We start from the raw sequence: 288,358 nt of genomic DNA on the forward strand, positions 1-288,358 counted from the left end.
TCACCGATTTTTAACTTTATTTTAAAGATAACTATAAGTAAAATATTAACAATTTAGCTAGGCTTTTTAAAAGAATATATTTTATTGATTTTTTACAGAGAGGAAGGGAGAGGGATAGAGTGTTAGAAACATCCATCAGCTGCCTCCTGCACACTCCCTACTCATGATGTGCCTGCAACCAAGGTACATGCCCTTGACCAGAATCGAACCTGGGACCCTTCAGTCTGCAGGCCGACGCTCTATCTACTGAGCCAAACCAGTTAGGGCTAGGCTTATTTTTTTAAAGTCATCTTGAGCCTGTCCAGTGTGATTCAGTGGTTGAGTGTCAACCTATGAACCAGCAGATCACAGTTTGATTCCCAGGTCAGGGCATGTGCCTGGGTTGCAGACTTGATCCCCAGGAGGGAGTGTGCAGGAGGCAGCTGATCAATGATTCCCTCTCATCATTGATGTTTCTCTCTCTCTCTCTCTCTCTCTCTCTCTCTCTCCCTTCCTCTCTCTGAAATAAATAAAAACATTTTTAAAGCCATCTTGAACGCTGAGCTACGTCACAGTTTGAATCCCAGGAATGTCATTTCAACAAGCGTCATCCATATCGAATGTCTGCTGTGATCATTCCTGGCACAGAAGGACTTGCACATGCCAGATCCTGCTTGGAGCACGTCATAGACTTCACCTCAACCAGCCCTCACTAGGCGTCACGGGGGAAGTACTATTGCTCTCCGGGCTTGACAGGGGAGGACACTGTCTACGAGCCGGTCTGCTTTTCCCCAGGTCAGAAGTGAACACATAGCAAAGATGGAGTGCTGCGTGGACCTTGGACTCTGGATGCCATGCTCTTCTCCATGGATCCACAGCCCCTTTCCCCATCCCCCTGTTGGGACAGCCTGGAGCTGCCGCAGTGACGAGTCTTGGCCTCTGGCCTTCAAGAGCTCAAACTCTACAGGGCAAAGAGGCACATAACTAAGTAGCTGAGAGATGATGATGAGCAGGAGGAGGGAGAGGAAGGAAAGGTGAAGGGAAGGGAAAGTCACAATGGGGGCGACCAGGCCGGCAGGGGGGGGCCGTGAAGCCTATGCTGTACCATGAAGCCTATGCTGTACCATCAGGCATAACTTCGCAGAGGAGACTACCCGTCCCCATGCCCTTGTCCTTGCAGGTGCAGCTACTCTGCCTTCATGACATTATCTGCAAGACAGGCGACCCCTGGCACCACTTCAAAGCCTGCTGTGAGGAGCAGAGTGGAGCCACACGAGGTATTCAGAGCCTGTGTTAGGATAATTTTGACGAGGGAGGAGTAGGTTATTACAGGGGACTGAAAAGATCAGGAGAGTCTTCTTGGATAGCTTTAGGTTCCAGCTGAGCCTAGAAAGAAGAGTTGTTATTTGAAAAACAAACAAAAAAACAGCTAGAGTCTAGAGATGCAGCCAACAAAGCATTTTTCAAACAGCAGGAGCAACTGGGAAATGAAACAACAAACAGAACACATCCCACTTCAGGGTGTGGTATGTGGGCTGATGGATTAAGACAGAGATGCACAGAGATTCCAAGAGAAGTAGAGAAAATAAACATGGCAACCAAAGTGAGACATAGGTCCTAAGCTGGAAAGGCATCTTTAGATACCTCTGGTCATAGGGATTAACCATTGTTTTTCTGTTACCTAAGTGAAAAGGTATTTCTTGTCTCACAATCCTGTTTTTCTTCCTATTTTAAATTTAAAATTTGAATTCTAAGCCTTTAATACCCCAGTGGCTCCAAACTATATATTTTTGTTTCTCTACCTCTGCCTGGAACACTTATCATGGTAAAAAAAAAAAAATCAAATTCAATTAAGTGCATAACACAAACACAAAATATAATTACTTAAAATCATACTGGTAGGCTGTTATGCTGGATTTTAGGGCATTTGCTATCTGTTTTACAGTTCATGAAACAATTCTTAACAAAATCAATCTCAGCAGGGAGAGATAACCTAAACTGTCATAGGATAATGGTTTCAATTGTTGCATGAATTATTAACTTCATGTAAAACTTTAGAAAAAAAGTTTTTGAGCGCCCCCTTGTGGTAATACATTTTCAGATAGGAACTCAAATCCAAATTCTTTTGTGTTTGAGCGACCCAGGAGAGAAATTTATTTATTTATTTATTTTCAGACCAAAAAGACCGGGGAAGCCCTGAAAAAAATGTTTTCAGAATGTGCAAAAGAGGGCTGTTTATTTGAAGGACATTGAATATCAGAAATATCAGAGTGTACACTGATGGTCCTTGGACAGCATCCTGCTGACAGATGGAGTGTGTGTGTGTGTGTGTTAATGTCTGCTAATTATTAACATTTAAAATATTCTAGTACATGGTGTAAAAATCCAGGTTTCCAGTTTGTCTTTAAATATCAAAAGATCTGGGAGCCCTGATATAATTAGCTAGAACTGAGTAGCTCTCGCTCCAGGACAGTTCTCATTTCACCATATTTCCACTAGACAACTTCACTTACTGTGTTACTCTCTTGGCTGCGTTTGGCTTGTGGGTTCATAATCCCCGTTAAAGCAGGAAGTACATAGCAAAAAGGTTCCAATGTTGAAAGAGCACAAATGTGGGAAAAGGATTCTTCTGGTTCCCAGCTTTGTCCATTCCTGGCTGGGCCACCTTGAGCAAAAACAGTCTGCATCATTAAGCCACTGCATTCTTGCATTCTCATCATTTCTTGTATTTAGCCAATCCTACTTTTTTTTTTCCTTTTAACTAAATAGTGTAAAAATAGAGCATGTAGAGCAGGTATGGATTATTCTCAACACTTTTAAGTGATGTTTATTTCTCTAAAACAAGGGAATTATGATTGAGCTTTCAACTATCTAGTTCATGGTGATTTAAACACCTTTTATGGGTCCCGCCCACTCCCCATGAGGTCTTACGCAATCAAAACCATTCAAAGCAGTGCCCTCTGGTTGACCCTTTCTTATCAGTTACGTTTCTGTTTCCACTCTAGTGTCACCTTCTCAGACAAGCTTCCCTGATTACCTTGCTACAGCAGCCTTCCCAGCCACTCTAGCACATTTAACTCACTTCACCTTTTTTCTTAGTCATTGTCAGTAGCAGAAGTTGCTTGCTTCATTTTTAAACATTTACTCGTGTGTTTACTCAGTGTGTTTTTGTGATGGTTTCTTGTCTGCATCCTCTTTATGGAAAAAGATCTGTGTGTTTAATGCTGGGTACCAGAGCCTAGTACAGTGCCTGACACTAAGTGCCCCACGGATAGTTAGGCACTTCGTAGGGTAGTGCTTCCCACCCTATACTGAAGACTGGTTGGTTCTATATATTCCTACTTGTTATCTCCGGGGAGATTAGACCCAGTCAGAAAATGAATAATGATTATAACAACAAAAATCACATGGCCAATGGGTAACACTTTTAGTAGGGAACATCAGGAACAACACTTGAACTCAAACTTTGGCCCTCACTCCTAGTCCAGTGCTCTTTCCCTCCACCACTCAGCCCCCACAATTATCTAGTCGCCTGCTGAGTTAAGATACGTGGGGGCCTATCTGTGCTATAGGTCCAAATGGCTATTTTCACTGGGTCTTATCTATTGTCCCACTAGGGGCAAACAATCCCCACAGAATCACCTCATTCCACATTCAGTTGCAATCAGTTGAAATTCCAGCCATGACTCCTTTTGCAGCAGGCTGATTTTCATCTGCTGATGAACTATTTCAGGGTCACTTATGCGTTTCTGAATTCCATCTCAAACACATTTATTAACTCTGAGGTCAATAACCCAAACACCTTGCCCTTCAGACCTATCTCTATGTGGCTAATTCTCATCTCAGTGGTGCCCTTAATTACTTCACAGAGTTTATATGATGGTCAAGCAGAAAAATTAATTATACCACGACTGCAAATATTTTGAGCTCCATAAAAACAAGAATGACAACCATGGTTATCGCTGAGCACTAACTACATCCTAGGCACAGTACTATGTTCTATGCAGGCTTTATCTCTTTGAATCCCAAATAGAGAAGCTCTATGGAGTAGGACTCTTATTATCCCTATTTTTAGAGATGAGAAATTTTGAGAGGTTGAACAATTTCCTTAACGTCACATGACATATGTTCATATTTGCCTATTTTAAATGAGGATGAACATTCCCATAAAATGTTTGGTTGACCAACAAACAAAACATCAAGGCATAATCGCTGAATTGTGAGCAACAAAGTGAATAACACTTTGGTGCCTCCAAACCTGCAATATGGAAGCAAAAGATACCTTCTGTAGCTCTAACATTCTCACTAATATTGCAAGCCAGCACTGAGCCCTGAGCCTGGCTGAGCCATTCAGATACGTAAGTATGAACCAATGCCAAGTTAGAATGAGCTAGCTATGTTTATACAGCATCTACCTTCAAAAGTTCCAAAGTTTTGCAAAAATATCAGAGGTCGTATTAACCAATTTTCTTTTTTCGTTGCAAATACTGTATTCCTGTTTTCAGTAGAAACCAGACAGCGCAGAGAATAAAGCTGGGGGGCTCCTTCTTTTGGTGCAATGCTTAGTTGAGTACAGCTTCACCCTCCCCCAAACAACTTCCAGAACCCTGCAAATTCTGATCCAGTGTTTCTACCTACTGCAATGGGCAGGTCACCTAATTTGTGGTTGGTTGTTTGTTGTTGCCTTTTCTATATAAAAGGAGCACAATTATATTCTAGCTCAATGGAAACCATAAAGTTAGGACTTTGCTTTCCCTTTGAAGATCAAGGCATCCAAAATAGCTGCTAATTAATAATTATCCAGCATATTGGTGAATATCTTTTACTATCTGAAGTATTACATAATCTTTAATGACTCTTTCCATTTCTTTCTCATCACTTAACTTAAGCATAATGTGCTAGCTGGTGCAGAATATGTTTGTTTACAAAAGAAATCCAGTTAATAAAATGGACTATAATAATGGGGTCTTATTAAAGAGATGTATCTAGATCCACAGATTATGTCCATGTACAAGTCTGGAAATATTTTCAACAGCTGTCTGGAAATTGAAAGGGTAAAATTTTCTAAAAATGCTTAACTTAAATAAGGTGGGTACTTAGGTACAATGAAAATCAAACTTATTTTTAATTTATAGAAAGTTGGAAATTGTATACCGTAAGCATTTGTTCAAAAAGTACATTGCTCTTAGGAGGTGAAGTCCTTGGGGGACAGTTTGTCATCTCTCATCATCTTCCTTACAAATTAGCTCAAGAATAAGGGAGTGAAATTCTCATTGTAAATTTGGCAACACACATAAACCAATTTCCTAATCTTATTACTGCACAGTACACAAATGATCCACGTAAAAATAAGCACTCGCTTTATTAAATCATCTTCATTATAATCTAATGAGACAATAAAATCAGCATGTCAACAGATAATTTCATTTCTTACATCATAGTAATATTTTCATGCAGATAACAGAAGTTTTTGTTTCACAATGCAACTGCTGTAAGTTAAATTGATTCAATTTAATTAACAAGCATTTATTCAGTGCCTACCTGTGCACAGCACTATACTAGGCATACAAAAGAGATAGAAGATAAGATCCCTGCTCACTGGAAGCTTACAATCTGGATAGGAAAGATCCACACATACAAGAAACAATAAAGAACCATTACAATGCACAGGAAAGTCAATACATTAATAAAATCTGAATTAAAAACACAAGAGTCCAAATGCAGACTATCAAGGGAGTGGTACAGTTGGGAATAAAGACTAGTCTGGATAATTTGACCAGAGGAAGCAAGCCTTGAATTTGGTATGATGGAAGTAATGAACACATGGATTGATAGAGAAACAGGGTGATCATTCTATGGCCAGTAAAAGATAGGAAAGAAGGAGATATTCAAGGACAGGGTAATACAAACCAGCAAGTCAACTGCAGGGAATGGCAGGCAAATTGGCTCACCTCTGGAAAAGGACATGAGTTAGGAGGTGTCATTGAAGTCACACAGGCCGGCTAAGAGCATTCAAAGTCAAGTTAAACTTTAAGTAAATAATAATGCTTAAGCACATCTATAAACTGAAGCTCCACCCCCCTATAAAAGTGTTTGTTTTCCTAACCTTAACAAAAGCAAAGCAAAACTATGCAATATGAGAATCTAAACTCAGGAGATAGGATCATTGGAGGTCAAACGATCAGACTGTGATACAATAGCAATCATTTGTGGTGTCTTTTTTTTTTTTACTCATAAAAGTTGGGTTGTCTAAGACCCATGTACTTCTTCAGCCCTGTGCTGATCTGGTCCCTAATTCACTTAAATATTTCTTCTAAAACAGCCATTTTATTTCATATTAAATCCAGCAGCAAATAAAAAGGCCTTGGGTGTATATCTGTGTGGGTCATGGGTGGGGAGACAGGCAGAAAATAAAAGAGAAAACAGGGGGTTGGTTTCAAACAGTGAGTTAAGGAATGCTTAAAGTGAGTACTTTATGAAGATGTTTCTAAACTTGGAAAAAGAAGCTAAAGTAGCCCTGCTCCCAGGCCAAGAACACTAAGGCAGAAGAAATATACAAAGTGAACTGAGCATAAGGTTTCTAAACTAACCTATATTGCTGAACCACATCCTCCTTTAAATTCAATTTGTTAGAGAAAAAAATGTCAAGGAAATGGGTCAGGGGAGAAAATGGCAGTGCAGGAACAAATCCTTCATTTGGATTAAGGTGGAGATCCTTCTTGTCTCAGGAGGCCTGGTGATGACTTATTGACCAGTCTGACCTTGATAATCCTTCAGGGTTAAAACAGGAGCATAGCAACTCCACAATGCTTGTTCTCTGGGCCTTCACATAAGTCACTGCCCTTAAACAGCAAGGAGAAGAGTACTTCTGGGTCCACAACGTATCTGTGAAAGTTACTGGCCACCAGCAGCTGCAGCTGTTAAAAATAAATAAATTAATTAATAATAAAAGAGAGAGAAGATGAGGAGGAAGCATATAAAGATATTGCTTTCAGTATGCTTAATGATTCTGAATGAGGTATCCTGAAATCCATATTTTCCAAATGTGCTGCACATTGAGGGTTTTTTTTAATTAATCAAAAATTTTTTAAAAATATACTTTTATTGGTTTCAGAGAAGAAGGGAGAGGGAGCGAGAGAGAAACATCAATGATGAAGAGAGAATGATTGGTGGGCTGCTTTCTGCATGCCCCCTACTGGGGATTGAGCCTACAACCCAGGCATGCGCCCTGACCAGGAATCGAACCCTGACCTCCTGGTTCATAGGTTGATGCTCAACCACTGAGCCACACCAGCTGGGCCAGTTTCCTTTTTTAAGGATATTTTTTAAATCTTTATTGTCGAGAGTATTACAGTTGTTCTCCCTTTTTCCCCCCATTTCCTCCCTCCACCCAGTTCCTGCCCCGCCCCAAGCCTTCACCACCCTAATGTCTATGTCCATAGGTAATACATATCTATAATAGTAAAAGTTTAATATGCTAATTAGACCAGACATCCTTCTGGACGTCCTTCTGGACAACCTTTCGGACCAAGCTGCAGTGGGGGCTGAGGCAGAGGCAGGCGGCCACCACGGCAGGGGGGCCTGAACCCCTTGCACGAATTTCGTGCACCGGGCCTCTAGTATACATATAAATTCTTTGGTTAATCTCTCCCCCCTCATACTCCTTTACCTCTGAGATTTGTCAATCTGTTCCATGTTTCCATGCCTCTGGTTCTATTTTATTCATCAGTTTATTTTGTTTATTAGATTCTACATATAAGTGAGATCATGTGATATTTGTCTCTTTCTGATTGGCTTATTTCACTTAACATAATAATCTCCAGGTCCCTCCATGCTGTCTCAAAGGGTAATAAGTTCTTTTTATAGCTGCATAGTATTCCATTGTATAAATGTACCACAGCTTTTTTATCCATTCATCTATTGAGGGACACTTGGGCCATTTCCAGATCTGAACTATTATAAATAATGCTGCTATGAACATAGGGATGCATATATTTTTCTGACTGGTGTTTCAGGTTTCTTAGGATATATTCCTAGATGTGAGATCACAGGGTCAAATGGGAGTTCCATTTTTAATTTTTTGAAGAAACTTCACACTGTTTTCCACAGTGGCTGCACTATGCTTCTCTCTCTATCCCTTCCTCTGTCTCCAAAAAGTTGATAAAAAAAACATCCTCAGGTGAGGATTTAAAAAAATAAATAAATAACATAAATAAATAAAAATGGGCAAAGAACCTGAATAGACATTTTTTTTTATTTTATATATTTTATTGATTTTTTACAGAGAGGAAGGGAGAGAGATAGATAGTTAGAAACATCGATGGGAGAGAAACATCAACCAGCTGCCTCCTGCACATCTCCCACGGGGGATGTGCCCGCAACCCAGGTACATGCCCTTGACCGGAATCGAACCCGGGACCTTTCAGTCCACAGGCCGACGCTCTATCCACTGAGCCAAACCAGTTTTGGCATGAATAGACATTTTTCCAGAGATGCATACAAATGGCCAAGAGGTACATAAAAAGGTGCTCAACATCATTTAATCATCACAGAAATGAAATTAAAGCTGCAATGAGATGTCACTTAATACCTGTTAAAATGTCTGTTACCCAAAAGACAAGAGAAATACTGATGAGGATGCCAAGAAAAGAGAATCCTTTGTGCACTGCTGGTGGGAATGTAAACTGGTGCAGTTACTGTGGAAAACAGTATAGAGATTCCTCAAAAAACTAAAAATAGGACTATCATATGATCCAGAAATCTCACTTCTGGATATATATCCAAAGAAAATGAAATCATTAATCAGTATTCCCACATTTGCTGTTGTATTACTCACAATAGCCAGAGTATGCAAACTACCTAAGTGTCCATCTATGGATGAATGAATTAAAAATGTGGTATATATATACTAATATATATATACATATATATAGTTGAAATACAAATATATAATACAATAATCTATAATAATAAACATGTAATATGCTAATTAGACCAGATATCCTTCTGGACGACCTTCTGGATGAAGCTGGGGCTGTGAGAGAAGCCCGGGTCCCAGATGCTGGAGGGAAGCCGGTGCCAGCAGCCGGGGGAAGGAAGGCCTACTCTCGCATGAATTTCATGCATCGGGCCTCTAGTTAATTAATAAATAATAAATAATTAACTGTTTTGTGTACTGATAACTATAAACTGACTTTTGCCCACCCTGTGTGTGTGTGTGTGTGTGTGTGTATCCCAATGTCCCAATGGAATAGTATTCAGCCTTATAGAAGAAGGCAATTCTGCCATTTGTGACAATACAGATGAAACGAGGGGACATCATGCTAAGTGACATAAGCCAGACAGGGAAAGACAAACACTGCATGGTATCTTCTATATGTGTACTCTACCAACAACAACAAACTTGACCTCAGAGAAAAGGAGAGAAGAATGGTGGTTGTCAGCAGCATGGAGGATGGGGGAAGAGGGAAAGGGTGGTGAAAGGGTATGGATTTTTAGTTATAAGATGAATAAGGTCTGAGGCTGTAATGTACAACATGGTAACTGTATATAATAATACTGTATTGTATAATTGAAATTTTCTAAAAGAACAGAACTTAAGCGTTCTCATCAAAAGAAATCAAAAGGTAAATATGTGAGATGATGGATGTGTTAATTCACTCGAAGGTAAGAATCCTTTCATAATGTATGTGCTCATCAAATCATTACATGCACACTTTAAATGTATTAAAATTTTATTTGTTAATTATACCTCAATAAAGCTGAAAAAATTTAATGCATTTAAGAAAAAAGTGGCTTAGTGACAAAAATAATCAAAGGAAAACATAACTAAGGATACAGCTGCATTCAGTCCTGGCCCAGAAGCTCAGCCAACATGAAAGGAGAACCATGTTGAAAGAACCATAGGAAAATGCAGCTCAGCCCTGATCGCTTTTAAACTTAGGGCACAATGTGGCCTGAAGCCATATAACCACTCTCCTGTCCATCTCTGTGCACCAATACATTTCTCTTTTGTTCTACTTAAACCCATGTAGGAGGTAGGTAGGAGGGAAAAGGGGTTAGGAGGGAAACATTGAAAAAATGTTCATTGACCTTCTTAGGCATCACTTTTCCATGTGGAACACAAAGTAGAGTAATTTTGACAAATAGAAATATGCTTGACTCTAATATTTTAAAAATTAACGAGATTAAAAAGGAAGATTAATGAATCAGAAAAGGCTTTGACAATCAATGGTGGTGAGCTCAGAGGACCCTCATGGGATACTCCCAGTGTGTCTTTCTAGGTCCAAAAATGGTCCACATGGGCAGGAGAGAGTCTGCATGTGTATCTATTTGTATATGACTATATAGTGGGGGTTTTTTTTTTTCAGTCATTTTGCAAGATCACTTTTCTGTCACTACTGCTGAGTTTACATCCTGAATGTTTCTTTCTCCCACTGGGACAACAAGCAAACTCCCAGGAGAAGATGCCTGAGAAGGGCTAGGAGGGCGGACAGCAGGAGTGGGGGATGATTTGCTTAGTAAGGGTAATTATGCCACTCGGCGGCAAAGCCCCCATTTAAAGAAAGAAAAAAAAGATGATACTGTTTGTAGGCATAAAAGAAAATTGCAAACAGAAACACATCTCCAACCTGCTCGAGCCGCTGCCATTTTCTTGTTTCGCAGTTTGTTCTCCAGAGCTTGCTACACAAAGGAAACGGTGGAAGAAAAACATGAAATTTGCGGGTGTTTTCCACTACTTCCATAAAGGCGATGATTCTGTGAAATACATTGTAACCTACCTGTTTCATCTTCTTTTGTAGATCCAGGTTGGCTTGCTTCTGGCCCTTTGCGGTAGCATTCAGATAATAGATGGTCAATCTATATTTTTAAAAAAGATAACATGTACGGCATTTTTTTTCAGTTTCTCAATAGTCCTCTTAAATTTACAGTCAGTCATAGAATGTTGGCACTGGAGTAGACTTTACGGTATTTTCTACTCTAGACCTCTTATTTTGTAGATTAAAGACTGGGTGAGCCCTAGCCATTTTGGCTGAGTGGATAGAGTGTCAGCCTTGGGACTGAAGGGTCATGGGTTCAATTCCAGTCAAGAGCATGTATCTTGGTGTCATCAATGTTTCTCTCTCTCTGTATCTCTCCCTCCCTTCCACTCTCTAAATATCAATGGGAAAATATCTTCGGGCGAGGATTAACAACAACAAAAAAGACTGGGTGCGGCGCAGAGAGGTTAAAGAAACGCACTCAGTTACCCGGGGACTGGGAAGGAGTGGACCTGGGAAGCTGACCCTCAAGTCCTGTTCTCCACAGCCAGGGGCTCTGCTCACTGTGTCTCACTACCTAATGTTAGCCTCTTTTTGGAGATGTATTAACATCAGTTTAAATTATAATTGAAAGTAACATTTTAAATGGACGTCAATGGCCTCCAAGACAATGGACAATCTACTGATGCTTAGGGAATGTGTCAAATAAAAAGGAAACTGACTCTTTGCCTTAAATGCCTTCCTTTGGCTTTTATAACTAAGAATATAATCCTCATAGGCATAGTTAACTAACATGAATTTTTTTTCCTATAGAATGTATTGTTTGCATTTCTCCCTCCTTCAAAAAGAAGATGCGTTATAAAGGAATATTCTTGCCTTTAAAGTGACATTTATGTTTCTAGAAAGAGCAAATTCCAGCCAAACATTGCAGCAAAAATCAATATGCTCATTTTACTTAAAGCAAAACAAATAAACAAAAAGAAAAAATGCAATAAAAAAAAGTAACTGGCATTTCTCTTTGTTGCAAATAACTGGATACTGAACACATTTCCTCTGCTCACCAATGTGCCAGATTATATCCTTTGTGAGCCATCTGGTGCTGGCAACACAATTACTGATATGGTTTAGCTGAGTTTGTTTACCTCTTATGTGAGTGGCAGGAGTTTGAATGAAATTACATACATGAAAGCATTAGGTACAGTATCTGGCATAAAGTAGGTGCTCAACAAGTGTGTGTGTGTGCGCGTGAGTATGTGTGTTGTCTATAATAATAAAAGCATAATATGCAAATACACTGAATGGCCAATAGTGGAACAACCATCCAGACACCCTTCTGGACGACCTTCCAGATGACCTTCTGGATGAAGCCGAAGCTGTGAGGGCCAAGGCAGCCGGGGCTGCAAAGGCCTACTCTTGCATGAATTTTGTGCATCGGGCCTCTAGTAGTAGTATAAAACTTTTCTTAGAATAGTGCCCAGAGTAGGAGGGGAAACTCAGAGACCTCACAGTTCTGGATTTCCCTGTTTATTCTCCACTTTTTTCCCCATCTTGTGATGTACCTTAAATGTGTATTCTTTATAAATCATTTTCTAGTCTCCAAAGGAATAAAATTTCCTGCAGAGAACTAACCTAAACTCTACTCAGTTACCCAAAACCACCTAAGATGATTTAATATGACCCACTGGGGAAATTCAAAATGCTTATAACATTCTCTAATTAAAGGTAATAAAAAGCCAAGCCAATTGTTTGGGCCCCATAAAGTGGAACAAGAGACCTCAGGATTTGAAAAATAAAATCACCACCAAAACTGAAATTTGGCTTTTAAATGAGAACCTGAGAACTGAAATTAACCTTGCAGTCTCTCTATTTGACCTTCTTCTATCCTGCCTGCTTTCCTGTAGACCAGCAGTTCTCAACCTGTGGGTCGCGACCCCTTTGGGGGTCGAATGACCCTTTCACAGGGGTCGCCTAAGACCATCGGAAAACACACATATAATTACATATTGTTTTGTGATTAATCACTATGCTTTAATTATGTTCAATTTGTAACAATGAAATTGGGGGTCACCACAACATGAGAAACTATATTAAAGGGTCGTGGCATTAGGAAGGTTGAGAGCCACTGCTATAGACCTAGTCACTATAGGAGGTGGGCGAATGGTGGCCTCCAGGGCAAATCTGATTCTTGGCCTATGTCGTATGGCTCATGAGCTAAGAATGGTTTTTATAAGAATTTATATAATATCCTCAATTTTACTTCTTGATCCACAAAGCCTAAAATATCTACTCTCCAGCCCTTTAAGGACAAATCTGCTCACCCTGGAAATAGAGTATCCCTGACAAGTGGCTTCCAGTCCTCCTGAACATGCCCATTCATCCTAAACTCAGTGCTTGGTACTTATGAGTGGGGGGACTAAGAGGTGGGAAATAGACATGGGTTTGAATCCACTTATTAGCCATTAGATTTGGGGGAGATCTTCATGTGCTATTGATAATACAATCCGTGATCGATAATAATTCTTGTAAAAATTAAATGAGTTAATATGTGGGTAAGCACCTGTAGCAAAGGCCATTTTAGCTCCTCTTCCACACCCCAAGACAGCTTGTTAAAGACTTAGTTAGTGGCACTGAAACAATATTGCTCCTTTGCTTAAAAATAAATCCATCAACTAGTTAAGAATATAGTCATAAATCTGACATTAAGTTGTGTGTGTGTGTGTGTGTGTGTGTGTGTTTAAATGAGATCTCATTTATACCATCAAAGGGCTTTGACTTTTAAAAGCTGCAGGATACATAACATGTTCTCAGAAGCCGCTCTATTGTGAAAACATGGAGCAGAAAAACTCGCTTCAAGGCCATCTGGGGACACATGCTGCCTCCAGCTTGTCATTTTCCAACACATCTGCCCCAGAGATTTACTATCAGATCCTAAACGCCACCCCATGACCCAGGTTCTAGTGTATAATAGGAATCTGTCCAGTAAGAATAAAAAACTATCTAAGCTATAGTATCTTACTTTCTTAAAAATTAGAATGGGATTTTGCAGAAGTTTCAGGTATCCAACTGAAATGAAACAAGTTGAGCCCAATTTCATTTAACTGAAATATTAGTCTCTAAAAAAATAGTAATCTCTTTTCCTGTTTAGTTATCCCCACAGGCTAGCACCCTCCCTCAAAGAAGGCGTCATGGTGTGAAGGGGTGAATGTTGGATTTACGGTCCAAGTCCTACGATTATTTATTTTGCTCTGGTCTCATCTAGGGAAAATCACTTCCCCCCCTCTAAGTCAGTTTCTTAATTTATACAATTGAAGAACATAGCACCTGCCTTCGTTGATGTGGCCCATGACCATGACCATCACTAAGACGAGGGGAACAAGGTGCCTCAGACCCAGCTCATTTACCTCGAACCATTGGGAGGTGTCTCACTAAGATTTCCTAGTTTTCCTTTTATTGAAACAAATCCAACCCATGTGTCAGCTTTGTTTCCAGTGTCCCTGAGGATGATTTCATTCGTGCCCTCCTTGACTGAGGGCAGTGGCAGTTCCAAACGTTCTATTGAGGAAAGTCTTGGGGAATAACGGTAGCTCTTCCATAGCAAGCATATATTTTTACTTAGAATCTAAGTTTATCTGTGGTGGCCAAGAGTCAGAAGCCAGTGAAAGGAATATGGAAACAAAATCTCCCTCTCAAGTTCTCCTCTAAGTATCACCTCTGACTTTAAAGGGACCGACTGGGTGACCTACCCAAGACCCTCTGGTCCTCTGGTTCTATTACTATGGACACACAGTTACTGATGGCTTCCTAGGTACCAGGACACGGTGATTTTTTTAGACCCCATAAACCCTGATCCCTGAAATATATTCCCAAGGGGAATATTAGCTTAGAGGCTCATCACTTCTGTGTGTTCACAGCCATCTGCTTTATGGAACAAGGGTGGGGGGAGGGCCACTCAATGTGCTGATTAGATCTAGCATTTAGCCTTTATGTTTCCCTTGCTTTTAGCCGTTTATCGATAATTATTTTGGTTACTTGGGAACAAATCTTATAATCCCAGGCAGGCAAAGACAGATGCAGATGGCTGTGTATTATGTCCAAGAGGATCTGAATATGGCTCATCAACGTTAGCCTCTCACGACCATGTGAATCAGCACTGAATCTGGTTAGGCCGTAGCACAACCCTTGGAGAGAGTGAGAGAGCAGAGAAAGCTGAAACTGAAAGGGCGCCAGGAAGCACATGACAAAGGCTCTTTCCATGAGGAGAGAGAGCACTTACACCATAACCAAAACCACAGCAATGACCAGTCCAGGATTAGAAAGCTGTCTCAAGATCTTGGCCATCCAGCTCGGGAAATCATGCTCTAGTGTTTCTCCAATGACTTCGAACATCCTATTTTTGCCACTGGAGACAAAGAAAGAAAAGGAGATAAGTTTATTTAAAACATATGGGAACCATGGTTACAGAAAAAAAGAAGAAAACTAGAAATCTTTCCCAAACACGGCCTAAATACTCTTTAAGGTTAGGAATCTGATGTTTTGCTATAACTCCTGATACTTTGACCTCATATTGTCAACATATGGATAAGATGTGATCAATTTGATCCCAACATAATCACATACTCAAAGCCTGTAGGAAATTCACCACAGAATCAGGAGACAATTTTAAAAGCTGTATGTCTAAGATTTTGATTGAAATGTGTTTTATAAATAGCTTATCAGTCTACCCCCTCAGCCAGCTCTCCTTGTAAAAGAACACTCTCTTTGGGCTGAATAAACAGTGCACTCAGTTTTTTAATTTGCTGTGGAGATGAGCATAAGGAATAGCTTAATGGAGTCAAATCCAAAAATAACCCAATACATCTTTCCATGCAATAGCTTCTATCTCATTTTCCACCAAACCTCCTTCATGAGAGCTATTAATAGGTAACCACACTGAGTGATAAGTCCTTTCTCTCTCTGTATTTCTTCTGGACAGGTCTTAAAAAGTACCAACCCAGTTCCACTGCCAAGCACATAAAATGGGAAGAGAAGGAAAAATGAGCTTTAAAAGCAAAGGTCCTAAATGGGCTGGTTCTCAGCCCATTAAAATGAGACCAAAACCCTATAAACCAGAAAAATGAGAACAGATGTCTGTCTTAACTTAGTACATAAGATTAAAATTATAAAGTAATATCCATATTGCTAACTTATTTTTGATTATGCATATTGATTTTACTATGAAAAGATGTAATTTTCAGAAAAGATCCTAGGTGTTTTTATCACCACGTTTTATGTATCATCAGAATAATGGTTGGTATAACACAATATAATATTTTGGTTTCATTATTTTTTTATCTTTAAAACATTCTCAATTACTAAAAGAACATAACCCACAAGGTGCAGATCAATTTCTTTCTCCTGATCTAATAATATTTTCCAATAACCTAAGAATGACTCCAATCATGTTCTCAGGTGTGGCTGGACTACTGGGGTATAAATTTTGCTTCACAAATTATAGAGCTCCACACTAACTAGAAAAGCCTAAGGTACATAAAGGAGAATGAAGTTTATAGACAAGTTAAGATGATAGCAACTTATTCCACTAAAGTTTATTATCTTTAAATATCTGTATCCCAGCCATAGGGAATACAGCTGCTGTAAAAAGGTAAGCAAGGGGGAGAGAAGATAAGACAATCTACTCTCCCTTCTCCAGCTTGTCCGGCTGTGCTAATGAATGTGGTTAGAATGGGAAGCAGGGATTGGAATTATACAAAATATTCCATACCTACAAAGGTCTTCTTTGCATCCTAGTGTGTCCCAAGTGCAAAGTTATTGGCAACTCTGGGGATTCTCGGATAACTTTTCTAGGTCAGGTCTCTTACCAAGAATAGAGATCTATTAATTTCATACCAACTAGAGAAGCATATATAAATTCTTGGCAATCCCTTTTTCTGACAGGTAAGCCAACATATGTCACTTCAAAATATTCCCAGAAATCTTTCCAGTCTGCTGTGACCATAAAGTCAAGTGAAATGCTAGTGCACTTACTCTATGGTTTTCCCATGAACATAGCTCCATCAGCCCTACATCGGTACAGTTTAAGAGCACACCTGTCTTTCCAGCCAGACTGAAAGCTCTGCAGGATGAAAGTCTATGCCCACATCAATCCCACTTCTGGCTTCGCGTTTAGTGCACAGTTCATTAATTCAAGCTATTAGCTAACACTCTACTGTGTTGTGGACTCAGAAAAATGAAAACATTCCCCCTTCTGGGAGTCAGCTACACTATTAAGAAAAAGAGGCACATAGAATAGTAGGATTGCAAATGAGTGATGTAATAGTAGTGTCACAATACAATATAAACCTAAACATATTGTATGATCTCACTTATTTTTTAAAATCTGCATTAAAAGAAAAACAGAATACAAAATACCAAAGTTGGTATGTCAGGACTTTGTGGGTTATGGATAGTTTTGTATTTTGGGTTGTTGTTTTTTTTTCATGTGAAAATTTTTCTACAATTTCCAGGTTTTTTAGTACAAACACATATAACCTTTGCAGTAAGATGAAAATATATAAATACATAATTGCCATGATGTTAGCAGGGAGGGATATGAGAACTTAGAGAAGTAGAAATTTTTCAAGATTATTAATGAGGGGGCTGGAGGAGAAATATCAAGTGTCAGGAAATATGGTGGAGCAATTAGAAGGTTCTTCTTCATCCGAACACCAAAGAAATAGTTTTTAAATTATTGAACTGTTTAAGGTAAATCCACTTAATAGTCTATTGGAATGATTTTTCTGGGAAATTCACCCTCCCTACCCAGGTCTTGTGAAACCAGAACAAGCTAAACTATCTCATCAAATGGCTTTACAGAATGGATCTTCTTAGGTATTGTAGCCACCATACATGAAAATATACCTGCATCTAGGAGCAACTAGATGGTGTCTCCATTAGCCTACTTCAAATGCATATTTGCCAACTGGCTGCCAGCCCAGGAACCAGGAAGTGTCAGACACACTTTACTCAACAGGCTGGGCAAATCGCCTCAAACTCAGGGTCCCTAAGGATGGTAAGTCATGAGGCTCCTTCATTTTCACCTAATTTCTAAGGCTGAACAACCCTTTTAAACTTTTAAGTCCGAACAAATTTTTCAAAGTATATATTCTTTTTCCCCCAAGTGAGAAAACTGGCAGGAAAAATAGACTCTCTAAATAGGATAGAGATAACCCCTTCCCAATACTCTGTTGAAAATATTTAAATTTTCTTGATCTCAAAATAGTGATATATATTTAGTAATTTTTCCCAAGTTTTCCAATTAGAAAATACTTGTTCAAAATCATATATTATACCTTAAACACAGACTGATTTTTTTTTCATTACAACCATAGTAACTCATGATATAAAGAGAGGCAGAGGAGTTAGAGCTCAAAAATATAAAACTGTTCAGTCACTCTAGGTGTCTAGCTCAATGATATTTTTAATATGAATGTACCTGTATAACCACCACCCTGTTATGTGTTGACAGTGTGGGGTTTCCCTTATAGACAGTTAAGTTCCTTTGATATGCTTTCCTAAGGATCAATTTCCAATTAAAAAGTTAAAAGCACACCTAAAACTTATCCTGAATATTTAGTTGTTGGGTAATTTGCAGTTAACAAATATTTGTATGGCTTACCTCTTGAACTTTGTACTCTGAATTTTATCCAGGATTTATTGAGACCAATCTCTCCTTCAAGACTGCAATTTCATATTTAGTCTCCAGATGTCACTCTCTGCATTATTTATTTCAGCCCGGGGGCGGGGGGGGGGGGGGGGGGCGGCGGGTGACCAGGACTTGTCAACATCAGCTTCCTGAATTGACAGACCTCCAGCTGTTTTTGCCCAATCCACTGGCTTAACATTTTCTTTCTTTCTTTTCCAGTAAAGCAATAATAACTCAAACTATTATTAGAGTGAAATGCCTCCTTTATACTTAAGCAGATGGGCAACAAAGCCTTTGACTTTAATTTAGTAACTTGGGTTTGACGGCATGACAGGGAAATTATATGTGGCCATTATGGCATCACGGTTGACATTCACATGGCTTTTCACATTCATATTTTCTTCACGGAAAAGGAGGAACAGCTCAAATGTATGCTGCCCGGTGACTCAACATGCAGATCTTTGCAGGGGGAGGGGGGACTTGTGGGAGATGCATCCCTTTAAGGGATGAAGTCCGATTTTCCAGATCCTGGGAACTTTGCTGTCTTGATAAGTGTTTAGACAGCAAAGGATGTTAGGAAACTGTAGAAGGTACATTTCCAACTTGGATGAAAGAGCCTTCTTGACTCTTTATTACTACTCAAGTGACTTATCCTTGTTATTTAGGGAGAATGCATGTGAGAAACAGCTTTAATATTTTACTGGCATATAGCATGGATTATAAATTGTAAGACCTTCTTTATGTTATTATCTGACTAGAGGCCCGGTGCATGAGATTCATGCACTGGGGGTGGGGATCCCTCAGCCCAGCCTGCGCCCTCTTGCAGTCTGGGACTCTTCGCTTTTTACTGCCCTCCTGCAGCGGAGGCAGGAAAGGCTCCTGCCACCGCCGCTGCACTTGCCAGCCATGAGCCTGGCTTCTGGCTGAGTGGCACTCCCCCTGTGGGAGTGCACTGACACCAGGGGGCAGCTCCTGCGTTGAGCACCTGTCTCCTGGTGGTCAGTGCACATCATAGCAACCTATTGTTCCATTGTTCCACCGTTCGGTCGATTTGCATATTACACTTTCATTATATAGGATAATGATTCCATGTCATAGGTGGCATGTGGGTAGTCTGCTATATTTATTTATGTTATATTTTATTTTATCAATGTGGTGGTTGACATGAGACATAGCAATAGCTTCAACTGTCTGGATGTGAAGGCCCAGCATCAGGAAAACCTTCACCTATAGACTAGCTCTTTGCTATCTCCTTGTATGGAAATAGCTCAGATTGATTGTCCATATTTTACCCAGGCAGAGCCTGGAGCAGTTAAATCATTTTCCCTTCTATGATTCCCACATGAGAAAATAGATGGAACTTGCCTAAGAATCTCCATGACACAGAATGAGCCAGAATACCCAAAGGATCTCATTGCCACATACCAAAATGCCATCATTTGAAAACAACTAAAATAACTCGTACAATGATTGACCATTCCTATCCTCAAGCCTGAAAGAAAACTATGCCCAAATGGAATTTCAAAGACAAGCACCTGAAGGGGCCACAGTCAAAAGATGGCGGGAGGGAGACGATCATGTAGAGGACAGGCATGGTGGACAGGAAGAGGATGAGCAAGAGCATGCCCAGGTAGAAATTATTCGATCTGGAAGCTTTGAAGACTCTGGCCTCAGGGACGTTGCAACACATCACGGCCCAGCCCTGGAAGTACATGGATGTGTGGAGTCGAAGGATATTGATGCCTGGGAGGCTGGGAGCAAAGAAAGAGCCCATCCTAGAAAGGAAAACAGAACTCGGGTCATTTCAGGTCCTCCCTCCGGAACAAGGCCACACAGCACCTGTTTGTGTCACATCATGCTTACTTGCCGAAGGCAGAAAATGCCACTCTCAACCACACAAGCCCTTTGTATAAATAATGCATTTCCATCTTTTACACACATTTTACCATCTCCCCCATTATTATAGGTACATACTTCCTTCATAGAAACTATATAGATTCCTAATCATATCTACTATTAGTAAGTTTAAATTACAACAGAGTAAGTATATATATGTATGACATTTGTTTTCTTTCTGTCTCCTACTTCTAAAATAAACTTCATTTCCCTTAATACGCATATAATTAATTAACATAGCCAAAAAATGAACTTTTTAATAACTGACTCTTAAAAAGCACTCATTCAACTCAAATAAACTGCACATTTGGATTAAGTACTTTTGTCATGGCTAATAAATTCTCATTTAATGAAAGAGAAATTACTAAATTATGTAGGCAAGGAAATACTAGTGCTGGGAACCTTCTGAGGTTAGCCATGAATGAGAAGATGTAGGTTATTTGACTATGTACACAAAATATAAGCATATCACATGGCCTCTTTGCAAATCAGGTGTGCCTTTCAGTGGTGCTCCATTGTGCTGATCCCCCAGCTTTTCTGGAACCAAGAATGGGGAAAAAAGTGCTTGAGGGTATGTGTGTGTGTGGGGGTATGTGTGTGTGTGTGTGTGTACATCTACACTGAAGAGTTTTATTTGAGCTGATGGGAACGATGTATTTGTGTCTAATATGCTATGTTTTGTTGATATCCCGTAGCAAAGCTTTATGTGTTTTTGAGATGAAACTCAACACATCTCAGTTTAGTTTATCTTTCTACATTTTTAGGTTAGCTTGTCCTGGAAATCACTGCTTTGTATATAAGATATTTTAAAAGTATTTTAAACAAAAACTACTTAGAAAACTTCTCTAAGGTCATTCTTACTTTATGATATCATTGGTTATTGCAACAAAATAAATTTTAATTTTATTTGATGAGAAAATTCATTAGCACCATAAAACCATATTAATAGAAACTAGTTCAAAACCAAAAAGAGGTTTTAGATGTTACTTATTTTAGAAGTTTAAGCAGAGTCCTATTTTTAAAACTGTCCAAACTATAATAAAAACCTGAACATTTCAGGTTAGGATTATCATTTTAATCCATTCAATGTAAATTTGGTATGTTATTTGGGGATTGGAACTGAGTTAGATGAAGAAATTAGTTTCTGCTATAATTGAACTTATGAAACCCAACATGAAACAATTTCATTGAAAAGTGGAATCTTGTCACAATTCATATTGTCTTGCTAGGATTCCACACAACAGATCTGAATGATATTTTAACATCCTGCATTGAATTGACAAGAGACTTTGTAGGAAGTTAAACTAATTTTTTTAAATGATACGGACTTTGGGTGATAATGACATGTCCAGGTAGGTTCATCAGTTGTAACAAATGTACCACTCAGGCGTGGATTCGATAATGGGGGAGGCTGTGCATGTGTAAGGGCAAGGGGGATGTAAGCACTTTGCACTTCCTATTCACTTTTGCTGTGAATCTGAAATGTCTCTAAAGTATAAACTCCATGAATTTTTTAAAAAAGAGAAAATAAACTTTGGAAAAGCATAGTGTATCTTGCTTACAGATTAGCAAGAAAGAACCTAGAACCACAAAAGCATGAACAAGTGAGTGAGTACAGGTCTTCCAAAGCACTAGATAATATTCCCAAATGCTAATATTCATAATATAATGTGGTTTTGGATGATGCTCTAGCCCAGAGATTTTCAACCGGTGTCCTGCAAGAATTTTTAAAACATGCAATACCTGACTAGTTAGTTAAGGCCTCTGACCTCTTTTCCCTTAGATTGTCAAATTAAAAAAAAATATGACAACAGCCAACACAACAATAGCCATCTAGTGTGAACTGATCGAAATATACCATTTTTTGTTGTTAGATTGGCAAAAAATATATATATAACATGTATTTTGGTGTGCTGCAGAATTTTAGTAATATTTATGTGTGCCATGAGATGAAAAAAGGTTGAAAATCACTAATCTAACCCTTCTAAAAGTCAGAGTTGGCTATGTGATTTTTTTTCTGGTCAATAAAATAGGAATAAAACAGATGTGTCTCACCAGTCAGAGAAAGATAAATATCACATGATGTCACTCATTTGTGGAATATAATGAACAACATAAACTGATGAACAAAAACAGATCCAGACACAGAGAAGCATCAATCAGACCATCAAACCTCGGAGGGAAGGTAGGGGAGGGTGGGGGTAAGGGGGAGAGATCAACCAAAGGACTTGTATGCATGCATATAAGCCTAACCAATGGACACAGACACCAGGGACGTGAGGGCATGTGTGGGGGGCAGGGGGCAATGGGGGGGATAAGAAAAAAAGAGAAGAAAAAAAAGAGGTGTCTCACTGCTGGGTGGAAACACTAAGAGCCCTGTGTGTCTTTCGCTCTTTACTACTCCGACCAGCCATTCCAGGTGGGTCCTGATGATGCCTGTGTGGGACTCCAAGAAAGGGTAATTTACAAGAGTGGAGCCCTTGGTCAGCCCACATCAGACTTATAGAGTCTAATTTTTGGGTCTATGTTTCATTGCTGATCAACCTAGTCTATCCTTAGGTACAATTTTGTATATAATTCAAGAACAAGACTTGTCTAAAGTCACATATATTTGCACATATACATGCATCATTTTTTTTAATTTGAATTCTTTATTGTTTAAAAGTATTACATAAGTCTCCTTTTTCCCCCATCGACCTCTCCCCGGCTGCTCCCACCCCCCAGCACATGCCCTCACCTCTCTATTGTCTGTGTCCATTGGTTATGCTCATAAGCATGCATACAAGTCCTTTGGTTGATCTCTTACTCCCTCCCCACCACCACATGCATCATTTGTCTGTATGCATATATATGTACACACTTATTATATGAATGTACATCTATAGATAAATAAATTTAAAATTTTCCAAATGAATATCACATAGGCATTTTGAACAAATGACACAGAGCCATAACCTAGAAAAACAGGTCCTGGCACACTGATATCAGAACCTTAATGCTCATTCTGTCATTGTTCATGACTTAGTGAGCTTGGCTCACTAAGTCCCTTACCCAGACTTGATCCCATCATCTGTCAGGCAGAGATCACAGTAATACCTTAGCCTAATAAAATGCTTTTCTTCCAAGAAGATCAAAGCAGATGAAAGCTTCTTTTATTTAGCTCTTCTTATTACTCCAGTGACATGGTATATGTCAGGCAAATTATTCACGTGTGATCAACTGAGAAAATGAGGTAGTGAAAGATGAAAGATTGGCAGGAGGGTATACCATGAGGCAATGTTGGAGCAATGTCCAAACCCATCTTCTCTCTCACTGTGTGTTCTTTGCTACCTCTACATCCTGCTACAATACAGATAACTTGTGCTTTTGTCACTTTAAAAAATGTGATTACAAAAGCCTATGCTGTCTATTTCAAAAATAATGAGGAATCTCAGACATAAAGGGGGTGGTGTGGGAGGAGATTAACCAAAGAACTTATATGCATATTTGCATAAACCATGGACACAGACAATAGTGCTGTGAATATCTGGGGGGTGAGGCGGGAAGGGGGAAGTCAGTGAGGGGAATAAAGGGGACATCTGTAATACTTTCAATAATAAAGATAAGTTTACAAAATAAATGTGTAATATAAAGATTTACTGATCATTTCAGTCAACTCATAACAAACGAACTTTTACCTATAAATGTTTGACTTTAATAACATCAGAGTAAGTAATGTCCACTCTTTAGAAACTCCTACAGCGGCAATTGAATGTCTCTAGTCACAAACGAAAGAAATTAGATTCAAAATCCCCATGCTCTCTTGATTGTTTCTGTAACAAGTGGTCAAACCCAGTCATCAGATCCTAATGCCTCATGAAATAGATTACCATGAGCGAGTGCCCTTTTGCAAGAGAGCCTGTGAAAGGTAGTCTTCACACTCCACACACCTCCCTCACCAACTTCCTGGGAGTGAGAAAAAGAGAATTTGTACAAAGGGTTGACCTGAAGGTGAGTAACAGTTCTTTTGCTTCTGGAACTCTGGTGTGTGGCTATGTTTGTCTACTCAAAAAGCACGTTCACTATCTAAAGTCCTCCTCAGACTCATCAGAAGCAAGACTTGCTCAACAGCTCAAGGATGAATACATAGAAAGCAAAAGTGCAATGATATTGAAGAGATTTTGATAATGGATCTACCCATGAGAGAACAAGGTTTTTAGATATTTCAGAATGTTAATATGAACAATAGCAATATATAGAAACAGTTGTGAAATTGCAAGTGAAAACAATCAGGCAGCCATTACAACAGCTTTTCTAATAATGAAAAGGAATTTCTAGGCAAATGTGTTGTCTAAATTCTGAAAGAACAAGAAAGAGACATGCAGCACATGTGTGTACAAATGGCATCCCCCGAGCCTGAAGGATTTATGGCACTCTGCAAGAGCCAGGGAGTTTTTTCTGTTTGTTTTGTTTTTTAATATATTTTATTGATTTCTTACAGAGAGGAAGGGAGAGAAATAGAGAGTCAGAAACATCGACCAGCTGCCTCCTGCACACCCCCTACTGGGGATGTGCCTGCAACCAAGGTACATGCCCTTGACCAGAATCAAACCTGGGACCTTTCAGTCTGCAGGCCGACGCTCTATCCACTGAGCCAAACCAGTCAGGGCAAGAGCCAGGGAGTTTTAAAACTGATACAACACAGTGCTTCCTCAGTCCTGCAGTAGCAATGTTGCAGCCCTCAATCAGCCACATTAGGCTTATAGACAACAGAATCCTCTCCAGGAAAGGAAAGATCCAGGACCCACAGAGGCTGTTACCTTGACTCTCTGTTAGTCATACGTTGGACCACCTTGACTTTCCTCTGTGTGGAGAATAAGGATGCATTTCACTCCTTGGACACATAAGCCATAACTTGCGAATTTAACCAAAAAGTACATTTAAAATACACCTGACAATAGAGAACATAATCTTTTCTTTGCAGTGATTGATCTAATGAGGCCCAGGAATTTGACAGGCCCCATGGCAGCACGAATGGGTCTTTGGCTATGGTCTTTATATAACTAAAGTAAAACAATTTTAACATTTGCAGGAGGTCCAGTCTCACAAAGGTTTAATAATTCAGGCCAGCCATGGTTGAAAGATTTGAGTAACATAAGATGCTTGTGCAAAAACTGAACTAGTCATTAGTAGTTGTACGTAGGACAATGGTGTGATCAGTGGCACAATATTATAGTAGACACGTATCAACGGGATAAAGAAGCTCAATTGTAACTGCTTGTGGGTTGGCGTGCTCTTAGTTGAGTGACAGATTTACAAGACACATGGTCCCCAGATGAATTGCATGCTGTGATTCAATTTTTAAACTAAAAAATGGCTTTGACTATATCAATTCATCTTAACCTGTCAAGGTTTTCTGAGAGAATGCTTTCATTTGATAAAAGATATGACAATCCTTTGTACATCAAAAGGAATAATTCTGATGTGCAAATGGCCCTGTGAAACAAGTTCCAAAATAATGATCATATTTTTAACTTGACCTTCCTAAAACATGTGTTTTATCTCTATACATTATTGGATTTGGTAAGATACTATTTTTTTTGTAAGATACTATTGTTAACAGTAGCTATAAGTTGTATTTTAAATGTATCCAATAGTGATGACAAGATAAAATCAGTTTCTCAGAAAGATCTCACAATTTATCCCATTCTTAACATGTAGTAATGTGATCATTAATGTTTCATTGTTAGATCCTAGTGTCACAGGACAGAAAATATAAAACGCTTTCCAATAATCTACCAACTAGAACACAGGTGCTCATTACTTGATGAAAGAGTGCCGGGCAAAACAAAACAGGTAGATGCATTTGAAGACCAAAACTGAAGATTTGAAGAAGAAAAAAGTAAACTATTCACAGCCATCCATTCTACAAACGCAGATGTTGACTTAGATACAGATTGTGATCTCCTTTGACACCGGGCCACAGTGTTTTATGCAATATTGATCTTGGAGGCTTTTCAAAAAGTGGTAGATTACCCAACAGCTGGCCTACCAGATCATGCCTTGGTTGAAGATCAGAGCGAGGACGTTGCCACTGATGTCAAATTCAGTATATGAAGGCTAGAAGAGACACAGACATTCATTGGATTAGTATCTCATGGGGTGAATATTGAAAGGCAAGTGGTTTATGCTTCTACATAGGTATGGCTAAGCTCTCAACTATTTTCTTACAGCAACAATAGCGGAATGATCAATATGACAAATAATTAGCAATAAGTTAAGTAATAAAGCACTCTTTTAACATTGTAAAACTCATTTTAAAATGTTGTCATTCAGTGCTGTGAAAGCATGGTGAGATAGGCTTTCATACACTGTTGGGGAGAGTAAATATTGGAGCAGCCTTTTAGAAAAACAATTTGAGGATACATATTTAAAGCTTTAAACACCTCACTCTCGTTAAGTCTACTTCTCGGAATTTGTCTTGAAGCTATCTTAAGTGTTGAAAAATGTAAACAAGCAGAGATGAAGCCATCGAAATGTCTGATATTGGTTCAGTAACTAAAGTTTATCTATAAGATGACATATATCACAGCTAATTACATCATGTTGGAAGAGTATTTGCATACACAAGAGAAAACTATATTTTAACATTAAATGAAAAATATACAAAATTATACATTCATTATTTTATGAACTCTTTATGAAACTATGTATAAAGAAAAGACTTGGAAGTATTCAACAAAATTAATAGTTATTTCATGTGGGGATGGGTTATAGCTTTTATTTTCTTCAAGTTTTTTATCTTGTAAAATATTTTTCAATAAAAATTTCTTTTACAATAAAATAATTATAAAGAAACACAACAAAAGTTAAAGAAGTTATTGAACTGGATGTCCAGTATTTGTCTCTGGGATGATATCATCCTGCATAGGGCGGCAGGACCACGCAGTGCTTTGTGCAGAGGTGCCACTGATAGGAACTGAGGTAGGTATCTTCCTAGGGTGGCCCATCCAAAGGCTTCCTGGTGACATATTAGGCATTCTATAAGGAAAGCTTCTACCAATGGGATTAGTGCTAATTAGCAAAGGTAATAAAGTTTGCTTCTATTTAATTTTAAAAAATACATATTTATTGATTTCAGAAAGTAAGGGAGAGAGAGATAGAAATATCAATGATGAGAAAAATTATTGATCAGCTACCTCCTATATGCCCCCACATTGGGTATCAAGCCCACAACCCAGGCATGTGCCCTAACTGTGACCTCCTGATTCATAGATTGATGCTCAACCACTGAGCCACGACAGCAGGACTGCTTCTATTTAATTTAAAATAGAGAATAGTCAGGAGGGAGACTGAGGAATGGGTAACAAGAGCAAAAGAGAACAGCAAAAAGAAAGGAAGTGAAAGGACCAAGAGACCATGAGTGTGGTAGGTCCTATCACTGCCCCAGATGTTGACATCTGCACATGTAACTTCAGGCCATATATATCCTTATAATAACTCCCTCCCCAGTACACACACACAAACATACACACATGACCTGAAAGTGTGTCTGTTATTCCCAAACCCAAGAACTCAAACATATATTTGTAAGAAGGTAGATTTGCTAAAGACTTCTTGAATCTAGGTCAACTTCATCACATTCCCAAAGACAGTGGTACTCTCCTAGTCAACTGAAAGATACAAGCAATGTGCCTTGTTAATAGATTCAGGGGATAAACAGCAAATGGCATAATAAGAATGATTAAATAACAAGGTAAAATGATACAGAATGAAACAATAGATAGCCCTATTATACTAGGCAGAACAAAGAAGACCTGGATGATTTCAGCACAAATTCACTCAAGATATTGCAAAATTATATACAGAGTATTTGTTAATTATCTAGATCTATAACATTTATAAGGTGCTACAAAAGAGACTTTGTTGACAGTCTTTGGTATAAAATCAACAATGAAAAAAAAACGTGGCCTTCATGGAGAAAAAAAAATGCTTCCAATCATGAGAAACATCAATTCTGAGTATTTCTCCTTCATTAGGAGAACTTTGCTCTGGATCATATATTCTCCTCTTCTGGAGCCGTGAGAGATCACATAACACATTTGACAAACGCTCAGCTGGGTGGCCTGTGACCTCTGTGAACTTAGTGCAGCTCTGTTCTGTGTCAGTTCCAAAATCAAACCTTCAATGTTGGCCTCTTAGAATAGTGTCATGATTTAGCCCAATAAACCACAGACAGTGAAAAATGCATAATCTTTCAGAACTGCATTCCCTTTATTCTCACAAGCACTCAAACCTCTTAAAGGTCATTTGAGATAAGATATTTTTGTTACCAGGTGACTAGAAAAACTCAAAGGACACACAGAGTACCTGTATGCAGCAAGGACAGCTGGAGGAATGGAAGCTTTGATGCATAAATTGACAAAGGGTATAGAGCAGTCCTACCAACCCAGGTGGCTTGGTGATACAGATACTTGACAGGCATGGAGACCTGAGAGTACGACTCTGCCCAACCATTTCCTAGCTGGGTGAACTGAGCTGGTCACTAACCTCTCCTGGCTTCGGTTTCCTCAAAGATAAATTTATGAAACAAATTAGATTAGGGGTTGGCACACTATGGTCCATGGGCTATATCTGGAGGATGGGGGAAGAGGCTTAAAATTTGAAGCTCCTAATCATGGCTTGGACTTTCCGATGACCAGACCACATCCTGAAGCTTTCCAAGCCCACCAAGACTTACTTCATGAGAACAAAAAATGTTCCTATCACCCAAGAAATTCCAAGGAATTGAGGAGCTCTGTGTCAGGGACCGGGGTCAAAGCTATTCCTAGCACTTTTATTGTTTATGAAATTACAAATATATTAGGAGTTATGTGCCAGGAGCTTGGAATGAAGACCAAAATAAACATTTCTCATTATATCACACCTGCAGAAGCAAAAACGCTATCCAGCCATTTATAGAGAAAGTTTGCTAACTTCTAAACTACATAATTTCTAAAATCCCTTTCTAATTTAAAATATGTAATCGGTTGAACATTAGACCCAATTATTAAAGAATTGCTTTTCTGTAAATACCTTAGAATTTCATTCTGTAGACATTAAGCTCAGAAATTTCCACTCTAAAGATAAAACAAATGCGAGAAGGCACCCCCACACGTACACACACACACACACACACACACACAAACATAAAATTCAACGCTCATTCTTTTACAGGTGGATTTTTTAAACATATAAGATTATATCATAGTTTAAATTTTAAATCAATATTTTAATAACATCAGTGTAAATCAATTTGCAATGTGTTTAATTGCCTCTAAAATCTAAAAAGCTTAAAGGTAAATGAAGCTTGAGAAATAAAAAGGTTTTCTTGATATCTGAGTTAATGAATGTTTCAAATGGGATACGTACAATAAACTCACTAATAAGATTTTTAAGGGTCAGCAACCAAGGAGCCCATTTGGTTTTGGGCTAAGGTCCATAATAGTCAAGGGATTAACAATTACCTTGTTTTATATTGGGATCTTTGTTTGTGATGGGCTAGTCAGTCATCTACACAGAGGGAAGACATATGGTGCTCATTGGACTAAAGAACCTGGGAAAACCCACTCTCTCTGCAAGTTTAGCTACTTGGGGCAGATCATCTACCTCCGAATATTGTGAAGTGCCATTCAGGATCTCAGATAGAATTCTGTTATTGCTATGACCTGCCTGACTTTCTTCACTCAAATCTCATTTCCCATGGTTGGAACCACTCCTTTTAGAACTGCAGGCTGGCCTGCCTGTGTCTCTAAGGCAATGCTTCTCAAGTGTGGTCCCCAGACCAGCAAGCAGCTTTACCTGGGAACTTGAGAGTAAATTCTCAGGCCCAACCCAGATCTCCTGAATCAGAAATCCTATCCTGCCTTTAGGGGATTCTAATGTACCCTCATAGGTGAGAACCACTGATGAGGACAAATCCTAGCCTCATCTACTAGGACAACTCAATGCCTTGAGGTTTGCACTTCAATCCTAGTTGCCTGTAGACAGATACTGTCCAATATTCAAGTGGAACTTCAAATCTAGCCTGTGCTGTCCCTTTTCCAATGTTCTCATCCCTTCATGGGATACTCATGACTTCTTACTGATTCTTTTCATGCCATCTTCCTGGATGGCTAAATAATATCTTCTTATCACCTAGAGAACATCAGTTTATCATCTAATTCTATATCCAAACCTCTTCTGCTAGCTTTATTCTACTGCAAGTGACCTGTCTAAGCCTGGGAGTACCTTAAATTGCAAATGCCATAGATTGGCTCATGAATTAGTCATCATGTGGCAGATTCCCTTAAGTGTCTAAGGTTATGAATTACAGTGAAAACCAACATGATGGAAATCTAGTTGATGGCTTTGAAGTCGATCAGACATGGTTCTAGACTTAGTTCCACCCCTGATCAGCTTAATGTATAATGAAGGTATATTCATATACAGAATATCACACAACCATTTAAAAACTATGTCATAAAAGAAGAGTTAACAGCATAGGAAAATGGTCACTGTTAGGTGAAAAAAGCAGGCAACTAGTCATTAAATATATGTTTTAATAAAAATGTATTTTATACATTTGAATAATATATATATACATTTTAAATATTTATAAAAATCTATAATGAATCTACAGTATTCGTTTATTTACATAAAAATAAATGTTAATACTATGTGATTCAAATAATCCAAATAAGCAATGCCATAGTGGTGAGATTACCTGTGATTTTTATTTTCATATTTAACTCACAGTGGATTTTACGGATTTTCTGTTCTCTGCCTGCACTGCCCATGTTTTCCAGCTGCTGGACAAGGTATAATGTCCCTCACTGAGAATGCTTCCTTCCATCTCAAGCCTTTGAAATTCTGATCATCCTTTAAGACGTGGCTCAAATGCCTCCTCCTCTGTCATGTCTGCATTTCTATTGACCTCTCCCCTCCCCCTCTGGAAGTCCAATCACAGTAGATTTCTCCCATGGCATTTGCATTTTCTGCTAGGTACTGACCATGGAAGCTTGCAAGATTAAAGAGCAGTAAAGAATGTAAGAAACTGGTGAATGAATAAAACTGAAGAGGGCAGTGGTTTTTCAGCTCCAGCCAATTTCCCTGGAGTGGGAATATGAGTCTAAAGTTTCCAGTCCTTCCACTACATTAGCAAAGCAATAAATTCATATTTTTGAAATGTAAATCTTCCAGTTCTAACATGTTAGCTCATTAAAAACAAACAAATCACTCTGTGGACCAAAGGAAAAAACCATCTGTAAGTTGAATCTAGCTTGCAAACCCAAGTGTGCAACCTCTCCTAAGACTTACATCTTTTCTATCTCTGTATCCCTTTATCACCCAGCACCAGAGTTTGCCCATAATGTTTCGCACCTAGTAGGCATTCAATTTGTATAAGTTGTTCACTTGGTGGATCAATGATAATCAAATCCATATCAGAGATCCGTCATCCAACTTCAATGCTTTAAAAATTGTTTTAATGCTGAGCTTCTCTCTGAAGCACTTCCCAAAGGTAACATGGAAGAAAATTCTTTCTCTATGACCTAAGACAGAAACTTGTTTTTTTCTGTACTTCGTACTAATTCAAGAGCACTGTCAGCACTCAATGGATAATAAATCAATCATTTAATTACAGCGTTTATGCATCCAGGTCATGTTGCATTGACTTCATATTTAAAGCAAAATTTTCTAGCACTTAAGAAGAAAGTGCTAAAAAGCACGCATAAGCTAAGCAATAGTCTAACAAAAAAAAGGCAATTTTTATGTCTGCATCAGAAGAGCTGAATCAGGCAAGGAAAACAGAAATGAAACCAAGCCAGCTGAATACCTCATAGCAGGGAACGGGAAAGCAATGCAACAGCATCCTGGATCTATAGCATTACCTCACTATCGTTCACCAAAGAGCATTACCTAACTGCTTTTGGCTCGTCTGAGAGCCACTTTCAGTGAGAGTGATAGAGATGACCTAAGAGAAGGTCATGATTTCAAAGTCAGATAGCCAGGCAGAGAAGCTAGCCCGGAGTTTTAAAGACAGTTCTGAATGTAGGACTTGTCCTGAGACTCGGAGCATGAGACAGGAGGGAGATTCGCAGTAAAGGATATCACTTCACTAGTGAGAAGAGAAACATCATGGGCTCAAAAACATTAAGCCAGAGCTGACTCCATGCCTGGAAGCAAACAGAAATCTGTCAGTAGATGCATGGTGTTGCCTTGATGATGCTAGAATGAGGAGGTTCAACACTGAACCAGCCAGTCAACACCTAATGCTTGCCATGTGAAAGGCATACTAGTAGTTCTAAGGACAGAGGTCAAGGCCTCTGTGTCATAGAGCTTTCATTCTAACAGAGGGAGACACATAATAAGCACTTTTAAAAAGGGAAATGTCACGTAGTTATACGTCACATGAAGAAAATAAAACAGTGTGTTCAGAGTGTCCGGTAGGCTACATTAGAATGGGCGGCCAGAGAAGAGCTCTAAAGAGGTGACATAATCTGAGTCGTTAATGACAAAAAAGAATGAGCCATGCCAAATTCTGGGAATGTGCACCTCTGGAGGGAGGAACAGCTAGTGGCAATGAAAGGACCATCTTATATTGGAGCATAAGAAAGAATCCCAACGTTTGTGGACTTTACAATGAAAGAGCAAAAGTAGTAAGAGGTGAGCTCAGAGAAAAAGAAAAGAAACAGATCATATAAGGAATTAAAGGGCCTAGACAGGGATTTGGAATTCCTTCTAACTAAGCTACTGGAGGATTTTAAGCAAATGAGTACAACCAACCCCCAGGTCATATTTCCCAAGATGACTGTTTCATTTGCAAAAGAGGGACGGTGGGCCACTGGAGTGTCTTAGACCACAGAGTAGTGATATGTGCTTGCTGCTGCCTTCAAACTTTGTGTGGTGATCCGGGGTTGAGCGTAGACAGTGAGCTGGCGATGAAGTCAAAGAAACCTGACTTCCATGCTGTTGTCATGGGAAAGAAAGTCAGCTTGCTGGAATTCAGCTCCACCACTTGCCAGAGCCCTGTCAGCACCCTGGGCCTTCCTCGAAATCTCCTCAAAAGCCCCCTGCTTGTCTCTGCTGAGCTCTTGTTAGATTGTGAGCTTTATGAAGTAAGCACGATAGTCAATAAATCCTTCTATTTCCCAATGTACTGCACAGGGACTAGCCAGGATCCGTGTCTAGGAGTTTATTTAGTAGCATTCCGAGGCATTAATAGAATAAGAGGTTGACACTACCCATCCTGCCCTGTTTCTGGAAATGCCAGCAAGCTTCGTGGGGAGGGAGCTAACTCTGGGTCCAAAACTTACTGAGGTCACCATCCATTGCTTCAGTCATCCTGTGCGAATTGATGAGAATATTGTGAGCCATGATATTCAAGTCTGACCCCTACTCTGAATTAAAACCATACTCATTGGACTTCATTTATAGTAGTTCCCTCCTTATCCACAGTTTTGCTTCCCACAGTTTCAGATATTCATGGTCAACTGCTGTTCAAAAATACTAAATGGAAAATTCCAGAAATGAACAATTTGTATGTTTTAAGTCGCCCGCTATTCTAAATGGTGTGATGAAACCTTGCAACCCCCTGCTCCAGCCTGCTTGGGATGTGAGTCATCACTTTGTCCAGTGCATCCATATGCAGATGCCCCCTGCCTGTTAGTCACTTAGTAGCCATCTCAGTCATCACATCAATTGTCCTGGTATTGCAGTGCTTGTGTTTAAGTAACATTTTTACTTAATAATGGCTCCAAAACACAAGAGTAGTGATGCTGGCAAGTAAGATATGCCAAAAGGAAGCCATAAAGTGCTTCCTTTAAGTAAAAAGGCATGTCTATGTAGGGAAAAATAGTATATATAGGTTCGGTACTATCTGTGGTTTCAGGCATCTACTGGAGGTCTTGGAATGTATTCTCTGCAGATAAAGGGGAACTACTGTATTGACATCTAAAAAGTAGATCCCCCCTGACTGGTTTGGCTCAGTGGATAGAGCATCGACCTGCGGACTGAAGGATCCCAGGTTCAATTCCAGTGAAGGGCACATGCCCGGGGTTACTGGCTTAATCCCCAGTAGGGATCGTGTAGGAGGCAGCTGATCAATAATTCTCTCTCATCATTGATATTTCTATTTCTCTCTCCCTTTCCCTTCCTCTCTGAAATCAATAAAAATATATTTAAAAAATAAAATAAATAATAAAAAGTAGATCCCACCCTCTAAATCCTGAGATATCTTCTTCTTGCATAGTGTGTGTAAACCATGAGCCACAAAAGAATAATCTGATAAGAGAACATGAGTATCATACTTACATATCCATATTCTAAATCCCAGCACCAGCAGTAATTGCAAAATCTTACAAAACATGCCCGGAGAAAGTCCCCAATAAGGATTGTGACATAAGTGGTCAAAACATCAGAAACAGTCAGCCGCACAAATTCCTGTGGAGATATTATCTGCATTACAATTTGCATTTTTGTCTTTAAATGGTCCTAGTGTTGACAGCGAATTTGTCATGTTTCTAAACAGTATGAGCATGAAAACTGCAATTAATGGTAAAGAAACTAGTTAGGCATGTCTAGCAAATGAAGAATGTTTCACTCTTATTTTATTTGTCTAAAAATAATTATTTTCTGTTCCAAAATCACTGTATTAAAAGTCTTATTACTGAGAAACTTTTATAAGCATCACACAATATCCCAAAATAGGAAAATAGTGGCCATGTGGAAGTATAAAATTTAATCTGGCAAACAGCAATATTTATAAATTTTAAAGACAAACTTGGAAAAAGCACCTGCAGCATAGATGATAGAAGATTCATTTTTCTAACACATGAAAACTTTTTCAAATCAGTATGACAATAGATGGGTGATCCAATTAGGAAAAGAATTGGCAAATGTTGCGAACAAGAAATCCTCAGGAGAAAATACACTGTCAATTAAAACATTGGAAAATACTTAAGCCCCACAGTATTATAAATTAAAACAACAATCTGCTTTATTAGAACACCAATAGGTAGTAAACAACTCACTTTGTTTGAAAACAATCCTTCTGTTACGTGCAACTGTAAAAGGGGTATAAAAGGAGAACTTCCCTCAGTGAATGGATGTGAGGCATGCATGAGATAATGTATATGAAATTCACAGCCAGCACATGGTAAGCATTCAATAAATCTTAGCTGTATTTTATTAGTTTAAGCAATAAAAAATTGGGCCACACTTATGGAAGAACTATTGACTCTGCTCTTTTTTAATCCATTAATTGTCATGCACTTCTGTTTGTGATATTACCTGCCCCACCATTGTTTCCCAGCAGGGTCCTCGAGGTACATCTGCAGGGTGCACGTAAAAGGGTGCCCCGGTGCTATTTCCAGTGAGTGTTGCATTGTAGGCCTTGATCATGTTGGCTTCCCACAAGGTAATATTGACCCTTACTAGCTTTTCCTCTTCAATCTAGAAAGCAAGCAACAGCAACAAAAGTGAACATAACACAGATATCAAATGCATGTCTAGCAGTCTTGAGACTGGGAATGTAACAACACGCTGATGGCAATCCAGACACACGATTTACCTTGTTGTTGATCTCATCCAACAAGGCAAGAATAAATACATACAAGTTGCCCAAAAGAAGAGCAAAAATGCGTATCAGTAGCCATTTTAGAGCAATGAGGGGATGGTAGTCTTCCAATTCAGCAAACAAGTCAAACAATGTTGGACAGAACATCCCCAGGAGGGACATGACCATGTTCATCTACAAGGAGACACAAGGGATAAATTGGGTTAATAGTATTTAGAAATTATTATTGCTTTCCTCCAGACTTTTGCAAAGTTCCAGCTAGATACCTTTGATCTTTTATTAGACTGAAGAAGATTATCTCGTGCAGTTTTAAAATTTAATCTTAATAAAAAACATCAAAGTCAATATCAACTTACAGTCTCAAGATTTGGATGTATATGAGCTTGTATATGTGCCAGTAATGACAGTGTTTCCTGGTATAATGAGGGATGCAATTTACATCACTCACTACCCAAAGAACCCGTATTGTTCTGTATGGTAACTGATTCTGATATGATGATACACACTACACAACATATTTCCAAAGGCAATGGAAAATGATCTGCTTGAGAATGAGATCCAAATTAGAAATAATAACTTGACAATCATCAGCATATGAGTTGGTTTAATTAGAATGAATGACTTCCTTGAGATGGGCTCAGGACTAAACATTGAATTCTGGGACAGGCAAACTGTTAGGAGCAAAAGAAGAAGTGCTTTATCAAAAAAAAAACAACAGAGGACAATCAGGGAAACAAAAGAAGAACATATAGTATGATGTTATTGAAGCCACTGAAGCCAAGGCAAGACAGTTTCAAAAGGATGACTGGTTCATGATGCCAAAAGCAAGAGAATGATGAGAGAGAGAGGGGTTGGGGGTCGGGGCAAGTAGGAAATGTGTGGTCCTTCTCTCCTGACTGACTGGCATCCTTACGATTATATTATTTGGCTAAATTAAGTCAAAGGAAAAAAATCCAGAGCAGGTATTACTTTTATGGTGGAGAAAAAGCCTTCCTTAAACTAAAAAAAAAAAAAAAAAAATTTAAAAAAAGGATTTCTGGTAACGTTTCAGATGACATTAGCAACTGTCCTTCCTAAATACCTGGCTCAAACTGCCACCATTAAACATTTCCTATTTCCCCTTGTGGATTCCATATTTTGATTAGAAGTACTAGTCTATATTTAGAAAATAATTGTCAATACGCTTTTTCCATTTTTATTAAGAACATTATATATGCATGACCAACAGGAGCTAAAAATCAGCATAACATAAAATCAGCATGATATCATTTCAGCCTAAAGTAAAAACTTGGCAGATCTTATACAATCTTATATAAGATAAATTTAATTCTGGTTTATCAAATTTATAGTTATGCATAACTCCCCATTATTACCTTTGTTGGCTCCTAGGACTCAGGGATCTCCTAAAATGGGTATTAAACTGGTTCTTACAAAGAGTGACCCTTTTCATGATTGACAAGCAACTACCCATCCTTTACTGTGGTTCATTTATACAAAAATATAGTCAATATGAACCATAGACTAAAGTGGCATAACTGTGCCTATAAATATTATCACAACTATAAGAAAGAATGTTGACAGCAAATTTAGTAAAGGCTTTGAAGTTCATTTGTTTTAAGTAAATGAAATATCTCCACCAAATGACTGTTTCACAGGTTTCCATGAAATGTCTGTGTTTTTATAGTCTCTTAAATGAATGGCCTTCCATCTCCAATGTTACCATTGCTAAATATAGAATGCTTTTGTTTGTTAGTTTTTGTTGTAACTAATACCATTTTCTGTCTCAACATGTTTAAGGAGATTCTCTACTGTGAAGACTTAACCTTTTTGGTCTATGAGGCTCTGCAGAAATTTCAGTGTGGGAAGTCTATACTAAATCTACCCAAACTTTGAAAATGCCTAAGTTCTAAATGGTGCCACATTGCATGCTGGAACATTTTATTAAAGAGAATAGGCCTTAGCAACAATATATGATCAATGATTTCCTAATTTTAAATATCAACCTCTGACCTCCCTTCTCTGACCTGCTGAATGGGCAGATATGCTGGGGGGGAAATGACAATCTTATTTAATGCCTGGCAAAGAGTTAACCTTCCTAATTTGAATAGCATTCAGAGGGGGAGGAAAGAAGGCTAGGAGGAGAAAAGGGAGATAGGGAGTTAGGCTGCTAGTGAAAAAGAGAGAGAAGCCCAGACTTGCCCAAAGTGGGGGAGGCAATCTGAATGTGTCCACGAGATAAACACAGGAACCAAGGCTCTATCATCGCTGCTTCAGAGAATTCTGGCAACAAATGGATCTTTCAGTTACAGATGCAGGATCTACAGAGAAATCAGCGTAAGTTCATGAAAAGAGTGTGGGGCTTGAAACCAAGAATCCTAGGTTTTAACTCACTTTTCTCCATAGTTCTGTGACCATGAACACATCACCTAATCTCCCGAGAGTCCTCATCCTCTTGTAAACTATACTGGTTGGAATACATGTGTGCTAACATCTCTCCCAACTGTAATGTTCCAGAATGTCCCAAAATGAAGGACAGCCAGTAGACAGCTTTGCAAATAAGGCTGGGATAGCGTGGAAAATGTGGGACAGGGTTGGCTAACTCACAGGGCAGATGGAGGAAAGAGGTAGAGAGTGGCCTTATTTAATGTTCTGCCATAGAAGCATAACCCACAAGATCTCAAATGTCAGGTTCTAAGCACATAAAAAGCATGCAGAGACGAACTTCATTTTTTTCCCACCACCCAAGGGTGTCAGGATCTTGCTGCGCAAATTCCTGGGATCTCTTCACAGCCCAAAAGATGAGGTATCCACTCCCGGCAAGTGTTAGAAACACGAAGAAGTTAGCGAGAAACCTCAGGAATCTGATCAAATGGACGTTTTCTTCTACTTGGGCCGCTCTCTCTTCGATTATAGCTTCCTGAAACCAGGAAAAAGAGAAATATCGGAGCTACACAAGTATCATGAACTCAGGAATTAATTTTTCTAACATCAGAATGTAAAATGTGAAAACAAACTAAATCTGGGATTTCACAAACCAGTGAATATTGCCAGTAAGTGAGAACAAGTGAGAGAAAGGAGGAATTCTTACAAACCATCTCTAGCCACTCTAATAGGATAGTCTTCATTCTAAATTCTCTTCCAGTACAGTTTTCTAAAAGCTACAAAATAATACTTCAAAGTCATCTTAAATATTGAGCATTGTTCTGTTATATAAAATATCTGATTCTGATTACTAATGGTCCTCTATTTTAAGCCAATGGCATTATTTTAATACCAAACGTAGAGAAGAGATAGTGCTGTTGTGGGTCATCAGATATTTTCCAGTCATAATCAGAACTCTGCCCAAGTCCCAGTAGGCAGAAATGATGAGTTAATCTTTCTTTTAATTGTCAAGATACTTTGTTAGCTGGAACATATGGAATTGCTCCCATTTTACTCTGACAAATATAAAGAAAAGCCCTAGGCGGTTTGGCTCAGTGGATAGAGCGTCGGCCGGCAGACTGAAGAGTCCCAGGTTCTATTCCGGTCAAGGGCATATGCCTGGGTTGCAGACTTGGTCCCAGTAGTGGGCATGCAGGAAACAGCCAATCAATGAGTTTCTCTCATCATTGATGTTTCTATCTCTCTCTCCCTCTCTCTCCCTCTCTGAAATCAATAAAAAATACATATATTAGAAATACAAAGAAAAGACTCTGGAAGGTGGCCATCTTTACCTTAAAGTTCATTGTGATAGAATTGAATTTGTTATCTGCTGTTTCCGGATTGCCGATCAGGTAGTCCCAGCTGCAGAACACCTTCCAGCTGAAGTTGAAGGTGTTGTCATCACCACCCCCATCGTCACCAATATTTTGGGTCATTCTATAAAAACAGGAAGTTTAATCCAGCAACCAGAATACAAAAAGGGGGGAGAATAAAGGGAATGTTAAAACATCATAAGTACAGGTTAATTAGAGAAGCAATAGCTAAAAGACATATTTTCAAACACTTTTTTTAAATAACCAGAAAATAGAAGTTTATTTTTAAATTTTGTTTTAAGTTTTTACACTGTGCATTTGTCAGGCTTTCAAGATTAAAAGACTTGATGATTTTAAAAATTAAACAGGTTATATAAAAATACATATTTTTATTTGTTTTCCTAAACTGTTTTCTTAGCTCATATACTAGGCTCTTAACCTTTTGTGGGATAAGGCTCTCTTTAGAAATCTGAAGGAAACCATCAGGTCCCTCCCAGGAAAAGAAAATATGGGTAGCTCTGACACTGTTCTACACAACTTCAATGGTTCCCAGACCCCCTGAAGCCTCGAGATGGACGAAGCCAGGTCAGGTCAGGAAATCACTGCATACATTTCAATTCTCCCTAGAATGTCCTCCAAAAAAGTGATTGCACCAAATGCATGACATTTCTCCATTACTCTGCAACTCTTGATTAAAAATCAAGATAGTAGTTGCACATATTCTACTCAGTGATTTAAAAAATATTTTTTTGGCTTGGAAAGTTTAAATGCACTTACTTGCACATTTATTTCAGTAGTTAGAGAACTGTGTTATACATATTCCACTTCCTTTTCCCCCTAATCACTAAAAATAGCAAAACTGAAATTTCATATGATACATATTATAAAATGGTCCTATAAGGCTTTGGTTTTTAAAATATGACAGTGATTATGGAACCCAAAAAGAAAGAAGCAATATGATATAAATGTGACATCATAGGTTGATAGGCATCTCTAAGGTCATCTAAATTCCCCCAATGTCCCCACCCCTTATGAAAGTTTATCTATTTTAAATGGGCTAATGTGTTATGAAAAAATAACCAAATATAATTTGGTTCAAATAGATCTTACAGTCAAATGGCTGTAGGTAGGTCACTGGGTATGTCTAATATTATTTTATCATCTGTAAAATAATTAAACTACTACCTACTTTGTAATGTTTAAGGATTAATAGATAAATATATTCTCTCTTTTCCTAATTTAAAAATATTTATATGCATGTATTAAAGCTGGTTTATGGTATAAATAGGTTTTTAATATATAGAGGATAGTCTATGTGGACAAAATTTTTAACACTATTTGAGGCTTGTATGTGCACATTATTTAGGTATTCAATGCTCTGCTTGTTAGCTTTGTCTATTATGGCCAGTCTCATAAACAGAAAAAGAGGTATATCTAATCTCAATGAACCCTACAACAGGTGAAAGTCTTGGGAACTCCTGTTGGGATAAAACAGACAGCAAGAGCCATCTCAGTAAGGCATGCCTGCCCTGAATGACTCAGTTATTTCCAGTAGTTTGCTGCTCTGGATATGCCAAAATCTTTAGCTCAAAGAACTGTTTTTAATAGGAACAATTAGATATTGAAATTATAGCACCTTTACTTTGTGATACAAAACTTCAAAGAGATGAGGACAACATATGAAGGGGCTAATGGCCTCCATGTTATGCAACTTTACATTATGCTGTATTAATTTGCTTTTAATACATATGTAACTTTTGACTATGAATATTTCTAAGCTTAGTAAGTGGTTAGTAATGTACACTGCCTCAGAAGGAAGGAAGGAAGGAAAGAAGGAAGGAATAAAGGAAATAAGAAAGGAAGGAAGGAAGGAAGGAAGGAAGGAAGGAAGGAAGGAAGGAAGGAACTAAGACTATAGTGATCAACCATCTTGGTTTGCCAGGGACTAAATGGGTTTCCAGGGCACAGGACGTCAGTGCTAAAAGAGGGAGAGTCTTGAGCCAATAAAGTTAGTCACCCTGTCTTAAAACCTCAAAGAATTTTCTTGGATTTCCATGTCATATTATCTTCCAATTTCCCTATTAAATAATTAAAATTAGATATTGGCCACCATTTTATAGATGAGGATGCCTAGACAAACAGTATGGGCAAGATGTTGAAGTCCATCCATAGACTAATTGATTTCAAAACCTAGATTCCTTCTATTTGATTTGAATAATGTAACTCATAAAGCCACCGATGTTTATTCCAATAATATATTCTATTGGGGTGGGGATGAGGGGAGGCAATGATAAATGATTTTGTACAATCACTTATATCTCATTAATTCTCTTTCTACCAAGCCTTGTTCCCAAAGCTAGGAGTGGGTGGGAGGTATGAATTGCTTTGTAACTGTTTTGCAATACATAATAACGAGTTTAAACCACTGGCCAATCAGGTAACAAACAACCAAAGGTCCATGCTAGAGGGAGGGACCAAAACCAGGCTGGTTTCATCAGCATAATATGAATGACTTTAAGAGAGAAAATGTGGATTTTGTGCCCTGCAACTATGCTAAATGGCATCTTTAAGCTAGTTAGGAAAAACTGCCATTTCCTCTAGGCTGGCATTATCCAATATGGTCACCACCAGCAACATGTGGTCACTGAATGCTTGAAATGTGATAATATAAAATACACACAAGACTTCAAAGTCAGTACCAAAAAAATCTTCAATAATAATATTATTTTAATTATATGTTAATGCATTTGCTATATTGAATAAAATATATTATTAAAATTAATTCAATGTTTCTCTTCCCTCCTCTCTCTCAAAAAAATCAATAAAAGTATTTCTAAATTAAATTAATTTACCTGTGTAAATTAATACGGCTCCTAGAAAATTTTAAGTGAGATGTGTGGTTCATCTTGTATTTCTTTGCACAATGCTGTTCTATAATCTTAAAATTCACCAACTAGAAAATTATTGTAATGAATACACAAATCCATTAATGTGCAACCGCATAAACCTATGTGACTGCTCTGTCATTGGGGTTACATTTGATTCTTCAATAATCCAATGGGTTATAATCCTAACAAAATTATCGACAGTTATTAATTATTTGCCACCAGCCAGACATGTTCTCAGTATTAACTCATTTCATGTATTAACTCATTTAGTCCTCATGGCCGTCCTAAGACCAAGGTGTTATTACAACTCTATTAAGAAGGAAACTAGAGAACAGAACATTTGTGTAAGTTGTCAAAGGTCTTTTAGTCCATGGTAGAGCTGGGATTTGCATCCATGCAGACCAGCTGGGGATACACAGCCGCTGCAGAATCACTGAAAAGAGCTGCGTAACTGGACATACACAAACTTCCTTGCCCAGTGACTAAGGACATTGAAGGACCAACTCATAAATGATCCGCATGAGGTCTCTCTAATGTGACTGGCACCCTGACTTTAGTCTTGCCAAATCAAAATGGGGGGGGTGTGCGGGAGGCAGCCGATCAGTGATTCTCTCTCATCATTGATGTTTCTATCTCTCTTTCCCTCTCCCTTCCTCTCTGAAGTCAATATATATATTAAAGTTAAAAAAAATATGGTAAAGATTAGAAATATCTTAGATTTTTGGAATGTAATAATACTGTATTAGGTAGATAGATAACTAATACTAGGTATTTAAGATCTCTGGTTACACTTGGGCAGTAGATAAATATTTTGGATGTGGGGTCTCCACGAAGGCTTTCATCATGTCATGAAGAGGCTTAAAAACTAAGTATGACAGTGTTCTTTGGTGGAACAGTCACTGTGACAGGGACAAGACCCAAAGTGTGTCACAGACTTGGACCCTCAGACAAGGCCCTTCCCTGAAGTGAAGCAAAGGGTCAGTTCTCCCTGTGCAGAGTCAACTAAAAGGGTTGGGCTGAAACGGGTTTGGCTCAGTGGATAGAGCGTCGGCCTGCAGACTGAAAGGTCCTGGGTTCGATTCCAGTCAAGGGCATGTACCTGGGTTGCGGGCACATCCCCAGTAGGAGGTGTGCAGGAGGCAGCTGATCGATGTTTCTCTCTCATCGATGTTTCTGACTCTCTATCTCTCTCCCTTCCTCTCTGTAAAAAATCAATAAAATATATTTTAAAAATAAAAATAAAAAAAAATAAAAGGGTTGGGACATTAATTGAGGTGTCTCTCTTTTTCTCCTAAGCTAGAGCAGAGAACTGGCTGAAGGGCAGGTTGCTCATAGCCCCAAACAACTGTGCTAGGTTTCCGCAGAGTGTTACAAATACGGGGGGGGAGTAGGTTCACAGTTGTGAGTACATGACACACCATGTTTATCCTTGTATTATTATTTATTTATCATTGCATTATTTTCCATACATACAACTGTAAACCTACTTTACCCCCACCCTATGCATTTCAGGCAGAGGAAAAAATTGTTGTTTCATCAGTTCCCTATAAAATTCTTCCTCTTGCTCTAATAAATCCTTTTCTAAGACAAACCATGATGATACTGTTGATCATGATGGTCTCGTGGGGGCCATTTGTTTTTGCCGCGTTATGCAGCTGAAATTTTTTGGATGAGTGATTATACTGGCTTTAAAAAAAGAACAGAGAACAACCGTTTCTGCCTATTGAACTGGTTCTGCAAGTCACAAACCTCTCTACACAAAACGAGGGGTCAGCAGCTGTTTCCCTGTCTTGTTTGCAACATTGATTCACACGTCAAAGTACAAAAAGGCACATTTTAAAAATATGCTTAAACACAGGACGGGTATGCAGTGAGATGACCTAAAGGCCGCAGCCATGTTCAATCCTTTTGTTTGGAGGATATAATAGTCTAAGCATCGGTACTAGAACGACATTTTATCTCATAGACTGCATCCTCTTCAGTGGTTCTCAACCTGTGGGTCGCGAACAATGAAAATACAACCTGCATATCAGATATTTACATTCCGATTCATAACAGTAGCAAAATTACATTTATGTAGTAGCAACGAAAATAATTTTATGGTTGGGGGTCACCACAATATGAGGAACTGTATTAAAGGGTCACGGCATTAGGAAGGTTGAGAACCACTGCAAATGTAAAATAGAAAAAAAATTACATCCATTCTCCAGTTTAATTCCAGAAATCATTGCCTGCTTCCCAAGAGCCCAATGAAACTTACGCTTTAAGGACAACCACAAAGCTGTATCCAATGCAGCTGATCCCCACCAGGAAATAGGAGAGCGGCATCCTGAAATTCATCCATCCAATTGTTCGCTGATTGTCGTAATAGCCATAAAAGAGCACGGAATACTGCGCCAGGCCCTAAAATCCAACAACAAAGCCACTTAGCAGATGCCATGAAGAGAAACTCAAAGGAAAAGAAAGATGGATTTTTAAAAGGAATGACAAAATGACATTAATTTTCAAACTTGGGAGATGTCTCTGACATGAGCCCCATTGTTGTGCTTCAGAGAGTGAATGTTTCAGCTGCCACATTGATTGGCAGTTACTCGGTTTACTTGAAATTCAGGGACTTCTAAATAGACCCAATGTTTAATCAAGTACAGGTTTGCTCAGCTGTGGAGCCATTACCATGAAATGCCCATTGATTAGAACATCAAAACAAAAGGAAAGACACTCACAGATAGATAACAGATTGACAGCTGTCAGAAGGGAGGGGCATTGCAGGGATGGGTGATAAAGATGAAGAGATTTAAGCAACAACAACACAAAACAAAAAAACCTCATGGAGACAGACAACAGCATGCTGATTACCAGAGGGAAGGGGATGGGGGGAGGTAGAAGATGGTAAAGGGGGGATAAATGGTGATGGAAAGAGACTTGACTTGGGGCGGTGAGCACACAATATACTATACACATGATGCATTATAGAAGCATACACCTGAAACCTATATAAGTTTATTAACCAACATCACCCCAATAAATTCAATAAAAAGTTTATGGTGTCATCAGATTTATAATTTTAAGAACTTGCTTGATATTTGGGGGAGGGTGTGAAACATGCTTCCTCCAATTGTGATGGCAGGTTCCACTTCCAGTCTCCTGAGCCACAGTTAGACTGGTTCTCCTACCCCCCAGAGCTGTGTCTTAGCTTGCGTGAGGAACAGGTGAAGTGAGCTGCACAACCTTCTATTCATCAAGACTATTACATCCCATAACCTCCCATAACCAGCATGTTTATCTCTTCCAAAAATTACCCAGTGGGGTTAGAATCACCATTTCCCCAAGTCACCTGAGGGGGACATACACAGAACATGGGCATATTCTGAGGCTGCTTCCTTTATAGTCCTTCCATCTTTCTCTCCTCCTCTTACTCACTGTGCTTTCTCACTCTCTGCATGGAAGCATTGCTTCTGTGTTACTATATATCCACTTCCTGAGCTTCTGCCTGAGTTTATCTCTCAGGCAATAACTTAAAATGACTGTGCTATATAAAGTGAGGGGACAGTAACTTGCCAATGTGGGGCTTCCTCTTGAGGTCAAGTGAGTCACCCTTGAATCTGAAAAAATTAAATTGGCTGGCTTTAACATCATTTATACCAAGCCAGGCACTTTGAAGCCCACTGTTGAAGAAAGGAGGAGAGGAAATGGAGGGGAAGGGGGAAGAGAAGGAGGAAGAAGAGGAAATGTCCTAGATGCTAATTTCCAAGGGAAGAATTAAGAGAAGTAATTTAGAAAATTGCCTTAAAAAAAAGATTATGCCTAGTTCAAATCAGAAGCCACCTGAAATCTGAAAAAGAAAAACAAAAAACTATTGCTCCCAAAATCTGCAGTAAATTTATTTTTTAATACTCTGTGAGAATTAGAAGGGGGGAAAAATTCCAGAAAAATCTCAGAAGAGCTCCTGGACTTAAGTAGGATCAGGATGGGACGGGAGGGGTATAGCTCAAAACCAAAGTGGTTCCCTGCACCATATCTGCCTGTATCTGCATTTTTCAGCTCAAGAAAAGATAACTCCAAACCCCAGAGAAAATGTGAGGCTAAGCAACTAGTAGAAACCCCAAATAGAGAAAGCAAGTGAGCTAATCTCATGTCTAAGATAGGAAAGGATACCAAATAGACCTGAACTGGCCAACTGCCCAAGACCCAGAAATTTCAGGAGAATAATCATCGGGAAGAGTTCCCTGCATTTGGTTCCATGCCATATATATGTTTTTATTGATTTCAGAGAAAGAAAGGGAGAGGGAGAAAGAGATAGAAACATCAATAATGAGAAAGAATCATTAATTAGCTGCCTCCTGCCCCCTCTCCCCCACTGGGGATCAAGCCTACAACCTGGGCATGTGCCCTGACCGGGAATCGAACCATGACCTCCTGTTTGATGAGCCGACGTCAACCAATGAGCCACACCGACTGGGCCATGACATCTTCTTTCACATTCATCTAGGTAAGGTCTCTGCTTCCTCTCAGCTATTTTAAATCCAATGCCCTGTCCAGAACCTTCAAACTGGCCCTCTTGTCCCCAGGGAATAACAGACCCTGGTAAGTACTGGCACTTGGCCCCTTGTATAGTTTAAAGATATCCTGAACTGTTTCATTTTTTCCATAACTATAAGGCATTCATTTTATAATTATTTCCTGCAACTGACTCTTACCTCATTTCCATGCTACAGTCCTGACAACGGTGATAATGGTTGCAGTAATAACATCAATCAATACATTTTGTTGAGCACTTTGCATGTGCTTAAACCCTGACTTCATCTCACAGAATCCTCACAAGAACCCAAGGAAGTCACTACTGTCAGGGGAAATAGTTTCCCTCAACTCTTGATGAGTTCTTCCATGTGCAGAAACCCAGAAATGTAATGCTCCCAGCCTCTCTCCATTGCCTCATGCTAGCCCCAGGGAGGAGAAACCATCTGAGAGAAGGGCATGCAGGAGCAAATGGGCATGATGTGGGCCACTGCTCCTCCTCCTCCTGCGAGAGCACAGGCTGTGCTCTGTCCCTGTAGGGGGAGGCCTGGCCTGGCCTAGACTGGGACGCCAACTTGCCCATAAAAAGATACCACGTTCTTTAATATCTGCTTTAACAAGAATAAAAGCGGCATGTTGACCTCTACCTTTAGCTTATCTGTGGTTAGCACACAACCTGGTTGGATAGGGAGGAATGTTATTTATAACAACACACACACACACACACACACACACACCTCCCTGCCCATCTCAGTAACTTGTCCAAGTTCCCCTAGCTAGTAAGTGACAGAGTGTGAACTTGAACTGGGTCTGTCCAATACAAATCCTATATACTTAACCACTGTGCTATACTCCTTCTCCTGTGCTTTCTTTGCCTACCAGGCCTTGTATCATGCCAGTGCCATACATTCCCAGTTAAACAAAAATACAAGGAAATCCTACCAACTCAGCAGGAACTTTTAACCTATATCCCAGGATTGGTCTCTGGAGGTGCCAGGATCTCTTGGAAAAGACCCCAGTGCTCCTTTTGAAAAGATTTCAGAGGACCTCATCTCTCTGTTCATAAACATTACATCTTTTTCTAATTCATAATGATGCCTCCAAAATAACATGAAAGGAGAAAGGAGCTATCCAGCAAGCAGCTGGTGAGCTTGTTAGGTCAGCACAATAGCCACTGGGGCAGCTGGCTCATCTGGTGTATGCACCATCAACATATGTTCAGTGCCTGGCACTTCATAAATGTTAGATCACATCCAAAGTTGCAAGGGCCCTGCGTTTTTTGGAATCCTGATAATTTGACAAAGGCTTCTTCAGTTTGCCTGTTACTTCATATGCAGTCAAGTATAAATGAAAGAGGCAATATTGATGAGCATAATTTTTAAAAGCTTTATCCAATCCATCTTGAGGGGTGGCTTTAAACAGGAGTCGAAAAGCTTACGAGAGGAACACCCTCCCCTTCCACCCAGCCGGCCCACCACACTCCTCACATTTTTCTCCTCTCCTTAAAACTCCAACAGCAGACATCTGGAAGTGACTAAAATAGCAGTGACTCCTAGCCCAGCCAAGGTTTGACTCGGTTTCCATGTCAGCATGCATGGCTTTCTGTGTGGGAGCTCTCTCCCACCCCAAAATCTGTGACAGAGAAACCACAGTATGAGCCAAGTTTCAAATGAGCACAGAGAAGTCCTGTCCAACTCTGGGCTCCATGCATCTGCATCGTCTATTAAGACTCTAATTTCTGTTTCAATGCTGCAGCTGGTCTAGTCTATAGCCGCTGACACCCTTTGATAAGAAAGAGAATGCTTTGATGATGTAGTTGCTAGGAAACAACCCATGTAATTATTTATCTAAGTAACTTTTATTTGCCAAACACTATACATAGGTGAAGTAGAGACTGGATTATAGAGGCCCTCAAGAGAGTTCTGCCTACAAAATATTTTCTTCATAAGTACTTATCACCTGAAATTATATTAGAACTCCACCCCTGTGGTGTTTCTCATGACTACAAATAGAATGAAAGAAACATTCTATCCCCAGGATGGTAAATGAGTTTCAATATCCTTAGCAATTCTGTTTAAGTTTTAGCTATTATCAGACCATTATTTTGAAGAAGAAAAAAAAATCATGAAGTCAAAACTGATAAGAAAGGAAGATGTAACTTCCATGTGTGCCAAGACATGAGAGAGTACCGCACAAGTTGGGGTACAGTTCTATTTCTCTGAGTTGTTAACAGTCGATTTATACCTTAGTGTTAAAAGTTTCAAGCATGGATGAAACAGAGGTGATGTCACAATATCTGATAGAGTGGGACACAGGAGAGAAGCAAGACATGAAAGGCTAACAACACCCCAAACCAAGGTTAACTAACTTCACAAGAACAGCAGCCAGCCTAGCACTTAGGGGCTACATGCTGATATCTAGCCCAGGGCCACCCTCCTTCTCTCCAATCAGACTCAGCAAGCTTCCACCTAATGCTCTGCTCACCTCTGAGCTTACTTTCCTTTTGCCACAACCCAGATCCAGAGTTATGAAACGAATGCCATGTGGCTCTTCGCGAGGGTATATGTGTTGATGCCCTCAAACCTCTTCCTCCCTCCCAGGCAGGTGGCACTGCTGCTGACACCTTCCCCCTGCTGGCTTGTGGACGCCTTGCTCTCACAACCAGGGCTCCCTCTTCCTGCCTCTCCGCATATAAACCTTTTTTGCATGGGAAATAGAGTTAATTTACTGGATCCTCTCAGGACTCCACTAAACTTCAACACTGAATCCTTCCTCCATGTGCCTCCATGTACTTTGATACATATCTGTTAGTTTGGGACTGTCACATTGGATGGCACATCCAATTAGATCATAAGGCCCCTGTGGGCAGGGATTATATGTTAGTTATCTTTTTATTCCCAGCATCTGACATTCAACTTATGCTTGCGGAATGACTGAATGAAAAAAAGAAATTGCTTCTGGTGGTCATTAGCAATCCTCAGTTAGATTAAGTTCCTTTAAATTTTCATCTAAACCACTCTTTTCTCATTTTCTGCTCTCTACTACCCATTTTAATAAAATAGAGTAAATCATTCAAGACAGCAGCATGACTGAGAATAACAATCTCATGTTAGAATATAATAAATCAAAACACCAAAAAAATGTCTGAGAGACACTAAAGCTGGCAAAGTGCTGTAATTTTTTCTACTGTCTAATTGCCTAAAACTCTTACAAAATGAGACATCTCAAGTGCTATAAAATGAGCTGCTATGTATGATTTCTTCCCACGTAGGAAAACCGGTCTTCTTTTATTTCACAAGGTAGACATTAAAAGCATTATATTATGGGTGTTTGTTGTTCTTTGATTTCTGGACTTGTAAATCTACCCATTAGTTCTTTGAAGTCATGCAAAATGAAGCATTGTGAATTCATATATGAAAAGCAATAGATGTGGTCACTGGGACATAGCCCATACTGGGAATTACCTTAGTATTATCTATTTAAGGATGAGTTTTTTGAAAAAATAAAAATATTTTTAGAAGTAGAGAAAATATTGAGACTACTTAGAAAAAAAAATGAATGAATTCAGAAATTTTCAATCCCATATTAGTAGCCCACATTTTATTTCAAATATTTAAGATTAGCAAACATAATTAATTTCAAGTACAGTTTATAATGTCTATTAGAGATATATGATGCTAGAACTTAGGATAAAGATTTTACTGAATTGCTTTCAAATGTTTATAAATTTAAATATTTGTTACAGTAGATGTACTTGACTCATGATTTCGGTGTTATTTGCACTATGCGATATAATTTAATAGTTTACAAGGTTCTAATCTAACTCAATGGCTCAGCGTTTAATCTATTAGGTGGACAGCCAGTATTTAGATGTCAGCAATTCCTACCAGGTAAATTGAGCTCTTCCAAACAATCTTAGTTCCTCACTTGATCATAATGATAGATTGTCCTTTGGTCTCACATTCATTTTTTCTTCATCCAATCTGTTGAGTTTTTCAAAATTCAAGTCTGATAATGCCACTATCCATCCACCACCCACTTAAATTATTTTTAATTGCTCGAAGGAAAAAAATTATCATGGCCTAGATTGTAGACAGCCTCACATGGTTTTATAACCTTCTGTCTCTCCACTGCCATTTGCCCCTGACTACAGACCCCAAGGAATTTGTTCTTCAAGTTTAAGAAACCAGAAGGAAACCAAGAAAGCTAAAATAAGACCCAGCGATCTCTCCCATCACATTATAGACACGTCATACAGAAGTCCAGGAGCAGCAGGTTAAGAAAGCTATGAAACAAGAGAAAGAGCCTAGGACCTGGAACAGAAAATAAGACACCTCTCCTTTTAATCCAACCTCATGAGCCTTTGAACCAGAGGGACCTGCACTGGACACTGAGGAAGTAAAGCAAATACAGGAGCCAAGATGGACAGCCCTTAGATCCTTCCAATCCCAGTCCATGTGCCTGCACAGGGCCCCCCTCTGCTCAGTGAAGTCTTCAAAAGAGTCTTACTATGGGTACAGAATAGAGGATCCTCACCCCTTTCAATCTATGACCTCCAGGCCAGGGATGAGTATATCTCAGAGTGCACTTGGGAATCTACAAGCCCATATTCGTCTCCAAGAGGCCTAGCAGTCTGGCTTGGGGTCATTCTTTTGCCCTCACCAATGGATAATTTATGATCTAGGGGGTTCAGTCTCCTCTGAGTCAGCACTTGGCTAGGTTGAAACAATGGCTGTGGCAGGGAGGTTATGTTAGTGTGTTTAAAGCTTGTTGAAACTAAATACCAACAACAGCAACAGTTCTGATCTAGTCACATTTTCAGAGCCAGGAGACCCTGTAGCAGCCCTGTGGGTGTGCTGCTCAGATCCCCTTCAGAAGACAGTCTCCAGCTGCCACCACTTTGGATTGACCCAGAAAGATCCTGATGTGTGATGTGTTCATCCGGGGACCACACACACACACACACACACACACACACACACCAGGATGTCTCCAGCCAATGACCGAGCATGGCGAGGAATACTAGAGCCAGGTTATTCTTCAGTGACACGGGAGTCCTCCAATGGTCATTTCTTGCTAGGAGACTAACCATTAGCCCAGCCAAGACTTTTTTCAGAATGGCGCTACCGTCTGAGACTCTTCCTACCCAATCTTCCTTTCCTCTCTCCTTCCCCGGTTGTCAGACCTGCTTTGCCATCTGAAGACTCTCCCCTCACCCCAACCCCAGCAGGCTCATTTTCCCCTTTCTCACCTATAGTCATCCCCTGCCCCGTTTCTCCTGCAACTAATATTGTTTTTGGCGTCTCTTTCTCAGGAATCCTGAAATGATTTATCCTTTCAAAGGACCCCCTGAAAATAAAGATGCATTTGAACTGCTTCAATATTCTTAAAGGCAAAGGTGTGTTATTCCATGTATGAATCATAAAAAATATCTCTCCTAAATGTGGTCAGTACAATAAAGGAAGAAAGAACTTAAGACAACTGAGATATGTCTGTGAGGAGATGCTCTCACTTTGAAGATCATTACTTTTAAAAGAGCTGTTGACGCTGATAAAATAAGGAACTAACTGCTGTTTGTTAACATTCAGAAAGTCTGTGACAGTCTCCCTCGAGGACAGGCCTAAGGAGGAGATGTGGCAAAAGTGGGCAATGCAGAGGAATCGGCTTTGAATTTGACATGAAAGTCAGCCACATTTTAGCTTGAATTTCAGTTCTCCTCTAATTAGAAGTGCTGTCTTTGGCAAAGTAACTTCTCTGAGTCTTAATCCCCTCAACTATACAATGATTATTGAGCTTCATCTTGAAGGGTTGTTATAAAATGTAATGTCTGGGTCTGATTAACACATAGTAGTTGTTAATTTTCCCCTCCTGCACAACAGAGCTTCCCCCACCTCCTGCATCTATGAAGACAGCAGAGCAGGGAAGGAAAAGGTGATGTACCATTTACCCATATGCAGTGTACAAGATGCCCTCAAGCTGGAAAGCTAAGTGCATTCCCCTTTATCACAGCTCAGATCTTTACCCATATGATCTCACAGTCTGATGTCAGCTCAAGCTTTTCCAAATTCCACCTCAGCTCTTCACTCTCTCCATATCTAAACTATACAGTCTCTTCCTCTTTATCATTCCTGTATCATCCTTGTGTCTCCAAGTATCTTGCCAACATATGCATCTTCTTCTTACTGACAAACTCCTTCTCCTAATTCTACAGCTTCAAATGAAGCCATTTCTGCCAATATGATTCATAGCATACCAATTAGATAATCTCCCTATTTCTTACTACCTTAATAAAATGTATTTCCCCCTGATCAGTAAGATCAATCACTAGGTACTCAATAAAAGGATTAAAATTATGGTGCTTTGAGAAGCCCTAAGACTGACTGGCTTAGCATATATCAAATGGTACTTGTCTACTATCAATTAAAGGGAATTTGGATGAGTTGTGATACATGCTTATAAGTCACAGATCTCTGAGCTTCCAAGGAGTTATTCTGTCGGGGAAGAGAGTTTAAGGGGAAGTTTCCAGCTTCCAGCATGAAGTTCAACAGAGAAGCAGCTCCCTACAACCTCCCCCACCTCCATCCTAAAGGGTTTTCTGACCTTCCCATTTTATAGCTTCCTCTACCACAAGAGGTCATGCCTGCATCTATTAACCGTGTTCTATAAATATTTCCTGCTTCTTTCTTTTTTTAAAACAATTTGGTATATATATATATATATATATATATATATATATATATATATAGTTGATTTTTTACAGAGAGGAAGGGAGAGGGATAGAGAGTTAGAAACATCGATGAGAGAGAAACATCCATCAGCTGCCTCCTGCACACTCCCTACTGGGTATGTGCCCGCAACCAAGGTACATGCCCTTGACCAGAATCGAATCTGGGACCCTTGAGTCCACAGGCCAATGCTCTATCCATTGAGCCAAACCAGTTAGGGCTCCTGCTTCTCTTTTCCTGCATCTCTATGGCACTGTTTTGCTAAGCTGGCACATTAATCTTCTAAGATGCAACAAACCAATCCATGGCCCGATTAGACTGTTCAGGCACCAGTCATCTCTTTCCTGGGCCTGAGACATGTCTTTCCCCTGGCACCCCTGGAAGTGCAGAATTCTGAGTTTTCAGGGATCTCAAGGACATTTGGTCAAAGGTCTCCTCCATGGTGTCATAATAGATGGAATCCTGGGCTGTCCGCTTACATCATCTCATAATACAGAGCAGGCTCCTTTATGAGGTAATTGTTCTGATGATCAAGTAGAGAACTCAGGCAACAGTAAATATCGAACCTGTCATTTAGTTTGAGAAGCTAATTTGGGAAATGCACGCTTACTATAAAAGGTGAAAATGGGATCCAACTGCTTCACCTCCTTCTCCCTTTGTGAGGAAGATGTAGCACTAAATGAAGTCAGTTTGTGTTCCAGGAACACGCAGTGAGCAGGCTGTTGGAAACCACTGCAGGAAAATTAGTGGTAGGAACAGGGCATAGAAAGAGCACTAGATTAGGAGCCACTCATTAACCATAAGATCCTGAATGTGCTTCTGTGACTCAGTTTCCCTAACTTTATTATGTGGGACATAGGATGGCAGATCTCTAAGGACACGTCTGTCTCTAGAAATCTCTTTATTTTGTGGTACATGTCAAACGATTGAATGGTTACAGTGTGCATAAATTTTAAGAAAGTCTATAAGTGAATAATGTCAGCTTTATTTTTTCTTGATCTTTTGACATTCTCTCATTGCCTCAGAATCATTTCCAGGCAGGCTTAGAGTTATAAAGGAAAATGAATATCGTTGAAGCCACCTTCCTTTTCATCTTTTCCAACTGATTAATATCTCTCAAACATGACATGGACATTTTCCCCAAAACTTTCAATTTCAGTTATTTGATAAATGTGTATGTGCTTAAACTTCAGAAATATGTTTAAAAATCAAAAAGACTTTTGTTCATATTTTTAGTTCTTCCTTTCTCTGATATGACCAAACAAGTGAAATGTCAATGATATTACTAGTTTCTATTCTTATTAACTGGGTTTGAAGTTTATTATCTTGCTAGTCAGAGTATGAGAAAGAGAAATCAAAATTATTTCAGGGGGCATAGTAATAATTTTTTTGAAATTTAAGTATGAAAGGGGGTTGGGGAGGAAGAGGGATGGAGGAAATAAGAAGCAATAGAAAGGGAACATAAAAGTGAAGAAATAAAAGCTAACTTAGAGGCCATCTACTCTAAGCAAACCTTTCCAAGCAAAATATTAGCTGCTTCCTCAGGGCTCCCCACTATCTTTTTCTTCATTTTGCTAACTTAGCACATAATATATTGTATACTGGTTGCCTATGTATTTTTCTTAAGTTCTCATGAGTACCTGGAGATCAAGAGAGTCATGTCCCAGTCATCTTTGAAAACCAGTATATATTATATTCCATAAATAAATACTGAATTGAAACAAAAATGCCAACTGACAGGGGTGATTTTAGATTTCAAATGCTACAGAGTGAGGGCTTTATTCTATATTTTGCCTGTTTGTTCACAGACTAGGAACTTTCGTAAGGTTTACATCTTCTGGTACAGCTCCCATACATTAATATCTATGGTTCTTATTTCAAGGCTCTACAAACGCCTGTCCCCTCCCTGTTACTCAGATTGCCTGTCAACAGGATTCATGAAATCCTCCACTGGGTGAGAATCTAAGGGGGTCAAAGAAGATGCAGCATGTGTGTAGCCTCTTTAGGAAGCTCACAATTTAGGAGCTTAAGGATCAAATTCAAAACATCTATGAAATAGACATTTATTGTAACACTACCAACGTGAAGGCTGCTTATTGGTTTTCCCTCCTTTCTTCCTTCCCCAGTCTACATAAAAATTTATTCTCATTTGCTATTTTTCAAAAATTCCTTGCATCTTCAGTTCGCCAATCTCCACCTGGCTACTTTTCTGTCCTCTACACTTTCAAACATCTCCAACCTGGTCACCATTTTAAGAAGGACATGTGTCACAGACTTGAATCACACTCCAAAATGACTTTTCAATGGGCAGGGATGAGTCTCTGCCATAGCAATAAACCCCATGCAGGGGACCTCAAAGAGGAATGCTCATTTTAGTGCTACAGTGGAGTAATCCTCATTTGGGTACCATTTAGTAGTTAGAATTTAGCATTGCTTGGTATTTAATATTTAGCTTTATTTGGTATTGACTGAATAGTAATACTAAATAGACTTGTTTAGGAAGTCAAGAGGTTAATATGTAATGTAAAAGCTCTAATTTCCTAAGAACTCAAAAAGCACTTTTGCAAACTCTTCCTTTGTTGTTCTCCAGACAGAGATAAGAAGATTGCTTGCAGTCTTTGAACTCTGAGCTCACCTTCATTCAGAATCTGTTTCCATTTAATCATATTATCATCTTCCCAAACCCTATTTATTCTTCCTTCTTTCCTCCCTCCCTCCCTCCCTCCCTCCCTCCCTCCCTCCCTCCCTCCCCTTTCTCTCTCTCTCTCTCTCTTTCTCTCTCTCTCTCTCTCTCTCTCTCTCTCTCTCTCTAACAGGGGGAATGTTTAAGACTTTCACCCAGCCCCACCAGAGGAGGCCATAGAGTTTCAGAACAAGGAAAACTTCATCTACCAACACAGCTGTGTGGAGACACTTACATTGAAGTCGTACAACACACCAAAGTTCGCTGCTGATGCCTCTTCAGCTCTGGGAACTGTCTTTCTAGGTAAACTGCCATAGGGCAAACCCCAGAGGTACTATATGGAGAAGCAAAGAAAGCAGTTAACAACTGGAAACAAAGTCTGAATAGCACATGTGATCACAACCCATTTTGTTTAAAAGCAATTCTGAGCCTTTTCATGAGGACTGTGGATCTCCACGTGGGGTCCCCCCTTCTGGGAATCTCCTATTAAATTCAGAATTCCCAACAATGAGAGTGCTAAGGGCCCTGTGCTTTGAGTTCAGTGGACCACCAACAGTTGGGCCAACCACAGTGCCCAGAAGGCTACCCACCACCCCCTTCAAACTGGTCTCATTTGGGGAGGTCTGAAAAGGACAGTCTCAATTGAGGACTATAGTGTTCTAGAAAACCAGACTACCCACATCTTCATGTGGGTGGGGTGGGAGAAGAATCTCTCCCTCATGCCAGGGAAGAGGATTCTCACAAGCAGCACTCAGAATTTGAGGGTGACAAGAGGGAAGACTGATTATGAACCTGCCTCACCGCTAATTCAGGATTACTGCCCTGATCAGTGCTATCAGAGTAGAACAGATTGCTAGGGGCAGACACAGCAGTCAGGGAGCAAGAGTAGTATCCTATCAGGAGCTTTGGTGAGAACTGGGAAAAGCACCCCTCTTGCCCCAAGGTACCACAGGGCTTGCCAAGCAGATGCTGCTGCTTCTTTGAGATGCAAGCTCCCCTTCCCTAGGGCTGGGGGTAGAGTTTGAATATGGATGGAAATCTGGGTGACTGGGTAAGGGCTGGAAATCAGCCCCTACTCCCTTTTTCCACACAAGCTGCTCCGTTTCCATGGCAACCCTGCAGATCCTCTGACTTCCTGGGACTAATCAGAACAGAGGGTGAGCTCCACCTGTTCTATCTCACCCCAAAGTTGGGGCCACAGAGGATCGAAGAGATTAGGGTTTGCCCAGGGACACAGGAACTTTGGGCAAAGGGGCATATGCATCAGAGGAATACTGAGTGGGGCTGCTGGATGGAGGCATCTGAGAAGTGGAGCCTTGTTACCAGGAGGTGACCAGCCCTGGCCTCTGTGGTTCTGTAAAGTGGCATGAAGGATACCCATCCTCTCTTGTTTCTTCCTGGAGTCGGTAATCATTGCCCAAAAAAAAACAGGATGCCGCTCAGCATCTAACACAACCTGTACAAAAGCATCCCAAGCTTGCCCTGGCCAGTGTTGCTCAGTTGGTTGAGCACCATCCTATGCACCAAGAAGTTGCCAGTTGATTCCTGACCAGGGTTGTGGGCTTGATCCCCAGTAGGTGGCGTGTAGGAGGCAGCTGATAGATGTTTCTCTTTCTCTTCGACAATTTTCTTTCTCTCTCCCTCTCCCTTTCTGTCTCTCTAAAATCGGTTTTTTAATAAAAAGCATCCAAAGCCAATATGCTTCCGAGTTCTAGGACTACACCCAATCGAACACATATTAGCTCCCTCCACTGCCTATTAGGTATTCTGCAATTTCATATAGTTGGAACAAATTGGCTATAATCTTTCATTTCCTCCACATGGAGGCAGCATGGGGTGGGAGAAACAGTAAATTCTGCTGATCACTCTTCATGGATATATATAACCTGAGTCTGACACTAAGGTGTATCATAGTAGGCAGTGTCAAAGTTTCAAGTTTCCTTAGAGAGATGAGCAAAAATAAAGCTGGGGTTAATTTGAAATAGATAAACTACAAACACATTCTGCTGCATTCCTTGAAAGTTTTCTCCTTGGAGATGAACTGTGCAGGAATTCTGATCTATGTCCACTGTCTTCTACAAGCCGAATAGCTATAGAACCCCCAGAATTACCTGAAGGATTATACAACTAATAGATCAGGGTGCAAAACCTGAAAAAAAAAATCACTCTGGGATGCTAGCTAAATACAATAAGCATTATGGACTCAATTTTCACATTTTTTAAGTGGGAGAACAAAAATTATTTTAGAGTATACCTCATAAATTTGTTGTGAAGATCATTAGGTATAAGAAATGAAAGTGCTTTACACTTATAAAAAGCAAAGAACTCAATGAATGTAAGGCACTATGAGTATGATTAAGCTAATGGAGGCTGGATACAGAAATGGGCCCTGATTTGAAACCATGGGCATAAAAACTTTCAACGCCAAGTTTTGGCTGTTTTCAATGCTGTACTGAACAAATTGGTTTTGAAATATTGGTACCTAAAAAGATCCTTTGCAGATTAAATAAAGCCCAACGCAATTTATGTATGGTAAACATCCAGGGAGATCTTTGAGTCATTTAATTTCACGTGGGTGAAAGACCCCAACCTCACTCTTGCTTCTTGGCCTTAGCTAATTCTCCCCACATCAGCTCAGGGCTTTTCCTTCTTCTTCAATCTGTTTTATTCTCCTCTGACCTTGGTCCAAAGGGACCCCACCCCCATGTGTGCGTGCATGCGTGTGTGTGTGTGTGTGTGTGTGTGTGTGTGTGTGTGTGTGTGTGTGTCTGGGTTATCTTACTTTGGAAAAAATTTGCTCACTTTGTGTTTCTTTAGTATAGAAAAGCTGGATGCCTTGAGTTGAATTAAGAAGCATTTCTTTCCAAGCAAACTTGACAACAAAGCCTCCCTCTTTCTTCCTTTTGGGCCCAGGGACCACCTTGGGAATCTAATGAAGCCATGAACCTTTTCCCATAAAAAATGTACATGTAAACATACACATGACATTTTACAAATGACTTCAGGAGTCTCACACACCCTTTAGAGCAGCGATTCTCAACCTGTGGGTCATGACCCCTTTGGCATTCAAACGACCCTTTCACAGGGATCGCCTAAGACCATCCTGCATATCAGATATTTACAATTCCTAACAGTAGCAACATTACAGTTATGAAGTAGCAACGAAAATAATTTTATGGTTGGGTCACAACATGAGGAGCTGTATTTAAAGGGCCAGAAGGTTGAGAACCACTGTTTAGAGCAAGGATTAGGACTTTTGGCCCATGGGCACCATTTTGAAGATTAATTTTGCCACAAATACTATGATTCTAAGGGTGGATTAACCAGACCTCTTTGGATGCTTACCATACATAAGCATTCTACCCTTATAGAAAAAGGAGCTTTTCTAAGAGGTGATCACATGGGGAGCCTGTTGCAGCGTGTTATGTAAACTGGAAGTGAGAGTCTTACCTCTGGCAACATGATGAGGCTAAATGTCAGAATGAAGAGAACCATATTTACTCCATACATCCATCTCATGAAGAGGAAGTATGAAGCCACCGATGAGCCAAACTGACCTGTTAAAAAGAAAATTAAAAAGTTAAGAACTTCTGGGTAAGATGGTTGTATAGGTAAATACAGTACTCAAATCCTCCCACAACCACATTAAATTTACAACTAAGCTAGAGAACAACCATCATGCAGAACCGCCTGAAATCTAGCTGAATGAAAGTCCTACAACTAAGGATTTAAAGAGAAGATACATTGAGATTGGTGGGAGGGGCAGAGGCACAGAACAGGCTAGTCCCTCACCCACACGTGATGGATAAAAATCAACTGCAGTGGTCCCCCCTGAGGAGCAAAGTGTCCTGGCCCCTACCAGCCTTCCAGGCCCAGGGTTCCAGTGCTGGGAAGAGCAGTCCCCATAACTTCTGGCTGTAAAAACCAGCAGGGATTTTGGCTGAGTGAGATCAGTCTTCTGGGGTCCCAGGCAGTGTCTCTTAAAAGGGCCACAGATGGACTTACTCAGACTCACTCTCTCTCCCTCTGAGCTCCAGCACTGGGGCAGCAGCTTGAAAGGAAACAGGGCAAGAGCTGGAATGTTCCTGGGGATATGAGTGCAGCACAGGGAGTATGGCCCATAGTGTTCTAACAGCTGTGTGGTGTCGGATGGGTGTTGAGATGATCACTTAGTAAGTTATATCATGTCTGTTCACTGGGTGTACACCTGAGGCTAGAATGGTGGTGTGTGCGTGTTTTTAAGAAAAAAAAAAAAAAGAGGGAAAAATTAAAAAGTTGAAAGGACAGAACAAAAGCTATGTCTTGATAACCTTCCAAAACAAATCTGCTCATTGCAATATACTGGTTCCATTCACATTTACAGTCTCTAGCATTCTTCTTTTTCTATTTGAAAGAGAAGATGTTCATGATGGAAGTGCTCTCTATTATGTAGCTGTAGTTGTCTAAAATGATCATGAGCTACACCTGATACTCCATCCAAGGAAATGCTGCCTTTGTTTAGCAGCTAGGATTGCCATCTGAAGAGCTTATTTTATTCCTTGAGTTAACACAGTTAAGTGAGCAAATAGTATATGTAAAGTGTTTACTACAGTGCCTGGCCAGTAGTTGGCTATCATTAAAATTATACATATTCACTGCACTTCATCCTCCTTTTTCCCAGGCAAACAATACTCTCTCAAACAGTTTACCACATCCCTTATAAATGGTTGTCTTACAGGCCATCTTGTGCTGTTTTCCCAGAATAGCAGCATTTTACAAGTACAATGCAAAAGCTGAAGGTTATCCACTTCACACATTTTCCGTCAGGAATTATCTTAGATGTGAAGCACAATGTCACAGACAGGGTTACTTCTTAATACAACTTATATTTTAGTGAGGTATGAAAACAACAAATATGTGGGAATTTAAGAATAAAAAAAATATTTATCATAATGTATATTATATATCATATTCTATTATACATCACATATTATATGTATGTGTATTATATATATTACACATCTTATATATGCGTATGATAATGAATGATATATATGGGTGTATCACATAGGTAGCATATATATTATATATAATATGACATAATTATATTACTATAAACATTATAGCCAGATAGGTTCTATAGTACAGAGAGGAGGATGAAGTATTGAGAGGGGTTGCCTTAGATAGCTGGTTGGAAGGTAAATCAGAGACGGTAACATGTGAGCAGAGATCTGAAGCTGGAGGAAGAGGCAGGGACACCCCCAGCTGGGGGATAGTAGTTCCTCAAGCAGAGGAACGGGTGAGAACAAATATCACGAGGGAGGCAAGAGCTCAGACAACCGAGGAACAAACCTAAAGCCTGTTATGGGAGCACTAGGAACAAGAAGCCAAACCACATTGCGAAGGGCCTCCTAAGGCAAGAGAGAAAGTGAAGATTTTATTTCAAATGAGATAAGAAGTCACTGACAGGTGTTAAGCATCGGAGGGAGGAGGCAGTTATGACATTTCAGAAATCACTTCAGCTCTGGAAAATAAATTGGGAAGGGGTAGGCAAGAACGTGTTGTCAGCATAAAGTGATCTGTTCGATGCTTTTGAATGAGGAAAAAAAATATAAGCATTCTCTTAAATTAGAGAATAGAAAAGGGAGAAAAAACAGAAACTTGAAGTCTCAGGCTGAGATTTCATAGAGTTACAAAGGCCAAAGATTATTTGATTATCACTTAAGGTTCAGCATCAAGAGGCTCGTTTTCCTTGTCTTCCCAATTCTCACTTTCAGTTGCCCCAAAAGAACAATGAACATCTTCAGTCACCTGCTGCATCAACCCCTTTGTCCTGTCTCATTCACAAAACACCTCCAGTGCCCAAGGCTTCCCTTGGGCCCTCTGTCTCTGAAACATTACAGGAGGAAGAAGATTCATGTGGAGCAAACTGCAGCCTCTGCTGACTAAGATGAGATTGAGCTCATGTGAGAGTCGTACCTCTGTTTTTGGAAAGTAGTCTATTCTTTAGGTACCATCTTACTTTTTCCCATAACCCAGAGGCAATTTATATAGAAATTTAAAAGGAAGGTAATGTCTGTGTAGATGCTTTAAAAGACATCAATTCATTTGAAGTCTGGATATTTGGATTCACTACACTTTGTAGAGGGGTGTAGAGTTCCAAAAGTGTGTTATTTTCATAAGCTTGCTCCACCTCCCGCCCCCCTCTGCCCCCCAGCTCTGCAACCAGATGCACTGGCCCAAGTGCAGAAAGGCTGAAGCAGGTCCACCCCCTCAGGACACCTGATCATCGCCTGGCTCCCAGTGATTTCATATCGTTTCATGGCTCTTATCTATGTTCTCTGGTAACTATACCTGAGGACTGCCTCAGCCAGGTTCACTTGTCATGTTTTATTGAAAGCAGTGGACTTCTAGCTTGTTAATCGTTACAGTTACTCACGAACTGGAGAAGAACCTAGGTATCTGGGGTAAGCTTTCCCTTGGAATCACACTTGACATCCTCTGGTGTAGAGTCCCAAGCACAGGATAGAGGCCTTCCGGCCTTCCTTCCTTCCTTCCTTCCTTCCTTCCTTCCTTTCTTCCTTTCCTCTTTTCTTCCTTCTTTTTATAGTTTTGGTCTTCTAATTAATACCACACTCTCTCCCAGCCCCTAACATATAACCCCTGCAAATGAGTGTAAATACTAGTATATCTAAAGGTAAAAAAAAAAAAGAAGAGCATATTAAATGTCTCAGAAAGTGTCTCCTCTCCCTATAACCCAATCTATTATAGATAAAATATACTTTAAACTCCAAAGCTTCCAAACTCCAGTTCTCAGACTTGAAAGTGGCTTCATAATGATTTTATTTGGGAATAGAAGCCATATCTATCTGTTTTCTTTACTGAATCTGAAGTGTAGAGAAAATAAATTACAGGGAAATCAATTTCATTAAAGCCAGAGTGATTGAAGGAAAAACCTAGACACGGGTCAAAAAGACCACAGAACCCAGAAAACAATGTTCCTTCCACATGACACCTACCCATGGCAGAGGGGCAAGAATAACCAGAAAGAAAAAAAAAAAGAGCTTAAAGGAGAGAAAACAAATCAACTGGCTGACATTAAATCTCTATAGGACCTTTCCCTGTCTCAACATAAAAATGAAAAAGAAATTTTCCCTCTTTATGTCCATTTATCCTCGCAGTTCTCTCCTACTGGAGGTTGTTGACAAAAATTGGCATTCACTAAAAACAGAAACCTTAATATAGTGTGGCTAAAAGAGCATGATGAAAAACAACAGCCATTTCCATGTACTTAGTCTCTCAGATAAAACTTGCTTATTCTTGTAAAGAATAAGAATGAGTAGTAGTAGTAGTAGTAGTAGTAGTAACTGCTAAAATACAGGGTAGGGCAAAAGTAGGTTTACAGTTGTTTGTATGGAAAATAATGCAATAATGAATAAATAATAATTAGATAATACAGTCTGTGTTTCATGTACTCACAACTGTAAACCTACTTTTGCCCTACCCTGAATGTTGATAGTCAGTATTGTGTACTAAGAACTTGATCAGCATCAACTCGTTTTACTGCCTCTAGAACCTGGTAAGGTTAAGTATTATTAGTCCCGCTGTGAGGGTGGGGAATTAAAAACAAACACACAATGGAGGCAAAAGAGGTGGGGGGGGAGTGGGGGGGTGGACATATGTAAGGCTTTAAAGATTTAAACCTAGGAAAAAAACACAACTTAAACACAGACATTAAACTGAACCAAGACTTCATTAGTAGTAATAATAGCTATCATTTAATGAATCTTTGTTTCAAACAGCTGTGAGACCTCTGCATGTTAATTCATTTAACCATCATCAAATCCCTGTAAGAAGAAAAATATTGTACTCTCATTTTACAGAGACTTGGGATCACAGGCTACACAGCTAGTAAATTATGGAGCCAGGGTTACACAGGTAGTGAATGATGGAGCTTGGTAGTGTTGATCTATACGTGTTTGACTTCAAATCTAGATCTCTCTTAGCCATAGTACTATATTACTCCTCAAGTAGAATCATAGTTCAATTATAGATAATATCCATTGATCTGCTAAGGCCAGTCAAATTCACCCATTTGGATGGTACCCATAAATGACCAATTCTTTTTCTATTTACTATAACTAATAAATGCTGTTTCTATAATGTATTATTAATATAGTAAAACAGAGTCTTTGGTATGTATTAATGTAAGGCTTATGCATATTCTTCTTCCTGAATTTTCTTGTGTTTCTTTTAAATTAAGGTTAAAGTTTCACCCTCCCTCTGGTTATTTATTACTAAGGCAAAGTAATTTGTAGTCTGTCATCATGTATAATTTCCTCTTGAACAGATGGGTAACAAGACAAGCAGATAAATGTGAGCATTTCCAAACTGGAAAATACCAATTAAATCACCTGCTGCATGAGTACAATATAAATGCCATCGCCTTCGGCTAGGATACAAAGTAGTTTCTTTCCAACTGGTCTCGGGATGGGGAGTTAAATGCGGCAAGTTTGTATTTTCTGGAGCCCTTAAGCTAACGAAGAAACTTGAATGAGCATTTAAAATCTGTGCTTAGGGTTGCCTATCTGAAGATCTTTCCAGTCTGAAAAACAGGCCAATCAGACCTTAATTTTGATGCTGAATTCTATTAGAAAGAAGTCGGTCGAAACCGGTTTGGCTCAGTGGATAGAGCGTCGGCCTGCAGACTGAAGGGTCCCGGGTTCGATTCCGGTCAAGGGCATGTACGTTGGTTGCAGGCACACCCCCAGTAGGAGATGTGCAGGAGGCAGCTGGTCGATGTTTCTCTCTCATCGATGTTTCTAGCTCTCTATCACTCTCTCTTCCTCTCTGTAAAAAATCAATAAAATATATTTTAAAAAAAAAAGAAAAGAAAGAAGTCGATTTTGATTCTGGGAAAGACTTATAATCTCCAGCTTGAAAGACATTCAACGACTTAATTCATGACTTGAATGGTAATGTTAGTGTCACAATGGGTATAGATTATATTTCCCAGGAGTACAAATGTACAACTTCTTCAGTAAAATGAGCAATACAAGGTAGCTAATGATGTGAATTACTTCAGGCAACCGTGGGGTTTAGGCTGGCCTCTTTACAAGGCTGGCAGGACAGTGAAACTCCGTGGCACCCGCCTTGGGATGTAGAATTTCACAGCACGCCTTTGTGGTAGGAGTTATCAAATCTATTTTGTGTATTAAAAAAGTTGGGAGTCATCGGGTGAGTACCTGGTCCACACTGGTCAACGGGATCCAGGTCTTAGTGGAATCACGAGGGAAGCAGCATAAGTTTTAGACTGAACTTGAGCTCCCCTCTTCACATGCACACACTAAGTCATTTGAATGTAAAATCAAGAGTCTAGACCTGTGTTGGTCAGCACAGCACTGCTAGTGCCTAGAAACATGCCTGATAATGGGAGGTGGTGAGAATTTGCTCCATTAACTAATCAGTCAAGTCAAGCTTATTCTGAAGATTAAATGAGGTATTATTATATTTAGATAATTCTGATTTCAAAGGAAATTAATATATTTCTGATCCTTTTGTAAGTGTAATCGGTCATTTCTTTAGAGAAAATTAATTTGTATTAGTTTTATAATGTAAAATATATAATTTAAAAATAGGGTACTCATTTAACTTACATTTTTCTGAAAAGAACTCCCAGAGAAAGTAAATTATGCAAGTCTCTCAATATAAATCTGTTTTCCATTTAACAATTTCAATCATTTACATTCAAAAGGATAAAGAATGTCATGTGCTTACAGATATATATCTAAGACTGATAGTAATTTATGAAATTATAGAATCTTGAGTTGAACATGGCCTTGACTAGATAAACTCTAAATTTTGTGAAAACTCCAAATGGGAGAAGAGACAGCCAGAGATATAAAAGGATTGCCCACACAACAGAGTCAATAGGGCAAAAGACTTCAACCTTCAAACAATTCCACCCCCACTTCCTCAGGCAGGTCAGCTTCCAACACCATCACAGACACATGCTTTCCCTGTCTTTGGCAGGCTATTTTTTGTGAGATGGTGAGTCCAACCCAGTGACTCTGCTAGTATACTCCTAGAAAGGTTTCAGACTTTTCAACTATCATTAAAAATCATAGTACTTTAGGAATCTTATAAAATGTGAAATGTATAAGTAAATAAATAACTGACTTAAAAATAAATACCTGATAACATTTATTATGGAAAATAATGCCCCAAGTAGAATAACTATTAAAGAAATCTACAACTACTCATCTTACTATAGACCTGGTAGAACCCTCCCTGGGACCTGATGCAAAAGAAGAAATTTATATCTTCCTCAAAGTAAAAATCGGCATAACCCACTGGGAAAAGCACAAGCTTAGGGCCCAGACAGACTTCACCTTATATCTCAGCTCCTCTACTAACAAATTCTGAGACAACCGAGCCACAACTCTAAAATAGGAAGGCTTATGTGCACATTGCAGGCACATGTCTGAATTTGTTTTTTGATGTGTCTTAATTCCTTCAATTTCATAGAATGGTAGATATTTGGAGAATTTGTTTATATATAACTAGAGGCCCGGTTCACAAAAATTTGTGCACGGGGGGGGGGGGGGGGGTCCCTCAGCCCAGCCTGCCCCCTCTCACATACTGGGAGCCCTCAGGGGATGTCCTACTGATGGCTTAAAGATTAAATGAAATAGTATTTGTAGAGTGACTGACTCATGATGGCACTCAATAAATGATGGTTGTGATGATGATAGAACAGAAAATTAAGGTCAATTCTCCACAGTGAGGCAAAGCACCATTAAAGCTGAAGAAAATAGGACCACCTAATAAAATAATAAATTACATATTGAAAGGAAAATAATCCACATTTGCTCAAATTGTCCAGTCTGACTGTTTCAAATTTTCTGGGGGAAGAGAGGAAAAGGAAAGATAACTGAAAGTAGTACAGGGTAGCTCTCAATTTGATTTTTCCACTGTAATGTACATGATAGATGGTGGTCATAGGTTTAACTCATTTTTCCATGCAACTTCAGGCAATAAAAATGATTCCATCTGTTTCTATCACACTCGAGGCAGGCTACTGCAACACTAGTGACCATGACATTTTTATTTAGATGGGCTGGAACGTGCCCTATCATTAATTATAAATATCTTGGGATACATCTCATAACTGATCAAGATTCAACCCTATCATTTTCAGAAATGAGTAGACTGTGGCCCAGAGGGATTAAATGACTGGCTCAGTCAGTGCCAACAACTAATCTATGGCAAAGCAAGAACAAAATTGTATCAGGATCTTAAGATACCATATTTCAGCTGCACAGTTAAAACCTAATGACTCCACGATGTCTGAATTTGTTTTTTGATGTGTCTTAATTCCTTCAATTTCATAGAATGGTAGATATTTGGAGAATTTATTTATATATAATAGAGGCCTGGTACACAAAAATTTGTGCGGGGGGTCCCCTCAGCCCAGCCTGCCCCCTCTCACATACTGGGAGCCCTCAGGGGATGTCCTACTGATGGCTTAGGCCCACTTCCTGCTCCCCTTGGGGAGCGGGCCTACACCAGAGTCTGGCCTCCCTTTGTGGGAGGCAACCCGGCTGATCAGGGGAAGGCACCAGCCCCATCACCCTGCTGCTGCAGCCACCAAGGTGTTTTCATCAACACGGACTCCAGTCCCTTCACCATGAAAAAATGACAACTTTCTTTAGGCATTTTCAAGATGTGTCTTTCACAGGATATAACATTTCTTTCTTTCTTTTTTTTTTTTTTATCCTCACCTGAGGGTATGTTTCCATTGATTTTTAGAGAATGTGGAAGAGAAAGGGAAAGACAGAGAGAAACATCAAAGTGAGAGGAACACTTTGATTGGTTGCCTCCTGCATGAGCCCTGACCTGGGCCCGGGCCAGGGAGGAGCCTGCAACCTAGGTACATGCCCTTTGTCAGAATTGAACCCAGACCCTGCGGTGGGGAGGCCGAGGCATTATCCACTGAGCCAAACCAGCTAGGGCAGGATATGACATTTCTTAGCCCTCCAGCAGCGGACCTTCCTTTTTTCTCCAGGGGTGTGGTGAAAAACCCTAGACTACCTTATTGGATTCTTATTACCCAAGTTCCTAAGAATATCACCAGTGGCATACAGGGAGCTTAGCCAATGAGCGGTCAGAAAAGGTGTTTCCTCTGTAGTTCACACCAATTGCCAGCTTGGCCCCTGCCCAGGCCTAACACCTCTGGCCAAGGCATTAGGCCTGGGCAGGGGAACCCCAGCTCTCCATGATCACCCGCTCTGCCCCTTCCCAGGCCTAACACTTGTGGCCGAGGCATTAGGTCTGGGCAGGGGACATCCAGCTCCCCGTGATTGCCGACTCCACCCCTGCCCAGGCCTAACACTTGTGGCTGAGTCGTTAGGCCTGAGCAGGGGACCCCCAGCTCCCACAATCGCCGGCTCTGCCCCTGCTCCCCACCATCGCTGGCTCCCTCCCTGCTTCCTGCCATCACCGGCTCCACCCCTGCCCAGGCCTAATTCCTGTGGCCGAGGTGTTAGGCCTGGGGAGGGGACCCCTCAGCTCTGATCGCAGGCTCCGATCGCCCGCTGGGCGCCTACATATGCAAATTAACCGCCATCTATGTTGGGTTAATTTGCATACTCATCCAATTGGCTGGTGGGCATAGTGAAGGGACAGTCAATTTGCATTTTGTCTATTATTAGGTAAGCTTTTACTCAACACATATTTATTAAGGACAAACATGTTCTAGGTAGGCCTGGTGATCCAGGAGTGAATAAAACAAAATCTCTACTTTCCTGTCTTGCAGAAGAAATGAACACAAGTAAAATAAAACAAAATTATATTAAACATTCAATCAAAAGACAGTATTTTAGATCATTGTACATAAATGTTGAGGAAAATAAAGCAAGAAAGGGATGGTACAGAAATATGTTGGAGGGAGTGCAATTAATAAGCTGATATGTTTTAATTCATTGCCATTTGATAACACGAGATTGAGGGCAGGGAATAGTAAACCCGAAAGTGTGCACAATCATGTCAGTGAGGCATCCAGCAACTGTGCTATCTCCCTGTAGAGGCCCCATTTTAATAATGCAATGCCACATTTACCCAGCAGCAAAACCAAGGCCCGGGAGAAAATTGGGTCCTAGTCCAAACCTTTAGAAACCAGAATATGGCAAGATTGTGCTCAAAACTGGTTTTAAAAATAGTATCCCTGCCCTAGCTGGTTTTGCTCAGTGGATAGAGCATCAGCCTGGGAACTGAGGGATCCTGGGTTTAATTCCAGTCAAGGGCACCTGCCTGGGTTGTGGGCTCCATCCCCAGTAAGGGGGCATGCAGGAGGCAGCCAATCAATGGTTCTCTCTCAGCACTGATGTTTCTATCTCTCTCCCCCTCTCCCTTCCTCTCTGAAATCAATAAAAATATATTTTTAAAAAATGGCATCCCTTTTTCTTTATATTCTTTGTTTTTAAAAATAATTTATTATTATAGTTACAATATTTTAAATTTTTTATTTGCCTTATTATAAGCCTAGAGCATTGTTCTAAATAGGTTTTTATTTAAGTATATTCTCCTGCCTTCCTGTACACTGTGAATATTGTATAAAAATGTAGGCATAATATGATATTCAGATAGCAAGTCCTTGGATGATTATTGCTTATTCTACTTCAGAGGTTTGAAAATGGGGCTCTAAGATTTCTTCATTCATTTTAGACATTCATTTTGATTATTGTCTAACATGAGAGTATATATATTTTTCAATGTCAGGTTCATTTCCCAAGTAAAATCTCTGCCTTCCCATGATATGACTCAATGTCATTGTGCACAACACTGACTTTCCTGTGTAGGAGAAAGAACAAGGTCAGAAGGGGAATATTTTGGTGGGAAGGGAGAGTGGGATCTCCAGTGCTGTGATGGGTAAGTACTAGTAAGTCTTCACAGTGAGCAAAAAAGATGTAAAAACGCAGGTTTATTTGTTTGTTTTCTTGTCTTTAATCTTTCCCACTAAGAAAAGCATCTGATAAGCTTATGAGACATTTATCTAGGCCAACCTCCCATCTGAGATCTGTTGAGCACTTACTTTCAATTGCTTTGATTTTATTTTCCCATGGGACACAAGCAGCTTTGAAGTTCTCAAAATCACGGAGAAATTTGACCCATTTCTGAAAAGGAAGTGAAGAACATCAAGAAAGCCCAAACTGTTGTTTGTCAAGATGTTCATCCCCAGCCCCATTCCCATCCCCATCCCCAAATCTCACAAAACACTGAGCTTGGAAAGAGCTCTCTGGCACAATATGTTGCTGTTTGTAAAAATAAATAAATAAATAAATAAACAGGGGAAACAGTACTTGCCTTCCTGTTCTCCACTCTTCTCCAGACCAATTTACTACAAAAATGTTCACAGATCCCTGTTTACAGAATATATGCTTAAAAATACCTGTTTATTCTGCCAGACATAAGAGAGCAGGGACTGATTTTGCATCTAATAAGGTGATGGGCAAATGGTATTGATTAATCAAATAAATATTCATCACATGAAGAAATTAATGAAATGTGAGTAAGACATAGATCCTGTCTTGAAGGTCTTCTGGGTCTATTAAAATATACTGTATATTTCAATACAGGGTGATAAGTACTGTGACATGGGACACTTCACTTTGGTAGAGGTAGAGCAGTCAGCTAAATGGAACGGGAAGAAGAAAAAAAAGCCATGAATTTGTTTTAATAAAAGAACTTCCTTCCACTTTACTCCATAATGTTGGGCCAGCCAGAGGATCGCTTGGAAGAATGGGGACAGATAACTTTGCATGTGTGTACATTAAGCTGGATAATGTGTGAGTTGCACAGGCACATAAAGCCCACATAACAGTATGAGGCAAGTCTGAAGTTCAAAGATTACCTAAATGAAAAACATCCCAAATGTCCATCTATAATAGAATGGATAAATAAATTGCGGTCTCTTCATACAATGGAATATAACATGTCAATAAAAATGAACTATAACTCCCATAACATGGATGTATCTCATGAACATAACATTGCATCAAAAAAAGCCAGAAACAAAAGCATAAATACTATATGATTTCATTTACTTACACTGTAAAAACAACAAAACTAACCTATGAGATTATATATATATATATAAAAATATATTATATATTATATTTAAGATATATGAACTTTATTCACAAAACATCTTTATGGAAATATATTTAGCTTATTTGTAAAGAGGGGATAATAGTACCATGTACCAAACTTGCTGTGATGATTAAATTTAAATATAACTTTATAGAAGGATTTAATTCAGTGCTTAGCATATAGTAAATACTAAATAAATGTTAGCTTCTCTTCTATATTTTCCAAATATCCATATTTCATTGGCATATCATTTGTATTTCTTATTTACTATCCAATTCACAGTTTATGCTCATGGTAGAGAAGAGCTATATATATGGTTCTGCTACTTGTAGACATTTTGAGAAAGAAATGTTGACCCTGAACCTCTTAACTACCAGGTAATGAAAATCAAAGGGGCAGTCTTTTACTTTGGGGAGTGATAAAATTACACAAGTAAATCTTTTGCCATGAATCAATGTTTCTGAACTTAGTTTTCAATTTAACTTCTCTAAGGGGCCTTTTTGGATTTTTTTCTGAATCACCCCTCCAAGTTCTAATATCACAGATATAGTGTATATGTACTGTGTATGTATATGTGATTTAAACATATAAAGTGTACTTTTTTCCCTCTTTCTCAGAACACAATCAATTTTCTCCCCTTTACAAGTCAATATGGCCTCCATTGAGAATATATGGCATCAACCAAACTGAGTTATGAAAATACTTACTTTGGCCATCATCATCTTAAATGCAAACCACCGCTTTCCTTTTCCTTTTCCAAGAGCTCCTTCATTCTCACTCACAAATTTTTTTGCTTCCCTAAGAAAAGAAAACAAAACAAAATAAGGGGTGGGTGGAGATTAATAGAATATAGAGGCAGTGAACATTTACTTTTATTAATTTCTCAATCTTATTTCTTCCAAACCCTTAACAAGTGAATCTAAGCTGTATTTCATAACCTAGGGACTTGTAATGGATATTTAAGATTTTCAAATTTTGGCCAGTAAGAATAAGATATTTTAGTCTAGCTTATTTATCAGCTGAAGTCATTGAAAAGTAAGGAATTTATACTGAATGTCAAAATAAAGAACCCAAGCTCTTCTCATTTCTACCACATATAAAATTGAATCTGAACTTTATTTCAGATTTTGGCAGTCAGGATGTTTATTTTAAAATACTTTCTTTCCTTCTTTTTTAAGGATTATTTTTTTTAAAAAATAGGGCAGAGAGTTTAAGACAAACTGACATGCAACATACTTATTGACCTGGTATTTAATCTTGTAAAAGAAATTACGAGTTAAAACAGAAAAATCACATTATGTAAAGCAATCTGATTGAGGGAAGAGGAAAATAGAAAGGAATCCTCAACACATGACTTAGCCCTGCATTTAGAAAGGGCTTCAAATTCATATTTTACCATAATTTCCAAAAAATTATTTACAGTAGTTATATTAGTGTATTTGTTAAAAAACATCAAAATGGGTAATATAAACATGCTAGAGGCCCAGTGCACAGATTCGTGCACTGGTGAGGTCCCTCAGCCTGGCCTGAGGGGATTAGGCTGAAACCAGCTCTCCAACATCCCCAAGGTGTCCCGGATTGCAAGAGGGTGCAGGCCAGGCCGAGGGACCCCACTGGTGCATGATCGGGGCCGGGGAGGGACTGCGGGAGGTCTCCAGGGCATGTCCAGTCCATCTTGCCCAGTCCTGATCCACCAGACCCCAGCAGCAAGCTAACCTACTAGTTGGAGTGTCTGCCCCCTGGTGGTCAGTGCACATCATAGCAACTGGTCAGTCGAACAAACAGTTGGACACTTAGCATTTTAGGCTTTTATTATATAGTATTAAAAATGTACACTATTTGTAACTTTGATCAATTTTGTTATTGTTGTTTATTTGATATATGAAAAATAAAGTAGAGGAAGGCCAGGCTTGTTTTGACATCACAGGGGCCATAGAGAACCCAAGAGATAAGCCAAACCTGGACCGTGATCATACAGGTGCAATGCTGCTGTCAGCTGGATGGCCCCTGGAATATGCAGTTTTACAGATAAGACCATTCAACACACGACTATAAATAAACTTATTAACAAACAAAATAAATCTTGAGTAATAGGAAAAGTCGGTGAAGGATTATTTGTAAGGTGTTCTTAGCGCTGAACTCATGATTTTATGATACCCAGTAATCAAAACACAACACACAGCCACTGACACAGTCGATAACTAAACAGTGGTGCCTTACTGCTCACATATGCCTTTGCACCACCCACATTCTGCCATTAAACACACAAGCACAACGAGGAGATTCTCTGCAGCCATCACCCTTCCATCCCCCGCCCCAGACCAATTCCTTGATGGCATGGACAGTATCTTCATCTGTAGCTCCCACAGCGTTGACCACCACTTTGACTATAGGAGGTACTCAATAAACCTAACCCTCCTGCAAATAGAGCTGAATAGCATAACTCGGGGTAGATATCTATATATAGACAGGGGAGTATGTAATAATCGTATTTTCCAACATCAATTAATGCTTGAAAACAAAGTCATTCTAGGCTTTGGGATTATACTCTTCCTCATTAGTCTTCTCAAAAACTTCATAGGGAAGCCTCCTAGAAATGTAGAGAAGTTACCAGACTGGCCTTGTTGTCAAACACCCTGACATTTGACATGACCTCTGGGATGTGAAGAGTCATTGGAAATGGTTTCTAAAACATTCTACATGTTCTAAAACATTCAATAGAGCCACATCAAAAAGAATAAACTAAGTTCTCATGGCTGGTTTTTAGATTTATGCAATCAAGAAAACACATCACATTTAAGCATTACCTATCTATCATAGAGATGATAAGACAGGAGTGTGGCACCTAGCAGACATTTATAAAATGGTGAACTGATCTCAACTCAAAATCAGGTAGCGATTCTAACTCAGCCTCTGAGATTTGTCTCTGTCACCTTGGCCACATTTTTGATGCTTTCTGTGCACACATTCATCAGTCCTGCTTCTCACAAGAAAGCACACTTGCCCAAGACTCACAGAGCCCTGAGCAAGTTCTGGCACAGGTCCCTTTAGTTACTGTGTGGCCTCTAACAGGTCAGAATTCCCCAACAAACAGATAAAAATCAGGCAACTGCTTCCCTCCCTGCTTTCCAGGATGGTGGCAAGAATAAGGTAAGATCCCAGAAGTGAACGTTTTGAAGGGTTTATTACACAGTCAATCCTACAGTAATGTTTGTTTTGAAACTGCAAATTTGTTCCAGTATGATTGATAGATTATGGAACAATTTGAGCGTAACACAACATTTTGTTTGCTTATATGTGATTTTATCTACCAAAAAAAAAAAAAAACCCCCACTGAGAGAATGCCAAAAATTGCATCCAGCTAAACCTAGCAGTGTAAGAATAAACAAAATGCACACACCTCATCTACCAGCTCCCTGACTGTACCATCTAATTTAGCAAAACCACATCCATTCACAGCTGGTGCTACACTGACCCTCCTTCCACACTTTACAGTAACACAAATTGCAACCCTGCTAAAGCACTTCCACAGCAAACTGCAGGTCTTTTTCAAAGTAAGCTGCCACATTTATTGTAGAATTTATGTATTTCTTAACCATTTAGCATGTGTAAAATGTTGCTGTCATTTTACATCTATCTTTCTGTGTGTCACTGAAGACATTTCTGAGTATTGTACCCCTCTTCCCATTTTTCCTATAAACACTATAGTTTTCATTGCCCGATTTTGCACATTGTAGTGATTTTTAGGAATTCATACACCATGTTATATAGCAGAATTGACTATAATTCAATTACTTGGCATCAAGAATTTTTAAATTCATAAAACCAGTTATACATAGGAATTATCACACCATTCTCTATTATAATAAACACATAAGTAGCAAATCAAAAATTCTTCTTAGTAAAATTTGCTTTTCAAATGTCAAGTCCCTATTTTATGGGTGTATTCACTATTCTAGATACTTAGCAGATAATTGAAAAGATACTTAGTTTGGTCTATTAGAATTCTATTACTTACTAGATGAGTGGCTGGTTAGAAAACTAGACTGCTCTAAACATTCAGAACTATAAAGAAATAGCTATTCTACTCTATATTTCTGATAAGATTTTTAATTGTGAGCTGATGATTATGATACAGAAACAACTATCATGATTTAAGAGAGAAAGAGGAAAGTCAGGGTTATAATCAAATTAAAATCACCAGAAATTTACTTACAAATTCATTTAACAATATAGAAACTTAATTACATGGCAGTTATAGGTTTTTGTCATTTATTATGAACATAATTTTCCTTTGAACAATCTAAATGAGATTTTATTGACTGTCTCCAATTGCCAAGTTGTCCTGATGTTAGGCATAGTTTCATATTTCCTAATGACTACCCCACACTGCCCTCAATACAAAAGTCTGGACTTCACTCTACTTCACACAATCTCAGGTATGAATTTCTTCTCTTCCTTGATGTCCTAACACCTCCTCCATTCTCCAAGAGATCTGCCCCCAAATTTAATTCAAAAGGGATCCCTGAACAGCCCTTCTACCTCCTCCTGCTCCCCATTGCTCATCCTGGCCAAAATAACTACTAGTCTCAATTCATCAGGAATCTGGGTAATGACTTTAAAACAAAGTCAGCAGCCATGGGTGGGTAGAGAGTAAGTGTTTAGCGAGAACAGACTCTTGATTCCCCTAATTTGATGCTCTTGGGATGAAAGGAAGCACTCTCGCTGCTCAAAGGCCTAGAAGAAAGAACACTGGACTGCATGTGGTCAGTGACTCAAGGAGAGAACATGCCTTACACTGTTTCCACGGCTGACCTTTGCAGTGAGCTGGCAGGATGTCAGAATGAAGAAAACCAGCATTACCCAACCCCTCCTCCCTGATAACAGATTTCTTCACCAGAGGACATCTTTCATTGTGCTATTAGAAGCAGAATGCAAAAGAAACTATCCAAAACAAAGATAAACACTGACTGATAGTTACCACGCTGAAGTGCCCATGACACATCAGAATGCAAGAAAAGAAAGAGCAGTGTCTTTGAAAATTAAAAAGCAAGGACATTTCTTCATATTTTTCTTATAGTTAATCCATTTTCCTACCATTTTATATTTATCTGGATAACTGAAAATGATTTTTCCACATGGCTAAAATTGAAGTAGACTTTTGTGGATAAACTTTGAATACCTGTTGGCTTCACACCACCCAAATTTCTGACTGAAAAATGTGTGTCATCCCCTTGAACTACACTCAACAAAAGCCACCTGCCAAGACTATAAGCTGGTCTCCAGGTCTCAGAGCTCAAGCAAGCGCTGGTATAATATGCACAGCTCTCTAAGCTGTAACCCCAGACCCAGGGATAAATAATTGAGTGAGGTCTATTTAATGACAATGATACCTGGCCTCATAATTCATTTATCAGCCCCTCCTGTTGGTAATTAGAATAATAAGGTTTCATGGGCTTTCAAGAATACTTTCACAGTTAGGTGAAGGAACACACTTTGGCCTAACTTACAAAATAGATAATTTACCCATAACACATGATACAACCCTGACTGCCCAGGGGAGTTAGGGCTTGCTAAATTGCCTTTAATACATTCTCATCCCAGGAAACATGTTCCCTGTTTTGGTTCCATTAAGTTGACTTTTCTTTCCTCTTGTTTTCAGTTTGATAGTATGATTGAGCAACCGATTTATTACTGAATAAATGAGAGACATTTCAAAACTTATCTTTAAAGCAACTATAATCAAAACTTGTATTCTTGAACACTTCCCAGCAAAGAGATAAGAAGTCTTTTCTTTTTAAAAAAAAAATATTTTATTGATTTTTTACAGAGAGGAAGGAAGAGGGGTAGAGAGTTAGAAACACCAATGAGAGAGAAACATCGATCAGCTGCCTCCTGCACACTCCCTACTGGGGATGTGTCTGCAACCAAGGTACATGCCCTTGACCGGAATTGAACCTGGGATCCTTGAGTCTGCAGGCTGACACTCTATCCACTGGGCCAAACCAGTTAGGGTGAGAAGTCTTTTCTTAATAAGCACATTTGGTAAGTTGTATGAGTTCCCTGTAAATTTTGGAGATTAAACCCTTATCAGAGATAACATTGGCAAGTATGTTCTCCCATGCAGTGGGTTTTCTTGTTGTTTTATTGATGGTTTCTTTTGCTTAATAGGTTTTTATTTTGATATAGTCCCATTTGTCTATTTTCTCTCTAATTTCCATTGCCCTAGGAGCTGTATCTATAAAGATATTGCTACAACATATGTCTGATATTTTGCTGCCTGTGGTTTCCTCTAAGATTTTTATTGTTTCCCATCTTATGTTTAAGTCCTTTATCCATTTTGAGTTTATTTTTGTGCATGGTGTAAGTTGGTGGTCAAGTTTCATTTTTTTGCATGTATCTGTCCAATTTTCCCACCACCATTTATTGAAGAAACTGTCTTGATTCCATTGTTCCTCATCTTTGTTCTTCTTTCTCAGGGTTTCTGTGGCTATTTGGGGTCTTTTTTATTCCATATGAATTTTGGGAGAGTTTGTTCTAGGTCTGTGAAATATGCCGTTTGTATTTTAATGGGGATTGCATTGAATCTATAGATTGGTTTGGGTAGTATGGACATTTTAATGATGTTGATTCTACCAATCCATGAACATGGTATATTCTTCATTTTGTTTATGTCTTCCTCTATTTCTTTTTCTAATGTCCTGTAGTTTTCCAAATACAAGTCTTTTACCTCCTTAGTTAAGTTTATTCCTAGGTATCTTGATTTTTTTGTTGTTGCAATGGTAAATGGGATTTTTTTTTATATTTCTCTCTCTGTAAGTTCATTATTGGTGTATAAAAAAACCATAGGCCCTGACCGGTTTGGCTCAGTGGATAGAGCGTCAGCCTACAGACTCAAGGGTCTGAGGTTCGATTCCGGTCAAGGGCATGTACCTTGGTTGCGGGCGCATCCCTAGTGGGGAGTGTGCAGGAGGCAGCTGACCGATGTTTCTCTCTCATCGATGTTTCTAACTCTCTATCCCTCTCCCTTCCTCTCTGTAAGAAATCAATAAAATATATTTTTTAAAAAACCCATAGATTTCTGGGTGTTAATTTTGTATCCTGCTACATTGCTGAATTCATTTATTAAATCTAATAGTTTTTTGATGGAGTCTTTAGGGTTTTCTATATACAATATCATGTCATCTGCAAATAATGACAATGTAACAAAAGGAAGATAAACAACCCAATCAAAAAATGGGCAAAGGGCCTAAATAGACACTTTCCGAAAGAGGACATACAGAAGGCCAACAGACATATGAAAACATGCTCAAAGTCACAAATCATCCGAGAGATGCAAATCAAAATGACAATGTGGTACCATCTCACACCTGTCAGAATGGCTATCATCAATAAATCAACAAATGCCAAGTGCTAGAGAGGATGCAAAGAAAAAGGAATCCTCATGCACTGCTGGTGGGAATGCAGACTGGTGCAGCCACTGTGGAGAACAGTACCGAGTTTCCTCAAAAAATTAAAAATGGAATTCCCATTTGACCCAGCAATCCCACTTCTAGGGATATATCCCAAGAAATCAGAAACATCAGTCAGAAAGGATATATGCACCCTATGTTCATAGCAGCACAATTTACAATAGCTAAGATTTGAAACAGCCTAAGTGCCCATCAGCAGATGAGTGGTTTAAAAAAACAGTGGTACCTACACAATGTGATACTATGCTGCTATAAAAAAGAAGGAACTTTTACCATTTGCAACAGCATGGGTGGAACTGGAGAGCAGTGTGCTAAGCGAAATAAGCCAGTTAGAGAAAAGATAAATATTACATGATCTCACTCATATGTAGATATAATGAACAACATAAACTGATGAACAAAAATAGATTCAGAGACAAGGTAACACTGAACAGACCATCCAACCTCAGAGAGAAGGCAGGGGAGGAGGGCAGTTAGAGATCTACCGAAGGACTTGTATGCATGCATAGTAGCAAAATCAATGGACACAAGACACTGGGGAGGTGGGGGTTTGTCCTGGGGGGGGGGGAGGGGGGAGGGAGTGGTCAGGGAGAGGTCAATGGAAGAAAAAAAATAATATTGTAATAGCTATGTATGGGCCTGTGGGGAGGAAGGGGTACTTGAAATATCAGGGGGAACCACTCTGTAAAATATATGAAAAAAAATAAAATAAAATAATAAAAAAATAAGCACATTTGAAAAATTTGACCATCTAAGTTAACAAAAAATTAGAACTCTGATATCCCTAAAATATCATTGGGTAATTGAAAGAAAATTGCAGAGGAGAAAACTAGTCTAATGTGCAGAAACTAAAATAAGAACTATAGGCCTAGCAATAGAATTCCATAGTTAGACTGGTAGAATTATTCAAAATCATTCTAAAATGGGAAGTGATTGTTCAAAACATGCTTTTATAAAGAGTATGCTAGCGGCAATAGTTGTAATGGTTAAGATGCTCAGTTGCTTTCTCTATCAAATAGAAATAATAACAGCTATTCCACTGGGTTTTCTCATACTTTATAGAAAATAATGCATGCATGTAAGAATGAACATAATGTATGTAATGTGTTCATGGCAAACAGTAAGGGCACTATAAATAGTACTCTATATATTTGTTAACTTGATAAATTGCCCTTGGTAAATAAAAACATCAGAAACAATCTGAAAACAAATAACAAATAAATAAAGAACAAGCAAAAATTGGCCTCTTCATTTATATTGCCTCTATGAATAGTCTATATGTCTAGCTTATTTTGGTATGCTTCTATTTGTATAGCACCACTTCACAGATTATTTATATATATATATACATACACATATATATTTACATATTACATATCACATATCACACAGCACATATCACATACCATATACCATATATCATGTATCATATACAGAGAAAGAAGAGACAGATAGAGAGAACCAAGACTTCTAAAGCTTTTATTAGCAATAAACTTTAAAATGATCTGTGCACAAAGAGTTCTTCAGGCAATTTTTTTTACTAGCTCTGATGATACTCATGGGAATGTGTGAAAGCTAGATGTTAGTGTTGGTGAGTAACTAAAACAATGCTTGGATAGGTCAAATTTATATTAAGTTCAAAGTTACTACCCATGGAAATTCTTCAGACCTAGGAGGGCTTTTTTGCTCCTTGGAGCTATAAAACAATGCTCATTTTCATGACTGCCTTAAATGTCAAATAAAGATTCCAACACAATTTTGGTTATACGCTAGAGATCAGTCAAGCATCTCAGAGTAATTTTAGATGAATCAAAGGTGAAATGACATAGTTGGGCTTCAGTGGTTTAATTAAAAAAAGAAAGCACACTAGGATCCTCTTCAACTCACTAAGTTTTATTCTAATTCTGCCCTGTACATGGTTAATTTAAGATTCAATCTATGATTTAAAATATATTCCTTTGTATTATAATAGCAATGGAGTGGGAGAGAGGACCATACAGATTTCCTGAGGAGCTAAAGCTTTTGCTGACTTTAAGATATTTGTCACAGCACAAACTCATTTTCCGCCACAGAAGGACACCAAAAAATTCTAAGATTGTCAGCAGACGTAATGTACAACAAAGTTACATAATGAACTCTTTCTCAGAGGAAAGAATTATAGTAACTTTATAAATATCTCTCCAGATAGTCTTATTAATCTCTATAGTAAAGATTTTTGCTTTATTTTTGTCTTTGTTTTAATGACTCAATCCAGCATGCAATTAGCACACTAACACCTGAAAGCAGGGGTGGTATTATGTGGACTGTGAACAATTAGGCCATATCCCTAGACATCTAGATATGTTCCAGCCTACATTACTGTTTTGTTTTGTTTTTAGCAGAAATGAGACTTGGGAAGAATGTGACCATAAAGTCACAAATGAATCTTAAGATCAGGAGTCCAAGAGGACTAAGATAAGCTAAATCTAAAACTTACCTCAACTACTCTCATCACTGAAGACTTGCAAAATGGCAGTGTTCCCCCCACCCCCAGGACCCCCACTCCCCTTACACTGTGGGAAAACTATTCTCAGAAATAGATAAAAATAGCACTGAAAATATAAATTGCTGTACATAGCTGTAAGAGGAACCCATCGAAAATTCCAGTCAATAAGCAAATTTGTTTCATTTTTATTATACTTTCATTCCTCCTTTTAGTTGACCATCTTTTCTCTCTATGTATTTATTCAGTATGTTTTATGTTCTTAGGAATGTGTTCAGTGCTTTGAAAGAAATAAAAGAAACATGTAGATTCCTTCATAAAGCTTAAAGTCTATTAAGAAAAATGAGTTATAAGCCCATAAAATTGTTATACCGTGGGGCCTTGACTTACGAGTTTAATTCATTCTGAGACCGAGCTCGTTAAGGAGCTCGTTACTCAAATTACTCTATCAACTCAATGCAAAAAATCCGCGAGAGACAGCTGGTATCTCAAAAAACTCGTTAGTCGGGACACTCGTAAGTCAAGGCCCCACTGTATAACAGTGCTGTGCAGCCTTGAAGTGAAAAGGGAATAAATAGGGGAGGCTTCTCATTGAAGATATTGTAGATGAGGTAAGAATTAAGCTGGACATTAAAGGGCTGTAGAATTTGAGTAGGCAGAGAAAGGCATTCTAGGCATCGGTTTGCCGGAATTTCCCCAACAAAGGAGATATTTCCACCATGAATCACATATACAATCTTATATTCTTAGATACACTGACATTCAGTTCTTCACAAGGCCATTTACAGGGCTTGATAGACAGACTGTGCTAATTCTGGTGGTTCATGTGCATTTTAATCAAATGCATCTAATCACATCTGAATACTGTGAAACAGGAGGATGCACAGGGTGCTGCCTCAGAGTGAGAGGAGCCATTCTGCATTAAAAGTCTGGGTAAAATATTCCTGTACATGACTTATGTGTTCATATTTATACTTTGATGTGCATGTCTAAGTATTCTGAAATATTTTCTCACATGTTGTGTGGTAATATTTAGGAGTGCTAAAAAGCCTTAGATTTCTGTTAAAACTGAGTGTTCTACCTTTTGATCCATGAGTGGGCAAGAAATTTAAAATGATGGCAGTTCAGTGAGCTCTGAAAATAACCGACTACCCGTTAAATTTGATTGCTGCCCCATGACAAACTTAGATCTGAAGGTCTGTCCTCAGCACTTGGCAACACAACACCCACAGAGCCACACCCTGCTCCTATGCTGTGTTGACTTGCAGTCTTAATATTCCACGTTTTGCTCCCATAGCTTCCCTTCTAACTTTTCCTGATCCCTGTGACCAATCACTGGTCAAAAAGAACTATAATAGTGTATACATAAATATAAAAATTAATCATCCAAGAAGTCACATATCTTTATGTAGATACCTGAGTGTGTATGTGTAGTTGTCTGTGCAATAGTATATACATATACACATTTGTATACATGTGTATATGTAAACTTATACATATACATTGCGAAAGCATAATTAACATGACTATTTAAAAAGAAGTGTTTATTAAATTTTCAGCACTGCAAAAGGGAAACTTAGACAAATTATATTTGATGTATAAATTCTTTTCTTTTCTTTCTTTCATATAATTTATGATATTCTAATATAATGTCTTCCAAATACTTACTTTCAGTATATGTATTTTAGTGAGACTTAACCACTTTTATTCCATAGCAACAAGCTTATTTAAGTCCCCCCAAAATAGTATTCCATTTGCCATTCCTTGGTCATATACAGAAAGACATTCTCAAAAATGCCTTGATTGTTCTCTTAAAATAAACCTAATCAAGTAAAGGGTTATCTTCACAATTAGTACCCTATCTAAGAACTGGATGACATTCCCCCAAAACAACCAGGGAACATTTCTCAAGTTAATCTTAATTTGTACTTATTGATACACATTTGCTATTCTTTTACTGTTATTGTATTATGTCAAATATATTTGAAAGGATTTCTTCCTAAATAATTTTAACTGATAATTAATGAATTTCTCTGTTTAATCACCCTTCAAGAATAATATATTTATAGACAGCTGAAATTCTAAAGAGTGCAAGGTAAATTGCTATCAAAAATTGGAGGGTAGCCAATCGATGATTCTCTCTTATCATTGGTGTTTCTGTCTCTCTCTCCCTCTCCCTTTCTCTCTTAAATCAATTAAAAAAAAAAAAAAAAGAGGGTAGAGTACCCTAGCAAGCTGCAAAAAAAAAACAACAATAAAAAAAAAACAACCAAAAAACTGATGCAGTGTGTGTTACCATATATAACACATTGAATGCTAAGACTCTAGGAAATAAAGTACAATGAAATGAAATTAAGATAATAGTAACTACACTTTATCTATCTGGAAAAAAACTTTAGAACATTCCTATGTCTAATATTTTCTTAATTATAATTATTATTATCTTACAGTATACTGTAGAAAAACCCCTGTTTGTTTTAATCTGAGGGTATTTGAATTCTGGATGAATAGATGTTTGTAGAAAGTAGTGAATACGATTGATTACCAAGATTCTTGGGAAGTATCTTTCAATATTAGCATTTTTAGATCAGTTTTCCCAGTATCATTATACCAACTATCTGGGCAGAATGTCAAGCTGATTTAACGAGGCTGTGTGCTTGAGATTTTGCGGTTGGTGCAAGCATCATAAATTCCTTAACAACTCTTCAAAAGAGATGAGGCCTGTGGGCCACCTGAAAAGGCTGCCAAATTAAGGTGAAGAATAGGACATCTCCAGGTAACTATGGTAAAATGGTGCAGTATAGATAAGAAAGATTAAGTAAATCATGACAAAAATAAAGGAGGAGAATTTTTGGTAGGGTTAGGGTTAGGGTTAGGCGCTTGAGGGAGGCAACCGATCAATGTATCTCTCTCAGGTCGATGTTTTTCTCTTTCTCTCCTCCCCGCCCTCCTTCTTCTTTCCTTTCACTCTGAAAAGCAATAGACAAGGTGTCCTGGGGGTGAGGATTAAGAAAATAAAATAAAATGGCTTCTACGCAACTGCCAGTCCCATGCAATAGTATACTTGGAATGTACCCTAACGTGTAGACTCATAAAGTGTGAGAACTGCTCCCTCCCCCAAATAAGCTTCTTTAAATATCTAGCTAAGTGTTGCTTTTTTAAAAAACTGTTTTTTATGTGACTAGGCACAGAAGCATTTTTATTTCAAATGAATGCTTTATATGGAAGTACATTGTGTAGAAGAGAGAAACCGTAGGTCTCCTCTGTTTGAAGTTGGCATTGAGGCCGAGCAGCCCTCCTACCTCCGCCTCCCTTGGGTTGAAGGGATTTCATCAAACCACTTGAACTCTGAGGACAGCTGTTTGAAAACCTTAGGCCACCGTCCAACCCCTTCATTCTATAAATAAATAAGCCCAGGCTCATAGAGGTGAAATTAGAGGTAGAGCTTAGATCAGAGTCCATGTCTCTTTAATTTTCAATCCAAATCCTATTCTATTCTACTAAAACAAAATAAAGTGGTTACTTATTTAGGTTTAGTCATGAGGGCTTTTAATCTACAACCTAGAATGTTCTGATATAGTGAAAAGTTTTAAGTTTCAGGATGAGTAATAAGTACAGCTGTTATTTTCCACCCAGGTGTTGCGTTTCACCTGTGGTGGCTGCTACCTGGTTAGTGTGGCCATCTCTTACAGGCAGGACAGATCTAGTCATCTAACATCTGAGTTAAACCCATCAGGATGGCAATCAGTGTATTTGAATTTTGTAGATCAAAATGTAACATGGGCATCCAATTTATCTACTGTTTGACAAGTGCCTACTAGGTATCAAGCCTTATGCTGTAACCTTGGACAAGTTTCTTAACCTTGACATCCTTGAGTTTTCCTGACCCATAGTTGAGATAACAGTAGTAGTACTTCTCAGAGTTATAGAAAGGATTAAATCAGTTAATAGACCTAAAGCACTAAGAATGGTGCCTGGTACATACTGATCATTTTATAAATGTTAGCTATTATTCATTAACTATCATAATTTCATTTATCACTTGCAACTATCCTTCAAGGTAGGTATTATTCTTTCATATAAAGAAAACAAAGCTCAGAGAGGATAAATTAAAAAAAAATAAGAATGGGAGGACGCAGGGAGGTCGAGTAAGGAAGAATGTTATATTAATGACTAGCTGACAGTTTCAAGCACCCGTTTGAAAGGAAATGAAATCCTAAAAGTAACTTTCTTGGCTTCACTGTGTGTTTCATTAATAAATCACCAGGCCTAGTCAGCCAATGGGCAGCTTCCAGAAATACTGGGTCAAAATTAAAGCAGTCAGTTTCATGGCTAAATAAACATTTTTGGCCCTAGCCAGTTTGGCTCTGTGGATAGAGAGTTGGCCTGTGGACTGAAGGGTCCCAGGTTCAATTCTGGCCAAGGGCACATGCCCGGTTTGCGGGCTGGATCCCCAGTGTGGGATGTGCAGGAGGCAGCCAATCAATAATTCTCTCTCATCATTGATGTTTCTGTCTCTATCTCCTTCTCCCTTCCTCTCTGAAATTAATTTAAAAATATATATATTTTAAAATAAATAAATAAATAAACATTTTTGTTATCCAAATAAATATTTTTTTAAAGTGACTTCTACCGCCCTGGCTGGTTTGGCTCAGTGACTAGAGTGCCAGCTATGGACAGGAGGGTTAGGATTAAGGTATTTCCCAGCTACTAGTACATGCATGCTCTGTTCTGGCACCAAGCTAAGTGTGTTACATGAATTATCTCACTTGATGATTCCCATAATCCTCAAAATTCATGTAATCTCATAAGGAACCATAAGAACTACATAATTCATTTAAAACTGCATAGCTATTAAGTGGAAGATCTGAAATTCAAGCTTAAGTCTGAAGCCCATGTATGCTCCACTGCCGCACATGGGAGGGGGGTGCGGGGGATGGATTTCTAGAGCTCCAACAGGTGGGAAGGGAAGAGATGCTTTGGCATTCTTACACAATTGCGTACCAGGCTTGGAAAGGTCACAATATTATCGCTTTCCAGTTGTGTGACTTGACTCTCTATTTACAGTCACCTATGGTTCTCAGGTTTGGGGATTTCAAGGCCAATAATATTTCAAAATATATTTTGAGAGTCAACATAAGGCTGCCAATCTTCTATTTTGCCAAGTAAAGATATTTTTAAACCTATCATTTAGCATCATTGCCACTTCAGTGAATGAAAACTTTTAACACACACAAGCGCACATGCACACGCATTTGTAGCTCCGTGGAACTAGGAATGCCTCTTGCCTTTGCCTTCTCTCGTGGCTGGTGTGTACATGGGCACACGCAGGAGTTCCCAGCAACAATCGTGTGATGCAAAGTGTGCTGGGAAAACCATTATTTGAAACTTGAAGAACCTTACTCCACAACACAAAACACCATTATAAATGATGACTAGGTTCCCTCCTCACAGGGTAGATCTAGACGATCTTATTTTGAATATGAGGTGAGGCCCTAGAAGGTTAAGCAATTTCCTTAAATAACACACAAGCTTTTTCAGAGCCCAGACTAGAAGTGAGTTATCCTGGTAGTAACTTCGTTCTCTTTTCATCACCAGGGACAATAATACTATCACTTTCACTATATATATATAGTGACTAGGCCTGGATATTTATTTGGATAAAATATATATATATTATATATATATAATAACATTTAACATTGTAAGTTTAATAGGCTTATGGAGGGATAGCTTTGGAAATGCACCACTATTTTTTAAAATGGTTGTGTGAAAAATGCAACCTGTAGCAGGAACTTTTACGCAAACATGACTGTTATCACAGACACGTTCCCTTTTTTACACCCCGCCTCTCCCAACCCCCATGGCAAGAGAGCAGGGGGGATCCACTTCCATCCTCCAGAAAAGGATAAGCATTTGACTTTTAATATCAGGAGATTATAAATCTGTGTGTCTCTGAGCACATTTGCCCCTCATCAGTACTCAATATAAGAGTAAAATCGGGTCACTGTCAGGTAACCAGGGACTAGTCATTAACATAGCCCTTAAGTTAGAATCTTATTTCCTGTGCTATTGGCTTAGCTTCCTCCCTGTATTTTAAAGAAAGCTATCACCTAAAATATCACTTGAGGCTGGTACTCTGTAGAGAAGTAAGAGTGTGCAATCTACACAAACTTGTAAAATTCAAATGTATCTTTTTCAGAAGGATAGTAATGAATGTATTAAACTAAGAAAACTCTTAGTTCATGGAATAAACGATCAAAGGTGACCACAGGGATGATAAGACTCCAAACAATAAATTTGCTTATAGTTTTAAGTTTGTAGTTATTAGCCCAGCCTCTCTAGTGATGACATATATAGGACATATTATATATGTATGTATGACCATGATCATTACATACACTGAGTATTATATGTATAAGTATTATTTATGTGACATGTAATATATAGCATTATATGTTAAATATAGGTAATACACAAAGGATTTAGGAAACCAATATCAAATATAGCATTTCTGATTATGAAAAGTGGCATCCTACTTGAGAACTTCAATTTTCTTCTCCATTTTCCAAGGCTTGCATTTGACATTTGCAATCATTTGTCTTTGCTCATCTAACTCTGCCTTCAATCTTTCCAATTCCTCTTCATCAATTTCATCATCTTCATCCCTTTAAAAGGAAAAAAACTTAATAAATTTATGTCTTACTTGACTTCCAAACTTAAAGAAAAATGAGATCAGAAACTCAGTCATTTATCAACTTGGCTGTACATAGTGGCTGCTGATATCCATAAGCATTGGGGCTTGCCCCTGAACACAGATTCAGGATTTCTGGAATTCCCATAATTTTAAAGAATAGCATTTACATTCTGATGGCCTGAAACTAAGCTGTTCTGATATAAATAGTCCACAGACTCAAACTCTCAGAATAGTTACAGATCTATCATTCAGATATTTTCTCTCATCTTTGTTCCTTATATATTGCCCCTACCAATTCCACATTTCATTTTTAAACTTTATTTTTCAGTAAGGATAGTAAATAAGAGTTGAAGATGTCTTTGAAGTGCCCTTAAATTTTTTAAGTTAGCTTTGACTCCAGAGAAAGAGAGAAAAATTGAAATGGGAAAAAATAAAAAATTCGTTTCTCAAAGCTCACTTAACCTTGTAATTAAGCTCAAAACTTTAATTGATAAAATTCAATTTGAATTATATTTTGTGGAAGTAAGTCCTTTGAAGAAGCCTTCAAGGGAATTTAGTTTCTTACTGAGCAAATGAGTTATTTCTTTTCTCTTCTGTGTTCCTTGTATTGCTAAAACAGGGTCCAGAACTCAAAGAAAATGAAATGAAAACATGAGCAACATAATTTTAAATGGAGGAATGTAATGCCATATTGTAGAGATCAATTTTTTTGGTAATATTGTTTCTTCAAACTCACATTTATTTTTTTTAAAATATATTTTATTGATTTTTTTTTACAGAGAGGAAGGGAGAGAGATAGAGAGTCAGAAACATTGATGAGAGAGAAACATCGATCAGTCGCCTCCTGCACATCCCCCACCGGGGATGTGCCCGCAACCCAGGTACATGCCCTTGACCGGAATTGAACCTGGGACCTTTCAGTCCGCAGGCCGACGCTCTATCCACTGAGCCAAACCGGTTTCGGCAAACTCACATTTTTGTACTTAATATTGCAATGCTGGGTCTGGGATTCTAGGGCACATTTCTGCTTTGTCAGCTGGCTCAGTACTAGGTTGCCAATAGGATGATACTAAGAAGGAACTTGGTCTTTCCTTTAGTTTTGTTTGCTCCTCTGAGGTGATGCTTCCTCCTTATCAATGCTTCTCCCCTCTAGGAGCTTCAGGGCTCCCACAGCTGCATGGGACTCTAGTTGGCCAGTGTTTCCAACACTAGCAGGATGAGCTTTATCACTTGAGCATGTCCCCTCTGCAGTGGTTGATAGCTCTGTAGGTCCCTTTTCCATGCTTCTCCGTTTTAATTTCAATCTCTTTTCATTGTTCCTCTAGCCTTGCATTTGGGTGGTAGCTATTTCCTAAAGTTGCTATCACCATGATATGTTAGTGCTCTCTTTTCACTTTTCCAGTAACCTAGTTAACAATTATTTATTATTTATTAAGCAGTCCCTCTGTTAAGTGCTCTCGGTTCAATTAACTATTGAAATTTTTTCCTACTAACTAGACCCTCACAGAGACATTGGGATCTCACTCAGAGTTAATCAAAAACATATTTTGCTGCTCGCTAAGTTTTATGACTAAACACAGTAGGAATATGGCAAAAGCTGTTTCTGAAACTTCCAGCTGAGAAACACAAGGACATACCCATAGTTTTATAAGTCACCCTATATAGTGACTTTGCAATCTCCTCTCTCTCTCACTAACCCATAGATTTAATCATATCATGATTGCTAAAACAAAATTCCATATTAACCTTCCCAAACAGCACTTCCTGTTGACAGTTCGGTTTTTGGCCAATTCAGATATTTTTGCTTAGAATAGTTATCCTGACTCAAGGGAACTATAAAAGGACACTAGACTAAAATGCAACTCTGATTGCCATTAGGTTATTTCTGTTGTAATTACTTGATGTTTACTATACAAAAATCTTATGGTGACATAAATACCTGAGGATATTTTTAGTACATCTACAGCCAGTTTGCCTTTTAATTTGCCAAATTAGAATAATATGTGAGTTGGTTTGTCCCGGGAGGAAAAATACATTTTAGTAAAAATTACTCAAAATATTATTTCCATGTAGACATAGACTAAACCTAAACTATATAGATAATTGTTTTACTGAAATCTTTATGGAAACTATCAAAAAGAAAATATATATATGTGTCAAGAAACTATCAAGAATGTATTCAATTAGAAAACCAAAAAGGATTTAAGATTAATAACTCAATTGCTTGATATTTTAAGTCTTTAACTTGTCCACCCTCCCAAAATAATTCACAATATTTACACTTAAGTACTTTAGAGCTTAATATTACTGAGTGTCCATTAAGAATCATACAAAACAGTACCTGATTTAATCCAGCATCATCAAAGAACGAAAGAATGATCTATTCAAAATGCTAGTATAGATTTACCATGCAACTAAACCTTATTTCTTCAATACCAATTTTTAGAAACCACTTAATAGAAACCTAATAACACTAATTACATGCTTTACTGATATTTTAAACCCAGTACATACTTAATATGTGTAACCTCTCCAAATTCTATGATTCCTTCAAAAATCATAATAAATATTTTCAATAACCCCTTTTCTGATTATCCCTATGAGAATAGTTTTCTCTTCTCTAACACTCCTAACCTCTTTGTACTTCTTCTGTGGCACATTTATACTGTCTTGTTCCATAATACTTTGTGTCTATGTGGCCTCTCCCTTATCTATATTATAAACTTCTGGAGAATGCAGGCAATTGCATGTTCATATCCATGTATTCCAAAGACATGAGCATATTATCTTCCACAGAAGTGGAGCTGGATAAATATTTATTGAATGTGTTTATATATAGAATTTTTTTGGATGATGTGTTATCATTATTAAACCGTGTGCTTGAAGTTTACTGAAATATAACAATGTCTTCCAGTATGGTATGTAAAGACATTTATTCCTACATTAATTGATCCCAGACTGGTACATTCTTAAAGTTTTTGCTGTTAATGGTTGATGGCTGCAGGTGAATCATGCTGTGCTATAAGGTAGGGCTGTTGGATGAGCTACCTTCACATATTATTAAAATATTATTCACCAGTAATTAAAATATTATTCACCAGTATTACAGGGAAACTGCTTTTCTAGGAACCACTCAAAAAAAGTGCTAATTATGTTAAAAGAATATAGCACAAACATGCTTCATCTTCTAAAATTTAGGGCTAATTTATGCAAGCATGGCTTTCTATCTTAAGTTTGATTTCTTTAAACAACAGATGTTAGGGAAAAGGAGGCATAAGATGCTGAATTTCTCACTGCTATGAACATATTACTTATTCACTTAAAACTGGGTCAGGATTAACCTGTAATCTTATTAGAAATATTCCAAAATGTCTAACAGGGCAGTGTTTTTTAACCATCTCCAAAGATAGCATTATAACCTTGGTTTTAGTTGGTTTCAAAAGTTTGGTCAACAACAAGGGAAATTCCCTAAGGTGTTTCACTTGAACATTTAAATTTTAAAAGACGATGAATTAATTAACCTAAATAAATGTGCTCTGATTTGCCTACTAATCTTTCTCAAAATATATTTGCTAACACATTTTCTTTTTTAAATGATAATTGTCTTCAAAATGAACAATAGAAAATGGACCTTTAAACAGATATCAGAACTATCGATCACCCCAAATAATGTATGATATTATTCAAAATAGTTGCACAAATTTTTACAACAGCATTATAACTGGAAAAACCTATGAAGACAAAGTTCATTTTAGCCAAGTTTGGCTCCTTGGAGGAGTGGGGAGGTAGGGAGGCAGGAGTGGGTTTCTGAGAACCAGCTAAGGATGGACACTGTCAAAGGAACAAGATTCCCTCAAGCAACAGGGGCCAAGAACTGGCTGATTCTTATGGTCCTATTTCTAGAGGTTGAGCAGTTGACATGAGTGCCTTAAGCAAACTTAGAAAGCAGAGAAATTCTCACCCAACTCACTTTTTTAAAATGACCTCTCATAAGTGGAGAGCAAAGGCAAATTCTAGAATACAACCTGTGTCATGCATATGTATTGGTAATGTTTTCTCGGTGAAATACTACTGTCAGATGTATAAGCTTTGCTAATATAAAATATTACTAAAAAAATAAGTATTAAGACATGGAACGTTAAGTATGTTGTCTTTTATTTTTAAAAGGAACAAAGCATACAGGTATTTTAAAAGAAAACACAAAAAATGCCAGCCAATCCTGGCTGGTGGGGCTGTTGGTTGGGCATTGTCCCGTGTAGCACGAGGTTGCTGGTTCAATTCTCAGTCAGGGCACATGCCTCAGTTGTAGGCTCGATCCCTGGTAGGGGGTGTGCAGGAGGCAGCCAATCGATGTTCCGCTCTCATATTGATGTTTCTCTTTCTGTTTCCCTCTCCCTTCTTCTCTCTCTAAAAATCAATAAAAATACATATTTTTTAATGCCAGAGTCAAATTTTAAAGTAGGTGGTATCTGGGTTATGAAAGAAAGAAGAAAGAGAAAGAATTTGGGAAGAAGGAGAAAGAAAAGAAAGAGAAGGAAGAAGAGGAGGAGAAAAAAAAGAGGGAAATTTAAAAACATATATTGATAAAAATATAATAAAGAAAGGTTACTCCTTTATTTTAAAAGGAACCACACTCTATTAATACTAAGCTTCTCTACCTGACAAAATTTTCATGCAGTTGTTTTTCATTGTGATTACTTATAGGAGGAAAGTAATAGCTAATCACTGAACACTAGAGTGTGTCATCTTGAGAGTCCATCTTAGAAAGTTCCTCATCATTTAGTCCTAGGAGTGTCTGGGAGGAGATCACCTCACCTGGTAGTGATTCCATGGTCCTACCACCTGGGATTGGCAAGAGTGGGTTGGCTATTCTCTTAAACCCTTTCCAAGGAATCTAGGATTCTATGATTAGATTTGTTTACACACACAGTTTTCCAACCTTTGTGCTATCTACAAATTTCTGGAAAGCAAAGACCAGAAAATTGTTTTCTTGGATTTTCCCTAAACAGCATTTAATATGTTATTCTACACAAAGTCAGCACTCAGTAAAATGTTGGCCTGGTGGAACTAAAAAATAAACAGTGTACTAAAAGGAAATGACCACCCCAATCCTCTGTAACAGGGGGCCGTACACTTTTTTTTCTGTAAAGGGACAGACAGTTAATATTTTAGGTTTGGAGTGCTATATGAAGCTCTGTTCCATATTTGTCTTTTTTTATTATTATTAATAACCCTTTAAAATGATAAGAACCATTGTTAGCTCTTGGGCTAGAATTAGCCATAGTTTTCCAATTCCTGCTCCATAAAATAAAATGATTGGGGCTCATTGTTTAGGACTTTTCTACTTCAATAATAATGAATATAATCAGTGGGATCTATTTAAAACATTTAAATTAATTATATGTTAATAACTATGACAGTTTAGATCTCTCATATGGGAATTCCTCTTAGGCCATTTTTTAATATACATTGATTTATAAATTCTATTTTAATATTAAAATACATTTAACTAAATGGAGTAAAATGGCAGTATCAGATTAAGCCTGTCTTTCTAAAAGTAGTTTTAATTACCAATTTTAAAGCCAAAGAGTGCCTAAAGGGAATGGTCGTCTTTCAGCATCAGGTGCTTTTGAATGAATAACAATTTCAGTTAAAGATCAGAACTAACTTACGCTCCCCTCCTCAACTTCTTCTTCCTCTCTTTTTCTCTGGCCTTCCTTGTTTCTTCATCCTCTGGTTCAGGTGGTAAGTCTTCCTCTTTAATAACATCTCTGGTCCGTTTCCTCTTAGGTCTCATGCTCTCTCTTCGAGGTAATTTATCTTCATCCTCCTCTTCCTCTTCACCTAAACATACCAGTTAATGCTTCAGTGAGCAATAGCAGAAAGTGTCCTTTCCTGCTACCAAATGTATTCTTATTTTTTAATTATACTGTCACACATCTGACACCACAATCCAGCAATTCTCCATATCACGATAAGATGTACTTACTATGCTATATATATTTCATAGCCTGCCATACACATAACATTTACCTAAATTATCATTTCTTTTGTGGTTCATCTACTCAAATATGTGAATGTGGAGCTACAAATTTTAATAATCTTTAGAATTCCAGTCTTCATTTACTTGGGTAACAAGATGACTTGGAATTTAATATCACATTATGACCTTTAAACCAAGTTTAGAGGTTACCAATCCAACACATAGGGTTGACTGATTAAACACTATGTGTTTACTACTACTTCTATCTTAGAACAAAGCATAGCAATGACAAGGAAAGGCTATAAACTAGAATAATTTTGAAGACATTAACTTAGCCCTTGAGACTTCTCCTAATTTAAATTATCCTCATTCTTGATTCCAAATATTTCTTTCTTCTTTTCCCTAAATATCCCTTTCTCAAATGAAATTGATAGTAAATAAATTTGCTTGATCATTCAATCTGAATGAAGAGGAGTAACTTATAAATACAAATTCAATGTAAACCTGGAAGAAATGATGTTATTTTTTTTATCAATTAACAATGCCTCATTTGTCTATAATTTCTTAGGAAGCTTCCAGGGAAAAAGTAGAAAGAGAATTCAGTTCCTTCCTTCACAGTTTATAACATATAATCCTACTTCACTTTCATCTGTGTGAAATTTTGATATTCTTAACTTCTTCTGATATTTAGAATCAACTACTATAAAAATCAAATATTACTCATACTTATTACTATCCCTCTACTTAAAAGCTACGGTAGGAAAAAATTTAGACTTCAATGGAAAATTATAAATTGTCTGCAACATAGCCTTCTGGGTTATCTGATTCTGATTTTGGGGAGCTGCTTTGTAATTCAGTAAATTATAGGTAACTGGATAGTAATGCAAAATAATTATTGTATGCAGACACACAAAAAACTGTTTAGTTGAGAAATAATCATCCTCCACCAAAAAAAGAAAGAAATAAAAAACAACCCACAAAACAGTCATGTCTTCATTTGCACATCATTTCAATATTCCTGATCTAAAATTGTGTCTGTTCTTTGGATTTGCCTTTGAACTGATTGTCATGCCTCATCACATTCCTCACTTAATAGTTAAATATGTTCATTTTTGCATATGCATTTGATCTTTTAACATTTGTGATCCAAACTTTTTTACTGATATTTCAAATCATTGCCTATGTTACTAAAGTTTGGTTAGCACGGAAACCAGGTTTTGAAAACTATTCTGTTATCAAAACCAAAAGTGACTTTCCACTGGTTAAATATTGTGGCAAATGCCATGTGTTATCTGCGTGTTCTGCCATTCTGAAAAGGTACCAAGCCTTTATTAGGCACATTAGTCACTGATTATAGAAAGGACAAAGCTTGACAGGAAGTGAGGAACAATTTCACCCACAAATAACTCAAGAATTCAAGCAGCCGCTTAATACTCTACATTTTAGTATATTTTGTATTAAAGGTAAACGATTAAACTTGCACTGTTTTACCACGGATGAAAAGTGTATCATTAGATTTATCTTTTACCACTTAAGAACAAAAGGCAGTCTTTAGTACTTTAACTAATTTCCAAATATTCAAATTCTAAAAATACTAATGTTTGCAGTTGCCTACTAAATGCACATTTGCATATAATGTTACCTTTTGGAATGGTCTCAATTCAGTATTAAAGGGTAGCAGAATATGCCACTTCAAAATATGACTGGATTTCAAGATATATTACCCCAAAATATGCCACCTTGTTACGGTGATTACTTTGAGCTGTAGACACTTTTAAAACAGCAAATTCAAGGAAGAGCCTTTCTCTGAACTCCCTTATCTGCCTAAGGACACAGCCTCCAACAGGAATTCAATTATCATAAATCCTCTCCCCAGGAGTTTCATCCCCAGGGAAGGTTGACACATCCAAGGACAGAAGACTCGAAATAGACACCATATCTCGGCAAACTTTGTTGCAAACTATCATACTTCCCGTGTATTCTTCAAAGGGCCCATTCATCTTTCCTAAAAATCATTTATTCTCTCTTAAAAGGCCGATATCCTCCTTCCTTTTTCCTATTAAGATGGTATTTAAGTATAATTCTAAGCCACTTCAGATAGTTTACTTAGTTTTTCCTTATCACTTATATATGCTATAAGTGTTAAGAAACTTGTTTGTGTTTATTTTCTCTTGTTAAACTGTCTTATATTACAGGGGTCTCAGCTACTAGTAAAAATTTAGAAGGGTAGAGGGAAAAGTATTTCCCCACCCCTACAGTATTCAAGCCATGGTATCCAGGATCTGCGTGAGATTCTGGGCTGTTTTCATACGAATGCACCAAATTAATAAAAACAAAATGGCATTGTGAACATTCGCTGGTGGCCATCTTGAGCTCAGGTTATTAAATTCATAGTGTTGATGTATCATCTAATTGAACTATTCTCGAGATGCAGCTTTTCCTTTCAGTTTTGGTACATTTGAAGCTTTTGCTCACATTATGATTTTTCTCATGTTCTAGCCACGAGAGAGCTGCATGCCTGGAAAGGGGTTTCAATCCCGGCTCTTGCCCTGAACCTACACAAAGTAAAAACAACAGAGCAATTTGGACAAATTACAAAAGAACTTGCTGATTCATTTTAATTGAACCACCTGCTCAGTTCAATCAACATGGCCAATCTGTTTCATTGTAATAGGGTCAGCCTTAGAGAAAAGCTTTCAGGACAAAGACTTTAACAGGGAAAATAGTAGAGAAATAAAAAAGCAAGTTTTCTAGACTACCAACTTACTTGATCATGAGTAACTTATAAACTGGGTGGAATGTGTGTGTGTGCCAACTGAGTGGAATATGGAGTGGAGATTCTACTTGCTGGACTTGACCTCTTTTGGGAGATCATCAAAAAAGTCAGCCACACATGTTCCTGTGCTTACATGTGATAGCATAGTCCCAAAAGATAAGAGGATGAATGCCCTGAACTCGCTGCTTTTCCACAGGAAACTTATCTCGAGTGCATCCAATCCCACTTACTTGAACTTTCCTCAGTATCATCTTCATTTTCCTCCACTTGGATTTGTACTGTTGAAGAAAGAAAAAACATAGTGAGTCTTTAATTGATGGTACAATTGTCAGTCACTGTATTTTACTGTTATTATTTTCATAATAAAGTTAATAAAAACACTTTCAGTAAAATTGTCCAAATGAGCACTGTTTATTAAAAATCCACAGCTACAGCTCCTTAGACAGTGTTGTACAAAGACTTTTCTGCTACATTGCCTTCAAGCATTTGCAAAACATCAATTATAAGCCTGTCAGATCAATTTAAAATAGCTTCAACCAAAAATAAATTCTGTATTGCAATAATTAGACTTGGGGTTTGTTCAATTATTTTATTCTATGAAAATTGAATTTTTACTAAAGCTATATCCACATGCACAATTTGGTTATTATAACCAAATTAGCTTATTAAAACAGAGAATATTTCATTCTATCTAGCTAACCAATGTCAAGGAGCCTTTCAAAAAAAATGCCTAAAGGCTGATATTTCCTATTTCAATAGTTTCTGTTAGTATTATATGGATACAGCCTACATTTTCTAATATATGATTTACCTTGACAGTGGGCAGATAAGTGATATTACAGTTCTTCCTAAGACAAAGAATATTTCTTCTATTTATCTCTCATCCCATACTGAAACAGTATCTTGTTTTCAGCTTTTCTCCATTTGTATAAAGGCATATAAAGATTTTATAAAATTTTTAATATAAAATAATATTGGAACATATATTAACTGGCAGATTTTTTTCCTTGTTAACTATTGCTCATTCATTGCAGGTTTAGTCAACCAGAGACAAGCAAAGCTCTGTGACTTGGCATGGTAAACATTACAGCAGACTTGATCTAGTAACTTGTTTATAAAATATTAATTTTATATTTTTATTTAAGGTGGATGAGCATAAGTTAAAAAAAAATCAAAGATGACAATGTTGCTGTGAGCCTAGGAAATAACCTCCGGTTTTGTTTCTGCTCACAGGACTGTCAAAGCTTACTATTCAGAACTTCAGAGGCATATTGAAAAGGCAGCACATGCCAAGAGCCTAAATTCCATTCACAAAGAAGATTATTGTGAAAGCACTTTTTGCCTTTAAAAAGCATCTGCATAAAAATCTTTAGAATATGCAAAAATGTTATCACTCCACGTCAGCCATGCAGTGTGAAAATAAGTGTTCTTTTGTTCAGGGTGGACATGTGCCTTCTGTCACTGGCTGTAACTGCATCTGCACAAAGATCTTTAAGTCACCACTTAGAGTTCGCAACAGTGAAGGCAGACACGGCTAAGAAGATATTCTATATTCAACAATAGGCCATGGTCTTTTATTTGCAATTAATGCCACCTCCTCCAAGCTTCTTCAATCAAAGGAGAATTCCCTAGGAAGGCATTGTAATGCGATAAGATAAGCCTTGGAGCAGGGTCTGGTCAGTGTGTATAATACAGAAACAGCTAAGGACACAGAGCAAAGGCTGCTACACAGTCTATTCTACAACATGCTAAAGCAAAAATTCACGCTAAATATTATACTGATTTATGATAATCAACTCACTAGACATGATTAAATATAGTTAATTAAATGAAGTAGGAAAAAAAACCTAAATGAACAAAAATGTAAGAAAATCTTTAGGAAGGATCATATATTAAATAAATGCAGCAGCATGAAATGTCCCAAGCCAAAGAGAAGAACAACAAATCCATTTCCTATGATAACAGGAGAGAGAAAAAACAGGGCTGGAACATAGATCATCTTTTCAGGTACAAGAAGGCTAGTCATAAACGACCATTAAATGAAACCTAAAAATCCGTTAGAGGAGACATCCTGGTGGCTGCAAGTAAAGAACTAAAAAAGAGCTATGGCTTCCGAGCGATGTAGTGGGGAGTATTGCAGACATAGCCCCTTCCCTCCTCTGAGTGACTTTCTAACAGAGATGGTCTCAGTCGGTGCATGATCATCTGCACATTCTCCTTAAATGCCCTCTTTACTCAATCCACTTCATTGTCTGGCAGTTGAGTCAGGGGCCATGAATAGTCATTTTTAATAGTTATTGTGATCATAATTGGTTTGTTCTTGATGCAAAGGGTCAGCAAAGGCAGCCTAGCTGGTTTAGCTCAGTGGATAGAGCATCAGCCTGAACACTGAAGAGTCCTAGGTTTGATTCCAGTCAAGGGTAGGTACCTTGGTTGCAGGGTCGACCCCAGGCTCTGGTTGGGCCACGTGCGTGAGGCAACCAATCTATGTATCTCTCTCCCATTGATGCTTCTCTCTGTGTGTCTCTCCCTCTCCCTTCCACTCTCTCCAAAAATCCATGGAAAAATATCCTCGGATGAGGATTAACAACAACAACAAAAGGATCAGCAAAGGCATCATCAGAATTGAGAACTGAACTGCAGCACTATGGCCCAGCTGGCTTGGCTCAGTGGTTGTGCGTTTATCAATGAACCTGGAGGTCACGGCTTGATTCCGGGTCAGGGCATGTGTCTGGGTTGCAGGCTCGATCCCCAGTGTGGGGCATGCATGAGGCAGCCTATCAATGATTCTTTCTCATCACTGATGTTTCTTTCTCTCTCTCTCTCTCTCTCTCTCTCTCTCTCTCTCTCTCTCTCTCTATATATATATATATATATATATATATATATATATATATATATTCTGCAGCACTATGACCAGGTTATTGAAGACTCCATTGTGAGCCTCAGATCAAACTTGATTTTTTAAAATGTATTTTTATTGATTTTAGAGAGGAAGGGAGAGGGAGAGAGAGATAGAAACATCAATGAGGAGAGAGAATCATTGATGGGCTGCCTCCTGCACGCCCCCTACTGGGGATGGAGTCTGCAACCAGGGCATGTGCCCTTGACCAACAGGGAACCCGGGATCCTTCAGTTCACAGGCTGATGCTTTATCCACTGAGCCAAACCAGCTAGGGTCAAACTTGATTTTAATGGACTACTATTTGGCCTGAAAAGCAACTGTAATGCTGCTCTGTATCTCCTGCGACTCAAAGTGATGCTAAAGAACCAAGCTAAAAAACCCCTCCAAGACAAAAAGCCTGTGCAAAAGAAACTCAGAACCCTGAAATGGGAGCTACAGGCTGGCTTTCCCTTCTCAGACAATGTTTGGCATGGCCTCTTGCCATCCATCCTCTCAGCAATCCTAGTAGTTTATTTCCAACTACATGACCCTTTCATGCTTTGGCTGCTTCCCAACGCCTATTGATTATGTACTTTAAAAATAAACTCTCTCCTGCAGAGTGACTTGGAGGACAGTGAATAAGAGGAAGGGGAGGTCCTGTCAAAATGCTGGAGGCAGCAAGCTAAACTACATTGAAGTAAGCTTATTTCAGACAGGAATATGCAATGGGAACAGATGAACTCCTAGGCAACCCAGATCCTCGTTTCATGCAAATAGACCCAGTAATTAAAAACAGTAAAAGGAAAACAACAGCAAAATGTCACATTGCAGAAGCACTGGAACCGTTCAGCAAGGCGGATGTTGTTCCAGGCTTTCTTTTTTCATCTATAGCACTGCAAGTAGTTTATGGTGCCTCTAGATCAGAGTGGCCAAGTGGCTGAAAGAGTTAAATGATATTTCCTGTTCCTCTGACCCACATTTGTAACTCTTCAAGGGATGTTTGCAGCACCAGGTTATTACTTTGGAAACTAGAAATTCATTCATTCCATTAGCATTTACTGTACACTCACAAGAGAGTACAGAGCAAAATTCTCAGGGATGGGAGTTTGCAGACTATAGAAGAAAATAGCACTGCGGTTAAGGAGTCTTACTACTTTATAGAAGTGAGATCTACAATTAGTTATGAGTATCTTATCCACCTTATTTGGGTTTTGTGGCAATGTATTAGTTATGTATTTTAGGCTTTCGGGGGTAATTCTTTTTGAGGTTCCTTTTTATGTAGGAGGAAATGTCAATATCCGGCCCTTGCATATAAATGGGATACCTTTCACCTCAGACTAAACTACCTGAGAGAAATATTAAACTATGCTGTAACAAAGACATTTCCAAATCAGTATGGGGTGTGGTGTGGGATGTGAGAGGAAGGGAAAAAAATCAAGGACAACCCCAAGGATTTTGGCCTGGGCAATGAGAAAGATAGAGTTGCAAGAAACGGAGAGGGGAAAGCTATAGGGAGAATATCATAAATGGGAAAATTAGGTTGAAGATCAGTTTAATTTGACATGTTGGATTTAAGATGCCCATTAGACATCCAAGCTTATGGTGAGTCAGCAGTGGGTATTTGTATCTAAAGTTCAGAAGAAAAGTCTTGGCTGTAAATATAAATTTTGGAATTATTAGCATTTTGATGTATTTAAAGACTAGGTGAGGTCGCCAGGAAAATGAATGTAAAAAAAAAAAAACCAAACAAACAAACAAAAGAGAAAAGTAGACTCCAAAGTTGAGAGGACAGGGAGAGAAAAACAACAACCAGAGACTGAAAATGAACAATCAGTGAATTAGGAGGAAAATAGGAGATTGTGGAAGGCAAATGATATGTATCAAAGAGATATGTCTGAGGCTTGTAAGTCAAGTATTAGGAGAACTGAAAGTTGACCATTGGATTTTATAATGTGGGGGGTCAATGACAATTTTGGCAAGCACAGATTTAGTGAAGTGGTATGAACAAAAGCCTGAATCTGATTGGCTTTAAGAGAGAAAAGGCAGCAAGGAACAGGAGACTGCTAGTTATGCTAGCTAGAATGTTCCTACATGCTATGGGGAAAGATCCAATGAGAAGGAGAAATGGATGATGTAGGTTATGAAATGAACCCCCTCGAAATGTTACTCAACAACACAAATTATAAATTATTTTATTTCATTGATGTTTTTGGTTTTTGACTGAGACTTTGTTAAAAGATGGTACAACTCACTACAATACCCTTTGCTTAAATATAGTGTCCACCACTATATAGCAACTCTAAAGTATGGAACTAATGGATGGAGAAGGGAGAAGAAAAGAGAGAAAAATAGAGGGTAGGGGAAAGTAAGAGGAAAGAAAGAATATAGCAAAAAAAGGGAGGTAAAAGAGTAAAAATGGGGTGAGAATTAATGTAAATGATAGAAAAAGATAAATATAAAGGTAAATATAAAGCCAAAAGTTGCATTTTGTCTTTGCTACATATTATTTATTTGTATATTTATGTTTATGTAAATAAATGTTATAAACATAAAATATTATAAATTCACATACTAAATAGTATTCCATATTTTAGAAATACCTACTTAAAAACTAGGCCATTTTCAGCAATTTCTCCTCCTAGCAATGCTTTTCTTTAACAATTTAAGGTTAAGGAGCTAGAAAATGTGAATAAAATAAAGGTACCTTTTTTCTTAAGATAGTATTCCAAAGTAAAATTTGCCTTGCTTTTTAAGGAAGGAGGTTATAAGGCCCTTAACAAAAACATTAAATCTCTCCCCTCAAGGAAAAGAAAGAGAGAGATAAGATAAATAAATAAATAAATAACAATAACAAAATAAGTAAATAAAAATAACCTATGACTTTTTAAAAAGTCTATTTCAAATATAGCATTCTTATGAATAGACACTGTGAATAGACACCAGTAACTGCTCAAATTGATAATTTTTTATTATAGCAATTATCTACACTAATAAAAGAGAAACATGGTAATTGGCGTACGACCGCTACCCTTCCCATTGGCTAATCAGTGTATCCTTATGCAAATTAACTGTCAGCCAAGATGGCGGCCGGCAGCCATGCACTGAAGCGAGCAGGGAGGCTTGCTTCCTCCAGGGACTGCAGACTCCAACGTTCCCCGCCTCACTTGCCGGCCTCTCAACTGCAACTCTAAGCAACTATTACTATGTTGCAAATAAGAAGCTAAACAAAACCGGCTGTCAGTCAGCCCCGGACCGCAACATTGTATCCATGTTTTCAGCAGTGAGGCCTCAGAGCTAAAGCTGGCCCAGAATAAAAAAAAAAAAAGAAAACAAGGAGCGGTTGGGAGCTTTTAGTCAACTGCCAGCGGGAAAACAGCCCTCAGCCCCTCAGCCAGCCTGGCCAGGCACCCCAGTGGGGACCCCCATCCTGATCCAGGACACCCTTCAGGGCAAACCAGCCGGCCCCCACCCGTGCACCAGGCCTCTATTCTATATAGTAAAAGGGTAATATGCCTCCCGGCACCGGGATCAGCGGAGCAGCGAGGCTCCCGGCACTGGGATCAGCGTGACAGGGGGCAGAGCCCAAACCTCCTGATCAGCCCTGCTCTGTGCCTGATAGGGGGGAGCTCCCCAATCCCCCGATTGCCCTGCGGCTCTGTGTGTGACAGGGTGCAGCGCACCAAGCCCCGATCGGCCCTGCTCTGTGTGTGACAGGGTAGAAACATAACCTCTCCATCGGCCCTGCCCTGAGTGTGACAGTGGTGGCGCCCCAACCCCCTGATCGGCCCTGTTCTGCGGGTAATAGAGGGTGGCGCCCCAATCCCCCTCCACGGGCCTTGCTCTGTGTATGACAGGGTAGAGCCATAACCTCCCCATTGGCCCTGCCCTGAGTGTGACAGGGTGCAGCGCCCCAACCCCTTGATCCGCCCTGCTCTGTGTGTGACGGGGGGCAGTGTCCCAGCTCCCCTATCGGCCCTACTCTGTGAGTGACAGCGGGGAGCTCCTCAACCCCCTGATAGGCCCTGCTCTGTGAGTGACAGGGGGCAGCGCCCCAACCCCCCTGATGGACCCTGCTCTGTGAGTGACAGGGGGTGGCGCCACAACCTCCCCATTGACCCTGCCTTGAGTGTAACAGGGGGCGGTGCCCCAACCCCCCAATCAGTCTATCCTGAGCGTGACTGAGGGTGGCATTGCAACCTCCCAATCCGCCCTGCTCTGTGCATGATGGGGCGGCGCCCCAACTCCCTAATCGGCCCTGCTCTGAGCCTGACCAGGGGCTGCACCTAGGGTTTGGGCCTGCCCTCTGCCACCCGGGAGCAGGCCTAAGCCAGCAGGTCGTTATCTCCCGAGGGGTCCCAGACTGTGAATGGGCACAGGCCGGGCTGGGGGACCGCCCCCGCCCCCCCCCCCCCCCCCCCCCCGCCCCGCCGAGTGCACAAATTTTTGTGCACCGGGCCTCTAGTACTATAATAATGATGATGATGCAGATTATGATATATATATATATGCGCCTAAGCAACCGTTCAACCATTTGACTGGTAGCTATGATGAGCACTGACCACCAGGGGGCAGAAGCTCAACACACAGGCATGGAAACATGGAACAGACTGATGAATCTCAGAGGGAAGCAGGGAAGGTGGAAGACAGGAAGAGATTAAGCAAAGATCTTATCTACATACTAGAAGCCTGGTACACGGATTTGTGCACCGGTGGGTCCTTTGGACTGGCCTGCAGGGATCAGGCTGAAACCAGCAGTCCGACATTCCCCGAGGGGTCCTGGATTGCGAGAGGGTGCAGGCCAGGCCAAGGGACCCCACCATTGCACAAATCCATGCACTGGGCCTCTAGTGTTATATATAGGGATCGATTGATTTATAAACTGCATAAGCTAGAGTCAAGAACAATATTTAGATATTCTGCTTTCTAAAACCAAAAACAAGGTAAGCCAATCCAAGTTCTAAAAGGTCTGGGTAAACTTAGCCACAAAGAATTTTCCAAAAATGAACCACTTGGATGGCAGATATAGTCACCAAACCATAATTAGGTATCATCTCCCCAGCAGAGAATACCCCAGCATTCTGCTTCCATTCATTTATGGTAACAATATTATTGGTGGGTGTGAAGAAGGGAAGGAAGCTTCTGTTGCAAAATTGAATAAAAATGATGGGGTGTGGTTTTTCTTCCTCGAGGATAATATCTACCCAAGACATTAAACTTGATTCAGTTCAACTCAACAGCTCCCTTTAGTTTTGCTATGTGAGTGATAAAAATAGTAATGCTTTTCCTCCCACCTTCTAAATTCTTCTAGCTGGGCTGATAATCAAATTAACAAAGACAGGCTAATAGGAGAAAATTAAATTTTAATATGTGCACTAGGAAATTCACATAAGCATGAAAATTCCAAAGAGAGTGAGGCAACATTAGGTATATATGACAATTTGGACAAAGGATAAAAGGGTCTTAGATTTCAGAATTGAGAATGAGTGCTTTACAGGTAGCTCAGAAAGTGCAGAAGGAACATACATGGCAGGCAAATTCTTGCCAGGCAACTCAGGAACAATGGGACAGAAAGGGTCTCTAGCTTATAGGCCCCTGCCTGAAGTCCTCCTATTTACCATGCTTAATTCAAGTTAGGCTAAAGCATCCTGAAATTGCCTTCCCAAAGAAGTTTCTCTATGAATCCCTTGGGCATAAAAAGAGAAAGGTTCAAAGGTTCTTTCTGAGTATTTTGTTTCTTCATGAACAGCTTAAAACCAGTATCCTAAAAGGCATCCTCAGGAAGGCGAAATTTTGGTCTCCTTTAGCTACTTAGTTAAGGACAAGAAGATGCCCATGATATTTGTTTGTAATAATCCCAAATCCTTCAAATGAAGGGATTAAGCATAATATTTGGATGCCATTGAATAAAGGGAAGAATTATTTAGTTCTTCTATCAATAAATTGCCTTAATAAACCTTTAAACTACGGGACATTTTCCTCAGGAGTGGGAAACACAGACAGGGCCATTACTCTTAAACATTATCAAGATATCTAAGGGGAAACATTTACTTCAACAGACCTAGGCTGATAGCCTTTCTGGATGTGCTAGTATCTTCCTTAAGACCATTGAAAAAACAAACAATGGGGCACATACATTAAAAAACACCCCAATATAATAAATGCCAGAAGGCTGGTCATATTTTCAAATATAATATCCTGAAGATACAAAATATCTCTTTAAAATAGCTGTAGTTATAAAACTACAAAAAGAATAATAATTTGGCTTTGGGAAAAACTCACCCACCCCGAAGAGGAGAGCAGGCAAGAAATACAACTGCTGTTCTACCTTCTAGGTTAATTGATCTTTTTAAGCTCTGAGGCCCTTAAAAAGTAGAGAATAAATAGCTGCTGATACCTGCTTCATTAAAAACACAATATAAAATGTTGTAGTTGCCAAATGGAACAGGATGAATTCTGTAGAGAAACACATTTTACCCTATAAGGTCCCAGAGAGAGAATGGTTAACCCTGAAAAGAACAGAGAAAGAGAGGAGAGGGGAAAAAAAGAAGAACCACTCAAAATAAAATCCCCACTTCTATCCTTTTACAACAAAAATAAATCTTTTTACATGCATAAAAAAGGAGGGGTTGGTTTTTTCTGCACTTTTTCCTTCTGTTTTTATTGTACATGAAATTAAAATTAAACACAGGCTGCGTGAAGTGGATAGCTGGTATATTTCCAAATTCTACCACCTTTGAGTTGGAAGAGTAACTATGAAATACTGAAGCATAGTTCTTCAAATAGTAAGTTACATATTGGAGTATTTGTGAGAAACTGCAATTAGATATTTCATGACACCATTGGTCTACAGAAAGAATAAAAAATGGCTTTTTTATTGTATGTGGTTTGGAAGATTGACTTCTTTTACTATACATATTCAATAAATAAATAGCTATTTACAAAGGCATTTACAGCTCTCTGTGGTTACAGAAAGGTAGTTGTGAATCTTGCTTTTCCTTTGCATTTAGATTATTTGGGGGGAAGGGACATTTCTTATTTAACCATGCTGTCATAATATATATTCAGAGCGTGTGCTTTCACATTGCAATTACCACCATAAAGGGCAACCACTGTAAATAAGTGTGCTGAAATAAAAATACATTCGCTTATGTGGGTTTTTGTGGCTAGAATCTTTTATAGCAATAGGATACCAAAATAACACCCAGATGAAAATTATTCGTTATAAAACCTTGGCGGCTATGCTTATATCCTTGGATTGCTTAGAACAAACAAGAATGTTTCTTGTCCCCCAAAGCATTTCTGCAATATTTGAAGTCATAAAGAATGGTTGTCAGGATTTATGGTTAAGCAAACAAAATGAAACAAACAAAAAAACAGAATTATGAAATGACTGAAAGCAGACAAATGTTCTTAGAGCATAAAGAAGCAGGAAGCAAGGAGGGCTGAACTCTGTACAGTCCTTACAGGCCTTCCTAACACTGCTTTTGTTCCCATAGAAGATGCTAATTACTGCTCATTAGCATACATTAGCAAATGTTAATGAGTGTCTTAAAAGAACAAAAGGCAGTGGGGGTAGCATAGAGTCAGAAAGAAGGCTGAATGGTGAGAAAAAGGCAGCAACAGAGGACAGAGAACATGAGTGGTTTAGGACTTGGAATTATAGTTTCCTGAAATTTGAGAGACTTGTCTTCCTGACAAAATAGTAAAGCACCCAGAAGGCTAAAATAATTTACTTCATTTTATTTTCTAGAAAAAAAAGAAAAGAAAGAAAAAAGACAAATCTGTCATTAACTAAAAAATTAATTAATTAATTAATTTTTTCTACTTCTTAGCTGTTTGGGAGAAACTGCACTTTGTAGGATTTGCTACTGAATTAGGAATATTAGTTAACATCGTCATCAGTTCATGAAAAGGAATTTTGAATTCTAGGTGTCCTCATGAGTTTGTAATCATTGTGACCATTCATCCACCCATTTCAGTCCCCCCCCCACCCACACACACACACAGACTCAATTTATTGTATTCAAACCTGTAATTTGGAAATAGTCAGGAATTTTATTAAAATAGTTCACATAGAATGTGGTGTATGTGCTAATTTCTATCCTCAGGGCACTTGGTTAATTCTAGCTAGTAATCCACAATGTTAACATCTGAAAGACTAGTCAGCAGCACTTCAGCCATCTCTACCTCAGATTAATACTAGATAGTTTGTTAATTGAAGTAGTGCGCATTAGAAGTGAACTCTGTGAAATTAAGTGTGATTGAGTATGTTGATTGGCTGTATACATTGACTGAACCCTGGTTTTCAGAGGGTCAAAGAATATACTAGGCTCAATAATCATCTTCTTTTGGAATGATGGGCCCAAGAGTCCGAAATGGTCCTTTGTTTTGGCACTAAATGCAAAGTTTTGTTATCAGACAAAACCCCTTTGAAGTGGGCATTGTTATTCCCATTTTCCAGTTAAGAAACCAGAGAACTAGAGAGGAGAAATGGATAAACAGCCTCAGTTAGCACAGCTAGTAATTTACAGAGCTGAGGTTTGGCTTGAAGTCATCCCAAATCCATCACCAAGCCTTATTGATTTTACATCCTTGCATCTGTCTGTTGCTCCCAGTCACCACTGTCAACATCACAGAAAAGCTATCATTGCCTATTTCCAGGAAGACTAAATTAGTCTTTCTTGCCCATCCAACTCATTTTCCATGCTGCAGTCCATTGTATGCAACCATGGATGTAATTTGACATTTACTTATTAGATTGTGTTTGTGTGTTTGGCAATATATAAACTACAAATTTTCAAGGCTGCAGCTAATTGCCTCTTAATAGCAGACAATAGGATATATCTTATCCTCTTTAGATGACTTCATAAAAAATAAAAAATAAAATCACAGCAAAACTTTTATATCCTCAAGAAAATGTTTCTCAAGAATCTCCAAAATTGCCATTCATTGTAGAGCATCAAAAGAGTTAATAGATTTTTTTCCCCTAAAGTATTATATAGTACATTTTGTACAAATGACAAATGCTTTGGTTTCAGTACACCTGACACCTATATAATTTTATTAACAAACTAGTGACCCGGAGCGTGAAATTGTGCAGCCCCCGCCCACCTGCCCACTGCCCCGCCTTGACACCCTAACCTCTCCACCCAGAGCTCGAGCATACCTAGCCCTACCCCTGACCCCTCCAGCCTTCTCTGGCCACTTCAAGCCCGCCCTTGGTCCCACAAGTCGCCTTGGGCTGGTCCCGCCCCCTCTGAGGGCCTCCCTGCTTCTGTCCTGTCTCCAGAGCAATGCAGCGGCTCCACCCCCCCCCCCGCCCCCCCCCTTACCCCTGTCATGGTGCCAGAGGAGAGTGTGGAAACCTCACACCTGCTGCAGAGTTTTGAGTGCCACTTCCTGGAGGTGTGCATGCTGCGCTCCTTCCCCTGGCAGGTGGGTGGCAGGGCTCTCTGAGTACAAGTGGTGGGTGGCAAAGGACTGGGGGGGGGGGGTGCTATGGGCTCTCACCCCCGCCCTCCCTGCCATGGGATGGTCCCGCCTCCCCCCGGGCATCTCCCCGCTTCCGCCCTGTCTCCTGAGCAATGAGGTGGCTCCACCCCACCACGCAAGCAGCCTCCTGCTGAATGATCATTGTGGTGTGAGGCCATCATGACCATTAGCATATTAGCTCTTTATTATATAGGATGTCACTCCAATGAAAAATACATTAAAAATGTAAAAATGACCCATAAAAGGCAAGAAACTAGGTAAATATAGAATTTTCTTGAGTTGGATGAGAGGTGCTCAATGATGCTTATTCAACCACTGATTTTATAATGGTTTTATATACTACCAGAGGCCTGGTGCATGAAATTTGTGCACTGGGGGGGGGGGGGGGGGTGTCCCTCAGCCCAGCATGTGCCCTTTCACAGTCAGACATCCTTAGAGCTGTTGTGGAGGCAGAAGAGGCTCCTGCCACCACCACTGCACTTCCCAGCTGTGAGCTTGGCTTCTGGCAGAGCGGTGCTCCCACTGTGGGAGCATACTGACCACCAGGGGGCAACTCCTGCGTTGAGCAGGATAGGGCCAAAACCGGCTCTACAACATCTCCCGAGGGATCCCGGATTGCGAAAGGGTGCAGGCCAGGCCAAGGGACCCCACCAGTGCACAATAGAGGCCGGGGAGGGATGTGGGAGGTTGGCCAGCTGGGGAGGGACCTTGGAAGGGCTCCTGGCCGTGTCCGGCCCATATCGCTCAGTCCTGATCAGCTGGACCCCAGCAGCAAGCTAACCTACTGGTGGGAGCATCAGCCCCCTGGTGATCAGTGCATGTCATAGCAAGTGGTTGAGCGGCCTTAGCATATCATTAGCATATTACGCTTTGATTGGTTGACCGGACACTTAGCATATTAGCTTTTATTATATAGGATGTGTTATATAGGATATAAGATGTCTGAAATAAATGCCTTAAGCAAAAAAAATGAAATGTGCCAAAATTTTAACAGTCATCTAAATGATGAGGTTGTAATAAGTTATTTCCTTCTCCTTTAGACTTTTTCTGCATTTCCAAATGACTATAGTAAGTGTATATATCTTTAAAAATACAAAATTGTGTTTTTGGTTTTGTTTTAAAAGAATGCAATTTAGAAAGACAAAAAGTGAGGAGAAATTTTGAGGAAAAGCTACAAAAAGTCAGAGGTTACTACTTAGCTATGTCTTGTAAGATCTCATGCAAACTCTTCTGTGCTTACTCTTGCAATTATAAAACATATCCCCATGTCTCTACAAAGAAGGCCTGAATTCTAAAACATCATGAGAAAAAAAAACAAGAACAGAGCAGCCAGTATTTAGCAAAAAACATTTGATTCCCACAGTGGTAGGAAGAAAGAAGCCAACTCATAAAATGTTAATGGTGCTTTCTTTAGCAGTGGCTAAAATGTTCCAGCCTGTAATAGAGCTCAGGAAAATGCTTCTGGAACATTCTGGAAGTAAAGAGAAGTGATGAGAGAGGGTGTTAGTCAATTAACTCTACACTGTCTTAGTTGCCAAATTAAGAGACCTCAGTTGACTATTTTATTCTTAGGTCAAGTTCCTGCCATGATCCTCACTTTATAGGGAAGAGATCAGTAGTAAAATGTGGTAATGATCACTTATCCATTAATTCATTCAAATAAGAATACACTTAGTGTCTATGGAGATAAACAAAGCACTAAAAAGGACTGTATAGAATAGTTGAAGGAACATTGTCTTGTTCTTAGAATCAATCAGATCTGAGTTCAAATCCTAGCTGTGCCACTCAAAAGGTGTGACCACAGGCACCTTTTTAACCTCTCTGAGCATCGGCTCCCATTTCAATAAATCATGGAAACAAATAATCTCAGAGGAATGTTGTGATAATTAAATCAGTAAAATATGTGTGGCAGTTTCTGATATATAGAAGGCATTCAAATCTATATTGATCTAATGAAACCTGGGGAGCCATAAAGCAAATAAGATACTTCCTTTTCATTCCAGGAGGTCTCAGTCTCGCTAGAAGACAAGCTGTGCACATATCAAACATTTGGTGTAAGGAGGAATATGTTTGATTACCCTGATATTTAATGTCAAGCATAGGAGCTGAGAGAAAGGAGATATCCAAAAGCAGAAATGATCAGAGTAAGCAGCATGAAAGAGGCAGACTTAAACTGAGTCTCCAGATGGAGGATCTTGGAAGTCATCAATTTCATCCTAACAACAGGAATCAAGCTGAAGAAACTGAAAATCAACAGCTCTTCTTAGATCTGTCAGAGAATTGAGGTCACAGGGCAACTGCAACCCTCAAAACTGGAGAGAGAGACAGGAAGATACAGCAGAAACCTCTGCGTGAACTGGTCCTGGGTAGGAAAACCTCAACTGTACTAGTAATTGAAAAATTACTGGAGGCTCCTCTGGACAACTCTGAGAATTAAACCGAATCTCTAACAAGAGAGTAGAATTGATGGAGAGGAAGGACAACTCCATTGGGGAAAGTGGGGGTGGAGGTGGAATTTATAGCAATAAATGCTGTTACATGACCGTGTTACTCATAAACAATTTAAAAATTGCAAAGGATTAAAAATGCCCAGGGTCCACAGAAGAAAACAGTGATGGCTGTGTTATTAAGTGAATAAATCCATTTAAATATGGTGAATTGTATATAGGTGTTTGTCTTCAGTACTTACCAAGATCCAACTACACAGGGTAGTAAAATAATTTTAAAACGTATACATCTGCAAAGAGGGAACATCAGCAGATGAGAGCTGTCTACAAGACTGCAAACATAAGAAAAAAGAAAAAAGGTGTCCGGTTTATCTAAGCAAAGGAATGTAGTAGTGCATGTACATTCTTATAGTGAATGTAGTGGCAATGAAGAGGAATGATCTGATTTACACTTCAGAATCTAAGGGTTGTAAGGGCAGGGGTGGGACCAGGGGTAGAAAACTGCCCTAACCTGAAAGCAACCCTGGAAGTTCTCTTTGTCACTCCCATCTCACTGGGGATGCAAAAGCAGCCAGATTGGGCGAGGGGGGCGGGGGGGGGGGGGACAAACTACCAATTACCATTAGTTTTCTTACCCTGCTTTAATTTTCTTCATAGCACCATCACCACTTGACATCAGATTATCTAGTTATTTGTTAATTGATCCACTGTTTATTTTTCCCACAAGCAAGTAAGTTCCAGGAAAAAAGGAGCTTTGTTGATCTTCTTCAACTCTATCCTTAGTGCCTGACAAATATTAAGAATTCACTAAATATTAGTGGCATGAATGAATGAATGAATGAACGAATGAATGATAAGGATATTACCAATACCTTCCAGTCTCATACTTGCTCCATTTTCCCAAGCCTTGGGGCCTTTGGATTGCTATAGAAAACTTTTCCAAGAGGAAGAAAGATCATGAGCAAAGTCACAAAGACGAAGGCACAGGGGGGAATAGAGACTTGCCAAAGGCCAAAGAGATTAGGATGCTTCTTCAGGGCTCTTCTCTAATTTTGTTAGAGAAGATTCTATATTTTCCTTAACTGCATCTCTCATTCCTCTGAATATCAAAGCACGTTTAAATGGAGCTATTGTAAATCTTTCCTCTTGAAATTTCTGATATTTTAATTTGCCATCTTCTCACTAGAGCATTCATGTAGTCTGGCACCTCTGCACATCACATAACCCATTCAGTGGAGATGTGACTGCAGGGGATAGAGAAATAATCAAGGCAGGGAGCCGAACCCCATTATGCAAGTCATTCTTCCTCACAGAGAAAGTAAATATCACTCACTCCTGAATGGGATAATTTTCCCTCCTACCAGTCGGTGCCGATAGCTTGCATGTATTGAACACTCTCACTTACATCTATCTAGACATGGACCAGGAGAAATATTTATTGGGGAACAAAGAGCTAAACAGATTTTTATAGGAAGCAAACTATTGAAGATTAATCTCCAAGTCTCTAAACCAAGGTGGCATCATGATGCCAGTCAGGTCTCTTTGACCCACTACCTGACCCACCAGTTGCCAGACTTGTGGATTCCAAAGGAGAAGTTTGCAGTGGTTTATTTCAGTTTGTAGATGCTTCCACCCATCTCATCCCAGGTTATCTGAATGCAGTGTAGAGCTCCCTGGATGTGATATTCTATGCTTGAAATATCTTTGTACCACTTTCCATAGCAATCTATGTAAATAAGTCATGAAGTCTAAAAATATACTTACTTTCTGAAGTTCTGCCTTTGATGCCATATAACCTACCAAGGAAAACAATACAGAGGCCAACCTGCACATCTAACATCTCCTGAAGCAGCAATTAAGAACAAGGAGTTGAACCCTAGACTAGAACTGCCTCTTCTTATATCCACCAAAAAGCAGGTCTTAGGAGGTGTCCTATAAAACCTAAGTCCATCCTTCTTGTGGGGATATTTGGTATTAAAAACTGGCCACATCCCTGCTCTCCCACATCTTCCAGTATAATCAGTGATGTAATGATACATCCTGAAATTTCTAGAAGAATCCTGATTAAAAATATTTTGCTAGCTATGATCTATTAAAATTTTTTTTATGTTTCCTTATTTAAAAAGTAGCCAATTGTTGAATATATAGCTTATTAAGTGAATACACTTTTTTCATGTCATTAAAACAAAACCTTTGAGTGCTATTAAACATCAAAACATGAAAGATGAGCTCTGACACCTACAAAGGTTTTCAAAAGAGGCAAGACAAATGCCATCCAGTTAAAGAGATCCAGATTTGGATAAGACAAGTCATTCCCATGTTTTCTTCCTGTTGGCAAATCTGGACTGCTCCATCAGACCTGGCTGAAACATCCTTCAAGTCTATCAACCTATTTCGGCTCTGATTATGAGCTCTGCCAACAACATTTGCATTGTACTCTGGTTCCCCAGGTAGATTTTCTCTAGGGCAAAAATGTGCTAGCCAGCACACACAAACCATCCATGCGCATAGCAAGTAGCCAGTTGACTACAACAAGCTCACCTAATCCTTGGACTTTCCACTTTTGTGAATTTAAAAACAAAATGTTACAAAACAAAATTTTATTTTAAAGTTTTTAATTATGTAAAGAAACTCGCAAATTGGGAAAAAATGATTTGGCCAAGTGTCTCAATATTTGGCCTGGAAAAAACTGGTCACTATCCGTATTAGGGACATAAATAACATCTTCACTCCAAAGCACTTGAAGAGTGACATGTAAATGTTGCAGACTTAATGCCACAGAAAGTATAAAGAGGAAGAAACTGAATCTTGCTGAGGAAATCCGGAAAGGATCAAAGAGGAGGTGGTAATCATGGGCAGAGTGATGATAAGCAAAGATTGAGAGAGACTAAGGTGATTGCTTCAATAAAAGAAAATGTAGAGGTTGGGGCATGTGCTTAGCATGCAGGAAATGAAGTAGATCAAACAGATTAGATATGAGTTCAAAGGAAGACTAGATTCAAATGGCAGAAAACCATGACATACCAGTCTGGAGAATCTAAATGTTGCATGGCAGCAATGCAGACCATCTAAGCCTTCTGATGAAAGAAGAGACACAATGGAATGACACTCTAGGAATTAGACAAGGTCTGAAAAAAATATGAGCCATGGCTAGAAAACTGAAAAGCACACTTTCTTTTTTAAAAAAATATATTTTTATTGATTTCAGAGAGAAAGGGGGAGAGAGAGAGAGAGAGAGAGAGAGAGAGAGAGAGATCAGTGATGAGACAGAATCATTGATTGGCTGACTCCTGCATACCCCACACTGGGGATTGAGCCCACAACTTGGGCATGTGCCCTGACCAGAAATCAAACCGTGACCTCCTGGTTCATAGGTTGATGTTTAACCACTGAGCAACACAGGCTGGGCTGAAAAGCACACTTTCAACTACACATAATTTACATTCCAGTATAAAAATCACATAATAGCCCTGGCTGGTTTGGCTCAGTGGATAGAGTGTCGGCCTGTGGACTGAAGGGTCCCAGGTTCGATTCCGGTCAAGGGCATGTACCTTGGCTATGGGCACAACCCCAGTAGGGGGTGTGCAGGAGGCAGCTGATTGATGTTTCTCTCTCATCAATGTTTCTAACTCTCTATCCCTCTCCCTTCCTCTCTGTAAAAAACCAACAAAATATATATTTTTTAAAAATCACATAATAATATTTTCCATGAAGATACCTGATGAAAGCAAGCTAAAATGAAAAGTGGAAGACAGAGAGCTTTAGTCTACCAGATCTTAGATCATGATGGTATGTGTTATTATAATATGGGAAGCCCCAGGAGAGTACAAATTGAGCTACTTCATAATTTTTAATGTAACTTGCAAGCATCTCCTGGAGCAGCGGTTCTCAACCTGTGGGTCACGACCCCTTTGGCGGTCGAATGACCCTTTCACAGGGGTCGCCTAAGACCATCCTGTATATCAGATATTTACATTATGATTCATAACAGTAGCAACATTACAGTTATGAAGTAGCAATGAAAATAATTTTATGGTTGGGTCACAACATAAGGAACTGTATTTAAAGGGCCAGAAGGTTGAGAACCACTGTCCTGGAGGGTCCAGGAGATGTTTTTCAGGAAGAACCTCTCCATGAAGATATTAAAAACTAGAATATATGTATTTTCTAAGTATCCAGTGGAAGTTTAGTATTACCAATATCCTATATAATAAAAGCCTAATATGCAAATTGTTCAACCAGGAGTTTGATGGGGGGGGAGGGGCACAGAACATGGCGGGTGTTAGTGACATGGTGCTGGCAGCGGGCGGCAGTGGAGGCGCTACCAGCCCCAGTGGGCCCCGACAAGAGCAGGACTGTGGCGGGATGGTGGAGCGGGTGAGGGGTGGCGCCAGGCCATGGCAGAGTGCCAGGTGGGGCTGTGGAGCTGCGAGGTTTTGGGCACGAGCTGGGGCCCAATCCCCGCAGGCCACCGGCAGGACCCCACCCATGCACAAATTCATTCACCGGGCCTCTAGTGTATCTATAAGAAAACTTTTTGTGAGGAGTCAGAGAAACTCTAGAATTCTAAAACTACTTGTGTATTTGGAGAGTTGGAGCAAAAGCACAAAAGCAGGAAAACTTCTCTTGCTTGAATCAAAAACATATTTTCAAAGACAGACAGAGTGAGGGGGTGGGAGAAGATGCCATGTATTGGTAATTGCCTCTCAAAAGCCAGATGTTTAAGAACTGGAAAATTGACTGGAATAAAATTCAGTAAGTTCAATGAAAAGGAAATATATTTGAAATAGAGAATTCCATTTCACAAAATCACCATATGTAAGGGCTTGGGCTAGTTGTAAGCTTAATTTGCACACAGTAGTGGCTGTGGGGTGAAAAAAAGCGAAACAGAAAAAGAAAAAACACCTCAACTACTATTGTTGGGAAGGCTGTTTAATTATTTATTACCCAGGAAATGTTATGATGTTACATAAATCAGGAACTAATTTTCAGTTTCGTCTTTAAGCAAAAAACTAGCATTAATATCAAAGGGGCAGAAAGACCTCTTCAAGCTAGACAGGAAGGTTGTAGACAACCCTCCCCTCAAGGGGAAAGAACAAACATGAGAATTAAGAGACCATTAGATCTCAGGAGTATAAAAAGACTTGTGTAGCATCATGAAGTCATTCTCAGAGTTAGAAAGCAAAGATTGTGAACTCTCTGTCATAGGTAATTAAGGCCCTGTAATCACAAATAGACATCCCAGCTAAGATTAGACCAGGAACAGAATGGAGCACAAAGATAGTGGATGAGCCATACCGCCCCATAAGAAATTCCTTAGCTATCTTGATTTAAGGTTCTAACTAGTTCTCTTTAGAGGAAGAACTGGATATTTATATCAAAATATATTATATGCCCTACTAACTATTATTACAGTTCACTTCAATAAGTGATCCTTTGTGGAAAGGATAAACAAATGCTACCTTTAATCAGGCTTCATCAGATTTCACTTTCCCAGCCCTAGATAACATTTTAGGCAGATCCTGTAGCTTTCTGGTCATTTACAGTTATAAGAACCACATCACCTTGATGATTCATACTCATTTTCTGGTATTAAAGTATTAAAATATCCAGTCCAATATAAATTAAGACTTCAATCTCATATCCTATTCAAAGCATCTCCTATTTACTCATGCCAAGAACCTAGTCATGGAGACTGAAGTAGAGAAGGGAATGGAGTCATCTCTTCAACCATTTCTCCTAACTTATGCCTCCTCTACTCAGTATGTGGTTTCCAGTTCTTGCATGGAATGGAATAGTAAGAGAGTATTGGAAGGGCAAAAAGTTAAGCATTTTTGCTCACACTGGGTGACCACCATGTCTTGTTGTGGTTCATCTCATGGCTATTGCATGGGGAAATTTTGTGCATTCTTCAGAACCATCTCTTTTGCACTGAGGACACTCTCACACTTTGGGTTTTTGACTTGGTTCATGCATCCCACTGAGGGCCTTTTGCTAAATTCCCTCAGGTACTGCCCCAATAGTTCACCCCACAGGCAGCTTCTGTAGCTGTACAATCCTCACCTCTGCAAACAACCTTCTTGGGTGAAGAATTACCAAAATCACTCAATCCCTGTTACTTTCCATTGCATCTACTTGGCTCAGGAGGAATGTATGGATAAGTTATGAAAATGTAAGCTGTTTTCAATGATTCAATAATATTTCAAATCAACACATATTCCTCTTTTTAAGGTAATTCATATTATATACACTTAGCAAAAACATTTTCTATAACAGAGAGTAAAGGTTGACTGGAAAGGAAGAAAGGGAGAAGAGAATTAGTATTTTGGGAGGATTTTGTACATATAAGTAAGTTAGCCTAAAAGAGATGAAATTATTAGTTATAGTGAACAACCATCACTTTATTACCCCAATTAATATGCTTTTATGGGAACTTTTCTACCAGCTTCTCTATATTTTCTGTGAACTATGCCTTGATTAAAATAAAATACAAGTTTATTCATCCACATGGCTGAGAAATGAAAGCTTTAGCCACTCTTAGCTTCTGCCTAACCTGTCATGACTACTATAAAAGAGAGAAAATCACAGGGAGCCAGAAAGAATGAAGCAGATTTATAGAAGTAAGAAACAAAGACAATTTCTGGGTTTGCTATAGTGCTTTAGTCTCCAGTTCTAGCTGAGCTTGAGACTCAACTTCATTCTTGCTTTTGGGTTCTATGAGTGTATGCCACCTCTCGCTGTGTGTTAGCTTAGGCTAGCTAAGCTGGAATATGTTATCTTTAACCAAATTGCCCTTAACATACTCATTCAAGACCTAATGCCTGCAAGAAATGAAGAAAGGATTCAAACCTGGATCTGCATGATTCCAACATTTGTTCCACTTTCCACACTGCCAAGAGATAATGACATGGTGTAGTGATAAGAGCAAGAACAGGTTTGGGATACAAAAACAGAAGTATAGCAGTCAGAAAGTTGTAATCATCCAAACATACTCATAGCTGTTCAGATTTATATCCACTAAATGTTTCAGCTCTGCATCTAAGGACTGATCTGGATAAATTGAAGAATGTTCACTAGAGAGCCATAGAAAAAGATTAACTAGTTGGAAATGAAAAAAGTACATAGTGTATATTGCTTCTACAATTCAATTCACACTTCATATTCTGCACTCAACCATCCTTCTCATTATGGTCTTATACTACTTTTTAACATTTTCTATGTATTTGTCTCATTTACCCAAATAGGTTATGAGCTTCTTCAAGTCAAGGAGTGTCTGTAATACTTTATGTTGTATTCAATAATCAATAAGTATTGTGTTAAATGCATCAAAGGTACATAGCTTGTTCAAAGCCAGGGAGATAAAAGGATAATTTAACAACAGTAGTGGTAAATATGAATCTCTACATTGATGGAAACTGACTTTTCCCCATACAACAACCAGAAGAGGAAGAAGAATTCTCACATACTTATGTAATATATTTGAATTCATCTTAAATTGAAGCAATTGTTATAGAATGTGTCACAGGAGGAAAAAAATTGTATAGATTCAGCTTCTTCATTGGGATATTTTTCATTGTCTAGGACAATTTTGGTCTGAATCCTTTTAATGTTGTCTCACTTAATAAAGAATTAGGGACCTCATGACCCTCCTTCAAGTCCCTCCAAGATCTATGAAGACATCAGACAAGAATAGAATTTTATCTTTCTTTTCCCATTATAATATTCCATATGGATATACTCAATATTTATGAATATTGGCATGAGGAAGCCAGATACTAAAAATCTATATCACTGCCTAAAAGCCAGGTCTGTGAGAACTACTCCAAAGTAGAAAAACATGTTTGTAGATATTCTCATGTACCTGCTTACACTACCTAAAAGTCATGATGAATTAGCAGGGGTCCTCAAACTATGGCCTGTGGGCCACATGCAAATACAAATATTGTATTTGTTCCTGTTTTGTTTTTTTTACTTCAAAATAAGATATGTGCAGTGTGCATAGGAATTTGTTCATAGTTTTTTTTTAAAACTATAGTCCGGCCCTCCAACAGTCTGAGGGACAGTGAACTGGCCCCCTGTTTAAAAAGTTTGAGGACCCCTGAATTAAGGGAATCAGATAATTAAGCCCAAGCATACTATAAACACAGTATTGGAATTTAGCTTCTAGCCATAGTGAAGTAACTAAGAATACATTAACTCTCTTACTTTAAGCAACTAGAAAGTCAGATAAAATAAACATAATATCTCTCTTCAGATATTGTGCAATAGATAGCCCATAGTAATTCTGAGAATACCTTAAAAGCAGCCAGAGCAAAGCAACACAAAGATTGATCAGACTTTTCATCAGAAACTATAAAAAGAGAAACCTCTAAAGCACCGAAAGGAAATATATATATATTTCCATCAAAAAATGTCTTTCAAAATTAAGGTAAAGACTCTCCCAGACATACAAAATTTGAAAAAATTCATTGCCAGCAAACCTATACTACTAGAAATATTAAAGGAAGTTATTTAGGCAGAAGGAAAATGATACCAGATAGAAATTTGGATCTAAAATATGGAGGAAAAAACACTGGAAAAGGTAATATATTGGTAAATAAAAAAAGCTTTGTTTCTTTATTTTAAAATTATTTTAAAGATATATGAACATTTAAAGCAAAAATAATAATGATAAATTGTAGATTTTAAAATATATAAGGAATTAAAATAGGTAAAAGCAATAACACAAAGTACAGGAGGGAGAAATAAAATTATACTATTGTAACTTTCTTAAAATATATGTAAAGTATCATTACTTGAAGGCTGAGTTCGATAAGTTAAAGATGTATATTGTAAACCCACTAAAATGGAATAACAACAACAACAAAGAATATATCCTAATATACCAATAGCGGAGACAGGATGGAATTTAAAAATACTTGATCAAAAGAAGGTAAGAAAAAAGAATAAAGAGCAAACAATAGGTTTTTATGTCTCTTTTCCTCACTTGCTCTGCCTTAATCCTTTCCTCTCCTTTTCAACTTTACTGAATTCAGACTGTATTTAATCCATGAACTAAAGCAGAACAGGTCTCCTTCACCAAGCTGTCCCACACCCCAATCTCAGGGTAGGTCACTGTTATGGACTGAACCCCGAATTTGAGTTGCTGCACTGGAATCTCAGTGTATTTTGCGTTCCCCCATTGTCTTCCTATATGAAAGAAAGGTAAATCTGAGCATTACCAGTTGGCGAAACCATATGTCCATTAAACAAAAGAAGTTGAAGAAATATTAAACCCTTCCCAATTTCTTAAGAAACTCTAAACACACACACAATCACACACACACATACACACACACACACACACACACACACACACGTCAAAAGGGAAAAGCCCCAAAGAGGGAACAAAAATTGTGAAAAGTCTTTTGAGTGTCCAATCTCTAAGAAAGGTAGAATATTCTACAACCAGGTCTTTATTTGAAATACCTTTCTTGGGCGGCATCCTGGGGGTGTGCTGTCAGAACGCCTCAGCCACCGGCTGACCTGGAGAAGGATGAAAGGTTGAAGAGACAAATGTTTCAGGTTTGGCCCAGCACATCCACACACGTCTGCCTGTCGCTGAAAGCACTCCCTGGTGCCATTTCACAGTCTGAAACATAAGAAGGTACTAATTTCCTCGCCATTAAATTTTCATGAATGTTTAGTTTGTCATTTAGGGATGGAGTATGCAGGTCAAAGGGGCTGTATTTGGACCTTGCGTTTGAAATAAAACTAAACTGATCCTATTCAAAGCAAATCTGGCTTCCTCCCACCCTGTATATGTTTGCCGGCCTTGTTTTAAATGCCTTTCATTCCAGGTTTTTTATCCTAATTACAGATACTGAGGGCAGTGTAAGTGAGTGCACTCTTAGAAAGGTGAGAAATGCTGACCGCTAAGTATACCAGGTAAATTAAATGAGTAAATAAAGAAGAGACTCCGACACCTGGAGTTTGGGCTTAAGCCATAAAGCTCCAGGGCAATCTCCAATGTGGGGAGACCTGGAGACAATGTATTCATTTTCTCAACTTCTTTGAAAATAGAACTTGTTATAAGAGGAAATTGTTATTTCCTAGGCCAAATCTTAAGACTTTTTTTTTCTATCAAAACTTCTCATAGAAAGGTAGTCATCTTTTCTTATAATGATAAACAAAATAGATTTTCATCATTAAAAGAAAAACAAGGGACAGAAAGGGCTGAAATTTAATGTTGCAAAACAGGCGGTCTTTTTGAGAGCGAGGACACCGGCATTCTCTGGTTACTTCTGTGATAGCCGCTGACCTTGGCAAGAAGGAGCAGTGTTCTGAAATGGATCCTGGTGGCACATTTACACCAGAGCAGCTTTTGGCTTCACAAATGGATTTGTGCACAGATCTGACCCTTCTAGAATATAAAGGTTAGTTACATAGATTTTAGCCGAACTAGTTTGTAGCATTCTCGGAATTATGACTCAAACTAAAGCTCTGTAAGGCTGATGCTCACGGAGTTTTTTCCTATTTGGACACTAGATTAACTGTAATGGTAAAATAGGATATTACTGATACCAGTACTCATATTTACAGATGCCCAGAGTGGTTCTTTAACTTGGGAATTTTTAAGGAGATTAAGAAGTTTTATTGCAAATCATTGGGGCTATAATCTAGAGTGAGAAAAATATGTAATTTTATTTATATTAACTTACATATAAAATAATTAAATACTCTTACGACAAAAAAACATAATAAACATATGGGTAAATTAACAAATGATGTTCTGAAAGCCTTGTATCCAGAAAATTATAATAGCAATACTAAATAAAATATTAAAGACAGAAGCCATAAAAGAAAGAATAAATTCAACTACATTATTGTTTTAAATATTTATTTATTAAATTGATTGGGGTGACATTGGTCAACATGAATATATAGGTTTCAGGTGTGGGTTTCTATATTACAATACCTGTATATTATACCATAATTCAACTACATTAAAATAAGAAATTTCTATTTATCCAAAGATGTTTCAAAGAAATTTTTCAAAGTAGAAGACATTTACAGCACTTCATAAAAGTATAAGAATAAAGAATTTCTACCTACCAACAAGAAGAAGAGCACCCCAAAAGTAAAAAAGGGCAAAGATTTGAATATATAAAATCATTTATAACCCAAGAAAATAATGGACAAAAATAGGATCAGTAATTTCACAGACAATGGAAACACAGAGCCACTAGACATGTAAAGAAAGACCAAATCTCATCTAGAGAAGCTCAAATCAAGAACACTAGCAGTATGCATATGTTGGTTCAAAACCTTGGGAATTCCCTGGTGAAATCTGAAACTGGCGCCGTACAGGGAGGTCAAGGAGAGAGGGAAAAAAGAAGCAGGCCACTCCAGATTGGCAGGTGGCTGTGTTAACAAGCAAGGGAACTTACAAGGCTTTGTCTTGGGCAGCCACAATAGGAGTAGATCTCTGCCCCTGCCCACCAAAATTTTAAAAGTTTATGTAGAGGCCTTAACAGGTTCAGTCATGTATATCGTCCAGATGGTCTCAACAACCTCCTTACTGTGTCAAGACTGTCCTTGAGACAGCTTCTGATATGGGGAAGGCAAGTGGAACACACATTCCAAGAACAGGGGAGGGGATGAGGAGCCTTTGATTGCTCAGGTCCTGCTCAAGGGTCATGTCCTCTTGATGACCTCCTCCAAGACTCCTCATGACTGGCTCTTACAATCTTACATGCACCCACGCTGCCCCTTCCACAATGTGCCCTGAGAAAGGGTTCACCAGCATGGAAGTGGTTCATTGGCGGCTACCCGGCTGCACTAGAGGCAGAAACCATAGCAACAATGTAGGCACATGCAAGAGAAGACACAGATTAAGAGAATGATTCCCAAAGTAACAATTTTTCCACTAAAGCCCCATAATCCATACCACTGATTTATTAAATTCCTTAGGCTGGGCGTTGAATCACTCAGGGTGTTCACTTGTATCTACATGTACTTCAATAAAGATGATACATTAGCTGAGTCATCAGGTATAAACATACAATGTTCTGCTTAGATAATGGCACAGGTGCCACCTTGTGAGCCAGTAATAACCTCCAAGGTCATCCTATTTTGGAGGACAGCTTTTCTCATTAGAGACATTTCAGTGTTCAGCAAGGACAGGCATACTAGCTATCATTTAAGGCTTGTTGGGTGAATATACTACGGGATTGTTTGTGTGCTATAGGGTCCTCCAGGTCAATGGATGGTGGCAGGTGATCAATCATACCAGTGGAAAACAGAACAGACCAGTGGAAAACAGAATGGACCAGTGGAAAACAGAAGGTGCCCCTCTAGCCTTGAGAAGAGGGAGGTAGGCAACTTTTGCTATTATGGGCAGGTTCCCTCCTACACCCGGGGAAAACCCAGGGTGCAGCAACTCAACAACCTAAATGAAAGCCATGGCCAAAGATTTGTGCCACACAAATATTAGGTCCTATTTGGCACTACCCAATAAATACCTTGGCAGTCCAGCCAGTCTGCCGGTACCAAACCGGTCTCTATCCTTTAATGTGACAGACTGACTGCACAGTTCCATGATATCCATCCTATATCCCTGATCCACTTTATCAAAGTGGGAGCCTGAGCCCTGGAAGAGGTGAGTTGATAGAAACATTCTCAGTCCACCCTGTGGTAGGAAGGGAAGTTCTTACCAGGATATGCTGCTCCTTCGTGAGAGGTTCTACCTGGAAGAGCGCTGTGCACACTGGTAGGAGCTGTTGCTCTAGGACAGTGGTCGGCAAACTCATTAGTCAACAGAGCCAAATATCAACAGTACAACGATTGAAATTTCTTTTGAGCGCCAAATTTTTTAAACTTAAACTATACAGGTAGGTACATTGTTATTAACTTAACTAGGGTACTCCTAAGGCTTAGGAAGAGCCACACTCAAGGGGCTAAAGAGCCGCATGTGGCTCGCGAGCCGCAGTTTGCCGACCACGGCTCTAGGAGGTTATATCGGGTTTCTGTTCCTTCCAGAATTGTGACCAAAGTCCTAAGGGACTCTCTTCTGTGATTTCTGCCGGAGAGTGTAACCCTTATCTTCCGGAATCACAGACACATTCCACTCAAATGGTAGCCCTGCCTGGAAGAGGCTTGGAGCTTAAACCTGCTTCACTACTATTTTTGCCTTCTCAAAGGTGGCTGTTGTCCTGATCCCCAGACCCACACATGTCCTTTCTTTTCTAGGTGGTATAAAGATGGAGGTGCTGTGCCCAGTGGTGAATAAAAGTCCTCCCCAAACCCCAAATCCCTACAAAAACTTGCACCCCTTTCACATTCTTAGGGGTTGGATGAGCTGAGCTTGCACCTTGTCATTAAAAATTTCTGCAGTGTCCTGCAGCAGGGGCAAGTCTCCACATGTCAACATTACATTATCCATGTAATGGGTACATTCTGCTGACATGGGGAAGGAGAACAGGGACAGATCTCCAGACATTGCAGGGTTGTGCAGCTGGCCTTGGGGAAGCACTTGAAAACTCCATGTGGCCCCTCCCAGGTGAGGGCATATCGATCTTGTGACTCAGCGGCTGGGATATACTGGAAAAAGCATGTGCTAAGCCCTGTACAGCACGGTACACTGCTAGTACTGTGACCAGGGTATCCAAGATGGTGGCAGTGATGGGCATACTGCATAGATATTTAATTCTCGATAGTCTGTGGCCATGGTTGGCAAACTGCGGCTTGCGAGCCACATGCGGCTCTTTGGCCCCTTGGTAGGAAGGTTGTGGTAGGAAGGGAAGTTCTTACCAGGATATGCTGCTCCTTCGTGAGAGGTTCTACCTGGAAGAGCGCTGTGCACACTGGTAGGAGCTGTTGCTCTAGGACAGTGGTCGGCAAACTCATTAGTCAACAGAGCCAAATATCAACAGTACAACGATTGAAATTTCTTTTGAGCGCCAAATTTTTTAAACTTAAACTATACAGGTAGGTACATTGTTATTAACTTAACTAGGGTACTCCTAAGGCTTAGGAAGAGCCACACTCAAGGGCCCCCAAGCAAGTTATATTGTTTTGAGAGTTACCACTATTTGCTGAGGTTCCAGCTGGCATTTCGCCTCAGCACTGGTTTGATCACTCTAACTTAAAGGTAGAATTCACTGATAGAGTTTTGCAGAGTTTGACCTTGATGGATGTCAATGCCCAATATGTTCATATTCATTAATATTCTTTTTAGACTTCCCCCCTAGCCTATGGGTTCCATGAGGGCAGGAACACCTCAACTTTGATCTCTAGATTCCACATCATTTATCATTGTGCCTGGAAGAAAGCTCAGCAAATAGTTCTTTGAATATGGACAGTATAGTAAAACTCTGTGCTATTCCCAGTAGTTGTCATGACTTTGAAAAGCAGATTGTTTGGAAAAAATATAAGCTTCAGAGTCAGACAAACCTGGTTCAAATTTCTAGCTCTGTTACTAACCAGCTCAGTGTCCTTGGAATAATTACTTAATATCTTTGAAACACCATTGGGACAAATGGTGATCATAAAACATACCTTATAGGATGATTTTAATTTAAATGATGTAGTGAACATAAGTAAAGAATCTGGTATATAGTAGTAGCTCAATAAATAGTAGATATTTTTCTAGTTATTCCTGAATATTCCATTCTGTGTCCATGTCTATTCCATGTATATTTACATTATAATACATATTAACAAATTCAAATTATTTGTTTCCTGTGTGTGTATTTTCCTTTGAATCATCAAGGCCAAGAGACAAGATCAATTGTACTGTCCATATTCTTGCTGCCTAGATGAGATGTTCATTTTAAGTAAATCTTAGAAAAGAATCTATTTTAATCATAGTTAAAAAAAGAAAAGAAAAGAAAAGAAAAGAAAAGAAAAGAAGGCCTATATTTTCCAAAGGCAAGAGAAATAGGTTCTCTGTAAAATAACATACAACTAATCATCTACTGCTTAATTTTTTGGTTGTTTGCCCCACTGTACTATGGCTGGAGGTATTTAGGGACCTGAAATTACTATAAATAAAAGTCCTCCTATTCTTGATGGCAGATAAAAAGCACTTTTGGAACATGCTCTACTTTTCATCTCTAAAAATATATCCACTTGGGCCACACTAAAAAGCCTGTGACATCTTCCCAGTTGAAAATCCTATTTGAATTGGTGGTACCTTCAGCATGGATGCGAGCACCCCCGAGCACACCTATGACGTGACCGCTCACACAGCTGCAGCCCTCTGAGGCTCGGCTTCTCCGCCTTATCATCACAGGGCCATCACTCCCACGTGCCTTCCCTATGCCTTCCTTGAGGCCAAAAGGCAGTTGCATCCATCTGCCAACCAGATCAACCCAGACAAGAAGTCACAAAGACTACCCGAATGAGGATGACACAAGTATTTGTGCAGAATAAATCTGGCAAGATCTTTTTCCCTCTACTCTTACCCCAAGCCCCACCTTAAACTGTTTTTAAGTCCCTTCTGATGACAACTTAGACCATCTTCCCCAGGACTTTTGTGTTCTCAGGCCTCACTCCATGAATTCTACTTAATTCAATGTAGAAGGTGAAGCCCGAAGTACAGTGCTGAGCACAAAAACGTGCTCAATACGGAAGTATTTTGTTTCTTCCTTTCCCAAGCCCCTCTGAACACTCACTGGATCATCCCCCACACCCCACAGTTCCTTCCACCAAGAGTCAAAGTTGTTCCCCAGGCAGGACTTCGCAGATACTGAGAAATGCCCAAGAATTTTCCATTTTAGACGTTTCTGGCATCTAAAAACATGAAGAAATGCCTCAAAAAAGATTTTCAAAAATAAGAGTACATTTTAAACTTTTATATCTAACAAAAGAATGTTTCTAAGTACAATACATTCTGTGGTGATATTTCTTTACAAGGACTCCATAGGATTTGTAAAAAGAAGCTGCAGCCAGTGTAGCTGAGGAATGCAACAGGAGTTTAAAGTATATGCTGCACATTACCTTGCAAATCAGTTAGTTGTATTTTGTCGGTGTATAAACCCTCATTTAGAAGTGACATTTGAAATATAAAGTTCAAGTCCTTTGAAATGTAAATACTTCATAGGAAGGCCTTACTCCCATGCTCAACTTAGTGTTTGCCTCCATGCATCTATGAAGAAGCAAATAATGAAGGAGGTGGGGTAAGATTTCCCCCTGAAGCCCTGGCCGGTGTGGCTCAGTTGGTTAAGTGTCATCCTGTGCACCATGCACCAAAAGGTTGCCAGTTCGATACCTGGTCAGGGCACATACCCAAGTTGTGGGCTCAGTCCCCAGTAGGGGGAATGCAAGAGGCAGCTGATCCATGTTTCTTTCTCACACTGATGTTTCTCTCTTCTTCTCTCTTCCTCTCTGTCTAAAATTCAATAAAAATGTATTTTTAAAAAATTTTCCCTTGAAAAGAGGTAGGAAAGGGAGGCTTAGAGAAGCCTTTAAAGGCCATTACAGCAAGGTCTACTTACAGGTAGAACTAAGAAGAATTCCTCTCCACAAACCCCTGGCAACTCATTCATTGCGCCAAGGAGGCCTTGACCCCCACTTGTACAAGCAGAGTCCCACACCAGCCTCCCAGGAGGGTGAACTGGAATGGGAGCCTTGACAAGCAGGCCAATGTATTAGCAGGCTGTGCCTAGGATAATTTTCCCCAGACTTCTCTGGCAAAAGTAAGATATTCCCCCTGCAGAGATGACTCAAGAGTTTATAATGTTTAAACTGAGATTGTTTTTCTGAAGTAATTACAAGGCACCACTGAACACTGAGCACTGGGTACTATTTTAAATAGTAAAGTATTTTAATTGCAAGAGAAACAATAAGAGATTTAAAGTAACTACAATAATACACACACAGTAATATATTTATAACTGGAAACTGCAGGTTAAAGCATAATGGTAAATCTACATCAGGATACTATCTACTTATATTATTGTGGAATTATAGGGTTCAAGACATGATGTGATGATTATGGGTTATTGAATTATAGAAAAATAATTATATATAGACAAATGGTATGGAGATACCCAACACAATGTAGTAAAACAACACAGGCATTGGTACCCTCCTTCTCATCTTCTCATCCCTCGTTAACTCTGCAATGTGGCTTCTGCCCCCATCATTGACTAGCCCACAATTTCCCTGAAACTACTTTTGCCAACAATGTAAACTCATTGTTGCTAAATCCAAGGGACATTTTTCAGCATTTGTCTTACTTGGTCTCCTCCACAGCATTTGACTGGAAAACAATCCTTCTTTCTGCATGCTCTCATTCTTGACTTCCTGGCATCATCTTTCTTAATTGTCTTCTCATTACCTTCTCCAACCACCCCTCCCCTTCAGTCTCCTTGCAAATGATTCTTTCTTCTTGATCCCCTCAATGTTATTACTAAAAGTTCCACTACAGGTTCTTTTTTTCCTTTCTCAATGTACATTATCTTTCTGGTGATTTCATTCATTAAAATGACTTCAATGACTTTCTCCTTGCTAAAGAACTTCCTAATCTATACCTCCAACTCAGAGCTCTCTCCTAAGCTCCAGACCTATAGAGCCAACTGCCTACCAGATACCTGTATCAGTTACCTATTATTACACAACAAACCACCCCCAAAATAGTGACTCAAACAATGAGAATTATTTATTTTATGTATGAATCTGGAGCTAGGCAGATTCTTAATGCATACACAGCTCTCATGCAGTTGTAGTGAGACAATGGCTGAAAATGAGATCATCTTAAAGTCTTGTTCATTCAAATATCTATCACCCAGGTGAATAGCTGGAGACTTGAACTCTTTCTCTATATGTATGTATGGGGATACTCTATATGGTGGCCTCCAGGTAGCCAGACTTCTTACATGACAGCTGAAAACTCTAAAAAAAAACTCACGTTCAGAACTGATGTTATCATGTCCAGAATTGATCTAACATTCACACCTAGGCCATGTTACTCTCCTATTGGACATAAACAATCTCATGAAATACCAACCTCAGACAAGGTTACTCTGAGACCATGATGAGATGAAATAAAATAAGGCCACTTCATAATTTGGCCTAAGCATAGACAAAACCAAGGTCACTATGGCACCCACAAACAATCCAACCATAGAATTACTCCCACTTTCTGACAGCATTCAATCTAAACCAAATTCCCGCTTTCTTAAACCTTTGCCTAAATCAACCAACCAAAGCCCAAATCCTAAAATAGGTTCTTTCTAACACCTTCTTACTGAAATACCCCATGGTTCTCTAGGATGTGTGTTCTCCCTTGCTACAAGTAATAAATCCAAGTTGTTTAACTACAAATGTGTTCCTGATGGGTTTTTGCTGAAGGGTACTGACAGATACAAGAACAAGTGTCTCCAAAGAAACTAGTATGGCATTTTCTAAACTAACCTTGTGCATAGCACCATATCTGCCACATTCTGTTTGTCAAGATCGTCACAAAGCCCCATCCAGATTCAAGGGGAAGAGATGAAGACTCCACAGAAGGAATGCAAAGAACTTGCAACATATTTTAAAAACACCACAACATCTGTATTCATATGCCACACAGGTACTCAATAGTCCTCATTTCCAAAATCAAACTCATGACCTATTCTGTTTACATGCCTCTCACCAACATCCGCTCAGACCCACCTGTCCCCAGAACTTAACTTCTTCCCTCCTCTCCAGGTCATCATCACCACTGTGCAGTCTGCTCATGCCTCACCACGTTGGTCTTATAGGGTAAATGCAGTTGAGCCACACACAGGCACTATTACCAGAACACACTGCAGGTGAGTAATAGATTTGAGCAGCAACACCGCATGTGCCTGCTCCCTGTGGTCCATAGGCAGCTGCCACAAATGCTCCCTGCAAACCACCAATGGTGAAGAAATAATTCAGTCTTGGTTCATTACTGGGTTGGTGTAATTTATTAGCACCAGCCAGAAATAGACCACTATTGCATTACATCCCCACTTAGGGTGGCCTCAAAGAAGAAAAGTAAAAGGAAATCTTCCTAGTGGCAAAGCAATGAGCAACACACTTGGTTGTCCACTTCATATGGAAGAAAAGATCTGATCCTCAAATATACACTAGCTTTTACTCAATAGTAAATGTCCTGTGCAAATATTTAAACATTTTAAACATTTTGGATACACTAGTATAATAATAAAAGGTCTCCAGAAAGTTGTGCAAATTCTTGTTTGCTCCTGCAGAACACAGATATAAGAATAAGCAGTTCTAGGAGGCGGATGTGCCAAATGAATCCTTAGACAGTGAGTGATCTTAGCTGACTGCCCAGCTCCTGTTCTCTATTCATTTCCCATGGAATCTTTCTCTAAGGTGATTTTGGTCTGTTTATTTATTACAATGACTATCAAAACAGATAAAATTAAAGCTCTAAGAGTTGGAAAAACATTTTAATGAGACATGAGAATATCCACAAGTAATATCTGATTTTGTTTAATATCTGATTCTCGAAGGAAATGCAATTCGGGAAAGCCAAAAGTCATGCGCACGTTTTGGAATTAAGGACTTAGAAAATATTCAAGCGGTCCCCCCGCTAATGTCAAGGTTGTCCTCTGATACCCTAAATTACAGGGTTGTTGTTATTATCTGTAATAACCTTTGAAAAGCACACAGAAGGAATCAATAAATAGCAGCTTTATTTCCTGAGAGCATTGCTGTTAAATTGCTAAGAATACAAGTATATATGTTTTTCATAAACATTTCATTTTGCCAAAATTGTTTTCATTAAGGATGCAATACACCCCTCATGCCCAAGAAAAAATGTGTTGCAATAAAGTGTTATGCTCTGATGACTATTAGTTACAGATTAGATGGTATTTCTTCCCAGATTCTTAAGTCATAGCATTTGCCTTCTTTAACTGCTTTCACTGCAATAAAATCTCAAGGCAAAGAGCAGAGATATTACATAATATTTGCATTCATCTTTATTCTCTATCCACTTAATTTGTACTACCATTTGGGTACTTACCTTACCCATGCTGTAATAAGATATTTACATTATGTCTTCATCCTAAGAAGATTGTGTGAGCAAGAGCACATTTAGAATAAACTATATCTAGCATTGTGCTTTGCATGAATAAGTTCCTTAAAAATCAGGGGCTGCCAACACAAATGCTTTCATGGGCTAGACATGTATGATAAATGAATGAAGCAGGAACAGTTCAAAATAACAGGGATCCATGGGGGACATACAACATTGGAACAAGCATACTCCATCTGAATACATAATAACATAAAGTAAAATACTCAATAAACAGAAATGATAAAATAAACCACATGGCCGGGGGGGGGGGGAGGGAGGGGGGAAATGTACAAACTACATTAGACTCTAAGATAGTTAGCTTATGACTTCTGTATAAATCTTGGGTAAACTGAACTAGAAGCTGAATTAATGCTAAGAAAGAACTAAATATGGATTAACCAAAGAAAATCAGGACTCAGATCAGAACCAGAAGGACCCTGATTCTAGCTCAGTCTCCACAGCCTCTCATTCTCACTGTCTCCCTTTGGCTTCCAGGATGCCAGCACCTCCCATTCTTCCTCATATCATTCATCCCCCAGGGACTACATTGGAGGCCTTTATTTTTTTACTATGGTAAATTCACTAACACAAAACCCACCCTTTTAACCACTTTAGAACATGGAATTCAGTGGCATTTAGTACATTCACAATGTTTGCAACTATCACCACACTCTAGTTTCAGAGCATTTTTATCACCCCCAAAAAAGACTCTACCCATTAGGCAGTCATTCCCTATACCCCTCCCCCCAACTTCTGGCAACCACTAGTTTGCTTTCTGTGAGATATTTATTTTTGCTTTTCCTTGTACCCCAGTTCAGCCAACATCCAAAGAAAATCAGAGCAGAACTCAACTCTGATAAGGTAGGAAACCAGCCAGAATTAGAACAGAATAAAGCTCTCTGTCATGCTCACCGGATTCAGAGTTAGGGTAGGAGGGGGAAAACTAGTGCTGAACCCCTTTGCTTTGCTCGGTCTGGCTACAGAGTCCATCATCCCACCCCAGAATCCACAGATGTGACAGGTCTCCTAGTCTCTCTGTTTTTAACCACATTTTACTTTATCTAGTTTTCTTTTTTAAAAATGTTTTTATTGATTTTTAGAGAGATGGAAGAGAGAGAGAGATAGAAACATCCATGAGAGCATCTATCAGCTGCCTCCTGCACGCCCCACCCCCTCAGGGGGGATCCAGCCGTAACCTGGCATGTGCCCTGACCTATTGGGAATTGAACCAGTGACCTCCTGGTTCCTGGGTCGGCACTCAACCGCTGAGCCACACTGGCCCGGCATCTATCTAGTTTTCTTGTTCAATTCCTTTTGAAACAAATATGTTTAATACAATAAATTTGAAAATACAAGCCTACTGAGATCATTTCCCTGCAGAGGCTTCTTTTCTGCTCTCCATGGGTTGTTTTCCTCCTTTATGCCCTAAACTGTGGCTGATTATACTCTGTTGCCCCAGCAAACACGTTTTGCTTTATGCTTCGAGTTAGCTGAAAATGAGCTTAATAAGCCTGATGTGAACACTCACACACTCCCTCTTGTGCCAAAGCACTTTCCTTGGCTGCATCAGGATCCAGGATTGATGGTGTCCGTCTCCTTGGGAATTACGTAGCGCACCTTGGAGAAGGATCCTAGGCCAGATTTCTCTAAAATGCTGAATTGCCTGCTAGTTACAACAATGCATTAAAAAAAAAATACCCCTTGCCCAGCCAGCGTGGCTCAGTGGTTGAGTGTCTACCCATAAACCATAGGTCACGGTTTAATTCCCAGTCAGGGTATATGCCCTGGTTGCAGGCACCATCCCCAGTAGGGGGCATGCAGGAGGCAGCCAATCAATGATTCTCTTTCATCATTGATGTGTCTATCTCTCTCTCCCCCTTCCTCTCTCTGAAATAAGTTTTTAAAAAAATCTCTTGAGGTGCAACATAATCACTATAAATCTATACTGACCAGATTTAAGCTTCATAAAGAGCAGTCCGTGATAAAATCACCTGTACTAAACGGCCATTTGTCTCTAGGTTTGGAAGAGAAGCATGAGGCCTTCTGCACACAGATGGAGGATACAGGTTAACTTTAAAATAATGCAAACGTAATTTTAAAACTATAATCACATTTTCTGTTTTTGACTTTTTTCTTTTCTTTGCTTGATAAAGATAGCTTTGGCCTAGTCAACTCACTTTGAGGGGGCAGGTCTTCTTTGCTCATCTTTAAAATGAAAATAGTCGAACCAGATCAGTAGTTTCCTAGCCAGAGTATCAAATCTCTGAACGCAGGCATTTTCTATAGTCTGAAAAATAATATACTAGTATCTATCCATTCAAATGCTTCTACTTCAAAAAAATACTTGCACTTTGGGGTTAAATGAATATTTGGTAAACAGCATCTTTTCTATTAAAAAATATAAAACTATAGCCCTAACCGGTTTGGCTCAGTGGCTAGAGCGTCAGCCTGCAGACTGAAGGGTCCCAGGTTTGATTCCGGTCAAGGGCATGTACCTTGGTTGTGGGCACAGCCCCAGTGGGAGGTGTGCAGGAGGCAGCTGATCGATGTTTCTTTCTCATCAATGTTTCTAACTATCCCTCTCCCTTCCTCTCTGTAAAAAAAAATCAATAAAATATATTTTTAAAAAGTATATATAAAACTATGCATGCTAGCTATACAAAATTGGAAAATAAAGAGAAGATAAAGTAAAACTGCCTGTAATCCTGCCACATAGATATAATTACTCACATTTCACTGTGTAATCATAGAGTTTTCTTTCTATGCATATTTTAATACATATATTATTTTTAACAAATGGAAATTTACTGCAGGCATGCTATTTTGTAATTTTTTTACTTAATAATATAATGTAAACATCTTCCTAAATCATAAACTATTTTTCTACAAGGTTTAAATGACATTCCTATTTATGAGTACATATTGCTGGTTTTAAATATTTAAGTTGCTTCTAATGTTTCATTATGTTTAACAATGAACATCTATGATAGAATTATTAAGCATATTCACATCATTGTGAATTAAGAATTGTTATTCCTAATAATGTTCAAATTATTGCATCTCTGGATGGTGGGTAGCCCCTGAGTTCTTTTGACACAACCCAGAGAGTCTTTTATAGCTTCCTTCTTTCTAGTATGATCAGTTGCATAGGCACTTTTGTGTGAGTTCTGTCCAATATCTGAAATTAACCAATTCTCCAAGGAGCCCTTCTTCCTTTTAGTGAAAATGGTATTTCGAGAGCACCATCTGGGCACGAGGGGAATTTGTTGCTAATGCTACTGGCTTGGTAATTGTTGCTCAGGTTTTTTAGGGAACCAAACTAGAAATAATTAATTTTTAAGAGGAAACGAATTATAAGTTTATAGTGATGTTTCAAATCCCAACTTATGATAATAAGGTTATTACTAACTTCTTTAATTTTATATTTTATCTGTTTTTGTTTACTCTGAAAAACTTGGTTCCTAATAATATTAACATAATCATGTTTAACTTTTATTCTAATATTTGTACATCCATAACAAGATAAAGTAAAACATGATTATCCTATATAATAAAAGGGAAATATGCAAATCAACCAAATAGTGGAAAGAACGGTTGCTATGATGCGCACTGACCACCAGGGGGCAGGTGCTCAATGCAGAAGCTGCCCCCTGGTGGTCAGTGTGCTCCCACAGGAGGAGTGCTGCTTAGCCAGAAGCTGGCTGACGGCTGGCGGGTGCAGCGGTGGTGGTGGGAGCCTCTCCAGCCTCCACAGCAGTGCTAAGGAAGTCCAACTGCTGGCTTAGGCCCGCTTCCTGCGAGGAGCAGACCTAAGCTGGCAGTTGGACATCCCCCAAGGGCTCCTGGACTGCGAAAGGGCTCAGGCCAGGCTGAGATACCCCCACTCCCCCGAGTGCACGAATGTCCTGTACTGGGCCTCTAGTATTAATATATGCATATATAAAATACTTTTAGAGTAACAATATCAATATTGTTTCTTAATTGTTTTTATTTTTTCATTTACAGTTGAATTTCAATATTATATTAGTTTCAGGTATAAAGCATAGTGGTTAGACATTTATATAACTTCTGAAGTGATCCCCCTGATAATTCTAGTACCCATCTGACACCATACATAGTTATGACAATATTATTGACTATATTCCCTATGCTATAGTTTACAACCTCGTGACTATTCTGAAACTGCCAGTTTGTACTTTGTAATCCCTTCACCTTTTTCATCCAGCCTCCTACCCCCTCCTACCTGGCAACCATCAGTTTTTCTCTCTGTATCTGTTTGTTTCTGGGTTGTTGTTTTTTAAATTTATTTTGTTCTTTTGATTACCCATATAAATTAAATCATATAGTATTTGTCTCTCTGACTGACTTATTTTACTTAGCAAATTCCTCTCTAAGTCCATCCATATTATTGAAAATGAAAAGATTTCATTTTTATGGCCTAGTAATATTCCATTACTTTATATGTACCACATCTCCTTTATCCAATTGTCTATCAATGGACAGTTAGGTTCACATCTTGGCTATCCAAAATAATAAAAGCCCAGCAACCGAACGGTGGAACAACTGGAACTTCCGGAATAACTGGAACTACCAGAACAACCGCGGCCCCTCGGTCTGGCCGGTCCCACCCCTGAGCGGCCCCCAACACCCTTAAATCACTGCCTGGCTCCCTGGTGCATGTACATTTAGTGAAAGCACAAGGAAATAGTTATCAGTCCCTTCTGTCCCTAACCAGAGTCTCCAGAGGGCTAATACTGCAGCCAAGTTGTGGAATTCTCCCTCCACGGCCGCAGCCCCAAGAGACCTTCCAAATTAGTCAAAAAGGTGACCTAAGCATTAACGGGATGGTGGCCCTTTTCTGAGGAATGTAGAGAGGCTGGGTGGGGATTTTGTGAAATCATGGTGCCTTGCAGATTAGGTGAGCTTTCAATCGCTCTTTAAAAGGGGCAGCGAAGAGGACCCGCAGGCTGCCAGAAGCAACAGCAAAGGGTAGGCACACTCAAAAACAGAAAAACTTTTAAACAAATAGACATGAAGATCATATTGGGAAACTGAGGGTAGAGCCCTGGGAAGAACGCAAAAATCATTAAAGGGCCATCATCCATCTTGATATACATTTGCAAACAACACATAAACAACTTCACCTCATGGCATGTGAAATGCAAAACAGTTCTGTTGTGGGTTTTCTTTCGGCCATCCTTAAAGTATAATTATATCCAGCTGGGGGAAAGCTATAGCTTCCAGCCAGCCCCGCCTGATGGGCCCCCATCAGGGTGGGCCTGCCGGACCCCACCCATGCATGAATTCGTGCACTGGGCCTCTAGTCTATATATATAAAAGCCTAATATGCAAAGTGTCCCCACAGAGAGTTCAACAGACCAGTTCAATCGCTCACTATGACATGCGCTGACCACCAGGGGGCAACGTGGAACAAAGGGAGGCCCTGGCCAGCAGCAGGCAACTGCTAGGGACACTAGGGCCTCTAGTTATAAATAATGCTACAATGAATGTTTTGGATTATTTTAGATAAGTACTCAGAATTAGAATCGCTGAGTGATATGGTAGTTCGAGTTTTAATTTTTTGAAGAACCTTCATACTGTTTTCCACAGTGACTATACCAATTTATCATCTCACTAACAGTGCATGAGGGTTCCCTTGTCTCCACATCATCCCCAATACTTGTTTGTTGGTTTTTTTTAATGTATTTTTATTGATTTCAGAGAGGAATGGAGAGGGAGAGAAAGATAGAAATATCAACGATGAGAAACATTGAACAGCTGCCTCCTGCAGCATGTGCCCTTGACAGGAATCAAACCCGGGACCTTTCAGTCCTCAGGCTGACGCTCTATCCACTGAGCCAACCCGGCTAGGGCTTGTTTGTTGATTTTTTGATGCTAGCTATTCTAACAAGTATGAGGTGATATATCCTTGTGGTTTTAATATGCATTTTTCTGATGATTAGTGACATTAAATACCTTTTCATATGTCTACTGGCCATCTTAAGTATTATAATTATTAACAGTAATTGTTGAAAACTATGACTGTTGCTATTCTTTTACCTTCATTTATATTTCACTAGGGATGTGCAGTCAAATTACTGGGTTTTTAAGTCCCTTGAGAATATCATGCTAAGCAAAATAAGTCAGAAAAAGCTAAGAATCACATAATTTCACTCATATGTGGGATATAAAAGTGAAACTTATAGACACAAACAACAATATGGTGGTTACCAGAGAGAAGGAGGTAGGGGAGGTTTTTTTTCCCACTCATTTGCTCTTATAAATCATTCTGTAGTGAACAGTATTGCATGCAATTATGTTCATGTACTATCATTTTGTAAAGTGCATGTAAATGCCTGTGTGATGAATGAAATTATTTTGGAACATTACTGAATTCACACTGGTCTTTTACCATTTGGTATTGTCTCAGCTAACATATTTGAAACATGAAACTGCCATCATGTTTGGGTCTAAGAAAATCTCTAACACTTAAACAGAGTCCTTGTACTGGATTATCAAGCATTTTTCATGCCCAGAAGAAAATATATGAGTAATTCTTAAAGAAAATCCTCTCATTCTCATTTTTTTACTTAGTTTTGCATATTATAATAATGTTGCTTACATATGTAATACAAAATGAGATATAAACTACTTATGATTGTAGTTCTTATATAAGAAGAACACTAAGCACCTTTACCAACTGGAAGAAAACAGACCTACAATGCTAATAACGTTGAATTCAACCACTCTAATTCAACTCGCCAGATGATAATGGCTTTTAGAAAGTGGAGCCATTCCTTTCATTGTAAACATTGCACTGACTTGGGAAGAGGGGAGGATGGGTCCTTTGGAATTGGGTTCACCCATTCTCCTGTGCCCTTTTCATGGCTTGACTTTCTCATCACTGAACTCCATTGAAATGACTGTGAAAACTCAGCACATCAGACTATTCCGTCATTTGGCCTCAATTACAAATTTGGTTGGCCTCTGTTTCCATATGTTCTTATTTGACAATTGCAGACATATGACTTAGCACTAACATGACATGTCAGTACTATGCTCTGAGGTTCAGTCTGATGATCATAAACATTATACATGCACATAGATTTTCATTTTAACTTTTCCCAGTGTTTAACATCTAGTAAGAATAGAGTTGAGATTCAAACCCAGATCTTTCTGTCCCACTCCATTACCCAGACTAAAATAGGGCAGTTGTTTTTCATGAATTGGGGAAGTGAAGGCAGAAGTGGTTGTGACTCATTGGGAAAGTCCTGGGATCTGAATCCAGATCATCGCAGCCCAGCTCCACTAGGAACTAGCTTTGTGAATTTAGACGTGTCTCTGAATCTCTCTGGATTTCAGATTAGGAAGCTTATAAAGGGATCTAGCCATGATCTAATCCAGGTCTCTCACATTAGAGGGCTGAATTAGACTGTGGCTAGGGCCCCGGACAGTTCTAAATTCTGTGAACTCTCTATAGTAGCAAAACATCCCTTTTATGACAAATGAATGACCTAAGCAATAGTCTCCCTGTTCACTGTGGAATTTCTGACTCCATCTAAGTGTTAACCAATAAGGTCAGAAAAGGACGGAGAAATTATTTTATGAATTTAGGAAGTATCTATTCCGAATAATTTAATAAGATGACTATTTGGTCGAAGGATATGGTTTAAAAAATCTGCACACTAACTTGGAATCACTGTGTTAGAGTATTAAAGACCTATTAGAAATCACTCAGTACAGTCTCTCATTTGATTGATGCAAGTTAATGATTTCCCCAAGACCACACAGTTTTGCTTGTATTACAGACGGTCTTGTTAGCTGGGTTATTAAGATCTAACATTCCAGAGTGCTCTCAAAATTATCTTCTTCTTTTCACTACCAAAAATACAGAAAAGGAGAGCAGGAGACAGTCAGTGTAGGCTGTGAAATTAAGTTACCTGTGTGCAAATTCTAACAGCACCGCGTACTGTGTGATTTTGAGCTAATTATGTAACCTCTTCAAGCCTGAGTTTTTTCCAGCTGCAAAATGAGGGTGACAATAATTGCACATACCTCCAGTTTCTCACCAGAATTAAAATAGTAAACCATGTAAACTGCTTAGTATATTGCCTGGCACAAAGGAAATAATATTAGCTAAGCTTTAAGATTACATTGTCTATTTGCTATGTTGGCTACATTTGGTTCAATTGCACTTCTTTTCACTAGTATTCAGGATCAGAATTATTCTAAAATGATCTGTCATGCATTGCCAATCTATAAGTGAGAGTGTGATGAAAGTGCCACTTGAAAAAAATAAACTCTAATATTAATTTTAAGAAGATGAGCCCAGGTATAGAGCTGTTTTCCACTGCAGTGCATTAAAGTCAATTATTCCCTAGAGCCCTGCAAAAATAACTGTAAAATCACATATAAGTGACATTCCATCCACTGTTCTCCAAATTTTTGTCCTCCATTAAGCAGTCCATTTGAGTTTTGGCAGTGTATGGACATTGTTTTAACATCACTATATTTAACTGACAGTGATTAAATCCATTTAACACACTGCATACAAGTTTCAAAAGGCCTGTGTGACTACTTATCTTTCTGGACCTTTAAAGTTAATAGCATTGCTTACGATAGAGAAGTGATTTCCAAAAGTTAAGCATCTCTTCAAGGCCACTGCCAGGCTGTTCAATTGATCGAAATATGATGTCATCCAGACACAGACTTCCATGTGTCCTTGCTCTTCAACTCGCCCACTAACGTGTGCAGGGGTGGGGCTGGCGGGGGCTGGGAGGAGGTGGGGCTGGGGGGCTGGAGGATGAATACCTGAACCTGAGAAACATTCAAATACTGAAAAGGGGGGGAGATGAGACATAACCCTCTGTCATTAAGCAAAAACTTCAGTCAAAAGAAATATCGGTTTAATTCAGGGAATATAAATGTTGCAGTTCTCCTCTGGTTCAAGGAGAATACTCACAGTACAATAACCTATGCTGAAGCTATCCATTTCTCTGTTTCCCCGTCTGAAGTTTTAAGCCAGTCTTAAATACAGAGTCCGTGAAGATTAAAATCAAAAGCACTAGCTCAGGGGCACATTGCCCAACATTCTTTTCTAACCATTCATTTTCCAGCAGTCAGTCTTCCTCCCTCTGGCCATTAATAAAGTGTCATAGTCTCTCCCAACTCCTGAGACCATCATTAACGCAATTGATTACACCAGGCCGCACCACCCTCCCCTCAACACACGCACAAATAAAACACACCCTTTCAGTATTCTAATGTGTTTCAGGTTCAGCTATTCATCCTCCAGCCCCACAACATCCACCACCCACCCTTATACCATATTCATATTTATTCCACTGGACCACATGTAATTCTTTAACTAGACAGTTTCTTTTTCTATGTTTAATATATTTTTAATGATTTCAGAGAGGAAGGGAGAGGGAAAGAGCGATAGAAACATCATTGATGAGAGAGAATTATTGACCAGCTGCTTCCTGTATGCCCCCCTACTGAGGATTGAGCCTGCAACCCAGGGCATGTGCCCTGACTGGGAAACGAACCGTGACCTCCTGATTCATAGGTTGATGCTCAACCACTGAGCCATGGAGGCTGGGCCTAGGTGGTCTATCTTAATGAGCAAGCTCAGAAAATCAAGGAAGACATAGTTTCAATGTGCCAGACAGACACAACTTTGCTAAAAAGAGGCATGAACACTCTCTTTATCCATCCAAAAGATACTGAGGGAACAAAAAGAGTAAATTAAGGTAGATTAATATGACTAATGATTTAAAGGATGAAAAAGTTGTTGAGGAAACCATCACAGTTCTTAATAAATGCATCTTATCTCACTTTTCTAAGGAGTACTGTAAAATGATGTTAAAATTAGAGCTAGAAAAAACTCAACTCTACTAGTCCTAATAGCTGTGAAATTAACCCTCTTATTTTCTTCACTAAAGTCACAGTGACATGATGAACAAACTGACAATCTCCTTAATCTCTTCAAGAACAGGATTCCTCGACCTTGGCACTATTGATATTTTAGGCAGGATAATTCTTTGGCGGAGGGGGGGTGGCTACCATGTGCATCACAGAATGTTCAGTGGTATCCCTGGCTTCTACCCATTAGATGCCAACCCCTCCTCTAGTTGTGATAAACAACAACAATAAAAAATCTCCAGATGTTACCAAACACCCCGCAGGGGACAAAATGTTCCCACATTGAGAACCACTCTCACAGATTAAAGAGAAGAGTGCTTGTCCTAGATCAGGGGCTAGCAAACCACAACCCATGGGCCTGTCTTCGCAAATAAAGTTTTACTGGACCACAGCCACACTCATTCATTTACTTGTCTGTGGCTGCCTTCTCACTCAAACAGTAGAGTCAAGTAGTGATGACAGAGATTGTACGACCCGTAAAACCAAAAATATTTACTATTTGGCTCTTTAGGAAACTAGTGTGCCAACCCCTGTCCTAGTCCTTTGGTTTCAAACATGTTTTTAGTGATGGCAAGTTTTTATAATGAAATCTTACATAAAACTTGTGTCAGATAGGGTCCAGATGGAACATTCAGCTTGGGTAACTTAAGGAAGTGAAGCATATGCAGGATAGTTTTGGTAGGCATTTGTAAAGGTGTGGCAGAGCATAGAGAAATCAAAGGGCCAAGAAAGGGGAGCATGCTTACCATCTATAGGTCTGAAGGGGAGAGGACCAAGATGACCCTGTAGGAAGGGAAGCAGAGGAATGAATGGCTCCCTCACAGTCTCCCTCCATCCATTCCCACGCTAGAGTTCCCCAATGGCCAAGTTCAAACTAAAGCCAGAGAGCCCGGCCGGTGTGGCTCACTGGTTGAGCATCGACCTATGAATCAGGAGGTCACTGTTTGATTCCTGGTCAGGACACATGCCCAGGTTATGGACTCAATCCCCAGTGTGGAGTGTGCAGGAGGCAGCCAATCAATGATTCTCTTTCATCATTAATGTTCTATCTCTCTCTCCCTCTCACTTCCTCTCTGAAATCAATAAAAATATATTTTTAAAATAAAAATATATATTTTTTAAAAAGCCAGAGGACAAGATAACCTGCTGCCCTTATAGGTCATCCTCCCAAGTCACAGAGCAGAGTGTAGAAAGGTAGAGAGTGGACCTGGGGAGCAAACAGGACTTCCCCAGCCTAGAGCACTAACATCTGAAACTGATCAAAGGCAAGCTCCTGTGATGTTCAGTGGGAGAAGGTTTTGAGATCAGCACAGATTGGCCTTGATCTCAGACCCGCTGATCCACACTGAAACAGGGAACATTTTTAAAATCTTGTCCTACATCTGCTTCTGGCCTTCTGCCCTCATTTGTCTCTCTTCTAAAACAAAATCCCATAGGCAGATAGGTGAATGCTACATTTTCTAACAAACCACAACACTTAACCTATTTCCACTGTTCAAACATTCAACCGCAGGTACCAGCCATGCTTCCCAAACCTCCCTACCCTCTACTTCTCTGCTCACATCCTCAAGCCGCTAAACCTTGGTGGAAGAATGTAAAGTCCCCTGATTGCTGAATCCATCACAACATCATAATATCAGACAGCAGGGGCCTACCTGCTTGCTCAGCTTCCATGAGTTTCAGCCCTTAACTAAAAAGTGCCCAGAATATTTTGATCACCAAATCTGATAGAGTATTCCCACAACCTCATCAACTTTATCTTCTCTGCAGTAACTTTATCTTTTGATTTACTGATTCCTCTGGCCTCCACAGCATCACATATTCTAGGATTGTACATTTGAACTGAGGCATATTGGGCATCAATGTTTCCTCCTTGGTAATGAGATTATAACTACAGGAAACTTCATCACCAAGTGATGTTGGCCCTTTGATTATATGCTGAGACAATAACAGCTTTCAACCTCAGCAGGGCATAGCCATAATCAGAGAAAAGGCTTTATGCTTCACTTCAGAATGCTGACATTTTTGTGACCTAACATGTCCATGAGAGATGGTGTGTGTGTGTGTGTGTGTGAGAGAGAGAGAGAGAGAGAGAGAGAGAGAGAGAGAGAAAGAGAGAGAATTTGCTGGGCTTTATATATAGATGGTTATGGTTAAAAAGAGAGGAACAGGCAAAGAGCCAGTAAAATAAGCAATAAAAAATCCCTGGTGTGTGGTCAGGCATGAAGTTGTAGCTTCAGCCTTCAGTGACTCCAGCAATGAGTTAATAAGCCAGTGTCATTTTAGATGTTCAGAGGCCAAAGCACTTATACAAAGTAATGAACATGGCAAATTCCCCTGAGTCTGGATCATACGCTTATTCCCCAAGATGCCTAGCAGAGCCATCTGTACTATTGAAAAAATAATCTCCACAAAGTTCTCAAGACCACATCCATGCACAGCACTGTAAATGCCACTGAATAAAATGAAAATAAAATGATCTATAGTGGGTGGCAATTTATTCTTTCTCCCATCACTTCCCAAAACTAAAAGCCAGAACTAAAGAGTAGATGCTCTTTATTTTTGTTATGACTCAGCAGATTGGGCAATTTCTTTATGGTCAGAAATGTTCATTGGGGATGAAGTAAAGTTCTATCTCAAAATAGTGTTTTCACAAAGGTTTATGTCTATTTCCTACAAGGCAACATTAGTCCTGAAACACACCAACAAAATGTTCTCAGGGTTCCAAAGTTTCTGGATTGGTGGCATGTTTGAGACAGGAATTCACTAAAACAAGAATCACAGCAATTCACTAGCATGTACGATTCTGAATTCAATCTTAAACCATTACCTATTGGCTGAGTGACCCTGGAGTGTGTTACTTTACTTTCTCAGATCTCGCTTTCATTAGTAATAATGTCATAGAGAAAGCAAAATAATTTTCCCTCTACCCTTCTGAGTTTTAGAGGGGACCCTTGTAATAAAAGACAGGTTAATAAGAGAAAAACAAATGGAAAATGAGTGGCTCTCTGGGAGGCATAGAACTCCCACTTAAATACCATCTTTAACCAAAGACAAGGAAAGAAAAGTGGGAAGCGGTCAGTTACCAGGAAAAGTTTGGTAAAACAAGGGTAAGGCTGTTTTGCAGATTGGAGCCTGGGGCCTGCTCCAGCGATAGGAGCTGCTCTTTGGATACAGGGAGGAAGATACCCTTACACACGGGAGAGTTCCTTAGTAAATGTAAAGTTTCCTTACAAAAGGGTACTTTCTACTCTGTTTTCAGACCTTGTTTTATGCCTGCTGTTTCTCAAAATAATCAGCTCAAAATAATCCCTATTCCTTAAGAGGCATATTTGGGGTGACAAGGTCTGCTACCCTTCTATGTGATACTAAAAATGCCTGCATCATAGGGTTACCATAAGAATTAAATAAACTAATACAAGTAAGATATTCTGAACACAGTTGGAACACAGAAAGTGCCCAATAAAAGTTAGCCATTGTTATTTCAGAGCAGAGGTTCTCCATGTGTGGTCCCTGGACCAACAGCCACGGCATCACCTGTCACAAATTCTCAGGCCTCATCTCAAACCAACTAAATCAGAAACTCTGGGGGCAGGACCCCGTCTTCTGTGTAAACAAGCCCTGCAGGTATTCTGATACATGCTGAAATTTAAGAACCATGTGTATAGAATAGGCTGAAGAAATAAAACAGAGTCACACTTGTCAAGCTGCTAAATTACTAAAATCAAGTCAGTTGAAGTATGAGGACAAGAGTCTATTCTTGTTTTAAATACCCTAGGAACTCAAACTTTTCAACTTCCCAGCCTTGCATTAATGCCCAGATATACAACACACCCCCATATAACCCTCCAATTACTTTCTGAAGGACTAAGGAATGTCCACTTTACCAGACGACCTGACATCCATTATCCAGACCACTTAGAGCAAACATGTCAAACTCACGGCCTACAGGCCACATGCCTCGTTTATTTGGCCCATGTGAGCCTTTGAGTTAGATATGCTTGATGCAGTGGTCGGCTAACTGCGGCTCGGCAAACTGCGGCTCTCGAGCCACATGCGGCTCTTTGGCCCCTTGAGTGTGGCTCTTCCACAAAATACCGACTTCTGCGCATGGGCCACGAATTTTCAATCGCACTGTACGTGCACGCCCGCACATGGTATTTTGTGGAAGAGCCACACTCAAGGGGCCAAAGAGCCCCATATGGCTCGCGAGCAGCAGTTTGTCGACCACGGATCTAGAGAATTGCCATCTTGGACCAATCCAGAAGCTAAGAATGCAGGACTGATTCCTGTCAAGAAGGTACTTTTTACTATAAGAACTCTTAGCTTTTCTTTCTCCTTCAGAACACTCCGGGTATTGCCTAGTTGTGCTTACACTTTGCAAACCCCAAGATCCTTGAACAAATCTTTATTTATTTCTAGTCAAAGCCTGCAGACTCTTTTTAATTTTGTTCATAAGGGTAAAACAGAAAACAAGTTCAAATTGGCTGCATCACTGAAGATTTCTGGGGTTTTCTATGACTATTTACATCCATGAGAATGCTTGGTTTTATTTTTTTCTAAATAACTAGAGAAAGAATCCCGGTGATGGCTTGAGAACTGTGGGATTTCTGTAGGGTAACTCTTACCATTGTATTTTTGACTTGCTGGATAGAATACTTCATACAACACATGATCATCTTCCAAAAGACCTATTATCAAATTCTGTTCATGTATTTTATAAAGCCAGAGATGCAAAGAGAAACTTATTTAAAAGAGAGCCTACAGTGGTAATTGTGAGACTATACATTTGAACAAAGACTATTATTCCTTAGTCTTGAGCATTTTCATAAACAATTTTGTACAATTATAAGGTTGGAACATAGGCATATGCTGAATCAGTGACAAAGCTAGTACAGGCATGTAATACAGGATTTCTATACTTGTGCATTTGGTTACTTGAGTATAGTCAAAAAGGTGTGTACACAGTTAAAGGTAAAATTACCATTTAGAACAAAGTAAACTAAAGTATATATTTTTATCACTTCATCCTCCACACTGCTGCCACAGAGATTTGTCTACAGTACACATCTAATCATGTCACCAGGCAGCTTAAAAGACTTAAATACCTCCCTTAAGCCTGGCACACGAGAGCCTTTGTAATCTGGCACCTGCCAACCTGGTCATGGACCCTGATCCTATAATTACACTTCCTCCTTGGAGCCTTCTGACAGCCCACTCCCCATCACTGGGGAGTTGGTCTCTCCTAACTCAAAGCTTCGGGAACACTGTATACTGACTTCTAGTACTAATTTTTACATTGCATGTAAGTATTGGAATGTCTGTCTCTCAACAAGAGTTTTACTTAACTTTTACTGACAGCAAGAAACTCATTTTCATTTTTGGGTCCCTGGTAGCTTGGCATAAAGCTCAGCAAAAAGAGATGCTTAGTAAGTAAAGGCTTTTCATGGGTCTAAAATGTGAGATGTATGCATGAACCAGGAAAACACGGTGATCATCTGGGGCTTCTTCCAATCACAAAAAGACCAAATCTTTAAATTCAAGAAAAAGCTCCACCATTTCCAAGGTTCCAGTGGCCTTCTCATTCTAGTAGACACACCCTCCAAGGCAGAACATCCTATCTGTTGTCACCATCTTCTGACGGACACTGAAATGCTCATTTCATTTAAGATATCCTGACCCCCCCCCAAAAAAAAAAAATTACCACATCAGTGATATTGGATCAAAACAATTTTTAAAAATATTTTTATTGATTTCAGAGAGAAAGGGAGAGGGAAAGAGAGATAGAAACATCAAAGATGAAAGAGAATCATTGATCAGCTGCTTCCTTCACACTCCTCACTGAGGATCCAGCCCATAATCCAGGCATGTGCCCTGACCAGGAATCGAACTGTGACCTCCTGGTTCATAGGTCAATGCTCAAACACTGAGCCATGCTGGCCAGGCAATTGAAACCCCCAGGTCCTAAGTCATGAGTTTCAAAACTTAAGTCAAAGCTGCAAAATTAGCTGACTGTAATAGTTTAGAAGCAACTGACCCCACATGTGTTGGCCTTTTGAGTAATCCTCCTGATTCCAGAATCTTGGTAGGTACTTGGGCATTAACAACCAACCACAGCCCTGCTACCATTTCACTGCTTCTCAGGCCAGCATTTGAGAATACTTTCCCTTCTCAACTTGGCTCTGCTCTGTGCCCCTGGTATTTTATTCTTGCTAAATCGTTGAGCCTGAAGCATTTAGCCCAGGGTAGCTGAGATATCCAACCAGATATCTAAGCCTGTTTCTTCCCTGGAGCACTCAGTGCTTAAAAATTACAACAGCTTGAATTAGTTGCAAACTGTCTGAGAATATCCTATTTGTATGGTTGCTCATGATCATGTCCCTATCTGCTGCCATGTCCATAAAGACAAAAGATACATTACAGTTTTTAAGTGAATTGGAACAGTGGATGGGATCTGAATGGAATGACAATAACTCATCATGGTCTGCCTTGAGAAACCTATTGATGGTGTCCTGTTGATTCTGAGATAGCTGAGGTTCCTTCTTCCCCTGAAATTTGTGATGCTCTTTTGCAATGATCAATGGAAGCCGTACTTTTCTCATCTTTGCTGGACTTCTGTAATAATTAACTTATGTCATATAAATAAAGTAAGATGCTGGCACACACCACACACATTGTAAATAATAAATGACAATTATTGCAATCGGATTTGGGGGCTGTATTAGTTTCCTAGGGCTGTTATAATAAGTATCAAAAACTGGCCTAAAACAATAGAAGTTCAATGTTTCACAGTGCTGGAGGCTAAAAGTCCAAAATCAAGGTGTTGGCAGGACCATACTTTTTCTGGTAGCTGTAGGGGAGATTCCTTCCTTCCAGCTTCTGGTGCTTGCCAGCAACCCTTGCTTTCTTGGCTTGTAGACACATTTTTCTGGTCATATGGCCACCTTCTCCCTGTGTGTCTCCATATCATCTTTCCTCTGTGTGTATCTGCCTCTGTGCCCAAATGCCCCCTTTTCATAAAGATGCCAGTCATAGGATTAGGGCCTCATAATCTCATTTAACTTCGTTGCCTCTATAAAGATCGTATTTCCAAATAAGGTCACATTCTGAAGTACTAGGGGTTAGGATTTCAACATATATTTTAGAGGAGAGGGAGACAATTGAACTTGTGACAGAAGTAAAGGGTAGCAGAAAATTTCACCCGAAAATATGCTACTTTAGTAAGTTGATTCTTTTGTGAGATAGGCACTTTAGAAACAGCAAATGCAAGGAGACATTCTCTGAACTCCCTTTATCTGCCCAAAGACAGATCCTCCAAAAGGAACTCAAGACTGACTCTTATCCCCGGATAGAAGACTGGTAGTTGACACGACACCCAGACAAACTTTGTCACAAGCTATCAAACCTCTAATTTAAAGGCCCATTTTTCTAAGGACCTATTCATCTTTCCTAACAATCATGTACTCCCCCCTAAAAGGTCTACATCCTCCCTCCCCTTTCCCTATTAAGATACTATTTAAGATTGAACTCTAATCTACTGAACTTAATTATTTTTCCCTGGGTACCTGTAATGCATACTAACAAATTTTTGTTTGTTTTTCTCTGGTTAATCTATCTTTTATTGTGAGGGTCTCAGCTAGAACTCATAGGGGTAGAGGGGAATTTATTTTTCCTTCCCTACAGAGTCACAGTGGTAAATATATAAAGTGGTATTTTGTTTTTTTTAATAACTGGCACAGTCTGTTTTGTTGACCGCCCTTATCTTGCTGGGTAGCAGGATTTCTAATTATATTTCAGTCTAATGTTAAAATTTTTCACTCCCCTTTGGTTATTAAAGCAATCAGACAAGTTACCACCTCCGGCTCTGGCTGTCCCCACAAGAGTGCACCTGCTTGGGGGTGGGGGGCATGAGCAGGGGCATGCTGGTAAAACAGCTCTCCAAGGGAGAGAAAATTAAAATGCTCCAATTTGTAGCATTTTTTGATTTCTACTGTATATTGAGTGACATATTGAATATTCCCACCATGGCTGACTCAAGCTACCAATGAACAACTGGTAAAATTCCTGAAGTGTAAACCTGGTCTCATGAGCACATAGGAACTGTTTCCGGGATGTCACTGAAGGCTTGACCTACTTTCTAATGACTGCCTTCTCCCTTTCTCTTCTCCAGTTTTCCAAAACTTCAGGCACAGGATGAGGGAGGGAGCAACGTTGACTTACTTGAGAAACTATAAGTTGTTGATATCTCTTTTTGATAGTTGTTGCTGCTTCTCCACCCAAAACAGCAGGTCACTGGTCTCCGGGACATGCACGAGTTCATTCATTGGAGGGTTCTGAGGAGGCCTTTCTCTGCACAGCCTCTGGTTTGAAAAATCCAGCTTCTATTTGGCCCCTTGTACTCATCTCACCAGCCCTTTCCTTTGGCAAATTCAACCAACAGACTTTTTTGAAATTGGGATTTCATGCCCTTTTTGGAGATATCTGCAAGAAGGCCTTGGCCTCATCCATCTCTTCTGGCATCCACACAATGGAGGGAAATATAAATATCCCTGCAAATAAAATGGTGGGAAATTCAGACGTCCCTGCTATTCCCTCTCCTCCTTAAGCCATGTCTCTCCTGCCACTTTCTCCTTTGCCCAATTAGAATCAGACACTCTGCTGGTCCAATAGGAAGCAATTTTAAGACAGATCATTGTCAGCACCTCACCAAGTGGAGAGGGAGAAACAGATGGCTCTGACATCCCCAAATGTACAGGAAAAGGAAAGAAACAAGTCCAAGGTTCTTCTCGCCTGTGGAGAAGAGTCAGAAGGAATAGTTTCCACGATATGAATTCTGCTTTCTCCCAGAAGACATCCTCTTCCTCTCTCCCGATCCCCTTTCAGTGTGGTTCACACTTAAAAACTGTGAAACCAGCCCTAACTGGTTTGGCTCACTGGATAGAGTGTTGGCCTGGGGACTGAAGGGTCCCAGGTTCGATTCCGGTTAAGGGCATGTACCTTGGTTGTGGGCACAGCAAGAGGCGGCTGATCAATGTTTCTCTCATCGATGTTTCTAACTCTCTATCCTTCTCCTTTCCTCTCTGTAAAAAATCAACAAAATATATTTTTAAAAAACAAACAAACAAACAAAAACTGTGAAACCAGTTTGATCCTTCTAACAGTAGGAAGGCAAGGATTAGAAATTTTACGGCCCAAAACCAGGCTGTTGGCCTTGGAGAATTTAGTAATTTTATTAACAAGGCTCTATGTCCACTGTATTTGCTACACTTGTCAACCTCTGGGGGTGGAAAAAAATACAGTAATAACAGACAACAAATCGCTCTGCTGGCCTCTTTCAATTGCAGAGACTGGTGGGCGACGAGGACAGACCTAAAGGGAATGGTTTAGCGGAGCAAGAGCACATTCGTCTGTCTCGGGAGCTGTAGGAAGATCCCCAGAGCAGAGACTGAGAATAGGGTCTGTTTCCGTTTCTGCGGGGGAGGCTACTGAAGTAAAGAAGGGAGCAAAAAACGATAACAGAAAAGCAACACTATGGTGGCTGATTTTCTTTCCACTTATGATGTTTGCTCTGCTACGATCTAAACCCCCACCTGTGTTCTCAAATATGCAGTAAAGACTGCTTCACAGAAATGCCCCCAGGATGTGTTTTGTTCATACAATTCAAAGAAAGGGGAATGAGCATGGTATTTGGTTCAGCATGGGGTAGAGAGAAGGGAACTTTCATGGGGATGAGAGGCTAGGACTACGGAATGAGTTCCCCCAGGAAGTAGGAGCCAGCCCTGAACTGACATTAATCCCCAGAAAGATGCAGAAATCTTGGAGAAGACAGAGAACAGAGGGTCCGCATTGACATCTGGGTTTTATTATTAAAAATAAAATACTGTCGCTGTTGTTGGTATTCTCCATTAAGGGAGCCAAAGAGAACACACACGACACAGGTCCCAATAGCATTAAAGCCCCGTGGCCCCTACATCTGAGCCAGGGACTCGTGACAGGTATCATTACCAGCTCTCTATCTGCCCCTAGCGAACACTTCCTTTTATTCAAATTCGAGGTCACATGGTGAAAAGCTTGGACAATGAGGCCATTTCCTGGGGCTGACATATGAGTAGCCAGGATCACCCCATGCCAGTGGCTACTAAGGTTCTTCAATCTTAATCGAATAGAGGGGGAGCAGCAGGTACCCTCAAGAAGGCCCTTCCTAGTCCGGAAACTGAAATCGGTCACAGAGCACGGTGGCTCCACAGAGTTGAGAATATCTGAGCTAATCTGCACTATTGTGGGGCGTGCGGACCCCGTGTCCTGCTGACCCACTGGGCAAGAAAACTTGTCCTGCCCCGGGGGAGCAGCACCGTGTGACCTGCTTCTCTGTGTAGGAAGCGAACTCAGTGGAAAGAACGTTGGTCCATTACAGACGTAAAATGTACTTACTTCTCTAAAGAGGCAGCATGAGAACGTCTTTTCTAGTACACTTTTCTTATTAGGAGTTCCACATCTCATCATCTGAGAAGTCTCCCTTGTGGCGATTTCACGATAGTTGCCACAGTTCTGCTGTAACATTAGCAGCAAAGCCCTCAGCGGACCGTATTTCAATTGGTGAAATTCAAATCCGCAGACATTGACAAGGTTCCTGGTGGCCAACGTGCCTTCCTCACTGTCCTAAAATGAAGGAGGAACGTGAGATTTTCACGGTGCTTATGGAGGAGCCACTGACAATCAAGGCTCGCACACATTTTTTTTTCCCAGAGACTCTAGTGGGTTTTTTCTTTGTTCTTTTTTCCTACTTTTTAAACTTTCAGTTTTCTAGTAACTATGTATTTTCTTCTGGGTGGGATGAAAGTCTTTAACCTTTGAAATCCAAAAGGATGGCTGCGGACATACAACTCTAATTACCTTAAGCTGCCTACAGCTTAAATACATAGCACAGCAGTCTCCAGAGGAGACTGTGTATCCAGTTTCTTCCCAGCCCCGCTCTGGTGTAGATTTACACTATGTGCCTTTGACTACCTTTCTGCTTGGAAAAGTCCCTGCTGGTGGTCAGCAGGTGTGATCCTGGGCACTTCTATAAAGAAGTCCTTTATTATTGGGGTCAGTCATTGTGTGAACTTGAATCAATAACAAGGTTTTTTGTATATCTCAGTTTTCTCTTTCACAGAATTAGGTTGTTGCATGATCTGTTGTCTAGTTAGTGCCATCATGATTCACCATGGCATACAAACAAGAATAATTTAGGGCACCACACCTCTGACACGAATCCTCAGTATAATTGGCATACTATGAGGGCAAAATAATTGGAAAATGAAAAACGGGAGGGAAGGGAAGGGAATAAGGAAGAGGCAAAGGAAGGAAAGGTAATAGGATGAGTTAGACATTAGAAACCCTGAATTTTGGAGGGTATGCTAATAGGCTGAGGATACATGAACAGCCTTCATACTTGTTGGCAGCTGGTTTGTCTTGCCCATCTTTGTTACCCAGGATCTTGCATATAAAGGTACTCGATAGAGGCTCTGATGAATACTTGGAGAGTAAATGTTTAAAGCTAATGTGGTAACCATTACATGCAAGGTTGTAAGGAAATAAAGAGATCAGGGGGTGAGTACTTGAATTCAAGAATTGATATCTATGTCATTCAAGTGGAGCAGCCAGATCTGATGTGCCTCCAGAAGTGATGCAAGGTGAGGTACACATCATATTCTTGCAAAACTTGAACTGAGCCAAGCCTTTAAAGCTGACTTCCAGTTGAAAAAGAAATTGGCAGCTGGAGGAACAAGTTAAACACCACCTCAAGAAAACAGGCAAATCCAGAATGCGGAACATTTTACGGGTCAACTTACTAGTATCTTCAACAAGTCAATGACATGAAGAGAGAGAGGGAGAGGGAGAGGGAGAGAGAGATGGGGGGAGAGAGAGAGAGAGAACACACTACTCAGGACCTTGATTGGATCCCAATTTGTACAAATAAAATATACAAAGACAATTGGGGAAGTTGGAATGTGTACTGTGTGTTAAATGACCCCAAGGATTTGTTGTTTAGTCATGAATAATAGTGCTGGTATGGGTATGTAACAAAAACTCTATGTTTTTAGACATGCATATTGGAATAGAATAATATGATATTTGGGATTTGCTTAAAATACTTCACACACACATAAAGGAAAAGGAAATAATGAATCTTGTGTGGCAAAATCTTTAAATCACTGGTTTTGGGTGATATGTGTAAGGATGATATATGTATGAGGGCACATTTTATTGTTCTCTATATATTATGTTTGAAACATTGATATATAATTAATTCTTTTATAAACTAAACACTGTGGAGGACATTTTATCAAGGAAGGGACAAAGGAAACTTTTAAGAGCTAGAAATTCCATCTGATCTGGGTGGTAGTTGTGGCAGTTACATAGATGTGCACATATGCAAAACTCATCAAACTATCCACAAAAAATGCAAGCTCTTGATTGCATTTAAGTTATGCTGTGGTAAAATAAACAAATCAGTCTCCATTTTTAGGAAGCAATATTAAATTAAGTAAACATCTTCATGGGTAATTAAATGCAATACATATCTGCTTCCCTGCTCCCATCAGCCACCTTCATGTAAGAGATTCCTGAGAATTCCTGTATCCACTCTTTAACTGGTCTTCTATGTGCCAAAAAGCAATGATATTCAGTCACTGGGAACACTATCTCCGTGTTCTAGAGGCTAGAAAAACTACCACCCAGTTCCTGGGGTGATAGGGTTTGAAAAAGAGACAATTATCAGCATTGGCCTTAGTGATCAGCATCATAGAGCCCTGGGAAGAAGAAGTGGAGTAAGAACTGCTGTCCTGTCCAGCCGGTGTGGTTCAATGGTTGAGCATCAACCTATGAACCAGGAGGTCACGGTTCAATTCCCGGTCAGGGCACATGTCCGTGTTGCAGGCTTGATCCCCAATACGGGTGTGTGCAGGAGGCAGCTGAATGATTCTCTCTCATCATTGATGCTTCTATCTCTCTCTCTTTCCCTCTCCCTTCCTCTCTGAAATCAATAAAAATATATTTAAAAAAAAAAAAAAAAAAAGAGCCCTAACCGGTTTGGCTCAGTGGATAGGGCGTCGGCCTGCAGACTGAAAGGTCCCAGGTTCGATTCCGGTCAAGGGCATGTACCTTGGTTGTGGGTACATCCCCAGTGGGGGGTGTGCAGGAGGCAGCTGATCGATGTTTCTCTCTCACCGATGTTTCTAACTCTCTATCCCTCTCCCTTCCTCTCTGTAAAAAATCAATAAAGTACATTTTTTAAAAAGAAAAGAAAAAAGAACTGCTGTCCTCGGGCAAAGGGATAGAAGGAGAACAGCCTGGGGAAGGGGCCGGAAGGGAGGACATTAGTAGGCAGATGGTGACTCCATGGAGGTGGACCCCCAGGTTTGTGGCTCAAAAAAAGTGTGTGGACACAGACAATCCCACCCACACCAGAAGATCCTGGGAATAGTCTTGGAAGAACAGCTGTGGATACTGCTCTTAGCTATAGGAATAGAAAGGAAGAAAAGGGTAAGCCAGTGAGCAGCTATCCAAGGTTCTTTCCATGTAGACCATAGAATGAAGAGTGGTAGACAGATGGAGTACTCAGACCTTAGTGTAATGTGTAATGACTAGATCTGATCCTCTCCATGTGTATAGTAGAGAATAGCACAAGGGAGGGAAGATGATGCCTCAAAAGAAGAAAGAGAACTGAGGGGGCAGGTAACCCTGATGATCTCCAAATAGATTTTGGAGTTATTCTTCCCTTGTCTTTCACACTTGAGCACTGCACAGCAGAATAGCATTATGGCCCAGTCCTGTGGGATCTAAGAAGTTCAACAGCCTCCCCTTTAGTTCAAACTGCCAGTGTTTTTGCTTGAGTGGCTGATCAGGTTCACATCACACTAATCTCCTAACAAACATTGTTCCGCCACACCCTTGGTGCTCTCTGCAATACAGATACGTTGAGAATTTCCCAAATATTTTTGCTTAACAATTCCTTCTATAATTTGTTTCTCTCTGCTTGCATTTTGCGATAAGCAGTCAGGAGGAACCAACACTTTGCTGAGAAATCTCCTCAGTTAAATACCCAATTTCATCCCTTGCAACTTCTACCTTCCACAAAACACTAGAATGTGAACATGATTTAGTCCAATTCTTTGCCACGTTGTAACAGATTGCCTTTTCTCTGCTGTTCAATAACATGTTCCTCATTTCTGTCTGAGACTTCATTAAAATGGCCTTTACCATCCCTATTTCTACCAGCATTCTGTTCATGATTATTTCATCAAAAAAGATGAAAGCTTTCTCTACTGCTTTCCTCTTTTCTTTCTGAGTTTTCACTAGAATTACCTTTAACAGTCCCTTCCTAGTAATCTTGGCTTTTCTAGCATGCACCTCAAAACTGTCTGCCCATTATCCAGCTCCAAAGCTACTCCCACATTTTTAGTATTTTTTTCAGCAGCCCCCTCCCGAGGCCCCCCCCCCCCCCCCGCCACACACACACACACACACACACACACACACAAACACACACTTCATGTTCCTGCTTAGGCTGCCAGAATAAAATACCATAGACTGAGTGGCTTGAAAAGGAGTTCTGGAGGCTGGGAAATCCAAGATCAAGGTACTGACAGATTCAGTGTCTTGTGAGAACCGCCTTTGAGGTCTGCAGATGGCCAGCTTCTCTCTGTGTCCTCACACAGCAGAGAGAGGAAGCGCTCGTGTCTCCTCCTCTTCTCATACAAGGGCACTAATCCTATCACGGGGCTCTACCTTCATGGCCTCATCTAACCCTAGTTACCTCCCAAAGGCCCCATTTCCTAATACCCTCACATTTGGGTTTAGGGCTTCAACATATGAATTGGGGGGTGGGGGGAGGGGAACACAAACATTCCGTCCATAACATTGCTACAGCATAGCCCAGTTTATTCTAATGGAAACAAAACATTTCATAAGAGAAAACAACCTTAGGATGAAGCCAACACTGTGGGTGGCAAAGGGCAAAATAAACACGGTTCTTGACATCATTGAACCACTGGATCAACCCTCATCTGAAGGCCACTCTAATGGTAGACTTTCCAATTATATTAGAAATAAATTCCCTTATTATTTAAGCCTATTTGAATCAAAACATTTAACTGGCACAGGGATGCTGGTCTGTATTATGTGACCCCTACAATGGTCATATCTGAATAGAGTAACAGAGAGCACCTGACTTTTGAGCAAATAATATACAGGCTGGGCAGTGGTCTATGAGGTAACCAGACACAAAAGCTGTGTCCAACAGGGATATCATATCCAGGGATGTGACTGACTAGAATCACCCCTTTTAGTTTCAAGTTCTTCATGAAGTCTACTGGTAGCCACAAAAATGGTTTAACCAGAAGCAGAGGAGAACTGCACTTATGGAAGGTGTGTGTGTGTGTGTGTGTGTGTGTGTGTGTGTGTGTGTAAAGTATGTTTGTTACCATTTTAAAATTTCCCTGGTTAGTTAGAAAAATATAATAGTATATGAAATAGATATGATAGCACATGAAATCAATTACATACATTGTGGGACATACAGAGTGTTCGTTTTCTATCACAGAATTTAAAAGTCACATTTCTTCTCCATTATGAGAGAAATTAGAAACAAAGAAAAACTATGAGCATGCTCTCATACCCCCACTCCATCAGATTGTGCAGACCCTGCTGTCACCAACTTAGTATCCTCAGTGAGCTAGATCCTCACTCACCAGTCACTGCCAAAATGCAAATCAATAGAAGCCCAGCTCTATGCCTGTTCCTGTTTTTCTGTGATGCTGGCTGGCTCTGGGTGGAGATCTCTAACTTCCTTATTTCCACATGTCCTTCCAATAAACCCCCCTTCATTACAGTACCTCTCTTCTTTAAAAACACACTATTTTCAATAAATATCTAATTTTTCCAACTATCTCTCTCAAAATAGAGTCTATCTTCCCTTTGACACATTTTACTCACATTTTAGTGTATATATATATATAAATTTTTTATTTTTTTATTTTTAAGAGAGAGAGAGAGAGAGAGAGAGAGAGAGAGAGAGAGAGAGAGAGAGTGAGTCTTCTCCCAGAGCAACATTTGTTTAAACAACTCTGAGCCTGGTCTGAAATCATAGCTGTTGCATCACTTGTTCCCACCAGATGGCGCTGTTGCTGGTTCACACACCCTGCGTCCTACAAAACTTAACCTCATTACCAAATAAACACCAATAACTGCTTCACAGAGATAACTGCTTCTCCCCCTTCTTAAGACATTATCTCTGTTTTAACAAGCACCATCTCTGTAACTAATCTGGACACTCAACAACTCTATCAGAGGATTTGGTATTGAGCTAAGCCCTCCCTCAGATGCAATGGTGGTCTCTGAGAATCTAGTAGAGGAGATGGCCATTTGGCAAATGATCACACAAATAAGCACAATCGCTGACTCTGATTTGTGGTTCAGAAGGAAACAAAGGTATCTGGTTGCTAACGCTACACATGACTAAGCCTGGAGAGTGGAGCCAAAGGTGCAAAAGGAGTTAAATTATGGAAGGGGGAGATGAAGCATTCTCCCTAACAGAACAGAAAGAAAGAAGGCACCAAGGCTGGAAGGAGTTTGGCACTTAGGAAAGGTCAAGAAAAAGAGAACCCAGAGCTTTAAAACTGAAGATAAGAGCAAAAGGAAAAAGAATTGATTGATCCCACTGAGAAGTTGCTGACTTCAGCCGGCTTGGCTCAGTGGATAGAGCATCAGCCTGCGGATTGAAGGGTCCCAGGTTCGATTCTGGCCAAGGGCACATGCCTGGGTTGCAGGCTTGATCCCAGTGGGGGGCGTGCAGGAGGCAGCCAATCAGTGATTCTCTCTCATCATTGATGTTTCTATCTCTCTCTCCGTCTCCCTTCCTCTCTGAAATCAATAAAGAAATATATTTTTTTTTAAAGTTGCTGGCTTCAATGACCAACAGAATGGCCCCCAATTTATCTCTCTAATCATCTTCACTTCCAAAGTCATATATATATCCCCTACTTGATCAATCCACGTAGTTGTTTCAAAGGCACCCTCCAATACTTTGCAGCACTGAATTCATGATCTTCTCTGGTCTGATTGACTGTTACCAATGGATGGCACAAATCATACATTCAGTTGCAAAATTCAGAAAATGGAAAAGAGTCTTTGAATTTTCCTTCACCTGTAGCTGCATAGACAATCTACCACCAAATCCTGTCAATTTCATCTACCAAATCTGAAAGCTTTTCTCCAGATCAGTGATTCTCCAAGTGCGGTCTAAAACTAGCAACATTAGCATCTCTAGGGATCTTGTGAAAAACACAGATTGTCAGACCCTGCTCCAGATCTACTGAATCAGGGAGCATTTTAACAAGCCCTCCTGGGGATTAGAAATCCACCGCAGTTTGAGAACCATGGCCCACAGTGCCTCTGCTGTTGCCATGAAACTACTCCATCATTTTTTTTCTGGGCTGCTATAATGACTTCGCAACTGTTCTTCCCCACATCCATTAAAGCCTCCTTCTAGGGTGAATCTCAACCCTGGCAGAAATTATAATCTACTGGGACCCACTCTAAACCAGCTAAATCCAAATCTCTGGGGATGTGGCCCAGGCTTTGGTATTGTTTAAGGAGCTGCACTTTAAAGGCCAAGACAGAGAACTTAACATTAATCCATTCTAATGTGTACACAGATTGATTTTAATGCAAATCTGGTCTTGAAATTCCCCTAAGTAAAACTAGCCAGAATCAAACCCACATTCCTAACATCTATAAGGCAGACAAGTGATCCGGTCCCACAAGCTTCTACCACACTGGTCTTCAATCTTTGCAGGCTCCTTGCTTCCTCTTCTTTCAGAGTTTTGCTCATGCTGCTCAACCCTTGGCCTAAGTTGCTCTGTCTAACCCCTTGTGCCTACCAATCCTCATTCATTCTTTCTGTAGATCTCAATTCCATCTTCCCTTCCCCAGGGAAATCTTTCCCAACCTTCTTTGTCATGGGAGGGGTAGTCTGGGGAGGATCCAGATATCCTAGTTTGCCCAGGAAGTCCTGATTTATGGCCTTATGGTTTATAGATTTCTTAGTTGTAGTTTTATATTTACTTGTCATTATTTAATGCTTGTCCACCTTTCCCACTGGATTACAAACTGTAGGAATTTGACACACAGGTCACATTAACAGATTTTGTTGAACTTTCTGAGGTGGGCACTCATTAGCACATATAGGGGGAAACTGAGTCTAGAGAATTTAAGCATCTTGCCAGATCACACAGCTAGTAAATAGTGTGGCTGGGATTTGAACCTCAGTCAGGAATTTTCCAACCAAATAGCATAACCACCAAACTGTGCTGGAGGGGAAATTGCTACAGCCTGACTGGGGGCCTGAGCTTCCACAGAAGACCCAAATGAAGTTTAGCTTGGTTCTTATTAAAACTGATCTCAGCTTGAAGGCTACTCAGCTACTTCCTTTCCATTGAAATTGCAATCTGCTCCAAGTAAATGAAGCTTATGGCTCTCAGGGCATAAAGGGCAAATGTGTGGGGGAAGCCAGAGATCAAATGGCCAAGTATACTTGTTACAGAATTTTTCATGAGCTGAATTCAAATGCTATCAGTGGAGCAACTCTCCCTTGAATTTGAAAGAGTGAGAACAAAGGGTGAGGGGAAAGGCAGATGCTGGTGCATAATCAGGAGCCAGATGGAATGGTCCAGGCCTGGGGACGTGGAGTAGATGCAGGCAAGGACTGAGGCAGGTCACAGAGAAGCCAATGCAGCTAAGGAGGTGCTTCTCCTTCAGCACAAGACACCGGAGGAAACACCCCATTCCCTGTGGCTCACCAGTGGATCCCTTCCACTTGTACCAGCTGCTCTTCCAATTCTTGCATGAGACCAAGTTAAAACTCCAGTACGTCATTTTGCCTCTTTGGTTCTCAGTCTCTTCATATGGAAAGTGAGGAAGTTCAACTTAGATGACCTTGAAAGATGCTCTCAGCTCTGAAATGATATGGGTCTGATAGACATGGCAGTTAGACAGGCATGAGCAGAGCATGACTGATAGGCCAGGTATGTTATGTCACCAGGGTGGAAAGTCCCGAGTGCCTAGCAACAAAAATACTAGAAAAAACAACTATTACAGGCTAGGACCTCGCTCCCAGGGTGACCTTTCCTCCCTAGCATGGCACTAGTCATGCAGTTTAGACCACCTTTATACCATCTTAGAAGAGAACAAGGGGACCAAAGAATAGCCTCCTAGGACTCCCACATAAGTAAGCCCTTTCATGACCACTCCCTTAATCATGAAGCCCTCAGAACAATGAGGTTCTCGCCTGCATCAAATAATCTTAAGACCAAAGCTTTGGGTCTATTGACCACAAAGACAGAGTTTTGCTCAAACTAGAGGTAGCATCAGGCCTCAGTTGTGTTTCAGCTCAAAATCCAGAAAAGCAGCAAAACCAGGTGAAGCAATGCCATGACTGACATCAAGGACCAGATGCTATGATTAATGACCCCCCTACCCCAGCACCAACCAATCAGTAGAGACCACAACCCTGAAAAGACACACCTGGAAGACTGATGAATATTCTATTGAGATCTTCCCCTGAGAGGCCTCCCCTAAAATCACCCCCTTTAGAGAACATATAAAAACCCTTAAGATAAAGAACCCAGTGTGTGTTCTCTCTCTCTCTCTCTCTCTCTCTCTCTCTCTCTCTCTCTCTCTCTCATACACACACACACACACACACACACACACACACACTCTAGAGCACACCCCACCTTTCTTCCTCTTCTTCCCTGAGGGACATTATCTTTGCTTGCTTTCTCCTAAGCCCTAAGGGCCCTTCTTTTGCCTCTGTAACTTGTTTCCTGAGTCCACACAGCCCAGCTGGCTCACTTCTTCCAGCTCTGTGACTTTCTAAATAAACTTCTTGTGCCTACGTTCTTGGCTCTGAATTCTTCTTAGCTGAACTCAAGAACTGAGGTTGCTGAACTAAGGTCTAGCTCCACCATTAACAGTTCTATGACCTATAGCCAATGTTGTTAGGATTGACTCCAAAAAGACAGGAACACAGATGGATACTGGAAATAATACCCTTCTCAAAATCAGAAAAAGGGTGGCCCATTTATGTTATTCCTCAACGCCTACTGCATCTCATCCCTGAAGAAAGCGCCTCAGGTCAAGTCCAGCCTGCTTTGAAGTCTCAATCAAACCATGAAGTTCAAAGCAAAATGAATCCAGAGCAGAGTGAATGCCACTAATCTATAAAAATCCCCAAACAGGAAAACTAAACTATTGTAGAAACACTCATTTAACAGAAAAAAAAATGGTAGCAGTTTTTAAAAATAATTTCATTTGTTTGCATTAGAATGAATTATGTATAATTTTAGACAATTAAATCAGAATAAACCCAGATTGCAGTTCACATTCATGAAACACGGTGTATTTAGTCTATATTTCATGGTTGGATCAAAACATTTGTATAAGTTTTATGTCAGCACTAGGAGGGAGCAGCTATGAGGCAGGACCAGCTAGAAAACTGAGATGAATTCTGCTCTGATGTGCCTTGGTTCCTGCTGTTCACTTGTCTAGAATGCTCCTGCCCTGAGCTTCACCTAAACAAATCTTGCCATCTCTTCTACCCTGTCACCAACCTGGGAAGCATTTTTTAAAACATCGCCCCCAGATTCTTTGACCGTCCTCCTTTTGAAACAGCTTGTGTTCCCTCCCCTTAAATTTGTGCTCTACACTTCTTGATGAACAGAATATGATAGAAGTGATGCTCTTCCAGCTTCCAGATTCAGGCTTTAAGAAACTGGCAGCATTCACTTTCTGCCTTGGAACCCAGCCACCATGCTGTGAGGAGGCCAAAGAGCCACATGTAGAGGCCATGTGTAGGTGGTCCAGCTGACGGCCACAGCTGAGGCCTCAGTCTACAGTCAGCATCAGCTGCCAGACATGTGAGTGAGCAAGCTCTCAGATGACTCTGGCCCCCAGTTTTCCAGCTGCCCCAGCTGACGCCACATGGTGTACAAATGAGCTCTATCCATTTCAGCTCCATGAGCAAATTAAATGATTGCTGCTATCCTTAGTCCCTAAGTTTGGGATGCAAAGCCACTGAGATTTTTAAAAGTAATTTGTTACTCACATAGGACCAGGTTTCTTAATGGCAGCACTACTGACATTTGGGTCTAGATAATTCTTTGTTGGGGCATATTGTCCTGTGCATTGTAGGATGTTCAGAGAGCATCCCTGGTCTCCATCCACTAGATGCCAGTAGCATCTCTACCCCAAACGGAGTTAACCAAAAATGTCTCCGTTAGAAGAGGTCCCAGTTGAGAACCACTGACCTAGACAACTGATGTAGCCATCATCTTTCAGATTACATTGCTTCCTCTTCACACTTGGAAAGGCCTTCATAGACACTTTTCTATGACACTCATATTATGTACAATATTGAATTAGTTAGTTCCTTGGACTCTGGCCCCCCAAAGACTGTGAGGGCAGGTGGAAAAAATAGGACAGGTGCAATACTACCTAGAGCTTGAGTTTTCATTTAGTGATGCACCAAGTGATGTGGCTACAACTCACAATCTCTCCCATCAAGGTGACCTAATTCAGGGCCACCACAAATGCTTGTGCAGTGTCCAGATTGCACAACGGTACCCAAACCCAGGGGTAACTGGTGACTGAGATCCATTCCACTCTGCTTACCCTGCTCCCTCCCCATGGGGGGAAAGGGGGTGACCTCAGTCATCTGTCTGAAGAAGAACCTTTTCAAAAACTTCACACTGAGGCCAGCAGCTGCTCTGACCCAGGTTGCAGATGTATCCACATAGAACAGGACTAGAAAATCAAAGCCGTCTTGCCTGATGTTCACACAAGAATTCCCTTTGTGCCCTGGCTGGTTTTGCTCAGTGGATAGAGCGTCAGCCTGCGGACTGAAGGGTCCCAGGTTCGATTCTGGTCAAAGGCATGTACCTTGGTTGCGGGCACATCCCCAGTAGGAGGCAGGAGGCAGCTGATCGATGTTTCTCTCTAATCAATGTTTCTGAATCTATCCCTCTCCCTTCCTCTCTGTAAAAAAAATCAATAAAATATATATATTTTTTAAAAATTCCCTTTGTCCTGAATCTTGTAAAGAGATGGAAAGCTAGTTCAAGCCACTGGACAAGAATATAAAAGAAACTGAAGGTAAGACTGTCTAGTTTGAAAGAAACACAGTGAAAAGTTAAGTCTCCTTCCTACTCCTGATCATTAATATTCCCTCCCAGGGCCTTCCAGAGGAACACTAGGGCATATATATACACACATTATATACACTATATATGTATAGTATATATACACTATATATACACTATATATATACTATATATATAAATATATACTATACATACTACATATATACATTATAAACACTATTATATACTCACTGTATACAGAGTAAGAGATACAGTAATATGTAGTATGTATATATAGGACTCCCTCTCTTGCTTTAAATATATTTTTATTGATTTCAGAGAGAAAGGGAGGGGGAGAGAAAGATAGAAACATCAATGACGAGAGAGAATCATTGATAGGCTGCCTCCTGCATGCCCCCTATTGGGGATTGAGCCTGCAACCCAGGCATGTGTCCTTGACCAGAATCAAACCTGGGACCCTTCAGTCTGGAGGCCGATGTTCTATCCACTGAGCCAAACAAGCCAGGGCTAGGACTCCCTCTCTTTTTAAAACACAAATGTAATGTAAGCCTACTTTATACATTGTTCTGCATCTTCTTTTAACCTTAAACATACATCTTAGGCATTGTGCCTTATTACATGCCTCATTATTTTAAAAGCATATTTAATTTTATGGGTAGACATAATATATATCTTTCATGTTGATGGGCATCTAAGTTGTCACCAATCTTTTGCTATTAATAAAGCTATTATCGTTGCTTAAATAAATAACTTGGGATATTAAAAAAAAAAGACTGTCTAGTTTGTATCAAGCAAACTTTACCATTATTCCCTAAAACTGGTTATTTATCTGAATCAAACTGGCCTTTCCATTAAGTGACCCCAAATGCCGAATCCCTAATGTGTGGGCCTGTGAGGCTCTCTAATCTATGCAAAGTCAGTGCCAATTAGAACCATTTATTAAAGTTTCCATATAAAGTGCCAGCTAAACGGTATATATTAATGCATGTCGAAATTAGCCCCTGTGTAAATTGTTTCCAAAAGCACACAGCCAGTAGGAATCTCTGCAATTGCTGTTTATGAAATTTCCTCCTGGTTCTGCCCAAGCAGCAATTCTTGATGTTATAAATTAGCGACCAAAGTTACACAGTTCAAGCTGCTGACATGGTCAATGAAAATCCAACATCAATATGGGCAAACCCCAGCGTGCATGGTGATTCCTCCGACCGGTCCACCTATGCCCATCCCTGCACAGCATACATCATGATGCTAATGGCTAAGTGTATCAAACTGTGTTTTTGTCAAATCAGCACCACATTCTACACTGACAGTACATGATTCTAACTCAATACCTTCTCCACTGACATCTTTCCCAAAAAGTTGCCATGTGCCATGTTTACTTCATCCTTTTTCATTTCAGTTGATCCCAATCCAGAGAAAGTCTTACCTTGAAGACTTCCATATGCTCTTAATCCTCATGCCCGCCCTCTACTTTAGGAAGATACAGTTAATCTGTCATCACTTTTTGCTTCCTTTTTTTCTTGTATTGTCTTCCCGTTTCCTCTTTTGCTTCCTCTCTTCATTATGACTGGCAACTCAGAAATAGCCCCAATCATGATTGATAGGCATTAGAGAAGTCCCCGTGATAATCTCTATCAAGAAAAAGGAAAAACTACAATTTTTTAAAGTGAAATGCATGTAATAAGGACAAGTGTAGCGACATTCCCAGAAGCGCCCTTTAAAAAATTCTACCCCCTCATACACCTGCCTTCCTCAAGAAGCCATATTAATGATAATCTACTACTTATTAATAATGCTCAGCAGCAACATTGACAGTGTTTTGTCATTTCTCACTGCAATTTAATGACATTATGCTTTCTTCATGCAGCCTCCTTGGCTCAGAATGACCTGCCCGTAATTTTTTGCCTTTGACAAACCTCTTCATCTTTGAAACCTTTGAAGAATGAATTGTTTCTTCTCCTGTATCCCTCCATCAAATTGCTTTTGTTGCTATTTAACACCTATTTCACTTTGTCTCAAATTATTTGTATTTGTCTCTCCTCCTTAGCCTCCAAGGCCCTTGAGAGACTGAGCCCTGTTAACACTTGTAAACCTCTTTGCTGGGAGCACATCTGTCTGCCACATGGTAGCGTATACTGAAATGAAACTGGCTTCTATGGGTTGGGCTAGGAACCTAAAGGCCACTCACAAAGTTATCTCCCTGCAAAAATGCATTGGTTTTCAAACTATTGACTAATTGGTTTATTTATAATCCTACTTTATTCCATAATAATTTCAGGAAGCCTATAGATGTTTACCTGTTTTTATAGGAGCATATTTTGTAAAGTGAAGATCAATACAAGAAAAAAGGAAGAGCCCAGATATGTGAGCCATAGAATCTTATATAGTCATAAAAGTTGGGCTACAAGTTTGGCTCTGAGCTTCCTAGCACAAAAGAAAATATGTTCACCATGTTTCTCATTGGCCAGAAGGAGAAAACATACCATTGCTTGGGGGAAGCAAAATTAATTCTGAAACAAAAACTCTTATATATGATTTTTAAATGGGATATTGAGTAGGTAAACAATGACTTTCAGTTGGATTTTGGTGAATAATTTCTTCTGGGGACTGCTAATAAAGGGCCATATGGCAAGAGTCAGAACCAGAGAGGTTAAAGTGGTGACATTATTTTATCTGCTCATAAATAACAAAAATTATTAGAAGATGTCTAATAATTAAACCCATGAAACACCTAAAATAGCATCTTAGAAATACGTGTAAAATTGTTTTGTTTTTGTCATTGGTTTTATTTGTTTGTAATAACAATGAAGACATGTATATTTCTGCTTTGTAGAAATTTTGAATGGGAATTTGTAGGTAATTGACTTAATATTTCTGAGGTTTAGCATGGGTTCAACAAGTAGTATATTTAAAAATGGTACAAAAGCCTATAGTCTTCCTGAAATTATTATGGAATAAAGTAGGATTATCAATAAACCAAAGAGTTAATTGTTTGAAAAACAATGCATTTTTGCAGAGTTTTACATTTAATCATTGAACTAGGGATATTATTAAAATAGAAATAAATTAAAATGATTTTCTCTCAGGAAATATAATATTTAAAAAAACAAACAAGATTTTCAAAATCAAGAGTTTCATTGAATTTTGTTTTCCCCATACAATGAAGTAGCAATTCCAGGTAAATAAAGATTCCATGTAATAAATTAGCACACAACTAGAGAAGACAGAGGCCAACAAGAAGAGTGGTTTGGGGGATTTAAAAAGATTAGTCAACCTCTTTGGAAACTTCCAGGAGGGCTATTTGGGTCTCACTGTCAGAAGTAAATCAGCCATCGGATAGTAACTAAATTCTATGCAAGCCAAAATCAACTGTGCCTTTAAATTTCATTTTAAACATGTTTTTAAAACCACAATAAGCTGTATAGCTAGAACATTAAATCATAGCACAATTTTCTAAATGTGTTTCTCTTACAGTTGGCCAACTTTTCTAAATCCTTGTATGCTTATTGTTAAGTAGAAGATGCCCGTCATTCCTTCTAAAGTTATCCAACAGGAAAATTGATAGCACTGTTTTATTAACTCTCCAATAATCTCCAAAATATCTCTTGAACCCAAGGGGGGGCGGGGGGATCAGACTTATTTACAGTGCTCTGGAGCATGAGACTGTAAAATGGGGAGTGTTCACTCCCAAAATAGTTTACTAATAAAAATAACCAGACTTTTGAGTCACTCCTCATTATTGAGTTTTATTTATAGAGTTCTGTATTGTTGGTCTGGAAAAACAGTGGAGATGAGAGGTTAAATTAACTGCTAAGCAAAATATATCAAGAATATACTTGAAACTTGAGCAGAATTTGAAATTGAGCTGCACTGATACTTCTTGCAAGGTCACTGCATGATGAAAATGTAATCTTCTTTTAGTAGGGAAGCTGATGCAAGAGTACTCATGGCTAGCAGCTCTAACCCAGTGACAATCCACTTAGAAAGGAGAATGAAAGCTATAAATGATCCAGTGCATCTCAATATACCAACTGCAATTTAAGTTAGGTTAGAATCTCGTGAGAAAGCACTGACCACTGCAGACAGCCAGGGATATAACCTAATATTTAAAGATGACATTGAAGAAACAATCTGGGAAGCTAAATGTAACTGAAGAAAAATAAATAACTAAGGACGCCTAAACTAAGTTTTCCTTATCAACCTTCTATTGCCCCTTATTCTATTGAACAATGATGCCTCAGCCATCCAAGGAAACTCGGTATTTTGAACTCCAAAATGCTAATTCTTAGCCAATCACTATGCATTATTTATAAGGCTGAAGATATTGAAATAAATGCATTCTTCAAATGTAGTCCAAAAAGCATAAAAATTCTTTTGAAGTTAGGATCAAACTGTCATATAGTGTGCACAGACTTTTGCTGAGCAACCTGGACATTCTGCGCTTACAGAAAGAGGCAGAGTCAGCAAGAAGTGTTGGCCACCATGAAACTTCTGACTAAGGGCAGAGTTGCATGGGAGCATTTCTGCTTCGACTGGGACATCATCTAACACTGAATGAGATTAAGTTTTGAGAAGGTGCCACATTACCAGTAGATCCGTGTTCAAAAATCTCCCCACCCTTGCTTCTCTTTGAAGGAATACAGTTCAAGGCTAAATAAAATTTTCCAAGGCTACTGGTTGTTTACATTTCTTTGCCTGGGAATCCAGGCTTGAAGTAGACCACAAGTGGGGATTTGCCAGCTGTGGTGTACATAAATTACTCAAGCAGCTAGTTGGTGTGATCAACCTTCACTCGTGTGTGTGTGTGTGTGTGTGTGCGCGCGCGCGCGCGCGCGTGCGCACGCGCGCCCATGCCTACATGCAAATGTGCACCCCCCTAGCATCAGTGTCTTTAGTGCCTTCGAATATGAAGGGGAGATATTAAGAAAGTGAGGCAAGATAAGGAACAACTGAATCCAGGCTGGGTCCCCGTGCTTGCTCAGTCAGATACTGTGAATGGTATAAAGGAAATCAAAGGGTGTGTGCAATAAAACTGCTGGTTGAGAAAGATATGAGTGAGGCTGCACAGTGAGCAAATAGTTACTGGGAGTTGTTACTAGGAAAGAAACAAGGAAATTCTTCCAAGCAAAGAAATAAGGAAACGGAGATGGAAGAATATAGTGGGGGGAAACATGATACTCTAGGTTGGCGCTTCTTAAACTTTAGGGTATATCAGAATCCCTTGGGGACTGGAACAAAGGCAGACTTCTGGACTCCACTCCCACAGAAACGGACTTAGTAGGTCTGAGATGGCACCTGGGTATTTGCATTGCTAATAAGATCCCAGGTCACACCTTTCTGCTGTTCCAGGACCACACCTTTTAAGTAGCGAGACTGTAGGTGCTGACAGATCTGAGGCTGAAGCCCTGCTCTGCCATTGCCTAATTTTGTGCCTTTAGGGAAATTTCCTAGACTCCCTGACTCTTGGTTTCTCTGTCCTTAAAGATGACGATATACATACTTCATACAAGTGTTGTGAAGATTAAAGGAAGTAACATAATTATAAGATTTAAGCAGCTGGGACATAATAGACACTTTACAAATACTCTCATGCCCACCCCTCTGAGGGCAGATGAAGGGAAATGGAAGCATGCCCAGGAGCAGCTCCGGGAAAAGGGCCAGAGGCTGTGTGTCCAGAATGGAAAACAGTGTGATCAATCCTGGGCAGGCATCGGAATCAACTGGAGTGACATTAGGAGTGGAGACTTCTGGGCCCCAGCCTTGAGTCCAAGGACCAAGTGGAGTCAGTGGCACTAGCATGGAGACTGGGCGATTCTGAGGCCAGCCCGAGGTGAGCCCAGTGACATATAGAAATGTGAGTGTGTGATTTCTAAGGCAGAGCCTTGGACGGCAGAGACCAGACAGGCGACACAGGGAACTAGGAAGACAAAAGTTGTAGATTCAGAGGCAGTAATGAAATTAGGAGAAACCAGAGAAAGCAGCAGAGAAGAAAGAGGAGTGACAGAAGGAGCAGTGTGGGTATGTGTTCAGGTTACCAAACTTTGACCTATACTTTAAAAGAGGCAGATGAGCCCTAGCTGGTTTGGCTCAGTGGATAGAGCATCGGCCCATGGACTGAAGGGTCTGGGTTTGATTCTGGTCAAGGGCATGTACCTCGGTTGCAGTCTCAGCGTGTGCAGGAGGCTACTAATTGATGTGTCTCTCTCACATTGATGTTTCTCTCTCTCTCTCCCCATCCCTTCCACTCTCTCTAAAAATCAATGGAAAAATATCCTCAGGTGAGGATTAACAAAAATAAATAAATAAATAATAAAAGAGGCAGATGAACAGATTATAAATAATGTCTAAATACACGTGATTATCACCCCCTCGCTCTGGAGAAAGACTCAGCTCTGTCGTCAAATGGATTATGTTGATTTTTAAAAGTGGACAAGGTAGGACAAAGAAGTCCAAAGGAACTGGGAAAATGCCAGAAGCCTCAGATCCTCAAACAGCCATCCTCAATTCGGGACTACTCTGCTCAGATGGATTCCAGTGCTGGAACGTGAAAAGTTACACACTGGAGAGAGAAACTAAGATGGCGGCATAGGTAAACACCTGAAATTGCTGCCTCGCACAACCACTTCAAAAATACAATTAAAAGACAAAACGGACATCATCTAGAACCACAGGAAGGCTGGCTGAGTGGAAATTCTACAACTAGAAGGAAAGAGAAAAGCACACTGAGACTCAGAGGAGGTGCGAAAGTACAGTGCAGAGGTACGGAGGCACACATGGAAAGGGCTGGCAACTGAGGATGCGGTTGTCTTTTTCAATCGGGAGGGAGACACAAGCTCTCAATGGCCCTGGACTCCAGTTCCAGGCAAGTCTCTGGGTACCCAGACTCATAGGGGGAGAAACTGGACTGTCTGGCATAGGGCAGAACTCGAGGGCGGCTTTCTCTCAGGGGTGCTTGCAGCGATTACCTCGGGACACTGAGACCCAGGGCCCCTAGGGCAGGGCTGAGGATCAGCCATAGCTGTTTGCTCGGCCCTATTGATTTCCCGAGACCCCGCCCCACCCAAGCTGTGCGCAGAGGCTTTTGCATATGAATGACCTGGCCCTTTGCAATCTAAAATAACAAACTGCAGCTGTGTCAGAGAGACCCAGAACATCCAAAAGAAGGCCAAAGGCCCCACAGCAGCTTGCATTGCTTCACAGCTGGGCCTCATCTGAGCACCTCCAAACCCCAAACAAAGAAGAGGAATCTGCAGATCTCTCCATAGCTCCTGCTGGGTAGCCTCAGACAGAGGCTAAATTAGCACCTCCTTAGAGATCCAAGAGTCAGTGTACCCAGTGTCAGAGTGGGACCATCCAGATTACAACTCCTTAGGTCTATAAGGGACACACTCAGGGGGCAGACTCAGTGAGCACCAAAGCCCCACTGAAGCAAGTCCTGCCCCATAAGGGTGTCTCCAGCACAGAAGTTCTCCCACTGTAGACACAGCTGATTCTCACAGCCAATTGCCCTGGAGGTCACTTCCTCCCAGTGATACCTACAACAATCAAGGCTTAACTACAACAACACTGTACACAAAGCCCACAAAGGGGTGCACCAAGAGTGTCCACCTCAGGTAATTGGGAAGGCTGAGCCACTGGATCCTATAGGACACCTAGCACAGAAAGCCACTCTATCAACACAGGGAAGCATAAAAAATGTGAAGACAAAGAAACAGGTCACAAATGACAGAAATGGAGGAAAGCAAACTACTGGATATAGAGTTCAAAACCACGGTTATAAGGTTTTTCAAGAATTTTCTAGAAACCGCCGATAAATTTAGTGAGACCCTCAATAAATCTAGTGAGACCCTCGAGGATATGAAAAAGGACCAACTAGAAATTAAGCATACACTGACTGAAATAAAAAATATTATACAGAGATCCAACAGCAGACGAGGATCGCAAGAATCAAGTCAAAGATTTGAAATACAAACAAGCAAAAAACACCCAACCAGAAAAGCAAAAAGAAAAAAGAATCCAAATATATGAAGATAATGTAAGGAGCCTCTGGGACAACTTCATGTGTACCAATATCCGAATTATGGGGGTACCAGAAGAAGAGAGAGAGCAAGATTTTGAAAACCATGCCCTAACCGGTTTGGCTGAGTGGATAGAGCATCAGCCTGCGGACTCAAGGGTCCCAGGTTCAATTCCGGTCAAGGGCATGTACCTTGGTTGCGGGCACATCCCCAGTGGGGAGTGTGCAGGAGGCAGCTGATCGATGTTTCTCTCTCATCGGTGTTTCTAACTCTCTATCCCTCTCCCTTCCTCTCTGTAAAAAATCAATAAAATCTATTTTTAAAAAAAAAGATATTGAAAACCTATTTGAAGAAATAATGACAGAAAATTTCCCCTACCTGGTGAAAGAAATAGACTTACAAGTCCAGGAAGTGCAGAGAACCCCAAACAAAAGGAATCCAAAGAGGACCACACCAAGACACATCATAATTAAAATGCTAAGAGAAAAAGACAAAGAGAGAATCTTAAAAGCAGCAAGAGAAAGAAAGTCAGTTACCTATAAGGGAGTACCCATACGACTGTCAGCTGATTTCTCAACAGAAACTTTGCAGGCCATAAGGGAGTGGCAAGAAATATTCAAAGCGATGAATACCAAGGACCTACAACCAAGATTACTTTATCCAGCAAAGCTATCATTCAGAATTAAAGGTCAGATAAAGAGCTTCACAGATAAGAAAAAGCTAAAGGAGTTTATCACCACCAAACCAGTATTACATGAAATGCTGAAAGGTATCCTTTAAGAAGAGGAAGAAGAAAAAGATAAAGATAAAAATTATGAACAACAAATACACATCTATCAACAAGTTGATCTAAAAATCAAGTGAATAAATAATCTGGTGAACAGAATAAACTGGTGAATATAATAGAATCAGGGGCATAGAAAGGGGTGTGGGGGGTGCGGGAAGAGACTGGACAAAAATCGTACACCTATGGATGAGGACAGTGGTGGGGGGCGGGGTGTAAGGGCAGAGGGTGGGGTGGGAACTGGGTGGAGGGAAGCTATGGGGGGGGGGAGAGAAACAACTGTAATAATCTGAATAATAAAGATTTTTAGAAAGAAAGAAAGGAAGGAAGGAAGAAAAGTTATCCACTGTCCAGCATCAACAGGAACTGAGGCAGGGAGTTTTCTATTCTGGGAGGCCTCAGTCACTCTGTTTTTTCCCAAGGCCCTCAGGCACTTCTAAAGTGTGTTTCTCAAAATGCTAGGCTTGAGAAAGGCCAATGGTGAGGTGGTTTCAATGATAAATATAAAAATAACATGTATTATTACTCATCCTTGACTATGCCCAAGGCACATTAGAATATTTAATACTATAAGACGGCTCCCCTATTGGAAATCCTTATTTCACTAAAGGTTTTTGTAGCATCCCTTGGAAACACTGGTCAAGTCTGTATTGGCCACACCCTCTGCCCGTTCCATTGCCAAGATCAGGAACTGAAAGCTGCACTGTCTAAACGTAGAGTCCTACAGACTCTAAAACACTTCCTGTTGAAAGCAAACTTCTCTCGGCTTTCAGATTCACGGCCTGCCAGGGAGGGATAAGAGTGTGGCTGGTTGTCAGCTGGCTTTCGTCACTGGCGTGGTTAATAAGCAGATAGTACTGTGAATAACATGGGCATACTTGTGTGGGATTCTCCACCCCGTGTAGGGAGATTAAATAGACACACACACACACACACACACAGCAGGGTGGAGAGAAATTATTCATGTGAATGAAAAAAAAATGACAGGGTCAAAAGTCCCTCAAGAAGGGAAATAAAATTGCGAGAGGTAAAGATGAAAACACTGTGCTGGCTGGGTGAAGGCCCATAACTCAGTTGGCTTGTTTTCCAGCAAGCTCATACTCCCCTCCCTTGAAATCCCAGCTTGTAAATATATTTATAGCTACTCAGGCACAATGTGCCGGATACGAAAATAATCCACTTCGTCATTTCATTGTTCCTGGTGAACCAGTTTTGCAAGAGTTAACCTGACCCCTTGCATAAAGCAGAACAGTTTGCCAAAAGCTTTAGCAGGAAGAATCCTGCTCTTTGCCCACAGGTTTGCTGATTGCAATCAGGCCGCTACAGAAACTAAGATCTTATTTATTTACTGGGCGAACTGTTTTTTATTGGACTAGAAATGAAGGCCTGGCCAGTACCTGTGCCAAGTGCCGCTTCTTTTATATAATCACAGTGCGTGCGCTGAGACTTCATATATATATATATGTGTGTGTATATATATATACATATATATATATACATATATATATATACTTTTTTATTGATTTCAGAGGAAGGGAGAGAGAGATAGAAACATCAATGATGAGAGAGAATCGTTGATCATTGGCTGCCTCTAGCATGCCTGACACGGGGGATTGAGCCCGCAACCTGGGCATGTGCCCTGACCAGGAATAGAACCGTGACCTTTTCCCTGGTTCATAGATCGACACTCAACCACTGAGCCACACCGGCCGGGCAGTGCGCTGAGACTTTGAGGCTTCTTTTCCTTTGTTCTGCCCATGGCCCCTGCGTAACTGTCTGCCAAGTGGGAGCTTCTAAATTGGTTGTGCCAGGTTGTCATATCAATTCCCAGAGTGTTTAAAGAATTATAAAACAATTAACTTAAAAATGACTCTCCTAAGTGGTGAGCCGCCTGAGGGTAGGAACACTGTGGTGGCAGAGCCAGCGTTTCTAAGAGGAGGAGCAAGGGGCAGAAATATCACTGGAAAAAGAGCCGTTGGAGGCTGTGCCCAGGGGACCTGACTTGAAAATGATGGTTGCACAGTAAGCACATTAATTATCCTTAGATTATATGCTCTCGGTCAATAAAAAAACAGCAAGTTTTCTGGGCATCTAAAACTGGTGTAAAATAATATTCAATGTCAAGTGTCATTAAAAAAAAATTCAAGAGGGAAAAAAAAGCAGCAGGTTTTTCTGAGGATAAGTATAATAAAATTAAGAAAATCCCAACTGCCAATATTACAGAATAAGAATGCCAAGGATGTTCTAGGAGGTAGGAGTTTGGAGTGCAGTGAGGAGCCTGACACAGCCCATCAAATCATCCCTTGGTGCTGGGCAGGAAAGAGAACTGATTTATCTTGACACAACCCAGCTCTTAGCACATAGTTAGCACATGTTTGTTGATGCAAAGGGGCAGTGAGCATTTGAGAGAGAGGAGGAAGGCAAAAGAACAGAAAGAAGAAGTTCTAGAGAAAGAGTTCAGACAAGAAAGAGAAAGAGAAAGGAGAGGAGAGGTAGAAAGAAAGAAGAAAGATCCCAGCACATTTTGCACATAAACTTGAGACTATCCGAGATATTTATGGGGCTCCTCAGAGTTCAAATGTATTTTTAACTTCTTGGCCCACTGCTATAAGTTGTCGGAGCTCACCATAATCACAGTTCTTGTTCTATGAAATTGGACTTTTTTTTCCCTCTATCTGCATCTGAGCTACTTTTTAGAAGTGATTCATGCGGTGTACTTTGTTATCTTGAGGGAGATTCTGCCACAGGGCTCTGCCCAAGTGGTGCCTCTCTGCGGGCACAAAGGAAGCCTGACTTACTTCCACAGGTTTGCCACCGAAAACATTTTCCTGGGGACCTTCTCCTAACAAGTGTTTCCTGTATTTCCAAAGACTTGTTTAGCAGATGGGAAGATATGTGTGAGCCCAGTTTTAACCACCCCAGCCCTCTCGCCTGATTCAGAGATACCAATCAGAAGCTAATGCTTTATAGCTCTGTCATTTCCACTCGAGAGGGGAAAAGAAAATATCGCAAGCCCTGGATTGTAAAGTAACAAGATGAGCAATACAGAAGGGAGGTGAGAGGGAGTGCCATTTAGGAGTGGAGACTTCTGGGTCCCAGCCCTGAGTCCAAGGACCGAGGGAGAGATAGAGAGAGAGAGAGACCAGAGCAAGGACCTAGGGCCACCCTGAAAGCTGCTATGACCCCACACCCTCTGGTAAAGGCTCCTTTGTTTCAGTTAGTTGCCTTCTGGGCAGGAATGAACCAATAAAAGGCAAACCATCTGTGCATGTACTTCTCTCAGTTGTCTACAAAATTCCCCATAGTAGTTACCTTCTGGGAGCTCAGAATGTTGTCATTGTTCCCAATTCTCATTCCAGAGATTTGCAAATTTAATTTTTAAACCTCATTTACTATTGTGGAATAATAATGCAAATGAAACAATACATGTAAATCCATTATGCAAGTGTATTATTCTATCTGCTTTTAAGTAGCAAGATGGAGATGAAAGAAAAATCAGGGTAGGGGCTGAGAGAGAAAGCCTGGCCAAAAAAAGTGCAACCGCCTCATGACAGTTGGCAGCTGGCTCCTCTCCCCACACCCAACTCTAGCACTGAATCCAACAGTCAGCACTGAAGTCTAAGTTTTATGTTGGAGACAGAGAAGTGAACTGCTACAGTGAGTAATCCAACAATGGGGGTGAGCTCAGTTTGATAGTTAATTGTATGTGTCAACTTGCCTGGGCTGAGGAATACATAGATAGCTAGTAAAACATTATCTCTTGGGGTGGGGGGGGGGGGGGGTATGTGTGTGAAAGATTAGCATCTGAAATTGGCAGATAAGGAAAGAACTCGAGGATAATCATCCAACCTGTTGAGGCCCTCAATAGAACAAAAAGGCAGAGGAAAGTTGAATTAGCTCTCTTTGCTTGAGCTGGGACATCCATCTTCTCCTACCCTCATTGATTGGCTCCCCTGGTTCTCAAGTCTTTGGACTCTGAGGGAATTATATCACCAGCTTTTCTTGTTCTCCAGCTTGCAGACAACAGATTGTGAGACTTCTTGGCCTCCATAACTGCATGAGCCAATTCTTATAATAAATCTCCCATTTATATCTCAATATATCCTCAATATATCCAATTGGTACTGTTTCTCGCAAAGCCCTGATTATCATATAAGGAGATTCGGAGCACATGTGAGCCCTGTAGAAGGGGTGAATGGCCAGAAAATATTCTCAGATAGTTGACTTGTAAAGGTTCACCTTCGGCATGTGTCATACTTCCCATGCCTCCTATTGCAGAATAGGCATAGAAAGTGATAACGAAATAACTATTATCCACCTTAAGTTAACTTGGCACCCTATATCAGTCCGGACTTCCTCTGGTTAGCAGGTGGCCTTTTACAATCTCCTGTGAATGGATAAAGTTTCCAATTAAGTTTCAAAACTGATTCCTTGTTATTGGAGGAAAGAGTTATGTGAAATGCCTTTTGTAAAAGGAAACAGTCTTTGAAATTGGATTATCAGCTTATCTAGGTTGATTGGCACTCTGGCACATGGAAAATTTCAACTGGAGAGCAGTCTGGAGGAGTACAACCTCTGTAGTGGAAGAAGTCTCTGCAGCAATGATCACATATTTGTTTTGTGTCCCAGAGGTCGCGATAGCAGTTCTTGAGCCCAGGGCCTAGTGGGGATGGCCACCCATGTTGGAGCAGCAAATGGGTTGAGCACCCCATTAAATGAAGATCACTCAACGCATTCCCCTAAGTTCCTTAACAATATCCACTGGAGGAGACCCTGTGTGCAGTTCTTCCTGTTCTTTTTTACTAGTCCCAACCCAGGCATGTCAAAAATTCTTGGTTTCCAAGAAACACCCATGTGGATCACACAGCAGTGTTATAGTCTAATCAAAACAGGACAGGAAAAAAAAAAGATAGAAAAAGGGAAATGTTCTAAAAAGTAAACATGTGACATAAATACCACTTAAATGTTACCAAAACTGAAATCCTAATTAACAAGGATGAAATAAGCGAGATTTTTTTCCCCGAGACTCATTTAAGATCATTATAAAAGAGAACAAGACCAGCCATTTTGAAAAGTATTATCTCCTTCCTAATGGCTTAAAGTGAGGTATGTTCTCTTCCAAGGTCCACACAGAACTTAGCCATAATGTCCCCTTTTTCCCTCATTCTGAGTCATTGCAGTGGGTAGAAATGCTGGCACAGCAAGCCAATGTCAGTATGTCCTATGAGGCCATTTGTAGGTGGTGCATTTTGTAGTTGTACATTCATTCCACCTCCTATTTACAGAAGGACACACGACCCATCTGCCTATATCACCCTTCTTTATTCTGATTTAGCCTTCATTTTGTTCAATTCATATCCAAACAGATAGGACATTACATTTCTGGGTATAGGGGGATGAGGGCAAAAAGGATGTCCCTAAATTATCTGAGAGAGTGAACAGTTGGATGGGTTATGACTGGACACATATGAACTAAGCAAAGTATATGAACCGAAAAGTCATAGGAGAGAAAATCTAAATGGTTAATAAACATGAAATAAAAAGTTCAACCTTACTAGTTATTAAGAGAAATGCCTATTAAGGAATACTGAAATACTGTATTAGTCTGAGGCTTCCAGAGAAACAAAACCAATATGAGATATCTAGATATAAATATAGGTATAGCTATAGATAGAGACATAGCCATAACTATAGGTGTAGATATAGATATAGATGATATAGATATATTTTAAAAAGAAATTGGCTCATGCAGCTATGCAGACTGAGAAGCCCCAAGCTCTACAGTAAGCTGGAGACCCAGGGAAGCTGATGGTATAGTTCCAGTCTGAGTCAGAAGACCTGAGAACCAGGAGAGCCAATGGTGTAAGTTCTAGTCCAAGTCCCATTGTGAAGGCGGAAGACCCAAGACCCCACTTGAAGACAGACAGGCACTGAGAGAGAATTCTCCCTTCCTCTTCCTTTTTGTTCAATTCAGGCCTTCCATGGATTGGAAGAGGCTCACCCACATTCCACACATGGGGGGGCCATGTAAAGGACAATTCCAATATTAATCACATCTGGAAACACCTTCACAGACACATTCAGAATCATGTTCAACCAAATATCTCATGGCCCAGTCAAGTTGACACATAAAATTAACCATCACAGCCCTAACTGGTTTGGCTCAGAGGATAAAGCATCAGCCTGTGGACTGAAGGGTCCCAGGTTCGATTCCAGTCAAGGGCATGTACCTTGGTTGCGGGCACATCCCCAGTAGGGGGTGTGCAGGAGGCAGCTGATCGATGTTTCTCTCTCATCGATGTTTCTAACTCTCTATCCTTCTCCCTTCCTCTCTCTGTCAAATATCAATAAAATATATTTTTTTAAAAATTAACCATCACAGATACCATTTCATAATCAACAAGATTTACAAAAATTCTAAATCTAAAAAAAGCAAGTGTTGGCAAGGAATGAAAGAAATCCAAAAAGTGCACAAATTGCTAGTGGGAATCTGTCATCACCCCCTGTGGAAAGTCGTTTGTCAATCTCTAGTAAAGTTGAATATGGGTACCTCCCATAGTCCCACTTCTATAGTCATTTATATTACCACAAGCTGTTCAAGAATACATTTTATAGCATTGTTAATAATACCAAGAAAAGTGAACTTGTGTATCATAGAGTAGACTTTAAGAAGTAAAAGTAATCTATATGAAGCAACCTAATAACTCTCAAAAATATAACATTACATTTAAAGAAAGCAAATTGGGAAAGGATGTACAATATGATACCATGAGTATAAACATTTAATGTAAATAATAAAATAATAGAAAATACTACTATATATTTTTTCTGGATGGAGACCTATGTAGAAAGTTATTTTAAAAAAACAAACATGCAGCCCTAACCGGTTTGGCTCAGTGGATAGAGCGTCAGCCTGTGGACTGAAGGGTCCCAGGTTCGATTCTGGTCAAGGGCATGTACCTTGGTTGCGGGCACATCCAGGAGGCAGCAGATCGATACTTCTCTCTTATCAATGTTTCTAACTCTCTATCCCTCTCCCTCTCTGTAAAAAAAATCAATAAAATATATATTTTTTAAAAAACACACAAAAAAACAAACATGCATTAAGCTGATTCACACCAACTTCAGAATAGTGCAAACTTCTGGGATACAGAAAGGGAAAGAGGAGAGGAAAAGAAGTGACAGCAATTGGGTGGTTTAGCTCTAACTAAAATTTTATTTACATAAAAGGAGATTTGGCAACATGTTGATTTTTTTTAATCTAAATGCTCTCTATGCAGGTGTTACATTATTCTTCCTATTTTTCTGTTGTTTTATTTTATTAAAAAGGGAATAAATGAATTAAAAAGCACTATTATCATAAGATCCCATACAGTGTCCCAGAAAATGTATATACACTTTGAATAATTATTAACTCCAATGAGTTAAATCTGAAGAGAAAAAATTGGAATTAATAATTATTCAAAATGTGTATACATTTTGGGGGATACTCTATATAATGAGCGGTCAAGTAAAAGGATATACACTAAAAGATACTGAAAAGACTGTAGGCCAAATTGTTAGTAATAGTTGTCTCTGGGAAATATACTTGAGATACTGCTTTCTACATTTTTTTGTTGTTTGTTTGAATTTTTGCCATGATTTTGGATTACCTTTGGAGGTAGAATAACCAGCCAAAATGTTGAAAAGGGACAGAGGATGTAAAGGAAAATATAAAGAAACTTACATTTAGGTCTTTACTTAAAAAACAAAAACAAAACAAAAAACCCTTTGAGCCCCACCTGGTGGAGTCATTTTTCAAAGAGTAGGCCAAAGGAAAAAAGGAATTCATTTATGTTCTTAGAAGCCAATAACTAGCTAAGCCCCAATTTTGCAATTATGCAACACCAGCTGCCATTTCTGAACATTCACAAAAAGCTAAAAAAGAGCTCATTATGTCCTCTGAAATCTGCTCTTTATCCTGCATTCTATGTCTAGATGAATGTTGCCACTAGACTCACTAAGTCCAATCAATTGTACCACCTTAACTACTTTGGTGGCCCCCAACCCCCATCCCAGTGCCACCACCTTCATTCAAGCCATCTCATTGATTAGTTCTTCTTCCTGTCTGAGGCCTTACTCCTTCAAATCCATGTAGCAAATGGTGGTCAGGGCAATCAACCTGAAGCACATTTGATCATATAAATCCCTTCCTCAATTAATCATCTCCACAAAACGTGTCCTTGTTTCTCATTACTAAAAAGATAAACTGCCAACTCTTTAGAATGGCTTTAAAAGTCTGGAGTCTATTAGGAGCTAGCTCCTGTCTCTCTCACCAGGCTGACCTCTTTCCATGCATACTTCAGTCCTATTATCTATCTATAGTTTCCTGGACTTCACTCTGTGTTTTGTTTATGTTGCTTCCTTTGCATAAAATGCCTGGCTCTCATCTACTTTACCAATAAGCCCAGCCTACTACTTCCTTTATAAAGATTTTCTTGGTTCTTACCTACTTATACTCAAACACACACACACACACACACACACACACTTATACATCATTTGGTCACAGACTCAAGGTTTTTTCACTGTGCCCTACTCTTATTTTATGGATTTAATAATTTACCAATTCTCTGAGTAGATGAAATATAAACTTTTGTTTTTAATTATTTGCTTTTTAGTTCATGTCTGTATTTCTCAAATTACTCCCATTTCGACAGGGGTCAGTTTGTTTTTCTTGGATTGTCTTGTTCATGCTATTGGTTTTCCAAACATGACTGATAATTCTATGTATATCCTATTATTCAATTTACCTTTCATTTTCTAAAAATTTTTTAGATCTCTTATCTGGGAATAATATATCCTTCCTTTTCCTTCGCTGTATAGGTTTATTTCATTTTGAACATTCACAGTTTTATTTCAGAGAGGTATGGGGAAGCACAATGAGTAAGTACAAATGTGCAGTCTATTATCTTGGATCAGAGAGCTAACCAAACATTTTAGAGCCCACTGAGTTAACAGACATTTCATAATTATGAGAAAACAAATACATTACTCAAGACCCAAAATATTTAAGGCTGTAAGTCAAAGTCAAGAGTATTGTAGTTAAGCAATATTTATTTATATAACTAGAGGCCTGGTGCACGACATTGGTGCACTGGGAGGCGGGTCCCTCAGCCTGGCCTGTGCCCTCTCACAGTACGGTTCCCCTTGGGGGTCCTTAGCGCTGCTGCAGAGGTGGGAGAGGCTCCCGCCACCACTGCTGCACTCGCCAGCTGTGAGCCCACTGGTGAGGCCCGGCTTCTTGCTGAACAGTGCTCCCCCTGTGGGAGCGCACTGACCACTAGAGGGCAGCTCCTACGTTTAGCATCTGCCCCCTGGTGGTCAGTGTGCATCATAGTGACTGTCGTTCTGCCATTTGGTCAGTTTGCATATTAGCCTTTTACTATATAGGATTACTGAAGCTTGCAGTGTAAGCTTCTTTGAGAAACACCCTATGTCCTCTACATCTTTGAACCCATAGTGCCTAACGCAGTGCTTATCTCATAGCATGGCTCAATAAGTAGTTGCTGAATAAATGCAACGTTAGCAGAAGTTCTTGAAGCAATCCTCTTGCTTTATTTTATTCTGATCATATTCATGCTAGAATATGGTTCTTATTTAGTTTACATTTTAGTTGGAAAATAGAGAAATTAGATTAAATAAAAGTAAAGGAAACAAGTTTAGATTAGGGGTTCCTACCTCTGTTGTGTCAAGTAAAACATTTTCTCCTCAGGTAGAGCTTTGCAACTGATTGTGGGGGAGAGGGGAACCTATTGAGGTTCAGCTTGGGTGGTTTGAGAAAAGGTGGAGAAGGAGGCAATAAATTTGAAAATAAGGAGCTGACCACAAAATCTAAACCATTTTTATCTTTCTTCCTTTCCACCAGAATTTCCCAAAGAAGTAATCAGTATGACCTCCATACCCTCTTCTTCCCTTCCCACACTTCCACATACTTTCAGGTCTTCAATTCTCACAAATTATATACATGGGCCACAGAAATGGAAATTGGACCAAAGTGTAAATTTAATGTATGGAATAAAACCGGCTCTAAGACTCTGATTACAACAAAGTTTTAGAGCTCCAGGATAAACTCTTGATTAATAAAGAAATATGCAAGAGGCAGAATTGTTTGTTTGAGACAAAATAAGATGATATTAGTATCTTAGCTCTCTTTAGCTGGAGAACTACTTTGTAAATGGTGCTAAATATGCACTTATTCCTTCCACAGAAAGACTAGTTTTTGGGTTTTTTTAGTGTCAAATATCTGAAATTGTTCTGGGGCAAAGTAGTTACAATGATGAATAAACTTTTCCATACTTGAGAAGTTTAAAGATGAGTGGAGAATACAGGCAAGTTAACAGCCAACTACAAGAAGGCACGATAAATCTTATTATGGGATGATCACAGGTGCTATGGGAACATAAATTGGAACATGTTTTTAGTGAGGGGTTAGGAAAGTGTTCCCAAGGGAAGTGACATGTTCTCTGAAATCTGAAGAATACAAATTATTCAGGGAAAAGTTTACAGGAAGTCTTCATGGGAAAAGAAAAGAGAATCATGCAGCAGAGAGAATGGCCTTGATGACAGAGAAGAAAGAGTTACGAAGTCCTCCTAGGAATGTATTATGGTTGGACATCATCTGTGAAGTGGAGGGTGCTGGGTAGACAAATCAGAAAGGGACTTATGCCCCACATCAGAGAGCTGAACTTGACCATGAGGGCAAAGTGGAGGGTGATGACACAGTTGATAGTAGGATGCTGCAAGTCTGATTCTCATTTTGGAAAGATCTCTCTGGCTATATTATGTGGAATGAATGAAGAGATGAAAATGACTGAGCATCCTGTGTTGGGAACTCAGGTAGGAGTCTGGGCTGTAACCTCGGAAAAGAGGGGAATGACCCCAGACTAAAATAGTAGGGGTAGATTAGAAAGAAGTGACTGGAATCCATTTGAAAGATATGTCTGTGGCAGATCAACAAGATTAGGGGAAAGAACCTAAAGCTGCATGTTAAACAAGCTTTTCATGAATCCAAGACTCAGCTGTTCACTGTGGAGTCTCCTTATGGATTCTTCCTATTTCTAGCCTGTTCTTTTGCCTTTACATCTATCATTGTTGAGTATCCTCTGCTCTTTTAACAACTGAGCTCCACTCCCCATCTTCCCATACATCCTGGAGGACTGATCTCTCCTATCTCCTTCCCTCCTACCTCAATCCTATACATGGCCCAAAGCCTAAGACATTCCTTATGGAGTGGGTTCCTGAGGGCTTCCATTATAAAGGCAATGATAGCCCTCGACTTCCCAGGGCCTTTGGAAGAATTGATGGCAGATGAGGGATTGGAGGAGGGACTTCCAAGCAACTGGTCACTTTTAAAATCTCACGTCTCTCACCTTCTCTTGATTTATTCTACAGATGGTCCATCAGTCACTGCTGAAATAATTGCATGTGTGGATATACACACACATAAAATGTTTAAACACACACACACACATACACACACACACACACACACACCTTCCCCAAAGATTAATTCTCAAAGATATCTACACCAATAAAAGAGAAACATGGTAATTAGCGTACGACCGCTACCCTTCCCATTGGCTAATCAGCATATCCTTATGCAAATTAACTGTCAGCCAAGATGGCGGCCGGCAGCCAGGCAGCTGGAAGCGAACATGAGGCTTGCATGCTCCAGTGACTGCAGACTCCAACGTTCCCCGCCTGACTTGCCGGACTCTGAGCTGGCAGTTTGAAACATTCTAACAAATATATAGAAGCTAAACAAAACCCCAGAAACCAGCTTTCAAAAGGCCGGGATCTCAGAGCTGGAGTTATACATTGTTTCGATTATAGAACGCAAACAAACCAGATACCTGCTTTCAGCAGCGGAAGCCTCAGAGCTAGAGCCAGAGCTAAAGCTGGCCCAGAATAAAATAAAAAAATGAGAAAAAAAAGGAGCGGTTGGGAGCTTTAGTCAACAACCGCCAGCCTGAAAGCAGCCCTCAGCCCCTCACCCAGACTGGCCAGGCACCCCAGTGGGGACCCCCACTCTGAAGGGTGTGTGACCAGCTGCAAACAGCCATCATCCCCTCATCCAGGCTGGCCAGGCACCCCAGTGGTGACCCCCACCCTGATCCAGGACACCCTTCAGGGCAAACCAGCCAGCCCCCAGGCCTCTATCCTATATAGTAAAAGGGTAATATGCCTCCCAGCACCGGGATCAGCAGAGCCGCAAGGCTCCCGGCACTGGGATCAGCGTGACAGGGGGCAGCGCCCAAACCCCCTGATTGCCCTGCGGCTCTGTGAGTGACAGGGGGCGGGGCCACAACCTCCCTATCCGCCCTGCTCTGTGTGTGACAGGGGAAGGTGCCCCAACTCCCTGATCAGCCCTGTTCTGTGCCTCATAGGGGGGAGCTCCCCAATCCCCTGATCGCCCTGCGACTCTGTGTGTGACAGGGGGGAGCTCCCCAACCCCCTGATTGCCCTGTGGCTCTGTGTTTGACAGGGTGCGGCGCCCCAAACCCCCCCCCCCCCACGGGCCCTGCTCTGTGTGTGACAGGGTAGAGCCATAACCTCTCCATCAGCCCTGCCCTGAGTGTGACAGTGGCTGTGCCCCAACCCCCTGATCGGCCCTGCTCTGTGGGTGATATAGGGTGGCTCCCCAACCCCCCTCCACGGGCCTTGCTCTGTGTGTGACAGGGTAGAGCCATAACCTCCCCATTGGCCCTGCCCTGAGTGTGACAGGGTGCAGCGCCCCAACCCCCTGATCCGCCCTGCTGTGTGTGTGACAGGGGGTGGTGCCCCAACTCCCCTATCGGCCCTACTCTGTGAGTGACAGGGGGCAGCGCCCCAACCCCCTGATCCGCCTTGCTCTGTGTGTGACAGGGTACGGAGCCCCAACCCCCCTGATGGGCCCTGCTCTGTGAGTGACAGGGGGCAGCGCCCCAACCCCCTGATCGGCCCTGCTCTGTGAGTGACAGGGGGCAGCGCCCCAACCCCCTGATCGACCCTGCTCTGTGCGTGACAGGGGGTGGCACCACAACTTCCCCATCGACCCTGCCTTGAGTGTGACAGGGGGCGGTGCCCCAACCCCCCAATCAGCCTTACCCTGAGCGTGACTGAGGGTGGCATCGCAACCTCCCGATCCGCCCTGCTCTGTGCATGATGGGGTGGCGCCCCAACTCCCCAATCGGCTCTGCTCTGAGCCCCACCAGGGGCTGCACCTAGGGATTGGGCCTGCCCTCTGCCACCCGGGAGCAGGCCTAAACCAGCAGGTTGTTATCTCCCGAGGGGTCCCAGACTGCGAGAGGGCACAGGCCGGGCTGGGGAACTCCCTTCCCCTCCCGAGTGCACAAATTTTTGTGCACCGGGCCTCTAGTATAGTATATAAAATGATAAGAAAAAAGCTAAACATTTTCTTAACTACCTCATAATTTGCAGGGCACCTCTCTTATACAATAGATTCAGTGTTTTATTTCTTCCTCAGCTTTCGAATTATCCTTCTTCCGTCTTGGCAGGAATAAGAAAGGGCTTGTTGCCGAGTTGTAACACTTCTTCATGGTCACTTTCTAGATAGCCAAGCACCCATTCAAAGCTGTGAGGTTACTTGAACGAAAGAGTTCATGAAATTCTTAATAAACATTCATTTGCCTAGGCCATGGTCAGCAAACTGCGGCTCGCGAGCCACATGCGTCTTTTTGGCCCCTTAGTGTGGCTCTTCCTAAGCCTTAGGAGTACCCTAATTAAGTTAATAACAATGTACCTACCTGTATAGTTTAAGTTTAAAAAATTTGGCTCTCAAAAGAAATTTCAATCGTTGTACTGTTGATATTTGGCTCTGTTGACTAATGAGTTTACCGACCACTGACCTAGGGTAAAGAATAGTAGGTAGTTTTATTGTTTCAGATATATCTATCTGTCTGTAGCATTCTTCTAGCTGACTAATAGAAACTGTTTAGTAACAGTGCAATACTGTGGAAAGGACACTGATTAAAGTAAGACTGTGCCTCAACAATGCTCATTAAAAAAAATAACATTTTAAAAATGTTCATTAACTGCCTGATGCTGAGCATATCTTTTCATTTCTCTGAACCTCAGTTTCCTCATCAGTAACTGATGGGTAACATGGGTTTGTTTGTTTGTTTTCACAATTTATATTGAGTGCATATACAGTATATTTTATATATATATGAAAGTAGCTGACATATAGTGAGTGTTCAAAAACATATTATCTTTAATTCTTGGTTAAAGTTAGAAATCATCTGATACAACCATTAGTTTTTGTAAATAAAATGCTGAAGCACAGAGAGGTGTAAGGTTCATCCAGTCCCACAAAGTGGCAGAGTCAGAAATAGATGCCAAGTCTCCTGATTCTTGCTCAATGTTCTTTCCATTACACCTCCTGGGGTGAGACCGGAGTGTGTGATTAAAGCGTGGAAGCCTTTCACTGCAGAATCTGTGCCCCAAGGACTGTGTTCCCCTTCCCCAAATATCTAGGCTAATGCCAGTTCTTTTCAATGTCCGTGTGGCTTTGCCTTGGATGGAAAAGATTTTTTCCAGCACCACCTATCCTATTATTCTGTTTTGAAAGAGTAATCTGTCAGGGACATCAAACATTAAAAGCAGTGGGAACATTCTGAGGTTTGTCGTGTGTATATTTTTCTCACCGATTAAATCTTCACTCCTTAGCTACCAGACAAAAGGGAGGGAAAACTGTCCCCCTCCTCCCCTAAAAGGAGAAAAGCTTTTAAAACAGTTGGCAGAATCCACTATTCAAAGTGGAAAAATAAAAATTTCAAGCAACAGCAGACGAAAAAGGCAAAAGTACACATGTGTTCAGGATAAAGTTTGTTTTCTCTTGGGCTAAAATATTGCTGCTTCATGATTCTAAGCTATTATCATTAGAGCCAGACTGTAGCCAGCGATTTTATCAACACAATTCAATGCTTTCCCTAGCTTACTATAATTAGGAAAATAGAGGGAAAGTTTTAAGCTGATCTCATCAAATAACAAAAAAAAAACACACAAAACAACACCTGGCATTGGTAAACGTACAGTTTTTCTAAGTAGCAGAGTAAATAAGGAATTGGTACGCAAGACTCAAAGTTTCTTCTTTATCCACAGCTGATACGTGGATTGAGGTTACCACCAGGATTTTGATATGCTCACCTAGGAAATGACAACCAAAAAGGGCCTAGGCTCTTGGATGTCTCACCAGCACCTCAAACTCAACAGATTCAAATTAAAATTCTTTCTCTCCTCCCCCAACTTATTCTCCCTCCAGCATTCCCAGTCTCAGCAAAAGCACCACCAATCACTGAAGACATCAACTTATTCTTTCCCCCATCTTCTATCTTCCTCCCATCCCAAACGATCTCTTAAGTCCATTCTTTAAATCCCTGAAGTGATTCTGGAATCCACTGCCGCTGTGTTCATTCTGATTGTCATTGTCTCTTAAACTACTGGCACTTGGATTTGATGAATTGTTCCCTTGGAATCTGCTCCTATAAACCTCCAATCCATATTTGTTATGGCAAGCCAAATTACTAATGTAATATAAAAAGCTAATGATGGTTTAAATCTTTCTATAGCTCCCTGTTGCCTAAATAAAGCCAAATTTTTCATCTGGTCTGGAAGATTTTTCTCAGTATAATCTCAAACCACTTTCCAATCTCCCTAATCACTATGACCATGTAGTTGAAGTGTCAACTGTCCCCAAAGTACTCAGATTCTCCAAAAAAAATCCAAAAAACTCCTTGTTACACTGTACCTTCTCCTCATAAGTCCTACATTTGAACCCCATCATTATCCCCCGGGTAACGTTCTCCTTAATCTGAAAGACAAATTCAAATGCCACATCTCAGTAAAGTTTCCATTGATAATCCCCAACAACCTAGTTGAGTCTTTGTATTTCCATACCACGGTTAATAAACTGTAGTTATACCAATATCCCAGTATTTTATGATTATTTTCTTACTAAGAAACTCTTTGATACATTAGATTGTACCTTCCTTGTACCTCCAGTTTCTAATACAATGTCCGACACAATAGTGTTTGTGATTCAAACTAATTATCCCTCCTGTAGTGATAATAAATATGAGTAATTTTCATGTATAATCTCACTTAAACTTCCAGCTATAAGAAAAACAGATTGGTTATCAAGCAATATACCATGACTGCTAAATACATAAAATGTAAATTACATAAGAGCACTGTTTCCATGTATCTGTCAGGCAGTAGGTTGAGCAGATCATGTAATAAGCACAGGACAAAGTCAACTTGGTACATACAAAAGCTTTAAAAAGAACGTTGTAATGTAAAGCCAGTGACCAAAGAAAGCAAAAGTGCTTTTTTAAAAATGAGAACCTGCAAGATCTTTGCCTTGGAGTATATAAGAGGACATAGTCAGGGAAGGACACAGTTCAACTCAAAGAAAGAGTCAATGTTCGAGGGCAACCAAGTGGATAGAATGGTAACCATGGGTGTTTTATAGCACTGTGAGATAGCGTTAGACAGTAGATGTTGTAATTATCACTATCTTGTTTGGAGCCTTTTAATATCTGCAGCCATCTGGAGATGTTAAAAGCTCCCAAAACAGCCACTATTTGAAAGTATGCCTAAAAGGTAGAGAAGTAATTGAGGAAGAATTGCAGAAAGTCATTTTGAAATTGACAGCCTGGATTTAAATCCCAGCTCTGAACTCACTACCTGTGTTAACCTTTGGCAAGTCCCTTTAACCTTTGCTCTAAGATAGGACAGGACCTACTTCAGAAGATCGCAAGAGTCAAGCTGAAAGTGCCTGGCTTGGAGTAAGCCCCTATTAAATGTTACCTGCTGTTATTTGTTGATATTATTGTATTACTATGGCCCATAGTGAGACTAATGAGCTAACTTCATTTTGTCAGCTGTCCCTGCCACTGCTGTGATCTCCTAAAACTGCTAGTTTAACTTACCTAGTTCTTGGTTCCTCCACTTCCATGAAAATCCTCTATATGGTTCAGAGAAAAAGAACAGAAACCTAAACTCAGCTGAGTTCATTTTTCTTCTCTCTCCAAAAGTCCAAAAAACATAGCCTTGCTATTGTCATTCTCCTATATCTGATTGAAAATACACATTTGCTGGAAAAATCAAATCTAAATATCTGTGGCTAATAGGTGTCCCTACAGAAACCTGATGCAATCAGAAAAATCAAGTAATAATCATGGTGTTTGTTTGAGTGGTAAAGTAGAGTTTAGTTGAGGACATCTGGTGAAACTTGCAAAACACTACCTGGGGAAGCAGACAGGGGAAAAACACAGGGGAAGAAAATGACAACTCTATCAAAGATACCTACAAGTTGAATAGATTAGGTCTAAGTTTAGGTGCGTGGGGCTGACAGGTTATATAAGGACACATGAGAGCATTAATTTATCTGACCAAAGTTAAATAAAGATCAAGGCTGAGCCCTAGCTGGTTTGGCTCAGTGGATAGTGTGTCAGCCTGCAGACTAAAGGGTCCAGGGTTCAATTCTAGTCTAGGGCACATGCCCGGGTTGCAGGCTCAATCCCCAGTAGGGGGCGTGCAGGAGGCAGCCAATCAATGATTCTCTCTCATCATTGATATTTCTATTTCTCTCCCTCTCCCTTTCTCTCTGAAATCAATAAAAATATTTTTTTTAAAGATCAATGGCCGGAAATCCTATATAATAAAAGCCTAATATGCAAATTGTCTCCTCGATGGGGAGTTCGACTGCTCTCTATGACATGTGCTGACCACCAGGGGGCAGCGCAGAACACGGCAGGCATTGGCAACACGGTGTTGGCAGCAGGCAACAGTGGAGGCACTGCCAGCCCCGATGAGCCCTGACAAGAGTGGGACCGCGGTGAAATGATAGAATAGGTGAGCGGGTGGTGCCAGGCCAAGGCAGGTGTGGGCAGGACCTGCTGGCCCGGCCGATCACCCTGCGGATGGCAACCAGTGGCAGTTTGGGGGAGGGGGGAGGGGCGGGGCACCACCCGGCTCCCAGGCACTGAGGGAGCTGGGTGGGGGCCTGATGACTCAGGCAGAGGGGAGTGCAAGGGGACCTGGGGGCCCAGGTGTTGCCCAGGGCCCAGAGGTCAGCTGGGACCTGCCCTTCCACGCCAGACGGTTGCGCTTCGAATGCCGGCCAGGCCTAGGGACTGCACCCATGCACAAATTTCATGCACCAGACCTCTAGTGTTTATATGCATGTGGAATTCTGTGGTACATCCATGCTTTGCTTTGACAATCAGATACTTGTGTAATTTGACTCCCAGGAAGTAAATAGCAGTAACTTATGACTCATAACATAATTGCTTTCATCCAAACATCAGAGTTTGACAGTTGCATATAGTAGGTATTAACTCCTGCCTCTTGGGGACATTGTGATAAGTAGTGTTTTCAACAATGTTTTGAACTGTAGAAAGCAAGAAACAACTGTAGGGTGATGTGTCATGATTAGCAGGACAACTATTATTTATTTTTCTTGTAATCAAGGTCATCTGGTCCCAATGGCTCCTTTTAACGTACCTATTTAAGAATACCTTGATATTCCTCAGCCAAATAAAAGTTTCCAGACAATGGAATTTGTCCCTAAATTCAATCTAAAATCAATATGTTCCAAAATAATTCATGCCTCCTAAACACATTGAGGTCTGGTTTTTGCACCATTATCAATAACATTCTTGTTGCTAAATCCATCTAAATACTTCTTAATCCTCACAGCATTTGACATGGTTGACCACTACTCTCTTTCTTTAGCCAATCTTTTTTAAAATGTGTTATTTACATGAAAGCATTATAAATGAATTCTTTTTCTTCATCTCAAGTTTCCGAAATTTAATGATTCTTTTTAGGTGACCACCATATCATATTCTTATGGGTTTGGTGCTGTTTTGGAGGTTCACTTTGTTCATCCATGCCATAGTTTTTGTTTGTTTGTTTTCTCGCCTAGGCCCTGTTCTTTGCTTTCTAGACTCCCTGCTGCTGAGCAGTATCACACATTATGTGATTTCATATGAGAACCACAGACTGCTAAAGGAGCTCAAACAGGACCTAGTCATTATAAAGGGGGTACTGTGGGATAGGTGGTATTTGAGTTGCTTCCTTAAAAATATGGTAAAAGAGGGCCATATGAAGTTTCTAGTATAACAGTGAAGTTGTGTTTGAGTAAATTATATCTCTTATCCTATGGTCTATTCCAGCTTACTCTTTATAAAAGAAATGATTTCCTCTGAAGGAAGTTTGTTAATTTTCATTCTAGTATCTCAAATCTAAATGAAGTTCATTTTAAAGAAAAAGATGCTCAACTTATTCCTTGCATTAAAATGTGTTTATCTGAATTCAATAAGCCATCAAATTGAAAAGTTATGTGACTCCCTTAGACCATAAGTTTTTTCAAAGAAAAATTCTTATGATTGCAGAGTAGATTCTTCCATTTGGAGAGAAAAGTGCACTTTATTTGTATTTCTTATATTAAAAAAAAAAATGTTGAAACCAAAAATTACACACCTTTTTTTTTTTAATCCTCACCTGAGGATATTTTTCCATTGATTTTTAGAGAGAGTGGAAGAGAAAGGGAAAGACAGAGAGAAACATCGATGTGAGAGAAACACATCTATATCGATTGGTTGCCTCCTACACGCACCCCCACCAGTACGTGCCCTTGACCAGAATCAAAACCTGGAACCTTCGGTCTGCAGGCCAATGCTCTATTCACTGAGCCAAACCAGCTAGGGCTACACAACTTTTTATAGTAAAAAGTTTAACTTATAAACACAATTTTCAAGGTATTAATATTTTAACAGAATCCTTTTGCATCACACACAAACAGTAAACATTTTAAATGGAGATCTAAAGATCAACCAAAGGACTTGTATGCGCGCATATAAGCATAGCCAATGGACACAGACAGCGGGGAGGGGAGGGGAGGGCATGTGCTGGGGGGTGGGGGTGGCCGGGGAGAGGTCAATGGGGGAAAAAGGAGACTTATATTATACTTTAAACAATAAAGATTTTAAATTAAAAAATATAAATAAATACATAAATAAATAAATAAATGTCATTTGACAAAAGACAGATCAGATGTGAGAACCAGGAGAGTCCGTTTGGGAGGTGTGGACTTTCACGAATTTCCCCAAAGGAGGCAGACAAGTGGTGCAGCACCTGGATGACTCGGCGACTTGCCAAGCATTTTTACATTTATAACATGCTTTAAAACAGCCCATCCTGACAAGCATGTAAGCCAGACCACCTTTATCATCCTGATTTTTCAAAAGATGAAGTCGAAATAGAGATCAGTGAGACAATCTGCCTTCTTCCAATAGAAAAATGGCAGGTGCTGACAGATGAGGAATCACGGAGCCTGAATCTATTCTGCTGTGTGAGCTGGAGTCCAGGTCTCCCCGTTGGATGAGTGCTTCTCGGCGTTTGCAAACTTCAACAGACAAAGCAGTGCACAACTGTGACAGTTTACCAGATCATTCGGGTCAGGATTTCCCTTGACCCCGGAATCTCAAAAACAATGTAACCTGAGTTATTTAACAAATGCATGACTTCATGTTTAGCTTTACTGAGAGCCACCAACACGCTAGTGATCCACAGGAAAGGGAAGAGATTTAATTCTCATCAGATTGGGCTGACGTAATGAGAGTGAATGGGAATTTTGCTGAAAGAGGGGGTGGGGGGGGTGGAGAAGAGAGAGAGAGAGAATGAAAGAGAGAGAGAGAGAACACACAAGTTCTCTGTCCTATGCCTTCTGTTTGGACAATTCTCCTCACTAAAGAAGCATTCTTATTTAACTTCTGGCTTCCTTAAGTTAAATATACTCTCTCTGAAAATGTTATTTAATGTTTAACTTTTAAATAATTTAATACTTGAACTTTAACATTACATTTAGTATTAAAATAATCACTCCTAGCGACTCCTCTTCTAGGCTCTGACACACTCCACGCTGGCCCAGCTGTGGAGGCCCAGGGAACAAGAAGCCCAGCCAGAGTTCTAGGTATTGCTCAATGACGGTGCAAATTAAAGCGAAAGAAACAACACAGCTTGTTTGTCCTCTCCAGCCTCTCTAGAGCCAAAACACAGGAGGACCTGAGCAAGCAGGGCAAGGCCACAGGCAAATGACTCATTGGAAATCTTGAATGTTTGCTAAGTAAGGTCTTCTGCAGCATGGCATCCCAGATTAAACAGCGCAGGCCCCTCCTCCCCCGCCATTAGGCAAGCTGCCAATGAGGTCTGCTCAGGAGACTCAGGGCCCAGGTCTGGGGAGACATTTGTTTGGTGGTGGCATTTTTTCACTTTACAGTTCTTAAGTTTTGTGTGTGTGTGTTTGTTCATTTAAATGTTTGTAAGATACCAAATGAACGAAAACACAAAGTGTTCAACATTGAACAAAACCAGAAAGTGCTCAATATTAAACATTTGGAAAGGAGAGAACATTTTTTAAAACAGCAGGAAAATCATCATCCTTAATCTCTTCCAGAAGCAACCTGTTAACACACTGTCATTCTTTTACACCAGGGTTTCTCAAACTCAACACTGTTGACATGTTAGACTGTTTAAATTGTTGTGTGTGGGGGGAGGGGGGAGGGTCTCTCCTGTGCATTGTGGGATGTTCAGCAGCATCCCTGGCCTCTACTCCTAGATGTCAGTAGCATTCCATCCTCCACCTCCAATTATGATGATCAAACATATCCCCAGACATGGTCAAATGTCACCTAGGGGAGCAAAAGGGCCCCAATTAAGAACAACTGCTTTAGACGGTATATTTTTGGAAAGCAAGTGTCGATTGGAGATTTATATATGGGAAAGTTTTAGGAAATTCCTTGGGGAGAACTCAGTCCAAGCTTTCATTTCACAAGGGAGAAGGCCCACAGAGAAATGACTTCTGCCGTCACCCAGTGGATCAGTGGTCAGATCCACTTAGCTTCTGGTCTACTGATCTTCTTTCCTCTTTGTGTAATTCTTATGTTCCTACTTGATAGTCACATATGTGGAAACAATCAAAAGTGTCTTCGGCTGCTGCTCTTGAATTTCAACAGGTGTGAGTCTTCCCTGCTCTTCACACTCATCCCAGTTGCATGAGTGATAACAGAGTCTATTTTACTGAAAGGAAATCTGGCTTTTTAAATAGTACAGTCCTTCTGCTAAGGGGCACTCAAGAAATTCCCAGAAGTTCTTGTGTTTTGGAACCTAGTGCCGTTTTATTTCCTGCTCCTTGCTAGTTTTTTATCTTCACAGGGCAACAATCCAGTGATCAAGGGTACATTTTTGCCCTCTTTGTTCTGATCCATTAATCTAAACATCAGCTCTAAATTTCTCTCCTGGAAAGCCCCTGCTTCTCTTCAAACCCAAAGCCCCAACACCCTCCATCTGGACTAAGGGCAATCACTCCTTGCTTCTGCTCTTGTGCCTCTACAATCCACGATCCATTCCTCGCACAGCTCTGTCTTTCAAACACGCAAATCAGACCGAGCCATTCCTCTGCTTAAACTCTTCCCATAGCTTCCCATTACGCTTTCAAACACAAATTCCTTGCCCTGGCTTACAAGGCCTTATGTCTTGCCAGCCCCCCACCCGCTCTGCTTCAATCACTGGCCTTGTGGTTGTTCTCAGACATTCCAAACTCGGCCCACCTCAGGGTCGTTGCATTTGCCCTCTCCTCTGCCTGGAATGCGCTTCCTCCATGCTCCTGTGACTGGCTCCTGTTCATCATTTAGGTTTCATCACCAAAGTCAGTTCTTCAGAGAGGATTCTACTTTATTAGCATAGCTACCTCTGCCTGCACCTCCATCACTCTGGATTATATTACCCAGTTTTGTGGCCTTCATAATGTTTATTTTTATATTGGAATCCAAATAATCATATTTACTAATTTACTTTTTATTACCTTTATTTCCCCAATCCCTCACCAGAATGTCTTTTTTTCCCCACTGCATCCCTATTTCCCACAAAACCCAGCAGATAGTGCATAGGTGCCCAATAAACATTTGTGTTCTAAAATATGTTTTTACTGATTTTGGAGAAAGAGGGAGGGAGAGGGAGACAGAGATAGAAACATTGATGAGAGAGAATCATCATCATGGATCAGCTGCCTCCCACACAGCCCCCACCAGGGATTGGGCCCCACAACCTCAGAATGTGCTCTGACTGGGAATCGAACCCGGGGAACCTCTTGGTGCATGGGTCAAAGCTCACACTAAGCCGCACCGAAAGGGCTAAATAAACATTTTTGACTGAGTGAATGAATGAATGACAAACTTCAGAACACTTATGCAAACAGAATTTAGGATCCTTGGCATCCTTCTCTAATGACCACCACCCCTCCTATTCAAACCGACTCTCCACTTCCTGCTCCATCGTCATTGTGCTACACAATACTAGTATATAGCAAACAGTCATACTCAAAGCACTGAAGTGTTCATTTGGTGACACTGATTTAATAACCCATGCCCTATCTGACTCTGAATGAGTCACTTGGATTTTATAAAATTTCCCCATTACATAAGATGTCCCTAACAGTCCTTTTTATTTTAACCTTAGACATGAATTCATTTACCTGAGTAACATCATCCAATAGGTAGGCCCCAAACCAAAAAAGAACTAAGAGTTACTAAGAGGATTCTGCATATTTGCATGGGATTACTACTACCACTACCTCATCTGGATGTTGTAAGAACATATGAGATAATATCTGTGGAGCACTTAAATCTTAATGAGACATTCATACACATGAAAAATAAAGCTATTGATTTTTCTGACACTCAATGTGTCATTTATATGCCTTTTGTGAATAATTATATGAAGGTAGGTCAACTTTCGTGCATTTCTCATAAGTTAAGGGAAATCTAATTGTTTAAGACATTTACCCGAGAGATTCCAGCTCAGAATTTGAGAATGTTTAGGAATAAAAAGGCTGAGTAAATATCAGGAATTTTCTACCTCCTTTACTCTCTGGAGCATTTAACTGTTGTCACAGACCACAGAATGTCAGAGAGCAAGAAGGCCCCTTATAAAATCACCTGATCAAACTCTTATTTTATAATGAGATTTTCTTTAAGTATGCTGAGAAAGCCACAACCACAAAGTCATATATCAAAGTCCTTGAAGCTTGTTACTAGTAGATGCCAGCCTAATGCCAGCTTCTCCCACTTTCACTCCAGGGATTGTTCTGTCATATCCTATAGCTCCTCAAGCACCATTACTCTATTACTCTCTAACTTTCAAAGGTCAAGCTCAAACCAAGAGGGGAGAGTAAAATGCTAAGGTCAAGATCTCACCAAGAAACAATGCATAGTTTTGTTATAATATTTCCAGGTTTTGTCTCTTGACGAGAAATAACCACTCCTGTTGAAAGTATGCAAATAAGCATCTGGAAAGAATTCAGGTCAACACGGTCAACATTTCCAAGCCCTGGCTAACTTGGACAGCAGCCCCCTGGAATGCTCAACAGGCTGGAGTAACACTGGATCCAGAAATAAGTAGCCTGAGGCCAAAGTTAAGAAAAATATTTTAATTTAAAAAGTATTTTTGGTAGGAAAGAACTGTCCTTAATTATTCAGCAACAAATGAGCATGGCTAAGAAAAGCCGAAGTCCAAAAGACAACGTCCAATACAGTAGTATCATTCCTTACATGCTTTTAAAATATCAAGACTTTAAAGAATCAAAAGTCAAGAATGTGTGTGCTTTGCATCATGAAGAAATATTAAGTTAGGTGCTTTCTGCCCTTTTTAAGAATGTGGAGCAATAGTAAATGAATTTGTTAAAGGACTTCCATTTGTAAAAGTTAACAGGAATATTCAGGCATAAAATTCAGTTAGCTTAAAAACTGAATTTGTTTTCAGATAGCTGTAGAGCTACATCAGTATTTAGACACACACACACACACACACACACACACACACACACACACATGTATTGAAAAGATAAATTGAGATGGCTCCATATAGAACTGGCAACATAATTTCTAATCACTAGGTATCTAGGGCACCAGAATTTCAACTACCTTTAAAAGAAAATACAAAATGAAAGTAACCATGGTCATTTCTATACATTGAATCAGCCATTCCTCACCTGTTAATACAGGAGAGATCAATTTAAAATAAGCCTTTAAAATGTCAAGCTGGTAGGAAAATGTATCAGTAGAAGTATAGGCAAGCTCTGATAAAAATATGAGCACACTATTATGATATAAATTCTACTTTCTACTCTATTTCATGCTTCAATTTATTCCTTTTTTGTCCCTCTAAAATCTAGCAATAGAGAAGATTAGAGAATCATAACTGATTTATTTCATAAATAAGTGGATTTCTTTTAGTGTAGAGTCAAGATGATGTGGCATGTTTAACTCTACATTCAGTTTTCTTCATCCCGGGGTGATTAAAATTCCAAAAACAAAACAAAATACCCAAATAAATAATAATAATAGTATGACAACTGATATGTGACTATGCTTTATATCTTGGAACATTGTACTCAGATTTTAAAATATGCAGAATTGAACCCTAAAAGCCACATTTTACACAATGTTAAGAATTATGTGAGTATATGTATATATGTGGAAATGTACACATATGTTATTTACACATATATAATATTTAAATTTTAAAATAAATCATCACATAGAAAAAGGAGAATATTGAGATGCTGACACCATCCCTTTTTTAATATAATAAATAGAACAACAATATAAATCAGAACAGAAATAGTCATAATATGCTAAAATCTAGTTATTATCATATCTTGCCATAAACAACATAGTTAGTTGTCTGTTTTTTCAAATGGCAAATAATCTACACTAATAAAAGAGAAAAATGGTAATTAGCGTACGACCGCTACCCTTCCCATTGGCTAATCAGCATATCCTTATGCAAATTAACTGTCAGCCAAGATGGCGGCCGGCAGCCAGGCAGCTGGAAGCGAACATGAGGCTTGCTTGCTCCAGTGACTGCAGACTCCAACGTTCCCCGCCTCGCTGCCGGCCTCTGAGCTGGCAGTTTGAAACTTTGTAACAAATATAGCCGGCTGGGATCTCAGAGCTGAAGTTATACATTGTTTCGATTATAGAACGCAAACAAACCAGCAGCGGAAGCCTCAGAGCTAGAGCCAGAGCTAAAGCTGGCTCAGAAGAAAAAAAAAAAAAGAAAAAAAGGAGCAGTTGGGAGCTTCAGTCAAAACCGCCAGCATGAAAGCAGCCCTCAGCCCCTCACCCAGACTGGCCAGGCACCCCAGTGGGGACCCCCACCCTGAAGGGTGTGTGACCAGCTGCAAACAGCCATCATCCCCTCATCCAGGCTGGCCAGGCACCCCAGTGGGGGCCCCCACCCTGATCCAGGACACCCTTCAGGGAAAACCAGCTGGCCCCCACCTGTGCACCAGGCCTCTATCCTATATAGTAAAAGGGTAATATGCCTCCCAGCACCGGGATCAGCAGAGCCAAGAGGTCTCCTGGCACCAGATCAGCATGACAGGGTGCAGCGCCCAAACCCCCTGATCGCCCTGCGGCTCTGTGTGTGACAGGGTGTGGCATCTCAACCCCCTGATCGGCCCTGCTCTGTGTGTGACAGGGGGTGGTGCCCCAACTCCCCCCCTCCCCCCCCACGGACCCTGCTCTGTCTGTGACGGGGTAGAGCCATAACCTCCCCATCGGCCCTGCCCTGAGTGTGACAGTGGTGGCGCCCCAACCCCCTGTTACGCCCTGCTCTGTGTGTGACAGGGGGCGGTGCCCTAACTCCCCTATCGGCCCTACTCTGTGCGTGACGGGGGGAGCTCCCCAACCCCCTGATGGGCCCTGCTCTGTGCGTGACGGGGGGGGGGGCGGGGGGGAGGCAGTTCCCCAACCCCCTGACTGGCCCTGCTCTGTGAGTGACAGGGGGCAGCGCCCCAACCCCGATTGGCCCTGCTCTGTGCATCACAGGGGGTGGTGCCGCAACCTCCCCATTGACCCTGCCTTGAGTGTGATAGGGGGTGGTGCCCCAATCCCCCAATCAGCCCTACCCTGAGCGTGACTGAGGGTGGCATCACAACCTCCCAATCCGCCCTGCTCTGTGCATGACGGGGCAGCGCCCCAACTCCCCAATCAGCCCTGCTCTGAGCCCGACCAAGGGCTGCACCTAGGGATTGGGCCTGCCCTCTGCCACCCAGGAGGAGGCCTAAGCCAGCAGGTCGTTATCTCCCGAGGGGTCCCAGACTTCGAGAGGGCACAGGCTGGGCTGAGGGACCCCCCCCCCTTCCCCCCCGAGTGCACAAATTTTTGTGCACCGGGCCTCTAGTTCAATATAACTATCATTTATTTTTTTAATATGTTTTCATTGATTTCAGGGAGAGGAATGGAGAGGGAAAGATAGAAATATCAATGATGAGAGAATCATTGACCAGCTGCTTCCTGCATGCCCTCTGACCAGGTAATGCGCCCTGACTAGGAATCGAACTGTGAGTTCTTGGTTCATAGGTCGATGCTCAACCACTGAGCACACTGGCCAGGAAACTGTCATTTCTTTGCTTGTGAAGTATTCTCTGATTCTTTAAAAATTAGCTAATTCTAATCTGATTAACAAAGACTACTTTTCCAGGTGCCTTATGCTCCATGTTAACAAAGTTGTACTATAACCGTGTCTGGTCACAGTTCAGGATACAAATAAGAATCGTGATACATCCCCCAAATATAATCCTAGCACCCCTCACCCGATATTTAAGCAATAACAGATTTTAGAGGTCTAGTTGATGGGACTATAGAGTGTATAAGGCCTTGCAACATGCTTCTAGTGAATAATAAAACCCAGAGAAGATGTTTGTGAGTAAAATTGCTTCTTTTAAACATTAGACTCTGGGCACTTACTGCTTCTTAAAAACTACTTTAAGATATTCCTTCATTCATTTATTCTGCAAATACTTATTGCCTGCTCACTGTGTGCAAGGCACTATGGAAGGCATAAGTTAAAAGGTGGGTATGAGGGATGTAGTTTCTTTCTTTATGGAGAATACAAACTACAGTCTAGTGGAGGAAACAGATACCTCACACAAACAAATAAATATATAGCTGCAAAGTGTTATAAATATTATATGGAAGGTAAAGAGAATTTGGAGATTAAGATTAAATAGAAAAAGAAAGTACTGACAAAAAAAAGATTAAATAGAGGGCAATCTAGGGAACATTGCTATCAGAAGCGCATGTGTACCCAGGGCTGGGACAGCGCAATGTCTTTAGAAAGCTTAGAAGTAGTGATAAAACTGACTAAAATCAGTCTGCTTTTTGTCGTCACCATGCACTTGCAATTCTAAACAATGTCAATGATAAAACACTTCTCCTGGGGGAAAACAATCTTTTGTTGATCTAAGTTCTAAACAGTTACTGTAGTTACTAGTGAGTTTTAATAATGTAAACTAAAAATTAACACTTCTCTATTACTTATCCTTTAAGGCACACTGAATTCTACATGGGAGTTACTTTGAAGAACTCCCAGTTATACAGTCAGTCCCCAATACACATGAACTCAATACTATGAATTGAACGTTTGTGTCTTCCTGCCAAATTCATATGCTGATGCCGAAATCCCTAATTTGGTGGTATTTAGAAAGTGGGGCCTTTGGGAGGTAATCAGGTCATGAGAGTTGAGCCCTCATAATGGGATTAGTGCTCTTATACTCTAGCTATATATATAAAAGGCTAATATGCAAAGTGTCCCCTCAGGAGTTTGACTAGGAGGCTGGGAGTTCGATTGCTTGCTATGATGTGTGCTGACCACCAGGAGGCGGTGCGGCATGAAGGAAGGCTGTGGCTGGCACCCGGAAGGCCCCGATTGGCCCTGATCGCCAGCCAGGCCTCTAGTGTCTTATAAGAAAAGACATTAAAGAGATGATCTGTTCTCCACTCTGCTCTCCATCACGTGAGTAAACAAGAAGAAAATGGCCATCTACAAACCAGGAAATGGGCCTCACCAGACACCAGATCTGTTGCACCTTAATCTTGGACTCCCCAGGCTCCGACTATGAGAAATAAATGTTTGTTATTTAAACCACCCAGTCTATGGTATTCTACAGTATACAGTAGCATGAACTAAGACACTCAACTACATGCATTTATTCCTACCTTAGGTTGAAGGAGGTGCAGAATAATTTGAGTTAGCTTTGGCCTCTGTTCCTGTCTCCAAATCTTTGGTTCTTTTTCATAGCTCTTTTTATTTTTTAATCTTTATTGTAAAAAGTATTACATATGTCCCCTTCTCCCCTCCCCCATTGACCTCTTCTAGCCTGCCCCAGGCCTGCACCACCCTATTGTCTTTGTCCTTGGATTATGCATATATGCATACAAGTTTATTGGTGGATCTCTTCCTACCCACCCACTCTCTGCTGCCTTCCCCCTGAGGTTCAACAGTCTGTTCCATGCTTCTATATCTCTGGATCTATTTTTGTTCATTAGCTTATTTTGTTCATTAGATTCCACATATGAGTGAGATCATGTGATATTTATCTTTCTCCGACTGGCTTATTTCGCTTAGCATAATGCTCTCCAGGTCCATCCATGCTGTTGCAAATGGTAAGAGTACTTTGTTTTTTACAGCTGCATACTATTCCATGGTGTAAATGTACCACAGATTTTTTATCTACTCATCTGCTGGTGGGCACTTAATTTGTGTCCAAATCTTAACTATTGTAAATTGTGCTGCTATGAACTTAGGGGTGCATACATTCTTTCTGGTTTCTTAGGATATATTCCTAGAAGTGGAAACACTGGCTCTTAGTCCTCTCTGTGTTTTACAACCTGAGCACAGGTGAAGTGCTCAGTTATGTCCATATTGTGAATGGCAAATTTGAAACAAAGGACTCATTCTTGGGTTTCTTTTCTATATCTCAAATAACTGCTGCTGAACTCACATAAAAGTCATAGCACAATAAGAGAGTAAAAGACTGGACATAAAACTCTAACGTGGTAAAAATATATGTATGTATATGACAACGCTGCAGCTTCAGCCATTACTCACTGTGGGGTTGGGTAAAAATTCAAAGAGGTTAATCCCAAATTGTTATCTGTGCCTTTTACAAATCATCCTCCAAATCTTTGAAGAGTTCACAATTTTGGAAGTTTTTCTTCATGTATAATGTTTTTTGAAAACTTTAAAAAAATATAGTCCTCCTTTTCATTAATTTTGAAATGATTCATTGGTGGAAAGTGCTACAGATTGTAGGTTTGAGTGAAAAGGCTTTCCCAGACACAATGGAGTGTTCATTTTGAAGCTGTACACAGAATAAGGACAAATTTCAAGAAGTTGAGCCCAACCTGTGAAGTACTAGAAGATACTGAAAAAATGTATACACAAGAAGATCGGTCAGATTTTTCTCTTTGTATAGGCTAATTTTTTTTTTCTGAGATAACTTTTTTCTGGAGTGAAGTTTTAGTTGAGGTTAATCAGACAAGTAAATTTGCTGAGACAGAATCGGTTTGAGACAATGTGTGTGAAACACCAGGCTTTAACATTTTTCCTTGAAGATCAGTGCACAAAACTTGTGGGAAAAGCCAATAAATATACAACAACAAATGTAAGAAAATGGACATTTACATGGAGAAAAATTAAATTCTAAAGAAAAAGACCAGCAGCAACAATAAAATCAAAAGGATGTGTGAGCACATTGATCATTTTTACCAGGAATGGGCACTTGTTCTACAGCAATGAATTATAATGTCAATGTTTGCTATCATTTAGTGATTTTTCTCTAATTTTTTGCAGGAGAACTTGAGAGGTTTTTAGCAAATATGATAAATTTATGATAAATTTTTTAGTGAAGATACTTTAGTGACACATTTTTGAGTGAAGAGACATTTGAAAACCCCTAGAATCTACCTCAAAGAAGCAGTAACATGGCCAATCTTAAATTTATGGAAATTATTGTGCAATAGGATTGTTATGATTCTGCCAAAAGTATTCTTTGAAGATTTTCTGTTGCTTTATGTAAAAGAGACCTTTCAAAATTAAACTTGATAAAAATTTTCTTCGATTAACTATGAGTAAAGACAGTTTGACAAGTCTAGTTATATTGCCTATTGAACCTGAATAGCCCAAGATCAATTTTAATAAAGTCACTGGCAAATTTTCCATGTTAAGGCTTACAAAGAGAAACTGGAAACTTATTATACATTATTTTGACAGACCAATATATAGGTATAAGGGTTTGGGGGGCGTTCTTTCTCAAAGAAAACATCAAGCCCCAGCTGGTTTGGCTCAGTGGATAGAGCGTTGGCCTGCAGACCAAAGGGTCCCAGGTTCGATTCTAGTCAAGGGCACGTACTGCAGACCAAAGGGTCCCAGTTTCGATTCTAGTCAAGTTGCAGGCTACTCCCTGGTCCAGGCCCTGGCCGGGATCATGCAGGAGGCAACCAATTGATGTGTTTCTCTCACATCAATATTTCTCTTTTTCTTTCCCTCTCTCATTTCTAAAAATCAATGGAAAAATATCCTCGGGTGAGGATTAAAAACAAACAAATAAAAAACACATCAATATATTTACAAAGTGCTAAAACTGAAGCATGAGAAGGAACAGGCCATTCAAAGGGCAGGGCTAAGATCATTTCATGTAGATGGAACAACCTGAGCAAATACTGTGGATTATTTTTAAAAAAACAGGTGCGGCCCTGGCTGGTTTGGCTCAGTGGATGGAGCGTCAGCCTGCCGACTGAAGGGTCCCGGGTTCGGTTCTGGTCAAGGGCACGTGCCCGGGTTGCGGGCTTGATCCCCTGTAGGGGACGTGCAGGAGGCGGCCAATCGGTGATTCTCTCTCATCATTGATGTTTCTATCGCTCTTTCCCTCACCCTTCCTCTCTGAAATCAACAAAGATATATTTAAAAAAAAACAAAACAGGGTGCATTTGAGGAATTAAAAGAAAATAAATGTGGCTGGAAGACAGTAGGTAAAATAGAGAATGCCTTGGGTTGTGCCTGGAGAAGTAAGCAGGTGCCAAATCAACCCTATTGGCTATGGAAATGAATTTAATTTCTTTTTTTAAGCACAAAAAGAAAATATTGAAGTATTTTAAGCAGGAAAATAGTGTGATCAATTTTTTTTTTTTTTTTTACAAGATAACTCTGGCTGCAGTGCTGAAAATAGATGGGAGGAAAGCAAGAGTGAAAATGTAGAGACCAATAAGAGATTATTTTGACAATTTAAATGAAAAGTTGTTATGGATTGGATTAAGTTGATGGCGGGGAGATGAAAAGCAGTGGATAGGCCTGAGGCCCAGCAGATAAATTTGGAATCTATATTTGAAGCAGAACTGATCAAATTTGTTCATGATACAGATGGCAAAAGTGAACAAAAGGTGGAATCAAGAAGTCCCACATTTTTGGTTTAAGCAATTAGTGGTTGGTGGTCATTGGTTGAAATGAGGGAGAAACTGGTTTAGTGAGGAAAATCCTTTCCCACGGCTCAAAGGCAACCTCACACACAAAAACAAGCATAAGAGTAAAGATAAAATATAAAGTCATACCCTCATTTTTTAAATCTTCACCTGAGGATATTTTTATTGGTTTTGAGAGGGAGAGAGCGAGAGAGCGAGAGAGAGAGAAGCATCAATGTGAAAGAGAAACATAGATCAGTTGCCTCAAACCCAGAACCTAGGTATGTGATGTGCTCTAACTGGGGATCAAATCCACACCTTTTCTAAAAATTAATTGTAGAGAGAGAGGAAGGGAGGGAGGGAGAGGAAGAGAGGTAGAGAGGAAGAGGGGGGGGGAGAGAGAGAGAGAGGAATGAAGCATCGATTTGTTGTTCCTCTCATTTATGCATTCATGTTTCAATCTTGTATATTTGTATGTACCCTGACAGGTGATCAAACCCAGAACCTTGGCATATTGGGATAATGCTCTAACCAACTGAGCCACCAGGCCAGGGCAAGCCTACAACCTTTTGGTGTATGGGACAATGCTCCAACTAACTGAGCCATCCGGCCAAAGCATGATACCCTCATTTAAAAAAAAAAAAAAAATCATCTAGTGAACACCAAGATGAGATCTAGCCTGGATTTTCATTTTAGAAATTAAAAAGCTGAGTTCTAATGGTAAAAGATGACCTGTCTATGAGTCAGAGAAGCCATGTCCTAGGTCAGATTCTTTGACTCTCGCACTCCAAATCCTTCACTCATGTTTTGTTTGTTTTATAAACCTTTTTCCTTTATCCCCTCTATCAGTTTCAGGCTATGACAGCTAACAGAGCCTATGAACTCATCTCTTCCTAAAGTCACAAACGGTGATGCCAAGAAGGTTCTTCCTGCCTTCAGATCCCTCAGGCTAGCCATACCTCATTCAAGAGGATCACATGGAACACTGGCAATCAAGACATTTTCACTCATCAAGCTTTGTCTTCTAAAGTTAATACCCTCAAAACCATCCTGGGAGGCTACTAGGCTCTTTAAGAAAGTATGGTTACTCAAACAGTTCTTTCAGACAAATACTTATTCAGTATCTACTGTTCTATAGGCTATGCTTCCCAGCTGGAAGTTTTAAATTTGGTTGGACAGATTAAGATAAAGAGGTAAGAACTGGTTAAGGAACAATGTTGGCTAATATAAAACTTAGCATCAAAATAGGTGGCTAGCCCAATGAGGGCCATGACATTTCAGAAAAGGTGAGAGAAATCAAAGATTATGAGGCTATAGATGAAAAAAGAACAATCTGGCTTTAAAAAGAAGGGAAGATGCAAACTTTAACTCAAAGAAACCAATCCAGCTCAGGGTCTGGCCAAGCTCCCCAAAGAGTCAGGAGTTTTAATAAAGAACAGTAGTGTTGCCCAGCCAGGGTGGCTCAGTGGTTGAGCGTCAACCTATGAACCACATGCCTGGGTTGTGGGCTTGATACCCAGTGTGGGGCATGCAGGAGGCAGCCAACCAATGATTCTCTCTCATCATCAATGTTTCTATCTCTCTCTCTCCCTCTCCATTCCTCTCTGAAATAAATAAAAACATATTTTTATATGTAAAAAAAAAAAAGAACAGTAATGTTGGTGATTGTATTTAACAGAGGCAGAACAACTAAGTTAAGAAGAATAACTAATCATTATGCTTGTTTTAGCTCCGGTAAGCCTTATAACTACTCTATGAGGAGGTACTATTTAGTTCCATTTCACCAATAAGAAAACTGAGGCATGGAGTGGTTCTATAACTTGCCTCAGTCACACAGGGTTGGATTCCAAGCCCAGATATTTTCCTAAGAGACTGTGCTTTAACCACTACAGCAGATGGCCTCCCACATGAGCACTAGTGGTTTGTAACAACAAAGGGAGAGGCATCAAAATGACCATGATGAAGTCTGGGAATAATGAGTAGGGACAAAAAGAAATGACTACTAGTTCATGCAGAGACATGGTCAGATTGCAAGGACAGAAGCAGGCCTAAGTGTTAGCTTCCAAATAGTAAGGATGAAGATAAATGTTAAGTTCTAGAAAGACATAGCTCCTGGTTTGGAGAGGGGGTGGGATTAAAAGAAAAAAGTAAAAAAAGTCAAGGGCAAGCACAGCCAAAGATAAGCATGCCTCGCTGAGGCAGATCCCTGGCAGAAAGCCAGTCTGACTGCCCCTGACTTCACTACCTCTGTCCTCGTATCTTAAGGAAGAATCATGTCAGCCTCTGAAAGGAAAATAAATGAAATAAAATCTGATAGTGGAGACTGAGCATGAGATGCTTAGGACACACACTGAACCCCATCTCCCTATCTCCTTCATGAGGTAAAGGACAAATATTAAAATGTATGAAGAAACAAAATCAACTAGATATGGTGGATTGTAGAACTCTGAAATTCAGGATGAGTGGCTAGAATTAAATTTTGGAGGTAATATGGATCCACTGAAGGATCTTGAAGCAGGAAGTAAAAGGACATACTTAGCACATCAAGTACCCTCACTTGACTGTGGTTTATGTAGTTGGATTAGAGGCAAAAGAAAGGCGATAAGCAGCAAAGTATAAATGCAGGCAAGGTGAGAAGACGTGCAATTTGTTATCAAGAAGATTTGAGAAGGAAGTTAAAACAATGATGGAAATATGAGCTTCCAGGAGAAATCCAAACTCTCAGGGATGAGGTTTTGCAAGTCTGGAAGAGTTTCTTCCTGAAGAGCTAACAGTTGACAAGGGCACTTTTGTAGCACATTCGACAACATACTGAAAAGATGAGTTGCTTGGAACAGAGGCGAACCGTGTAATTTTAGGTAGACGTATAGTTTCCTTTGAAAACATTCTTTCATTCATGACAAATACAGCCTTAAGCAATATCCCACATGATTCATGTGGCTGTAACACACTCAACTAGTTTTTCTAAAAGATTCACGAATCTGTTTTTAAGAATTGGGACAATTTGCAAGTATTGCTTTAACAAATAATTGATATATACCTGAAGCAAGAGTACTAATACTGAAAATAAACCATTTCTACCTTGGTATAAAAAAATTAATAATAATCCTTTTCTTTCACCACATCTTTGCGTACTCTAAATCTTTATCACAGGCTGTCAGCTATATTATTGGTCTTTGGTCTTTTTTTATTTCTTAACCACTATTTTCAGGGAATTTTATTTAAAAGCATTCAGAATGAAAACCTAAAAGTAGCTTTAAAAATTTTTACAATCAGCAGTCATCCTCACTGGTCCCCAGGATCTGTTTCTTGCATCAACAGCGTTTGGACAGAACAGATCCAGAGATGCCTTCTTCCAGCCTCAACCACCCTTCAACCCCTTTTCCAGCTGCCACCTTCAGAATACCCCAGCCATCCTCAGGCTCCAACACCATTTTTAAACCTTAATTCCTTACTGTCAAACAACCATGAGCTCCCAGATTCATCAGAATTATTCCATCAAGGTGGAGACTGCCGTCAACCACCTGGTCAACCTGCAACTGTGGGACCCCTACACCTACCTGTCTCTGGGCTTCTATTTGGATCATGACAATGTGGCTCTGGAGGACGTGGGCCATTTCTTCCCTGAGTTGACTGAGGAGAAGTGCAAGGGCCCGAGAGTCTCTTAAAGATGCAAAACCAGTGCAGTGGCCACATTCATTTCCAGGTCATGCTGAAGCCTCCCCAAGATGAGTGGGGGCAAAACTCAGGCAGCCATGAAAGCTGCCATGGCCTTGAAGAGGACCCTGAACCAGGCCCTTTTGGATCTGCATGCCCTCTGTTCTACGCACACAGACCCTCAGCTCTGTGGCTTCCTGGAGAACCACTTCCTTGATTAGGAGGCGAAACTCATCAAGAAGATGGACAACACCTGACTCACCTCCACAGGTTGGCCGGCCCCCAGGCTGGCCTGAGCGAGTATCTCTTCAAAAAGCTCATCCTCAAGTGAACTAGGACCCTGAGGAGCCCAGAGGCCTTTGAGGAGCCGCTCCTCCTCGCCAAAAAAGCCGCTCTGCCTCTCACCCCTGCCCCTCTTTCTTGTCCTTGACTGGATTTGAACTTCAGGCCCTTCAATCCCCAGGCCTATACTCTATCCACTGAGCCAAAACAATCTGTGCTCGTCTCCTTCCTTTTTTTTTTTTAAGGGCCTAAAGCAGAGGGTTTTCAATCACCTTTTCTTTCTGGTAGATTCAACTAAGACCACTTGTTGAGGTTAAAGCCCTCACATTTGCCTCTTGTTGATCACTGATAGAGAAAGAATTCTACAGGGCCCCAGTAGTTAAATTGTGAAATCCCTACATGAGGAGAGAGAAAAGGAGAATATGTCATTTTTTTCCATGTCTCTAATATTCAGAAATATTCCCCCGAGAAAATTGGGGAGAAGAGACAGGGAATAAGGTTATGTGTGCCTAGCTCCTGATAAGCGTTCTCAAACTCTGAAAGAATAACAGGATAACTCCCTGTGGACTAAAAGGCATCTCTGGTCAGCCTCACTCTTGAAGAAAAGTCTTGACTTAATAGTCCTTTTCCAGAGAGCAGGTTGCCTAACTTAGTGAAGAAGTTGCACCATGTGTATGTTTTCCATCCCATTCCTCTGACTCATCCTCTTAGATTTCTTCTCCGAAAAGCCAATTTAACAGTTGTATCTCAGACTCTGGCTCAAAAACCTCTCGGATGAGTTGTCACACCTGTATCCTACTCTCACCTCACCCTAGCATAACCATGTGTACATGTTTATTTACATCAAAAGATGGTGAGAACATCAAGAGAGAATATTGGGAGAGAGGTGGGTATATTGACTACTTATTATCTCATCCTAATCTCTAATTTATTATTGCAGTTCTACCAGAACACTAGTATTTTGCTGTGCTTTTCTCTGAAGTTTTCCCTGCCACTTTACTTCACCATTGACTGCACCCACTCTACAGGGACTGTCATGTGTTAAAAGCACAGTGTAACTAATAGAAATAAAGAGTGCAATGCCCTCTCCCCTAAGGTACTCCTTCTAGATGGAGTCTCTCACTGATGGTCAAAGACAAACAGGGTAGATGGATGGTAGAGGGTTCAGTGGGAATGGGTAGCAATAGGAGAAACAAAACCTTAAAAGAATGGTTCTTTCTCTTGTTCTTTTCCCTTTTTCTTTTTGGAATGACCCACCTGTTGCAACTCCAGTGTGACTGGTTGAATTACAAAGAACTGGGATCTTCTCTCACCTGTAAGAATGAGCTTTCCTTCTGAAATGCTAATCTACTAAGACTTTATGAAACACTCACAGTGGGGTGGGAGGGAGAAGACTGCTTATAGACCTGCCAGTAGGGGAGGGAAATCATGTTAAAAGGGAGAGGAAGGTGACATTATGTCCTTCTTGTGAAAAAGTCAGCCCTTAGATTCTGAGAATATGGGGTTCTCTTAACAGAAACAGGGTGGATGAACAGCTTGGAAAGAAAGGTTCTGAGTTGAATTATATATATGTTGATTTTATTAATCTTTTTGCTGGACATAAGTAGGTGGATTGTTGGTTCCCAGTAAACTTCTCATTGAAAATACCCTTAATAACTCACCCCTTTCTCTGGGGAATCCTTTTTCTTTCCCCCACCTTCCCCTCACACCTACACATAAAGCAAAAATGCAGTCATGTGATTTGTCTGGAAGCAGCCATTCTCTTACTTGACCCTGTCTTCTTGACTTTTATAATGGAACTAGAAGCCCAGTGCACAAAAATTTGTGCACTGGCAGGGGGGGTCCCTCAGCCCAACCTGTGCCCTCTCACAGTCTGGGACCCCTCAGGAGATAACCATCTGCTGTCTTAGGCCCGCTCCCCTGGTGGCAGATGGCATGCCCAATCCCATGGTGTCTGCCCTGTATCCCCCGGTCGCAGATGGCAGGCCCGGATCCTGGGCTGGGGGGGGCAGCGGCTGGGGACCTCACTGCCACCAGCCCCAGGCAGGGCGGTGCAGCAGGATCTGCCTTCAGTATGCAAATTAGCCACCATCTTTGTTGGCAGTTAATTTGCATATTGTGCTAATTAGCCAATGGGAGGTGTAGCGAAGGTACGGTCAATTACCATGTTGGTCTATTACTAGATAGGATAAGAAGAGCTCTTGACTCATTCAGGACCTCTCATGGTCTCCACAGTGATTGGATCTGGGACTGACACAAGACTCAGCCTGAGCCTATGAAATAAGGGTGTCCCAAAATTCACGCAAGAAGTAATTTTGATAGAAAACACAGGTTTATAATTAAAAATTGTAAATTTTTTATTGATTCATAAAGTATACAGTATAGGGTTATGTATGGAATAGCATATTGGGTAAACGGATTACCATGTTGCGATAGCGAGCACCATTAACTGTTATTGTCTGAGCAGCTGCATTAAAGGGTGACGGCATTAGGAAGGTTGAGAAGCACTGTCATTAGAAAAGAGGATCAGAGTGATTATTTCCATCCAACATGGCTAGAACCATGAGATAAGCACAGGGTAGCACTGGGCCCCAGGGGAGAGGACCTGGCACAGACAGGAAAAGGTAATTAGAAAGACTCTCCTGGAGTACATACCCTTGACCAGAATCGAACCTGGGACCCTTGAGTCCACAGGCCAACGCTCTATCCACTGAGCCAAACCACTCAGGGCTCTTCTCCTCTTTTCTTTTTCCCTAGAAGAAGGAAAGGAGAAAGGCAGAGGTTTTTGAATCTGTACCAAAAGGAGGGAAAAAGAACTCTACATGGGCACAGAGCAGTCCAAGTGAGACCCCAGAGGCTTGAAATAGTGTACAACTTGGGAATTATGATGTGTTCCAACCATAAAGTGAAAGAAAGGATAGAAGGAGATGACGTTGGAGAAAGGGGTCCCAGGCTGTCATCACATGGAAGTCATTACAAAGCCTCTTTCCCACACTCCCTCTTCACTCTCTTTCTCCCTTTCACCAGGTTCACCTATTTGCTTTAAAATAATCCCTCAATTGAAAATTGAAAACAATTCAGGCCTTACTCAGGATTTTCACCTTTATCCCGAGAACAATAGGAAACCATTTGGCAGACTTAATTAAATGAGTGGTCAGAGCAGGTTTTCTTTTTAAGTTTATTCTCGTTGCTGCATTGAGAATGGTCTGAGAAGGAATGGACAAGAAAGATTTGGACAGAGCAGTCAGGTGGTGATAGGTAAGAGAGATCATGGTGAACTGAAGGGGTGGTAGCAATAAGATAGAAGGAGGATTGGACAGGTGTGGAAAGTATTTCTAAGGTAGAATTGATAGGTCTTGCTGATGCGTTGAATGATCTTTTACCCTCTCTGCATCCACCCCTTTGGGCATTTAACTTTGAAGTGTCCTCTGCCTCTGTCTCTGGACTTGACCATGTGCCTGGCTTTGGGTAATAGAATGAAGCAGAAGTGCAAGTATGGTGCTTCTAAGTCTACAACTTGAGAGGCATTGCTCTTTCTTGTGTTTCTGTCATCTCCATGAGGACATTCCTGAGGTAGCCTACTGGCATGGAACAGATACGTGGCAGAGACTTGAAGTGCCCAGTCAGCCCGGTTGAGACTCCTCTAGATCAGTGGTCGGCAAACTCATTAGTCAACAGAGCCAAATATCAACAGTACAATGATTAAAATTTCTTTTGAGAGCCAAATTTTTTAAACTTAAACTATATAGGTAGGTACTTTCTTATTAACTTAATTAGGGTACTCTTAAGGCTTAGGAAGAGCCACACTCAAGGGGCCAAAGAGCCGCATGTGGCTCCCGAGCCGCAGTTTGCCAACCACGGCCCTAGTGTCTGGCTTTTGCCTGAGCCTTTCCCAGAAAACACGAGGCATCCTTTTAACCACCCTGGAGCCCTCTTTCATGCATTAGACCACATGGAAACAATAAAGCTTTCTGCAGAAAAAACAATTTACAATCTTGTGAATTGAGCTCTGCTTCTCATCAATAAAGTAAGGAAGATGAACTGTACATTGTCATAGGAATGAAATATATGTGATTCCATTAATGTTTTCATAAAATTTTTCTGATTTTTTTTCAAAATAGCTTGGATTTTTTATATTCTGTATGTCAAAATATATATATATATAAACTCAAATATTAACTACAAATTTAAAAATTATATAATCCACAGCTATATTAGCTATTAACCAATTATTTATAATTTCTTCATGGATACAACCTCTTAATTAACTGTTCGCCAGTTTTTGATTGTATGAGTGAAGAATTTTTCCAGAATGTTTTTAAATATAAAAAATTGGATCATCTCAAAAAGCTTTCTTTGATGGAGCCCTTTTACATCTGTTAGCACCTCCCTCCACATCTCCACCACCTTTCCGGTGAACTACTATCCATTCAAAGGTTAAAGGGATGAATCCTAATGTCACATTTTTGTTTCAGGGCCCTACCCCATGACCACAATCTGGAATTGGAAAAGAGAAGAGAGATAGCTGTCTCCTTCCAGATAGTTGGAGGTGGAACATACAACACTGATAACTTTCAGAAATTGTATTTTCCATTGATGCATGCAAAGTAAAAAAAGCTAGTCCACAAAGAGAGAGAGAAAAAAAGCATGAAGTTAGACACAGACAAAAAGGTGTTCAAGTCTCTGGTCAGTTTATTCCTGAGGCTTATTTCTCTGTCTTAACTTTTGCCAGTGTCCTATATCATAAATTCTCGTTGTTTGCATAAGCTACCTCAAACGGGTCTCTGCTCTGAGTGTGTCATTCGTCTCTCCAGAACAAGAACATGCACATGACGAGCAGTGTGGCTGGCAGCTCCCCAGACTCATCACATTGCCCGGGTGCTCTCAGCCACAGTTCTGGTGGTTGCTGGGAGACATCGCTGGTAGAGTATGTTCAGGAGGAAATAAAGAGGGGGAGAAGCAATCTGCTTAAAACAGCAGCTCACACCCATAGATTGCCAAGTCATGTCCCTTCCTTCAATTTATCACCCAATCTCTAGAGCAGAGTTATCTGCTTGGGGAAAAAAATAAATCATTCTGGCTGCCCAGAGGCCCTTCTAGAGCCAAGGATTTCTCTTGGGTTCCTCCATATCTCACAAGCCTGTTTCAAGTTATGCATTATGAGTTGTGGGAATTCTCTTTATAAGTACACTTCACAACAAAGTGCTCAGCTTTCAATGGGCAAAGCAAGAAGAGGGGCACTTGAGCAGTTATATCATAAGCATCCCTCTCCAAGGCTAAGGAAGAATCAGGCCTTACTATAGAATGTCACTTCCTCCTACAAAGTATCCCCTTCCCCTCACCCCCACCATCACTCCTGCATGTATGCAGATTAAGGGATGAATCAGTCTGTCACAGTGACAGGATCCTCTGTGCCAAGTAAGCCCAAGCCCAGACTAGTAGACTGACTTCCATTTAAGAATTCTGAGCCATAGGGTCATTAAAAATAGATTACTATGCCTTTTCCTTTTTAGGCATCCCACAGGCACTCAGAAAAGTTAGTCTCATCAGCAAGCTCTTACAAGACTACATTTGCATTTTGTCTTTCTGAAGATTAACTTGAATCTCTCCAAGAAAATTAAAATACATTACAGTACTCTTTTGAAGGTTTCACCAAAATCAGCATGGCTTCTGAGAGTTGGCTTCATCTCACCTCACCTCCCCACCCCACCCCCAAGTCATGGCCATAGCCTCAAGATGACTTGGTTTTAAGCATCTTAATCAAAACTTACTTCTGCCAACTGGTCTTCAGGTGTTGGTCCACACAAGATCAACTGTCCCTGCTGTATCCGTTCTTTCACTGCAAGATCATATAGCTGTGGAGCTCTTTTCTATGACTATTCAGCTTGCAGCCACATAAAATATTCTGCTGCTCTCCTACTTCTCTGGGCTGGGAAAAAAACCCAAGAAGTTATCTCATACACCCCTGTCCAGATACACCTCAATGATATTTTCTTTATTCCTAATTCATGAAAATCATGTAGAAATTCTGAGTTCTACCTTGTTCCCTAGACCCTATATTATGAGACTTTCTGACCTTCATTCCCAAAATCTATTGTGGGAAGGGATGGAGGAGTAGCTTTATCCTCTATCCTCAGAACTAGGCAAAGCCCTTATCAGAGATCCAAGTCTTTACTCTCTCCTGATTTTCTCCTTTCTTCTGTAAATATTTATGTAATTGCAGGTGGGGAAACTGGTTTAATATGATAGTTTTATTATAACTTTTCTCTTTGATGCCCAGACTAGTGGATTTATTAATGAAAAGACAAACACTAGATTCTCTGTTAAGTGTTCTGCGTCACTCCATCCCAGAAGCAATGAATGCCATTGAAAACATCTCAAAATATTATTTTAGAACATATGAAGCCAAAATTTTTGACAAATGCAATTATATATTATATTTATTATATTTATTATTATATTATGTTATATTATATTATATTATATTTATGTATCCATGTACTAAAGACAATGCACAGGCATTATTTTATGTGCATAGGTCTACCACAGCAGAATTTATTATTTGCAAAGTCACAGGAATTTTTGCTCAATGCCTAAATTTCTCCTAACTAACTTTTTAATATTCTGGGCCCATGTTTTATCATACTTTTAAATAGATGCATAATTATATAATGTTTGGCCTTGCCCTATCTTCATGCTTCTCACACCTTTTACAAGTACATAAAAATAGTAAGAAGTGATTTTGCAATTATTCATCTAATTCTGTTAAGAAATCTATCATCTGCCGAAACCGGTTTGGCTCAGTGGATAGAGCGTCGGCCTGCGGACTGAAAGGTCCCAGGTTCGATTCCGGTCAAGGGCATGTACCTGGGTTGCGGGCACATCCCCAGTGGGAGATGTGCAGGAGGCAGCTGATCGATGTTTCTCTCTCATCGATGTTTCTAACTCTCTATCTCTTTCCCTTCCTCTCTGTAAAAAATCAATAAAATATATTTAAAAAAAAGAAATCTATCATGTAAATGTGACAAAGGTCATAGTGAAGTTCAGTTTACAGGCCTACCTGCCTCAGGAATCCAGGAAATTTAGCTAATAACACAGACTCCCTGGAGTAACAGAGAAGGAGAGCCAGATCTGGGTCCTCAGATTCAGAACCTTTTGGAGAATAGAAGGGCTGCCCTAAGTTCTGGGGGGAAAAGATCCCAAGAAAATTGGAATACTGAGGGACATGAGCCCACTCTCAGGTCTCAGAGAACAGGTACAAGTACTATCTAGAGGGGTAGAAACCAAGAGGCCATTGGGGGGGTGGGGAGGTCCCTCAGTACTATTGTCATTTAGTGAAAGAACTCCTGAGACTATCTGAGAAGTGGAAGCCCTTTCTTCCTGCAACAGAAACAGCCCAGTGATTGCAGCTGATAACAGTGGCAGTGGGAACAATAACAAGTCCTCGTATAACAAGCAAGGGGCAGAACCACCACAGCTGTGGCAGCAGGGAAACAGAACCAATGTGGACACACAGGGAGCAGGTGAGGTCTGCAAAAGACACAGCAGGGGTGCTGGCAACCACAACAAAGAGAGTCCAGCAACAGGAGGAGGGTGAGTCACTCAGGGCCTGGGGGAGGGGAGAGGAAAGAGGCCTCTCTCCTGATGGTAAACATCCCCACCAGGACCAGAGCCAAACCAGGAAACACCAGCATAGCTACCTCTGGTTGCACAGCCAGATCCTACAGAACTGCTACATCAGAGTATCTGGAAGAAGGATCTAGGAATCTGACACTTAAACAAGTTTTCAGGGTGATTTTCTTTTTTTTAGCAGTACTGCCCATAGATCTGAGCAGCTGGGAATCTTGCCCCAGAGTCTGTTTTAGAGAAACTTCTAGCCAGGGTCCTCACAGGGCAAAGTGTCCTAGGGGTCAAGAGAACATACCCAACAGGACCTCATGCCCACCTAATACATAAGCACTCCCCACCCAGACCATGCTCCTGGTACCCAAGACCCTAGATCAGGGGTCCTCAAACTACGGCCCGCGGGCCACATGCAAATACAAATATTGTATTTGTTCCCGTTTTGTTTTTTTACTTCAAAATAAGATATGTGCAGTGTGCATAGGAATTTGTTCATAGTTTTGTTTTTTTTTTTAACTATAGTCCGGCCCTCCAACTGTCTGAGGGACAGTGAACTGGTCCCCTGTTTAAAAAGTTTGAGGACCCCTGCCCTAGATTATCTGTCCAAATGACATAAAAGACCAATTTGAGGGCCCAGATAGATCTCTTCTCTCAGTCTATTTTCCCACAGGTGGACCAAGTAGGAGAATAGACTAAAACCAAGTATTTTCCAAGAAGGCTTGGTGGGCATGGGGCTAGACTTGCCTGGTGGGCTGATCACTGTGCTCTCCAAGCTGCTCACAGTAGGGCAAGAATAGGAGGAGGAAAAGAATGGGGCCCTCCCCCTTCTCTCTTTCCATCTGCACTGGCGCCATGGGCCCACAGATATACTAGCCTAGCCTAGAGACTCATTATTTTTTTGCTCTGTTTTTTGAGGGGGTTTTTTTGTCACAGGGGTTTTATTTAATTTAGTTTGGGTTTTCTTTGGTCTTGTTTTACTTTGTTTTTAAGAAACAGAAGAAAGCTCTTAGAGTCAAAAATGCCAATTATAAAATTAACGAATGCTAGAATTTAATCCTGCTGTGACTCCACAAGTTCTTGATTTTTCCTTGGCAGGTGAAGTCTTGAAAAACAAAGCTTGCATGATTAAGCGGCACCCTAAAACTTTGAATTCATTTAGTTTCAGTAGTATCTTGTTGCACATTTTTCCTGTGCTCCCATTGTCCCTGCCAGTGAGAGAATCAATAATATAGGATTAATCTCCTCAAAGCAAGGCCATTGGATAATTCAAGTTGTACACATGGAATGCAAAAATAACAGCTGCGCAAGGGAGTATGTTATTCTAAGAGCTAAAGTGGGTGCCTCAAATGTACTAACTGTAATAGGAATTTAATGATTTTTCAACAAGATCCTTTTCTTCTATTCTCAGGGTTGCCACCTTCTAGAGAATGCACACACTCACACACCCTCCCAAACAAAGGCCTAGTGCTTTCAAGGTTCAAGAACAAGCAAGACTAGTGGGTGATAATTGGTGCATCAACATTTACTTAGTTTTTGGTTTTAAGGATTGTTTGTTTGTTTCATGTCAGCAAGGGGAGAGAACAACAGCTCAAGGTGTTTTTCTTTCTTTCAATGATGCTCTAGCTACTGAGCTTCGTCACCTATGACAAGCTTTGCATTTGTCAGTCACAGCTGGTCTTAGATAATAGTCAGTGTTCCTTTCTGGGTGCAATATTGAGCAACAAAACTTGGGAAGAGATCCAATTATTCATACTGTTATTAAAGTTAGACATTTGTTTTGCCCTAAATGTATCATACCAAAAGCCGAAGGCATCTGAGTCAGTATGGGCAACTGTTTCCCTTTTTTGCCAATGAAGTTGTGCCATGAGGATAAAGAGCAGCACAGAGAGGAAGCAGTGGCCTAGGAGTGATCTGGGAAATTCCAGCTGCCCTCCTGCCCTACTTATTACGAATAGAGATGACTCACTGTTAGGAAGCACACAGATGTTGACTTGGCCAATAAAATCCTTTGCAAAATTTAACTTTTGTGGACCCTCACTTCCTCTTCTGGGAAAAATAAAACAGCTTATTATATTTAGACACCTACATAGTATTGTTTGGTACTGGTATAAAAGAATAGGCATTCACATAATTTTTTAATGTGTTATTTCTTATGTCCTTGAAACCAGCCTTCTCCTGAACATATGTGTCTATAGAAGACACATTGTACAATAGAAACCTCCACAACCCAGGCTCCTGCTGTGCAGATGTGTGGTGGTCTGCTGCTTGAAAGACATGGGAATTTCAGACAAGCACATCTACTAATAAATCCTGATGTGTCCACCCAAATATAGGCATCCAGAGACTCAGGTTATAAACCTGGCTCTACTGAATAGCTGTGACCTCAGTTTCCTCACCTGTGAAATCAAAAGGTTTGACTCTAAAGGCTTCTACCTCCTTTATTGTTTTATGATTCTACAGTGTTAAAAATAAAAACCTATAGCGCCTACCCTCTCTATTAGCTATCTGCCATAAGAGTAAGCACGTACCAGTTTTCTTTCAGTGTAAGAGGTAGAAGAGTATGGGTTGGGTAATACTGGGTCAAGGATAAGACACAACTTGTAATTGAGTTAAAAACAATTCCTTACTTACCTCATTGGGCTGTTGTAATCATCATATGAGATCACATCCTTGAGAAATTTATCATTAATTGTGCTCTATAGAAACATGCTATAGACTGATTGTGTCTCTTCAAAATTTTATGTTGAAACCTAATCCCCAATGTGATGATATTAGAAGATGGGGCCTTTAGAAGGTGCTTAGGTCATGAGGGCAGGCCTTAATGAATGGGATTAGGGTCTTTACAGAAGAGACCCTGAGACTCCTAGCCCCCTGTGCCATGTGAAGTTACAGTGAAAAGGCAGCTGTCTGTGAACCAGAAAGTGGGATATCACCAGACACTAAATCCGCCAACACCAGCCTCCAGAACTGTGAAAATAAGTCATTCAGTCTGTGATATTTTGTTATAGTAGTTTAAATGGATTAAGATAAGATGTTGTTACTATTACTAATAATAAATGTAAATATATTTTATCCAATAAACGTTGGTCAAGCATCTTTTATATATCAGGCATTAAGAAGACACTATCCTGTTTTCCCAGGGCTCACAAGGAGTCAAAGGAACTCTGTTAAAATGATAATAATATCCTTTAAAAAATATTTTTTTACCTTTATGAAAAGCTTGAAGTTGAATAAAGGATAAAATTGCTAAAGCTATTTTCTTCTCTATTTTCAAGTATTACACATATTTTTAAATGTCCCTTCCCCAAACCTGAAGAAAAACATACCTGAGATGTGGCAAAAGCTCAATTGATTTCAGTGCTAGGCAAAGAAATAAAAGGTGCTACCATCTATTAACTGTTGGGACCAAGGATAGTGGCAAGTTTTTAATGTACTCCCCAGCAATGACAAGAGAAAAATGGATAATTATAACCTCACTGTAAAGGGTAATAAAAGACTGACCTTGGGCTATGAAAAATGTGTCTGTGGCCTTGGGTCTGCAAAGCCCACTATCCCCCACTTTGCACTTTACGCTTGGGTAGCATGGCTCTTACCAGCTTCTAGATCCCTTTATATAGCACGCTGGTTCAAATCTCTGTGCATTTTCTCATTCTGTGCCCTCAGCCTGGAATAAGTAATTCCCCATCACTCCTCGCTCTTCCTCCCTCCTTGGTCCTCCTCCCTTCTCCTTCACTTCTCCCACAGGCTGCTGCTCATTTTTGAAGATTCCACTCCACTTTATTTCCTGCCCAAAGTCTTCCGAATTCCCTGCCACCCCCAGTCTTTGTGAGCTGCCCCTTCACTGCACTCCTATCAGACTTACAGTGTCAAGGCACTTATCACGGTGTGTGAGAAACTTCTGTATTATGTCTGTTTCTTCCTCTATCCCAGGTGTTCTCAACTGGAGGAGATTTTGTCCCCGAGGGCACATTCCATCTATCCTTTTTCTCATTTCTTTGTCATCTTACAATTCTGGTTTGGACTCCTAGGCTATTTGCTTTCTCCTCCAGCCTCTCATTGGCATGTCTTTTTTTTTTTTTTTTTTTTTTTTTTTAAATATATTTTATTGAATTTTTACAGAGAGGAAGGGAGAGAGATAGATAGTTAGAAACATCGATGGGAGAGAAACATCGACCAGCTGCCTCCTGCACATCTCCCACGGGGGATGTGCCCGCAACCCAGGCACATGCCCTTGACCGGAATCGAACCCGGGACCTTTCAGTCCACAGGCCGACGCTCTATCCACTGAGCCAAACCGGTTTGAGCTCATTGGCATGTCTTTAATAATTTTGCATACTTCATACTTCATTTTTGTGCATCTTAAAACTTTTAACCTTTCATCTGAAAATAAATGCTAAAAAATATAATGCTTATGAATATATTATATACAATATTAAGTTCAAAATAGTATGTTTCATGTTGTATATTATAGATATGCTAAGCTTAATTTTAAGATTAAATAAAACACATGGAAGTGCATGCATTTATGTGTACACAGCCTCTCTGTGTCTGTGGCTTGTTACTGTCAACACTTAAAAGCTCATAGGTGTGGTTTTCAAATAATCACTGGACATATATGTATGTCTGTTGGTGGAGCTAGTCATTCCTACCAAATGTTTGGGAAATGTATTTAAACACACAAAATAGTTCCTCCTACAGAAAGCATAATAGTGCCTTCTCCCACATTCAAGAATAATAATTAACTTCCTTCACAAAAGAATATATTAAAGCAAAGCAAATTGAGACCTTACTGAAGAAATATTTCTATTGGGAACATGAGCTAATGGGTAACTCTAAGAAAGCTCTCACAGACGTTGTTCAACCACTATGAAAACAAAGACAGCACAAGAAATAAACTGCTGCCCTAACCAGTTTGGCTCAGTGGATAGAGCATCAGCCTGCGGACCGAAGGGTCCCAGGTTCGATTCCAGTCAAGGGCATGTACCTTGGTTGTGGGCAAATCCCCAGTAGGGGGTGTGCAAGAGGCAACTGATACGATGTTTCTCTCTCATCGATGTTTCTAACTCTCTATCCCTCTCCCTCTCCCTTTCTCTCTGTAAAAAAATCAATAAAATATATTTTAAAAAAACAAAAAAACACACACAAAAAAGAAATAAACTGCTGATGCCAATTGACCTCTTAAATTAATGACTGAATACTGTATACTATATAATTGAGAGAGAGATAGAAAGATCAATGATGAGAGAGAATCATTGATTGGCTGCCTCCTGCATGCCTCATACTGAAGAACAGACCTGCAACTCAGGCATGTGCCCTGACCAGGAATCGAACTGTGACCTCCTAGTTCATAGGTCGATGCTCAACCACTGAGCCATGCCAGCTAGGCGACTTACAATTTTTTGATATGGAACTGGAATTCAATATACTGGAATTTTTAAAAATTTATTGGGGTACACTCTATTTTAAATGAAGCAGGGAAGAAGAAAAAGTGAGCTCTGTTCTCAGATAATGTAAGACTCTGGACTTACATATTAAACAACTGAAACCTATATGTAGAAACACTAAAACCAGTACCAATAAATGTGTTCTTCACATGTATCTCATTGCTTTGCAAACAGTAGGTGCTTGTTGAAATAATTATGGAGCCAAATGAGTTCTAGAAGCATTAAGAGGATCTGATTATGGGTATGAACAGTGTTAGATACAAAATGAGTTTGTAAGAAAATATGGATAACTTCTTTATGATAGTAACAGTAACTCCCCACAGTACTTCCCCATCATCGAAAAGTTCCAATGGTCTTATAAATATTGTGAATATTAAACAAAAGTATCCAGCTGAAGACAGCAATTTATTACAGTGAGAATTGCCATAATTCAACTAAATGTTTATTGAGTGCCCATAACAGGCAGAAACTGCACAATTGATATTTAAAAGTCTTAATTTATTCACAACACTGGCAAAAATCCCCACATAACTATTCAAAATTGTGGTCAGTATAAAAATGGTAATGAGTGTAACCACATTTTATAAGCTTACTTTTCTCTAAATTAGAAACATTCTGAATTGGGATAGGAGTTTGTGATTCTAGGCCAGCTGTGGGCAAACTACGGCCCGCGGGCCGGATCGGGCCCGTTTGAAATGAATAAAACTAAAAAAAAAAAAAAAAAGACCGTACCCTTTTATGTAATGATGTTTACTTTGAATTTATATTAGTTCACACAAACACTCCATGCTTTTGTTCCAGCCCTCCGGTCCAGTTTAAGAACCCATTGTGGCCCTCGAGTCAAAAAGTTTGCCCACCCCTGTTCTAGGCTAATTTATATCAAGTACCTATTTATTTCTGCTACTTCATATTTTAAATATAAAGCAAGCTATGTCTTCTTCATAGTCTTTACCATGGTTTCCTGAATTTACTGTGTTTAAAAATAACTAAAACCAAAATGGGCTATGGATTCCCATGTCACAGTAAACTCACCCAGATCTAGAATCTTCCTTCCATAGTAGAAAGCTCTAAAGTCCTTCTCTTATTGATATAATATAATTACAGGTACCTCCCTTTCTTTGATGGATGGCATTCATTTGCACAATTGCCTTCTGCCACTGTGCCATGCATAAATATTGACAGGGATGCAACATACTCCATAAATTAAGGTTTTAGATTCAAGAACTAATTTTGATGTGGTTTACATCAATGCGATTTCATTGAAGATAAAAACAGTTTGATGGATTTGTATAACTCAATAGGTGAGAAATAGTAGAGTATGTGCAATTCCCAAATTAGAAAGAGCCTATTTACCGCTGTGCTTTGAATTCTTGATCTTGCTATGTAACAGTAGCTCCTCTTTGAAAAAAGCATTGGATAAAGGTCAGCTCTTTCAGATTACGGAATGGGAAAAAGCACTAAAGTAATTTCCTAGTGAATGGATCTAAAGTATTATTCATTATGTTGTCTGGGTATATACACTGATGGAACTTACAAAATCATTTATTTTTGTATTGGCTACACTCAGACATTATAGATCAGATCAAAATGACACATAAGAGCAGAAGGCCAGTTGCCCTAGGTGCATATGTGTTTATCTTTCCACTTTAAATGCTTCCAGATGTTTCAGTCAAATGGGGGAGAGCTGGTTGAAGTTTGTTGTTTGTTTGGTCTTTTTTGACCTGCATGGAATCACTTAAGTGAACCTCTCAGGTAAAAGAAACAAACAAATAAATAAAATATAAAGATATACAACAAGCAGCCACCCATGTGTCCTGGGAGAAGAGTATGAGGTCTTTGGTTTTGTTCCAGCAGATGAGTAATTCTGCCCGCATCCTGATAAGAAGAGGTTTTACTTGGGATGGAGGTGGCCCAATCTGTATCCAAAGCCCAGCCCCTGAACCCTAGCCAATACTTAAAGTGAAAATATCTAATTATAGAAAACAGAGATTTGGAGATGTCTGTGGAGACTGGTGACACAGAGCCAACATTAGTGTCTAAATGCTTATGAGAGAAGGCCAGTTTAAGCAATATGGCTAATGTTGGAAGTTCCTCCAATCTAGGCACCCAAGCACAGCAAACAGTCACTGAGCATTAAAATGTGTGGTTTCCTGGGTGATATTGTGACTTATAATAAGAAATTGATATTTGGTCTCTGTCTGCTTTTCTAGTATAGAACTTCTAAAATCCTTGGAATTTCCTAAGTGGTGAGAATGATGTGACTTTGGGAATAGCCCTAGGTCACCTAAGGATGGTGACTGGTTGCCAGGAGAACAAACCCTTTATAATCCTGTGCAGCATTTCAGTCAACAAAAGACCAGCCACATATATAATAGTGGTCCCATAAGATTATAATGGAACTGAAAAATTCCTATGGCCTAGTGAGACTATAATAGTCTTGCCCCCATAGCACAAGTAAGATAGTTGCAAGCAACCTGACAGAAGGAAGAAGTAACCCCACCCATGGAAAATTTCACTCCCTGAACCCTTCACAATCCCACCTTTTCTTTTAAGCCCACTTTGTTCTCAGCATATAACAGCAGCCCACAGCCTGCACCCCAGCCAGTTCAGAGGGCCTTCCTTTCCTTTGTGCTGTCTCCCTTGTGCTTGAGCATAAGCTTAATAAAATCTGCCTGGAAATTTCTCTGGAGTTTCCTCTTGATTTCTATCTTGGGGAACCCAAGAACCCCAATACTGGTAACATGCATATCTTTCCTTATGAATCTCTTCCATCTGGATATCTCTGAGCTATGTCCTTTTATAATAAACCATCTAGTAAGTACATTTCTCTGAGTTCTGTGAGTCGCTCTAGCAAATTAATTGAACCCAAGGAGGGGGTCATGGGCACCTCTGATCTATAGCTAGTTGGTCAGAAGCACAGGTGACAACCTGAACTTGTAACTAGCATCTGAAGCAGGGTGGGGAAGTCTTGTGGGACTGAGCCCTTAACTTATATAATCTTATGCTATTTCCAGATAGTATCAGAATCGAGCTGAATTATAAGACCCCCCCAATTGGTCTCAGAGAATTGCTTGGTGATGTAGGGACCCCCCCCCCAACACACACACACACACACACACACACACACACACACACACACTGGAATGAACCTTTTTACTCTGGGACCCAACATGAGCCCTGGTCAAACACCAAGACCAACCAGACCACCCCAGCAACAATGCAGCATCCACCAGACTATGTGGAGCCAATCTACGCCCACGATATTAAGTAGCAGCAAGAAGCAATAGCAATATAGTCAGACCTAACAACAGCATAGCCATCGCCATCACCATCTTTGAACTGCGATGCTTATACTATTTGAGGAAGGGGAGTCACTAAAAGAAATATTAGAAATCTTACTAATAAGTTCTATGGGAGTTACTCAGACAAAAGCTCAAGTGTTTCACACATAAGGTCAAGTACTTCAGATGCCCATGGTTAGTTAAAGAGCCACATTTACATTATAATTCAGAATGTAAATATCTGCTCCAATAACTTTTAATTAAGCTTTTATAATCTTTGACTTGCCCTTGCCATGTAAATAAAATCCAGCCACTAGCTAATAGAGTAGAAAACACAGGAACTGGGACAGGACACAAAAACAAAAATAACTAAATAACTTTTTTTAGCTTTACCTCTCTTAACAAGGCCAGAAAATAGTAGAGTGAGTGGGTGACTTTGGTTAAGACCAAAATGTTTCATGATTGGGAACCACAAAAAACCCAGCCTCCGGCCCATGTAACCACACACACACACACACACACACACACACACACACACACACTTCTCTAAAACATTGGGCATCACATGTCTAGAGATTTTTTTATATACGTCATGGTTAAGAACTGACTCCATAGAAATGACATCTTAAATTCTAACTGGTAGCTAAAGCCTCTATTATATGAGTCAGACTTTCTGTTCTTGTTAGGAGAGTGGAAGGAGAGCAATACATCTTGGTTTATTTGTTTTTCTCCAAACCTACTTATCAGCTAAGGTTACTATAAAAGTGGAAGTTATGGTATGGTTGAGATCTCTGTTTTAAATAACAGAAGATATACTGTGGTTGTCTATTTATTATTGAATTTCATTTCCAGGGACCAGCCATTAAAGCATTTTCTATAAGTTATTTTTCAAATCCACCTGGATCGCTCAACATCTTCTCTTGCTTTAGGGATAATTTGGGGAAATCTATTGCAAGCAGGTCATGAAGTATGGAATTTTTTAAAATGCAGTTAGTCCCTTCACTGCATTTTATTTTGTATTATAAATTTCACATACTCAACTTAAACTCTAGTATAGCTCCTCTGTTCCACTTTACTCTCACACCCATCTGAAAGATAAAAATATATGAATGCTCTCTTTGTCTACTCAGACTTGTAGAGTATGAACAACAACTTTGAAAACCTTGTGGTAAAACTAATCTAACCTGTTACATCATTTAACTGTTGTGACTCATTTTGGGGTAGTACTTCAGGACTTACAATATTTTCTCCTTTGAGCCTTATACAACCCAGTGAGGTAGATAGAAGAAGAACTGTTATGACTCCTGTTACACCATGGAGAAAATTGCGCCTTTCGAAGGCCAAGAGATGTCTAAAGCCAGCTAGCGAGTAAGTAGGATTGCTGGCTTGCCTGACTCCCGTCTGTGTGGTTTTTACTACGCTATTTTGCCTCTTTCCAACTCTAATGCGGCCTCCACCTACCATGTTTCCAGCATATTCGGCATTTGTATTTTTCTCATTGAACATAAGCCAGACAGCAATAAGCAAAATAGGTAGCTTTCTCTAAATATAAGTAGCATTTAAATCTGTATGAAGATTGCATGTAGCTTTTCAAGAAATACCATGTATATCTTGCAGCCAAAAACTCAAGTATCAATTAATGTTTAGAACAGGAAAAACGAGTAGCCCAAGGAATTTTTCTTAGATTCAATGGTGAAGCTCTGCCAATAAAACTCTTACTTTTATTGATGGTATTGGTGCTGAAGATTAATTGAAAATATGCTTGTATTTCTACAAGTATGTTTAGATTGTATATTTTTGCATTTCATGAGCCCAGGTCTTTTTTGCTTTGTACTGTTGCAGATAAGCACTGGGCCTTGAATATTATAAGCATTCTGTAAATATTTGGTTTTGTTGTTAAAGCACTTGACAGGTACCCGAAAGCCACCATAGGTTCTGGTTTAAAGTGGCTACTCATCATGTCTCAACAGAATGCTAAACAAAACTTCATTGTAGTTTCTGACAGGTACATAGATACAGCTTATTCTTTAATAGATTCGCTAACAAAGGTTATTATGTTCACATTCCTATTTCTAACCAGAGCATTTGTTGATTAAACTTATTTGTCTCTAACTTATCAATCATTATAAGTTGGTACTAAACCTGTGTGTGTGTGTGTGTGTGTGCATGTGTGTGTGTGTGAAGGGGTGAAGAAAATTAACGATAAGCTTGGATTTTACAACTGTGTGGGCATTTCTGTATTATTCCCTAGCATGGCATCCCCTCATTTCATTTTACTATAAAACAACAATTCTGAGCCAAATGTTTGTTTTAACTTAAGATAGAAAAGAAATGCATGCTATTGATTTTAAGATATATTTATAATAGGTTATGTGCAACATGTATATTATATATATGAAATTTTAAGATAGAGATTTATTTTAAGGACTTGGCTCATGATTGTGGAGGCTTGGCAAGTCTAAAATCTGATGCGGGCGGTGGGCAGGCTGGGGACCCAGGAAAAGAGTTACAGTTTGAGTCCAAAGGCAGTCTTCTGGTGAACTAGGTAGTGCCAATGTTACAGATAAAATCTTAAGGAAGTCTGCTGACAGAATTCCCTCCAGCTTGGGGGACATCAGTTTTTTGTTCTATTCAGGCCTTCACCTGATTAGATGAGGCCCACTCATATTCTAAAGAGCAATCTGCTTTACTCAAAGATTTAAATATAAATCTCATCCAAAAACACTCTCACAGAAGGATCCAGAATAATGTTGACCAAATATCTGGGCACTTCGTGGTCTAATCAGGTTGATACACACAATTAATCACCACAGAGGTCTTTCCTCTGTGTTTACATTCCTAGTAACTCTCTGTGTCCAAATTTCTTCATATAAGACCAGTCAGATTAGATTAGGACCCACCCTAACAGCCTTATTTTAACTTAATCACCTCTTTAAAGGCCTTATTTCCAAATACCTGTCACATTCTGAGGTACTCTCCAGTACCTCAGAGGGCTATGACATATGAATTTGCAGGTGGGGGTGGAACAGGGGCACTCATTCAGCCCATAACACTGATTACTGCTACCCTTGACTACACTCTCACCACTACTACCACTGCACTGCTCTTCCTTCTGATTATTAACCCTTCCATAAAGACTACTCCAGTTTCAATGTCCTGCATTTCTATAAAGTAGATTATATACACATGGCACCATGAAACTCTCTACCAGAGCTTCTACCAAGACTGCGTGCTAGTCCAGCCAGAATCAGTTCATGGGACACAGTTTAGATGGCTATTGGAAAATATTTGATACAAAAATTATTGGAAAATATTTAAGGATACAAAAATTTTGGCCAAAGTCTAAGGAAGTTAGACCAAGAATATGGGAAAATCCAAGACAGCCCATCCCAGGGAAGCTTGGACCTGTTAGTGCTCCCCAACAGGAGAGTGACCCTGCTGGGGGAGCCCAAACATTCTGGCACTAATGACTCCATGGCGATTGTTTGTTTGTTAGAGGCCATGGGGTTTATCACTTGAATGGCTGGTCCAGTTTTCTCAGTAGTAAGAACCGAAGGAATGTTTTCCCTTTATTTTTCTGATATAATTATATTTATCAATTCTATGGTAATCCCTAAAAAATAATTGAGAAATATTGTCAATGAAGGAGTAGGTGGTGAATCCAAGTGGAAAATACTCCAAAAACACATGTACATTCATACCTCACAGATGTTTTAGCAGACAAGGAACAGAACAGGTTTTCTCTGTTTTATCTTATATTCCATATGAACTAAATTGTGCACACAAAGACAGTAAGATTCCCAAAGATGAACACTGAGTCATGCTTAAGTTTGTGACTCCCCTTGTGCCTCATTCAGTGTCGTTTACATCATCTTTGTTCAAAAACATTTGCTGAGTTTAGTTAAAAGAAGACTTAAAATTCTGGTGATGCTAGGTCTACTGTGGCTCTCTCTCATTCAAAAATATCTACCATGTTTAGCCACCCTGCTAGCGATCAAACAAATCAAGGCCACAATGTAGACTTACCCTGAAATTTGAGTCCATAACACAGTAAACAGTTCAAGTCAGCCCAACAGTCATTATTCAGCCTTTTCTATGTGTCAGATGCTACAGAGCTTACCATCCATTAAGGCAGAATGTGTGCACATGAATATACATAATTCAAAGCAATTTGCTCTATTAGAGATATAAATCATGTACTGGGCCTGGGGACCAGGACTTGGACCAGCAGGAACTGAAATGGGTGTTAGATTATGGAGCAGTTTGAAGGCTGAGCACTACCCTAATCACCCCTGATAAATCCTACTGTTGCCATTCCTAAAGGTTGAAAAGATATGGAGACACGAAGCCTAGACAGCCTTATTACCCTAATAGGCACCGAATGGAGTCATCTGACAGCACTACCACACTTCAGGGAATAACACCATTTCAATGATAAAAAGCACAATCTCAGCCTCTCCAGAGGATTCGGTTATGAGCAGTTATATGCCAATTTCTTTGTATTTTAATCAATATTACTAAAGCAAGTATGATTTAAAATTTTTAATGCCATAGGCAAGAAGAAAAAAAAATATTACAGGGGAATATATACATAACCCCCCAGGCTGCTATTTAGTAATTACAAGACTGATTCACCCCACCCTGTTCCCCTTCATCTCTTGAACTGACATGAAAGAAGGAGGGAAAATAATCAGTGAAAGAGGACTCACAAAAAAGAGCTGTGAGAGAGGGAAGATAAAGAGTAAAACCTGTAGAGTCTGAGAAGAGAGAGTTTCGGTGGGGGTGGATGAGAATGGGAAAGGGGGCAGTTCGTTGTGAAAAAGAAAATGTGAAAGAAATGGGAAAATGTGAAAGAAATGGAAAAGATATGATGGTTATCATTTGGATCTCCATCATGACCTCTGAGAGGTACAAGGAAAGAACAGATTTCCTTTTTAATTTGGGGGAAGAGACCAGATTGCCTATTGAACTGTGCTTCTTAAATGCTACACTCTTCAGAGACTGAAACCTTGGGGGTCCCCAATGTATTAGATTTGCAATAGGACATAAAATATTTTGGTTAAGGTGAAATGCAATACATGTGTACCAGACATTTCCTAACTAGCGATTAAACTCTAATTGAACCCAGAAAACTATTTTCTTAACCTAGTGATATAATTTCAAGACAGTGGATATGAAAATGAAACATCTTAGGGATTTTAATTAGGACCTGGGTTTTTGTTGTTGGCGTCTAACTACCTATAATTTTTCCCAGAAGCAAGCTACTTGAAGTATCTAGGTCAGAAATTAAAACCACTCCACACCAACTGAATCGTAAATGCAAGCAGTTAATGAAAGCTTTATTTCTTTACAATCTCTGGAATACATTAGCCAGTTAATGTAGATCCTTTAAAGTGCTGTGTCTTTTATTTATAATAAAAAGATATATGTGTATTCATGCCACATAAGTAATATACACTGACATATTTACCAAATTAATTTAAGCCTGTAATAATAACAATGCCACACACACACACACACAACACACACACATACACACAACACACACACACAGAGAGAGAGAGAGAGAGAGAGAGAGAGAGAGAGAGAGAGAGAAGAGAGGGAGAGAGAGAGAGTCTGGTGTTTGTTAATTGTTAATATCTGACATCAAAAGTTCCTGGAGTCTCAAAGCTGTAGCCCTAATAATTAAAAAACAAACAAAAAACTGTTCACTGCTCAGTGCTCTGGGAAATCTATACCTTCCCCAGTGCAGGCTGAGATTAAATGTAGGTTAAAGTTACTGAATATTTGCATCGAGATTCAAGACAGCTCTACAACAAGCAAGTGGGTAAGTGGGAGGATCACACAATCTGCAGCAGATAAATTCATGTCGAGAGCCCCTGACATCTATAAGATCAGCGTGGAAATAGGAATCTGTGTTGTGAATTGCTTATCACCAGAGCTTCTAACATGTCCTCATTTAATGGCCATTATCATAACAACCAGCTAGCACTGCTAGCTCAGAAAATGAGTACCTCTCAGATTTGCATGAACAATAATAATGCGTGGATATGTATATATAATAAATGTAATACTGTGGTGGGGACCCTTGGCAGTTTCACTTAAAGGAAGAATTTCACCCTTCAATTAAATAAACAATACACATAGTTCTAAATACCAGTTCTCCTATTCTCTGAGGAGGAAACCTGAAAATGGGGTGCACCTCTCTTCTTTTGGTAAAGAGTGAAGGAAGGAACTAAGGCTGAGCAGCAGTTCTCACCTCAAATTCTAACCTCAAGTCCATTTCAGGCCCATGCCATGTCCCAAGGAAGCTGGGGGAAAAAAGAGGAGAAGGAGAATGGCTCCAGAATCAACCTGAGGCAGGTTGATCCTGGCAACCTACAGATAGATACGTTGTTTGGCAAACACTGTATTTTCAAATGGAGAAAATTTACATTTAAAAAAAAACAAACAGATTTCCAGCATTTTTGGAAAAAACAGAAAGTCTGGGATCTCTGAGTTCATATGCTTACTGCAGCTAGCTGAGTGGTTCTTGCTACCTTTAGATGGGGCAGGTGTTCTCTAGTTTACCACAATCCTTATCTCTCCCTATCATCCGTCACTAGAGCCACTTTATTTGTGTGTGTTACCTGCTGGTCCCTCTGGGCATAAGGATGTACCACACTGTATTCACATATCTCCTAAAAGCTCTAGACAAAACTGTCTGGAATTTTATGCATTCATAAAAGATTCTATAAGTTCCAGAGCTCTTCTGAATTTCAGGTCTGCTTTAGGGTTGGCTGCCAGGCATGGAACCTTGCCTTATTTATATTTGGCTCTCTCTTAGTCCACACAGTACCTATCACATAAAAGGCACTCAGGCCTGGCCCACATGGCTCAGTGGTTGAACATGGACTTATGAACCAGGAAGTCACAGTTTGATTCCCTGCCTGAGTTTTGGGCTCAATCCCTAGTAAGGGGTGTACAGAAGGCAGCCAATCGATGATTCTCTCTTATCATTGATGTTTGTTTCTCTCTCTCTCTCTCTCTCTCTCTCTCTCTCTCCCCCTTCCTCTCACTCAGTAAATGGATCATAATAACCTTCACAGAGCTTTGAACGTATTCAGTTTACTCAAATCTAAACCCATGGATCCTGTGTTAGCCTTAAATTGAAATAGTCCTGGATTGACAGGGGATCACAGGGGCTGTGTTGACATGAAGGTCAGAAACCAGACAACCTGCACAACGGGGGGTAAATGGGTGTAGGAAAAAGGACTTGCCTGGTGCAGAGGTGGGAAACTTCCCTCTACCCTCCTAGGTTCTGGGCTGGGCCTAAGAATTAAACTAACAGAAAAAGGAAAACATACAAATTGTATTTAGTAATTTTATGTGCACATGGGAGTCATTAAAAGGAAAATAAAACATTGAAGAAGCCATAAGCCCAAAAGCTTATATACCTTTTAAAACAAAGAATTGTGAGGATGTGACAAGACAAAGGGGCCTGGGTTAAGGACAGTAAATTGTGGGACAGTGAGCAGGAAATAGGTGGGAGAAGCTAATGGGAGATAAGGGTTATTTTAGTAGGTTTGTTTGTACAGGTCCATTTCAGTGCTGACTCCCAGTGTCTGGCGATAAGAATGTCCATCTCTTCGTGGTATAGGGAGGGCACCTTTATCACAGGACATTTTATGGCCTGCTTTTAGGTAGAAAGGGGGAGGTCAAAGAGCCCTTCCTGAATCTGCTGTTTCTCAAGCACCTCCACCAACATGCCACAGTGTTATGTTTTGAGTTGGCATATTCTGAACCTCTTCACTAGGCATTAGAAGTCCTGGCTATATTGGTTCCATAAATAAATACCTCTGTATTGCCTACTGTGCGCTAAGTGCTAGGGATACATGAATACAATATCCTTTAAGGAGTCCAACCAGGGAGGATTCAAATAATAGTTTCAGTAAAAGCCATGTGGGCATGTCATTTTAACGTTTCCAAACTCTGTTTTTCACCAGCAAAAGTGAGAAACAGCTGAATCAATGAGATTGCACACTTTTCAAACTATGAAACAGGAGTAAAATATACTAGAAGAGCCTGGGCATGTCGATCGGTCTCTTCAAGCAGACGGACGATACAAAAAAGGAATCTAAGAGGCAAGAAGAGAGAAGTGCTGGCATGATCTAAATGTCCCGCCTCCACATGCCAATCTCCCCCATCTCCTTCTCACCTGAAGTCCTACCGAGGAAGGCATGCCTCAGATACCCAAGGACTGAGCAAGGCATTGCTACTGAATCCCTGGGTTACAGTTGCATCCATGGAGGTAAAATGAACTATGGGAGAGAGGCACTCAGCAAGGGACAAGTCCATGAGATTGACGCAAAGAGAAAGTCTATTTCTGTTCCAAGCCCATGCTAGCTAGGATTTCCAAGGGAGGCCAGCTTTAACCATCTGCCAAGTCAGAGAGCTAAAGCCACCTGGCCAGGAAACCATGCTCTTATCCTTTTATCTCTCTGCCCTCCCACACACATTTGACCCTAGAAAGGAGGTGAGCAGGGAGCATGAAGGAGGAAGAGGAGACAAGCTTGCTCCCTCACCTACTGTAGGCTTCAGGCTGGAGAGCTTTGATATTTGGAGTTTTGACTTTGCATGGCCCTGGATATTGTCAAGACTAAGTTAAAGCTATACTTACAATTTAAAATGACCACAGGACTATTGTTTACCTGACTGAACAGAAAAGGCATGGGAGGAGCCCAGACCTTTACCTAGGGTCAGATGAAGATTACCCTGCCTCCACGAATAAAAATAAAGGGAAAGTAGGAAACATAAAGATGCATTTGATCAAAACCCACATGTTGTGCACCACACATAAGCACCATATAACCAAAATAATTCTGATAGGCAGCAGTGTTATTTCCTCTTCTTGAAAAGCAGCTTTGAATAGTGAACTCGTGCCGAAGTTGCCATAATTGGCTTTTTCTACTTTCTTCTTCTTAAGACAAAGTATGAATAAAGCCTATTGATAGAATGATAATGGTTATAGGTTATGGCACAGATCTGAGGTTGAACGTCAATGGAAGAGCCTTGACAACAATTTTATTAGGGGGTTGTGCACCTCCCTAGTAATGTTAATTCAGTCACAAACCCCTCCCTTGAAATTTAAGGCTTTCTTCAAATATTGGAAGTATGAGCAGTCACTGCATTATGCCTCATGCCTCAGTGCTCAAGTTTCTGTGATCTGTCAGTCAAATGGAATCCTTAGAAGCACCAACTGGCCCCACTTGGCAATGAAATTGAGTGTAGATGGAATCATTATGCTATGCACCAGTGCCCCTATGCCACCCTAATAAAATTTCCAAAAGACAGCCCCCATTTTCCCCACCATTCTACTCAGGAAATTTTAATCTCTTATAGATGAAATTTTTTTAAAAAAGCTTTGTGACTCGAATAAGTCTGTCATTTGGAGTATTCCTAAAAAATTTCTAATCTGCCAATAAGTCATCCTGTGATTAATATAGTGGCTTAAATAGAAATCTGTCTAAATAAATTAGGTTTACTCCTTTCCATTAGCCTTGAAAAAATATAGCCCCAGGGAGACTTAGGTATAAGTTGTATATAGAAAGCAGGCACTTCTTTTTTAAGTTAAGAGTTATAAGCATGAAAAAGAGAGGAAATTTCCTTCTCTCCAAATGTACTCTTCTAGACTTACAACCTTGATTTCTTCTTTCAGTTCCCTCCTGCTCACTCCTAGTCTCCAAATTTTATCTAGGACAGTTTCAACATTGATAAAACACTGGGATAAAACTTAGTGTCTACTTACTGTGTTGTTGCCTTGAAGCTATAATGCTTATCTTTTAGACAATTACTGTGGCCTCCTTCATCCAGCCAATTATCAGTGACAGCTATGTTTAAAAAACAATCACTTTAGTGTCATGAAGATCACTGCTAATTAAAGTCAATCAGAGTATTTGCTGAGTGTTTGGTGTCTGTTCATTGTGTGTTTTTCTAAGATCTCCTTATCCCGAAGTTAATTATACCAAAAGACAGCAGATTGTCTGAACCTCAGGGGGGATTATTCCTCAGTTTGCATTTTTGCTGTTATTCTTAGAGCATTACTCATGGTCATTTGTTGAAGGAAGTATCTTAAATAGAAGACAAAATTTACAGTAAACGTTTTAGATTTTGAGAATGATAATTAACATTTACTAATAGTATTAAGTAAATATGTATACAGAAATATATGTTATTGCATTTTTATCATAGGGGCATACCAACAGGCTTAGAAGAAATTGGAAATATAAAGAGAAACTTTTACTCTATTCATATATTATACGGTTAAGAGAAATATAAGGCATGGATCATGCCCTCCCAGACCACACAACCTAACTGAATGTGTTTGAGTCTTTTGAATTTCAGGGACCAATAACTTTTCCGGAGGGAAAAATAATGGGAGGGGCAGACAAAACAAAAATGCCAACTTTTTCTTCTGTCCAGCTAAACAATAAAAATTACTAACATTTACATAGTGCACTTTGTGTGCCAGACACGAGTATAGGGCTTTATTTATTTATAGTAATCCTTCTGACATTTTATAAATATATAAAACATGATTAATTATTAATGTCATCAATATATTATATTAGTAATCTATAATAAAAGTGTAATATGCTAATTAGACCGGACGACCTTCCAGACGAAGCCAGGGCTGTGAGGGAAGCCCAGGTCCTGGGTGCCGGCGGCTGGAGGGAAGGAAGGCCTACTCTTGCACAAATTTCATACATCGGGCCTCTAATATTTATATAATTATTTATATATACGTGTGTGTTATCATGCCCAGTTTTCAAGTCCACAGAAGCCAATGACCTCAGCAGCCCGGGGATTTGAATACAAGCATTCTGCCCCCCTTCACTCCCCGCCCCTCCCCGCCCGCCAAAACCCTTAACCATTATACTACCTCACATCGGTTAATTTCCTTAATTCATTAAGTTTATCTTCATACTAAAAGAGTAAAGGAGTCAACTAAGTACAAAATTAAGAACTCCAGTGATTGCCCATTACCCTTAGTAGGAGGATAATGCCAAATTCTGGAGGTTGAAATTCAAGGAACTTCTTGGTCTGCTTCCAATATGTTTGCTACCAATAGAATGGAAGTTTCCTTGGAGCTAATACGTTTTCCACATTGTTTATTATAGCAGGGCAATCACTGGAGTTCCATGGCCTGTTATTCTAGGTGTGTCAGTATAATCACAGAAACCTGTCTTTTCATTGGATTCCAGGGCTGAAATAAATCAACCATGACCCCTCAGGTGAGTAACCAGGCTTCTGTGAGTAGGTAGAGAAAAGAAAAAGGGAAAAAATTACCCCATTTTAGAATATAAATGGGCAGTTGAAGATGATGTATATTTATTTCTTTCACCAAGAATGCAAAGCACCTTTTAAGCACAGCTCAATTTGATTTCCAGTATGTAGTGTAATATCAAGATGTGTGTGTGTGATTGGGCAGGAGGAGAGGGAGTGAAAAGGAAGTACAATTCCATTATTTTTAGTGGATTGCTAACTTTTGCCCCATTGAGAGACTTTTTAGCCATCTCTTTCTACCATGTCTTATGTCATGTCTTGGTATCCAATCGACCCTACCAGAGGCAAGCACATGAACTCTTTTAGGCCTCTAGGGTACCATTTATATCACTCAGTGCACTTTTGGCACTCTATTCTATACGTAGACTATACAATGCTATTTAGTTAAATACACTAGTGATATATAACACAGAAGTCTTGAAAGAGTTAACCCCATATTACTCCCCCAACATTTGACTTAATGCTAGGAATTTACTAAAAAACTGGAGAGAATAGAGCCCAATATCCCATTAACTGGCACAAAATTATGGTGACATAAGCAAAAACAGATAATATTATCTTTCATATACAAATAGAAAAACTAAGAAGCCCAAGAAGGTTTTGCCCACAGTCCCACAATGAACTGGTCTCAGAGCCAAAACTGTTTCCAGGTCTCCCAATGTTCCATCTGGAGCTCTGCCTATGGCTTCCTCTAAATTCCAACTCATGTAGGGAAGGGGCAGATGAAAGTGTGTGAGAGGGCAGAGGTTAACACAAGAGTCCCGTGGGCCCTTCCACGTCCAAAATTTTGTCTCTCACCCCCACCACCACCCACCCCCTCCATTTCTCTGAAGTGCAAATGCTGACCTGTTCCACTGTAAACCCTGCTTGAGATTAAACAGAATTTTTAACAGACTCTGTAAAACCATCCCTTCCAAAATTTCCTCCCTGGACAGTAGTTACAGTCACCTCTGACCACACCAAACCCAGAAGCAGCCTTTCCACATTTTATCTCAGTTCCCATCAGCAGGCTTGCAACTTCCCACAGTTTATTTTCATCTCTCCCTCGCAAACAAGGCTTCTTGTGAAATGAGAGAAGACAGGGTCAGTACACTCACTCACCTGCTGCCTAGAAAGGAGACACTGCCCAAACCTGGGGACGCCTGCAAAGGGGCGGGCGTGGGGGAAGCGGTACCCGGTACCCAGAGGCAGCACAGCTAATTTGCAAGCAGATACTGCCCATTGGATTCAGTACACTCACTCACCTGCTGCCTAGAAAGGAGACACTGCCCAAACCTGGGGACGCCTGCAAAGGGGCGGGCGTGGGGGAAGCGGTACCCGGTACCCAGAGGCAGCACAGCTAATTTGCAAGCAGATACTGCCCATTGGATTCCTTATGCGACGGAAGTCTCAAGTTTAAATAACTTTGTACTTGGAGAGGGGGCCGGGAATAAAGAAGGTGGGGGAATTGCCGTGATTTTGCAATCAGTAGCCAACCCCTCCACACCAAAGTTCAGAATAATAAATAAACTTTGGAGCTGGGTATGAATTTATATATCATCTGGCTCAACTCACACCTTAGCGATGTTTTTAAACAGGCAAACAGGGAAGTGACCTGTCCCAGGCCACAGGACTCATGAGTGGCACAGTCAGTGGGTGAGGGCATTTCAAGTTATAGGAACAGAAAGAGAGAAGCTCGTGTTACCTCAGATCGTGAAGACTTGCTTTAGGATGCACAGGGTGGGCACTTTCCACGGCAGCATAGCCAGCTGAGCCCTGAACACTGCGGGTGCAAAAGGGTAGCTCTAGGAAGTGAGTTGCGCGGCTCCATTTACACACGGTTTCTTTAAAAAATGGGGCCGGCTCTATTTATCCTGAGGTTTCGCATCCGCAGATTCTGCATTTGCAGATTCAACTAACCACGGATCAAAAAAAAGTATTTTCGCATTCCCAACTACAGGTCAAAACCACAGATTGAAAATACTGTTTTCCATAGCTGTTGATTGAATCCACCGATGCAAGGGGCCAACCTTAGATTTTGGAGGAGTCAAAAGTTACACGCGATATACCAGCTCATGGCCCCCTAACCCCGCACTTGGTTCAAGGGTCAACTGTATATGCTCCGTCTTCTATTATGGACAATAATTACTCTAGGCCTTTGCTTTTTTTTTTTTTTTTTTTTTTTTTTTTTTTTGTAAGCTTCGGTTGGATTAGGGGTCGAGCCTGCAATCGAGGTACAGTGCCCTTGACCAAACTGAACCGGGGACCCTTCAGGCCGAGGCTCTATCCACCGAGCAAACTGGCTAAGGCTCTGCCTTTGCTTGCCTTTGCTTTTTACTGCTTTTGTTCATAGGGACACATATCTCTATTCTCCTCTGTGCTTAATTCCTGCTTCCCAGAGTTTCTACTTCCTGTGGGACCTTTCTGACTTCTTATTGTGTGTCTCCTGACTTCTGCTCCTCTCTGCAGTTCACTGCCCTCGAATAGACTTACATTCAAGCTCCAAGGAGGAGGATCCAATGGGCTCAATTAGGAACTCTGCCGTAGTTCTGCAGAGCTCTCCCACCAGACCTCAGGGCTATTACAGAAGATGACAATAGGAAGATGTCCTTCCCTGGTCAATCAGGTTAGGATAGAGAGAGACAAAGTTGAACAGTCATCTTTCCTCAGAATGGGGCTTTAGGCATGGAAAACACTTAAAGCATATTAGGTTCCTCCCCAATTAGTACTTTGGACTAGATCCAACATCTCCTCAGTTCTATCGTAGTATCCAGTGGTGAATAGGAAACTATTTCTGGAGCCAGGCTATCTGGGACTTAATCCCCTTACTCTTACTTTCTAGCCAGTTATGCTTAAGGAAAGTTAGGCAACCTCAGATTCCCTATTTTTAACATCAAGAGCATAATATCACCTGTCTTGTGGGAGGACTGGGATAATTTGCATAGAATATTTAGAAGAGACTCTGACATGTACTAATAAGTGTTCAATAATTTAGATATTGTGATTATTGTCATATTTTTCCATAGCACCTGTAATTGTTTTTTTAAAAAAATCTAATTCTTTGACACTTTTCCCACAAAGGATGGAGTCTAATTCTTCTCCTTTAAATATGGTCCACCTTAGTGACTTGCTTCTAATAGGTAGAATGCAACAACAGTGATGCTGCATGATCTCCAGGCTAGGTGGGGGAAGACAATAAGAGTCTCTGCTTTGTTGGGATTCCTGCCCTCAGAACTCAGCCATCTTGCTGTGAGGAATCCCAGGACCCATGGAAAGGCCTCGTAGAGGTGTTCCAGCAGACAGCCTGAGCTGAGGTCTCAGTCAACAACCAGAATAACCACCAGATATATTAGTAAATAAACCTCAGCTAATCCAAGTCCTCAACTTTCAAGTCTTCCACTCAAGGTCCCAGACATCGTGGTTCAGAGTAAGTAATCCACTCAAGCCTTGTTTGAATTCCACAGAATCTATGAGCATCATTACTGGTTGATTTATACCATTTAGGAGGTAATTTATGTAGCCATAGTAAGTAGAACAGGCCTTTTATTTCTTTATCTCTCTGCACTATTCGTGGGGATCGTCACAGGAATCTGGGGGATATTAGATTATCTCTAAAGCTTGGCTTCTACACTGAAGTTTTTCTTAACCAGGAGGTAGATGGAAATGGCCTAGGAGCTTTATTTTAAAAATGCATAATCCAAGTTCTATGCCACACATGCTGACCAGTGGATATGGGACTTAATTATATGTAACTTGGCAATGTTCCTTATTTAACTTCAACGAATCTCCACAAGAAGAGACCACTGGTATACCAAGTCCCCACCCTCAGTTTAGAGGGCAATAGCTGAAGACCTTCACCCATACTCATTAGGAGTTCCCCAAGAATCTCTATGTACCCAGCTCTGCTGCCCGAGGACCTGAGAGGAAGACCACATTCCCATTCTAGGAATGAATTAGAATCCATTAGATATTTCCACTGTGTAAGCTTCTCCTGATGGAATCCAGGTCTTAAATGGAAGATACCAAACTACAACCTTCAAACGTGTATTTCTAATATATTGCCATTAGTCCGCCAATTCTTCCCTTCAAAATATGGAGAGCTGGGTACAAGATGAAGATGTTTACTCTCACTACTTCTATTCTACATTGTGCTAGAGGTTTTTGCCAGAGCTATTAGGTAATAAAAAGAAGTAAAAGGCATCCGGATTGGAAAGGAAGAAGGAAAACTATCTCTATTTGCAGATGACACATTCTTACATATGAAATCTGGAGAGTTTAATAATGTGTCCTTCTGGGCCCCAAAGACCAAAAGGAATTGTTCTCCCTCTCCCTTCCCCACTCCCCAGATCAATGATGCTCAAACTTTAGTGTGCAAAAGAGTTCTTAAACACAAATTCATAGGCCCAAGTCCCAGAGATTCTGAAACTTAAGGAGCACCTTAGGAAAGTCTGATGCAGGTGAATTTCAGGCCACACTGTAAAACTCAGCATGATTCAGTGATACCAATAAGTATAGGAAGAACACATTAAGTGCTAGTTCTCCATCCACCCTCCTTTCTTTCCTCACTTTCCCTTGCCCCTAGAGAAGCTGTGGCAAATAAACATGTTTGTTAGAAATCAGATTAAGTCCGGAGCCAGCCGATTCTACTGTTTGCTTTCTCTGTCTTAAGAACCATTTCTAAACTCCTGTTTGATCATCATCCTTGGCATATTAACAGGGCTTGGTGTGGTTTTTTTCTTCTTCATTCTTTTGATATATGCTGTGAATTTGGGTTTCCATGGTGTTATTGTTGTTGTTGTTTTACAGTGCATTTCACCAAGAGTCCCTTTCCAAATGCAAACATGTTCCTAAAGCCATATGACTCATAAAATGTATTTCTCCACCCACCCACCTCATTCTCTGGCATGATAGCAAATCTTTAACAGATTGCCTTGCATCTAGCGAGATGGCCCTCCATGCTCACCTAAATAATTTATACTGATCCACACTTGCTCAAAATAATGGAAATGATAACGTTGTAAAGAAAGTGTATTACTGTGTTCCCAAGCCTATTCACCAGAGGAACATTATTGGTATTCCGAGATATACAGAAAACCTGATAGCTGAAAGTTCAAAAACCACAGATACGAGCCTTTTTGAAACATTTCTCAATAGCCAGCTAAGAACAGCATTTTCTTAGAGGGCAAAGTCTATTACATACTAGATAATGTCAATACTTCACTGACAACGGGGCAGAAATAGCTCTCTCGTTGTATACTGCTGCTGCAAATTTTCTATCAGCCAAAAACTGTGGTTTCCTGAAGTAGCAAAAACCTGAAAAAAAAATAGAGCAGTTCAGAGAGAAGGAATCAGAATAGGCAGTGATTCATGCATCCTCAGGAAGAGGGTGGGTATGACCTCTAGACACCTTTCAACCCTGTTTTGTGTTTTTCTGCCATTCTACCAAAACCCTACTTTATACTCAAATATTAATTGCGCCTCTAAAACAATCAATATGTTCTCACTCCTCCTCCCTATTCCTCAATGTTTTGGCTTTAAACTTTCCCCCAGGAAACTGATCAGACATCAATACAAATTAAGTTTAAGTTACTTTATTCATGCAATTCTTTAAGGTAGAGTGAACATGGGTAGCATCAAAGAAACACTCCAAGCCAAATATAGCTCTGGAGTTGTAGTCTGTATTTCACCTAGAGTGTAAGACAACACTATTTGCTCCTTTGAAGGGAGAAGAAAGGATATATTCTTGACCCTAAGTGGCCTATTCTTGATCTCTTGCAAATATGAAAAGCTGGTAGCTGGGTATTTACGTACTAAACTCTGCCTCCTCCTCCACATACCATGTTTGGAGGAATCCAGAGGCACTTCCTGTTTGGGGTCATGACCCAAGGCCAGAAACTACAACTTAGACAGAATTAGAGCAACAATATCTGCAAGTGGGACTTGCACCTCCTATAAGGCCTTCCTCTCCAGCCATGAAACCTAGAACCCAAACCTAGGCAGAAGGCTGTAGGGGACCCGAGGAGGGTCATTAAAGAAACACAGCTCTGTATGATTTCACTCGTAAGTGGAATACCAACAAAAAGAAACAAACAATAAAACAAAAACAGACAACATCAGATTGGTGGTTAGCAGAGGGGAAGGAATGGGGAGGAGGATGAAATGAGTAAAGGGCATCAAATATATAGTGGTGGATGGAAACGAGACTTTGGTGATGAACACACTATAGTGTATACAGATATTGAATTATAATGTACACCTGACACTTATATAATGTAATCAACCAATGTTACCTCAATTATTTTTTAAAAAGAAGAGACAGCTTTATTTGTATCATGTATTGCTCTTTGAACTCACAGTGCCTGGCTTCCTTTCTCTCACACACATACACTCTCCTGGGGGTGAGAAGAGTGGCTCAAAAAGTGGATTACAGTTTTTGGAAATAGTAACATCCCTTTCAGATCTAAAGTCAAGTTTATAGGACTGTCAGTAAGGAAACTTGAAAGCTCAACTTTTTAAAATTAATCCATCTAAAAGCTACATAGCAACAGAGGCATAAGCAGGAAATATCTATTTCAGTTTGAAGAAGATTTTGCCAGTTTGCAAAATTACCTGGTTAATTAATTCAGGTCTTGTAGTAATAGAATTAATTTAAAACCAAAATATCCATCATGGAACAGAAATAGATCTGCTGTTTTTATCAAGCTAATCACAAGGATAATTGCCAAACCTCGCCCTGAATTTTGTGCCATTTCATGTAATGGTTTACATGCACTATACATACATATATCCCTGTACTAATAAACATGTGCTTTCTAAGGCTAAATTTACAGCCAGAAAATTCCCTCCCAGAGGTAATCTGCTGTCACTGATATTTGCTGATTTATAAATATTTGCAACAAATTTATCTTTCAAAATATATTTGTGATAGAATCACCAGATTGTGATCTGTGGTTTATAGCGTCATCTTTTGCATACCTGGGCACATGTGTGCAGACCCAACCATCCACAAACAGCCCTCAGCCGCAAAAGTGATGGATCCTGGGAGTTAAATTTGTCAAACTTTAATCATGCTTGGAAACAGCTTGAAATTGTGTAATATTCCTTAATATATTTATCAATTTATTATTTATAGGTATTTGCCAGTAAAAAGATTTTATTATAATTTCTGAAAATCCACTCAACATAGATACAATAAGGACATAGATTTTTGTTGTTGTTAATACTCACCCAAGGATATTTTTCCCATTGATTTCTAGACAGAGTGGAAGGGAGGGGGAGAAACAGAGAGAAACAGTGATGTGAGACAGGCCTCTCACACGCGCCCCCACCCGCCCAGGGATGGAGCCTGCAACCAAGGTAGGTGCCCTTGACTGGAATCAAACCCGGGACCCCTCAGTCTGAAGGCAGAAGCTCCAACCAACGAGCCAAACCAGCTAGAGCAGGACATAGATTTTTAAATGATGTTTTCATTCTTTTATCTATAATAATAAAAGCATAATATGCTAATTAGACCAGACGACCTTCCAGATGAAGCCAGGGCTGCCAGGGAAGCCTGGGTCCCGGGTGCCAGAGGGCAGCTGGAGGAAGGAAGGCCTACTCTTGCATGAATTTCGTGCATTGGGCCTCTAGTTAAACTATAAACTCCAATAAGAAAATTCTAGTTAAATACTTGGTATGTAAATAAAATTATACATTATATATACATTTATCTATAAGTAAATAAAATTATATATGTACAGATAAGTTGCATGAATTCAACAAAAAATATTAATGTCTCTCATCCAAAATTTTGTTTATTCTCCATAATTACTAGACCCATTGAATTTGAGTCAGAGAGCCCAAAATAACACTGAGAGAGGTCAGTGTCCTCACCTGTGTGAGAGGTCAGTGTCCTCACCTGTGTGAAAGGTCAGTGTCCTCACCTGTGTGAGGTAAGCAGTTAGCAGCAGAAAATTGCTAGGCGTGTCTATGACAAACTTCTAATGTGTGTTATTCCACAATGATGTTTTCAAATGTATAAGTGGGGGAAGAGTGGATGAGTTGACTTTCGTATTGTATGTCATATTAAAACTTCCCTATTATGTTATATTAAAACTGTCAAGCTAAAAGAAGGCTTCAATAATCAATAAAGCCCTTACAGATCCAGAATATAAAGAAGGCATTCTTAAGGCAAAATGACTTTCAAAGACAGACAAGTAAGTTCTGTTTTGATTTTTAACGAGACACAAATATCTACAGAAAATTGTTCTTCGGGAAAAAAAGATTAGTCTAATGTATTCATTGTGGATTAAGTGTAACATACACACAAGACACATTCCATGGAGTGTTTATTATAGACTTGCACAGTCAGTATGCAATGCTGCTATTTTCTCTCTCCTCTCACAAATAGCAGACTTCATTTTCCTGTAGAGACTGTTGAAAGGGTTTTCAATGTTCTGAGAATTGGGAGTCATTATGAGATGCTTACTGAAAAAACGCAGTTGCTTACTCAGATTAAGCTAAAAGCAAAAGGCTATTATTTCCTGTCTAAATTGTCCTAATGGGATTGGGTCAATCAGTTTCTTTCCTAGATCTTTATTAAAAATGTTTTCCTTTTCTCTCACTAAAATATCTATTGCTTAAGAGCAGAGTGATTACGTTTGCAAACTCCTGGTGAACCTGTGTGAGTGGCATGATTACAAACTCAAGGCTAGACTTCAATGCTGCATGTCACAAAATAGCTGCTTAAAACTAGAGACTGTTTGGACTGAACGGGGAGGAGGAAGTTTGTTTACAAATACACCATTGTTGCTGTTCTTCAATGGATACCCATAAACCAGTTTGCCTCAATTGTGAGGCAATTACTACCTCTGTTTAAAGAATTTAGATTCTAAATACGTATCTAAGTATCTTCTTCATGAAGGTGGGCTTTGGAATTTGAAAAGATTTGGAATCGAGTCCTGCTTTTGCCCTTAGTAGCCAGTGCTCTTGGGCAAGCCCCTTAACCCCTATGAACCTTTGTTTCTCTATCTGGAAAATGATATATATTTTTTCTTTATTATTTTGTTCCATCACCATTTATTCCCCCATAGCCTCTTCTACCTCCCCTCATTCCCCTTCAACCTTCCCTCATCCCCCTCAGCCCACATCCCCTCCCCCTCCACCCACGCCCACAATCACCACACTGTTGTTCGTGTCCATGAGTTCTTTCTATTTTTTTTTTTCCTTTTTGGCTCAATCCCTCCACCCACCTGAAAAATGATATTAATATGTACTTTTCAAGTTTGTTGGGAGATTAAAGAGAGCATGCTTTGTAAAGAGTTACTACAATAGCAAAAAATAAATATTTTAAGACAAAAGAAGTTTTAAGTTGTTAGAATGTGAGTGACAGAAACAACATTTCAAGAGGTCAATAAATAACCTTCAGAGGAAATTCTTGAGTTCTTTAAAGTTGGTTATTTTCATTCACTTGTAAATAATACTTGTTAGGGCTTACTGGGTTCAAGTAAAGGGAGAACAAAAGAAAGTGTCTGGATAGCTGAACCTTACATAATTTTTTAAATATGTTTTTATTGGATTTTAGAGAAAGAGGGAGAGGGAGATAGAAACATTGATTGGCTGCCTCCTGTACGTCCCCTACTGGGAATCGAGCCTGCAATCTGGCATGTGCCCTGACTGGGAATCAAACCACTGAACAACACAGGCTGGGCAAGAATTTTAATTCTTGTCGTAAACAAGGAGATAAGACTTGCCAGCAAATGACTATAAGTCAGATCAAAAAGTCATCCTGGCTGGCTCTAACTGGTTTGGCTCCATGAATAGAACATCAGCCTGTGGACTGAAGAGTCCTGGGTTCGATTCCAATCAAGGGCACATGCCCGGGTTGCCAGCTTGATCTCCAGTGTGGGGCATGCAGGAGGCAGCCGATCAATGATTCTCCCTCATCATTGATGTTTCTATCTCTGTCCCTCTCTCTTCCTCTCTGAAATCAATAAAAATATATTTAAAAAAAACAACACAACCTACCACAAAGCCCACCCACCCTCTAAAATCATCTTGCTCAGTCAGATTATTCTAAAGAATTTTAAAATTCAACTATATTTTTAAGAGTTGTAGTTACATCTCTATTTTACAGATGAAGAAAATTGGGTCCCCAAAGATGAAGTCAAATAACCAAGTTCAAGTAGGATCAAAACAAGAAGTCATCTATTGTGTTTCTCCTTCCTCACACAACAGGTAAGTTCTCTTTGTCTGAGTCAACTGGAAATACCCTCTGAACATTGCATGTCTCTTCTAAGAAAGGAAGAGAACATTTAAACTGCAAATGAAAAATCTCTACGATACTTTGGACCTTAGGCTTTTTCGTGGCCTTAGTCCTTCTTTTCTACTATTCTTTCTTCTACAGACATTTTGATTTCTGATGAGAATACAGGACTTTCTTCTGATGATTTATTGTCTGACAAGCAATCCCAGGTATTCCTAGGCTAATGTTTTCTTTCTTCCTTCCTCCCTTCTTTCTTTCCACCTGGCCTCTTATGACACTGGACTTTGACCCAGTGTTCTTAGATCGATGCTGGAATCCATGTATGCCAAAGATCTGAAGGAGTCGTGGGCATGGTGAACATCATAACAGTACTCAGGATAGACAGAGACCAATTCGTAGCAAGACTCTTCTAATGTTAGTGAAAGACTCTAAACCAGTGGTTCTCAACCTTCTGGCCCTTTAAATACAGTTCCTCATGTTGTGACCCAACCATAAAGTTATTTTCGTTGCTACTTCATAACTGTAATGTTGCCACTGTTATGAATCATAATGTAAATATCTAATATGCAGGATGGTCTTAGGTGACCCCTGTGAAAGGGTCATTCGACTGCCAAAGGGGTCTCGACCCACAGGTTGAGAACCGCTGCTCTAAACTCTTAGCCCAAAACTGACCAAGGTGGGGAATCACAAAAATCACTGAGATTGAATTTCTCACCAGTCCATGTCAGAGTCCAAATTAAAAGAAAGGAAAAAAAGAAAGGACGAAAGGAGAGCAATATTTCTTATATATTTAAGATGTTGGCTGACATTTATCAACACTACACTTTATTTGCATAGTGATAGTTTTCAGTCAATACCTATAGATAAATTGACTTCAGCCAGAATAACAGGTTTAATAGCTATTATCACCGAGCCATCTACCAGGAGCTTTATCTACATTATTTAATTTTACTAATCATCACAACAGCCCTATAATTTTGATGTGATTATTCCTGTCTCAGAGGTTAACACAACAAGGCTAGGGAAGTTAAGTAACTTGCCCAAGATCACACAGATAGTAAATAGGGGACTGAGATTAGAATCCACGTCTGTCAGGAACCATTTCCCCTGAATTGTCCTGATGCTTGAGCACTTATTAGAAGTTGGGACATATTTGGAATTTACTTCAATTCTTTGTTCCATGGTTCTTCAGTCTCTTCCAAAGACTTTGACTCTCATGTTCCTTTGATTCACCTTTGTATCTTCTATTGGGCTAATTCACTATCTGACCCAGACCACAAGCCCATTTCAACTCATGGCCTCCTGTCAACACTCTCCTATCATCTGACTCCGGGCCAATCCTGGTTTGCTTTTGTTATTCTTGTTTGGTGCTGACAGCTCCTAGAGCCCACACTCCACTATGTGACCCAGAGGAGATACTAAGTGTCAAGGCAGCCAGTCAGAGAAAGTGGGGATGAGCACAGAATGCAGTAATCAGGAAAGGTTCCTGGTTGAGAGGAGATGGATGGGAAGAGATCATTAAGTGGAAAGAAGGAGAAGGTCATTGTATAGAGGAAGGAAGAGGATAAAAACACATTGAAATAAAAATGAGGGCATTAAGTAGATCACACTAGGAGAAGTAGAGCATTAATCTTGGTAATAGAGATTACTTTGAGTAGATGGGACAGGATTAACTATGAATGGTCTGGATGTAAGTTTAATTTTGATGTAATCCAATTTATCTTTCTGTTGTTGTTGCCTGTGCTTTTGGTGTCATATCCAAGAAATCATTGCCAAACCCAATGTTATGAAGCTGCACCTCATCAATTGTTTTTAACTTTATAAGGTATAATTTATATACCATAAAATTCACTCACCCTAACTGTGCAGTTCAATGATCTTTATTAAATTTACACAGTTGTGCAACCATCACCACAATCCAGTTTTGAAATGATTCATTACTGCAAAAACATCCTTTGTGCCAGTTTACAGTCAATCCCTAATCCTAGCCCCAGACAACCACTGATTTGCTTTCTGTCTCTATAGATTTGCTTGTACCTGACTAAATTTTAAAAGTTATTTTCACATAATCTTTTTAAAAACTAGCATTTCATAGAAATTGGACTTGAGGGGAAGTATCTCACATTATCCTTCATCACACTCTCTCTGTTTTTTTTATAAATTTCTCTTCACTGATTTACCTTTTTGCTATCATTTTATTTTTATTTTAAATCTTTGTCAAAAGCAAATTTCAGTATAGGGGATAAAGGGTGATGGAAGGAGACTTGACTTGGGGTAGTGAACACACAATACAATGTATAGATGATGTGTTATAGAACTGTACACCTAAAATCTATATAATTTTATTAACCAATGTCACCCCAATAAATTCAATAATAAAAATAAATAAATAAAAAGGGAAAAAAGCAAATTTGAAAAACCAATCTTGTTGGTAAGTGGCACACTTAAAATATGTTATTAGAATTTTATTTAGTCCCTAGAGCAGCGGTTCTCAACTTGTGGGTCGCGACCCCTTTCACAAGGGTCGTCTAAGACCATCCTGCATATCAGATATTTACATTATGATTCATAACAGTAGCAACATTACAGTTATGAAGTAGCAACGAAAATAACTTTATGGTTGGGTCACAACATGAGGAACTGTATTTAAAGGGCCAGAAGGTTGAAAACCACTGCACTAGAGTGTTATCTCCTATCACTGAGTCTAATTTCCTTCTAAAATAAGACATGACATTTCCACTAAGACACCCAGGTGGGTTATATGCCTGTCCTAATCAACAGCCACCTGTCATGATCAAACAGGTTTCTAGGTTGTTTATATTCTCTCTTTCTTCCTTCCTTCTTAACCCAAGACTGAACCTCTTATTGCTCAGTACCAATCACATGTGCTCTGTACACATTACCACCTGTACTGGGTGGAATTCAGAGGCCTCAGCTGAGACTTAAACATGCTGTAAGTGAATTCTTTGGGGCATTGGTATGTGGAGGCCCATACCCATGTTATTATTCACATTGAGCTCCTTCCAAAACAAGTGTTTAATAAAAACAATAAAACAATAATGAGGAAGAAAGAACAGGAGATATGTATATATAGATATTAAACTCCTCATATAAATATATATATGAGAGAGAGATGTTTTGGATTGTTTGGGTAAGTGAATAACATCTTTGACATCCAAGGAAAATTCAAAAGAGCTTGGGGTGAAAACACACACACAATGACACACTGTAGAGACAGATATTAAGCCCAATTTCCTGAAGTGATCAGATCAAATTCTGAGCTGTGTTTTTTAAAAAGATCAACTTCAGATTAGGAGCTTTGTGTTGGGCTAGTCCATGTGACGTGCAGATGCTTTAATGCATTTCAAATGACTTCAATAGAGTGAAACCACTTACTTTTAGTATTAGGGGAATAGGATTAGGACTTGAACCATATACCATATCAAAGCAAGATAACAATGTGGAAGGGTATTATTATAGAGCAGGTTATGTTTGTGGCTTGACAAGGTATCCCATCTTTGTATGTTCAAACTCAAAGAATGCTAAGTAGAAAATAAATGCATTTATCTAGAGGCCAAGGAGTCTCCAGGAAAAGTAAATAGTAAAATCCCAAATGCTAATGAGTTTCACCATTATTCAACCATCCTGAGATCAATGGGCAGAGAAGGCCCCAAGTATATTCTCCCAAAGGAGGAAAATGAGGAACTCACCCTAAGAGAGGGAACAATGGGCCAGTGGTCTGGTCTCAATATCATTTCCTAAATAACTCGCAGGAGAGTTCTGAATGCAGTGTACAACTGAGATCATCTCTCCTGGCCTAGATCCTCCTGTACTATGGGTATGCTTTTTATGAGTAGCTATGCCTATTAATATATTGGCAAGCAGTCCCACTGGGTTACCAGGCATAAAATGACATGACACAATCATAGCCAAGTATAACACTGCAGGGAGACTTCTCTACCTCCCAGCCTGCCCGCTGGTCCTGAGAAGTTACTGTCAAACCATCAGAGTGAGGCTATAGGGTGACCATAAAAGGCTGCTTGTTTTCAGCAGAGCCTTGTGAGATTGACTTCTTCGGTTCCCTTTCTGTGAGGCCCATGGCAGCAAGCTCGGCAGTGGTTCCTAGATTATCTACCAGGATAAACTTTTGCAATAGCTAAAAACTAAACAATAAAGGTCAAAGCATTATGACATAAGTTTTTGTTGTTAATCCTCACCCAAGGATATTTTTCCATTGATTTTTTTAGGAAGAGTGGAAGGGATGTGGAAGAGACAGAGAGAGAGAAAGAGAGAGACAGACAGACACAAATATCAATGTGAGAGAGACACATCGATTGGTTGCCTCTTGTATGCACCCCAACTAGGGCCGGGGATCAAACCTGCAACCAAGGTAGGTGACCTTGACTAGAATCGAACCTGGGATCCTTCAGTCTGCAGGCAGATGTTCTATCCACTGAGCTAAACCAGCTAGGGCATGACATAGACTTTTATTTTTAGGTCATAACTAAAGAGAAAACATGTTTTATTATACAAGAGAGGAATTACCAAAAGCACACATTCTTGTCCTATACATCTCTGATATAGCAGAATGACCTACATGTGATAATTTAGGTGTACTAAAACTTTTATTCTACATCCATGGAATGGATAATTTGTCCAGAAGAAATAAAAAATATTCCACCTCGCATTCTCCAAGAAAGGGCACGAGGACGGATTCTTGTGTTACTGGGGCCCAAGTCCTTCTTCAGGGTCCTTTAAACTTCTTTATGGAAAGAAAGAGGGGAAAGTACCATTTAAATTTTAGGGAGATGAAGAAAGAAAGAAGCCTTCACCCTGAGAGGATTCCAGAATTCAAAAAAGGGATAGTAATTGTCATTTCTGAGACAGGGAGATGGCTAGGCATGGTTGGGTGGGGTGAAGAGCCTTGTAGGAGATGGCTGTGCAGGCTCCTGAGAAAGATGAGCATTCATTAGTAGTCTTAGGGCCTGAGCAAGGGGTCCTAAATGATCAGAAAGCACGCTGTGTTATTCTTTGGTGCTACCCTTCTTCAAAGGCCCATGCTGATCAAAAGAAAACTGTATACACTGATGCATTGCTAATGCCTGAAGCAGCAGGGCCAGAGGTCCATGGAAAATTGGTGGTCACAGCAGAACCTAGACAGTGAAGGTAGCAGTGGACAGAGATTCATCAGGGCCCCATGTCACTTGCAAGTGGAATTCTGATAGGAGAAGGTGTTGGGAGGTGCTTAGTCTCTTCACGCTGCTATAACAAAAACACTATAAACTGAGCCCTAGCTGGTTTGGCTCAGTGGATAGAGCATCGGCCTGCAGACTGAAGGGTCCCAGGTTCGATTCCAGTCAAGGGCACATGCCTGGGTTGCAGGATCCCCCAGTGGGGAGCATGCAGGAGGCAGCCAATCAATGATTCCCTCTTATCATTGATGTTTCTATCTCTCTCCCTCTCCCTTCCCCTCTGAAATCAATAAAAATATATTTTTTAAAAATTTACTAAAATACCAATTAATGATTTCTCATTTCTTAGACTACATTTTTAAAATGTACTTTTTCTCTATTTTTATTCTAAATTCCCCCAAGCTTTAATTTTCAATATGAACCTGCCATGATTAGCCATTTGCTTAGAGAAGAAATAAACTTCTTCAGCCATGAGACTATAGCTCAATCCACATCAAAGGTAGTTACTGTGAATTCCTCCTTAAAATATTCAAACTGAGCATATATGGAATTCAAACTGGTTTCACTAAAAAATGAAATCCTTAGAGGATCAGAGACTGTAAACATGAGAAGTATATCCCTGCTATTTTATGCCTCCCCCACAAATTGTTTCCATCCATGTCTAAAATGCCAGTCTGTTTTCATGAATTTCAATTATAATTAGCACCACAGAGCTGTTGGGAAAAAGACTTGGAGTGGGAAGTAATGGAGGGGATTTTGATATCTGTCAAACTCCATAAAAGCTATGACATTTGCATTGGAGACTGGCTTCCAGAATGTAGGAAGAAGCAAATGAGGAACCAGACTTTCTGGCCAGTCTAATAGCAGACATCAAGTTCTGAGGTTTTCTCCGTGGCCAAATACAAAAGGCAGGACTTGTGCAGTTAGGCTAAAATTGAAAGAAGAACAAGAGAATTACTGGAGTCAACATACTAACTTGCTCAATAGGAGAAATACTTCCATTTAATAAAGGAGAACTTTGGCCAATGTCAATGGTACTGTTGGAGACCATGATTGTTTCCAAATGGGGAAAAGTCTGAATGAAGATGACACTGAGATGTGAAATTATACCTCTGTGTTGGCCAGAAAAGACATAAGGGGGTATCTCATTTAGCACAATTTGTGGTATGAAAGTGGGTTCTTTGTATCTCAACAAATACCAAATAAAATTAAGTCATTGGGGCAGAGTTTTTTCCTAAGGAAAGTGATTTATTGTTTTGACATAATGTAAACAAAGTCAATATCATAGAAAGCTGCTTGACCCCAGGAAAATTGTCATCTCCAAACATACTCATAGTCTAAAAGTGCTCCCATTAATTGTATGAGAATCAATAAGATTGAATGACATTAGTAGGCAAGTGGATAAAAAAGCTGTGGTACATTTACACATGGAATACTATGCAACTATAAAAAAGAAGGATCTCCTACCCTTTTAGACAGCTTGGAGGGACCTTGTGGGGAGCCGATATAGGGTTAAGCCTCGGACTGACCTGTTGGCAAAGTCACAAACAAGTCTTCTTCCGAGTCTTAAACCCAATCTGAGAGGTGGCCGCTGTCATTTAAAAAATAAAAATGGGCATGGATGGAGCTGGAGAGCATTATGCTAAGTGAAATAAGCCAGTCAATGAAGGAAAAATACCACATGATCTCACTCATTCATGGATAATAGAGACCATTATAAACTTTTGAACAATAATAGATACAGAGGCAGAGCTGCCTCACACAGATTGTCAAACTGCAGCGGGAAGGCCGGGGAGGGTTGGGGGGCAGGAGGGAGGGGGTTAAGAGATCAACTGAAGGGCTTGTATGCATGCATATGAGCATAACCAATGGACATAAGACACTGGGGGGTAGGGGAAGCCGGGGTATTGTCAAGGGCGGGGGGGGGGGGGGGGGGGAAGGACACAAAACAAACAAACAAAAAAAAATAAAATAAATAAATAAATAAAAATGGGAGAATTTGCCGGAAGCCAGTAGACCCTTGCTGCTTGACACAGTCGCTGCAGGGAAGAAACATCTACACAGCTTATGTTTCAAGGGACCTGGCGTATATGGCACATGGTTGCTCCCCCTCTTAGCACTATGTGTTTTAAACAGGACCACCTCCCCGAGAAAGGTTGTTTCCCCAGGTGGGGATTTTATCCCTGTAGTTAGGGATTAACAGGACTAAGGAAGGGAATAAATCCATAAAACCCCTTAACTAAGTGCCAGGTGGGTAGTTAATCACTTTAACTACGAACAATCACACTTAAGCTACATAATCTTTATTTAGGATAATCTCCTTCAGTTACTTCCTTGTAGCTTAATAGAACAATAGAGTAACCTTGGAATGGAGATAAGAAACACCCTAACCTTTGGAATAGAATGAATAGGATTAAAATCAACTGGTATAAATACAGATGTAACAGGACAATAAAGACAGAACCTGGCTATGATGATCAACTGAACGCTGTCTCCGTGTCATTCCTTCTTTGCCGACTCCTTCCACACCTCTGGGATCCCCTGGATCTGCTGGGGATGAACCCCAAAAGGACCTGGAGACTATTATGCCAAGCAAAATAAGAGAAAGAAAAGAATCACATGATCTCACACATATATGGAATCCAATGAACAAAATAAACTGATGAACAAAATAGATCCAGAGACATAGAAGCATGGAACAGATTGACAACTCTGAGAGGGAAGGTGGGAGAAGGGTGGGGGGCAGGAATTAACCAAAGAACTTATATGCATATATGCATAACCCATGGACACAGATAATAAAGTGGTGAAGGCCTGGGGAAGGGGCAGAAGTGGGGTAAAGAGGGTCAATAGTGGGGAAAGGTGACATCAGTAATACTTTTAACAATAAAGATAAATTTAAAAAATAAAATAAATCAATAAAAACATTTTAAAAATAAATAAGAATCAATGAAACATATGATCATACAGTAATTTCTTCAGGAACAAAAGCAAACAGTAACAAGGGTGCCAGCTAACTCCCTATAAAAGATATAGTAGTCACCCCCTATCTGTGGTTTTGCTTTCCATGTTTCCAATTACTCATAGTCAACAGAGGTACAGAAATAAAAAATTTCCCAACCTTCCACATCATTTTCTCCTGACATCCAACCACCAACACTGTCATAGCTCGATAATCCAGAATCACCCAAAGCAAATGATTCTCTTTTTTCTTTAAATATATTTTTATTAGAAGCCCAGCACATGAAATCATGTGGCCTCGCCTACCCATGTGGCCTCACCGTGTTCGCAGCCCCGCCCACCCGAGCCGGTCTTTGGTCTTTACGGCATTAGGGCCATGGGCTTTTTATATATATAGATTGATTTCAGAGAGGAAGAGAGAGATTGAAACATCAATGATGAAAGAAAATCATTGATCGCTGCCTCCTGCATGCCCTCCACTGGGGATAGAGCCTACAATCCAGACCAGAATTGAACCCAGGACCCTTCGGTCTGCAGGCCAATGCCCTATCCACTGAGCCAAACTGGCTAGGGCCAAATGATTCTCTTTTTAATGTATCTTGCCAGAAGGTCAGTAGTAGCCTAACACTGCATCACAATGCCTATGCCAGTGGTTGGCAAACTGCGGCTCGCGAGCCACATGCGGCTCTTTGGCCCCTTGAGTGTGGCTCTTCCACAAAATACCGACTTCTGCACATGGGCCACGAAGTTTCAATCGCACTGTACATGCGTGCCCGCATGTGGTATTTTGTGGAAGAGCCACACTCAAGGGGCCAAAGAGCCGCATGTGACTCGAGAACCGCAGTTTGCCAACCACTGGCCTATGCCATTCACCTCACTTCGTCTCTTCACATAGGCATTTTATCATCTCACATCATTACAGGAAGACTGGGTAGAGTACAACAAGATATTCTGAGAGACAGTGGGAGACACCATACTCACATAACTCTCATTACAGTATACTGTTGTAACTGTTCTATTTTATTAGTAGTCTTATTAATCTCTTACTGTGCCTATTTATAAATTAAGTTTTATCATAAGTATGTATATATAGGAAAGAATATCGTATATATAGGGTTCAGTACTATCTGCTATTTCAGGCATCCACTGGGGATCTTGGAACATATCCTCCTTAGGTAAGGGGCATTACTGCACAACAAAAAGCAAATGTAATCAGTACTATCTGTAGTATTTAAATATCCAGGATTAATGATAGACAATACCACTGTGGACAGATATAAAATATACAAACAAGTATGTGACAGTAAATATTTATACAAAGGCACATGCAGAGGAGTTATTGCTATTCATGTCACTGCACAAGACTTCAGCAGGTTGAAGGAAGTCAGTCAAAGGAAATGTCAGACAGATAAAATCTGAAATACTTCAGTAGGCAGGCCAAACCAATGCATCATTGTCTAAATCAGTGGCTTTTAAACTTTTTAATCCCAACATCTATAAATAAAACAAACATATGTGTATATATGCATTGAAGATGTATGCTTAAGTTTATAAAGATTCTATGCATGTACTATTGTACTAACATTTTAGATATGCAGTGAACATATACAAAATAGAAATTGTAAAAGTATGAGAAAAAGATGACATAAATAGTGGTTTATTTTATTTATTAATTTATATTAAATCTTTCTGTTCTTACTTTAAATATTAATATTATTGAAATGTAGGTAAATGATGTAATTTAATATATTTGATATTTTACAATGTTGGCTTAATATTATGATTGACTTCAACTTCATGTTCATTATTTCTGTAACTGATTTTCATGATTATCATAGCTGAAAAGTTAATTTCTAATGATACATGAATGGGAAAAGAAAAAGGACCTCATTATCTTGACTACTAAATCATGCTACTCATTATTTAATCCAACCCGCCAATTATATAAAAAAAAATTGCTTAAATTTGACACAGTATTCAACTAGATCTATACAGATAGGGGAAGTAGACCCATATTTCATATATTCTTTTAATCACTTCAAAATTCATCAGAATTCATGATTCATCTTTTATCTCTTTGGCTGCTGAAGAACTGGTGCTATAGGATTAAGAGAAATGTCAATTCTGCCATTTTTTTCCCACTATTAAGCAATGATCTCAGATATTTTTGCAGGAATCTTTTTACCTATTTGACCATTCTGTGAAGTAGATAATGAAATCCTCAAATCCATCTAACCAGGTACATGCAAACTTCTTTCTGTGTCAATCCACTGAAATCAAACAAGAGAGAACCTCACAGCCAGTCCCTTGGGTTTGAGTAACTTCTACTCTTTCCTTAAGAAACCTCAAATGCCTGTTTCATTTGTGCAGGGACAAGTGCCAATCTGTGTATTAAATATTAGTAAATCTTCATTTCCTTTCTCTGCATTTTAATGTAAAGTCATAAGTTGTCATCTTTTCCCACACACCAGTGAATAGTCTTGTTCACACCCTGGTGAGCATGTCCTCCACTTGAAATGAATGTCTCTCCATAAAGACTTATCTCCTCTCTTCCTACAGAGTGTGCGTTATGACCCATGGAGTAGTGGGGTTACAGGTTAACAACTGCTTAACACTTTTAGTGACTTTGGATGGCTGAGTTTATTTCTTCTTTTGTGGAGAGTTTAACCAAAAAATATTACCATTCATTTTCTATTGATTTATTGCAATTCTATTATCTTATCACATTCAAATTCCATATAAAAACTTAAATAATTTAGAACCAAAATGAATAATCTCTAATGAATCACAAGACCAGAGAGCAGAAGCATTTTCTATGAAGGACCAGATACTAAGTATTTTTTGTTTTATTGCCCATACCTATAGTTGTTTCTGCAATTACTCTGCCACTATAGCATGAAAGCAGCCCTAGACAAATAAGCAGAAGAATGTACATCATTCTTCTGTAATCCAACAAAACTTTACTTATAAAAGTAAGTAGTAGGATGCCCTAGCCAGTTTGGCCCAGTGGATAGGGCATCAGCCTGCGGACTGAAGAGTTCTGGGTTCGATGCTGGTCAAGGGCACATGCCCAGGTTGCAGACTCAATCCCCAGTGTGGGGTGTGCAGGAGGCAGCCAATCAATGATTCTCTCTCATCATTAATGTTTCTATCTCTCTCTCCCTCTCCCTTCCATATATATAAAAACAATATATATATTGCTTTTTAAAAAAGAAAATAACAAAAATAGGTAGAAGGAAAGATTTGGCTTGTGGATCATAGAATGCCAAATCCTCATCTAAAAAATTGCTTCACTCTCTGTATCTGCTTTGACTATACTGATATGAGTCTGCAATCATACATATCGACCTTTTGAGTGATGCTCTTTCCTTTTACTTGAATAAGTAAGAAAATTAGGGAAAGCTAGTCATTTTCTTGATGTATATTCAGATACTTGTCTTTACTTTTTCAGATATCTGCTTTATTTGTTCCCAGCTGCAAGTGAGTTGGTCCCTTATGGCTTACAAAGTAGAATTAATTTGACATAAGAGTCAAAAGGCACAATCTGGCCTATGAAAGACCCAAGGTCTCCTTGAACAATATCTGCTGGCTGGAAGTTTCAAGATGGATCTTGTTTGTTTTCATTTGTGTGGTAACATATATGCCAAATGCTACAGTGGCAGGAAAGCAAAGGATGGTTTGCCAGGATGAGGGTTAACTTCCATTGTAGTAACTAAAAAGTTGCCTAGTGATGACTAATACAGTGTGTTACTGGCAAATTAGAGCTCACTTCTCAGCATACTCTAAGATGGGTCCTACCTCAGTGCCTACCCAAAGGTGCTCAAACTTGAGCGTCTAGCAGTTTCACCTTGTAAGTTGGTTAAAATACTGATTACTATAGGTTTTCTGGAGTAGCATCCAGTAATCTGTCACCAAGAGCTTCTCGTGATTTGTAAGAAAAAATCAGAAGAAAACATACATACCAAAAACACAAAGTAAATTTGGTGAGTTCAAAATCCCCCATAAGGCTGGTGTGAAGATTAGTGAAAATATATCTGAAGTTCCCAAATCAGAACTTGGCAGATAATACATGCTCAATAGAGCTAAATCATTTTTATCATTATTATTATGGTAAACTTATTATTTTTACATAAAAAGAGCTCTGAAAACTGAAAGTATTTAAACTGCAATTAACTGAAAAGGGAAGAAAGAATGTCATCATTCTTTGACATCAAAAATGGATACAATATGAGAGAGTCAGAAACTGCAAGAGTTAAAAAGAAAGGTCATAAATGAACAATTACCTGAATCATTAGGTAATCATTAAACCAAACTAGAAACAAGTAATGAAGGAAAGGGGGGAAAAGGCCTTAATGGCTATTTGCCCATATGTCATAAAACTGAAGCAAAGACATGTTTATTATTTGGATCACTGGGGTCTTAGCCACAGTTTTCTGACTCTCTTTGCCTGAATAAACCTGAAATTAAGGCAATAAAATCAAGAAAGTAGCTCTAGCCAGTGTAGCTTGGTTGGAGCATCGTCCCATACACTAAAAAGTGGCAGGTTCAACTCCCAGACAGGTCACATATCCAGGTTTTGGGTTTAATCTCAGTTGGGGTGTGTGCAGGAGGCAACTGATCAATGTTTCTCTATCTCCTTCTCTCTCTCTCTCAAAGTAATCACACCCTAGCACAAGATGGCCATTCCCATGTGGTCAAAGATGACTGCCACAAGATGGCCGGCAGGGGAGGGCAGTTGGGGGCTACCAGGCTGGGAGGGGAGGGCAGTTGGGGGCAAACAGGCTGGCAGGAGAGCAGTTAGGTGTCAATCAGGCTGGCAGGGGAGCGGTTTGGGGGTGATCAGGCTGGCAGGCAGAAGCGGTTAGAGGCAATCAGGCAGGCAGGCAAGCAGTTGGGAGCTAGCAGTCCCAGATTGTGAGAGGGATGTCCAGCAGCCTAAACCAGCAGTCGGACATCCCCCGAGTGGTCCCAGATTGGAGAGGGTGCAGGCCGGGCCAAGGGACAACCCCCCCCCCCCCCCCCCCCAGTGCACAAATTTCGTGCACCAGGCCTCTAGTATTTTATAATGTCTTAATTTATTACACAACTCCCCTCTGCACAGACTCTATTCAAAATTTAGTTTTGATTTTGTGGAAATAATTCTCTTTCTTTTCACACTCATATCTCTTTGTTTTTCCTACTATTTAATAAATTATGAAATTTCAATAACAAATGCAATTGGCATAAACAGATTTGGGAACAAAATTAGCCAACTCTTGATAAACATAAAGGTCAACCAATGGAGCCAGAAATGCATGGATGTACTAGAATAGTCTTCTGGCTACCCATATTCTTCTGTGATGGTCTGGCAGGTTTTCACTAAGGGAATGAGTATCATTCTTACTCTATTGAAATGGACATTGATTAATGTACATCTATGGTATAGATTATTGATGCCAAGTAATGAAATCTTATTGGGAAATAACATAGGAACTGGAAGGAACAAAAACAAACAAAAAAATAACTAGCATAATCCAATTATTTAACAGATGAGAAAATCCAGACCTTAATTAGCATATGCATTAATTGGTAGGAAAGGAACAGATTGGATGTTACTGTTCAGTGTCTCTTCCCACACTACAGGATTCCATTTTGTTACTACTTGATAAAGTAACTGAAATGATTAAATATTCTTTTTTCTCTAATCATTTTGTTTTTTAAACAAAGTGAAAGAAGGAATTCTCTCAACTGAGACCAACATTGTTATTATCTGAAAAATTAGAGATGTTTTACTTTGAAGTTTTAAATTAAAAATAGACTTCTTTTTTAAAATTTCAATGTCAATTACATAAAATTAGTATTTGTCTCTTCCAGAACATGGAAACTCAGGATCAATTTTTTTCTTTATATATAAAACCCATTGAATTTACAAGGACGCACATTTTGTCATTGGTCAAGAACTAGAAAACAGCTTGAGAGAAAAAAATAAGCAACCAAGACACTAGAAAGACTGAACAAAGAAACAAGAAACCAACCTTGCAGCTGGCTTTTCCATGCATTTTGCCAAGAAGTCCTAAGGACATTTGTAAATACTCAGTTCTCGTGTAATACTATCAAAAATATCTACCACAGAAATAGATCAGAAACTGTCACATTTACTTTGCAAAAAGTACAAGGCTTGTGCGATGTGTGCTCATGTATATTTATAAAAATGGGTCAAACTTATAATGTAATAAAAGTCAAAAAGGAACTGGGGGATTAGAACCAGATTCCATATTCTCCTATTTGTTTTCTTTCTGCTAGAAAAATGTCTACTAAAAATGTATTTGGCATAAATTAATGTGTATGCTTATTAACTCCACCTTTAAGTTGGGCCCCAACTATGGACCAGCTCCCGGCATTTCTGGTAATAATGACCTGTCTCATGATTACTTTCCTGGAAGAGAAACGGTGGTGCTTACGGTCACCTGTCAGGGAGCACTGCTGCTCCCTTCCTGCTGGAAACCTCGCCCACCTGGCAAGGATCAGACTGGCACTGTCTTCAGGGTCATGTCGGTAATTGTTCTAAGTGAACTTTTTAAATGTTTATTCCAAAGCGTCCATGATGCTGCAGTCTACTGGTTCTTTGCCAACCTCTCTGATTTTTTTCTGTTTCTTCACAGATATTTTTCCTTTATTTTATCATTAAATATTGGGATTCCTCAGGGTTTCACCTTGGCCCATGGTTCTTCTTAGTCACCTACTCTTCATGATTCATTCTCTCTCTGAGTCTTTTTTAAAAACATATTTTTTATTGATTTCAGAGAGGGAGAGAGAGATAGAAACATAATGATGAAAGAGGATCATTGACTGGCTGCCTCCTGCACGCCTCACATTGTGGATCGAGCCCACAACCCCAGCATATGTCCTGACCGGGAATCAAACCATGACCGCTTGGTTCATGGGTCAGTGCTCAACCACTAAGGAACACTGGCTGGTCTCTCTCCGAGTCTTGACCATCACGTATTAGGGTCTCCCAGATGAATCCAGTCACCAGCAAATGACAGCCAGGTCAAATCCCATGGAATAACTATCCAATGGCCCTTGGATGCGTCAGATACATCTTATCCAAAACTGAACAACTGATCTCCTTTCCTTCCAAACCTGCTCTGCCTCACGTGTTTTTTCTCTCACCTAGAACAGCCAATTACCCAATCCAGAAACTCCTGAGAAAATACTCAGCAATAATTCAATTGGATTTTGACCATTGAATTTGGATTTTTACTATGTGATAATTAGAATCTTGAAATGATGCTAGTCTTATTTCAATTAATAAATTATTATACTTCACAATAGTACAACCAAAAGGACACTAATGAATTAATCTACCAAATAGCTTTTCCTAGGCACTACACAACCACCACCATCTCTGGCTCTCTCATACTTTGCTAGGGTCCAACCCCAGCAGGTCCAGGGGTCCCCAAAGGTGTGGACAGAGTCGGCGAAGAAGGAATGACATGGAGACAGTGTTCAGTTGATCAGCAGCCTAGCCAGGTTCTCTGTCCAGGATCTCCAGCCAAGTTCTGTGTAGGTTCTGTCTAGGTTCTCTAGCCAAGTTCTGTAGCAAGGTTCTGTCCAGGATCTTTTGCCATGTTCTCTCGCTAGGTTCTGTCTCTAGGTTCTCCAGAGTCTCCAGCCAGGTTCTATCCAGGTTCTCCTGCCATGTTCTGTCTAGGTTCTCCAGCCAAGTTCTGTAGCCAGGTTCTGTCCAGGATCTTTTGCCATGTTCTCTCACTAGGTTCTCCAGCCAGGTTCTAGCCCGGATCTCCAGTCAGGTTCTCTTGCCATGTTTTCTGGCTAGGTTCTGTCTCTAGGTTCTGTCTAGGATCTCCAGCCAAGTCCTGTCTCTAGGTTCTGTCTCTAGGTTCTGTCCCTAGGTTCTGTCCCTAGGTTCTGTCTCTAGGTTCTGACTCTAGGTTCTTCAGCCAGGTTCTCTCGCTAGGTTCTGTTTCTAGGTTTTGTGTCCTGTTGTCTTGTTACATCTGTATTTATACCAGTCGTTTTTAATCCTGTCAATTTCTATTCCAAAGGTTAGGGCGTTTCTTATCTCCATTCCAGGGAGTAAAGATTATGTAGCTTAAGCGTGATTGTTCTTAGTTAAAGTGATTAACTACCCGCCTGGCACTTAGTTAAGGGGTTTTATTCCCTCCCTAACTTCAGGGGAAAATTCCTACCTGGGGAAACAACCTTTCTCAGAGAGGTGACCTTGGTTAAAACACATAGCGCCAAGAAGGTGAGCAAACATATTAAGAACAGTATGACATATACGCCAAGTCCCTTGAAACATATGCTGTGCAGATGTTTCTTCCCTGCAGTGACTGTGTCAAGCAGCAAGGATGGACTGGCTCCCAGCAATACTTTGTTGTTGTTTTTTTCCCCCTACTAAGGCTCTTTTCAGACTCATTGTCATAATCATTCTCTGAAAATTCCTAATCTGGGTAATCTTGTCAATATACAGCTACACAAAAGCAGCCAGCACCTCAGATTGCATGTGCTTTAAGAATACAGAAAACAAACTACTGAGTAGCTAGGTAAATATTCTTTTTTCATATGTAAATTTATCATTTTTGTTCTCCAGAACCAAGAAATGGGAAAAGGGAAGCAAAAATACTTCCCTGAGAAAAAGTTCCAAAAATAAAAAGGTATCGAGAGGATCAAGTAGGAAAAGGAGGTGAAAAAATACTGATACATTTCTCATTTACACTAATTAAATCTTATCACAGCTGACAACTAACTATTGTGTTGGAGGTTTCTAAAGTCAGTTTAAAGGCTTCATTCCCGATCAAATCAAGTACAAGCCGAACTAAAGGCACTAATGATAAAACCCCCTAGACTTTTGGAATATAACAAGGATCCTCTTTCGCATATCAATGTATTTCTATTCAGCCAGAGCCTGCACTCTGAAAATATGTCAGTAATCCTTCTCTCTTTCTTGATCTTTTGCTACTTTCTCTTGGGCCTGCAGTCAACTGTGGAGGTAGGACAATGAAGTCTTTCATGTAGAAGAAAAAAAAGGAAAGAAAACTCCCTGGGTTCAGAGCTCTCTCTCTCCTTTTATCTGTCACTGTGAACATACTAAAAGAAACAAAGGGGAAGGATCAACCCCCTTTTCAGTGGTCAAAAGGTATTTTAGAAATAAAGGCAGAAATCCTTGAGAATGGCTTTGTGTCTGTCTATCTTCCAATGGACTGTCACTGATAGTATGTGTTAAATCTTTCAATGTCAGGATCCAAGTCCAGAGCAGGCAATTAAAAGACAGAGTTGGGTTTTCTCCTGAAAAGCAATGAATGGCATGGTTAAAATGACAGAGCTCTTGACATTATAGAGAATTCTGTAAGAAAAAATGCTGGCCCCATTGAGCACATTGAATGCTTAGACAGACAAATGTAGATGAACCTCATCAACTTGATTTTACTTACTGTTTATAAAATAATTTCATAGATGAGCAATGAGCTCTTGGGACTAACATTTAACTTTGGGTCAGGAGAGAAGCCAGGTAAAATACAGGGAGCTTTGAAAGATTGGAGCCTACATTAGGTCAAGATCTCAGCCATTCCTGTTCTTCAGTCAAGAGCAAAAGCAAAGCCAGACTAATTAGAAGGCGAACTGGGGTGTGCAAGAGATCTACTCAGTGTGTTGCTTCTAATCCATAAACTACTCAAGAGGCAAGGGATTCAGAAGTCCTTGTTCCTGACAGTTTTTAAAAGTATATTGTCCTAAATGGGAGATACCTGTAATACTATCAACAATAAAAATATATTTAAAAAAATAAAAGTATATTGCCCTCACTAAATCTTTTAGTCCTATAGGTCTCACTTTAACATAGTGTTTAAAAATATTAAAATAGTATTTCTTTATATTGATATATACTTTATAAACTAAAGGGGTCTAACAGGATTTATTCATCATTAACTCATTTATCCTCACTTCAACATGAGTAGGTTTTATCACCATTATTAATCAGCCAGGATGAGTGAGGTCAACTCAGTTTTGTAAATGGGAAGTCAGAACATTGGGGAAGCTGAGAAGATTAGGCAAAAGTCTTCTACATTGGAAATAGTAGAGCCAGGACTAAAGCCTCCTTCTTTGATCAGCCAGCATTTTGTTACCACTTGAACAAATTATATATAAACCATGTGGGAAGCTACATTTTATAAGAGGCAAGTAGGGCCCTAGCTGGTTTGGCTCAGTGGATAGAGGGTCGGCCTGCGGACCGAAGGGTCCTGGGTTAGATTCCAGTCAAGGGCATATGCCTGGGCTCGATCCCCAGTGGGGGGCGTGCAGGGAGCAGCCAATCAATGACTTTCTCTCATCATTGATGTTTCTATCTCTCTCTCCCTCTCCCTTCTTCTCTGAAATCATTAAAAATATTTTTTTAGAAAAAGAGGCAAGCAGGCAGTTTTAATTTAACTTATCATACACCAAAGCAAAAGCATTTGTCTAAAAATGGTGAGCCACATAATCAATATTCAGCCAAATATATTTGGGGATGGAGGACTAATGCTGCATAAATGAGTACCATTGATAAAGTTAATTATTAATAAGTTCATCTCTTTTAACTGAGAACCCTACTGGGAAAGCAAGGACTCCCACCGAACCTCACCCTCCCAACACTTTAAGAGAAAGCAGCTTAATACCAGTGTTAATATTGCTAATTTACAACCCATAATAAATTTGTTTGGCTGCTCTTCCCTGGAGACTTATTTAGATGTGAAAACAAAGGGATTAGTCATAAAGATTATCTTTGTTCTGAATTTAGCTGAGAAAGGAGAAAGACAGTTACATTTGGGGCATGGTGTATATATTTGTTATATGATTAGTGCTCAATCAACTTCAAAGCAAAATGGAGATTTTCTAGGTTCTATATGGTTTAATGTAACTAATATTTACTGAGCAGTTAAAATCCAGAATGCATTATACAAAGGGAATAAAAAGTTATAAATTGGATCCACAGTAAAGGAACGGATGGATGGATAGATAGATAGATAGATAGATAGATAGATAGATAGATAGACAGACAGACAGTTTTTGCAGGTATATATCCAAGGATAAGTGGAGATAATACAATAGCACAAAAGTTAGGAAGGTAGGAAAGCAGACAGGTGAATGTTAACCAAAGGGCCTTATAAAGTCAAGCAGGCCAAATCTAACCATCAATGAAGGAAGCTGAAATCTGACCTAACCTTCACTTCAAAATCATCAAGGCTCAGAAATTGATCGTATCAGATATTTCTAGAAATGGGGACTAAGGAAGTCGGGAGCCAAAATAAAGAAGGTTGGTTGAAAGATTTAATAAAAAACAATTGGATCCTTGTCCTGACATTCTTATGGCTATTCCATATCACTGTGTTACTTACTTCCCTTCTGCCACAACAGCAGAACATCAGAAAGATTGAAACAGAGTTTCTATTTGGGGGCAAGCCCAGCAGAGGTGAGGGTGTGAGTACTGGTCTGAAAATTCGTGGATTAAATTAACAACTACTAGCAGATAGGCCTTACACTTTGAGCTGAAGATTGGAAGATACTTCTTTAAGGAATTGCCCCAAGAGGGAAAAATTAACATGAATAGCAGGGGTTCCTCCAACAATAGCCCGGCCCAATAACCCTACAGGGAAACTCAGCATTAACCAGACCCACCCATGCCTTCATAGATTCTCATCAGGAAATCAGATTCCTCCACCCACTCTGAATTATGAGTAGTCAAGCAAAGGAGACTAGAAATCAGAGAAACATTTCCAATATGAACACAGAGGAGAGACTAAACAGAATGAAAACTTGGAGAAAACAGGCTAAACAGAGAGAAGGAAACTTCAAAACTATCACAGCCAAGAGGAGCCTAAGCAGACCTGGGGCATCTAGATGGGATCTTAAAGCAGAAAAAGGACGTTAGGTAAAAACTAAGGAAATCTAAAAAAAATGTGGACTTGAGTTAATAAGAATGTATCAAGATTGATTTATTAACTGTGACAAATGGACCATACTAAGACCTAAGATGTTAATAGAAGAAACTAGTTGTGAAGCACATGAGTGCTCTTTATACAATCTCTGCAATTTTTCTGTAACTCAAATTATTTTAAAATTAAAAGTCTTTAAAATATTTTTAAATTGGAAGCTTAAGATAATAAGATATTTGAAAAGTTATAAAAAATTACAAAGATACAAAATCTGAGAGAAAAATAGTAGTAAGAGCTATAGATCTAAACATAATGTCTAGTGTTCAACAGATGTGTTCCAGAAAGAAGAATGAGAAAATAGAAAGGAAACAATTATCAAACTAAAAATAAAAGATAATTTCCCAGTACCAAAAAGATTTCAGACTGCAAAGTCAATTGGGTAGGTATGGAGGGAAATAAAATTAAAACTCACTCACATAATTTTAAAATACCAGAACATTAAGATTAAAGGGTAAATATTCTAAAAGTTTCCACAGAGATAAATAAAATAGGTCACTTATAATGGAAAGACAATTAGACTGCTATCAGCTTCCCTGAATACTAGAAGACAAATCCTCAAATAAAAAATTTTAACACTAAAATTTTTAACCAAAGCAAATTACTAACCAATATAAAGGCAGCATAATTTCAGACATGCAAGGACTTAGAAAGTTTACCTCACATGTACCCTTTCTTAGATATTAGCTTTTGGACTTTTTTCTGTAAAATAAATTAACCAACTGAAAAGGAGGAAGACTTTGGATTTTGGACTGGGTAGATTCAACTCAAAGGAGTAATGAATAAAAATCCCAGGATAACAGGTTTGCAGCCTTTGTTGAAAAAGGAGGAGTCTAGGGCAAAGTATTCCAGGAAAGAGAGAAATCTATATATTTGAACCCTGTATTGAAGACAATGAAAAAGTTTAAAATACATTATTAAAGCAGACAGCAGCCTGGCTGGTATGGTTCAATGGTTAAGCATCAACCTATGAAACAGGAGCTCATGGTTCGATTCCCAGTCAGGGCACATGCCTGGGTTGCAGGCTTGATCCCTGGTGTGGGGTATGCAGGAGGCAGCCAATTCATGATTCTCTCTCATCATTGATGTTTCTATCTCTATCTCCCTCTCCCTTCCTCTCTGAGATCAATAAATATATATATTTTTTTTTTTAAAAAAGCAGACAGTGAAAGATAAATAAAGGCAATTATAAACCCTAGGAAAAACAAAAATCTAAACAAGATAGTAAATATGCTTGACTAGGCCATGAATAATATTGATATAATAACTGCAATGCAATCACTATTTACTGTCATTTGGCCTTTAGACTCTATCAACAAAGCACAGAAGACTGAATTACAGCTCCAGAAGAGAAAGCAAATGTTATCTACCTTAACCATATAAAAGTAAAAGTATAGATGACAGATGTTAGAAAGCAAAAGGGGTGAGGAAAGTTGAAGAGAAGAGTAGGTATGATTATGTCCCCATTTTACAAGGTAAGGAATCAAGAAATGTTACATGTAATGGATAGAAAAAAGTAAAATGTTTATTATTTAAAATTATAAAGTTAACCAACAGAAGTATTTAAAAAGATACAATTATTTGGAAGGCAGAGACAGGGTGATAGTGTAACCACGCTAAATATTTCTGTTAAAGAGGAACATAAATAATCTTTTAAAACTGGTAAGTCAGAAAATAACAGTATAAACATACTGTTAAGAATTACATATGATTTTCTCTGGAGAATGAGACTGGGGATGACAAGAGATGAGGCAACTGCTCTTGTGTATTATGTGACATTTTTAGCTAGCAAGTACATGTATTACTTTGTAAAGATAAAATAAAAGTTATCTTTTGATGATTAAGATGTCATTCCTGCCCTGAGGAGTCTTTTGCAATCTAGTACAGAAAACTGGTTACTAAAATACAAGGGAAGAAAGGAGGAAAAGGGGGAGGAAGGGAGGAAGGGAGGGAGGAAAAAAGCAAAGGTCATTTATAATGGAAATAATTTATTTTTTTTTAATATATTTTATTGATTTTCTACAGAGAGGAAGGGAGAGAGATAGAGAGTTAGAAACATCGACGAGAGAGAAACATCGATCAGCTGCCTCCTGCACACTCCCCACTGGGGATGTGCCCGCAACCCAGGTACATGCCCTTGACCGGAATCGAACCTGGGACCTTTCAGTCCACAGGCCGACGCTCTATCCACTGAGCCAAACCGGTTTTGGCGATAATGGAAATAATTTAGATTGCTATCTGGAGATAAAGTATTTATTGACTGTCTACCTTGTGCTGTGCATTTTGCTGGATTACTTACATAAACCCTCTCATTTCAACCTTCTACCTTTGCAGTTATTTTCCTTATTTTACTCTGAACAATGGGGGCTGAAAGGGTAGGCAATTTATTCAAGATCACAAAGCTCCCCCATGCCAGAGCCAGGAATCACACCAGGTCTCTCAAAGTCTAAACTCATGGACTTTCTCTTATAGAAGGCAGTCACATAAATGCAGAAGATGTCTGGGTATCAGAAAGATTTCTAAGATAGAAGCTGCTTTCCTGCAGCTAAAGGAAGTTATGGTCCAGGGCAGGAGCGCTGGCAGACAGATCTAGGACACAGCAGGACGGGCAGGCACCAGTCCCTCGGTGAGGGCTCCAGAGAAGCCGAGGGCTGAGGGCCTGCTTTCTATGTCCGTGCCCTATCTGACACATTAAAAACTTTTAACAGCTGGAGAGATGAAGGATTGGTCTGAATACATCCTTTCTTTCTTCTTTATTCCTGTGGCAGGAAGACACAAGAGTAACCAGGAGACAGCCTCCCTGCAACAGCCAACCCTCCATCATCCTGTGCCTCTTCCCTGTCACTGGCCTATGAGATTTGGGTCCAGGTTAATTTGGTCATACTGTTCTTCAGCTGGCCCCTCCCTCAGAAACCTTTTTAGGCATTTTTGGTCACCAACTTATTCCTTTCCTTTGAGTAATTTTGTTAAATTCTCATTAAATTCTCAATTCCTCTTCCTAAACTCTCAATTCCCCTCCTGTTCCTCCTCCTCCCTCCTCCTCTTCCCTCCACTTCCTCCCTCCGCCTCTTCTCTTTCTCCTCTTCTTCTTTTTCTCTTCTCTCTCTCTCTCCTCTCTCTCTCTCTCTCTCTCTCTCTCTCTCTCTCTCTCTCTCTCTCTCTCCTTACCCCTGTCAGAAGAAGCAGGCAAAGCTAATACCCTCTCTCAGGCAAAGCTAATTACTCTACTTTCATTTTTCTCCTGTTTGTTTCTGCTTCTCCTGGAATCTGCCATCTCTGATCATGTCTTCTCTGTGCTTCCTTCTTCTCCCTCTCCATAAGCACCTTTCCCTTACCCAAAAATATAGCTAAGCTTCTTCTACTGAGGAACATCCTTTCTTTCTTCCTAATTCCGCCTTCCTCCCACAAATGTGTTGTGGAGCACCTGTTACATTCCCAACCCTGCACTAGCTGTTGAGAATACTTTGGGAAATGACGCAGGCTTGCCCCTGTGGACCTTACAGTCTAGGGAAGGAGCAATAAGTCAACAATAAATATGAATTATAAATTTCCACAAAGGCTCGGGAGGAAAAACACAGGGCACAGTGGTAAAAAGTCAAATGGGGTTCCCCTAAGTTAGGGTAGCCTGGAAAGGGCTCTTATTATTCCATCACTTCTATTACTGGACTTTAGGCTGCCATCTTTCACCTAGGTTCTAATAAACTCTAAAAAGTTCCCTGCTTACAAATGCTACCTTTTGGGTTTTCTCACATGTTGCTACTATAGCTGAGTTTCTAAAGCAGATCAAATGTTGGCATTCCCCTACTAAAGTCTTCAATGGTTTCTCAATACCTACAAGCCCATATACTTGCTTTTTAAATGCCTAGGTGATTAAGAAGAGACTAAGAGGTTGCTGTATAAACAGACCAGTGCTATGAGGAATGCATTGTGCTGACTTCAGTCTCCAGGACTCTCTTGGGCTTGTTATTTTTGCCAATGTCTGTTTTCATTTGTTTTGTTTTAACAGCCATCCAATGGAAAGCTAGAGCAGCAGCATTCTCCTGTATGGCCACTCAGAAGTCCTGAGAGGCAGGTTGGGCTCTGGAATCTGCAAAGTGGAGAAGGAAGCGACCAGGACTCTGGAGAAAGAAAGGACCACCGAGATCAGAGAAAGCAGCTCTGTGAGATGAGGAGCAGGAAGGAGATGTTGTTGTGGGCTCCTGGACAAACATTTAATAAAACTTCCTCTCTTCTGGCCTCTTTCCTCCAGCTGTTGTAGGAGATCAAATTTAGCATTCTTCCTTTAGATGCTAGCAGGAAAACTAGTCAATTAAAACAAAGTGAAAATAAATGTGGTGAATTCTTCATTTGGTGAAATGGGTTTCTGTGAATTGGCCATTGACTTTGCTTCAAGAGTTTAAGGGAATTTGACATTCTGCTTATTTGACCAATTCTATAGAGGGGGTGAGGGGGCAGTGAGTTATGTGGGTCAAGGTTAATGCCATGGGCAGAGGAGCTTCTGCTCTGCTTCCTTTTTGGTATTTTGAGAGGATATTGCATCATAGGTTGTGGATAGCAAAGGGTGGACCTAAATTTAGCTCTCCCAAACTGATCCTGAAAGGGAACATTGAACTTAGTTGAGGGTCTGATTAGGATCTTGTCAGTTGTCTTGACAAAGCAGATGACATTATCTGCCAGTGGCGGATCAGAGCTGGCTCATTGACTCAGAGAGGTCACTGGCAAATTGTCAGTAATTTCGCAAGCCATTTGTTAAACCCAGCAATTATTTAAAAATAAATTATTTAAACTTAAAATTAAATAAATAATATTTAAAATAAAGGTAATGAAATGTTCAAAATGATTGTTCCTTAGTTATTTTACTACATTTTACTGTTATCTATGCTTTCAATGTTATTTACATCTTACGTTTCTCTATCATGCATCCCTTCCCAACTCTGCATTTGGTGATGTCATATTGGTAGCTTGACATGTCAAGGTGGGACTACTTATACCACAAAAAGTGTGCAAAGACAATAAATGAGGACTTCTCCCACCCTACACTAACTACTAATCATTTTGCAGCACACCACTGCCTATGGTTCCTGCAGCAGGGTGGGCTGTCTTCACAAGAAACCTAGGGGAGTCACACTGCACCTCTGCACTGCCAACAAGGTAGGGCCAAGTCTGCAAAGACGGGAATGGTGCTCGGCTACACCTGGCAGCAGGCTGTAGCATCAGACATCAGCACAACTCCCTGGGATGACACAAGTCCCACTCAGTGGTCACCAGTTCACGATGCAGCCCAGATCAGCCATGACACAGCAGAGACCAAGATCCAAAGGACACCAAGGACCCCCTATCTTTCTCTACCACCATGAGATCACTTAAGTCTCATAGTCAGATGCAAAAAAAAAAAGAGGGAGGAAGCAGAAATCTGAAAAACCTTGTACTTTATCCAACAAAGAATCTACCAAAAGAAATTATTTTATTTATAGAATTAAATGAAATTCATCTGATGGGACTGACACTGCCTTCATCACTCAGGTTTAGCCACCTGGGGCAGGAGTGGTTGAAGGAGGGTGCTCTTTGGTGAGGAGAGACTGATTTATAATAGAGGAAAGGCTCCATTCTTTGTTTTTGCCATTGCAGAGTTAAGAACAGTGGGTACAGCCCAGCCAGTGTGGCTCAGTGGTTAGCATTGACCCATGAACCAGGAGGTCAGGGTTCGATTCCCAGTCAGGGCACATACTTGGGTTACGGGCTCGATCCCCAGTGGGGGGAATGCAGGAGGCAGCCCATCAATGATTCTCTCTCATCATTGATGTTTCTGTCTCTCTCTCCCTCTTCCTTTCTCTCTCAAATCAATACAATTACATTTTTTTTAAAAGGACAGTGTGTATACATTTACACCCCTGCTGCAGTGGAGTTTAATAATCAATGATGATTTGAGCTTTTATTTAGTGGTAAGTATCTTCCATTTGCAGATGAAGGCTCAGAAAGTTAATGTAACTTACAAAAGGTCACACAGCCAGGAAATGGAAGGACATAAGCCTTGAAAGAAAGGTTGGTATGACCACGGGGATGGATCCCTTTTGTTTTACTGCCTACCATTCACCTGCTCAGGCCTTCCTCTGGTCCTTTCAGCTGAGCAGGTGCCACAGCAGGACTAGAACAAGAGAGGACTTTCTCACAGGGAAGCATCTGGAACAGACAACCTGGAAGCCAAGGCAAGTCAGGAAAGCTATTACTTGAGAGGCTGACCGTGAATACTTTAGGGCCTAGGACAAGAAATGAAATGTTACTGGAAAGGAAATTGAGGTGTGGAGTGCAGGGGTTGGACCATGTAGACCAAAATCCAGGGACACTGGGTAAGTGTGCCTTTTGTGTAATGCCCAATGCATCTTGACAGAGTAGCAATAGCATCATAAAGGAGCTACACCAGCACTGATACCAGCTTTTCTTCAAAATGTGATTATTACTCAAGTGTTCCCTCCCACTGTCCTGCATGCCCCAACGCTGCTCTCTCCATCCTACTCTTATTTGTTGTGAAAATAACTATTTTACTAGCTTATCAAAATAATGCATGCAAATAACTTTAGACATTTATATAATACAGGAGGGCATATAAGAAAAAGCACAGTCACCTTCTCCAACCCACCCCCTTTCCAATTCCAATTTTCCCCACTTAGTACTTCTGTAAATTTCCAAATGCCCATGCCCTCCCATAGCTCTTACCAAACAGCACAAGCTGGATGTTGTCCCAGTATTTCTCTCCTGATTTTATTATCTCAGAAGGAATGGGAGGAGCTGAGCTTAAAGGTCCCAAAATATAAAGCCTTGGTGAATAGGAAGAGACTGAGACCCTGAGAAAGCACACAAGGGTGTCTATCCAGCCCCCTTTGTTTAATTGATTTCCATGGGCAGATGGATGGTTTCTCCCCATTGTCTGGTGTGTATTGTATACTTTGCCAGCTCAAGGGGATGAGTCAGCGTCTCCCTCCTCCTTTATTTTCCATCCACTTCTACTGCAGCTCTCTACAATTTTGTTGACTTCTTTTAAGGCTAAGAGGAACCTCAAACACTATCTGAATTCAAAGACACATTTTTCCATCTCAGTAGCAGAAGTTTGTTCTGGGGTCTGGTTCTGCAATGACTTAGAAATTCCTTTGTCTGCTGTCCTAAAGGACATGATGTGTGTATTCATTCATTCAACAACTATCTGCTAAGCATCCATGCTGTGCCAGGCACGCGCTCAGCATGCTGGACACAGTTTAATGCACAGGTTAGTGTGTAGTCTGTGCCCTCATCTTGCTAATGGCCTAGGAGGAAAGTCAGATGAAAAGGCCACTACAAGGCAGTGTGGTGAGAGCTCGCACAAAAACAAGGTCCGTGGGAGCACTGGGAAGGGCATTGCCCCACTGACTGCGTGGTCAGGGACGGCCTTCCAGACCAGGGACACTGAGTTGAGTTTGAAAGGCCAAATCTGACCCCTGGCTGGTGTGGCTTAGTTGGTTCGGCATTGTTGCATGCACCCAAAGGTTGCTGGTTGGATTCCCAGTCAGGGCACATACCCAGGTTGCAGGCTTGATCCCTGGAGTGCAGGAGGCAGCTGATTGATGTTCCGCTCTCACATTGATGTTTCTATTTCCCTCTCCCTTTCTCTCTCTCTAAAAATCAATAAAAATAAAATCTTTAAAAAAATAAATACATAAAAACAAAGGCATCAGAGTTAGAGGGTCTCTGGAAAGCATCTGGAGGCACTAAGTGTGGTTGAAGCAGTCTTCTTGTGATCAGAGTCCCAAAACTGCTGATGGATAGTCACAATATCTGGACAATATCTGTCTATTTTCTGGATTAGCAATCTAAATACTGATCTTTTTAGACATTGGCAGCTTCACCCCACCCGAGTTTGGTTGTTATAAATCAGTTTCCCCATTTAAGATTGCTCTTTGCACCCAGATCTGCACGGAGCTAAATAAGCAAGCCTGTCCCAGCAGCCAGCCCACTCCTGGCTCTTTGTGTCTGCTTAAACTTCTGGCTCAGTTTTGCTGTTTTTGGGGACCCAGTTCCAATATTTATCACGCAGGTGCTTCCTTCCTCTCAGAAGGTCCTAAACACTCCAAGGTTCTGAAAGAGGAAATCAAAGGACTTCTCAGAGCTACATTCCCACTGCTTCACGGAGTTATATGAAGGACAAAGAAAACAAGACTGTAGGACACATGGAAATCCCCCAGAATTCCAGCCCATCTCCCCTGAAATTCCACGTTGGTGTTTCATCCTTTTATCTAAACACTTTGGTAGCTATTAAGCTAAGATTCATCCCAGAAAAATAATATTTAAAGGAATTAAGTCTCCCCCCCCCCCCTTTTTTTTTTTTTACTTTGATGAAAAACGAACATAATAGCACTGGACAGTAGAAAAGCAGAAATCAATGAGGAGAGGAGCAATCCAGATCTAAAAACTGAGAGATTGAGCCCGACTGGCGTGGCTCAGTGGTTGAGCGTCGACCTATGAACCAGGAGGTCACAGTTCGATTCCCAGTCAGAGCACCTGCCTGGGTTGCAGGCTCGATCCCCAGTGGGGGACATGCAGGAGGCAGCCAATCCATGATTCTCTCTCATCGTTGATGTTTCTGTCTCCTTCTCCCTCTGCCTTCCTCTCTGAAATCAATAAAAAATATATGTATAATAAAAAATATATATACATATATTTTTTAAAAAGTGAGAGATTGAAATATCACAAGTTTGCCCAAGATTAGTCCAGCCTTTAAAGAGAGAGAAGAGAAATGCGATGGAAAGAAGGCAGGAGAAAGAGGAGAAAGAGGAGATAATAAAGACAACAGGAGAAGGAAGGAGTGACTGAGCTAAAGAGAAGGGCAGGGGTCTGGACAAGTGGTTGGGGAGAAAAAATGCCAAAACTAGGAACATGCAAGTTGACAATTCTTTGGGAAATGTAAGTTAATAAATGTACTCAAAGGGGGCAAAGGAGACAAGAAGACAAGATAGCAAAGAATGGGAGATATCATAGTTGGTCCATAGCAAATCATTTGGGCTTTGGCTGATCATAAAAATGTTCAACCAAAGACCAATCAAATATGCTCTTCCTCTAATGTCTTCTATACACAACTTCTTCCAACTAACCCACAGCCTCAGCACAGCTGCTCCAGCAGGGAACACACTGTAACTGCAATAGGAGTCACTCTTCCTAACTTGTTTGGAGGGGAGTTGAGTTCTGGTTGTTTTCACAGATAAAATTAAATTTCCTCTGGACTGCTTTTATGATTTTCTTCTGAAGTTACTCCTCCACCCATCCCTGCCTCATTTTCTCAATTGAACAAAGAGTCCAATTATTCTCTATGTGTGGAAGAAGAGGACTACAGCAACTCTGAGAAGTCATTTCAGAATTAATTCATGGCATGAAAAATTCTCTACACACACACATATATGCATACTTACAAACTCATTCAATTTATACATCCACAAACCACCTCTGGGAGCCTCAACCTTGAAGACAGTATTTCACTAATAATTCAGTGAAAAGAAAAATTCAATTTTATCCTAGATGAGTACATGTATTTCCTAGCTGCCTATTGGGTACACAACAGTGGCCCTTTTTCTGTGTATTTCATCACTACAGTGCCCAACAGGGAACGGTAGCTTAGCAGCTTAAAAATCAACTCACTGATGAGGAAAAGATCTGTTCAAATTCTTCACCAGGCGTTGAGAAGTTTATCTTTTCCATGATATACACATACATCTATCAGGGAGGGAATGTTCTACTCATGTGTGTCTCCTGGTAAAAACAGAAAGGAAAATATTACTGTGCCCTAAGAGTTTAGAATAAAGCCGATGAGAACACACTCAGGAATTTTTTGAAGCACCATTGGGGACTACTTACGGACTTTAATTGTAAGTAGTAAATTTGGAAAGCCATGTTACCCTGAAACTGTTATTTACTTTTCTCCATGAGCTTGGGGAAGCATTGATTTGGAAATATGGATTTATTTGCCTGCTGAGTCTTTTGGAAAACATTTCCCGGTTCTCTTTATGATCCCAGCCTGTTCGTTCTGGCTTTATATGGAAGTTAATTTCTGTTGGCATTGCATCTATTCCTTCATCGAAGTCATGTGTAAGGTTCAACTACATTTTCTCTAGAGTTTTGTAAACACTCATACTGAGACTCTCTGGAGAAGAAAGAACTTTAACTCCATATGGGGAAGGCTGGTTAGCAAGAATTGCAGGTCACTTTAGATAGAAATAGGGGGTTTTCCTTGGAGCTAGAAGAAACCAGTTAAGCAAGAGCATGTTAAGGTATTCATCAGGGAAGAATTTTTTTTTGACTGTGCAATGCTTAACAAATTCTGAAACTGGCTACCAAGGAATACCTATTACGGGAGGTATTTCAAAGAATTGTCCATGATATAGCACCCATTTCTTTTGAATTATTTAAGTACAGAGATGTTTATAATGATGAAATTCCTAAACTATAATAAAAATAGGACTCACAAACCATCTTTACCATACCTGGTAAAGCTTTATTATAAAGCTTGAATGGCCAGTCTTCTTTTGTTCAACTAACATTTTTAACTTCCCAAGAAGGAATTAGAGTGAATTTTCTATCCCTTATCCTATCTAATAAAAAGGGAATATGCTAATTGACCCTCATGCTATTGCAAAGATGGCAGTGCCCACAGCCAATAATGCGGGAATATGCTAATTGACTGCCCCGGCCTCAAAGATGGCGGCACCCACAGCCACAAGATGGCCAGCAGGGGAGGCCAGTTGTGGGCGATCATGCCAGCAGGGGAGAGCAGTTAGGGGCAACCAGGCTGGCAGGGGAGGGCAGTTAGGGGTGACCAGGCCAGCAGGGGAGGGTAGTCAGGGTGACCAGGCTGGAAGGGGAGCAGTTAGGTATTGATCAGGCTGGCAGGGAAGTGGTTAGGGGTGATCAGGCTGACAGGCAGAAGTGGTTAGGGGCTGATCAGGCAGGCAGGCAGGCGAGCAATTGGGAGCAAGCAGTCCCGGCAGTCAGACACCCTCCGAGGGGTCCCAGATTGGAGAGGGTACAGGCTGGGCTGAGGGACATCCCCCCCACCCTCGCCAGTGCATGAATTTCATGCACCGGGCCTCTAGTATGAAATAACCTTGTTAGGTAGAGGACAGGCAAAGATGTATCATTATAACAAACCACCTTCCTCTATACATAGACTCCTAGTTAAATGAACTGTGGCCAGGACAGCAGGGTTTGTTTGAATAAGAAACAATTCTCTATCAATTGTATTGCATGCTACAGAAAAGAACTGGTTGGAATCATTTTTATTAAAAGTTTACTTTTCCACAATGGCTGAAAAAGAAAAGGAAAGATATATGCAACAAATGTGGCAAATTATTAATACTGCTAATGTAAAAAGTACTCTAATAAATTTAAAAACACACACACACACATCACAATAAGAAAAATATTTGTCTTTTTGGAGAAGACATCTGAATGCCCATCTAATGCAGACAAATATTGGAGAGTAAGTCCCCGCCCCTTTTGTGTGTGTGTGTGTGTGTGTGTGTGTGTGTTTAACTACAGAAGCCAAAGGGGCCTAGGAATCCTGCTCTTACTCACTGATCACTAGGGTGCAGGCACGTGACGTAGGCTCAGTCAATCAAGTGCTTCAATCTGGGACTTTGAATCTTGAGAATGCTGAAAGACAAAGGGGCAATTGAGAGTTTACTCATAATAGTTTTGAGAGTCCCAAGATAGTGGCAGTGGGCTTTATAGAAGATGCAGGTGACAGCATATAACTGTCCTGTCGTATGGTGTTAGATTTATTGCATTCTCTGCTGCCCAGTCTTCCCTTACCAAGCCTGGAGTAGATATTAATGGCATCTTTATTTTATCAAGGAAAGGGAAGTTAAGTAAGTTGACCAAAGTCACACAGCTATTTAAAGGAGCAAAACTAGAGCACAAACCAAGCAGGCTGACTCAAAGCCCAGGTTCATAACCACTGTACCATATACTAGTATAACATCCTTTATGGATAAGACACTGAGACAGTGGGAAACCATATTGAAAGTTCTCCATTCTTATTCTGATAACATTACTCTTTAAATGTTGTAATTTTCCATATATCTTCCAATCTAACTCTTTATCAGCAAGTTTGCATATGTGATAGTTTTTTTGAGATGTTATGTATAAATCAAAAGTCAATAAATTGAATCATGCTGGATATGTATATTTTCAGATATGATTTTACTTTATTTGCACATAATTTTTTGTTGACATTGACTCCTAATTTTTTTCTTTTAAATCTTTATTGTTGAAAGTATTGCATATGTCCCCTTTTTCTGACTCCTAATTCTTAAGTTTATTATTTGACAGATAATTGACATATAAATTATATATAATTATGGATAATTCCTCCATAGCATATCTCTCTCTTTCTTTCTCAAAGAAGGCTTCAATACATTAAAAGAGATTGCTATTTGAAACACCACAGAAACTTTTTTCCAAAATAAAGATAAATGAACTGTATCAGATGTTCTCTGGTATCTTAAAGGGAAATTTAGACCCAGTAAAGTCCCACCAAGGCCATGCTGGGGAGTGAAAACAAAACCAGTTCATGGGTACTTTCTAAACACATTTATGGAAAAGCTAGAGGCCCGATGCATGAAATTCATGCAAGAGTAGGCCTTCCTTCCCCTGGGTGCCGGCACCAGCTTCCCTCTGGCACCCGGGACCCGGACTTCCCTCCAGCCATCGGCACCCGGGACCGCAGAGGGAGGCCCCGCCCACCCACTGCAGCCCACCAGTCAGTGGCCTGGGCCTCCCTCTGCAGGGTGATCATGGGGCAATGGCCGGGCCCCACCAATCGCATCACACCCACGTTGGCTGGCCTGGTGCCAGTGAGTGGTCATAGTGTGGTCCTGGATAGTTGTTTATGAGTTTATAAAGATAACGGAAAAGCAGTTATTATGGTGAAAAGAGTATTAGTCTACGTAAGAGTTTGCATCTCTGAGTCTGCAATTCACCAGTTGTGGAATCTTTGATAAATTCCTTAACCTTTGAGATGGAATCATATTATTATAGGCACTGCATGGGGACATCAAAAAGCTTAAAACCTAAAGCTTTGTCCTCTAAGTAGCTTCTGATATGAAGCCAGAAAAGACATATAGATATAAAGGATTAATGGTAAGATAAATCTAAGTTAAAGTCTGATACTTGATATATGAATATAATAACTATGTTCATAGGAATATTTTGAGAAATAAATGCAATAATGAATGAGAACGTGGTTAATAAATTGTAAAACAAGTTTTAAAGGTTCCAAACTACAATCTTATTTCCAGTGCTCTAGGTTTTCTATTTTTATTGCATTATTTGACTAAAACATTTGCTATGTCATTCCAATAACAGGTAGTATTAGAAGAGTCACACTCAATATTTATGAATCCTTAAATGCTTTGGACAAGTATTCCTATCCTCTGAGAAGGAGTAAGTGATTCCTACCTTCTACTTAGAACTGTTACCAAGATAGGCAAGAAGGTAGTGTCCTTCTGGGAAATCTGTACCACCAACACCTACAGAGTGGAAATCTCTTCCTTATTATCAAAGAAAACACAAGCTCAAAATCTATGTTTGACTGAAATTCTTTTTCCTTGATTAATTTCACCTTAAATTCCCTTCCATCCCCAATTTTTTTGTGTTAACTCTACCATAAAGAGCTTACAGACTACATGTTCTGAGCTCGAGTTTGGAAAGATTGTGGAATATTAACGGGGAAACAACAGATAACGTGATGCAAAGAAACTCAGTTCTTCTGAAAGAACTATGCATGACCACATATGGATTTTCTCTCTTCAAATTATATGGGGTTGTTTTAAATTTTATGCACATTCCCAAGCAAGCCTAAGGATGTGTTGGATTACACAAAGTGAAACTACCAAATTCCAACGGACCTAGCAGCAGTTGGGCAGAAAAGTGAGTATTTTAGGGGCTAATGGGCATCTCAGCTCATAGCTTCTGAGGTTATAAACAGGATATCGCTTTGTTTGATCTTGTAAGAGAAGAGCAGAGAAATGCCAATTATGGAGAGTAAATCCTGTGCCTTAAATAACCATGTAACAACAAACCGTATCACTTCATGGCAGGCAGAAACCAGATTAATTTTGGAACACAGCATGGTAGAAAAGAGTTCGTTAATTCTCAAGACGCTTAAACCCCCAAAGACTGCTGACTCCACTTTTTCTGTGCTGCAATCCTTCCCCCATGTTGGGCAGCAGTAAATAAATGGCAGCTATTTAAGCACAGCAGATGAAGTTTGTGGATGAGGACTGAGTCTGTATTAGGAGCAAAGAGTCCACACAGTTCAATGGCTCTGACTCCCAGTGTGCATTTAAACCCAAATTCTGCATCCAGATAGCTGAACAGAATAAGGACAGTCATTTCAGCTGAGGTTTGGGGTTCCACTCATAAATATAATAAATAGCTTGAATGGCAAAAACATCTTTACCTTAATGACTCGCATCTCTGAAACAAAAATCCAAACCAAACTAAATAGTTGGCCACAAAGGGCATTAAGGCCTTGATTAAAATATACGTAACAGCCCTGGCTGTTGTGGCTCAGTTGGTTGGTTGCTCATCCCATCCACCCCACAACCAATCGATGCTTCTCTTTCACATCAATGTTTTTCTCTCTCTCCTTGTAACAAAACATAGAATATAGATATAAATAAAAGACAATATAAACTACTAGCAAAATTTTAAATAAATGAGTACATGATGTCCATTAAGAACAAAGATTTAGCCGAAACCGGTTTGGCTCAGTGGATAGAGAGTCGGCCTGTGGATTGAGGGGTCCTGGGTTCGATTCCGGTCAAGGGCATGTACCTGGGTTGCGGGCACATCCCCAGTAGGAGATGTGCAGGAGGCAGCTGGTCGATGTTTCTCTCTCATCGATGTTTCTAACTCTATCTCTCTCTCCCTTCCTCTCTGTAAAATATCAATAAAATATATTTTTTAAAAAAAACAAAGATTTAGCCGAAACCGGTTTGGCTCAGTGGATAGAGTGTCGGCCTGCAGACTGAAAGGTCCCAGGTTCGATTCCGGTCAAGGGCATGTACCTGGGTTGCCGGCACATCCCCAGTGGGAGATGTGCAGGAGGCAGCTGATCGATGTTTCTAACTCTCTTATCTCTCTCCCTTCCTCTCTGTAAAAAATCAATAAAATATATTTTTTTTAAAAAAAAGAACAAAGATTTATACATTAAGTGTGTTTTACTTTCATGATTAATTAATGCTGCAAAAACAACAACTATACAATCTCAGGAACAAAAACATAAAGCATTTCTTTTTCTTTTTTTTTTTTTTTTTAATCCTCACCCAAGGATATTTTCCATTGATTTTCAGAGAGAATGGAAGAGAGAGGGAAAGACATAGAGGAAATATTGACGTGAGAGAAACACAATGATTTGTTGCCTCCTACATGCGCCACAACCAGGGCCCGAGCCAGGGAGGAGCCTGAAACTGAGGTACGTGTCCTTGACTGGAATGAACTCAGGACCCTTTTTGGTCTGCAGGCCAATGTTCTATCCACTGAGCCAAACCAGCTAGGGCAAGAATTTATTTTTCATTCTGCACCTGCTGGGATTAAACTGATGTAGATTGGTGTATAAGCTGTGGGTTGTGTCTAGGTCTGGTCTGTGTTTAGATTCAACTCCTCTCATCCTTCTTGGACCAGAAGATATGTACAAGCATATTTCAAGCCTTTGCTTATGTCACATCTGCTAACACTCCATTGGTCAAAGAAGTCACATGATCTAGCTTACTAGTAAAGCCAAAAAGCAGAAAAGTATACTTTGCCCTTCCTAAGACATTGACAAGCGTGTGAATGTATAATTCCCCTGAATGTATAAAAGGGAATGAAGAATTGCAACCGATAATTCAATCTACAACAGCATGGATGTCACAAAGAGAAATGGGCCATTTGTGTCTGTACTAGACCTTTATATGTCAGGGAACCTCTACACCAAAATAAGAAAGAACTTATGACCTTCAGAGCTGGAAAGAACCTTAATCTAACTCCTCACTTCACAGATGAGGAAATTGAGGTCTCAAATGAGGAAAGGGCTTCCCCATAGACATGTGACTGGTAAGTGGCTATTGCAGGTCTGGCCAATTCATGGTTCAAATACGAAACAGTGGGACACAATGGAGGAAGGGGAGGAGCCCTCTCCCCAAGCAAAAGGGAGTCAGTTCAAGTAATAAGGCTTTCCTAAAGATTGAATATCCTTTACAAAACTCAAGTGTTTTGCTGAAACACAGAAATCTCTGGGCCTCCTGATTATTTCTATCAAGAATGCAATATTACATAAACAACTGCCAAACTCACAACTTCCATAACTATTATGCCTAATTTAACAAAAGTATTGTCAATCTGCATATATTCTGTAATCTCTACCCTTCCTCAAATGAAAGCAGAACTACCATAAGTTGTTGCCAAAGTTATTCTAGTTTGTATTCTACCATCAGCAAATTTATCCTTAAAGCCTCTCGTACTTCACTCTCCACTCTGGGACCCACACCAGCAGCATCATCACCTCTTTCCAGGTCCTCCCTATGACACCCCAAAACTAACGTATGTGCTTTCTCTCTTTACATCTTAGTCCTCCACCTTCACAAAAGTATTCTTTCACACATGTTCTTCTCTTGTTGTTCTTAAGTTATGAAGAGATAAATAGTGACTTAGTTTATTTAACACCAGGGCCCAGCTAAGGCAATGCACAAAGCCCATGTGCTGAATCAAGGAAGTGGAATAATAAACTCTGAAGACTGCACAGAGGTGGTGGTGACTGTTCCAATCAAATAAACCCTAAAACAAAGCTAATCATTCATACGTATAATCATGTCCTTCTGGATTAACGGGCACAAATAATAAGCTGCTCGCATAAATGAATGCAAAGGACTGTCACATTTAGAGAGTAAAATCCTGCGTTTGTGCTGCAAGTAGGAGAAGGAGGTAGGAGACTGTTCCAAAATCCCTTGGATCTTTAAATATTGAAAGGTTTGTCCGTCAAAAGGAAGAAAAGTCTTATTTGGTGGAGCTCCAGAAAACAGAACTAGGACAAGTAGGTGAATTTAGGGAGAAATTATTTGTGCTCAAAATATGGAATAACATGGTGGCAATTAGTGCTATCTAAAAATGGACTAGGCTGCCTCACATGACACCAAGTTCCAGGTCACCAGCAGCACCTGAGGAGAAGCAGAGTGACAACTTGTCAGAGATGACATTCAGGGGATTCTTTCTGGAGATGGGATGAGAGGCTGCGGCTATGAGGTTCTTTTGATTCTGTGATTCTGATTGCCACCTTCTCACTTCCTCCCAGTTTCCATGAGGCCTCCTGGGAGACAGTAGTGGTGAGGTGGTCAAGAAGAGGGGCCAGGGCAAGAACATTTGAGTTTGGCCTTGGCCAGTTTGGTTCAGTGGATAGAGCATCGGCCTGTGGACTAAAGGGTCCCAGTTTAATTCAGGTCAAGGGCACATGCCCAGGTTGTGGGCTCAATCCCCAGTAGGAGGCATGCAAGAGGCAGCCAACCAATGATTCTCTCTCATCATTGATGTTTCTCTTTCTCTCTCCCTCTCCCTTCCTCTCTGAAATCAATAAAATATATTTTTTTAAAATTCTGAGTTTGAATCCCACCCCTATCACTTATGAACTGAGTGACCTTGAGGGAATCACTTAAGCTTTTTGAGTCCTGCTTCCTCACCTGAATGTGTAGCTTTCTACTAGTTGTTATGAAAAGAAAATGTGGTATTACATGTGAAGTGCTTCAAACAGTGCCTTGCAAAGACTAAGTGCTAAACAAATATTAGTTGATATTATTATTATAATGAGGTTCTAGAGTCATATTGGAAAGGACACAATGATGATTTATCTACCAACTCTGGCCACAGCAGGGTGAACACATAGGGGCGGTAAAAGTGTAGACAGGTAAAGAGTGAACAGCCCACTCTGGCAGCCCCACTGGCATGCAGGGTTGCATGGTAAATGCCATGAACAACCATTCTTGGCCTTTTCCATAGCACTCACTGACTCATTGCCAACACTTCAATGTACTGTGACTCTCCTCCCTCACTATGGACTCTACCAACAAATTGATAAAAACCTCCCTGGAGGTATATCTAGATGCCCACTCTCACCCTATGTCTGTAAGCCATACATGGAAAAAAACAGTGTGATCATTGGGCAGGTTGAATAAAGAAACTTCCAAGGGATACTTGCAAATGACAAGGAATAAAGGAAATTATGACCAGTAGATTCTTTTTGAGTCACTTCTTGGTGTATGTGCACACTTGCCAGCCCCCACAATCTCACAACCCAATTTCTTAAAATAAATAGGTAGATGATAGATAGATAATTTTGTTGGTCTGTTCTTCTGGAGAATGATCCATGTGAAAGTTGCTGAGGAGAATCTGAAATAATTATCATTATTAAAAATGAGTGAACCCTGGCCAGTGTGGCTCAGTTGGTTGGAGCATCATCCCGTACACCAAAAGGTGACATGTTTGATTCCCAGTCAGGACATATACACCAATAGGTCGTGGGTTCAATCCCCAGTTAGGGTGCATGTGGGAGGCAACGTTTAACATTTCTCTCTCACACACTGATGTTTCTCTCTCTCTCCCTTACTCTCCCTAAAATCAATTTTTTAAAATGAGTGAGATAAAGTTAGGACGTATGCCAGTAAAAACATTTCTCTTTCTCTCTCTCTCATAAATGTAGTTGTAATTATCTTGTTTAACAGTACATAACAATAAATTAAACTGTTCATTTACTAATATTTACTCAGAAACCTGGTAAAAATGAGTGTCTTGGCTATAGAAGAAAAAGAAAATAAAAATAAAATTTCAAACCTAAAATATGTTGAAGAATTAAAAGACCAGAGAGCAGCCGTAACCGGTTTGGCTCAGTGGATAGAGCGTCGGCCTGCAGACTGAAAATTCCCAGGTTCGATTCCGGTCAAGGGCATTTACCTTGGTTGCAGGCACATCCCCAGTGGGGGGTGTGCAGGAGGCAGCTGATCGATGTTTCTCTCTCATCGATGTTTCTGACTCTCTATCCCTATCCCTTCCTCTCTGTAAAAAATCAATAAAATATATTAAAAAAAAAAAAAAAAAGACCAGAGAGCAGATGGTGCCCTAAGGGGAAGCATGGGGAGACCAGTAAAGTCACAAGTGAACCATTGGGCCTGGTGTTAGGAGGTTCTAAGCAATCCTGGTGTTAAAAACTTTATAGATAGATTTTTGAATAACATTTTGCATTGTATAAGATTGGTCTTCTAAATTAGAGATGATGAGAGAGTAAAGAAAATATGCTACCACTATTATTTTCAAGTTGTTAACAAAATAGGCATAATTTCTTGACTTTCTTTTGCCAAGTTACCTGTTATTGTAGTAAACTCTCTAGCATTCCATAAGGCTAGCAATGCAAATGCATTCTTGCTGCTGAGTGAACAACACGCTTCTCTGCACCCAAGAAATGAATGCTTGTGCCTCCCCAAATTCGTATGTTGAAATCCTAACCTCCAATGTGATGGTATTAGAAGATGGGGCATTTGAGAGGTGAATAGGTCATGAGAGTAGAGCTCTCATGAGTGGGATTAGTGCCCTGTTAAAAGAGGGTGCTCACCCCTTCCGCTGTGTGAGGACACGGCTAGAAGATAGTTGTCTATGAACTGGGAAGCAGGTCCTTACTAGACACTGAAACTGCCTGCGGCATAATCTTGGACTTCCCAGCCTCCAAACATTTCTGTTGTTTGTAAGCTACCTAGGCTATGGCATTATATTATAGCAACCCAAACTGACTGAAACAATCCTAAACAAGGAGTTGATAAACATTGTTTATGAAAGGCCAGAGAGTAAATATTTTAGGTTTTGTAGGCCACTACTTATCTCTAGGTTGTAGCACAATAATAATCACAAGTGATATATGAAAGAATGAGCATGGCAATATTCCAATAAATTTATATTTATAAATAGTGAAATTAAAAAAAAATTCATCTGTCACAAATATCATTCTTCTTTTGCTATTTTTTCAACCATTTGAAAATATTTTTTAAACCATTCTTAGTTCATGGGCTGTACTAAAGCAGATATCAGGCTAGCCCTGGCTGGTGTGCTACAGTGGTTACAGTGTCGGCAAATGCCTTAAAGGGTCTTGGGTTCAATTCCCAGTCTAGGGCATGTACATACCTCCATTGCAAGTTTTTCCTGGGCCTCAATTGGGGTACATGAAGGAGGCAACCAATCCATGAGTCTCCCAGAGAGTTTCTCTCTCTCTCTCTCCTCTTTCTCTCTCTCTCTTTCTCTCTCTCTACCTCTCCATCATCTCTCCTTCTTTCCACTCTTTCTACAAATCAATGGGAAAAAATATTCTCAGGTGAGGATTAACAAAAATAAAATAAAATAAAATAAATAAAATAAAATAAAACAGGCATCAGGCTAGATTTGGCCCACAGTACACAATTTGCCAATGTCTTCATAACAACAGATCTTGAGAATGATAAAGCTGGTGAGTTATGTTTAGTGGAAGCCATTCATCTTATATCTAAAAATAGAAAATCAGTTCTATGGTAATGCATATAGATTGTTGAACTGGCTCCACTGGTTCAGATATTGCCAATATTTAAGTCACAAATCAAAAGTGGCTTCATTCATTCATTCATTCATTCATTCATTTATTCAACAAATATTTATTGAGTACCCACTAGGTACCAGACACTGAACAACGTACTAGGATAAAAGAGCAAACATACAAATTCATTCCTAAAATATTCTTTTAGAATTACCTCATCACATTATTTTAATCTGTTTGGGATTTGGAATTGCTTTAAATTAAACTTTTTCATTTATAGAAATGTTTGTCTTTTGTTTGTATTCATCAAACCCATAACCTGAAATCTATAGTCAATGATTAACAAGAGGAAACGGTGTCAGCCCAAGTCAAAGGTATTATTGACTTAGTGAAACAAAGAAGAGCTTTTAACATGCATGACAATAAAACTTTATATTCAAATGAGAAGAGAAGCCAGTACATGTTTTATCATGTGCATCAGGGATGCTTTAATTAGAGATAACGATAGTTTCAGCTGGGGAAGGGATGCTTTATATTATCTTTCCATCTCTAATAGCATGAAATTAATTTTTAGATACAGTGATTAAGTGTAAGTTTCCACCCTTCAGGAAAATAATGGTCACAATGCACTAATCTTTTGCAAATCAGGAATTGGGTCATTGCAGGGACAATCTGATTATCAAAGT

General features: G+C 39.9%; 1 protein-coding gene and 1 pseudogene across 1 annotated transcript; one reads left to right on the forward strand and one right to left on the reverse strand.

Moving 5' to 3' along the window:
* Positions 1–5,316: 5,316 nt before the first annotated feature.
* Positions 5,317–239,260, reverse strand: TMC1 (transmembrane channel like 1). The gene is made up of 21 exons (XM_070431495.1): positions 238,414–239,260; positions 121,266–121,322; positions 97,205–97,252; positions 93,888–94,059; positions 88,058–88,186; positions 72,272–72,362; positions 70,507–70,588; positions 59,886–59,992; positions 56,671–56,769; positions 44,773–44,915; positions 39,604–39,748; positions 38,613–38,807; positions 35,885–36,064; positions 35,605–35,766; positions 34,627–34,755; positions 26,348–26,415; positions 19,956–20,195; positions 15,013–15,138; positions 10,761–10,839; positions 10,611–10,662; positions 5,317–6,896 (listed from the first exon to the last, which is right to left on the reverse strand). The coding sequence occupies exons 2-21, from the start codon at positions 121,279–121,281 to the stop codon at positions 6,874–6,876; spliced, it is 2,286 nt and encodes a 761-aa protein (XP_070287596.1). The 5' UTR covers positions 121,282–121,322; positions 238,414–239,260; the 3' UTR covers positions 5,317–6,873.
* Positions 208,585–209,105, forward strand: LOC139020518 (ferritin light chain pseudogene; annotated as a pseudogene).
* Positions 239,261–288,358: the final 49,098 nt, after the last annotated feature.

This window comes from Myotis yumanensis, unplaced genomic scaffold (genome assembly GCF_028538775.1).
Source record: "Myotis yumanensis isolate MYYU_CA2020_CCGP unplaced genomic scaffold, mMyoYum1.0.hap1 SCAF_12, whole genome shotgun sequence".
Lineage (NCBI taxonomy): Eukaryota > Metazoa > Chordata > Mammalia > Chiroptera > Vespertilionidae > Myotis > Myotis yumanensis.

What these genes read in the sequence shown, in the direction of transcription:
- TMC1 (XM_070431495.1), bottom strand. An exon ending in AAGAAGTTGAGGAGGGGAGC is followed by an intron (nt 88,187 to 93,887) that starts GTAAGTTAGTTC and finishes TTCCTTTTAAAG; the next exon opens with GGATGAAGATGATGAAATTG. An exon ending in CTATCACAATGAACTTTAAG is followed by an intron (nt 38,808 to 39,603) that starts GTAAAGATGGCC and finishes TCCTGGTTTCAG; the next exon opens with GAAGCTATAATCGAAGAGAG.